The sequence below is a fragment of the Talpa occidentalis genome, unplaced genomic scaffold, assembly GCF_014898055.3.
Source record: "Talpa occidentalis isolate TD23 unplaced genomic scaffold, MPIMG_talOcc4v2.1 talOcc4.6, whole genome shotgun sequence".
NCBI lineage: Eukaryota > Metazoa > Chordata > Mammalia > Eulipotyphla > Talpidae > Talpa > Talpa occidentalis.
In genome coordinates this window covers 5,936,354-6,175,126 of record NW_023604972.1, presented here as the reverse complement: position 1 = coordinate 6,175,126, position 238,773 = coordinate 5,936,354, and the positions used below count along the sequence as shown (strand labels likewise).

The 238,773-nt window shown below is 45.9% G+C and overlaps 3 protein-coding genes and 1 long non-coding RNA gene across 15 annotated transcripts; 2 read left to right on the top strand and 2 right to left on the bottom strand.

Moving 5' to 3' along the window:
* The first annotated feature begins 30,083 nt into the window (after nt 1-30,083).
* FBXL5 (F-box and leucine rich repeat protein 5) lies at nt 30,084-66,814 on the top strand. 2 transcript variants are annotated; one of them, XM_037529062.1, is made up of 11 exons: nt 30,084-30,248; nt 37,686-37,901; nt 40,313-40,408; nt 41,905-42,091; nt 44,110-44,292; nt 46,509-46,634; nt 51,055-51,203; nt 51,805-51,887; nt 52,769-53,494; nt 59,704-59,852; nt 66,006-66,814. In XM_037529062.1, the coding sequence occupies exons 1-11, from the start codon at nt 30,165-30,167 to the stop codon at nt 66,080-66,082; spliced, it is 2,076 nt and encodes a 691-aa protein (XP_037384959.1). In that variant the 5' UTR covers nt 30,084-30,164; the 3' UTR covers nt 66,083-66,814. The 2 variants fall into 2 exon arrangements, with proteins under 2 accessions (XP_037384959.1, XP_037384960.1); XM_037529063.2 differs by lacking the exon at nt 30,084-30,248 and adding an exon at nt 30,834-30,864.
* A 2,429-nt stretch (nt 66,815-69,243) lies between these two features.
* On the bottom strand, nt 69,244-194,480 carry CC2D2A (coiled-coil and C2 domain containing 2A). 8 transcript variants are annotated; one of them, XM_037530247.2, is made up of 38 exons: nt 137,086-137,290; nt 136,364-136,448; nt 132,431-132,490; nt 130,357-130,443; nt 128,742-128,865; nt 118,576-118,664; nt 118,148-118,249; nt 116,981-117,082; nt 115,782-115,940; nt 115,035-115,197; nt 113,453-113,589; nt 112,871-113,002; nt 108,015-108,224; nt 107,621-107,727; nt 105,911-106,051; nt 104,408-104,564; nt 103,407-103,645; nt 101,921-102,098; nt 97,493-97,649; nt 96,013-96,160; nt 95,067-95,205; nt 92,850-93,053; nt 91,333-91,425; nt 90,158-90,249; nt 87,327-87,494; nt 86,405-86,510; nt 86,140-86,249; nt 84,704-84,800; nt 84,160-84,258; nt 82,671-82,847; nt 79,038-79,241; nt 77,194-77,283; nt 76,301-76,414; nt 74,767-74,901; nt 74,090-74,212; nt 72,915-72,973; nt 71,039-71,216; nt 69,244-69,576 (listed from the first exon to the last, which is right to left on the bottom strand). In XM_037530247.2, the coding sequence occupies exons 2-38, from the start codon at nt 136,400-136,402 to the stop codon at nt 69,388-69,390; spliced, it is 4,908 nt and encodes a 1,635-aa protein (XP_037386144.1). In that variant the 5' UTR covers nt 136,403-136,448; nt 137,086-137,290; the 3' UTR covers nt 69,244-69,387. The 8 variants fall into 8 exon arrangements, with proteins under 8 accessions (XP_037386144.1, XP_037386149.1, XP_037386147.1 ...); XM_037530252.2 differs by lacking the exons at nt 136,364-136,448; nt 137,086-137,290 and adding an exon at nt 194,464-194,480; XM_037530250.2 differs by lacking the exon at nt 136,364-136,448.
* Nucleotides 152,427-217,762, bottom strand: C1QTNF7 (C1q and TNF related 7). Of its 4 annotated transcripts, XM_037530257.2 has the most exons (4): nt 217,596-217,762; nt 217,291-217,351; nt 157,429-157,677; nt 152,427-155,183 (listed from the first exon to the last, which is right to left on the bottom strand). In XM_037530257.2, exons 2-4 carry the CDS (start codon nt 217,337-217,339, stop codon nt 154,552-154,554), a joined length of 930 nt encoding a protein of 309 aa, XP_037386154.1. In that variant the 5' UTR covers nt 217,340-217,351; nt 217,596-217,762; the 3' UTR covers nt 152,427-154,551. The 4 variants fall into 4 exon arrangements, with proteins under 4 accessions (XP_037386154.1, XP_037386153.1, XP_037386155.1 ...); XM_037530256.2 differs by lacking the exon at nt 217,596-217,762 and having other exon boundaries at nt 217,291-217,498; XM_037530258.2 differs by lacking the exons at nt 217,291-217,351; nt 217,596-217,762 and adding an exon at nt 194,464-194,590.
* On the top strand, nt 161,440-170,797 carry LOC129144742 (uncharacterized). Its single transcript, XR_008549248.1, has 3 exons — nt 161,440-161,700; nt 162,435-162,604; nt 170,779-170,797. It is a non-coding gene; the product is annotated as an uncharacterized LOC129144742 (long non-coding RNA).
* Nucleotides 217,763-238,773: the final 21,011 nt, after the last annotated feature.

Genomic DNA, 238,773 nt, shown 5'->3' with positions numbered 1-238,773 from the left:
GTTTCCGCCCAGAGTGAAGCCGGGACATCACCAGGACTTTTGTACTTGTCTAATCTTAGAGTCGGCAGCAGGGAGCCCCCAAGGAGAAGCCAGGTTGGCCGCGGGGAGATTGAGAGTTCAGTCACCAGGATAGTTCTGTGCGCAATCCACCACTCTCACAGACGTCCCCACCCCACTGCTAGGATGAGCTTTTTGTTTTCAGGAAATAATAACCACCAAAATGAATATTTATTGATGTGGTACTCTGCAAACATAATCACTCCTTCTCATGTCATCAGGCCAAGGTAGGCTTATCACCTCCAGTTTACAGGTGAGCGAATTCAGGGAAGTCACCTGTAGGACACCCCCCATCTCCCTTCCCAGCAGGTGCAAAACCCTAGTGTGCGGGAGAAAAAGCCAAAAAGGCTAAAATGAAAGAATGGCCCCTTTTCCTTCACTCCCAGGGCTGAGCGTGGCACATCACCAGGGCAGGACTATTGCTCTCGGCTGATCTTGGCCAGAATCTGTGAACAGGTGAGACTGGAGAGTAGGTGCGGTGAGCTCAGTCTTCAGAAGAAAGTTTTCCTCACTCCACTCGAGAGGCACTGTGCTGGAACGAATACCAAAACCGTGGAATGGTCTAGAAGTGGGTAATGGGTAGATGCTGGAAGATTTAGAGAAAGATGATGGTGAAAGTCTATCAATTGCCTGAACAGACTTTTAGTAGAAAGCAGGTTGTGGGGCCTCCCTGGTGGCTCAGGGGTTAAAGGCACAGCGTGATTAAGCTATCACCAGCCACTGAAGCACAAGTTCTATTCCAGATCCTGGGCTGGCCAGGGAGCAACCCACAGGGCGCAGCAGACCTCTCCTGTCTCGCCCTCTGCTCCCCTCAGCAGTGTATTTCGGTAGATCTGCCTGTTCCTTTCCCCACTCTCTGCGGGGGGATGTGAATCCTCTCATCCCCCTGCACCTTGGCCTATCCCCCAGTTCTTTTATGCATAAATAAATAAATAAATCTTTTAAAAAAAGAAAGAAACAAAGCAGGTTGTGCTGAGGTAGACTCAGAAGCAAAGCATGTGGTAGAGAAGTCCGTACTTAGAGAATACCTAAATTATCACATGGTTTGTGGAAAAAAAAATGCATATTTAAAGCACTTCAGGTGAGAACTCAGAAGGAGACAGGAACAGGTCTTGTTAACCTGAGGAACGTGTTCCTGTTCTAGAATGTAGGTAGCCAAGATAATTATGTCCTATCATTCTGTACAAACAGGACTTGTGAGCAGTGAACTTGAATATTCAGTTAAGATTTACATCAAAGTTATAAAAAAAAAAAAGATTTACATCAAAGTATTGAAAGTATGATTTGTCTTTGTGTAGCTTTTAGTAAAATGTGAAAGAAATATATTGAGAGAACTGTTACAAAAAGAACAAGAATCTGATGACCTGGGAAATTCTCAGCCTATCCAGACTGCAAAAGGCACTGAAGCATACCCACAGTCAGGAAAGTAAACTCTGGAAAGGCAACCTTGTGACGGGACAACCTTTTAAAACATTTTTTAATGAGCGATAATGTACATATAAAATTAAAAGGTTCACCGTGAGCAGATTTAAGAATGGATAGCCTTTGGCTAGTGCTTAGGATGTACAAGAGGTTAGAAGTTTCAAGCTCAGCGGAGTCCCGGGAGTTGGATGGAACAAGTCCTCTCAGCTCTCTCTAAAGCCCAAAACAGAGCTGAGATAATTCAGGCACGATGACAGAGTCGCCACTTTTCTAATGCTGGGAATCCTTGTGGCCCACAAAGCTGTTGAGAATGTTATATCCTATAAATATGATCACTTTGGTCTAAAAGGGACAGACCAGGGACAAAATGAAAGAAGCTTGTCCTAAAATTCTACAGACAGAAAACAGGCTGATAAAAACCACTCAGTGGCAGGTGTAGACTGTTCTTCATGAATCTTTACAATGTGAAAGTGAAGCCACGGGTCCAGAGGGCAGGGGCACAAGTTAAGTCACGTACGAGTCATTCCCAGACTTTGAAGCTTAATGGGGTTTGCCCAGACAGATTTTGAGTGATTGCCTGGTGCCTATCAGTCTCCCTTTTTGAAAGGGAATGGTTATCAGTGTTCCCTTATGCCGATCCCACCACAGTATCGTTGGAGCACATAATTTTCTAATCATGTGTTTTCTAATTTCACAGGTACACAGATAAAGATTTTGGGCCTCCTTGGTGGTGCAAGGGGTTAAGCACCACACTATGAAGCAATCTGCAGCCTCTGCCCGCCTGCTGCCCCACTCAGCAGTGTATTTCACTCAGTCTGCCTGTTCTGTTCCCCACTCTGTCTCTGGTGGATCCTCTCACCCCCCGCATCTCTGGCCTGTACCCCAGCTTTTGTATGCATAAATAAATAAATCTTTAAAAAAAAAGATTTTGTACCAGGACGGGTTGTACCCAGAACTGTACCTAGAACTGTACTTAATTTAGACATGATTTGAGAAGTCTGAGCAGATGAAAATTGAGATTTTGGACTTGACTTGATACCATAAAGGGTTGAGACTCTTGGGAACCTTGGAATAGATGACTGTTATTTCTCAAGGGATGGATGTGAGTCTTTGGGAATCAGGGGGTTGGACTGTGGCAGATGAGTAATAGTCCCCACCACAGATGCCCATGTCCTGTGGAAACTGTGAGTACACTATTTTGTACAATAAAAAGGATTCTGCCGAAGTGACTCATACTGAAAGACACACGAGCACTGGGTCATGGACAAAACTGATTACTCATAACAATAAGGTCGGACACATAGAGTGTGTCCCTTACCTGAGGTCCAACTCCTGTGCGTGAAATGACAAGGGTCAGGTGTTAGCTCTGCATGAAGTGGACTTCACCTCAGAAGATTCTAGGCTTGTATGGGGTGCCCACTCCCCCTCCTGAGACTGTAGTTGGTCCTTCATAAGCCCAGATCAAGCCAACTTGACTATTTAAATAGCATTTACATTGTATTAGGTATTTGAAATAATCAGGAAGTGATTTAAAGTATACAGGAGGATGCCCATGGGTAATGTGCAGATATTAAACCATTTAGATAAACATTTTATATATTTTTTAAAGATTTATTTATTTATGCATACAAGAGCTGGGATACAGGCCAAAGATGTGGCGAATGAGAGGATTTACCAGAGACAGAGTGGGGAACAGAACAGGCAGAAGGACCGAAATGCTCTGCGGAGGGGAGCAGCAGGGAGACAGGAGAGGTCTGCTGCGCCATGTGGGTAGCTCTCTGGCCGGCTGGGGATTGAACTCATGCTGCAGAGGCTGTGGATTGGTTCATACTGTGGTGCTTAACCCCTTGTGCCACTAGGGAGGCCCCATTTTATATTCTTGAGTAGTCATAGACTTTGGTATCCCTGGGGACCCCTGGAAGCAATCCCCAAGATACTAAGGGACAACTGCATTCATTACACCCAGAATGCAAATAATTGCCTCTGGGAGAGGGGCAGGTTTGTCTCTAGGGGAGATATCTCCAGCTTCACGACCTTGGAATCTCTTTATAAAAACATTCTTGAATTGAATGCAAATACCTTCACCCAGAGGACCCAGGCTGCACAGAAATGTCAACTATCCGGGGAGAATTGTCTCTGACACTTTATTTCAAGCATGAAAAGTAAAAACCTGTAATCTTCATAGTATTGAAAAACCAAACGTTACTACAACAAAGCCAGGCACACAGTAGCAGATGGAAAGGAATTGCTATCCTGTCTTTGTTTTTTTTTAAGATTTTTTTTATTTTATAAAAGCAGTGGGGTACAGGCCAGAGGATAGGAGGGTGAGAGACTTCACCAGAGACAGAGCAGGGAGCATTACAGGCAGAAGGACCAAAATACACTGCTGAGGGGAGCAGCAGGCGAGACAGGAGAGGTCTGCTGTGCAATGTGGGAATCTCCCTGGCTGGCCAGGAATCCGAACCAGTGCTGCACTGCAGTGGCTGCGGACAGCTTCACAGCACTGCACTCAACCCGCTGTGCCATCAGGGAGGCCTTATCCTGTCTGGTTTTAAAGAGAAAGACTGTGACATAAGAAACATCACTCGGTGAGGTGGGGAAATACATAGAGGCAGGAGATGAAATTGGTTTGAGGAAGACATTAGGCAATGCAAATTGCTTAATTATCAGAAATATGAGAAGTGAGATGACTGTCATTTGGGATGCTTATAGATGACTTGACAAAACCAGATTTTACAAACTAAAAAGGCAAAGAAATTTGCCACACATTTAATGATGATTCCTGGGAACACGCTCTCAAGCTAAGAAGTGTTAGCGTTGGCGCACCTGCTCTTCAAATGTGATTGATCACCCACTTAGGGTGTGCCGTGCAGGATGGGCATGGTGGGTTCTCTCTGCACGTTCATTCTAGGGTAGCAGAAAGACAGAACTAGCAGCAAAACAAAATTGTTACTGACCACATACAACAAAGAAGTAAAAGGAATAATGGAGGGTGTGCCCTAACGTGCTAAAACTGCTTGACAGAAATAACATTTAATGTAATCCATTCTCAGAATAGCAGTAAGAGAGTCTTCACAAGCCCCAGATGATTTCATTCATATGTGGAACATAAAGAAGCAAAGGAACAGACTAAACCAAAACAAGAAATCTGACTGCAGAACTGAGGCTATCAGAGGCAGAGGGTGGGGAGAGGCCACTTGGGGAGGGGGTGCTTTGGTGGTGGGCGTGGTGTGGTGATAGCTGAAGAGGTGTGATGGTATTTCCCTAAATCACATGCAGTGTGGTAAGCCAGTATTGCAGTTAAAAAAAGATACAATTTTAAATACTGTTAAAAGGATGAGTCTTTGAAAACCCCATGCATGCAGATCTTATCTCTCCTCTGTTGACCTCTTCAATTGCTCTCCAGCCCCCTGATAAAAAGCCAGAGGCCCCCTGACATCCTACACAGCCCTATATGACTTTGGTCCCCCAATATTTCCCTGAGCTCCTTTCTTACCGCTCTTTCTAGAGCACTTAATACCTTGTTATGAAGCTTATGATGTTACTGTCTGTCCCTCCTGTCCAGACCACAAGCTCCACTACAGAATGATCTTTATTTTGTATCCCAAATGTCCTCACCCAAGTTCATCAAGTTTTCATTCGATGAACATAAAATTACATTATCTTATATTTAAATATAACAACAAAGCCATCACATACAATATTTTATTGATGTTTAAATACGACATAAAAAAATCCACAAAATAAGAAATAAAACAAAAACTGTCAATTTATTTAGCATGATGGGTGTGCTTGCTGGTTGACAAGCTCATTGCAGTGGGAATGCAGGAGGACAGTGCTACCCCATATCCGCTGCGCCATTCCATCCAATTCTTTCCTTTGTTTTCAATTGGGTTAAGACTGAAAACCCTAGTTCACACAATCTAGTTGTGAACGGCAATAAAAGCAGGACACTCTTTCTGCTTAACAGAGGGAAGTCTTCCTTTATCTTCATCCCAAAGTCTTCCTTTATTTTTAGTGTTTCATAATCATTCTTCAATGCATGTGAAGAGCTCAGCTGCAATAATTCACTCTCTTCTTCGAGCCCCAAGTCTAACTCAATTATTGATTCTGGATTTTGAAAAGCAAATGGATCTTTGACCCAACGGTTTTCCCTCAATGCCTCAAACTTCTCTTCTGGAAAGAAATGGTTAAAAGTTTGAGATAGAGACAGACATGAGCTGCAACAATACCTCCAGTTTTATTTCTTTGAAAATGTTTTCATTAATAATATTCTCTTCAGTATGTTGCAAAAAGCTTGGAATGATTGCTTCTAAGCCTCGTTTGCCATAGCAACAGCGTCTTCCGGAACCCTTGGATACTCTCAACACGTCGAAATACATCACTGCTCTTCCCCTGCAGCTTCAAACTCAGCTCGTTAAGAATGCCAAAAATATCAGCTAAATATGCCAATTTCGCAACCCAAGTCTCACATTCAAAAATACTCGCCCAGTGAGATTTTTTAGCCCTGAGAAAAACGTGGATCTCCTTCCTGAGTTCACAAGCCTGCTTAGTGTTCTCCCTTGCCACAACCAGCGCACTCTGGTGTGATACAGTAAGTGAACTTGATTGCTTCTGATTTCTGAACAAAGCGTTTCCAGAAGTCGGCTACTCAATGAGCTTCCTTTAATAAAACTGACAACTTTCACTGAATTTTTCAATACTTCCATGAGATTCTGTGGAATTTCTCTGGATGCTAAGCGTCACGGTGTATAAAACAATGATTCCATGCAGCACCGTCATTGGTGACTTCCAGCAATTTTCTAATTACTCTGCTGTGTTCCCCAGTTATGTCTGCTGCTCCATCACTCGTTATTCCTTTGCTCTTTTTCCAGTTTAACTTATTGACCAACTTTATACTTTTCTAATTCTGTAAAAATGTCAGGTGTGATGTTAAATTTAAACACCACCAAAAAATCCTCCATAAAATCATCTTGCCAGGCATATCTGATATAAGCTAAAAGTGCTGTGCAATTTCCAGTATCAGTGCTCTCATCAAGCTGGATTGCAAAATCGATACAAGACTATAACCAAGTAATAAACATTGTTTCCAAATGTTCTGCAATAGTACAAATTCGAAGAGCTATTGTGTGATCATTTGATATAGCTTTTAATTTATCAGTGACTCATCATCAAAAATTGTGTGTACCATATCCAGACACGCTGGCAGGATAATGTTTTCTGCAGCTGTGTGAGTCATTTTCTCCTTTGCCACACGATATGCAACTAAATAGGGTGATAATAAGGCTTTCTCACTAACAGTAGTAGGGCAACTAAGAAATCATGTGGATAACTTTACACCTTTTTTCTTTGAAAATATTCAAGAGGTTTATCAATGAGTTCTGCATGCTGAGTTTCTAAGTGCCTTTTTTTAAAAAAAAAAAAGATTTATTTTATGCAAGAATTGGGGTACAGGGCAGATATGTGGGGGGTGAGAGGATTCACCAGAGACAGAGTGGGGAACAGAACAGGCAGACAGATTGAAGTACACTGCTGAGGGGAGCAATGGGCAATACAGGAAAAGTCTGTCCCGCCATGTGGGTTTCTACCTGGCCAGCTGGGAATTGAACTTGTGCTGAGGTGGCTGGACTGCTTCACAGGTTGCATCTTAACCCCTGCGCCACCAGGAATGCCCTCTAAGTGCCTTTTTAACTTAGGTTTTAAGCTTGCATTTGCAAGAATATTGTTACAAATAACACACTGAGGTCTGTCACTTTCAAAGGGTTTTTCACATTTGATAAAACCATATTTTAAATAATCTTCATTATAGTGTCTTGCAGTTACTTTTTTTTTCTTTTTTTAAAAAAAATTTTATTTTGGGTCTTCCCTGGTGGCGCAGTGGTTGAGCGCTGGGCTGCAAAGCTGCCTGCCGCCTCTGCAGCACCGGGTCAATCCCCGGCTGCTGGCGAGGGTCCCACATTGCACGACAGACCCCTCCTGCTGTGCCCGCTGCTCCCCTCAGCAGTGTATTTCGTCAGTCTGCTTGTTCTGTTCCCTGCTCTGACTCTGGTGAATCCTCTTACCCTCCCGCACTTCTGACTGTACCCAGTGCTTGTATAAATAAATAAATAAATCATAAAAAAAAAAGTTTTCTTAAAGAGCTTACTCTGGCTCCTAAACCAAATAATTCACCCACAGTGATAGTAAAGGTAGTGTTACTTTGTACTGTTCAAGCAGAGATGGTGTTGAAAGCCTGGGAGAGCCCTTTTCTGATGAAATAGAACACAAGGCATCAGTTAAATGCAGGCAGAGCAGAACCTGCTGCAAGCTGAGAGAAAGTATGAAACAGTTGCCTAAGAGAGTGGTACTGTGAATGGGCTAGGAAAACGTTTTAGGATGTTAAGTGAATCTGCATGACTATCTTACATGTTTAAAGCAATGCTCATGACTGTTCAAGTGTTTGATATGAGGCCTTTAATTCCCTGCCACTGATTCTTACCACTCTGTAATGCTAAGAATATTATCTTCTAAAAATAAAGTTCTGATCAGATAATTCAAAAACCTCCAGTGGCTCTGAGCTGTTATCTCAGGATAACATCCTTTAAATCAAAGCCTCATCCTAGCTTTCTAAGTATAGCCTTTACATATCTCCATACAAATCTACAGTTTAAGCTTTAAAACTATGGAATTTCTTGAAAAACCCCATGAACTTTCATGCATCTGCTTTTATTTTGACTGGTATTCCTTTTGTTTGGAATGTTCTTGTTTTCTTAAGTCATTTCAAAGTGTATTCATTCTTTATTATTTAGTTCAAATGTCACAGCATTCATCCATTCAAGTGACACTTAAGAACATACAATGTCCCAAGCACTGGGAATACAAAGCAAGACAACAGTAAATTGTGATATATTCATATTTGGGAATAACTGTTCAGCTACCATGAGTGAATTAGCTAAGAGCAACATTAAATAGACAAGCAAGCTGCAAAAGAATACATATTACTGATTGTTAAATTATGCAAAACAAGGGCCTCCCCTGTGGCGCAGCGGTTGAGTGCTGGGTTGCGAAGCTGCCCGCAGACTCTGCAGCACCGGTTCAATCCCCGGCCGCCGGGCAAGAGGGTCCCACATGGCGCTCAGACCTCTCCTGCCGCCCGCTGCTCCCCTCAGCAGTGTACTTCAGTCCTTCTGCCTGTTCTGTTCCCCGCTCTGGCTCTGGTGAATTCTCTCACCCTCCCGTGCTTCTGACTATACCCAGTGCTTGTATAAATAAATAAACAAAAAAAACAAACAAACAAGAGTTCTCCTTAAAAAAAAAAATTATGCAAAACAACACTGTATACTAACGAAAATTAACACATTAAGGAGCTTAGGAGAGTGGTTACCTTGGGCAACAGGGGACAGAATAGGATTGGGTGGAGTGGACAAAGTGTAACAGGGGGGTCCCCAGGAAAGGGGGAGGTTCCAGGTTCTCTGCCCCACCCAAGGGAGGGTGGAGCTGAGCCGGAAGAGAAGCTGCAGAGGAGACTGGGGAAGGAAGGAAGCAGGATGGAGCCAGAAGGAGCCCTGAAGGAGGCGCATGGAGCCTAGAGACACGTGAAGAAACTGCGCTTGTCTTTTGGTCGTGGACTGGGTGACACAGATGTGGGGGAGACCCATGGGGAGGTGGCAATGGCAGCTTTTATCTTGATTTTGATTTTGCTCTTTTCCTTCCGGGCTTGTCTGGTTGTTTCTGACCCTTTTCTATGGGTCCCCACTGGAAGATGCTTTGGACCTGTGGCAGGCTTTGGGGCCTTGCTCTGGGCCAGTCCCATTTGGATGGACTTTTACCCACGAGGGGATGGGTCACTTTGGGTGCTTGATTTAGAAATTAGATTCTTTGCCTTTCCTGTATTGTTTCCAAACAGTATTAAAGTTCCTTCCCATTAAAGTCTCATATGTATTGTGTTGATGTGGCGGATGGCAGAACCCATTTAGAATAGGTTTACGGGGTTTGGGTTGCCCCTCTCCCTGCCCTTTAACAAAAGGACTTCAGTTACTTACATAGTCATTTATTTCTCCAGCCGGGTGGCAAGTACAAATGAATGAGAGGTTTTGCTTGTTTGTTTTTTAATCGTTTGCCTGTCTAAAATATTCTATATTTATTTAAAAGGATGTATAAAGCTTGACTCCGTTCTGAAGGCATTTCAAATCCGTCTTGAAACCAATTACTTAAATTACCCCCCATCTTTTGCACTCCCCTTAGTCTCGGGGTGCACAAGCGCACACCGGGCCGCACCGGCGGGAACTTGCAGATCAATCAGCTTCAGGCAGACCGGCAGGCAGCCCTCTCCCAGGGATTCCTCGCCGTTCCCTCCAGACCGCTCGGACCCCAACAGGCCTGCGAAGACCCTCAGCCTGCCCCCCCCCTCCAGCCCCCAGCATCTCCCCTCGGCCCCCGGATCTCTGTCCCCAGCCCCGGGCAGACCCCACCCGTCCGCGAGCAAGCCCCGTCCCGCTCCCCAGCGAGGGCTCCGCCCGCTCCCGTCAGAGGCTGCCCTTCTTCCCCCGGCTCCAGCCCAGCGCCGAGAGCCTCACATCTCGCTGCCCGAGCGGCGACTCAGCTCGCCCCCATCCCCTCCGCAGCCCCGCGTCCAGCTCATGCTTCGTTCCCATGGAGACCCGCCGTCCGCATGCGCAAAGGCTGCTCGGCCCAGTGCGCAGGCGCGAAGCCCAGGGCCACTTCCGCCTTCCAGATCTCGCGGCCTTTCCTGCTCTCGCGGCCTTTCCTCCCCCGCGGGAGTTTTTGAACCTCTGGCGGCCCCGGAGGGCGGGCGGCCGGGCCGGAGGCTGAGGGCGCCGAGGGGCGGGGAGAGGCTCCTGCCGAGGAGGGCGGCCGCCCCGGAGCGCCGCCTGTGCAGCGAGGGCAGCCGAGCCCCGCTGGCTGGGCCGGGATCCAGGCCGGGGCGCCCCCGCGGGCTGGGCGCGCAGGCGTCGGCGGGGCTGGTGCTCCCCCCCGCGCCCAGGAGGGGGCGCTGCAGCCGTCTCGGCCAGGGAGGGCGCCTGGGTAGTCTTAGAAAAATAATCTTTTTTTTTTAATTTTTATTTATGCATGCATGCAAGAGCTGGGGTGCAGCCAGAAGTGCGGGGGGCGAGAGGACTCCCCAGAGACAGAGCAGGGAGCAGAACAGGCAGACTGATGAAGCACTCTGCTGAGGGGAGCAGCGGGAGACAGGCGAGGTCTGCCGCGCCATGGGGGTAGCCCCCTGGCCGGGGATCGAACTCGTGCTGCAGAGTCTGTGGACAGCTTCATAGGTCGCGTCTTAACCCCTTGCGCCACCAGGGAGGCCCCTGAAAAATAATGATTTTTAAGTGCATTTGTGGTTGATCTTTGCACAAGGAGGTTTCAGTCCCTCCATCCCCCACCCTTGCTCTCTCTACTCTGCGCCCTCAGCGTCCCGGGGGTCATGGCGACCTGACCCCGCCGCGCTGGAGCCCAGAGGGGTGCCCCCAGCCGAACCCTGAATCTCAGGCTCTTGTGAAGAGAATCACAGAAGCTTGTTGACTCGTCTGGAGACCCACGTCGGATTTCATGATGACCGCAGGCTTGTCCCTTAGCTCAGTTCACTGACTTCTGACTTACATCTGCGTTGCACGAAATAGATTTTAAAAAATTTAGATTTCTATTGCTGTCCCCTAAAGATTTTCACAAAACGCATTTCGTCGTTATTAACAAGAGAAGTCTGTGCCCGGGAATGCAGTTGTCGTTTCTGCCTGTACTTCCTTTTATTAAAAGTTAGAGGCAGAAGTTTTTCATTGTAATTCTGAGATGTCACAGGACTCTCAGAATTTGCTTAGTTTCTTATACTCCCAGTCTTCAGTGGGAACACAAGCGTATGTGTATATGCATTCTTTTTTTTTTTTAAGATTTATTTATTCATGCATACAAGAGCTGGGGTGCAGGCCAGAGGTGTGAGGGGTGAGAGGATTCACCAGAGACACAGTGGGGAGCAGAACAGGCAGATTGACTGAAATACACTGCTGAGGGGAGCAGCCAGCGAGGCAGGAGAGGTCTGCTGCGCCATGTGGGTTGCTCCATGGCCAGCTGGGGGATGAAACTCCTTTTGCAGAGGCTGTGGACAGCTTCATAGGTTGCGTCTTAACCCTTGTGCCACCAGGGAGGCCCTGGTATATGCTTTCGTATACCCCCTCCCCCAGTATTCTCTGTATTGTTCTGCACTTTGCTTTTTTCAGTTAGCAATATGTTCTGCATGTTCTTTATCAGAATTCCCTCTTTTTTAGCAGTCCATATATTCCGTTTTGTGGATCTACTCAAAATCATAGCTGGACACTTGGGTCTTGTTTTCAGTCTTTGGATATTGGAAACAATGCTCTGTGAATGTATCACTGTCAGATTCTCAGAAGTCAATGACTTTGGCAGAAAAGAAATGTACTTGTAAATGTGGTAAGCAATGGCAATTGCTCTTCAGAGAGTAATCCATTCTACATTCCTGTCTCCAGAGTATGAGGAGTATTGCCTTTAAAAAAAAAAATTTATTTATGCATACAAGAGCTGGAGTATAGGGCTTCCCTGGTGACGCAAGGGGTTGAGCACAGCACTATGAAGCTGTCCACAGCCTCCCCAGCACAAAGTTTGAGGCTGACCAAGGAGCTACCCACATGGCGCAGCAGACCTCTTCTGACTCGCCTGCTGCTCTCCTCAGCAGTGTATTTCTCTCAATCTGCCTGTTCTGTGCCCCACTCTGTCTCTGGTGGATCCTCGTACCCCCTGCACCTCTGGCCTGTACCCCAGTTCTTGTATACATAAATAATCTTTAAAAAAAAAAAACTGGAGTACAGGCCAGAGGTGGGTGTGTGTGTGTGTGTGTGTGTGTGTGTGTGTGTGTGTATTCACCAGAGACAGAATGGGGAACAGAACAGGAGGATTGACTGAAGGGAACAGCAGACAAAACAGGAGAGGTCTGCTGCGCCATGTGGATCAGCTCCCTGGCCAGGGATTGAACGTGTACTGCAGTAGCTGAGATAGCTTCGTAGTGCTGAGACTTAACCCTTTGCACCACTAGGGAGAACCCTCAAGTTTAATTTTTAGTGTGCCAGATTCTAAATAAGTTCATGGGAAGTATGCTGGGAAATGCCCAGATTGATAATGTTTTGTGCATACAATTTATAAACTATTAGACTGAAAGATAAAATTGCAAATGTGACAATACACATAATCCCATCTCTTTCAAGACTTGAGACCTAGGGATAATGATTGCACCACGGATAAAGGTATGTGCAGCTTTATATTTTTTATGCTAGCTGAATACAACTGTGGGGATCCAAATACCTGAACATAACCCCTCCCTTTCCCCTGTGATAATTCTCTAGACCAATTCAACTCAAAAAGTGCTATATTTGTTATAGGGCAGCCCCGATATTGAACGGGTTGCATATTGAGTTTTATTACAAATGAAACACCTGAGTAACAGACAAAAGACGAGCTACGGAGGGCAAAGTGGGAGGGGGGCAGGGGGTGCAGACCATCTGTGGCCGGCTGGGTGCGCCCGCCTCCTCCACAGCACTGGTGTGTTCTCCAGTCCGGAATCCTCAGGAGCCTGGTTGTTCAAGGTGTTTTGTGAAAACTGATTGAAAAGGCACAGTTGATACAATCAGTGGCTATCTGAGCTCAAGCTCAGTCTCTCCTCTTCCTGGAAACTGGGGAATGGGCCTGATAAATTGCAGCCCTTTAATAACCTGGTTGATCTAGAGCCTTCCAAATTGCTCCCTTCCCCACCCTCCTTGAGTCACCTCATTTGCATAAGCTTTGGAGTGTGGTGTGGTTGTAAGGACTCCTGAATAACAAGATAGTTCCTAAGGTTTAGGAGCTCTGTGCAAGAAACCAGGGATAAAGATCAAATACACTTTTTACTAAATCACCCAACATCTAAGTTAAGACATACATGCTAAGGTACCTTTTCAAGTCTCCTGTGTCTCTTTCTGAGTGTTGTCCCTCCTTTCTGGAGGAAACCACTGTCCTGACTTTTGTGCTAGTCATTACCTTGCTTTTCTTTAGAATTATTTTGTTTTGGTTTTGAGACTCCCTAGATATATCACAAAAATATGCATTGTATCCTTGCTTTTTTTAACTTTAATATAAATGGAGTTAGATTGAACATAGACGTTTGTAACTTTTCCTGTTAACACTGTTTCTGAATCCAAATTCATGCATGTAAGTATGGTTTATTCCTTTTCACTACCATATATAATATGTTTTAGAAATACGGGCACACTTGAATGATCCAGTATACTGTTTACCATTTTGAACTAAACTGCTGTCAGCATTCTTAAGTATATGCACAAGTTTTCCCTGGCCAGTGTGTGTTGTAGGTACTGTTACGGACTGAAGTATGTTTCCCCAGAATTCATGTTTTAGTCCTAACTCCTAAACCTTCAGAATGTGACTGTATTTGGAAATGGGTAAACTAAAGTGAGGTCTTGAGAGTAGGGGGCGTTAATGGAGCCTGACTGGTGTCCTTCTCAGATGAGGAGAGTAGGACATGCAGAGGCACCGGACTTGTGCATGCAGAGGGGAAGGCCGTGTGAGGACACTGCAAGATGACAGCCGAAGGCCACGGAGAGGGCCTCAGAAGAAAGCAAACCTGGCAACGCCTCAATTCTTGGATTTCTAGCTATAAAACTGAGAAAATAAATTTCTGTTTAAAACTCACCTAGTCTACAGAGTTTTTTGTGATGGCAGCCCTGGCCACCTAGCACAGCTAGAATTGCTAGATGGTGGGAATGTGCTAAGCCAGCACGTGCTAGCTTAGTTGCCTATCTCCGTATTTTTCTAAAGTAGTTACACCAATTTACAATCCTGCTGGCAGTGTATATGAGAATTTTTGTTCTCTGTCTTTGCCCAAACCTGATATTGCCTGACTCTACTTTTTCCGGTCTGTCGGGAGAACAGTCAAATCTTATATCCTAATTTTAACTACATTTTTCTAATAACTAAGTATTGAATATCTTCAGATTATTTCTTGTTTCTATGTCAATAAATGCCTGTTAAATCTTTGTCCACTTTCTTGTTACTTTTTTTTCCCCTTAACTGGCGGATAGGAGTTAATTTCAATGAAAGTAATGTCCTTTAATGGATTGTCTTCCTTTATGTCTTATGTAAGAAATTCTTCCTAAACTCCAGAGTATAAAAAGATGCTCTCATCCTTATTTCTGACGGTTTTGCTTTTATATTTAACTCCTTCATCTATCTGGAATTGATTTTTTTGTTTGGTTGGTTTGAGGTAGGTGTATGATTTCATTTTCCCCTGTGTCAGTAATTGTTGTTCTGGCTTTACTTATTCACTACTTTTTTCTTGTATACTGAACAACAAATAGCAATCGAGTCTTCATTCAGATACTTTCTGATCTCTATTCTATTGTAGTTATGATTTTTATCTATGTCTAGACCAGCATCACATTGTCTTAATTATTACAGTCTAAGAATAAACCTTGATAGCTAGTAGGAATTAAAATGTTTTTAGTTTAAGATATATCATATACAATTATTTCACAATTTATGCACAGTCTTTAACCTGTCAGATGTGGGGAGTGGAGATGAATGTATGGAAATGTAAGAAATTATTTTTGCTTCAGAGACTAAAAAATTGTTTTTCAATAAAAATCAAACTAATGAGCCTTTTAAAACACCAATTTTAATATAGGAGCAGGGCTGGAAAAAGGTGGACCATGAGCTGATAATTTTAAAGCTGTTGATTTTATAGGTTTCATTTTCTTATTTTCTTAGTAGATAGAGAATATATCTATCACTTGTTAGATTATATTGGTGACTAGTTTTTTTGTCAATTTCTTAAGATTTTGTACTTAGAAATTCATTTCTTCAAGAAGACATATATTAGGTAACATGTATAAAGTTAATAGATTTAAAACCCATACTTTCTTTTACTATTATGAAAAACTTCAAATAAAAAGTAGTAAAATGAAAAAGATCTAATACCTAGCTTCAGCTGTTACTACTATTGGCCATCACTCTTTTCCCTACTGCTCCACCCTTACATACTCAAACTTATCCTTTATGCACCCCCACCCCACTCCCAGAATTATTTTAAAGCAAATCTTTACCAATAAAACATTTCATCTAGTATCCAGTAGGTACTAGATACTAATTCTCCCAGAAGTCTTCAAACTTCTTTGCATTAGAATGTAAGCTATGTGCATACATTTCATTTGATATTTCTTATGTATCTTTTGATAGATAGCAGGCTGTATCCACTCCCCCCTTTTTCTTTAACATTTATTATATTATTCCCATAGGGGAATATGCATTCCATAATCTGCTTTTGACTAATTTCTTCCTCATATTGTTAATCTATTTCTATCATGGGTATTTTCTATAAACTAGTTGCCAAGCATACATGATTGACTGGATTAAAGTTCGACTTTTGGGAGGAAGGGAGAAGGCAAACATAATTATTCTTTAGAATTCTGTTGCATTCCTATCAACAAAGGCTTCAGCAATGTTTTGAAAAGGTATCCTAGTATATATGAATTAAGGATTATAAAACAATGATATTTCCATAAACTATGTTCCTCTGTAATTTTATCTCTAGCCTCCCTATTTTTACACATGGGGAAATTAAGGCCCAGAGAATTAAATATTTGCCAGAAACCAAAAAGCTATTTAGTACAACATTTTTTTTCTACCCCTTTTACAATTTATCCTCAGTTGAAATACTTTGCGCTAAAGGTGTTTGTGCATCAGGAAAAAAGTCAGAGGTGGTGAATATAGCATTACAGTCCAGCTAGTGTTTTTGTGACTGAGAAAGTAAGACATAGCATAGCAAGGCTTTGAATTCCCTTGAGTGGTTCTGTTTTTTTTGCAGTGCCAGTGTCATAGTTAAGCCTTGACTTTGTAAGTCTTAGAGCAAGGCCCTAGAGAGGACCCAGACCTGAAGCCTGGTAAATTCACGACAGGATGATGCAAGAAAAATCCTTATAGGCTACAAAGTAGTTGGTTGGTTGGTCCTAGATAAATTTTATTTGGCACTTGTTCACCCCATTTCGTTTTATACTAGTACCCATTTTAGTTTCTGATATCTTATCTGATTTGAAATCAATACTAATTTGAAGAAAATGAATTGTAACAAAATAGAGGGAAAACTAGAGGGAAATTATATTCCTGTACAGTTTACATCACTGAGCAGATGTCCGAAATCAGTGATGGTGCAAGAGTCTACAAGCTTGGTTACCCTTCACAGAAATGTCTTGGAGTTGCTTCATCTGTTTGGTACATGAAAGTGGTCTAATAATGACAGTGGCCCCAGTCAAGTGACAGGAATTTGCAAAAAAAAAGTTGTGGTCATATGGTTCATTTAGCAGCAAGAACTATTACCTTGAATATTTTCTAACAATAGAAATGATTTTTAAAAGCAGATAAAAGGAAATGTTTTTGATTGAAATCAAAGTTTCATGAAATGAAACCTTTACATTGTAAAAAGGAGAAGTTTTGGCAACTAAAGTTTCATTAATATTTAATGTAACAGAGAGAAATAATCCCAAACTCAATACAAATAAAAAGTGAGGAACATTTTATTTAATGTCATGAGTATGCTGTTTCGCTTCACAAGTTTATTCCTATAAATGATATAAAGGGGAGTTCTCACTTTTAACCCTATGTCTTGCCTTTATTTTTAACTGAGTTAAATGCTAGCAGTACTTGCAAGCAATGTTAGGGGAGGTGCTATTCCCCTCTCACACACATTTACAGACTCATGGCCACATCCTGACATGATGCACAATCTTGGTAACATGTTTTGACAAGAGCTACAATATATCATGGTAAATGGCTGTTGCTCTCCCAACTAACAGCATCATTGGGCGGAGGGTAGAGGGTGGTAGAGCGCTCACATGCAAATGGTAAAAATCCTGAGCAGTGATGGGAGTCTCATCAGCGTGCTCATGAGTGCTCATCCCTGGGTGGAGACTTACGGTGCTAATGAGACATTGAGCTATGAAGAGGCATGTAACCTGTCTGCACAAGCCCCAGCGGAGTCAGTCCAGACATACCACGATGCTCTCCCCTCCACCCTGGTAAATAAGCGGCTTGCAAACCCTTTCCAGAGCCAGTCTGGAAATCCTCTTCTGCACCGACTCCCTTGTGTTCCCTGTGAGTCCGATGAGTCTAATGTCTGGATGCCATCAGTGTTGCCTTGTTAAATTCTTTTACAAGGAGCCAGAACAACAGAGAGACAAGGGCTGTAGCCAAAGTACTAACGGTAAGAGACTCCACCTGAAAGAGGACTGGGAATAATGACTGTTCCCAGAAGACAAACTGGAGCACTTCCCAGAGCATTGGGTAGTCTTGCCCAGGGTTTGGAGAATAATTAACCTTGCCCTGAGCGCTCTTTTGCCTTGCCTGGTATTTAAAGCAAGACTTGAAACCAAATCATTTCTAAGTATCCCAGAACAGAAATGCATAGGAAATAGCCAGTACCCAGAACAGGGACATTCCCAGTGTCAAGCAAGCAATCAAAAGTAGACAAATAGATCTCAGAATGAGGAAACAATTGAAACTGACTCTGACTTAGAGTTTGCAGACCCACTGTTACTACTCCATGTGCTCAGATAGGAAAGCGATGGAAGGCAGCAGTCAGACTTCTAGACATGAAAACTACATGTGTGAAATAGCACTAAATGAAATTTTATTAGAAAAATAAAAAATTAATGGCAGCTTTGACATAGCAGAAGAAAAACTCATGAGCGAAAGAAAACCTGTCAACAGACACCACCCAAAATCAAGTAGTTGGAGGGGAGAGGAGGGGGAGCCATCTGATATGTAACAACTTTTACCTGGAACAGACTAAAGGGCAGGGGTAGAATTTGAAGAAATTATAGCCAAAATGTTTTAATTTGATGAAAACTATGAAGCCACAGATCCAAGATCACTGAACCACAAGCACAACTATCAGTGACAGAGAAAACCTTTTAAGAGGCCAGAGTTTAAAAATATACTTTTAAGTAACCTGGACACAAAGTTACAAGGATGAAAAGGACATCAGAAAACAATTGAGTCAGGAGACAATGCACTAGAGAGAAGGCCTCAATCTAAAATTCTGTGTCCACACAAAGCATCTTTGAGGACCACTTACCCTTCCCCACCCAAGAATGGCCAGGGTTGCACTGCAGCTGCCTGTTTTCTTGTGGTGGCAGACCACATGGCCCCTGCTGCAGCCAGGAACATGGGAGCTCACTCCCCACCCCACATCCCGGCATATCCCGGGTGACTGGTGCCCTAAAGCCTTTCCCTCTCTCAGAACCTGGGCTTGGTAGAATCTTGCTTTGATTTGTGAACTTGGAGTTCTGAACAGTGTGCTCTCATGACACATCGTGAAAGTTTCTAAGAGTGTTCTAAACCAGCGCAAGCCGTTTTTACAATAACTTAAATTCACACATACATGGATATATCCATTTACAGGACTTGAGTCTATGCTGGGCCATGATGTGCTAAGAAGCATTTTACTGTATAAATAAACTAGAAAGGGGCCTCCCTGGTGGGACAGGCGGTTGAGCACAGCACTGTGAAGCTGTCCACAGCCTCAGCAGCATGGGTTCGATCCCGGCCTGCCAGGGAGAAACCCACATGGCATGGCAGACCTCTCCTCTCCCCCGCTGCTCCCCTTCAGCAGTGTGTTTCAGTCAGTCTGCCTGTTCTGTTCCCCACTCTGGCTCTGGTGAGTCCTCTCACCCTCCCACGCATCTGGCCTGTACCCCGGTTCTTACATGTATGAATAAATAAATCTTTTAAAAATAAATAAATAAACTAGAAAGAATTCAACAAATAGTAGATTTGTTGAATGAAGCTGATTTAATACCAGTAAACTGGAAACTAATGCTTAAAACCTTCGTCTAGTTAGTAATTAGATGAATTTTTCTCCATGAATATCACATTGCCTAAGAGGCTGCAGCTTCATTAAAATAACAAATACCTCATACATTTAAAATTTGAAAAGTCAAGTCAATCTAGAAGATTTGCATGACATGGCAAAATCCGAGGTCTTGTTACAAGCGTGGCAGAGGCCACGCTCTCTCTACATTTAGCCACAAGGAAAGTGAATCAACTTCCTCTTGCATGAGCCCAAGGATCTGGCTTGTGGGCCCCAACAAGGGTGTGACGCAGATTCCTTTGGCGGTCTCCTTTGGAGGACACAGGCGTGTGTGTGTGGTGGGCCTGGGAGCCCCGGCACCAGGCAAATCCCGCTCAGGTGAGAGCCCACGGCTTTTCTTTTTGTCTTTTCCTTAAATGTCAGGATTTCTGTATGGTTTTGGACCAGAGACCAAGCAGTTTCAACCTAAGTTTGTATCCTTTGGGTCACAGATTGTTGCTCCTCTACAGTGGTTATTATGCACCAAGTGTAGTGTGTGTGTGTGTGTGTGTGTGTGTGTGTGTGTGTATACACACACATTCTTCAAAATCCCCCCCAACTTCTTATACCTATATAATTACATATATATAATTACAGATTAAATTATAGGTAATTTGCCCTGGATCATACAGCGTGAAAGGATAGAGCTGGGGTGGAAGCCTCAACCTATCAATCTTATGGGCCTCCCTGGTAGCCTAGGGGTTAGTCTCAGCACTATCACTGCTATGCCCTGAGTTCGATCCCCGGCCAGGGAGCTACCCACATGGCACAGCAGACCTCTCAGGTCTCACCCCCTGCTCCCCTCAGCAGTGTATTTCAGTAGATCTGCCTGTTCCGCTCCCCACTCTGTATCTGGTGAATCCTCTCACACACCGCACCTCTGGCCTACACGCCAGTTCTTCTCCACAAAAATGAAAGACAAAAAAAAAAAAAAAAAGAAAGAAAGAAAAACCTGTCAATCTTGAGCTCGACTTGTAACATGTTAGTGCCAGTCACATGTGCTGACCTGGCCGCCAACTTGAATGAAACCTCCTGAGGGCACCTGAGCTAGAACCGCCCAGCCAGGTCATTCCCAAAGCCGGGGCTTCCAAAAGTGTGAAATAATAGTGTGGTTTTCGGCCAGTATGTTTTGGGACACTTTTTTATGCAAGAATAAATATTGAATACCATGAGAAAAAGAAGGGAAAAAAACCTTGTTTTAGCCACCGTCATTTGTTTTCTGACAGCCAGCTCTCCAGTCTCTCCCTTCTCCATTGAAATGAGTGTGTACGATGAATCTAAACAGCATTGAAGGTGCTATTTCTAGGGTCCCAGAAACTAAAGGAGGCTGAAGAGAGCATCTGTCCATTCTCCTCACTTTACAGGTAAAAGCATGAGCTCATGGTGCTTCCTGCACCGCCAGGCTCTCTAAACTCCACATCACACATCAATCTCAGGACGCCCTGTGAGGTAGAGACTCCCTGGGCACTGTACAGATGAGGAAGCTGGTCCAAATCCCACACTTGGCTTTGCTGATGCCCTACTGTTAAAGACTATTTTTCCAAACACTTTAATTATAAGCATATGTCGATGCTTTATTAAAATCTTGCACATAAGGGGAAAAATCTATAGCAGTCCAAAGAATTACTTTGGCAGAGACATTTCAGGAGACAAAAATGAATGACAAGAATCACAGCTGATCTTAGGTTACACAAGGGAAATAATGATTGGTTGAAGGTCAGCTAACTCTTGCTGGACTTATCTGGGTGGTTAGGTTGGTGAGTGATTTCCTTGAGTCGGAGAGTCCTTTTTACATGTCTTATAGATTAATTGATGTGTATTATTTAGTTATCACCCCTTATCTCTCTCAAAAGTGTCTTAGACCTCATTTGTGCAGGTCTACTGCCAAATAGTGAGGTGATTTGCCCAAGGTCCCATGGATAGAGGTAGTGACAGAGGTGGAATTAGGACTCAGGTCCATGTTTTATGTATTATCCAGGCTGTTAGTCAATGAGAATTAGAAACATGAGGTCTCAGCATTTAAAATTTTTCTAGGAGTTACCTTAAGTCATGGGATACATATTTTTGGACTGTGTTTGGGGTTTTTGAGTTTGTTTACATGTCAGAAGTAGGGAGGAAGGAAATAGAACTGTACTTCCCTAAATACTGTTTTTCCCTCTTGGTAGACAGGGATTAAGCAATTGCCTGCCAGATTTCATCATTACAATGAATGTAAAACTGACAATTTACAGGAAGCTTGTCATCCCTTTCCGTTCCAGAAACTTGTGATACTTTTTCTTGCTACATAGTGCAAACAGATGAATCAAGTCGTCTAAGAGACTGGCCATCTTTCCCTCAGGCCATAGACACTACACCATCCTGTTGCTTGCAAGTCAGTCTATAATGGAGCCTTTGATTGGAAGTCAAAGAGTTGGCACTGACCTGGCAATATTTATTAAGAATAAGATAATGCCAACAGATACGTTCAGGGAATGGAAGGCTCTTACCTGTTTGGAATTTTTGCAAAGAAAAGTAAACTGTGGTCTTAATATCTAAAATTCTCTTCAAAAGGTAACCTAAGGATGGCACCATTCTTTGGACACATGCAGTTTGCAAGGTAGCCCATTTTTCTCAGTCACCTTTGGTTCCAGTTCAGAGGTTAATAGCACAAATTAGGCATTTATTTTGTTGACATAAACTAATGACAGGGAATTAACTTTCAGTGTAAGGTTAAGTGCATGTTCTAAGTAAGAAAGACATAGATTTATAGCCCTGATTTTCCACTAACTAGCTCTATGACCTTGGATAAGTCAGTGATTCCCTCTAAACATCATTTTCCTTTTCTTTCAAATGGAAAAAAAACAGAATGACCTTCCACATACAGCAGTTGTGAGGATTACACATAATCATATAAAACATATATAGGTCCTGGTCCCTGGTAAGACCTATTAAATTACTGTTTTCTTTTCTTAACTTCCACCTAAATCTATTCCACACTCTGCTTTTCCTCATCTTTTTATTTCTGTCCCTTTTGTTTTACATCTCTTCCTCTTCTCAGCCCTTCTCTTACACTATGCCTTTTTATCTGCCTGCCCATTTCTTTTTCTCACATGAGGTGTTTTTAAAAAGATTTAGTTATTTATGCATACAAGAGGTGGGGTGCAGGCCAGAGATGTGGGGGATGAGAGCATTCACCAGAGATTGAGTGGGGAGCAAAACAGGCAGATCTACTGAAATGCACTGCTTGAGGGGAACAGCAGGCCAGACAGGAGAGGTCTGTTGCGCCATGTGCGTTGTTTCCTGGCAGAGGATAGAACTCGTGCTGCAGCGGCTGTGGATAGCTTCATAGTGCTGAGTCTTAACCCCTTACGCCACCAGAGAGGCCTTCACATATAAGGAATTAATGAGCCTTCGTAGGAGAGAGAACTCCACTGCCTTGAACAAAGTACCTAGTAAGCACACCTATATTTCAAGCTGGATGCCCTATCCCTAGTCAAGACTAGGAAGCAGGTGCTCTAAAAAATGCAGAGCTGAAGTTCTAGAAGGGACACTAAGAGGGCTCAAAGGGCCCCAACAGGAAACTGCTCAGTGTGGGAGGATGACCCACTTTCTAGCAACCTGGCGGATGTTTAAGAGTTGGTACAACCTTGGCCACTCGGGAGGCCTAGCCAAGGTGGGCTCTGTGGTCTAAGGAGGAGAGCTTACCCAGAACACCTCTTGCTTCCCAAAGACGGCTGCAGAGATCCATGTGGCCCAAGGTGGAGCCAAAGGGTTCCAGGTACAGGGCAGGAAGCACCCTGGGGATCCTGAAGTCTGGGGGGTAGGGTATGGCTCTGGGCTGGATCTATGGTAGCTGGTACTAATGAAATTAAGAATTTAAATTCACTGTGTTTTTCAACTACAACATTTTAGACTGAAGTTTTGAGAAAAATGTAACTCCCCCCAGAAATCAGCCATGGTTTCATAACCAAAAGACAACCATTGTCAATATTTTGACATATTTCCTTTCAGCCCCTTTTAAATGTATTCATAACATAGAGTTGTCATCAGATTGTTCTTACTACATTCATTTAGAAAGACTAGAAAAACATGAAAGAAGGAAAAATCATCTATAATTCTTATCATTCACAGACTTAAGAGTGTGTCACTTTTAGTCCTTTTCATGCATTTTTTTTTTTAAGATTTATTATTTTTATTTACACATACAAGAACTGGGATGTAGGCCAGAGGTGCGGAGGGGTGTGTGTGAGAGGACTCACCAGAGACAGAGTGGAGAGCATAATAGGCAGATCTCCTGAGAGACACTGCTGAGGGGAGCAGCGGGCAAGACAGGAAAGGTCTGCTATGCCATGTGGGTCAGCTCCCCGGCTGGGGATCGAACTCATGCTGCAATGGCTGGTGATAGCTTGGTAGACTTAAACCCCTGCACCACCAGGGAGGCCCACCTTTTCACCACCTTTTTATGCATTCTTATAAATTCGGTGTGGATTGTAATGTATCTTCACTTTTGACCCTGCTTTTTTTTTTCTTCCAGTAAACCTTCAGCCATCCTCACTGTCCCCACTTTCACCATGTCATTTAAAACAGTGTCCTCTGGGTGCATTGTGGAAGGAAACTATGGGGACTACACCTGAGGAGGTGGGGGGAAGCAAATATTATTTAAAAATGAGCAATGATGTAAAAAAATTAATATTTAAAAATTAAAAAATAATAAATAAATAAATAAAACAGTGTCCTCTGCCAGTCCTCTAGGAAAGGTAGGTGTGGACAGCAGAAATGGAGAAGCCAGGGACCAAGCAGATATACAAATACAGTTTAGAATAAAACCTAAGAAACATAGTGGCTCTCCTTGCAATTCCCACTGTTGCTACTTATTACATTGTAGAGGCAGGATGGGCACTGAGCAGGATTTCTGATCCAGCAGACAGGTAAAGGAGAGTCCTGGAGTCCTGGGTGGGTTTCTCAGGCTTTTATTGAGCTGTTACATATAGAGCAGCAACCAGATACAGGGCAGGCAGGGGCGGGGGAGGGGGCAGGAGGCAGGTAGGCCTCTGGGCTTCTACCGCCTTCTTTCTCCCCTTCTCTCTCCAGTTGCTGCTTCTATCTTGCTTCTGCTTCTCTCAGACTATATCAATGCTCCTGCCAAGGCCCACAGAAGTAAATAAGACAGTTTGCAACACTATAACAACTGCAGGTGCCCCATCAGGCAGGGCAATCCTAATGGTGGGAGGGCAGAAAAGTCTAAAAAACCATTTACCCTACATACATATAATTGGACACTTTTTTCCTTTAACAGTATTGATACAGTTAACAAGTTTGTCTTTCCCCCATTTTTTGCAATTCCCCTTGTCTAGCATTAACAGGATTGATGACTTGTCTTTCCCATTTGTTGCAGCTTCCCCTCCCCTTGGGAAGAAAAACAAGCTGGCGCCCACCGGTTTCCCTGTAGACCCTTCCCCCTCGCCCTAAGGAAAACAAGTTGGCGATCACCCCTCTCTGTGCCTTGACACCTTCCCCTTCCCTTAAGATGAATGAGCTGACACCCATCCATCTCCCTGTTGAGCTGGCGCCCACTTGTCTCTGTGCGGACCCCTTCCCCCCTCCCCTTCGCGGATGCCTACCCATCTCCCCCTGTATAAATACCCCTGCCCGCTGCCAAAGAGCAGGACGGTGGTTTTTCGGACATGAGTCGGCCTCCCTCCTCATTTGTCGACAAATAAAACCGCTTTCCTTTTCCTCAAACTTAGTTTCCTTTTATTGGCTGAGGGAAACTGAGGCCGGCGTTCGGTAACAGTATTTTTTAAAGATTTCAAATTCTTTCAAAATGCTTTCTTACCAACACATTTTTATGACCGGAAAAGCAGCAGTATGCCAAAGAGAACATATTTAAAAGACATTTAGCAGCTTCCCACCTCAGGCCCCGGTTCACACAAATTTCTGCTGTGATTCTAAAAGGATATATACATCTTTTGAACACAGATGAGAGTATATTGAATAGTTTCCTCTACATTTTTGAAACCTAATAGTGAATCTTGGTTTCACGCCATCTCAGCAAACATCGATCTCTCTTAGGCTTTTCAACAGATGCATGTTTGTCCGTGGAATTAATGGGCTATAATTTATTTATTTCAAACTATTATAGTGAGAGACATCCTGTTTCCCTTTTCCCCTGGTCGTTGTATGAAAGGTTTTATTATTTCATGACAACTTTTTCATGTCACAGTGTTCAAAGATGGACTTGTGTTTCCCCAAATTTGTATGTTGAAGCGCCAACCCGCAGTATGTCAAGTTGTGACCATATTTGGGGTTGCTGAGGGTGGGCAGCAATCCAGTGGGACTGTGGTCCTTCCAACAAAGGCGATCAGGGCACAGGAGGCCCCAGACACTCGCAGCCCACAGTAAAATCCCTGCCAGGATGCTCTAAGCTAGGAGAGAGGCCTCCAAGAACCCAAACGTGCTGACACCTTTATGTTGAACTTCCAGACGCTTTTGCTGTTGAAGTTCCCCAGTCAGTGGTGTCCGGTAAAGGCAGCCTAGCAAACTAAGCCATGCCTCAACTCATCTATAACTGCATAGTGAAAACTAAGGGGAAACGTTTGAAGAAAATTTAAAGAAAGGATTTGGGGCAAACTGCAGGTCTGTGTGTATTTCACTTCCTGAGGTCCATTTGCATAGAAGATATCCTAAAGGAAAATGGGGTGGGGTGGGGGGAACAAAGCAGTCTCTGGAATTTCAAGCCAGGGACTGTCTTTTCTTTTAATAAAATCACCAACCCTACCCTGGAGCTCTACTGCCTCCCCACCTCCCTGCAGCCTCAAGGGCCTTTTCTCATTGACCCCCAGGGTCAGCTCTTGCAGGAGCTAGGACTGGGAGTGCAATTGTTTTGCAACAGTAAATTCTTTCATAGGCTGTATTCACAGCTCTCCCTCTATTGAGGAAATTGCTGTGTCACACACTCTTCTAAACAGAGCTAAATGCCTTAGAATAGATTTTCCCTGACCAGTAACCCCTTCCACGGGCCCCCAAACCAGGTTGGAAAATCCTACAGAAGAGGCTTGGTGTTGTCATCTTTCTATGTCATTAGGGATGGGTTGGCATGGTGTTCTCTCTCTCTCTCTCTCTCTCTCTCTCTCTCTCTCTCTCTCTCTCTCTCTCTCTCTTTGCACCATGCAGTTTTTCAGAGGGAACAAAAGTAAGAAAGCAGGAGTCACCAATCCCACCAGCAGCATGCAATGTGGATTTTCACTGCCCTGTGGAGTGTCTTAACCCATCTCCTTGTGGTGGCCAGCTGCTGGGTGATGTGTTAGTTTCTGCACCATCTTATGCCAGAAGAAAGCACAGTGAGGGGATTCAACCCACAACCTTGGCCCTAATAACAGCTCCTATTCTGTGGTAGTTGCAGTAATTACAATAATGATACAACACTGAGCAATATCTTTTTTTTTTTTTCTGGGGCTAAAGTTTAATGTGAATCAATCATTTATATTCTGGATATATCAGATGATTAATTGCTGCTTTACTCAGCATATGGACCTAATATTAACAGCTTCTTTGCAAGGAAAGAATGACCTACAGGACTTTCCTTTTTACCACTTTCTTTCATTTTGTCACCTTAAACTAATTCCCTGAAATGGCCAAAGTCTAAAGTAGGTGTTATTACAGTTCAGCTGACTACACAGCTTCAAGTTCTGGGGTACAGTGAAGCTCTGTGTGTGTGGATGATTTTTTGTTGTCGCTGTTAAACACCCATATAATGTGCCTGGTTCTGGGGTGACACCAGGGAACAACACCGACACAAACAGGTATTGGGGACTAAGACACAGTAGATTAAAAGTCAGTGAAAATGAGGGAATTGTATGTCACGAACTTCCCCCGCCCGTCTGCATTCACTCAGTATGGAGAGGGCTAACTATGACCGGGTTTGCTCTAAGTGCTGAGGAGAAAGCAAAATGCACACGCGCGTGAAGTTCATTCCTCTATGTAACTGGTTCCCCTGACGTCTAATTCTCCCTCCTAGGACAGCTGGAGTGAAAGAGCAGAATGAAGTAAACAGACAAGGAAACAAGGAAATGTCTTTGGGGAGATATTAAATAAGTAGTGGCAAGGCCCAGGTGAAAATGCAGAACATAATAAGGAAGGAGAAAGGGGGAGAAAGGGAGAAAGAGAGAATGAGAATTACTGTGGACCTCATCTGTATTCTAGCACTCCAGCAGTACGCCTGTCGCTTCCGGACAGACTATAGAAACTGTCACCTCAGTACCCACACACCTGACCCAGAGCATGGCCTGTAAGAGTGTGAGGATCTATAGAAAGGGGAGGGTCCAGGTTCCCTGCCCCACCTACTGCAGGGCAGAGCTTAGCATCCAGAGAAACTAGGAAAAGGTAGGCAAGAAGAAAAAGGAAGGAGAAGACCTGGAGGCACATGGAGCAGAGAGACAAGTGAAGAAGCTGCACTTGCTTCTCCACCTTGGACTTGTACCAAGGACTTGGGGGACATGGAAAGAGACACTTGGAAGAGACATGGGTGAGAGACCTCTGGGGAGGCTGATGATGGCAGCCTTTATCTTGACTTGTACTTTGATTTTGCTCTTTTCTTACCAGACTTGACTGGCCCCTTCTGCCCTTTTCCTGTTGTTCCCTGCCAGAAGGTGCCTTAGACTTGTGGCTAGCTTTTGGGCCTCAGCTGCCTGGCTTGGGCCAACCCTGTTTGGCTTGGCATTTACCCATGAGGGCACGGGTTATTTTGGGTGCTACATTTGGAAAACTATTCTTTCTCTTCTCTCTACTGCACACTAATTCTATTAAAGTTATTTTTATTGAAGGTCTTACGCATAAGAATATGTTTTGTCTTGATGTGGTGGATGGCAGAATCCATATAGAGCAGGCATGTTTGGGGGCACTGGGGTGCTCCTCATTCTGCCTACTAACAGTTAGACCTAGAATCAGATGGCCAGATTACTAATTTATTAATCTGTGGGAGGTTAGACAATTACCCGAATGTCTTCAGACTTAAGTTTCCTACAGTGCTACCTCACAAAGTCATTTTATTTAATAATAGTAGCTTACGGACAGTACTTTCTATGTGCCAGGGACAATAGCATGTGATCATTATACATTCAAATATACTGTTCTCTTAATCCTCTTAACAGCCCTACCAGGCAGGTGTTTTTCCTAGTTCAGGCTGCTATAAAAGAAATCCTGTGAGCTGGTGGTTTATGAGCAGCCAGCCTTTACTTCTCAGTAATGGAGGTTGGAAGCCCAAGGTCAGGGGTCAGCACTGTAAGGGTCCTTTTCTGGTTGAAGACTGCCCATTTGTCCTTGTCTCTTCACTTAGTAGAGACTGGAAGTGAGCTTTCCAGTGATTCTCGCGGGCATTGATCCATCATGAGGGCTTCAGCTTCAGGGCCCTCCAACCCTCCTTACCTGCAAAGAGGTCCCATCTCCAAACGCCAGCACGCAGGGATGGGGTGTGGGGTTAGGGTTTTTCAACATATGTATTTGAGGACACAGCATGTAGTTCACAGCTGTCAATATAGGAGGAGAAGGAGGTACAGAGAAATCACGGAGCTTGCTCCAGGCCATACAAGTAAGAGCTGGCAAAGCCAGGAATCTAACTTCATCCCCAGTCTGAGCTTTGAACTACTGCCCACTGGCTTGCAGGTAAGCGGCACATTGCAGGAGTAGAGACACACACTCTACCGCCAGATTCTTTCTCACCTTCGACTCCATCACTTACCTAGTATTTATTGAACCCCCGTGTTGTCATGCAACTGTGACAGGTAACAGAGAGGCAAGCAGACGAGACCTGGTTCCTGGCCTTCTGGACTTTATGGCCATTACGCCAGTGGCATAAACCTACCCAAGCTGTCGCCCTTATCTATTCCCCCCATTTTCTGTGAGCCCTTTAGCCTTCCAGGAAGCAAGGGCCTAACGGGGAGGCCAGAACCGGTCTCCCCAGGTCACCTGGACGGCTGGGGCGGGGAGCACCCTGTTTCAGCTCCTTCCTTCTCTCTGGGCCTCGGCTTACAGTGGCGCACGTGACCCAAGCATGTTGCCCGAATCTAACCTTGGTGATTTTTCAGCCTCCCCCAGGCGGTGCCCCTTCTGGCCTCCCAGTGCTGGCCGAGCCTTCCCGCCTCTGGACCCCCAGAGGACAGTCTGCCCTCCTCGGAGTCTGCAGACTCCACCTGGGGGCCAGGTATGGTCTCCACCTGGGGGCCAGGTATGGTGTTCACCTGGGGGCCAGGTATGGTCTCCACCGGGACCCAGGCCCGCTCTGTACGGGCGCTGCCACGAGGCGCCATCTCCCGGGGGAAGGAGGGGCTGGGTCCTCGGGGCCCCCAGGCCTGGGGCGCCCACTCGCTCCGACCCGGCGGGGAGTCGGGGCGCCCCGGCTGAGCTGGGGTGCGCCTGCAGCCCTCGTGCTGGGCCGCCTGGGTCCGCAGGCCCGGCGGGCACCGCGGGGCGGAGAGCGCGGCCCGACACCCCTCCCCGCCGCGGGGCGTCCGCGCATCGCCCGGGGAAGCGACCAGGAGCAGGACTCGGCCCCGTCTCCTGGCTCCGGCAGGCGAGGGGAGCGCAAAGCCGGGCCCGGCGGGGGCGGGGGCGGGGGGGCGGTCACGTGGGCCGCGGAACCTCCGCGCCGCGGAACCACTGGGCGGCGGGCGCGCGCCCCCGCGGACGGCTGCTCGGGCGCGCGCGCCGACGGGGCGGGCGCATGCGCAGGGGGCGCGCCGCCTCTGCCCGCGGCGAGGGTGTCTATGGAGAGGCGGCGGCCGCGGCGGCCGGGGCGCAGGCTGGGGCCGCGGCGATGGCGCCCTTCCCCGAGGAGGTGGACGTGTTCACCGCCCCGCACTGGCGGATGAAGCAGCTGGTGGGGCGCTACTGCGACAAGGTAACGGGCGCGGCCTCGCGCTTGGGCGGCGCCGCCTCGCGCCTCAGCGGCCTGCGGCGCCCGCGCCTTCCGGGGCGCCCCCCGCGCCCCCCCGCGGCCCCCGCGCGCCCCGAGCGCCCCGCCGGCCGGGCTCCCCGCCGCGACCCCGTGGGGCCGCCCCCGCCGGGCCCGGCCGCGTCTGCGGCGCCCCGGCCCCCCGGGCCTGCGCGGGGCGCGGGGACCCCGCAGACGCCCCCGGCCGGCCCGGCCGCTGCGGCTCCCGGTGCGGCGGCTCCGCGGCCCCCGCGCGCTCGGCACCCCCGCCCCGCTCTGCGCCGGCTGCACCGGGGCGAGACCCCGGGTGTCCTGGCGTGGGGGCCGCGAACCCCGCTTTCTCGCTCCTTCACCCCGCGCAGCCTCTGCCGCGGGCGCCGGCCGCGCTCCCGGCCCCGTGCCCGGGCCGCGGGGAAAGTTGCTGCAACTCCCGGGACCTTGTTGGACGCGCCGCGGTGCAGCGCGAGCTGCTGGAGCCCCTTGTGGGCGCAGCTCGGGGCCCTTCGGGGGACCTCGGGGCAGTGGCCGGGGCCGCCCGTTGCCGGCGCGCGGGGAGAGGCGCGGCGGCCCCCGGAGGACTCGGGTGGGTGCAGAAGTGAATCAGATAAGAAGCGTTTAAGCCACTCTGGTGCAAGCCTGGAGACCAACTTTTAGGAATTTTCAGAAACTGCAGGGCGTGAATCAGAGCCACTGTCGAGAGGAAAGGGGGGTTCCTGAAGCCCGGGAGGGGGTTCGAGGCTGCCCGCGGTGCTCAGCGGAGGCCCCACTCAGGACCAGCCATTCAGGCGCACCCCCCGTCCCCTCCCTCCCTCCATCTTGGGAGTGGAAACACCCCTGGTGCAGAGGCGCAGTCTAGGACGGTGGCCTCGACCTTGGCTGCGTGTCACCATCGCCCTGAGAGCGGGTCCAGAAGCCCCCAGATGAGGATCTGGGGGGGTGGGACCCCGGCCTCTGGTAGGGGCGGAGATCCCAGGTGAGTGGGGTGTGGGGCCGGCGTGGAGAGCCCCTGACCAGGGAAGCTGGGCATAGGTGAGGCGTTCAGCTGCGAGAACCTGGGGCTGTGAGTGACCGCCACTGCTTTTACCTTTTTTGGCTTTTGCAGTTCGCTATGCTGACCCCCCCTTAAGTGCAGAAAGGAAAAATACGGGGAGATTTTTTTACGTTCTCGAAATCTGCAAGGGAAAGTTTGTGAGTAATGGAATGTGAGGTCGCCTCCAGGTTAGCCTGGGAGAGGTATTCCGGAGAGCACCAGAAATTGCTGGGGGAAATTTGTGCATGTGTGCACTTTCCTGGGGAACTAGTGGCGCTCGCCATTTCCCCAGTGGTTGTGACTCAGTCTTCCAGAATAATTGACAATCACAAGTTTAGTTCTTTAGTACTAGACCAGCCAGCCTTACTCCAACTTTGAAGAAGGCAGTCCCTGATGCTGCGCGTCGTTACCTGGTCATTGAGAACATTTGAACACATTGTGAGAATACAGGGCTGTATTTAAAAACCACGAGTTAAAAGATTTTCAGTAGTTGCCCCTGTTGCAGTAGCTGCAAGAGTTACTGAGACCGTGTAAGTTGACATTTTCACGGATTCTGAGCTAATTAGATGTAGTTACTGAGATTGTTGTATATGTTCATCAAGAAGATTAACAAAGACCAAGGTGATTTAGGAAAAACAAAAAAAAACCTGCATAGGAATTCTACATTCTGATTTTTCATTGATTCTAACCACTGGGAATCTCCCCTTTGAGTTCTTGGGGAACTGGAATGGAAAAATAACTATTTTATGATGACCACGTAGTCCTTTAAGGACTATTTGTTTTTATTCACTTATTATCCCGAGTTTTGCTTTCACCATTTTTTTGGTTGTGGACACCAGGGATAGTCAACCCAGACAACCCACAGTAAAACTTTACAAAGCGAGAATTGTTTTTTATTCTCAAACTAAAAAGATACAAACTATGTTATTTTGCTGTATTCTAAATTTTGACTTCAAATACCAGTAATTATGAAGAAGTCACTTTTATTTCTAGTATCAAACTTTTCAAGTCTGATACACTTTAGACGCTTCCTTATATCCAGATAACCGTCTGTTGAGGTGCGAAAGGCAGGGGTGTTTCGCTTTATAACTGGGACTTGTAGGCCGGGGCTAGCTAGGCCTAGTTCACATAAGCAGTTAGTGATAAATGCTCGTGAAGCCCAAGTCCCATCATGATTCTAAGTTTAATTTTCCTTGTCTGAAACCATAGTTATCTCTGAAAATGTTTTTTTCTGGTAACAATATGTTATGAAATCTTTTTGCTAATTCACCCATCTTCCAACTTAGAATTTTAGTGAAACTGCGTTGGATGACATCCTCTCTCCAGTTTGCTCCAGCTCCTTAATGGTGCCTCCAAGCCTCACTGTATTCCTTGTGCTGATGAGCGTTTCCCGTCAGGCAGCCCGGAAGTGTTGGCAGTGTGGCTCGTCCCTCTTCTCCAGGAGTTTACGGTCGCACCGAGTTCGTTCTAGGTTGGAAATCCAAACTCGCTGTAGTGTGAGCCAAGGGAGGGACATTGTCGGCTCCACAGTGAAGTGTCAGGAATGGCCTTCCAGGCGCCTTGACTTCTGAGAGCGAAGTGCGAGGTGGCGGTGGGGGGAGGCTTGTGGTTAGTGCAGATTACCAGACTTATTCATAAGCCAGTTATAAAAAAAAATTGAGTGGTGGAGGCCTCATGGGTTACCCAAGTTTTTCAGATAAGGGTATTTTAAAAGTGCCATCTACTTTATCATTTTATGAAGAAAGAAAGGACTTTTTATGACTAGGGCCCTAAGGAGGAAATAAGCTCAGAATAATTTGAATAGGGTTTTTTTTTTTTTTAATTGCGTGTGTATATCTTTAAGAAGAATTCCTTTAGTTTTTCTTTTCGTTCATACCTGCGATGGCTGTTCCTGACTGTGTGGGGAGCCGGGCTTATTGGCGAGAATGTTGAGTTGAGAGCTAGGAGAGGAAGGAAAGGGAATGTAATGAGCTCTTAATACACCATCATGCCGTTTCTTTTAATCCTCACAAGATCCCTGGGAGACAAACATTATCCCTCATTTAAAGATGAGGAAATAAACTTAGTGGTTAGGAAACTAACCCAACTCACTCAGCTGGTAATTAGTGGAGCCTGGATTTTAATCTTAGGATTTTCCTCTCTTCCGAAGTTGTATTTTACATTAACTTGCTGGGTCTGCTCCTTATTACTGTGTGGATTTTATGCAAAACATCTCACCTGTGGGTCATAGTTTTTTCTACCTGTAAAGTAAGTTTGACCAGATAGTTATTACGGTTTCTTCATTCTCAGTCAGGGTTTCTCTCTTGATTAAGTAAAAGCATCTGAAGAGGGAAAAAGTAAAAATAGTTTAGGTTTATAAGTACTAGGGGTACTTATAAACCCCTAGTACTTTAGGGGTAATAAGTTTAGGTTTTGTTGTACTGTTGTCCGGCGAGGATGTCCCGAACCAACTCCACAAACTCAGGTTTTATGGGCCCCACCCTCACCCCAGACCAGAGAGATCCCAGGAGCCAAGGACTGCAAACCCCATAAAGTCATCACCACGAGGGGAGGATGCTGGGAACTGAGGGCGGAGTTAAGCAGCCAGGCTTGGTACATAACAAGAGACATGTGTGGGGCAGTGCCCGGAAGGGGGCAGGTGGTCCTTGGTTTTTCTCTGGCCTTGGGAGAGCTGTTGGGGTCCCAGCTCAGCAGAACTGGTAGGACGGTTCACTGATTTCTCTCTCTCTTTCTCCCTGGGTTATTCCCTTCACCTCCCCTTGTTGTAAATAAACCCTTTATAAACCTTTTTAGTGTGTTGCTGCAGTTGAGTCTCAGTAAGTCCCTGTTTTAGTGCGCAGGTGAGAACCCACACTCAGGCCACCCCATTTCATATTGGGGTTGTCCTGCAACAGTGTTGTTTCTAATTTGTATTTGAAGATATCTGGTCTGTGAGTGATACACAGCGTTGGCGATGCTGTTTGACACGAGACTGTAGCTTTTAGGTTGTAGAGTGGCTGAGACAGACAGTTATACATTTTTTCAAAATACGGGTGACACCTTGTTACTGGTTGTTCGGTGTGTTGACTATGTATCCTGTTCTGAGAGCAGCCACCAGTAGGAACTTAGATCCTTCTGTAGAACTTACGTTTTGCAAAGTGTGCCCTGTCACCCATGAAGTGGGTCATGAAATCAATTGATTGTGTGGATCAGAAAGAGCATTAAAAAATGAAATGAAAAATTACATTGCAGGCTAGAGAGGGGAATACTGTTTTCTGAAATTTGTTCTGAAGTCTTGGTGATACCTGTGTCTAGATTGCACTCTGTTTCGTGCCAAATGTCCTGATTGAAAATGTTTGGAAAACACCTCCACCCTGAGCACTGCTGCTCCGGGCCAGGTCTTCCTCCTTGTGGGGGCCGGAGCTTGCCAGGCCGCGCCGCCGCTCCCCGGCTCCCCCACTAGGTGGCAGTAGCACTTGCGCGGCCCACGGCCAGAAGCGTCTGCGGCTCTGCCCGCCCCGCGTCTGGTGAGAAGGCGCCGGGGGTCCGTGCTCCCTGGCATTCCCCTCTGCTGCTCAGGGAGGATGTCTTCTGGTGGGCCCTCATGGCACGAACATAGGTTTTAAAGTGATAGGGACTTTGTTGTCTGTTACATGGTTTTGGGTAAGGGATTTTTCGCGGAATCTGTTTTATCAGTTAAAATATATAAAAATAAGTAATCAGTGAAGATTGCTATAAGAATTAAATAATACCTAAAAATACTTAGTGTAGTACCTGGCATAGCATAAGCCTTAGTATATTTCAGAGTCTCTTAGTGTCTAATTAATTTTTTTAAAAAAAGGATTTTTTTTTTAATGCATACAAGAACGGGGGTGTGGGCCTCCCTGGTGGCGCAGGCAGTTGAGCGCTGCACTGTGAAGCTGTCCACAGCCTCTGCAGTGGGTTTGATCCCGGCCGGCTGGCTGGCGAGAATCCCATATGGCTCAGCAGACCTCTCCTGTCTTGCCCACTGCTCCCCTCAGCAGTGTATTTCGTCAGTCTGCCTGTTCTGCTCCCAGCTCTGTCTCCGGTGAATCCTCTCACCTTCCCGTGCATCTGGCCTGTACCCCGGTTCTTGTATAAGAAAATAATAAATCTTAAAAAAAAAGGGAACTGGGGTGTAGGCCACAGGTGCAGGGGGTGAGAGGATTCACTGGAGACAGTGGGGAGCAGAACAGGTGGATGCACTGAAATACACTGCTGAGGGGAGCAGCGGGCGAGACAGGAGAGGTTGCCTGCGTCACATTGGTCAGCTCTCTGGCCCTGAACTCACGCTGCAGCAGCTGGCAATAGCGGCGTGATAGCCCTGAGACTTCAACCCCTGTGCCACCAGGGAGGCCCAAAGAATACCATTTTATGACCTATGAAAATTTTGTGAAATCAAATTTCAGTGTTCATAAAACAGTTTTGGAATATGTCTGCATTTATTCATGTGACTACTTTTGTGCGACAACAGCTGAATTAAATAGTTGCTTCAGACAGTATGCCCTGCAAAACTTAAAATATTTACTGTCTGGCCTTTTATAGAACTCCTGTTCTAAATAATTTTTTTTAAAGATTTATTTATTTATTGTTATATAAGAACCGGGGTACAGGCCAGATGCACGGGAAGGTGAGAGGATTCACCAGAGACAGAGTGGGGAACAGAACAGGCAGACTAACGAAATACACTGCTGAGGGGAGCAGCGGGAAAGACAGGAGAGGTTTGCCATGCCATGTGGGACTCTCGCCGGCCGGCCGACTGGCCAGCCAGTATCAAACCAGCGCTGCAGAGGCTGTGGACAGCTTCAAAGTGCAGCGCTCAACTGCCTGCGCCACCAGGGAGGCCCTGTTCTAGATAATTTGCCTGTTTATTGTGGTTAATGTTCGCATCTTACTTCCCATCGCTAGAATGTAAGTTCCATAAACACAGAGGTGTTTATTTACTGATGAATTCCAAGTACTTGTTACAACTGTTATTAAATATTTGAATAGGGTAAAAAATGCATGAGTGTAAAAATGAATGTTTAATTTTCAAAATGATGTTACCTAACACTTATTAAGCACCAATACATTTTAATTTCACAGCAGCCATGGGGAGTACAGATGCTCTCATTATTCCCATTTAACATCAAAGTGAATATTAAGACATTGAGGGAGAAAAGTAACTTCCCCGGGGTTACAGAGCTAAGTAAATGGTAGAGCTGAGATCCTTATGCTAGAGAATCTGACCCTGGGTCTGTATTTTCTCTGAATGCTTTAGACCTAATCCATATAGCTTTTTGCAGAAGATATTTAGTTCATTTTATTATATATAGTGCAATGGTTTTGCTTTAGGAGTTTGTTACCTTTTCTGATACTTTGTCACTGTTCCTGCTGAGAACAGGCAAGCAAGAAAGCTTAGACTGCTCCATTTTAGGAATAGGAACCATAGATCAGATTTGCAAAGCAGGTCAGGGAAGGTAGGGCTAGTAGAGTCCCAACCGCTGTCCACCTGTCTAATTAGATTCCTCCCCTTTAAGTGATTGATGTAATGGAAAGTGGACTTAATATGGCACAGGAATAATGGGTTTGGATGTTACTTTGAATTAGAATTTGATTTGCCATTAACTGTAAAAGGCCCAGATTGTCATTTTCTCTTTTTGAATAATAGAATTAAAATGACCATGTATCATTTCCTTGTGTTTTCAGTGGTTTGTATTTTTCCTCCAGTGCATTTACTCATAGTTGGTGCTCCAGGTTTCCCCTGCATTGTGGCAACAGCTCCTCCCCAGAAAAGTGCATATTTCTATCACAAGTTGCTAAGCATTTAATTACCCTAAAGTAACCTAATAATGATGTAATAGTGCAGTACTTTGTAATTATTTCCTGATGGATCAGACTCATGATATTAAAAGTTAAAACCAGCTATTGTTGAGTATTTTTGAGTTTCTTACTTTGTAAAGGCAGTATAAATAGCATAAAGAATATTTTGAACAAAGAAAAAAATACCTATCACATCCTAACATGATTATTTAATGTTTACATATAACTCTATGGAGTATTTGTGTTAAGTGTGTCTACATAGATGTGAGTGAGAGAAAAAGAGGGAAATGGGATTTTAGATTTGACGGTGCCTGGCCTGATCTCCTATTTAGACTACATGCATCGCTTATCTATAACCCTAGGCCCTTCAAAACATCTTCCTGGCGTAGTACTCTTTTTATTATACCATTATAACTTGCAAATCTGTGAATTTTTTTTTTTTTTGTTTGTTCTTTAAGTTAGTCAAGTGTAATGGAGGTACTTTGTTACATACAAAACTAAAGAGGAATGTGTTTAAATATTTCTTACTGGTCTGTATTTCCATTTATTTTGTCCTTTTAAATTTTATTCAGCTTTCTAAAACCAACTTTTCCAACAACAACGATTTCCGTGCTCTTCTCCAGTCTCTGTATGCTACTTTTAAGGAGTTCAAAATGCACGAGCAGATTGAAAACGAATACATTATTGGTTTGCTTCAACAACGCAGCCAGACCATTTATAATGTACATTCTGATAATAAACTCTCTGAGATGCTTAGCCTCTTTGAAAAGGGACTGAAGAATGTTAAGGTGAGTTACAAAAATGGGTATTTAATCACCACAAATTGTACTGTCCTCTGGCATATCATTGACCAGACTTGTTGGCATTTTATAGTAATGTTATGTTAAGGAAAAAAGTATTCTGACATTTGTTAAAATTAGTAAGGAAGACTTTACTCATGAAGGCCTGCTGTGATGGAGCTTTGCATCGGGGAGAGAAACCCAGCTCAACTCTGAATACAGAAAGGCAAAGTGGGGTTCCTAGCCAAGGAGAAGGGAGGGGGCCAGGGAACTGACTGAGGAAACAGCAGGATAGGGAGAGCCTTGCCTAACCAAGGCGATGAAATACTGAAGGTGGAAAGAAATAGACAATGATGTGATGCCGAGTGTGGGAGATTTTTGCTAAACTGACTCAGCGGAACTTTTGCTAAGACTGAGCTAATGGGGCCAAGGATGGGCCAGGACTGGTGCTCAAGGCCAGAGCATAGTTGGGGCTTGGTGGACCTGGACTCGGGTTTGTGGTCAGCTCTTCACTACCACAAATACGCTGCATGATGAGTGCTGCTTGCCATGTCTCAAGTGTTAAGTTGAGGTTTTAATTACCATAAAATTGTTACTGTCGAACGTTTACAGAAAGCTGTATAACAAATGCAGTTGCTAGTGATGAAAGTTAAATTCTTACAATGTAAAAACACTTCATTTCATAAATTTTACTTATTTTAAAGTTGAATACTGACTGTAATGTATAATTTTTTTTTTCCTTTCCCTATTTTAGGGAATATGGTCTGTTAAATAGAAGCATTTAAAATTATTTGATTACTAAATTAAAGATAGTTTTGTTTAGTTGCCATAGATTTTCTTAATTATATTTATATATTATACGATAAAAGACTCAACAGGAGGTTTGTTATAAAAATGATTGTAAGTGTTTCTGAGATCACACACTAGATACTTACTGGGGAGGTGTGAGATGGGTAAGGATGAAGTACGGGCAGTGGCAGAAGGGAGGTTCACTGATGTGCCTACTATTCCTGTATATGCTTTGACTTTTGATTTCAATAAAATGGTTAGAATTTGAGCTGAAGTGTGACTAGTGGAGATAGAGCAAAGGGGACAGATTTGAGAGTTCTATAGGAAATAAAATTCATAGAATGTAGTCATTGCATGTAAAGGGATGAGGAAAAAAGAGGAGAAAAGAAATAAGGAGAATCAAATCTGACTTTCTAGGCAATTCAGAAGAGACTTGGGGCATAAAGAGATCATTCTGGACAGGTTGGTTTGAACTGAAGTTAGTCCAGGTGGGCATTTATCAATAGAGAAGCCTACATGGGTTTACCCAGGGGAGTATTTCGGTTTGGAAAAGCAAGTTTGAGAATTAATAGATTAGCATTTCGGTGGAAATGGAAGCCCCTGGTATCTCAGGGGAATATCCCGAGAGTAGGACATTGGCTAGAATATTGAGAAGCAGTTGAAAAAATCAGTCCAAAAAGGGGGAGACTAGAGAGAGATCAGTGGAGATAGAATAGTCTCAGATTTTTAGTTTATTCTGTAAATTTTTCACATACTTTTTTTTTTAAGATTTATTTACTTATGCATACAAGTACTGGGGTACAGGCCAGAGATGTGGGTGGTGAGAGGATTCACCAGAGAGTGGGGAATAGAACAGGCAGATCGACCGAAGTACACTGCTGAGGGGAGCAGCAGGCGAGACAGGAGAGGTCTGCTGCACCATGTGGGTTGCTCCCTGGCTGGCCGGGGATGGAACTCTTGCTGTAGAGACTGCGGACAGCTTCATAGGTTTTGTCTTAACCCCTTGTGCCACCAGGGAGGCCCAGTTTTTCACCTCCTTTGAGTTGAAAGGGCAGATGGACAGTGATGGGTAAGTTACAAGGAAGTGGAATCCTGCTTCATATGAGGGAGAACTGTTTAGCTGTTTAGAGCTGTCCGAATTAGAACAGTTTATTTCAAGATGTGGTGAGCTCCTTGCCTTTAGAAGCATCTGTGGTCTTCATGACTGACATACTGAATTGTTTTGAGGTCGAGAATTTACTAGGTGACTTTAAAGGGATTCTGCAGTGACTCAGCCCAAGGGGCTGTGTGGACGCCTCACAGATAGAGTGAGAAAGAGGATATACATGTACATAAACATACATATATATGTATTAGAAATTAATAGAAGTTTTGAGCAAATACTTGCTGCTTTTGAAGTTTTTATAACATTTAAAAAATTTGTAAGGGAGGAAAACTATTGAGATCACATAACTAAAGCATTTCAGGGTTTCTTTAAAAAAAGATGTTTTAAGGACATCTTTGTGTACAGATCCCACTTTGTTATCTGTCAGTTTGTTTTTTTTTCTGAGATTTTGTTGCATTTTAAACTAACTTCTTAGGATCAGGTGTCGTAGAAATAATGAAGTCTTTTTTTTTTTTTTTTTTTAAAGAATGAATACGAGCAATTAAATTATGCCAAGCAGCTAAAAGAGAGATTGGAGGCTTTTACAAGAGATTTTCTTCCACACATGAAAGAGGAAGAGGAGGTAAGCTTGATGTTTCCCCTTTGTGATCCCGAGCTAGGAGATTTTACAGATGATTGTTTTGATTTTAATTCTTCAAAATAATGCCTAGGAAGAAGAGCCCCCAGTTCATTTTTGGAAATGAAGAAAAACCCAGGGGGGAGGAAAAGGTCTATTAGTTCCCTCAGAGAGGTTGTTGGTTTTCACTGAATAAGTGATTTAATTCATTGACTTAACACATATTTTCTTGTTATGTAGATGGCGGTATTGAATATGCCAACCTAATGTCAGAACCTTGAGAGGACTTTAAAAACTTTTTAGTATTTTATGTACTTCATACTAAGTTTAAAAGGTTTTTTTTTTTTTTTTAAAGATTTATTTATTTATGCATACAAGAGCTGGGGTACAGGCCCAAGGTGCAGGAGGTGAGAGTATTCACCAGAGATAGAATGGGGAACAGAACAGGCAGACGGACTGAAATAACACTACTGAGGGGAGCAGCGAATGAGGCAGGAAAGGTCTGCTGTGCCATGTGGGTTGCTCCCTGGCTGGCCCAGGATCGAACTCGTGCTATAGAGGCTGCAGACTGCCTCATAGTGCGGTGCTTAACCCCTTGCACCACCAGGGAGGCCCTAAGTTTAAAAGGTTTATAATGTTCTATTTTTAGTAGTGGATTTTAATAATTAAATGGTATTAAACTTAATCAGTTTTATACCTAGTATTCATATATTAGGATATCATTGAATGAAGGAGTGAGTACATTTTCAGATTCTTTTTTCTCAAAAGTAGGGTAAATAGTGGTGAATGAAGAAAATATTTTATGAGTAACTGGAAATTGTTCAAGCTGTAAGTTAGTTATTATAATGATTCTTAACTATGGCTTCACCTTATTATCAGATGAGTATTTGGGGGAAAAAAAACAGTTCCAAGCCCTTTCCAGACCAGTTAAATCAGGTGGGGTATGGCTGGATTTTATGCACTCTGCAGGTCACTATAATATGCAGCCAGCATTAAAGCCACTGAGCTCCTGGAGCCGTGTTCGTAGTGTGTGTGATACCCAAGAACAGTACGACAACAAAAAGTCATCTCCACCTTGAAGTATTCTGATGATGGCAGTTGGAGATTGGGTTTAAGCATCTGTTTCAAAGAAGAAGTCTCTTAGATAATATTGACTAGTTCAGGGTCTCAGCAGAGTGAGGCTCTTACGGTCCCAGTGCTCTGGGTACCACGCTCATGCTTCAGATTCTGTACTTGAGTACCAGGGCAGTTAACTGACAAATGTCTGACCATGAGAAAATGATTGTCAGGCTCTGAACAGGAAAACCTTCTGGCTCTGACGCTTTAAAATTATTAGCTGGAGAAACCACAGAGAAGGACCTTTTTGGTGACAGTCTACTCTTTTTGGGCAAACTAACTTGGTGGTAAAATCTCAAAGGTTTCTGTCATGATCCTATACTCGCACCAGTACTAAGTTAACCAGGAGGGTGGGCATCTTTCCTCACCAATGTTGCTTGGTTTAGGTTTTCCAGCCCATGTTAATGGAGTACTTCACCTATGAGGAGCTCAAGGACATCAAGAAGAAGGTGATCGCACAGCACTGCTCCCAGAAGGACGCAGCCGAGCTCCTGCGGGGGCTCAGCCTGTGGAACCAGGCTGAAGAGCGGCAGAAGCTCTTAAAATACTCTGTGGAAGAAAAGTCAGATAAAGGTGAGGTACATTTAGGTAGGAACCATTTGTCAGATTCAAGGTCTTTGCATCTTGTTGATAGGAGCTTTAGATTTCCCCCTTTTTTATCTACAGATTTTGCTTGAGCGATTTAAGCCATTACTTTCAAGCACAAATTTAGTTGAAGGTTGTAGCTTCTATTTTAGAATTGAGTGTTGTCGGTGGTAATTTAGCATCTCATATACCTGGGGCACATGCAGAACAGGCTTTCCAAAAGTAGTTTCTTTATACACACTAACAGTGTTTTGTTGTTATGTTGCCCATGGTTGTTGAAAACTGCCTTGTGCAGAGAGCAATTTGCAGCACTTTCCAAGGGCCCTTGACCCCGGTGGCATGTTCCTGCTTCCCTATGTCTTCCATTAGTTTTTAAAACCAGTCATGCGTATAGCTTTAACTCTGATCTACCTGTCATTGTCTTTATCTTTTATCCAGCTGTACACAGGGCAGTGAGTGTGAGAGCATGATTTTGTAGGTACAGTCACTTTGAGAAAACAAATGAAAAATACAAATAAAACATATCTGGTTTCTTCCCCCCCCCCCCCCCCATATTGACTATGTCCTCAGTGTTTGTGTTTGTGTGTGTGTGTGTGTGTGTGTGTGTGTGTGTGTAACCCTCGCTGGCGGCCGGGGAACGAACCGGTGCTGCAGAGGCCGTGGGCAGTCTCGCAGCCCAGTGCTCAATCGCTGCGCCACTGGAGAGACCCGACTATGTCCTCATTTTAATTCTTATCTTTGATAGCTTTGCCTTTTAGAAATTCATTAAAGAAAATTGGCATCTTTAGGGTACTAAAAGTTCTTTGGTTCCTTCTAGATAGGTGATAACAATGGCATTTTGTTAAATTAGCTTAAAATTATCTGGAATGGATCCTTTTTTCTTATTATTCAACAAAGTAGGTGAGGTGCATGTTGAAACAAAAATGTTTTTCTAGGTTAAGCTATAATTAAACCCATAAAACTTGTATGAGTTCCTCTGAAATGCAGCTTGTGCCTTAGACACCAAGCCAAGACCTGTTGCATCTGGTGTAGTTGTAATTATAACCTCAGATTTAAAAGCGTTACCTTTATTACATCTAATTTTCCCATTCCTTCAAAGCAAATTATAGCTGTATTTTTTAAAAAATATTTCCTTTTTAAAAGGGCTAGGCTAAAGTAATTTGATCATAGTATTTCTATACTTAAGTTGCTTTGTGAAGACAAATCAGATATACAGGGTACTCAAATCAGGTAGGTGTATAAGGTACTCACCTCATTAAAGGTGCTTTAATGAGGAATCCTTTATATTTTATATTATTGTAGCACCTCATTTGCATTTTGCTTTTGGAAAACTGCTACTGACATACTTTCATGTAGTCACCGGTCATCCGGTGACTGCTTTCTGCAACAATGGCTGACAGGGTTCTGGTAACGTACACCACCATTGGCAGTAGTTACATTGTGCTGGCTCACCTGGCTCAGCAGTAGTCTAAGGTGGTGGGGCTTGTATAGGTTCAAGAAGTTAAGCGTTCACAGATCTGGGAAAGGAAAGGTGAGACTCAAGAAAGGACTTCAGGGGGACACCGACTGCAGGGCTGACACGTGAGTAGGGATGTGTGCCTGTGTGTGTCATCAGGATGTCCTGGAGATCTCATAATCTGACCATGCTAGACTCGATTTAAAGCTGCATAACCTGTTGGGTTCCTTTTTCAAGTGATGCTGCTCATGCTACAAAGTGAGTGTTGTTCCCCTGTGACACCTCTGTCAGAGGAAGTCGGTTCTGTGTTCATTGCTGTGGCTCCCGCTGATGAAGTGAGATTTGGACCACGAGAGCTTAACCCTCCCTGTTCTTAACGACTTGAACACATCCATGTTACCACTAATCCGCGTTGTTCCCTTTTCACATCTTGCAGACAGGAAGGAGTGGACTTTAGGCACTGGATTTTAATTATAGAAATGTGATTGTAATTTCTTATTGCATTTGCTCTTGCGGCCTCTCGTGTTAAAGTGTTTCTTCTTTATTACAGAAGCAGAAGTGTCAGAACAACCCACTGGTATATCCCATCTTCCTCCAGAGGTAATGCTGTCAATTTTCAGTTATCTTAATCCTCAAGAATTATGTCGATGCAGTCAAGTTAGCACTAAATGGTCTCAGCTGGCAAAAACTGGATCACTTTGGAAACATCTTTACCCAGTTCATTGGGCCAGAGGTAGGTAAATGGGACTTTCAGTTTGTATTAAAAATGTGTCAACTTTTTATTGGGGGGTGCGGGGTGAATCCTCAGTCACTAATAGGCTAAACCAGGGAGGGAAACTCTTGAAAGGTTGGCCAAATAGTAGATTTGATGGTTAGAGGATGTGTTCTTTGTATACATTTTTGACAAGTTAGCAATACTGAAGTGTTCATGGTGAATTATGTGATGTGTGCCGTTTCTTTTGAAATAATTACGAACATAATTTGTGAGGAAATGCAAACTAATTGACAAAATGTTGGTAATTGTTGGTGATAGGTATTAAAAACTGTTACTTTTTTATGCTACTTTCTCCTTTTGACAACTTGGGGGATTAAGAAAGTTAATAGATTAATAAGGTAATAATAAAATTGATAAATTGTCAGAATAACTTTAAATAATTAGAGTATTTTAAAAGTATCGGACAAACTGATTCTAAAATTTGAAGGTGAGGCGCCACTAGAGAAAGTCTCCTTTTGGTAGAGACTAAAATAACTGAGTTCGGGGGTCTGGGTACCTCGGCTGGTAGAGCATCAAAATACCAGAGTGTGATTTTGTCTTTAGTATATTTTTTGTGATTGGTAACACCTCATTCTATAAATCAGGATTTTACATTCATTAGTTTCACTGTGGGAAGTTACTTTTCCATGCAACATCACGAGCATATGATGCTGCCCGGGTTGATGCCACTAGGATAGCATGTTTTTCTGTCACTGAATTAAAGCAATTTCTTCTAGATGAGTATTAATTTTAAAATTCACATTTTTTTTTAGTTTTCTATAATTTGGCACTTTGACATTAAATATACTTGCTTATGAGCCATTTAAAATGTTTTATTTTTTACATTAACATGTATTAGTGTACATTAACGTACTTTTAAAATATGCTGCTGTTAGGCTTGTAATGTATTTTGAATGAAGCGCTTTGGAGATTTGGGTAGACTTAGATGATCCAGATGAAGAGTTATTAATTTCGGGCCTCCCTGATGGCACAGCTGGTTGAGCGCAGCGCTGTGAAGCTGTCCACAGCCTCCGCAGCGCGGGTTCGATTCCCAACCAGCTGTGGAGATTCCCCATGGCGCCGCAGACCTCTCCTGTCTCACTGCTCCCCTCAGCAGTGCTTTCAGTCAGTCTGCCTGTTCTGCTTCCCACTCTGTCTCTGGGGAATCCTCTCACCCTCCCGCGCCTTTGACCTGCAACACAGCTATTGTATAAATTAAAGAAAAAAGGTTACTAATTTCATGTGGAATAATTTTTCCTATTGTGGGATAATACATTATTAAGTGAAAAGTTAAATAAGGCAAATATGGGTATAGCAAATCCTTTGTTTACTATATTTCTAATTATGAGTTGTTTGGAATTAATATACAGGTAGGTGTTATTTGATACAAAGATCAAATGTGGTAACGCTGTGTCAGATTTCTGTGATGTTCCTTTTTTTTCTATTTTTACTATGTTTAAATAAGAAGTCCAGTAAAAATGTTTTTTGTTTATTTGTGGTATTTGATTTCAGTTTCTCAATCATAATTGGCTTTATGGCCATCCAGGGGACAGCGGTCTCTGGAGAGATTTTGTTTGTCCCATCTTGGGGAGTGGGAAAGGCCTCCACTGGGTGGCGAGGCCAGGGTTGCTGCGACGCCCTGTGCGGCGGCTGCGGGCACGCACCACCCGGCAGCCCAGGTGTCCCCAGGGACGAGGCTGAGCAGCTCTGATTTAGATGCCATGTTAAGGGTTCCGTAACTCATTCTGCTTTGTCTCTTACGTCACAATTGTGTGATTTTTGCTTTACCTTAATCCTTCCCTTTGTCTTCTGCTCCCACCTAACTTCTGAGTTGCTGACTAATTGACTCCTGAGCAAAGTCTTGCTTCCGTTTTGCATTATCTCCTTTCTAAGTGGGGATGTTGCTGGAGCCAGCTGAAGCCACAGCAGGTGGAAAAGCTTAGATTGTTTTCAGTGACTTAAAAATTGTATGTGGGATTATTGATAATTATTTTTATAGTTCTTCTCATGTGTCTGAGATGGAATCCTTTATTGAAATGTAATTTTTAAACCTATTAACTATTTCCAACAATATCTGGCCCATTTGCTAGGCTCAAATATTTTGTGTGCAGTGATTTTTATTTGAAATATGTGGCTTGTAATGTGAGCCAGCCTGATCTCTCCTTGTTTCTTTCATTGGCTTATTTGTTGAGCAGGTGACTGGTATAGTGGTCCTGCCACGGAGCTTGACACGGAACCTGATGAGGAATGGGAGAACAACAGAAGAGATGAAAGTCGTGCTTTTAAGGAGTGGGATGAAGATGCCGATATAGATGAATCTGGTAAGCTATGCAAAGTGCTTTATTTATAAAGCTGATTTATACAGTTTTTTTAAAAATTTATTTTTACATTATTGAGAACTGGGGTGTAGGTCAGAGGTATGGGGGGATGAGAGGATTCACCAGAGACAGTGGGGAACAGAACAGGTGGATCCACTGAAATACACTGCTGAGGGGAGCAGTGGGGAGACAGGAGATGCCTGCTGCGCCATGTGGGTCAGCTCCCTGGCCATTGACTGGACTCAGGCCTGGAGGGTGACAGCACTGAGACTTAACCCCTAAGCCACCAGGGAGGCCCACAAGGTGCTTTAGTAATTAATACTATATTAAATAATTAAGTACTTACAATTATTTGATACTAAGATTTACATATTTTGTGTTTTCTAAAGAAACTTATGTTTTTAAGTTACTACTTCGTAAACTCGAAGAAATAAGTAAATTTAAACTCTTCTGTTTGAAGTAATTTTTACATGTGCATAGGGATCATTACTCAGTTTGTTTTCTATTTAAATACTTGAAAGAGCAGGGAATGATAATTGTTTCCCTACTGAAATAATGCTCATGTTACAGTCCTCTAGTTTGTAGTGTTTTAGAACCATTTCATCAGTTCAACAGCATTTATTGAGTCATGTGTAGACCAGAGGAAGGAGCTTGATGAAACTGTTGAATCTGTTTAATCATTGTAGACAGTCCTTTGACTTACCTTACTAGGTTATTGCAGAATAAAGAAGTCATATGCAGGGCCTCTCCTGGTGGCGCAGGCGGTTGAGCACTATGTTGTGATGCTCTCCGCAGCCTCTGCAGCGCTGGTTCGATCCCGGCTGCCCACTACTGTCGCGCCCACTGCTCCCCTCAGCAGTGTATTTCATTTGGTCTGCCTGTTCTGTTCCCACTCTGTTTCTGGTGGATCCTCTCACCCTCCCACGCATCTGGCCTATACCCCGGGTCTTGTATAAATAAATAAATCTTTAAAAAAAAGTCATATGCATGAAAATTTCTTTGTGACTGATAAGGAATTATAAAAAGTAGTGTGGCCTTCATCAAGCACTTTGGGAAAATGCAAGGGTGAATAGGAGTGTCTCTAACCTCAAGGAACAGGGTAGAATTTAGAATACATAATTTTTAATTCAAGGTATATTATGAAAAATACTGTAAGGTTCAGAAAGGTAGTATTTGGAAGTGTGGGAAACATCTTAAATATTAGTCTAGGTGGTAATTACTACATGCTGATGAAGTATTAAAAAATTGGGCCTCCCTAGTGTATCAAGGGCTTAAGAGTTATCCGCAGCCTCTGCAGCACGAGTTCCATCCCCAGCCAGGGAGGTGACCTACATGGCGCAACAGACCTCTCCTGTTTCCCTGCTGTTCCCCTCAGCAGTGTATTTTAGTAGATCTGCCTGTTCTGTTCACTACTCTGTCTCTGGTGAATCCTCTCGCCCCCTACACCTTTAAAAGAAATATTAAAAAATTAATGGATAAAACTTTTTTTTTTTTTGCTTGGTAAAACTGAAACTGTAGGGGATTTTTATTTCCGAGATGCTTACTTAAAAATAGTAAGCTGCTTTGAGAAATTTGAGCGTAGACCTCAAGAAGATGCCACCTTTGCTTAGATGTCAGGGAAGACTTGATCTGTCCATTCTACGAGATGGATAGTCATAGTAATAATAATTGTTATTAGTAGTCGTAATCATAATAATCCATAATACCCATGTTAAGAGTTTTAAAGACTTTATCAGATAGTGTCTGTGTCTTCACACTGCCTCAAAACAACAACCAAAGAGAAACCTGTTGTTTTCTTCATATTTTGAAAAACACAGGGGCACAGGCTGTAAGGACGGAGCCTTCCTAAGGTGATGGACCTGCTTAGTTGTTCAGCGACTCTAGCCTTGAGCTGTGGTGCCTCTGCCCTCTATGCTAGTGTTTTTAAGTTTAGTGTTTTTAAGTTTACCGTCTTGACTAATCTTATGGAGAAGTTTTTGTATTTCGGGGGATGTTTAATTTTTTGTATTTCACAGTAAATAGTACATATTTAAATAAGAAGGGCACAGAAATAAAAGAATCACTTGGGAATAAAATTCATAGTAGAATAAATAGAGTTCACTAAAGTTATTTTTCTCTATATTTTACTTATATGTCTGATGGAAGAATTTAGGTTACCATCTGTAAACGCAGAACCTTTAATAAAAAATTCAGTAATTCTTCTTATATTTCTTTTGTCACTACACTCAGTTTTAAGTGAGAATTCCTAAATTTATTCTGTTGATGTTTTATGTTTAGAGATATCCAAGTTAGGCCTTCAGGTAAGCGTAATAATTACATCCTGAGAAAGGTGATAAAATTCTTAGTTGTTTCTTTTTAGAGTAGTTAGTATGTTTTTCTTCTTTATATCAAATTGAAATTTGTAGTTTTTTGGGTTGTGTTTGTTGTTAATAGTATATCTTGTAAATGTCTTAGCTCTACAGAAGTTTGAGAAAAAAGCAAAACCATGCTCATTTTTAACCTGAAAATTCTCTGCTTGATTCATTATGACCAAGTTAGTTTTTCAAGTTTCTGAGCTCTGTGTTCATCTTTATATAAATAGATACAATAACAAATCACATAAAATGCTTTTTATTGTGGGGGGGTCTCTCTGGGGTTGGGGGTTAAATCTCAGTGTTATCACCACTAAGGATTGATTTTGATCCCTGGCTAGGGAACTGACCCACACTTGGCACTGCAGACCTCTTCTTTCTCACCCGCTGCAACACTTAGCAGTGTATTTCAGTCACTTCACCTGTTCTGCTCCCCACTTTCTCTCTGGTGAATCCTCTCCATACCTCTGGACTACACCCCAGTTCTTCTATGTATAAATAAAGTCTTCATTTTTTTTTAAGATTTTTTATTTATGCATACAAGAGCTGGGGTATAGGCCAGAGGTGTGGGGGTGAGAGGATTTACCAGAGACAGAGTGGGGAGCAGAACAGACAGAAGAACTGAAATACACTGCTGAGGGGAGCAGCAGGCGAGACAGGAAAGGTCTGCACCATGTGGGTTCTCCCTAGCTGGCCGGGGATCAAACTCGTGCTGAGAGGCTGCAGATTGCTTCATAGTGTGGTGCTTAACTTACCCTTGCACCACCAGGAAGGCCCTAAATAAATGAAAGTCTTTAAAAAATGCTTTTTATTTTGGGTCATATTTCTTCTGATGGTCTCTGTTCCTTTCTGCTGTTTTTTTTTTTTTTTAATTTTATGAATTTAGTATCTTTTTTACAAAACTTTTTTTAGTGCCTGAAAGTAGAGTTATTGTTTCTTTTCTTTTACCTAACTGATTTGAAAATCACCTTCAACCCTGAAGCATATGGAAAAAATCTTCATTCTCTTTATAAACTTATATTTTTCTTTTGTTTCTTTGTAGTTGATGGTCGGACCTTTTTTAAAAAAATTTTTTAAAAGGATTTTTTTTTATTTATGCATATAAGAATTGGGGTATAGGACAGAGGTGCGGGGGGTGAACGGTTTCACCAGAGACAGAGCAGAGAGGGGAGCAGAATAGGCACATCTACTGAAATACACTGCTGAGGGGAGCAGCCATGAGACAGTCGAGGTCTGCTGTGCCATGTGGGTAGCTCCCTGGCTGATAGCTTGATAGTGCTGAGACTTAACCCCTTGTACCACCAGGGATGCCCCATGATGTCAGACCTTTTAAATTTTTTTTTTTAAGATTTTTTATTTATACAATAGCTGGGTATAGGCCAGAGGCGCGGAAGGGTGAGAGGATTCACCAGACAGAGTGGGGAGCAGAACAGGCAGATGGACCGAAAGCACTGCCGAGGGGAGCAGCAGGTGAGGCAGGAGAGGTCTGCTGTGCCATGTGGGAATCTCTCTGGCTGGCTGGGAATCAAACCTGCGCTGCGGAGGCTGCGGACAGTTTCATAGCGCTGCACTCAACCCGCTGCACCACCGGGAAGGCCCTGATGTCAGACCTTTTAAATAAAAAGTCCTGGGCCTCCCCTAGTGGCTCAGGTGGTTGAGCACCGCGTTGTGAAGCTGTCTGCAGCCTTTGCAGCGCCAGTTCTATCCCAGCTGGCTGGCGAGGGTCCCACATGGCGCAACAGGCCTCTCCTGTCTGGCCTGCTGCTCCCCTCAGCAGTGTATTTCATCAATCTGCCTGTTCTGTTCCCCACTCTGTCTCTGGTGAATCCTCTTACCCTCCTGCACATCTGGCCTATACCCCAGTTCTTGTATAAATAAATAAAAAATATATCTTAAAAAAAATAAATACAAAGTTCTGGGAGTGAGAACTTGCCTATTTAACTTGCTTTGCATATATAATGGAGTTTAAGGATAGCAAAAAAGTATTTCAGGTTTAATGATTTGGTGATTCCTTAAGTAGCCTAATTGCAATTTGTATATCAAGTTCTCAGACTTTTGAATTCATTTTCCAGAGGAGTCTGCCGAGGAATCAATTGCTATCAGCATTGCACAAATGGAAAAACGTTTACTCCATGGCTTGATCCATAATGTTCTACCATATGTTGGTACTTCTGTAAAAACTTTGGTCTTAGCATACAGCTCTGCAGTTTCCAGCAAAATGGTATGTATAAATTAGCACTAGCTTGGGTATTACGAAAAAGTTGCAATGATCTCAACTTGCTTTCCCTATTCCTTGAGTTTAAGGAAGGAAGTTATAGCCTCCCATGGGCGCGCCTCCCTGTGGGTGGGCCAGGGCACACCCTGACTGGGTGTCACTTCATTTCAGTGTTCACCGTAATCTTTATAGTGTATGTCATTGTCTATACATTATGGGTAAGGAACCAGTATCCAGGAGAGGTTAAACAGTTTATTCAGTTTCCTAGATGTTAAGTGATGGAGCCTATTTTTACGTGACTCATCTTAGCATGTAATTCATGGTAAGAGTGACAGTGAGATTAAATCACTGTAAAATGTTACTTGTGATGTCCTACATCAGATTCTGCCTGGGTATTCCTTCAAAATAAAAATTTCTTAGGTTCAATCTCACACTTACTAAAATAGTTCTCTAGGATCTGAATTTAGAATATGTATTTATAGTGCAGAATTAAAGTACTTATTGCACGTACAAAGGTTGAGAACTACCAAATTACATTATTTACTGAAAATTACCCCCCAGCTCGCTACGTGTCTGCAGATCTTCACGGTGACTTTTTCCTTCCTAGGTTAGGCAGATTTTAGAGCTTTGTCCTAACTTGGAGCACCTGGATCTCACGCAGACTAACATTTCAGATTCTGCATTTGACAGGTTAGTTACCTCAAAATATTTTAATGTAACGTTTTCTGTTCATCGGTAGATTTATTCTGTAGTTTCTCAGTTGCTAATTGGAGTTTAATTATTCATTTTTTTTTCCCTGCTATCAGATTCCAGTCATGTATGGCTCCAGCTTGATAGCACCATCCCAGCCCCTGCCTCTTACCATAGGTCCTAGTGGATCCAAACCCCCATCTGTATTATTCCGTTAGCTTTACAATCCTGCCCTGTGTTTCGGCCTTTGCCCCTGCTGTGCAGCCCTGTGATTTGGCAATATGTGGTTTTGTGCAGTTGTCCATTTTAGTTGGCCTCTAAGTGCCATTTGGTGAAGCTCCCTCTTACATTTTCCAGTTAACCTGGAATCGTGATACTTTCTTTAACCTATACTTGCTGTAGATTTTATTTCTTTGGCTGCCATCAATCTCTATTTTATCTCACCCTTCTCCTCCTCACACTAGTAGTTCCAGCCACACCTCTCGCCCTGTGTTAGAGGGAGGCTTGAGCTCTCTAAGACTAGTCTCTGCTCGCTCTAGACTTATTTTTTCCACATCATCCTCCTCTAATCATCAGTCTCTTCCTTTCAGGTGGAGGCAGCCTTCCTCTGCTGGTTTCTCTCCAAGATAATAAATTTAAATCTCTCCCTTTCATACCCATTCCTCCCCCTACCCTTCCTTAGTTAGCTGTGTTCTTAGTTCCTAATTACGCTTAGTGTCTTCTCTTTATCCCCACTTCTAAAATAGTGCCTGACTATAAATATTCCATAAGTGTTTGAAAATTTTATATTTGGGATCTTCTAGCTTCCAATTACTTATAGTCGAATGCTTTTAAAGAATTTAGCAATATTCATTAATAGTTTCCTTTTCTGTTAATTATAGTTGGTCTTGGCTTGGTTGCTGCCAGAGTCTTCGGCATCTTGATCTGTCTGGATGTGAAAAAATCACAGATGTGGCTCTAGAGAAGATTTCTAGAGCTCTTGGAATTCTGAGATCTCATCAGAGTGGCCTTTTGAAAACTTCTACAAGCAAAATTACTTCTACTGCGTGGAAAAACAAAGACATTACCATGCAGTCCAGCAAGCCGTATGCTTGTTTGCATGACCTGACTAACGAAGGCATTGGAGAAGAAATAGATAACGAACATCCCTGGACTGAGTCTGTTTCTTCTGGGAATTTTACTTCTCCTTATGTGTGGATGTTGGATGCTGAAGATTTGGCTGATATTGAAGATGCTGTGGAATGGAGACACAGGAATGTTGAAAGTCTTTGTGTAATGGAAACAGCATCCAACTTTGGTTGTTCCTCCTCTGGTTGTTACAGTAAGGATATCGTTGGACTAAGGACTAGCGTCTGCTGGCAGCAGCATTGTGCTGCCCCGGACTTTGCACTTTGTGGTCATTCATTTTGTTGTACAGGGACAGCTCTAAGAACTATGTCAGCACTCCCAGAGTCCTCTGCATTATGCGGAAAAGCATCAAGGACTAGACTGCCTGGGGGAAAAGACTTAATTTACTCTGGGAGTGAGAAAGCTGATCAAGAGACTGGACGTGTTCTTCTGTTTCTCAGTCTGTCTGGATGTTACCAGATCACAGACCGTGGTCTCAGGTCAGTAAGCAGTTCTAGATTATTAGGAAATAGACATGTTCTCATTCTCAAATGAAATATGAAATGTTGGCTCTAAGTCATTTTCCTTCAGCCAGTTTATTTTAACCAAGAATGCTAACCAAGGTCTGTCCTACCTCAGAGTTGGAACAGTACCACTTCAGCATGAAGTTTCTGTTAGACCAAATCTCTGTGATATGTGGACAGGCATGTATTTAAAAGTTTAATAAGAGGCTTCCCTGGTGGTGCAGGGGTTAAGCCTCAGCATTATTGAGCTGTCTCCATCCACTGCAGCATGAGTTCGATCCCCCAGCCAAGGAGTTGACCCACATGGAGCAGCAGACCTCTCCTGTATCGCCCGCTGCTCCCCTCTGCGGCGTATTTCAGGGGATCCGCCTATTTTGCTCCCCACTCTGTCTCTGGTGAATCCTCTCACCCCTATACTACCGACCTACATCCCAATTCTTGTATGTATAAATAAATTTAAAAAAAATAAAAGTTTAAATAGCAAATGCCTGCCGCTCACTTTTCTAAGGTTCTTTAGTGGATGTTAAGATGAGTAAGATATAATTTTTATTCTCAAGGATTTGTAACAGAAGAAAATAGTTCTACCATATTTTATTGCTGTGTATTATTTGTGTAGCTATCTTAAGAGATCCTGAATAAAGTTTCTGTGGGGACAGAGGAGCGAGACCTCTCATCCAGTTGATAAATGATCAGGAAATGTGATGAAGAGATGGCATTAGGTTGACCTTGATGGAAGAGGGCGTCCCTGGGTGGTGGTGGAAGATGTCATTGCCGCAGAGGGGACCCAGTGAGCACACGGTCGGGCTCTGTGGGCACCGTATAGGAGTTTGGTGGTTGTGGTTGCCCTCACATTAACAACATGCGATAATGGTTTGATTATCTTTGATATGAGTCTTTGGAAATTGATTGCCTGTTTTCTCTTTTATCTTGCAATAGACTTGAATTTCATTAGGGTTGTGTAATAAGGGGATGTCAGACACGTTAAACAATGAAAAGCTCATCTAGCATAAAATCTAATGTGCCTCTTTGGTGGTAAATCTAATCTTCAGCAGATTAGATTGAGCTCATTGGGGGAATGTTCACAGACTTGCTGTTTCAGTTTGGTTGTAGAGAAGGAGATGTGTTAGGCGAGCAGCTTGGGAGAGGGGCTGATGATCTCCTAGTAGAGTGAGTGCCAAGCAGAAAAAGTCTTTTCTTGGGTAGCCCTCTACATTCTTTCTTCAGGAAGCTCTGTCCTTTAAGGACAAAAGGTTCTGTATATTCCAAATGCACTGTGTTGTCTAGTAATTATAAATAAAAATTTAAATCTATGGGAAAGTTAAAGGAATTTTTGTAAAAGTGAATAGTTTCACTTTATCCTAATTATCGGCATTAACATTAAAAAATAAATCTTTAAGAGGTATAGAAATACTCTTCTTTCATATTTAGACTTTTTGTTTTAAATGCCTTAGGGTTTATATTGGGGATTTTGGAATATTTGCAGTGTTTGTAAAGTGATTCAAAATCATTGTGCAGCCTTCACGTCTCCCAGGAAGCAAAGCACTGTAGGCAGTATTGGGATTGAGTCCCCAGGCTTTAGAATTTTTTGCTTTTGACTATGAGCTCCTCATCTTGTATTTTTTTTTCTTAAGTCCTAAAGAGAATGTGAGAAAAGTTCTGCATTTTACTTGCAACCCTGATTTTTAGCAGATTAAGTTGATCTTTTTTTTTCCCAGAGCAAAGGAAGGGTGGAGGTGAAACATTTACTAGAGAGGTGGCTCCTCTCAGCAGCCTCTCCTGTATGTGTCATGGGCCCACCCGGAGCACCGATGCCCAGCGTAGAGAGGGGCCGTGGCTCCCTCACTGGCGCAGGCAGACTTGGCACAGGCAGACTTGGGGTAGCATGTTCCTGGGCACGGCTCCATGTAGGCTGCTCGTGTTTTTTTTCTGCATCATAATTGACTGTGTCCAAACTATTTAACCTTCTAGTTTTGAGGTTTACATAAGATGAATACTTGTAAAGCAGCTTCAGTGATACAGAATAGGTTTTCAATAAGTGGTAGCTGCTGTGCAATAATTATCTTTGAGATGAGCGTTTGGAAATTGATTACATGTTTTTAAATAGTTTGACTGTTACTAGGGCTCTTTAATAATGGAGTGTCAGATATGTTATGATGAAACGTGCATCCAGTACAGAATCTACTACTCCCTACCATTGTAAAAGATCTTAATAGGAGATTATTACAAAAATCTTTTACAAGTCACTAATAATAACCAATATGCTTCCTGTTGAGGTGCCTGTTACTACTCTTTGGCTCCTGTGCATCATTCCATTAATTTTCTCTTTATTCAAACCCAAGTGCATTTACTGTAGTTGAAACAGTAGATAGCAAAGGATAGCCTTATTTTGAGTTTCATTCCTTTAAAAGATTTCTTATTTTTATTTATATGTATTCCCAACGAATAGGACTTACTTAGTTTTGACTATAACTAGATTTGAAAGTAAAAGAAATTTTTGGTTCAATTTAAAATGTGATAAATCATTTTCCAATACCAGTAAGTATCTTTTTCATTATCATTACAGCTATTTTGAAAACTTATTCGTGGTTTTATTCAGTTACATTTTCAACACGACCATTTTATTGTTCAAAGAATGAATAATACAGACAACCCTTGGCAATGTTTCAGAGTTGCAATGATGTCTGATTAAGTGGTAGTTTCCTATCTTTCCTCAGTTTTGTCAAGATTTTGAAAAATAACCCAGAATGTATGAGTTTAAGGGGAGTTAAGATTTTGATGAATTTAATTTAGAGGTGTTTTCCATTTGATTTCAGTGAATAAGAACTTAGAAACTTCCTGTGTAAGATTGGGGTAATACTGGAAAGGAGATTTTTCATTTTTAAAAGTGTATTAAAGTTTTATTTGAATACTAAGGAGTTTTCATCTCTGCTTTCCTCCAAGGCAGCGAGTTAATTTCCTAAGTGAAATTGAAGAAAAGCATGAAGGTGATTTTTAGTTGTTACTTCACAGTATGGTTTGGCACTATCTGTTAAAATTCTGATGCTGTTGACCTCGGAAATAGGAACTAAGTGGAAAATTTGCTGCTGTTGGGAGTGGATAGAAGTTGCATTTCTTTCTTCCTTGTAGCAATAGTTTTCATGAGTAGCAGTTGAGAAATTCACATATGAGGTTATTGAGAAAAACTGAGTTTGTATTCAGGGAAGAACTCATTTTGGGGGCAGGAAAATACACAGAAACTCAGCAAGTCAAGAAAGTCAGAAATATGAGTGCAAATGGTCTCTGAAATTAGGATATCAGGAAGGAATCTTCCTATATCATTTAGATATTTATTAAGCATCTATTACACATCTTTCTTCTACTAGTTCAGAATAAGTAAGATAAATTCCCCATTTTCACAGTGTCTATAAAATAACGTTAGAATTAACCAATAAACATATAATTAGACTGAATATTCTGTAGGAAAGTAAAGTTGGACTACAGGCTAGTGAATAAAGAGAAGGTTCCTTCATATTTGATGGCTAGGAAAGGGTTTGAAAGGAGCCTTTTTTGGAGGAGAGATTGAAATGAAGTTAGTGTGCTTTATGTGCATTTCTTGGGGAAGAGGCTAAGGAAATAGAAAAATAATAATTTTAATTTTTAGAATCAACTTTTCTTGCATTCATTGTGTTGTTTAAAGTATTTCAATCAACTAATTGTGGTACCTACATCTGATGTCAGTAACTTTGAGAAGAAACAGGTCATGCATACTTTCGCGCCAGCTACTGGCGCAGGAGTGCTTTTTGGGAGCATTCATTGTGTCCTGCATTAACCATTTGTTCTTATTCAGGCACGAGGCACGGATCACGTGAGCTCTGGCAAGTTGGTTATAGGAGCTTGTTAAAAGAACATTGTAAAAATTAAGTTGAAAATAAAAGTTTTAAACTATATTGAAGCCGTAGGGCACAGATAGTTAAATATGGGTAGTCTTACTACAGTATTTCCTGGTTTTCATAGGGATGAAAATAAATTTTGACTGTTATTGATATAAAAATAGCTTATTAATTACCTTTTCAACCTTCTTTGACCCCTTAACCTTACCACTTCCGTTGTGCAAACTTTTTTTCTCTTCTTGAATCCAAAGCAACTGCTCCTTAGCCGTTTGTAGACAACCTATGTTATTGGGCTTTCCTTTTTTTTAATCCAGCTGAACTTTTCTTCTCATTTAATTGATTGTGTAGGCCCTTTACATTTAATGTAATTACAGATATGGTTGGATTTATGCCTACCATCTTGCTGTTTATTTTCCCCTTTTTCATCTTTTTTCCTTGTTTTTTTCTGACGTCCTGACCTATTTTGGATTTATTAACTACTTCTGCTGTTAAGTACTTTTTTATCTCCACTATTTTCCAATACATCATTTATTTAGTGTTTGCTCCAGATTTTGTATCAAATTAAAAAAAAATTGTGGCAAAGTTTACATACTATAACGGTTGCCATTATAACTGTTTTTAAGCGTGCAAATCCAGTGGTATTGTGTAAATTCTATTTTGAAAATCTTTTCACTGTTTGAAATAGAAAAATGCTATTAAGCAATAACTCCTTATTTCCCATCCCTCCCAGTCTCTGGCAACTTCTATTTTGCTCTCTGTCTTTATGTATTTTATACATCTTAGATCTGTCACATAAATGGAATCCTATAACTTGTCCTTTTGTGTCTGGCTTATATTACTTAGCCTAATATTGTCCGGGTTCATTCATGTAGCGAGCGGGAGAACTTTGTTCCTTTTTATAGCTGAATAATACTCTACTGTATTTACATGTCACATTTTACTTACCTGGTCATCATCGATGTCATCGTTAGTGGATGCTTGGGTTGTTTTTGCCTTTTAGCTGTTGCAAATTACGCTCCTGTGAACATTGCTTACAAGTATTTGACTCCCTATTTTTATTTCTTTAGTTTCTTTCAGTAGTGTTCTGTTGTTTTCAGCGTTGAAGTCTATTGCTTCTTTGGTTAAATTCATAAATATTTACATCTTTTTGATGCTATTGTAAATGGATTGTTTTGCTTAGTTTTCTTCTCAGATTATTCATTGTTACTGTATAGAAATATAACTAATTTTTGCATGTTGATTTTATGTTCTACTTAATTTGTTTCTTAGCTCTAGCAATTTTTTGTGAATGCTTTAGAATTTTCTACATATAAGATCATGCCATCTACAAAGATAATTTCACTTTTCATTTTCCAATTTGGATGGATTTTATTCTTTTATTTTTTGTCCCCTAGTCTAATAACTTTGCCTAGCACTTCTAGCACTATGGAAATGTCCATATTTCCTATTTTTTAAAAAAGATTTATTTATGCATTTAAGAACTGGGGTACAGGCTGGAGGGGTAGGGGATGAGAGGATTCACCAGAGACAGAGGTAGGGAGCAGAACAGGCAGATTGACTGAAATACACTGCTGAGGGAAGCAACAGGCGAGACAGGAGAGGTCTGCTGTGCCATGTCCATAGCTCCCTGGCCGGGGATCAAACTTGTGCTGCAGAGGCTGTGGATAGCTTCAGAGTGCTGTGCTTAACCCCTGCGCCACCAGGGAGGCCCACTTCATGTAACTTCTCTCACAACCAAGCATGTAACAGTATACTCTGTGGCTACATGATATTTTGTTGTATGGATGTGCTGCTTATTGTTTGTCCATTCATTAGTGAGTGAACATTTGGTTTCTACTTTTTGGCTATTATGACTAATGCCATGAACATTCATTTATAATTTTTGTGTAAACAAATGTTTTTAGTTCTCTTGGGTATATACCTAGAGAAAGGAATTGTTGGGTCATATGTTAACTCTTTGAGGAATTGCCACACTGGTTAGTAATTTTCACTTAGACAATCTGGTAGGAGTATAAAGATTTTAGTTCCAGGATTCAGTACTTCCTTCCTCTAAGAATTGGGTTGCTGTAATGTTCTTATAAAGAGAAAATTTCATACCTGTTTATTCATTGTCTGTAGGAAAATGTAAAAAGTTTTGCTAGTGAAATGTATTCCTGCCTACAGTTGTGGTCTATTAGCGTGTTTTATAGAATTTTGTAAATGTTCTCATTGCCAATTGGAAAGGTCTGTTACCTGTGGTCCAGGAGGCCATGGGCCAGTGTGACTGTTCTAGAGGAAGCTGGAGTATGTTCTGACTGTTACTTGCTTCTCTTTCAGGGTTCTGACGCGGGGAGGAGGGCTGCCTTACTTGGAGCACCTGAATCTCTCCGGTTGTCTTACTGTAACTGGCGCGGGTCTGCAGGACTTGGTCTCAGCATGTCCTTCTCTCAATGATGAATACTTTTACTACTGTGACAACATTAACGGTAATGCCTTTTAACAGCGAGATCCTTTTGAAGGAATTGATTCTTAGGTTTGGTTTTCTGGATCTCATGCTACCAGACGTTCTTATTTTCACTTTTAGTCTTTTACTTTTGATAAAATTTTAAAAAATCATTTACATCTTCAGTAACTTCTCTTCAGGTAAGTTTTTCTTGTGGAGAGATTTCAAATATCCATTCTCTCAGATTTCTGAGATCTGTAATAATTTTATCATTCCAAAAATGGGAAGTTGTTGTAGACATTTTAAATTCTTTCGAAAATGTGGGAGTGGTGTAGGTGACTGCTCATTAGCAACTTAGAGTATTGATGTTCTAGATACACTGATTCCTTAGGGATGGCAGACAATTCTTTTGTAGGGCAGCTTTCTAAAATATAATAGAAAAAGGAGGACTTTGGTCACAGGCTAAATCCTGAGGGATCTTAGAGGATCTGGTTCCAGATAGATCTTGAGGTAGAGTGAGAAGGATGGTATTGAGGAAGAGGTTGAGAGGCTTTAGACGTGACTAAAATTCTTACAGTATTTTCAAAATTGAGTCCTATAGCTACTTTTAACAATCACCAGATAAATATTTCTTGATTTTGTTACTTTGTTTTTTAAACCTATTCCTACCCTCTAATCGGCCTGTTAAACTTTTTGAAGTACCTTCCATTCCCTTTTGGATTTTAGGTAGTCATTGAGAAGAGAGTAACATTCTCAAAGGCATTGAAAGCTGTTCCTCAGTTAATATTTGTAGTTAGCTACCTTTGTAACTGGGAAGAAATTCAGATTCTTTTGTGCACCTGTCTTTTCACTCCTGTTGTCTTTGAGAGCCCATCTCATCTTAAGATGATGGGAGGATGAGCTGAGTTTCTGAGCAGAGCAGTAGACAGAGTCAGATGAGAGGCGTGGTCCCTTGGATAATGACCTGCCAGTAGGCAGAGGAGTCAGCAGACACGCGGTTTCTCGAGGTCGTTGGGCTCTCCTCCGTCTGAGGAGACAGGAGACAGGTGCTCTCTTATTTCTGGAATCACGTCGGGGATGCAGGAGATGGCCTTCCGTGTTCTTGAAATGGCAGCTCTGAGTTGGAGCATTTCTTTGCCCTCTGTTGCCATCAGGAGTGGTGAAAACGAGTCTTGTTTGACTGTAGCGTGGTGTACAGTGTGCAGGCTGCAAGCAAGCACTTGCTTCCATTGTGGCTGGAGTGAGGGTGAGAAGGGAGGTGTGCTTTGAATGCACAATCTGCCCCAGAGGCTCCGAGTTGTGCTTCCTGAGGCTCGCAGGACGCATGAGGGGAGTGGTCAGCGAGCAGCTGTTTCCTGCACAGGACATGGTGCATTTGTGTGTTGCACTTGAGTTGTCCACATTGACCAGCACAGGTCATGCAGTCAGAAAGAATTTCTCAACCTAATTCGTTAACATTTTGGAGGTACACAGATGTTATGGGGTGGAGGAGGTCGGGTTTTAATTCATTTTTATAACCTGCCTACTTGTATCTTTTTTAACTTATTGAAATAATTTAGATGATGAGATCAAATTAAATACTTAAAATCTTCTGTACTTGTCTGTTGGAACTTCTGTCATCTTAACTGGTGTTGGATATTCAAATGTTCAAGGACCCCAAAGGAGCCTCCGTATTCCTTTTTTTAAATGTAAGAGTCTTACTTTTTTCCCCCAACTCCGAGTGATACTTTCAGTAAATTAATTTTAAGGACAGTATTTGAGTTTGAAAGATTTGACAGGAAATAATGCTTGTGTAATTCAACACTAAGTCTCCTTTGCTTCTTCATAAATTAGCAAGCGCTTGGGGAACATGGCAGTCCTTGCAGGTTTCAGGGTGACCTGCCACGTTAACGTGGGCTTCCGGATTCCAGCCCGCTGCTCTTAAAGTCATGCTTGGAAATAATCCTTTTCTTAAAAGGAGATATGGACAACCTAGAAAATGTTAGAATAAAGTTGTGTTGTTTGGACAAGACGATTGGTCCAGTATCTTTCACTATAACTCAACTGCTTAGGGAGGCCCTTATTATTTTTATTATTTCTGCAATTAGTTGATATGTTTTACATGGGTCTAAGAATAATAAACATATGTAGGTGACAAATTATATATTAATTATTTGAGAGTAACATTAACTTAAAATAGTGTCTTTTCTAAAGAGAGTTTACATAGTTAATTTCCAGGTAACTAATTAAAAGGGTAAATACTGATAAACAATATTCATTAATAAATAACAAGTGATAAATAAAGTATAATGATCTATTTTCTGATCATTAGCAGAGATTTTGGAAGACATAGTAATCAGATATTCAGAGAATATTTGCGATGAGCAAAATACTGTGCTAAGTATAACATGCCACTTTTGATTCTTCTGAATGAGATTATTCGTGACATTTAAATTTGTTACTTGATCAGAAAAGTTAAGATTTAAATGTGAGAAGGCTGCTTAGCCATAACATTAAAAAAATTCTGTCATTTACAGAGTATCAAATGCAATTGTGTAGTTTCAGAATTCTGAAGAACATTTGAACAGTGGTAGCAAACTTTTGTATTGCTTTGCATTTCAGTGTATGTATAATTTATGAATTCAGATAGATTAGCTTATAGTTCTGAAGGTGACATGGTCTCAGATGATTTGCTCTCTTATGTTTCTGATTTAAGTTAAAGAGGAATTAAAGGTAAGTGAAGGTAAGTGCAGATATACTTAAGTGTATAAGTGTATAAGTAATACACTTAAAGTTCAGGGAAAACATCAAATAATAAATATTTGAGGAAATAATGATATAGCTAACATAACTAGCTAATATTTTTAAAAGTTTTTTTTTTAATTATACTTTACCTTGCCGTTAACGATACTGTTTAATGCTCATGCAAATTTAATTTCCCTATTGTCTTTATTGTTCAATATAATTTAGCCCTCCTGTGTTATAACCATTTGGGTTTCTGTCCTGTGTTGAGAGAGACATTTGCTGGTGATGAGCCAGATTTTGAAGGGAGCTGCCTTATGAGTCGCCAGCGTCTGGGAGCGCGGCTCTCACCTGCCATCCCGGGCCTCGCCTGTCTTCGCTTCCTTCTCACGCTGCCTCCCTGTTTCTGTTGCATTTATCCTGTCCTGCGTTTGCCAGTTTGCCACCTCTCCCGAGCACTTCCTCTGATAATGAAGGGTCTCTCTGTTAACGTTGCCTGTCTTTGCCTTGCTCTGGGAATTGCTGTTCTCCCATTTTTTCTGCAATATAGACTAACTTAAGTCAAAACAGTGGCTGTCTTCACTTCTGCTTTACCCCAGGCTGTCACTAGAATAAAACCCTCCAAGGGATGAATCCTTTGTGGATTCTTGGGATCAGACGCCTACTCTGTCGTTGACCTTTCTGTGTTTTGAGGTCATTAGTATTAGTTTTTGGTTAGACTCCTTTCACATTTGCAAACACTTGAGTTCTCTCTCTTTTATAGTTAGAATCCCAGTAAAGCTCAGACATTCCAGTGCGCATTTGAACATACATCAATGTAAGTGAGAACTTGGTTTTGTGATGAGTAAGGAGATGCTGACAGGCCCCAGGATCGGGCTAGCTTCCTGCTAATGCAGGGCCCATGTTCTTAGGCCACCGTTTCTCCCCGTTGCTCCTCCCACCCCTCAGACTTTCACAGAGCCACGCACGTGGTCAGTGTGAAGGCGAGGGGTGCTGGCCTGTCTTTCGGGGAGGCTGGTGAGGCGGTGTGGCCTTGGGAAGATCTGAGTCTCTAGAATAGCCTCCTTGATCCAGGTGACGTCTTTTAGTCTCCCTTTGTTTTTTCCCTACAAGCCAGGAGCATCCTTCACTTTGTTGCTTTCAGCTGTCACTCGAGGTTTTTCCCTCAGCCACTGTTGAATTCGGTACACAGTTTCTTCAGCTTTGTATCCTTTTTAGAAATAAGATCATGGACATTTTGAAGTATTTGGGGGGAAATTTAAAGTCTCCATGTCTCTTCCTTTTATTTCTCCCTTTTAAAAAGATTTGAATTACATACTAAGAAATTGATCAGCAGATAATGTGTTCACAAAACCACCAGTTCAGGCATTTCATCACAGGGACCAAGCAGGCGGTGGTTGGCGAGGTGAGGCAGGCTTGGGTCTTTGAGAAAGGCAAGAGCTGATTGGCAGGCAGAGCTCTAGGTCATCGACATTCAGGTGAGGAAGGAGGTGTGGAGGGGAGGGATGGTAGGAGGCTCAGCTGGTGCAAATAGTTGAAGCTGAAAATAAGTTCAGCGGGAAAATCTGGTCAAAGCTGACAGTGGAAAAGAGTTTCAAATTATAGGATTTCTCAGGCCATTTCTAAGAAATGTCTAGGTGCTAAGAATTTTATTTTGACTTTGTATTAAAATGACTAACATAGTCTCTTTTTTCAAGGGAAAACAAAAATACTTGCTTGTGAATATTGAGTGTTTGCAACACTACTTTTCATTTTGAAATAGGACAGATTTTAATTTCTATTACATGAAAGTGGACTTGTGGTAATTCCATTTTACATTTGAAATAATTGAAACTTAATTATGGACATTTGAAACATAAACTTAATATAATGAGTCACATATTACTGGCTTCAGTGGCAGTTATAAATTTGCAGCCAGCCTTCTCTGATACACCATTTCCCATGTAAACACCTGACCCCCTTTGCAAGTATCAACCTCATTGATTTTAATGGTAAACATAAGTATTTAAAAATGACTTAAATCATAAGCTATTGCAGTTCTTTAGTTTCTTTTCTTACCTACAGATGCATTATTATTTCCATAATGAAAGATACGAACATTATACTTGCTGATTGTAGATCCTAAGAAATGTGTCCTTTGTATTTTGTTTATGTGATTTGGGGAGCATAGGAAATTCAGGGAAATACGTGTGTTCATTTCCAAGTAGTTATTTTCTTATTTTGGTATTTGCATAATTGCCTTCTCGGGCAACGGATTACTGCTTTAAAAAGCCAAAGCAAATTTAAATAGCTTCTAAGTTAAAGTAGATACAGTTTAGAGTACAATTTCAGTTATGTATTTTACAATAAAATTATATTTCATGTGCTTTTGTGGGATCCTTATATACCATAGTTACAGTATTGGGTTCTAATGGATGAGTAAAGAATTAATGAGCCAGCTGTTCTTTACAGTCTTGCACCACCAGTGAACTCTCTGTCAGTACCCACCCCCCAGATGGTCCCTGGGTCTAGCCGGGGTGTGAGGCTGGGCAGCCAGGCTGCCTGAGCGCATGCTGATGGCCACGCAGGGGAGTCACCCTGATGCCTCTCAGAGCCCTTCCGGTTGTCCAGACGCAGGATTGGTTGTCAGCGTTGAGGGGATTCTGAAAGGCTTTGATCTGGTTAAATCAGCCTTTCCACATTTGTCTGCCTTTATGAATACCGGCTCAGTCTGAGTCCTTAACATTTGAACTGTGCCAGGCTGTCTCTCCTTTGACGTGTTCTGAGCCTCAGCTACGTGTCCTAATGGAGCTCTTATCTGCTGTCTGAGCAGCGTGACTGGGATAAAACGTCAGTTATTCCACAATTCTATCACTCTCCTTTGTAATTGAATTGTAATTTTTAGTGTGTCTTAGGTATGTTTGTTTAACCACCCACTATGCTTAATTCTGGAAGATAATTTCATCTGCCTTTGCCATATGATTTATTTTTACTATAGATGTAAAATAAAAAATATGGAGACATTCTAAGTATATGTGTATATAATTCTTAATTTAAAAAATGTTACATGCTGTCTTTACTCACTATTGGATTCTTTAACTGATATATTACAGATAGACAGTTTTTGCCTAATTTATATGTCTAAGAAGGCCGTTCAGAACATAGGAATTCTGCCAAGTTGGCTCGATAGCTTTGCCTCTGCGGGTTATCTCCTTTCCTTCTTGGATTTTTATTTTGCAAGATTATTGCCAAAATATTCTATCTTTCCCTTCTTTCACTTACTGCTGGGGCCATGAAGGAGATGTTAAACTCAGGCTGCTGTTAGTGATCGCTGAATCTGAGTAATTCCTTTTACACTCACTGTGAGATTTTACTTTCATGTTATAAATGGATTGGTATTAAAAAAAAATCAATGCTTTAGCTTTTTAATAAGCAAGACTATTTTAATGTAATCTTGAAGAAATTCCTCCTTTCACACTTTTCTGTTTCCATACAGGTCCTCATGCTGATACCGCCAGTGGATGCCAGAACTTGCAGTGTGGTTTTCGAGCCTGCTGCCGCTCTGGCGAATGACCCTTGACTTCTGACCTTTGTCTACTTCATTTAGCTGAGCAGGCTTCCTTTCATGCACTTTACTGACAGCACATTTCTTGTGTTACCCTCCCTTTTTGAGTGTGACTTGTTTTGGCCCCATTTCTTACAGCCTCAGAAAATCCTGATTTACCAGTGAATTGTACAGTGTTGTTTTTCTTGCAAATCATATTTTTGTTTTAGAAAGGGATTAGGTCTTTTCATAAAGGTTGAGGGTAAGAACAGTCTCATCAGATTTCTCTTAAATTGAACGCTTTGAAAAGAATGTCACTAATGCCATGCCATTTAAAGTACATTTTAGATTATTTTGGGTTTTAAAGTCAGTGGGGATTATTGGTTTTCTTTATGTATAGACACTGCACCACGCTTGGTGGAACTTTTCAGACATACATTTCCCAAGGGTTACTTTCAAAGGCTGCACGTTTTGGAAACCAGTCTCTTTTTCATAATGTTTCCTTTATTTGAACAACTCTCAGAGGGCCAATTCAAACATACCCACATATAAGATTCTTTAATGTTCTAGAATAAACTGGTTTCTCGGTGCTAGCTCAGTGAGCTAGCAGAGCACTGGTGGATTTATATTTGCTTTCTTCAGAGACCCCTGTTTCCCACCACTGTCCCTAGATTGTCAAATTGGGGAGGGGGGGAGGATTTTTAAAAATTCCACAATCATTTGAAGAAATGTATAAATAAAACCTTTGAGGACTTTATCAATAGTTTCTTTTTTGTGTTTTGATTTTATTGTAAGTCTCAATTCAGGTTTGCATTAGTATACAATAGAACGAAATATTTTGTCCTTTGAGCTCCAGTGAAATCATGACTCCGACGAACTATGCAGACACCTTTGAGCTTAGTTGTCCTTGAAATTAATTATGCCGTCATCAGAATTTGAATTTGTAAGCTGCTTCTCCTTGCTGTGTAAAAATATAATAGGAGAAAGACCCGCCTTTCAGGAAGACACATACTGAGTCAATTTTATGTCATGTTACATGTAATTTTATGTCATTAAGCCAAGAAGAGTCGGCGTATCCTTGTAAATGCATGCAAGACCGTGGAAGTATTCTTGCTGTCTTGTTCCTTGGGGTCCCTTGTGTTTTTTTGTTTATTTTATTGGGGAAGAGGAGTAGCAGCAGAGAGAGAAACTACAGGTAGACACAGGTTTCAGTTTAGGTTAAGAGCAAATATTATTTTAGATTTGTCTAAAGGTGAAGGAAGGATCCTTTGACAGGAGCATAAATAAGGAGAAGTCACTCATGCTTTTAAATTTCATTCTGAGGGGAGATGAGCTCTGATGGGAGAGTATGTGCTGGCTCCTGAAGGTTCACCTTCCTCTAAGGGTTTTTTGCACTTTCATTCTTGTGCTGTTAACGACTGCAGAATTCACATTGGGTCCCCACAAGTTTCTTTCGTGTTGAGTAGCGTGGCTGGGAAAGCAGACTGTCTTCACCTTGGGTTTGCAGTCATTTTCCCTTTGCAAGTCTGGCCTCAGTGCTAAGAGGAAAACAATTCTTGGTTTTCTTAAGGAACTTGAAATGAGGTCTGAGTTTCCCGAGTAGTTACAAGGCTAGTTGTTTTATTTTGCAGGCTTGACTCTTGTAGTTTACTGTGTTTTATTTCCCTAAGTGTGTCATAAAGTTCATCTCAACAGTGAACATCAGGGATTATTTCAAGGAGGACAGATGTGCCTGTGCGGCGAGTCCTCTTGGAACCCCGTCCTCCCCCGTCTCTCTACTTACACGGACCGCTTGGTGATTGTACTCATTATAGTAACCATGGTGCTGCGTCGTCAAGGGGAACTGGTCCCCCATGTAATAAGATGACGGTATGTATTTTGTTTGTTTTTTAAAGATTTATTTATTTATACAAGAGCTGGGGTACAGGACAGAAGCATGGGAGGGTGAGAGGACCCACCAGAGACAGAGTGGGGAACAGAACAGGCAGACTGACTGAAACCACTGCTGAGGGGAGCAGCGGGCGAGACAGGAGAGGTCTGCTGCTCCGCCATGTGGGTTGCTCCCTGGCCAGCCGGGGATTGAACTCAAGCTGCAGAGGCTGCGGATAGCTGCATAGCGCTGTGCTCAGCCCCCTGTGCACCGGAGAGGCCTGACAGTATATATTTCGGGGAAAAATTTTCTGCTAATGCTTATGGAAAAAATGGTTATTGCTATTTCAGGACTTGACTTAAATGTTATGCTTATATTGAGCAGCTAGTGTTCCTGGGTGTTCTGGGTAATTGAGGTGCTTCCCTCTTGCCGTATCCTATGCTGCTTGGTGTTAGCAAACCATTAAAAAGGACTTGAACCCCACTGGTAATTGGCAGAGCTAGGGTTGCTCCAGAGCTCGTGCTCTTATATGTGCTGTGTTCATGTAGTGTTGGTAGTGACCGATGGGCAGCCCCGACTTCATGCTTGAGGTATCAGGCGTGTAACCGCGTGATGTGATGTGATGTGCCCTGAGAGCGGGCGTGCGTGGAAATGAAGCCCCAGTGAGACTTCTCTTTGTTAGTGTTCAGCTGTGGGAGCGCTGCTCAGCTGAGGCACTGTCTCCAGGGAGGGCTCTTCTATTGTCACAGCGTGTCCAAGCTTGTGCTGCTGGGCAGAACGCCTCACTGGGGGGCACTACAGAGCTGCTGCTCACAGTTGTGGGGAGTCCAGGGTCAGGCTGCTGCCTCCTCTTCTTCTGGTCTTGCTGCTTCTAGTCTACAGGGACCCCCTCTCATTTTGTCCATCTGTGGCCTAGAGAGAGGAGAGAAGCCCTCTTCTTGTCCCTTCTTAAAGGGCGTATTTTGGCGAATATTTAAATATAACCCCCCCATATGCTATATTGCCTCAGTGGGGGGTGTGCGTGTGAGGTGTATGCATGCTTGCTCAGCCTTACTGTAGGATAGGTCGTGGGAGACGTTCAGTGTTAAGAATAAAAATTTCATATTGCATAGTAGTTCCTCCTTTCCCCAGAGAAGCTGTGTTCTTTTACTGGGCCTAAAAGGCGAGTCTGGTATTTTGCTGGACAGGCAGAGAAACGTAGCAGGTGAGCCGGCACAGCAGCGCAGGCCTGACCTCCGAGATAGTGGGAGGAGCTGTGGGTAGTCACTGAATTTAGGGCCGACGGGCAGATGGGCAGACCACCAAATAGAAGCACTTACTTCATATATTTGAAAAGGATTATTTTATTTCATAATTTGCGAATATTTTCTGGTGTGATCCAGATCACTTGAAAATATCCTCATATCCTTGTTACAGTTTTTACATGATATAAAAAAAAGTATACATGAAAGTACAATGGAAAGATTACCTGTTGCGTACAAGGGAGGCAACATAGATCCAAACAGACAAAACATTTCTGGGATATGGGTGGACATACACAGCTAACGCAAATTCAACATTAGGAACGTCGATACTATGCACTCCAGTGCTGTACACGGCTTCGATGAGAGGCTTCATTTCAGAATAGGGCATGTGAAGGGGGAATCCAGAGAACTGAAGGAAAAAAATATTTATAGTCATTAACAAAGCTTTATGGTTTCACTATATTTCTCCCTTATGTGGGAGCCTGCAATTCTTAACATTCTTTTTTTTTTTTTTTAAGATTATTTATTTATTTATTTATTTGTACAAGCACTGGGTACAGTCAGAAGCGCGGGAGGGTGAGAGAATTCACCAGAGCCAGAGCGGGGAGCAGAGCAGGCAGAAGGACCGAAGGACACTGCTGAGGGGAGCAGCGGGCGGCAGGAGAGGTCTGCGCGCCATGTGGGACCCTCCTCCAGTGGCCGGGGAGCAGCCGGGGATCGAACTGGCGCCGCAGAGGCTGTGGTCAGCTTCGCAACCCAGCGCTCAACCGCTGTGCCACCGGGGAGGCCCTGCAATTCTTAACATTCTTAGGAAGGAAGTTCTCTGGGATTCCAGTCACTTGATACTTCTGTCTTTCTAGTCACTTATCTGTACAGACGGGGTGGTCTGAACACCCTGTCGTGCTAGCTCAGTGACTCGGGGTGTAAGGCATTAGTTGGTCTCTCAGCACCCTCTCCTGTTCCCTTGCTCTGACGCTCCCATTTGCATAGTCTCGCATGGAATGCCAGGGACCCAGGGCAAGCGGACACAGCCCGACCCACTCCCGGACACACTGCCAGGCCCGGGGACGGGCCTGTGGCTAGTGTGAGCTCGAGTTCCTGGCTGGGCATATGGGCACACAGGCGTTCTTGCTGAGGACAACATGTGTGTGGACGTCAGTTCTGCCAGAACCATCGGACTGTCACCCAGAGAACTGCTCGCCGTCGAGGGGAGGCAGGCAGAGCGGGGAGACGCGCCATGTCTGACATTTCCTTTACTGCTCAAGCCTCTGAACTGAATATTCTGTTGAGCTGAAAACATCCTGGTGCAAAGTCTGGCCGTAGAAGTTAACGGGTAAGTTTTAGCCCGTGAGTAAAGGTAAATGTCCAGCTTGGCTTCCTGCCCTGTAGCCGACGAGGCTTCCTGCCTTGTCTGGGCCTGCTTTCCCGGCTTTCTCCCCGGCTGTGGGGGGTGAGCGCAGTACAGGCGGTTCACAGAAACACGGAGAATGCCGGGTCACTAGTGAGAATTTTCCTTAGCAATGGAAAGCGATTAGTATAAAATCATATCCTTTTAAAATACCTCATGTAGAGATTTCACTTTAATGACAGTTAAGTCTAATGTGATTTAGCCGATGTTGTAGTGACATGAATGCTTGGAATGTATTCTATAAAAGGCATTTTTCATAGGATCTTCTTACCTCAAAAATTAGGATGTTTTAATTTTATAGGTTCATTTTGCTATTTAATGATAGGTTAGTTATTGAGATTTGAACTTTTAATCACATTTTTTATCTCTGACGCTTCCTCACTGTAGAGAGCAGTGGAGGGTTCTGATTCTGGGAGCCTGTCGCTGAGCCCTGTCAGAGGGTGGGGTGAGACCCAGCACTCACCCTGTAGTCTCCCAGCTGCCTGAGCAGCTCTGCGCGGTGGTCTTCCTCCACTTCGTCCCCCTGGCTCTTCTCCAGCAGGGGCAGGAAGTGGCGCAGGGTGGAGGTGCAGTACCTGTTCCACCGGGTCAGGTGGCGCGGCCTCCAGTCCATGATTTTTTCTTTCAGTATTTTTTCAATTCTGTTCATAAAAAAATAAACTCCAGTTTTGGTGACCTTTACCTCGTAAATAACATCACAGTTTGCATGCAGTGGCGATTCAGGTGATCACATAACTGCAGTTCACTAAGCACAGAGCCCAGTTCAGGCTAATTCCCGATGACTGAAAAGTTAGCAGAGACCCCTGCCTGCTCGTAGGGACCTTGTAGGGGAACGGAGCTGCACACAGGAGCGTGCTCTGCTGAGAGACACGATGTGTTGAAAATGCAGCCCCTCCCACAGCAGAGGGGCCCTGGGTAACGGGGATGGCTGGATTTGATAGTTTTAGCAGAAGACTTTTATGGTTATGAAACGCTTCATCACTTTGTTCAGATAAATTATAGACTAGGCATAAAGGGTGGGGTTCGTGTTGAAAATTTCAAATATTTGCAGGGCTATTAATGCTGCATTTTCATTCTTTTCCCCAGAATGACCCCTACTCATAAGGATTGTTTTTCTGAATTGCCTTAAACCTGCCCTTAAATAGCCATCATTGCCATTTAATTTTTCATACTCTGCTGTGACACTAATGGGACAGGTATGGGAGTCCACTTACGCAAGAGGAAGAAAAATCTCTACCTTTTATTGGACCCTTATATACCAGGTGCTGTGCTCACTGCTTCTTAAACATTTTTATTTAACTTTAACTATAACTCTACGGGGTGGGATATTGTTCCAATTTTAGTTTTGAAGGGACAGTTTGAGGGTGGGGAAGCTGGGATTTGAATTGAAACTTGTTTCAATTCCAGAGGTGCATGCATCCCTCAACAAATGCGCAGATGGGGCCCAGCCTGCTTCCCGCTGCTGGTAGCCCCAGGATCTGCTGCTGCAGGCGTAAAACACACTCATGTTTGTAATTTCAAGGTAGTTTGAGTAAAAGTGGATGAACTGCCTTGCACTTTGTAATACTGGAGAACTAAGTGTCTTGAGTCTAAGCAACAGTATCCTCAAGCTATTAGAAGAAACAAAAGATGTTGGGGGCGGGGGGCAATTAGTTACTCTAGGTGGGGGTCCCAAATAAGATTTAATTTGAAACTTGCTGTGGAGAGTAACTTTGTGTTTTCTGGTAATACCACCTGAGAAGAAGTCCTGGTTAATCTCGTGTAACATGGCCTGCTGCTCTTCACTCAGCTTGACACAGTAGAGGGGGTACAGGCACAGGTTAGAATCAGAGAACACTTCCTCAAACACTAAACAAGGGTGTGGACCTTGGCGCTTCAGTTCCCACACAAGCGAAGCCAGGAGGCGGCCTATTTTACGGAGTTATAAGGATTACAGGGACTCACATAAACTCTTACAGCCACCTCCATGTATTAGGGTTATAAACAACCGAGGCTCTGTAAGCCACTAATTGGACAAAAGCGGTGCATTTAAGCTGAGGATGATATGTTTGAACGAGACCCATAATAACATGATGTCGAGCTCTAATCCGAGGTGACGGTTTCGGAGAACTACTTCCCTGGAGAACAGTCCTGTTTGCCCCACACCCTGCGGATGCTAGAGCCTCCTCTTGGGCCGTGGGATTTAGAGATCACGTTTGTAATCGGTACTTGGTATCTACAAACACACATTAAAGTTTAATTGCACAAATTATTTCACATTGATCCAGGCTCAGAACTGTTTAGTTTGGCTTTATCCTCCCGGTGACAGGGCACGGGTGGATTTACGGGCCTCACGTGACCTGTCTTGCAGTTCAGCGGCGGCCCCCTTGTCTGTGCGCTGGTAAATGAGCTCTTCTGGCTGTAAAAGAGGAAGCAGCTCAGTGATTCTAGCAAGTCACATATATTTAATTTGAATAATTGTACATCCTCTTTTAAATAGTTTTTTTAAATTATGAAATCTCAGACACTGAATCGGATGTAGGGAGTAACAGATGCCAAAGTACTCATGACCCATTTAATTAAAACATCACATTATAGTGCTGTGATGTTCCTTCTTGATTTCATTCCCTTAGAAATTTTTAGCACTCCCTCATGCCACATTCATTGGTGGAGCTCAGCAGATCTCCCCCTCCAATTTTGATTTGTCAGTCGTTTCCATAACTGTAATTTTGGGATTACAGCTTTCCACCTTCATAGATGCACATGCTTCACTCACCCTCCGCCACGGTCCCAGTGGAGCTAGGCACGTAGTAAAATGTGTTTATGGTTCTACTACAAATATACATATTCCTAAGCAATGCCCTTAGCGATGGTATCAAACATTTGTAGATTGCTTACTGAGATTCTCTGTGTAATTACTTTAATGCCTTTCATTATGTACCATAATTTATGCTGTTCTGGTTCCTGAGCTGCTACAGTGTGCCTTTTGCAAAGGGGATGCAAACATCTTGCATGTGTCACCTTGTACACATGGGAGAATTTCTCTAGAACAGGGTTTTAAATCTCTTTTTTTTGGAAAGGTTTGATCCACAGTAAAACATACCTTTTATGTACACACCCAGTATGTACATATATATCTGACCATCAAATGAAAAGTTGTAAATAATTCTCATACTTAACAACCTATGACTGGCCAGAACCCTCTAGATTAATTTTTTGAGCACCCTAGTGGGTCCTGCCCTTCAGTTTGAGTTCACGTCCCAGTAGCAGACATGGACTTAATTTATGAATTGGGACCAACATAAAAAAATTACATTGATTTTATGATATTTTGATGTCATGGGATTCCTTATATCAAATTTTCACATCTATTGGTCATGCTATTGATGGTGTCTTTCTTATTGGTATATTTCTGTTGTGAGTCTACTATTGAGACTATCTTGGAGCAGAATCCGGGGTGAAAACATAGCTGACTACTTAGCTTAATGACTTCACATTTTCAATTTCTTTGTCTACACTTAATAAAAGAGAATACCTGAACACTGGAAAGGCCAGGATAGGGAAGGTTTCTTGAAAAGAAGGATTTCCAGAGCTTGGGCTTGGTGACATCAAAACTTATCCTTAGTGGAGAATCGTATCGTTGAATATTAAACCAAATCTAAGAAAGAAGAGCACATTAGCAGATAGGGTAGCAGGTGTGCACGCGTGTGTCTGTGCTCACGTGCTTGTGCATATGGAGGAGCAGTGGAGAGACACAGTAACAAGTGAGCGAGGAACGGGTGCAGGACACGCCACTGTGCTTGGCGCCTCAGTCTTCAATACATGTGAGTATGTATATACATTTTTTTTTTTGCCTACATAAAAATTTAAATCAGTAGGCCAGAGGGAAAAAGAAAAGCAACCATATTTGAGAGGAAATGAGGGCCTCCCTGGTGGTGCAAGGGGTTAAGCACAGCTCTGTGAAGTTATCTGCAGCCTTTGCGGCAGGAATTTGATCCCCAGCTGGCCAGGGAGCAACCCACATGGCGCAGCAGACCTCCTGTCTCGCCTGCTGCTCCCCTCAGCAGTGTATTTCAGTAGATCCGCCTGTTCTGCTCCCTACTCTGTCTCTGGTGAAGCCTCTCACTACCACCCCCCGACCCACACCCCAGTTCTTGTATGCATAAATAAATCTTTAAAAAAAAAAAAAAAAGAGGACATGATAATACTTACATTATCAGGGCCAATTAAACAGCCCACACTTTTTAGGGGACAGAAGGTATCATATTGTCCGTAACAGTGGCCACTGCAGGGATTCCATATCAGGTAACGACTTTGCTCCCGAGTCACCACATAGGCAGTTGGTCCCTAAAGGGAAAGAGCCATCAAAACATTTTCCAACCGGTCATGCAATTGAAGTCAAGAGTAGTTGGCACAGACAATTCATTAAGTCAGTTCTAAAATCCATGTCAAAATGAGTTTGAAGTTCTAGGTTGCACTTGATGTGAAATAAAATGTTCATTGTTGCAAAATCTTGCCTCTGCTCCTGGTGTAGCTGGTGATTCAAGGGGGCTAAGTGGTCAGATCCCTAATCAGTGTATTTTAGGATTGACTGAAGATTCTTCTTGGACCAAAGCAGCATTCTCTTTAGAAGCATTTTCTCTTTAGACTCAGTAAACTGGGTTTTAAGTATTTCCAGTGCTGATCAGGTCTGAGTACTACGTCTGTTTTGAATGCAGTAACTGACATTACTCTGAGTGGATGACCTTGCAGGCGCCTAAATTGTTTGGAAGGATAGGAACTATTGGACAGTGACTACACCCTGGGAGGCAGTGGGATGGGCTGGAGCCTGAAGAGGGGCTTGATTTTACTTGGAATCCTGTATATTACTGGATTCTTTTTTTTTTTTTACAATAAGCATTTCAATGAGCACTTACTTATTGCAATGAACGATTTCATTCGATGCTCACAATAGCTTTTTGGGAAAGGTGGGGCAAAAATTATCCCCATTTCCTTATAAAGCTCAGCGTTGTGAAGTGACTTGCTGAGTCACACAGCTCACAGCGTGACTGGAGCCTTATGCCCAGGCCCTATGACTTCAAGCCTCATTCCTTCCCTTATACCAGGCGATTCGGAAGGTAATGCTGGGGGTGGGTTAGGATTCAGGTGTGACACTGCCTGCCCAGCAGCACCTCCCAAGGCTTCCTAGAGCCTCGGAGCTCTTCCTGAGGCTTTCCACCCCTTTGGATAAGCTGCCTTGATCCATGCAAATTTTTATGTCCCTAATTACCCAACATGTCTCCAATTTAGGGATATTGGTAGTGGGCTGGGGAAACAAATTTTCATAGTCCGAAAATCTCCAATCGAAAACAACGATGATCTCCAAGCAGAGCTGCTGAGAGTCTAGTGCTTGCCCCTGGGGTTGTGAGCTCTGCAGCTGCCTGTAGAGCCAGCAGGCGGAGCAGGGACATCACTTCCCTGCCGTGCTTCTGGGGTCCCCTTCACACCTTAGCCTGGCCTGAGGGGGAAGGGGATTCTGAGTCCATGGACAGGAGGAGACCCTTGGTAAAAGGATAGAGCCAGGCAGGAGCTTGGGATTGCAAAGGGCTCAGATTTGCACAAACACCTTCCGAAGCCTGTGTAGCGCCTGGTTACTTCTTGCTGTCTGGGCCACTGTCCAGGATCGTTAAGAAAATAAGTCCTGCCCATCATCAACACAGTGGGTCAGCCAGCGCCAGCCCCCTTGAGTCAGCCCGGGTGGACTTACCTCAGGAATTGCACTGCCCATCGCCAGCCAGGCCTTCTTGCCCAGGGAGAGAAAGTAATTACACAGTAGTACTGCGTGCTCCTCCTCGTCTCCTGCCAGGAGGTCCAGAAATTGCTGACAAAAAGAAAAAAAAGATACACGTTGCGTGGATCCACCGCTTCAGTCTAGACTGATTATAGGCAGGGTCAGCATGGTGGCTCCAGGGCACAGGCATGGCCTAGGCTGCTTAGGCCTTCTGAGAGCCCAGGGTGGTGTCATTTCATTTCTAAAGCAAGTGTTATCTTGCCAAAATGTAACAGGCAACAAACATTTTTGAAGTCAAATTGTTCAGTTTAGAGCTATCCTTCAAAAGGAAGCTGTAGAACAGAGCTCCGTTTTCTGCAAACACAATTCAACATGAGGGCCAGGGCAGAATGGGCACCTGGTTAGTTTCCCGTGTCAGGGATGCTGAGGCCGCCCAGGTGGACAGGGAGGTCCGGGAGGTAGAGGCCACGGTGCTTGTGCAGAGCCAGACCTCGCCCCGCCAGCCATGGGATGGAGACCGAGAGCCCGCGAGTGAAGCCAGGCCAGGTGTGTGCAGTTTCCAAGTGTGACTTGGTGCGGCGCTTTGACTCTCTCAGTGACTAAGACTGGGGTGTCGTTAAGATAACCCCGGGAGGATAAATCAGCACTAAGACATCGGAAGTGTCTGGGTTTGGGGTTTTTTTTTTTATTCTTTGTGCAAATTAATTTTTTTGAAACTTCTGCACTTTGGGGAAACTGCGTGAAGAAGAGAGAATATAGCTCGTCCTGCCAGAAGGATGGGAATGTAGGTTTCCGGACTGACTGAGGGCCAGGGCGGCTCAGGACAAGCAGCTGGCCAGCCTTCCTCGAGGGGAGGAGGGACGACTCACGTCAGATGTGCTCCACAGGTCACAGACCCCAGCGAAGGAAACGCTGTCCGGCAGGAAAGGGATCAAGGACACGTACCGAGCCACCAGCTCCTGTTTAAACAAAAGGACCTTTAAAAACTAAGTAAAACAAAATTGGGCAGGCCACACCACGAGCACCTCTGGGAGCACAACCCGCGCCCCACGAGCTTCCCGAGTGCCGTGCGCATATTTTCTCTCTCAGTGCCACCCAGGTCACGGCGGGAAGGTCACACGATTCCCGTGTTCACCGGCTGGAACTGGCTCCTGGCTCTCCCGGAAACGCCCTCATCATTTCTTTCTGGTTTCCGTGCTTCCTTTCTCGTATCAGAAGACTCTCCCGGGTTATTTTGTTTTCTCTAGCCCGCTCCGGAACGCTGTCGTTGCTCTGAGGAGCCCTGGTTGCTCTCAGGGAACAGTCCTGGCTGGCTGTCTTCAGAGTATGATCACTTCCCTATCTGCGTTCTTTGTGGCCTGCTTCTGCAGTTGTTTTTGCTAACTCTTACCTTCAGGGTAACTTGTTTCTCTGTTGTTGATGTTCCAGTTGCTTGGAACTTTTTCTGTGAATTTTTTTTGAGGCTGAGTTTCAACATTCTTCCAGAGGTCTTGCGTTAGAGGTACTACCAATAGGGGGCCCTTTCAATGACATGTTTGCTTCAAGTTTTTTAGGTCATACAAGTAGTGTAAATTCCAGTCTCAAATGTGAGTCAACACTGCTTAGTGATTAAGAATTCTAGGAAAGACTTTATCTCGCTTCCATCCAGAGTCAGGGCTGGGACAGGCAGGATTCCTGCCCTGCAGGTGGTTTCCTAGTTTACCCACCTGCTATATACTATCCTTCCAGACTCCACCAGCTCTAGCCCCAAGCATCGTCCTGCCTCCCTCAGCCCTCTGGGAATCCCCTCCAACCTCGCAGCAAACACTACTTCAAGTCCTCATCTCTATGAAATCGGGTTTCTTGTGCCATCTTTGGGTTTCCTTGATTTAAAAAATGTTCTAAGTATTTTACTTCCTCTTAAGTGTTCTCTGTGGGGAGAAGTTTCACGCACACACTACGCTAGAGAGAATAGGAGCTCCTATTGCAGTGCTCAGTAAAATTTGATTACTAAAAAAAGTGAAGGTTTTTTTTGGATATTACTATATCTGCAAATATCGCCCTGTTCCTCAATTACTATATTAATGAGCTATTAGCCACTCTTACTCCCACACTGTCTATCAGACAATTCGCGGTTGCAGGATCCACTGGAGAATAGCCCACCTGACAAAGCTCGGGCCCGCGGCCGCCAGGGGCACACACTGTGCTGTCAGAGGTATGTGTGCACTCACAGCCCGTGTGCCCGCTGTGTGGTAAGGGCCTAAATGTGCACATAGTAAATCTAAGAAATCATCTTTGCTAAATCTGAACTACTCAGTATCATGCCCACTAGTGATCTTGGCATGAGGAAAAGTGTATCTGTCGTGACATCAGAGACCTCGGCTCAGATCCCGGCAAAGCTGCTGAGACTACGCAGCGCACACGTGTCTGGGTGAGCGTCCTCCAGATGTCCATTTTCCTGCAGCCAGTCTAGTGTCCGGGGCACCAAGTCCTCAAGTACTGTGCACGGAAAGGATGAACTAAGGATTATCATTATAACTCTCTGGTGGCTTTCGACTTTTCTAGAGGAAGTGATAAGCCTCGTGGTACTAAAACAAGTGACCGTGGCTCTGGTCACTCCTGATCCTGCTGTAGACCCTCTCTTAAGGACTAGGAAATACTGCAGTTACGGTGAACACAGCGACCTTCTAAGTGCTCCCTCAGCACCAGCACCCACAGCCTATGAGAGACTCACCGCTGTGGCCTGGGGGTCGTTGGGGTGGGCGGTCAGGAGCTCCTGAGGAGGGTTCAAAGGCTTGAGATAGCGAGTAACAAAGACCGTTTTCCCGCTTATGTCGATCACAGTGGTCAGGCACTGCCGATTTGGAAACTTCAGCGCACATTCAGCTTGAAACTTCTCTGTTGCTTGAAGCAATTTCTCATCTTCCTGAGAATCAAACTTCAAAAAGAAAGAGACGGTGGAGTTTACAGGGCATGGTGAAAGACACAGCAGAACCCCTCAGACCACCCCCAGCACAGCGCTTCAGGGAGAGATTACGTGATGTCTTAGAAAATGGTGCTGCCCCGTCTGTCCACAGCTCTAGCTAATTGTGTTTATAATCCCAAAATTACACGGATTCATTAAATACTTAAAGTATATTCCATAGGCTTGGGGAAAGTGTGCCCCAGAGCCTCTTGTATGTTCTCGTGGGATGTCCCCAGACCCGAAACTTTACATCAACACCAAGTGTCCAGACCTGGCAGCTGCCCACTCGGTGCCCAGGGCTGTGATCAGCACATAAGAGAAAATGCCGAGCTTATACGGCATCGGTGACTAGAATCACCAAGCCACAAATATCTAATTTTAGAAGGAGAATCCTGAAACAAGGGTGGTATTAAAAAAAACTAGTTGATTTAATCCCTGTTTCCACTATATGCATTCATTTACATAATTTTCAGATAACTTTCAAATAATTTAAAATTATTTTCAAATAATTGAAATGATTATTTCAAACTTGACATTTGCTGGCGTCTACAAGGTTCAGGCACTCTGGACACAGGCGCGGAAACAGCTCCCTCGAGTGACTTCTAGTCCAGTTCCCGTCGGCGCTCAGGCGCTGACAGCCCTTGCGGGGCGGGCGCAGGCAGCTGCGTGGGAACATTGAATGGAGGCAGCTCTCGCCCGGCCCAGAAAGAACAACCATCTGCAGCCTGTGCTGACCGTTGACCTTCCAGGTGAGAAAAGGTGCATCTACAGCTTCCCCCCCTTGGCCCCGATGCTGTGTTGTGCTTTGACTTTGTAAACGGGTGTGTCTGGAGGGCGGGGGTCACGTCTGTTTGAATAATTCTGTGTCCCTCGCGGGGCAGGTGTTCCTAGTGTCTATTCGCGGTCAGTGATGCCGAGGGCGCCGGGGAGCTGTGTCCGCGGTGAGAGTAACCACGGCCTGGCCTGCCGTGTTGGTCATCTAAGCGGCACCCAGGGAAAGCTAAAGGCAGAAAGAGCTTGAGGTGGAACAGATGAAGGTGGACTAAGTTTACAATGCGTCATAACTCAACGTGAAATGGAAAGATTCTTAACCAGCCCCGTTCTTTGTCCTGAGTGAATGTAAACGCTCAGAGAGAACAGAAGGGGTTTATCCTGTTGAATAGCCACATCCTGCAGCAACGCTGACCAACGTCACCTCCATGTGGGCAGCAGCGGGTGGATCTGATGGGCCTGGAGAGAGTGGTGGTCGCTCCCCGCATGCAGGGGACAGCCCCCCCCCCCCCCCGGCTTTCTAGATTCAGGGCTAAACAGGAATCCACCAGACACATGAAAGTGGACCGAGAGACAAAGGTGGACACGCTTCACGGAACTGACGTCTACAGCTTGTTGCTGGGGAAGGGTGAGGGGTGGGTGGGTCACAGTGCGTGGGGGCGGGGGTGACGGGGGGTGGGGGGGCAGCAGCTGGGGGTGATGGGGGGGGCAGGGAGGGAGGGACAGAAGCAGGGAATCAGCCTCACAGCTGTTGCCTAGTGAGTGGCAAAACGAGATGCCCGGTACCTTTTTAAGCACAGCACTCATCTGCCAGAGGCAAGGGAGAAAGAAAAACACGTGAGAGAATACTTGGTTCACGGAGATAATCTACTTTTTAAAACTTGTTTTCACCAAGACAATGCAAAGAAGAGGGTATTTAAATAGTTTCCGGAGCTCTTACTCTTATTAAAGAAAATTATGAATAAAGACTCCTAAAAGCCAAAGGGAATGTTCCACAAGGGGGGATGGCGGGGAGAGACTCACCTTGGAGTCCTGGAAGTGCTGAAAGTGGAAGAACAGCTCCAGGGGGTGGTCGCTCTGGGTAAGGCCAGAGCCCCTCTTTCCTGCCTAAGCCTGGCCTGGGCGGGCAGGGTGGGGCGGGCTTGGGGGCCTGATCACTGCCCGGGTTTCTGCCACTGTCAGGATGGCAGGGGCTGAGGGTCTTGGCAAAGAATCGCCTCCAGGGGAGGGCTGGCTTGCTGCTTGTTTGGCATAACATGGGTTTACCTGGCGTTCGTGTGTCAGGACAGGAGCTCGCTCTCGGTTACTGCTCCGCCAGCCCCCCCCCCGCCCCCCCCGCCCCTCCCAAGCGCTCATTTTCCAGGCTCAGGGAAATGCTTCCTCAAGCCACAAAGGGGCAGTGGAAGGCCACGGAAGGGAGCAGCTGCCCGCCCCAGCCGGGCTTGGAGCACAGAAAGCTCCCGCAGGGCCCGGAGCCCCTTTGCTGCCCTGCTGGGGAGATCTGGCCGGGGAAGCAGGCGGCCTAGAGCTGCTTCGGAAGCCCACCTGGACATGGGGTGGATTTCCTGGGCTTAGACATTCGGGAGGGTGAGCGGGGCAGGTGCACGTGTGGAGGGGGTGAATGGGCTCCCCGAGTGATGCAGCTGTAAATGGCTTGTGAGAGGGAACCTGGGATAGACTTTTCCCTGTGAACCGGCTTCTAAGACGAAAGCAGACGCGGGAACGTGCTCGGTCCTTCCATCCCCTCCTGAGTCCTAGGGCAGTGGCTGGACTGAGGCTCGGCGAAGCCCCGGCCTTCCCCTGAGTGTCTGGGCTCCAGTCTGGAGACTTTGATCTGCTTTTCTGGGATGTGTCCCCAGTGACTAAAATCCACGCCGCGTGGAGGCTGCTCAGCGAATTTTTGTTGCGCACACAGGTTGAGTCAGCTGTCTCCGTGGCGCTGCCCTCTCCTGTCTGCCGGCCCTGGGCAGGGCGCCTCATGCCCTCCTCCCTCCATGGAGACCCGCTGGACGAGGCAGCCGGGAGCCCCAAAGGAGAGAGCAGGGCGGAACCCTGGGTGGGTGGGGCTGAGCGAGACTCGGCTCCTGGCTCCCGGAGGGCGGGCGCTGGTGCTGGAGTAGCTGCGAGGACAGGTCGTGGCCTGTACCCGCTGCCCGGCCCCTCAGCATCCTCCACACTGCAAGCTGCAGTGCTGTGCCCTGAAGAGAGCTGAGGGGACCCGCCCTCCCGCCCCCACCAGGTGCTGGGGGCCTGCTTGGCTGGAGAGCAGCACCAGCCTGTGGAGGAGGACTTGGGGTGGGAGGGGGACTCTGCAGCTACAGAACCGCCCCGCAAGAGCAAGCTGCTTCTCCAGTGCGTCAGATCACGCGGTCTCCCCCTTCAGAAAATCCTGAAAGCAAAGCCTGTGGATATTTGTCTTGCTTTGCCTGGAAGCTCAGGCTGCTGGGCGCGCTCACCCCTGGCTCAGTGAAGTACAAACCTTGCCGCCTTCCTTCTGTCCAAACGGCGAGAGCCACACATGGCACCGGGGCCCTCCTCGGCCGGGACCCTCTGCCTGAGCGCGGGTGCGGTGTACACAGCACCGCCTGCAGCGGCGGGTGCTCCTCGTCAGAGACGCGATCTCATTATTACCTTTTCTCGCACCGGCTCCCCGGGGAGCAGCTGAGGCTCCATGGTGATGAAGAGGGTGAGGTAGGAGCCCTCACTCAGGCTTCGGACGTGGTCGAAACCCCGCTCGATGAGCACGCTTCGCTCCTTGCTGTAGCCCAGGAGCACGGGGGGGATGTCTATTTTAAAGGTTCCATCGATCTGTGAAGAAAATATGACTCAATAGCAACAGCCTGGTGGTGCTCCAGCACAAGTCCACCTCCCAGCAGCCTTCACTGAAAGCTGCTCAGACCAGCGTTGGGGCCTCCCCCACCATCCCGCTGGGCTGTCTCCCGGCGCTCTCCCTGAAAGGCCTGCATCCCTGCATGCTGCTCGGCTCCGGCTCCGGCTCCGCAGAGTCAGAACTAGTTCTGCAAGTGAGTGCTGAGACCAGTTTGCTTGAGTTCATGCCCTGGGTAAACTCCAAGGGCCCCAACTTGACCATCTTTAAAAAAGGAGACAATTGTAGGGGCGCAGGGATTAAAGTCAGTGCAATCAAGCTATTGCCAGCTACTGCAGCACGAGTTCTATCCCTGGCCAGGGAGCTACCCACATGGCGCAGCAGACCTCTCCTGATTCCCTGCTGCTCCCCTCAGCAGGTATTTCAGCCTGCCTGTTTGGCTTCCCACTCTGTCTCTGGTGAATCCTCTCACCCCCCCTTACCTCTGGCCTGCACCCCAGTTCTTGTACGCATAGATACATAAGTAAATAAATCTTAAAGAAACAAAGAGGCAATGACAGTACTCGCTTTGGAGGGAGAACCACGTACTGAGTGCACGCGGACTGCAGAGTAGACAAGCAACAGCAGGGACGTGCCGGTGCATGGAAGCTCTCAGCTGCCGTGGAGTAAAACCCCAGCCTCCCGCCCCACCTTTCAGAATGAGAACCAGGTTTTTCAAGGTTCAGCTCAGATGTTTTCTCTTCACACGATTTTGTTCTCTCCAGGAGCCTCCTCCGTGTGCGCCGCGGACACCATCTGCGGTCACAGGGCTCAGAGTTGCGCGCTCTGCTCTGAGCAGGTCTGTATCCCGCTCCCTTTGTGTCACCCTCCTGCGATCAGATCATCACAGCAGGTGCGCGTGGAGGTGGGCGGCGCGGGTTCTGAGGGATTCTACTCAACGATCTAATTTAGCCACAAGTTCAAAAAGGCTGAGGGTTTCACTCCTGCGCTGTCAGAGCAACCACAGCTCACGAAAGACCATCCTCACTAGAGCTGCGGCCCCCGCAGCCCCCTCCCTGGCCCCGGCTCCTTCATGTCTACTGAAGTGTTTTGAAAGTCCTCAGAGGGGAGCAGCCCCGGCCACCCGCCAGGCCTAAGGAAGCCATGTCAACATGACAGACCTGGGGCTCGGCGGCGGTTTCCATGCTTCGAGGCGGCGCGGCCCGGAGGGGCTGTCAGCACGGAGGGGGTTTTCCCCGCAGAGGCACAGAGGCCCTGCCCGGTCCGCGGGGCCCTGCGATGGGACATGCTTACCCGGGCCTGGAAGTAGATGGTGCTGAACGGAATTCTCACACATCCCAACCAGTGTCTCTCGATGCGCGTGTGGATTCCGCTTCCCCTCTCCCGGTCGTCCTAAGGAGGGGGAGAGGAGGAGCTGCTCGAGGACTCAGACCCCATCCAGGGCCCGGCGGCGGGAGAGCGGGAGGAGCTCAGCTGCGAGCACGTGGGTTTCGGCGAGAGGCCCAGGTTCTCTTCCGCTCACAGATTCGCAACCCAGGACGGTCACCTAAGCCCTGAGCCTCCGCTTCCTCGTCAGGAAACTGGAGCTTTAGTGAGCACAGAGTCATCCAGAGCTAACAGGACCGTGAGTGGGGGGCACGGTGTGAATCCTGGGGCGCCGCGGGCGGCCGACTGGAAATTTTAAGCAGCATGTTCTCGTCCCTCCTGCCCCCCCACCACGTGCCGCCTCAAGCCCGCAGCCCCGGAAGGACGGGGTGTGTGTGGGATGCACCCTGCGCTGGGGGGGCCGCCCTGACCCCAAGCACGGAGGTCCTCCTCCAAACTGGGGGTTCCTCACCTCCAAGACCTCGTACAGCACCTCGTCGAAAATATTGATGAACACGTCGTCTCTCACCGACTGCAGGCTGGTGCTGCTGTAGTCCCCGTCGGGGGCCCTGCGGTGCGATCGCAGCGTGAAAATGGGCAAAATAGAGCCAACGAGCGGGCAAAGGCCACGCTCGAATAACGAACACCCCAACCCCAGCCCAGACACGAGGGGGGAAAGCAGTGCCTATCCCTCGGGGGTGCCTGGACAGGGCCGTGCTGCCCACTCTGGAAGGGCACAAGGCTGGAGACTGACCCTCGGCCTCCACAGTCATGGTCACTCACCTCCCTGGCCCCCCACCATGAGCTCGGCAGGGAGCCGGCAGCTGGGTGCGGTGGCCAGGCCCAGCAGGCACCGGCGCTGGGAGCGGAGCTTCTGCAGTAACCGCACCCTCCTAGGGGCGCGGGCCGGCCTGAGTGGCCCGGCTCCCACCCCATCCCATCCACAGGTCAGCGTGCGGGGTGGCATCCTCTCCCGGACATCGCCACCGGCTGCCCCCAGGTCCCAGCAGGCCACGCTGCGGATTCCAGACCCGTGTCCAGGTCTCCAGCCTGTGCTTTGCTGGGTGACCGCGGCATCCGCCCCTCCCGTCTGGCTTAACCAGGCCTTGCGGTGTCCCTGGTTCTCGTGGCCTCGGCAAGTCTCCTTCCCTCTCTCCTCTCAACTCTACCACAGTCGAGCGCTGGACTGGAAAATTTCTTTTTTTTTTTTTTTAAAGATTTACCTTTTTAGGAATACAAGAACTGGGGTGCAGGCCAGAGATGCGGGGCGGTAAGAGGATTCACCAGAGACAGAGTGGGGAGCAGAACAGGAGGATCTACTGAGATGCACTGCTGAGGGGAGCAGCAGGAGAGGCAGGAGAGGTCTGCTGCGCCATGTGGGTAGCTCCCTGGCCGGGGAATGAACTTGTGCTGCAGGGACTGCTGACAGCTCCTAGTGCTGTGTCTTAACTCCTTGCGCCATCAGGGAGCCCCCCTGGACTGGGAAATTTCTAAGGTTGCGTGGAGATCTCAAAGACTGTCTTTTCAAATCTAGGATCACATAATCAAACATTTTAGGTGCCGGTGCATTTCCAGGGACGGAGAAAGCGGCACTCGGGGGAACTAGGGAGTTTCAAAATCATGTGAATCTTCCAGGGTCGGGGCGACAAGTGAGGACAGGAAAGCGCTGGAGGGTGGTAGGGCCAGGGAAGCTCCAAGAAGCCAGAGCCCGGGGAGAAGCCGGGTGTCCCCCGCGCCCAAGTGTCACAAGCTGGGCGCTCTGCCCCCTGACTCCCAATGGCGTCCCCTCGAGCTCAAGGAGGAAAACCCGGGCGTCGGGCGCACTGGCTACAAGGCCTCCCACCTCCGCTCTCCCTCCCGGTGTCCTCGGCGAGCCCCGCGGGCCGGGAGAAAGGGACACCCGCTCACCTAAAGGGCAGCTCCAGCTCCTCGTTCCAGCTGGGGTTCGGCCCCTCCGCGGTGGTGGTGTGGCAGACGGTGCGTTGGAAAGAGACTTCCACGAAAGGACGGACTAAAACCTGAAAACCAAGGGCAGGTCCTGAGTCCCTGATTTGCTCCCTCAGTTTGCTCTTCGCGGAGGCAGAATGTATTTGCTAAACAGTAGGTTTCCACCGAACCCAAAGCAGAAAACAAACCATGGCTTTTCTTAAAGACACGCAGCGGGGCGTCTCACCTGGCCCAGCGGGTGCTCAGCGCCGGGGGTGGGGCTGTGGGTGCTCGGGGAAGCAGGGTGCTTTTCACTGAAAGTCCTTGCAGATCTCGAGGACGGCTGGAATTTGCTGAGAGGGAAAATGAGCAAAAGAAATAAACCTCAGGGTGAAGCCGAGGTGGGTCCTCCAGGAATGGGCACCGCTGCCGATCCTGGCGCCGCACAGACGCTGGGGCTCCACACCCCAGACTTCCTGTGGGTCCCCGGGCACAGCATTACCAGGGTCTCCCCACCTTCTACCCCCAGGCCTGCATGTCTGAGAGGAAAGCAGAGTCCCCGCCCCTCCTGTCCCAGGGCATGCCTGAGTGGGGACCTGCCTTCCCCCCAGTGACACCCTCTTCTCTCAGGCAGCAGGGCCCGGAGCCTCACCAGCCTGCTCTGCCTCCACCCACTCCGGGTGCTCCCTCCGCCTCCCGGGAAATGCCCCCTGCTTGTTAGGCGCATTTCCATAAAAAGGGGAGGTGCCATGTCTCCTACGCCTGCTTAACTGTGGGTGGGCGCCTGCTTAACTGTGGGTGGGCTGAGCTGAGCGGCAGGTGGGCTGAGCGCCAGGTGAGGCTGGGCCTTCAGACAGCCGCAGGCCCAAGGGCAGACAGGTGGAGAAGGGCCTTGTTTTGGGCCTTGGGCTTGCCCTGGGGACGTGGGGGACTTGTGGGAGACACGTGGAGGAGACGTATCACATGGAGAAGAGTAGAGCAGACCCAGAGAGGGGAGCCAGGGGGAGCCCCAGGGTGTGCAGGTACCAGAGGTACCCCAACAACCCTGTTAAGCCTAACTGGGCCCACCCAAGCCCCAAGCACCCGGGACAACATCTATGTTGAAAACAAGTGTGAACACCTGTGGGGGGACCCCCCGCGGCGCCACTTTGTGGGGCCTGGGGCCTCACCTGGCCAGTGGCTTCCTCACAGGGATGTCGTAAGCCCGGATGATGTTCACCAGCAGCTTCAGGTCCCCGTCGGACAGGTTCTGCGCCGTCACCTTCTTCCGACCTTTTCTCCTTGGCCTCAGCGGTCGCTTCTGTTCTGCCAGCTTGAAAAGGTTTAGGCCTAAAATGCTAGTGAGGACAGAACGGGATTAGGACTCCGCAGAAAAGAAAGGTCTGAAAGCGGGGCGAGACGACTCCCACGCTGCTCCGGGGGCCCCCCACCCCGTCTCTGGACAGCTGTCCCGTGAAGGACGGAGGACGTGGTCCAGGCAGTCTCCCAAGAAGGGGGGGACAGATTTTAGCTGCTCTCTCGGGGAGGAACAGAGCAGGCTGGGGTGACCCAGCCCTCACATGCTCCCCGATACCCTGCTTTGGGGTCTGCCCATCGCTGCTGGTGGACGCCTCCGGCCCCTGCTCCGTGGCAGCTGCACCCGCCCCATCAGGGCCACCACCGCCCCTTCCCCGGGGCGCCGGCCGCGTGAGCAGGAGGGGGCTCCTGTCCCGGCCCCCAGCACTTGTTAGCCGGGCCCGAGGGGGGCGGTCCCAGCGTCCCCCGCTTCCCAGCTACACAGAACTGGCCCTGGCGCTGGGCTTTCACCAGGGACACATTATTTCGCCCAGTCTCTGCTTCATCACCTGTGAAATGGGGATCACAGGACCCACCTCCTGGGGCTGTTGAGGGGTGTACGAGGGAGGAGCATCGATGCACCCGGCATTGGTCTGCAGGTAACTGTGGGGATGCTGCCAGGGATAGGCGGGGGGTAGGGGGTGCAGTAGGGGAGCCCCTCACAGGGATGGTGTCCCGCCAACTCCGCCCGGCAGGTGGAAGTGATCGGCTGCGAATGGCAGCACCAAGCCAGCTCGGAGCCCACGGCCTCCTGCTTGACCCGGGCGCTGTCCAGAGGGGCCAGCTGGGCACAGGACGGTCCCGGGGCCTGGTGTCCCGCAGAGAGGGGGCAGCTCCACTAAGCAGCAGCTCCGAGTGCAGGGAGCAGCAGGCGTCTGGCGTCTCATGTTCTCATCCTTACCAGTTAATGTTCTCCCTTTTTTGTTTGTTTTGTTTTTTACAAAGAAATGGAGGGGAGGTGATTTGCTCAGATTCAATTATGAGAAATAATGATCTTTTCCAAAACAAAACAAAAAGGAGTATGAGAAGGGCAGCGTTGTTTTACATTTTTGGCAAATCTCCTTTTATTGGTGACTTGTCACCTACATTTTCTTTTCTAAGTTACTTTTCCTTTGTGAGCTCCACCGCCACAGACACTGTACGTTTAGCGCGCACAGGTGTCGGCGGACGCGTTTACACATGACAACGTGCGCGACGCCTGCGTGAGTCAGCGCCCCATCGGGGCACTGGACGATCCTCAATTTTGGGGGGTGAGAATAATTCTGATCTGGCCTCTTAGTGACTTCGAAGCCCCTAACACAGAATCGTTGTGCGCCAGCTCTCCAGGACTTCACCTGCAGCTGGAAGTGTGTATCCTCAAACAACATCTCCCCAACCTCTCCCCCCGCAGCCCCTGGGAACCCGATTCCACTCTGGTCTTCAAAGTTCAGCTCCTTTAGATTCTGCATATTAGGAACACGCAGTGTTTGTCTTTCTCACCTAGCAAATGCCCTCAAGTTCCACCCAGGATGTCCCACACGGCACCCCATCATCTTAGTCATTCTGCTAGCACATACCTGAGACAAACTGGGGGACCCCAGAGAGACACCTTTGCCGGGGGCCCTTCCGTGGCGCACCCTCCCCTCTGACGCCCTCCCCCTTGGGCTGTGCTGCCTCCTTGGAGCCAGGGAGAGACCATTTGGGGGCGGGGGCCTTGGGTACAGAAGCATCGCGTTTTACAGCCCAGAACAAACCCAAATTAAAAGAAGAAAGAACGTACCCCGAGCCTTCAGAACTTAACGCAGAAAGTAAAGCAGAAAAAAAAAGAAAAAGAAAGAAAAGAAATGGAGAAAACAGCATGAACAGTCATCATCCATCCCGTGTATAATGATCATGACAACATCCAGGGACAGCGGGGGCGGGGGTGTGTGTGTGTGAGGTTGGCAGGATCCGGGGGGCGCCTCTCCCTCCTCTCCCTGCCCGGAGGCGGCCGGCGAGGGGCTGCCGGGCACGGACACGCGTCCCTGTCTGCGTCCTGGGGGGCAGCAGAGTGTGTGCGCGGGGAGTGACCTCAGAGACCGAGAGGTAGGTCCCTGAAGGGCATGACGCCCGTGGGTGCTCCAGGTCTGATCTGGGTGTGCTCGTCTATGCGTCCCCGCCGTGTGGAGACTTCAGAGCGTTAGTGTCAGTGACGGGGAGTCAGCGTGTAAATACAAGCCCTCACTCGTGTGCAAACATCCCCGTTCCCCGCCGCCTCCCCTCGCCACGCAGCAGCTGTGGGCTCCCAGCTGTGATGCTGGACCCAGGCCCCCTCCTGCCCCCAGGCCCGGAGCCTAGTTCTCAGCCACCCCAAGGCCCTGTGCCCAGAGAGCCAGGGAAAGCGGGGGCGGAGGTGATGCGAGGGCAGGAGAGCTCAGGAGGGAAGGGCCGCGCTAGGCCGGGTGGGAATGGGAAAGGCACAGGCTGGTGGAAGTGGGGGGAAGTGAGACGGGGTCCTGGCATGGGATGGGGGATCCCCTGTGGCTCCTACAGAGACCCCCTCCGCCAGGCATTAGTCAGCTTTTGCCCGTTTCCAGCTTTCCTTGGGGCCCAAATGCGCGTCATCACAGAGAGAAAATCTTCCATTTACACGAACATTCTCCTCCAGGAAAACTTCTCTAAGAAATAACGAGAGGTCTGCTGTTACCTGATATTGGGAACTTCTTCTTCCACTATCAAATCGGCCAGAAGGAAATGGTGCTTTGCAATCAGGAAGCGATTTAGCACCGATTCTCTGACCTGGGGCAAGAGAGAAGCTTCATTTGAAACGCTCTTCTTCCATAATCCTCTCAGCTCACTTCCTAGACCCCTCGGCGACTTCACCCTAATATCGCCCCGATGCAGCCCCACCCCCAGCGTGGCTTCGCTTTTCTCAGCAGCACTGATGTGCCATGAACACCCACCTTTGCTCTAGTGGACGCCCCGCGAAGGCAGAGAACTCTGTTGGGATCCCATGATATTCTCAGGACCCAGCTGAGCTCCTGACACACATGGTAAATAATTTTGCTGACTGAATGAACAAAGTAGGGCCTCCCTGGTGGCGCAAGGAGGTAAGCACAGCGCTGTGAAGCTGTCCGCAGCCTCTGCGGCACAAGTTCAATCCCTAAGCCCGCCAAGGAGCTACCCACACGGCACAGCAGACCTCTCCTGTCTCCCCGCTGCTCCCCTCAGCAGTGTGTTTCAGTACATCTGCCTGTTCTGCTCCCCACTCTGTCTCTGGTGAATCGTCTTACCCCCCACACCTCTGGCCTGTACCCCAGTTCTTGTATGCATAAATAAATAAATCTTTAAAAAAACAGAAGCTCCCTTAAATGTCATAACGGGCTTTAACACATGGGCGGCTGCGGGGCAGATACCTGGATGGGTAGATGACTCTCGTCTCTCCAGCGTGTCTTACAGCCACATTTCCCACAGGAAGGGGAGGGGCAGGGAGGGGCAAGAAGGGGTCGGGGAGGTGGAAGCACATTTGACTCTCAGGGCCCGGGCAGTTAGTAGGTGGCTCAATACGAAGGCAATAGGGTGCAAACGTCCAAATAACTGAAAATCGTAACTTGGAAATGGAGCCCCTTGTTACCGGGCCCCGCTTAAGAGAACCGCTGCTCATAAAAGGAAATTTGTCCTCGTGTTTTCATTCAAAAGATGAAGGTAGCTATGAGTCCATGTCGCTTGTGCAGTTATGAGGCTGGGGCTGGTAAGCATCCCACGGGTGCCTAATAGGGTACAGACTCTCCCTGGGACACCCCCCGCCCCGCGTCCAGTTGCCGCCCCCCATCTCAGGATGCTGTTGTTCCACATGAAGCCGTCGTGAACGATTTTCCTTACCTGCTGCAGGTACTTGGCTACCAGGGCCCTGTGGGTGTCTAGGTGGTCCTTGGTTTCGATCACATTTCTGTCTCGCAACCGCTTCTCATAGTCCTGAAGTGAAACAGGGAAATCATTTCCTCCTCGGAAAGAGCCAGTGCCCGCTCGCCGCCCTGGAGGAGCAGCCACCACACGCGGCGGGGGACACGCCAGGGGCTTCTAACCTCCGCTTAATGCCTGGTTCGGAGCTGACCGTGGAGAGCCCCGGAGGGGAGCGGTGGGCGCGCTGCCTGGTGAGGGCTCGTGCGGCCGCCGGAGACCCAGGCCGTCAAGGGCTCGCGGCTCAAGCGCCGGGCTCGCCAGCAGCAGCCTAAGCCTGCGCTTAACAGAGCCTTTTCCGTTTTAAATAAAGTCATGACAGAAATAATGGCGTTTGGCTGCGACTGACTTGAGCCACTTACTTGGAGCTGGGCCACTTACTTTGTCTGCTGGGCCGCTGGGCGTCCCTCTTTTTCTAGGGATAAAACTCCCCACGGACCCCAGGGAGCAGCCACCTTCAGCACTTGGCTGGGCGCTGTGGGCCCAGGTGCCCTGAATGGGCAGGTGGCTCAGGGGGACACATCCCCAGCCCGGCTGCAGCTATGAGGTGTGGACTTGACGGGTGTTGGGGACCACCTGGGCAGGCAGCTCTCTCTGCACGGGAGTGGGGGTGACGCCCAGACAGGATGGAGAAGGGGGTCATGCCCTGCCTGCAGGGGCTCTGGGGTACCAGGTCAACTCTTGCAGTCACAAGTCTTAGCTATAAAACACGTGGGGATTTCATGAGCCAATAAACCTCCCTTGGCGCCTGAGCAAGTTCAAACTGGGTTTTTAATTATTTCTATTCACTTGTCCCATCTAATTCAAAGAACCAAGTAACCCAAATATTCTCAAAGAATAGGTTCTGCATGAAAATTCAAATGGGAAAAAATCAAATTTTTATGGCTCCTCATTTATCTCATCAAACACATACGTGCCCATCTGACTTCCGCTGCCCTCCCCCACTTGCACGGGTGTGTCACCTGGAACCCTCAGGGGCGCCCCTCCTGGCACCAGGCACCCGGCAGGCCCCCGCCTCCCTCAGACCTCACAGCTGCCTGCTGCTCTTGCCCTGCACCCCACTTCCTTTCTGCCCCACCCACTGCACCCCAAGGCTGCTCAGACCCTACCGTCTAGTTTGCCCTGCGGTGCTCCCCCCAGGCTTGTGCTTGGTGAATACTCACTGCACTATGATGGTGCAGAGCTCCTGGCTAGGGAGAGCTTGACATTCTAACATTTAAGATATTTTCTAACCCACAGTTCTAGCTTTTCTTCATGTATATGTCATGACACTGAGACAGATGATTTAAACACTGAATTCAAAAAAATCGACGACCGGTCACGTAAAGGGCTGTGAAGAGAAGTGGGTTTGGCGATTGAGAACAGCACAGCAATGTCCCCGGAGAGTGCACGGGTGGCAGCATCTCCCCGTTGCCAGCTCCTTCTCGACAGCTTCTCACCTGGAACACCCTCTCCATGATCTCTCGGTCATACGCTGGGACTTGCTTATAATTTCGGAATTCTGGCACCTCTTGGCTTCGAAGACGAAGAAGCCGGAATCGTTTGGATCTGTTTAATTCCTCGTCTGAAACAAAGTTAAATTCCTGCTGCAGCTGCTCCAGTCGAAAGAAATCGGGGATGTAGGATTCACCGCTGGTAGCCACCTACGAAAAGCAGAAAATGCGACCCCCAGATCAGGGCGGGTTCCATGCGAAGAAGCTGGGCCCTGAGCTCTGGGGAGTGAACACTCAGCAGTTTTAGACCGAGAGACTTGCGCTATCCCACATTTCATTTTTATTTATTTATTTATTTATTTTTACAGATTTATTTATTTATTTATACAAGCACTGGGTGCAGTCAGAAGCGCGGGAGGGTGAGAGAATTCACCAGAGCCAGAGCGGGGAGCAGAGCAGGCAGAAGGACCGAAGCACACTGCTGAGGGGAGCAGCGGGCGGCAGGAAAGGTCTGCGCGCCATGTGGGACCCTCCTCCGGTGGCCGGGGAGCAGCTGGGGATCGAACTGGCGCTGCAGAGGCTGCGGGCAGCTTCACAACCCAGTGCTCAACTGCCGCGCCACTGGGGAGGCCCCCACATTTCATTTAAACACAAAACACATTAAAATATAATAGTAACAACAGTGATCATTTTTCCAAAAAGTTTACAAGGTTCCTTTTGGCGTGCTTGCTCCCTGATACTAGGTGTTAGGCACGCTATACAGGCCGAAAAAAGGAGATTTCTGGCAGTGCCTTCCTAGGTGCCTGCTGAAAATCAGGTTAGCTGGGTACACGGTCTGTAAACTATTTCACACGGTCTACAAAAAGATATCAAAATATAAAAATATAGCTTCAAAATCTATTCATATCCAATGGTAGGAGAAGGCCCTGGGTCAGCTGAGCAGCCCCTTGCGCTGCTGTCCACGCTCCCTGTCTCTGAGCAGTGCTGCGTGCCCTTGGGAAATGGGAGCCAGAGATGGACACGCTCAGTGCCAGGGGCACCTGCTGCCCGAACCAGCGGGACTGGGCAGGTGTGGGCTGCCCCCTACCCCACTGCTGGGAGCTTTGCCAACCATGACCTCCTGGGCAGAGAGGAAGCCATGAGCTGAGATGTGCTGGGGCAAAGGACATCCTGGTGGAGAATTCGCTTTATACCAGAGGCCAGAGGGGAAGGCGGCCCCTGCATCCTGTCCTTCCACAGGGAGGCGAATGGACCAAAATGGATCAAACAGAGGTATCATTTGCTGCTGATTTCAAGATGGTGGCCACAGTGGGATTTGAATACTTGGCATGGAAGAGAAAACACGTTAGGTGAGATGGGCTGTTCTTTGCAATATTTCTCTTATCCACATTAAGAGGTATCGTTTTAGAAGGAGAGCTTATAAAGACGAAAGTTGGAATAAGCTTTGAAGTTATCTAATAAAGACCGGGAGAGACATGGAAATTTTTATATCGGTTATAATTACCCTGTGGATAAACAGGGACACGGGATGGACATTTTCTGGACCATTTACTTGTTTTCTAGGCTTTTGTGGGAATTATGGAGTAAAAACATGGCATACGATATCAATACAACCATTTCCTAACCAATGTTCCATTTTATTTAAAAATCTACAGGAAAAGGAATTTTAAATGTATGATAGATACTAGCAATTGATCACATAAATACTTACATGAAACCTAAATGATAACCTAATCAATCATTCAACAAGGAGACACACAAAATCACCATTTCTTAAAAGTGTGATGCAAAGAGCATGTGCTTTGAAATCAGATCCATGTGCTCACCTGGGGCAGGTAACTGAGCGTTTGACCTCAGTGTCTCTCTGTAGAAGGGGCAAGATAAGACCTTTCTTCGAGGGCTGCACAGAGTTTAGAGGTAAGAGCGTCATCCCACAAAAGCAACAGCTGCTTGTATTTACTGCACAGTGAGTGTGTGCCGGCCAGAGCTGACCGGCAGCTGCTGGTTGCTTGTCCCCACCTATGCAGTGGCACAGGCTTGGGAGTGAAGCCCCTGCCTGATACACCGCCAGGAAGAAGCTGCTGGAATTGACACCTGCCGTGCAGCTTAAGTACCTGGGCAGGGAGGGCAGGTAGCGAAAGAAACGAGTGTGAAGGACCCAGCCATGCCATCATGGCCACGCCAAGCCAAGAGTGGTGTGTGCCCAGCCTCTTGCCACCTTACCGAGATGAGCTGCATCAGAGGGGCATTGCTGGGGTCATTCGGGTCAAGCCTGGACTCTGCTGCCCACTTGGCCAACTTCTTCATGTCCGTCAGTCCTGACGTGCCAATAGATGAGATGGCATCAGCTCTCTTCAAAGCACTGAAAACCAAGTTGGCTGCATGAGGTGGCTTCGCCAGAGAGCAGGTTGCATCGAACCATAAAATCCCAGGGGACTCACAGCTCATGGAGGTCCTTATGCTCCATGAGAAAAAATTTGATCACGGGCAAGGACGTCCACCATTTTGTTTCCTTGATGGTCGCTATTCAGTATGCTAGAAGGACAATCAAGGAGCACAAACGGTGCTAGAAGACATTTGCAGAGCACACCATCACGGGTTAATAGCTACAATATATAAATAGCTCGTGCAACTCAATAGCAAAACCCAAATAACACAAATAATCTCATAAAAATGGGCAAAGGAACTGAATGGACATTTTTCCCAATAAGACATTCACATGGACAGAGGTAAATGAAAAGCTGGTCATCAGTTATTTCGAGGGGGCTACAAAGCCACCTCAGTATCCCTGGGGCCCTTTCTGCTGGTCTTAGCAGAAATCTAAGGTTCTAAGAAGGGGGTCGAGAAGAGGACTTTGATATAACCAGAAGGTTCTACCTTGCGGAGGGCCAGACACACACAACCTCGTGCCAAGCACGCCCCCTCCTGGAGCAGACCCCCCGGAGCGAGAAGCTTAAATAAGGGTCGGGGCCGTCGCTGTGTCTTCCACTGGCAAATGCCCCGTTTGTTAAATTGTTAGTATTTACATTTTTTTCCTGAGAACAATAAACATCTCTGAAGACCTGGCCCGTGAGGATCCAGGTAAGAACTCGATGCTTCGAGCAGCCCCCACTGGCTGTGGCTCCGGCTGGTGCCCGCAAGCTCCCCCGTCTGCTCCAGCCCACACTACCTCCTGAATCCGATGTTCTGCTGTGACAGCGGCGGGATTAGAGGGACTCCGTTTTCTCCGACGGCCCATGCCACGCTGCTGGACACCTTCCCTGAGGTCATCAGGATCAGCTGGTTACTGCCATCAGCTTCAAAGGAGAAGGGCACCCCTAGGAACACCATCGAACAGGACGCGCTGAGCCAGTGGAGCCGGCCCGGCGCTGGGAGGAGAGCAGACTGCAGACAGCGGTGGGCCAGCGGGGCCGGCGGGGCGCCTCAGTGCTAGTCTGCAGCCCTGATCTCCCAGCCATGCCGCCCTGGGCCAGCTGCAGGCGGCCTAGACGCTGCCGGGATGAGGCCTCCGCAGTGGCAGGTACTGTGGCTGCTTCTGGCTCCCTCCCAACAGCTGCGTGACCGAAGACAGGCCCTGACTTCTCCGAGCCTTCGTTTCTTCTGTCTAAAATGGGGTTCTGTCTAAAACAGTACCTTCCAGGCACTGAAAATAGCAGCAAAGAAACAAAAACGTTAAGCGCCTGCACCTCGGGGAGCTGATATTCAAGTAGTGGAGACAGGCATCAAATGGGAGAATGAAGAGAAAATGGCCGGCACGTCTGGGTGATAAGCCAAGGAAGGCTCTGGAACATTTGTGTTTTAAGGGTGGGGGCAGGTTGAACTGTTGGGTGGGGCGGTAGGAAAGGCTCTAGGGGAGGAAACTGTTGGAGAAAGGCCTAAGGAAAGCCAGGAAGCGAGATGTGCAGAGACCCTGGAGAAGAGACAGGAGGACCCCAAGCTGGAGCAGCCAGTCCAGTTGGTTCTGCTTGCAAAGTGCTTGGACACAGCCCAGCCCTGGCTCTGTCTAAGTTACTGCAGACCCAGTCAGCCACACCGGTGTGGTGGCCGCTGATTAGGAATAAATGATAAAAGATCTCGGGGCTGTGTGTTCAGTCAACAAAAGGGAGAATAAATTTTCTTGAAAGCATCGCTCTCTGGAGCTACGAGTAGCGTTACTCACACAAAGAATACCATGATTGCCCTGCGCAGTGTCTTTGGGTGTTGGGAAGATTTTCCCCTTCATATTGAAAATTAAATATGACCCCAGAGGACATCAAAGGATTCTTCTGTCCTCGGGGTGAACGAGGAAGGCCATGTCGGAGAGGGTCGCTGACCACTGGCCGCCCAGCTCGCTAGTATCAGCGTGAAGCTACGGCAAGTGTAGGCCCCAGACTTCTGGGCCTCAAGAATTCTCGCAGATCACTGTCCAGTTGTGAGCTCCCAAGAAAAAGTGGCCAGACGCACGAGAAAATGAGTCCCCAGGAGTGAGAGGCAACGGCCCAGGACGGTAGGATGCGCAGTAGAACAAGCAGGGGATTAAACAAATACATTCAATGTGTTCAAGAGGCCAAGGAAGGGATGATCGGACACGCACACCCTCAGGCCACGACCTGGCGGCTGAGAAGTGAGGTCAGAGAGAGAGAGGGGGGCTCGGGGGTCCCGGCGCCTACCGCTTCCCACGCCCTCGTGCTCCGGGGCGGCGAGCTGGCGGCTGCTGAACTCCACCTCCTCCACGGCCGCGCGCCCCGCGACCACGGTGGTTTCAGGAACAGGCAGGAACACCTCCGCGAGCAAGGTGGCGCCGCTGTGTCCCACGGTCTCGTACACCTGCAGGGAGGAGAGAGGCGCCCCAATCAGCGTGGCTCAGCTCCCAGATGGAGGGCCGGGCCGGTCGCCGTCCAGCCGGGAGCCCCATCGCAGAGGGGACAGCTGAGCGGTGGGCTTCCGTGGCACCCGCGGAGATCAGGTGCACCCTGTCTGTGCCAAATTTGAGACGCCCTGTCCACTTGCATGGCCTGACCCCCCGGGGGAGAGGGTGAGTGAGAGCAGGCGGCGACAGTCGCCCTATTCAAGCCAACGCAGGGGGCGCCCAGAGAGGGAGCGCCCGCCTCTCCCGGCTGCTTTAGGTTAGATCAGAGAGTGATGCCAGCAGGAGGAAGGGGTCAGGTCTACTACTTAGAGCTCATGAATTCGTCCCTTCAGGGCCTCAGGTTGTCTGGGAGCTGCTGAAATCCTACCCAAGTCCTTCTCGGATCTTCTCCCCGGTGGTGTGAGCACCTGCGGCCTGCTCACTCTTTGCCGTCACCCTGAGCTCAAGGACGGGGCAGGAGGCCACAGGTCACAGTCCACCCTCCAGCCTCGGTGGGATGCTCTGCTCCAGCTGACCATGTTTCCCTTTATTCTCGGATCATCTCAGAGTGATGTGCTTTCTTGCCTTTTAAGATTTTTCTTTTCATGTTTTGCAAAAATTTTGCTTCCCAAAGACACCTCTTTGTATGAGCCCACCGAGGGCTTCGGGTCTGTTATCTTGTCTAATCTCTACACGTCCCTCTGAGGGATGGTTTGTGTAAGGATGAAGCCAGGTAACAGACCCCACAGGTGCAGTGATAAGGTTCAAAAAAGGGGAGAAACTTCCCCTCACCCCCCATCTGGTAAGTCACAAAATTAGGATTTGACTTCAGACATGTTTCACTTCAAAACTCATATGTCTCTTGTTTTGTCTTCCTCACAATCCTTTTTTTTTTTTGTGGGACCCTCGCCGGCGGCTGGGGAATAAACCGGGGGCAGCCTCGCAACCCAGCGCTCAACCACTGTGCCACCAGGGGAGGCCCTTCTTCTTCTTTTTTAAAAAAAGATTTATTTATGGATACAAGAACTGGGGTGCAGGTCAGAGGTTTGAGGTGGTGAGAGGATTCACCAGAGACAGAGCAGGGAGCAGAACAGGCAGATTGAGTGAAATACACTTCTGAGGGGAGCAGCGGGCGTCAGGAGGGGTCTGCTGTGCCATGTGGGTAGCTCCCTGGCGGGGATCCAACGCCTGCTGCAGTGGCCGTGGATAGCTTCATAGTGCTGAGACTTCACCCCTTGCACCACCAGGGCAGCAGGCCCCTCACAGTCCTTCTTTCGAGGCTGTGGTGTTGCTCTAATTCCTTCTTCCTTCCCATTTCCACCGCCAGCTCTGATCCCATCCCCTCACTGCTGGCGCCAGCTCAGGCCTTATCTCCTGCTGGACTGCCTGGCAGTTCTTATCTCAAGCCGGGCTGGGTGGCTCCGAGCCTGTGGCTCAGGACACATGAGATCTAATGTCACCATCGACACAGCTCCTTCGAGGGACATATTCATCCACGCCAAGTACGGCTGCTCTGTGGTTCTCTCTCTATCTCCTGGCTGGATTTACAGCTCCCCGGCAGGGCTGGGCATTCTAAACTACACTCCTGGCTCAGCGTTAGACACACAGTTGGCTCTTAAATCAAGTGAGAAATATTCACAGTTGGCTGTTGAGTCATCAGTTGATGCGTTATCATTTTTGAAATCTCAGAACTTTTTCTGAGATACGTAATTCAAGACTGGGCAGTGCTGACACACATGGATGCATTTAAAGCAATTTCCCTGACCCTCCTGGTATTGCCAATGATTCCTGAATCTTCTGATCCAAAACTTGCAGTTGTATAGAAAATTTCCAAGTGGCACAGTGCTAGGCCTTGAGGGTCAAAATACAGTCGCCCTTAACTTCACTTCTTCTGTCGCCACTACTCAATCGCTGGGCCACGGAGCCAATCCACATGGTCTGACCAGTGACCACGTCTCTAAAGAAAGCACAAGGACCGAGCCAAGGCCCCTTTGATTTGTGCTGTTTAAAAGAAGACAGCACGATTCACTCTTAGGTCCAAGCTCACCGGCCTCCGAGCATATTCTTGATATTATGGGATAAAGTTTTGCTTTTGCAGCTAAAAACTCCATTTCATCTTATTTTAGAAAATATGATGTTATCCTTAAAAAATGCCTTGGGTTGTCACACCCATAGCCAGCTGGTATTCAAGGTAGTGACCAGGAGATCATAGAGAAGACGGTTCGTGTATTTCAGAACCCACGTGAAGCCAGACATTTGTGCACTCGTGGAAGGTGGGGGGTGACATTCCTGCCACAGCACTTCAGGAGATCTGGAATGGCCTGAGTGGGGCTTCACGTGCTGCCCAGGTGGCTGCACTCTCGCTGACCAGCACAGGTCTGGCCAGTCCCCTGGGGTGGGGGCAGCACCTGCCTCCAGCATCGTGCACTCTCAGGAGGTGTCTGCTGCAAGGACTCCCTCGGCCTCCTGCCGTCCCCTTACAGCTGCCGCTCTCTTGCACCCTCTAGCTCTCCACCTGCTCTCCTAGGAGACTCCCACTCTGCAGGGGCAGAATGGGGAGGGCAGCCCCTTCTCTGCAAGGGGAGTGGGGAAAGCAGGATGAAAAGGGCCCCAAGCCCAGAACAAGGGAAATCTCTGCTGTTCTTTGACTCCCCCAGGGACCACCAGCAGCCCCTCCTGGTGAAGGTCAGGGGTCAGCAAAATTTGGAGCTGGCCTCTGAAGTTATGTTGACTTTATCAAGTTTTATCCTGAAAAGATGGTTTTCCCTTTGCAGTGAAATCTGTAAACTTAGCTCCAGTGCCCACATTCCCGCCAGGGCAGGAGGGGGCATGTGGGAAGAGTGGGCTTCAGCCCAGCAGCACAGCGCCCCCCAGTGGCATAAGATGGTAAACCTTCCAGAGCCCCCTGGCCATCCTAACAGCGGGGCACTGGGCCAGGAACTCTGGCTCCTGGAAACCCCAGCAGAGAAAGGCCTCTCTTGCTCGGGTGCAGCGGTAGAGAGAGCTAGAGCGCGTGTGTGGGGACAGGAATGGCGTCTTGATCCTGGCGCAGAGGGCTCAGGAGGCTCAAACAAAGGTGCGTCTCACAGTGAGACCCAGGGAAAGCAGGTGGGCACACAGTGAGACCCAGGGAAAGCAGGTGGGCACACAGTGAGACCCAGGGAAAGCAGGTGGGCACACAGTGAGACCCAGGTAAGGCAGGTGGGCACACAGTGAGACCCAGGGAAAGCAGGTGGGCACACAGTGAGACCCAGGTAAGGCAGGTGGGCACACAGTGAGACCCAGGTAAGGCAGGTGGGCACACAGTGAAACCCAGGTAAAGCAAGTGGGCAGAGTCCCCCACCTCCCTCCCTCCCTAGCCCATACACATGGAGAGGACAGAGGAGGAGAAGCCCCCAGAGGGGAGGGAGGGGGAGCCTTGGACCCGAGAGCAGAAAGGATGAGGAGCCCCAGCAGTGGCCTGCATGTAAACGGCAGGAATCACCAGGCACAGCAGCGCTCGTAGCCCACAGGTAGTGGCTGCCGCAGCTCTGTGCTGAGGAGGCTTCTGAAGCCACATCTAGGCTTAGCAGAGAGCGAGGGGCAGGACACCTTGTCGTTTCTGGCACTCGTGGTGGCTGGGGATGAGGACCTGCCGCGTAAGTGGTGGGTGAGGCCCGGCGGTGCTGCCCGAGCTGGCGGCAAGCAAGGCCACGCGACCCACAGGCTGGCTCGCAGCACGCGATCCTGCTGGCACCTGGGGGGGACTTGCCACGAGAGCAGCGCGCCCGAGACCGTGGCGGGATGGACAGTGTCCTCTAGAAACGGAGGCCTTGGAGCCACACGCGTGATCTTCTTTGAGAAAAGGCTCTGCACAGAGCTAGCTAGCTCAGGCTGGAGCTGAGGCGGGTCCCGAGGCCATGACCGTGCCGTGGACACGGAGAAGGTCGTGTGGAGGAGGCTGGCGGGAGATTTGCTTGTTCTGCTCCGCCTCCATCGCAGCCAGCGGTGAGCAAGGCATGATCCATGTCTTTGGAACATCATGCCAGAGCCCTGGAGACAGTGATATTGAAGCATCCCCCCACGAATGAGCCGGAGAACCCTCCTCGTCCCCAGCCCCTGGCCCCCCACCCATCTGGCTCTTCTCCAGTCACTCTGCCGGCATTTCCAGGAGTCAGAGGTTAACACATCTCCTTTGCCAAGACCCTTAGGGCCGCCGTGCCGAGGAGGCGCTGACCTCTCCCTCGAGTGTCCATCAGAACCCGCTTACCTGCAGGCTCAAACTCTCCGGCCAGTTGAATATCTGCAGATTGAAAATCTGTCCAAAGTGAACGCGGAAGTCGGGGCCGAGGGGCCGGCTGTCGGTCCTGGACACCTCTTTGTTGTTGAAGAGCACCTTCAGGTGCACGGAGCGCCTCTTGACGTCCTCCCTCCGAGAGACCTCCACCCTGCACGGCGGGGCAGACAGGTGAGCGGCAGCCAGAGGGGGATGACCTGACCGAGGCGATACGCGTGGTATCTCAACAGAGCAAGAGGTACCAGGTGCGACTCCTCGCTCACCCCAGCAGTGACAGGTCTGGCAGAGCCTGATATAATGAAACATGTGTCCCTGGGGGGCGGTGTGGTGAGACGTGTGTGAAGAGGTATGGATCTGTACCCCTAAATCATCTACAGTGCTATAAAAAACATCACCTTGATAAATTAGATCATTTACAAATTAAAATATCCTTCTACGTGGTCATGCATTGTGAATGTTCATTACGGAACTATATGCTATTGCATTGTGGCTTGGAAATAGCTAATTAAGTGCTGGAGAATAGTGTGGTGGTGTTAGCACATAAGTGCTAGAGTTGAGGGAACATGTGAACATGTGCAAGAAGCTACAATTTAAAATAAACTAGTAGGGGCCTCCCTGGTGGTGGTAGGGGTTAAGTCTCAGCACTATCTAGCTATCTGCAGCTGCTGCAGGACAAGTTCGACCCCCAGCCAAGGAGCTGACCCACATGGCTCAGCAGATCTCTCCTGTCTCGCCCGCTGCTCCCCTCAGCAGTGTATTTCAGTGGATTTGCCTGTTCTGTTCCCCACTCTGTCTCTGGTGAATCCTCTCACCCCCCACCTCTGGCCTGTACCCCAGTTCTTGTATGCATAAATAAATAAATCTTAAAGAATAAAAGATGGACATGTACATGTGTTTTTGTGATTATGTACAGCTTTATATATGCTAAATGAAGCTTCTGATTGTTTCTGTCTTAGGCATCACTCACAAATGACAAGAGATGTTATTTTCATCAACGTTGGAGGGTATGTTTCCCCGGCCTGACCCAAAGAAGTACAGGGAATGTCCACAGCTCCTTGGGAAGCTCCACGAGGTTTTCCAAGAGAAGCTGGCCTCCAGCGCAGCTGAAATCAAGGGCCATTGGGGAACCCAGGAGTGGGATGCTACTAGTAGGCAGAAACCGCCAGTTACAGATAAAGGCTGCAAATTAGAAGCCAGGTAGGCAGCCCGTGGGAAGAGCGCCTCCTGCTGGCAGCATCAGGTAGTGCGCGCCCGTAGGTAGATGAATCCTATCACCCAAACTACAGATGCCTGAGTCTCCCATGGCTTAGTCTCAGAACTACTTACAGAGAATCAGCGATGGAGCCCATCACGCCTGCTGTCAGGAGATGCACACCCTAGTGTCTGTGTTCTCGTGTGTGCTGGCGCTTGTGTAATTGTGTCCCCGTCAACCTCATTCCTAGCTGCGTAGTCCACTCACCTGGGACACTGGTCATTGGGCGTCACGCTCCCCGCCAGGCTCAGCTCCGGGACCAGCGTGGGCTCCCCGGGCCTCCTCCGGCTCTGGGCCACTCGCTCCCGCACCTGCTGCTCCACCAGCGCCTGGTCCGCAGGCTCCGGAGGGACGGGCTTTGCAGGCTCCTCCTCGGGAGGCGACTCCCCCAGCTCCTCATCGGGGTGGTCTTCCTCTGCTTGTTGCTTTTTCTTCTGTTTGGCTCTCTGTTGGGTAAGAGGCAAGCTTAGGCCAGCCAGGAATTTGGAAAGTCACTGAAGAGCATGCTTCAGATCCAGACAAGCCTGGAGGCCAACCCAGCCGCCCCCCAAACCCCTGCGACCACTTGGGGAGGCTGCTAAGATGGGACCTCTCGATGCCTCCGTTTTCTCATCTCCAAACTGGGAACAGTCCTCGGGACCACTCTCCAGGGCTGTTGAAATGCGGTTATACCCAGAAAGTACTGACCCCTGTGCCGGCCCCTGAACTTGCAAAGCATTAATTACTGGTTCTAACAGCTCAGGACGCATCTTGAAACTGAAGACTTGTGAGCCAGGTGGCATCACAGGGCACCTGATATATTACTTAATTGCTCTTGGGCTCAATTTTGCAGAGTCATGCACACAAAGTTAGACGCTTTTCTCAGGGAAACCCAGAAGCATCCACACTCCACATTCAGTGGGATAATGCGTGTGTAATGCTAAGTGTTTTGCAGCTTAGGACACACGCATAAGTGATTACCTGTTGTTACTTGTTCACTCAAATAACCAGAGTGATACACCAGGGCCAGCTATGAGAATAGCTGGCGCTGGTACCGGCTGGCTGGGGGCTTTTTATCAATTGCATTATGAACTCACCACCTTATCCTTTTTATCCCCCAGTGTGGGTGGGGAGGGAGCCAGCAGAGCTGGCAGGGGACCCCAGCTTCCCTGCCCTGTCCCGGCCTGTCCCCTGGCTAGCCCGGCCCGAGGTGGTGGCTGCTGGCAGACCTGGGCTTTCCTCCAGGCCTTCCAGTGCTGCAGCGCGGCCCTGTACTCCGCCATCTGCTGCTCGTGCTCCTCCATGTGCTCCTCCACCAACTCGCTCGTTTCAGCCTGGATTTCTGCTTCATATGCCTCACTGTCTGCTTTCTGGTCGACTTTTTCCCTTGGAAATAATTCACAGTACCTTGGTTATTTCTTAAGATCAAGTCAGAGAACAACAGCCAACTTTGGTGAAGCGTGGGCTTGCTATATGCTGGAACCTCTTCTAAAGGTTCGCCCATCAGCTCCTGGCCCTGAGAGGCAGGTGCTTTTATAATTCATGTTTATCCACGGGGGTGGGGGAGCAGGCACAGGGAGGTAGGGAGTCACTAGCCCCAGCACACCGGTGGCAAGGGGAGCTGAGCTGGCCACCACTTAGTCAAATGCCCAGGGGTGAACTGAGCCACTACAGCCCACAGCAGCAGCTAAATTGTGGTATTTCATTCACTCAGGCCTTTGAGGAGGCACTTCATTATGTTGCTACTGAATTCCTGAAACCACTTTTTTGACCTAGGGTGATGATGTGGGTTTTTCTTTGGTGATTCTGCCGCTAATGCCAATCCCTCAGGAGATCTGCCCACACTGTGTGTTGTGGTGTGTTCGGTGGAGCCCTAGACCTGGGAGATGCCTTTGTAGAGCCATGGGCTGTGTGATTCTTCAGGAGGGCAGTATATGAGTGCCCCCAGCCCCACCCACCGGTGTCAAAATGAGCTGGGAAATGTTTGGGATCCCCATGAAAAGTGCATCTTCTAAAACTCAACAATGCTACTCCCAGGTATATTTCTGGAACCTTCGTGTGCATGTGCCCTAAAAGACATGCACACATTATCTACTAAGTTGAAAAATGGAATTAATTCAAATGTCCATCCATGGGAAAATGGACATCAACTATATGGTGGTGGAGGGAAACCAGACATTTTGGTGGAGGCTATGATGTTAAATTATAATCTGTACAACTAAAATATCTATAATGCAAATCAATGTCACTTCAATAAAAAAATTAAAATCTACTTATAAATCTACTTTCTGGAACTAAAGAGTAAATCTACAAAAACTTTGTTACATTCATCTAATGAAGTAGTATAAAGCAAAGAAAATGAACTGCAACTATGTGCCATAAAGTAATTGAATCTCACAAACACAGTAACACACGTTACTTCACCAAAGAACGCACACAATGTACTTTCACTTATGTGAAAATCAAACACAGGCATATTGAACTATATGTTTTAGGGATTATAGAGATAGCAAAACTGAAAATCCAGGAAATGGTTACTTCTAGATGGGGGTAGGGGGAATACAGCTGGGGCTAGAACGTGGGGGCTTCTCAGATATAGGCAATGTTTATTTCTTTACCCGAAGAATGGTTATTAATTTGTAATGATTTTAAAAATTGTACCTGTGTTCTATACAACTTTCTCTATGTCTGATAAAGCCCAAATAAAACAAATCTTTGAAAAAAGGGCCTACTTTCTCAAAACGAGCTTCAAGGGTGTATTTGTAAATCTCTGGAACTCTCGAAGGGACTTCATCTCTTTCCAGACTTTTACGATGCTCTTAAGCAATGCTCGATCTTTTTCTTGTTCAGCATCACGCAGTTTCCTTGTTTGCCTACAAGATAGAAAATAATACACAAGAACATATTAGAAAGCAACAACAGCAAGTTACTCGCTGTTGTTTACAAATAGAAAGTAAACTCAAAATGCTATAGTGACCGTATAGCTAATTTGCTAGTTACAGTATTTCTAGAAAACCAAAATATCAACGTAAATTTGAAGACAAGAGGATGCCAACCTGTTTTGAGAGTCTTATTTGATTTTGATTTCTCTAGGGGAGACTGACAGCAACTTAAGTAAATCACCTTTTAAAATTGGTATTAACACTTTGTATCCTAAACAAACAACCACCTTTGAAGTTTTGAATGGAGCTGTCCCGGTTAACACCAAATATGTTCAAGTCTGTCTGTGTCAACACACATCACAAGCTCCACATTAGGACATGAGGTAATCTACTTCAGGCCTTGGCGAGTTTTCAGTGCTAGCTAGATTAATAATACCTTGAGTGTGATTTGAAGAGGCATCCTTTGAAAATGCTGTTAATTTTCTTTCCATTAGCTAAGGTCTTTGGAAATTATTTACTGCCTTATTTTAAGCCCTCTCTAGGAATAGTCAAATCCACACCCTTAAGTGCTCGATTATGCAACCAATCATTTGATTAATTCTTTGGACAATCTTGAGCAACACCCAGTGTCATCCCAGGGGACTGAGAAGTGTCTAGGAGATAGGGGAGGTCGGAGAGTTTAGAGCTTCCCTCAAGACAGAGACACAGACAAATGCCCACAGCAATGTGGGGTTTGCCTGAGACAGCTCCAAGGACAACCAGGGGGGGGGTGTTTCACAAGCTAGCTCCTGAATTTCAGGGGGAGGTCTGAGTGTGGAGGTTGTAGTTGTGATGACTGTCCATGGAGATGGCACAGGAACACAGAGGTCTAGTTTTCTAATACTCAACTGGTGGCTGTGGGAAGGGAAGATGGCGGAACAGGACAGCTGGCTAGTGGTTGGGTGGCTGAGACTCAGAACTCTCTAAAGACCTCAGCAAGCAAGAAAGCTTGAATTAGAATGGAGAACATTCTTCTATGTGGGTCACTGTGTGTTCCCAGCACACATCTAGACACATGAGTGTCGTTTCGGGTGCTCTTCAGGTTGCATGGACCTGTCACATCATGAGAATCCTCAGTGCTGTCTTACTTGTGTCACGTGCAGATCTAACTCAGTCCTTCCACCCGCGCTGGGTGTGCTCACTTTGGTAGGGGCTCTTGCTTTGGTAAATGAGGCTGTGAAATCTGCACACATCTCCACGCGCATAACTGCATGAAGCTCCCTGGCATCCGTGCATCTGATGCAGAATTGTTGGGTCCCAGCTCACGAGCACTATCTCGCTGCCCTGTCACGTCTGGCAGCAGAAGGACTTGTCTCCACCAGCAGAGCCTGCAAGTCACCATCATCCACATCCTCACTCCTTTCTTGGGATTCAAATTTGGTGTTAATAGGATGGGAATATCTCATCACCTCATTTGGCTTAACTCACATATATTCAATGTATTCAGAAAAACTGAATAAATAAACTCAACAAGCTCACATCTAACGAGAAAAAAACAGTCGTATTATGAGCTTTACTCACCGAATTTCAGATTTATAGTCATTGATGACTTTTTGGGTTGTGTCAAGAGACTTGTGAGTTTTCACTGGATTAAGGTCCATCTGAACCGCATTTCTTAGAGCTTGGAGCTTAAAAAGATATGGATGAAAGTTTTGAATTAGAAACGCTACTCCCCACTCGAGTTCTCAGGGCAAACGATGCCCTGACTCTTCTGAGAATGGCTGGTCCATCTTCCACTGTCTCCAGACTTCTACCAAAATGAGCTTCGACAGAGCTATTCCTCCTATTCTTACAATAATGGAATAATAAACAATAATAATAAACAATAAACAAATAAAGGAATATTCCACTGTGTTCTGTGACCCTCATAACCAAGCTACCCCATCACAAGGTGCACAGAAAAGAACATTTGTACCTTATCAGTGAGAAATTTCGCCTTGTTTCTCTGGCGTCTTGCGAGGTACTGGTCATACAACTGGGCCAGCTTGGCCGCCAACACGTGCTCCCGGCTAAAACAGGGGTGGTGCGTGAAGATTAATCCTGAGATATCAATGTCCAGTTGGAAGTTTCCGGAAGCTTCTCCAGATCCAATCATATGCTGACTACTGTGGATATATTTTACTGCCTGCCAAAGAGAGCAGAGTGTCGGGGGGACACAGCTAAAATGTTGGATAATAATCTAACTGCCCTGGGAAATCAGTGAGAGGCAAAGTACCTCCCTCCCTGTGAACCCCAGCACAGGGGCCCGATTTCCAGGCTCCAGATCGAAGGGACCCCCACTTAACTGAATACTTTGAAAGTAAAACGAAAGACAAGGAGTGAGAAAAGAAACGGTTTTAATCTTGCTTTCCTATATTATTTAGAACTAGACCCTTGCAAGTCACGGTCCCAATCTTTGTCATGTGACTCTATTTCTCGACATCCTGCATTGGCAGCTGTGAATTTTAATTTTTTCTTTTCTTTTTTTTTTTTTTTTTAAAGATTTATTTATACACAAACCGGGGTACAGGCCAGATTCGCAGGAGGGTGAGAGGATTCACCAGAGACAGAGCAGGAAACAGAACAGGCAGACTGATGAAATACACTGCTGAGGGGAGCAGCGGGCGCCACAGGAGAGGCCTGTTGCACCATGTGGGACCCTCACCGGTCTGCCAGGATCAAACCTGCGCTGCAGAGGCTGCGGACAGCTTCATAGCGCTGCGCTCAACCGCCTGCGCTACCAGGGAAGGCCCTGATTTTTTCTTTTAAGGAGAGAAGCATACATGCCAGCCCAAACTGATCAGTATTTGTGGCCGTCATGAAATGATGTTAAAAGATTTTATTCCTAGCATGGTAAAAAGGCTGTTTCTCGAATTAGGTCTCCCTTTCTTTTTATTTATCTTCTTTTAATTGAGGTAATGTTGGTTTACAACACAGCATGTTTTAGGGGTGCAGACTCACATCTCTTCAAATGCATGTTACCCCACCTTGCCCACCACCAAAACATCAGTACCAACAACTCTTCTCCCCTACTTTGCCCGGTAGCTACTCTGGGCCTCTGCCAGCAGCCTCAGTGCTATGTCAGATTCCAAGAGTTTGCTTCTGTTGAGTCATTCTGTTCCTTCGAGCAAATCATCTGGCATTTGTTTTTCTCCTTTTGACAGGCTCAGGATCATCATACGCCACAGGAACCAGACACAGGACTTCCCAGGCTGATCATGACTTGGCGCACAGATAAATTCTTCAGGTGGAGAAACCTTTATTTTGTAGCCAACTGCCAGAGACTAACTTTTGCTTCATGGAAGCTGCGCGGGCGCCTCGTTTTCCTGGGATTTTGGGGCTTGCCTGTTGTAGCTGAGAAACCATTCTCTGTTTCTCTTCTACAAAATCTTCAAACTATTCTGTGCGTATCATTACACTCTGGTGGGCTCTAGTTTTTGAGGCTGGGACCTCAAAGCTGGTTTTGATCTTGTGTCTCCATTTTCTCTCCTTGTCTTAGACTAGACACCCACCAGAAGGGGGGTGTGGGGCTTGAGACACGTTGCTCTATTCTCCTCTTTCGCAGGTAGAAGCTTGGAAATTAATTTGTTATCGCGAGAATAAGATTACGTGGCATACATGTGTTATTCACAAGTTACGAGCTTAAACGGAAGTTTCCAAAACTCTCATCAGAACTGAAACTTCTGTCCATCAGTTGTGGGTGATGGGGGTCAGTTGTGGGGGTGTGGGCAACCTGCTCGGCAATCTTCTTACTTGCATCTTCATGGTGTCAAATACGTTGCTGGACCGAGGCCACAGCCCTAGTTCCTAGTGATGACTCATTCCTACCTGGTCTAGAAGCTTGGGCAGCTCACGGCCTGTCTCAGGCCTCTATCCATCCATCAGGAGGCTGAGCAGAAAGGTTCAGTCTGTGTTTTACACACTGTGGGATCCCACAAAGCACTTCACGCATCTCATGTCATCTTTGCACACAGATGAACAGGACCTGAGGGCTGTACCCCAGGCGGGAGGGAGAAAGCCTGGTGTGCAGAGGGAGGGTGGCGAGCCAGGAGAGGGCGCTTGCGAGCTGGGTGCTGGGTAGAGGATTTTATTAGCATTTTCCCTATTAGAACAGCAAAGGACGTTCTTCAACACTGTGTGTGTGTGCGCGTGTGTGCGTGTGTGTGTGTGTGTGTGTGTGTGTGTTGTACAGAAAGCGTTCACTTTTGTTATCTAATGAGACCTGTTTTTTAATCACGATTAGTTTGTTTTCTCCATTCTTCCCCTTTCTAACCTGAGAAGCGTGGCCTCCACCATCATCAGAATAATTATTCCTTTGCTCAATTTTGCAATATTCTGAACATGAGTCATGGAACTGCTAATCCACGTGACTGTAAGCAGCAAACATGTTAAGTGTGGTAATTTTAGTTCTTTTCACATTTAGTCTGAGGTCACATGGTCAAAGTGCTACATTCCAAAGTGACTTGGATTAATATTTCTTTTTACTTCCAGTGTAGTGATGGTGTTCGTTTGCAGTGTGGGTAGTCTGTTTCTGTTTGGTAATTGAAATAACGCCAATACTGGCAGTGGCATAGGAGCCTGCATTTACCAGTAAAATTGTCATTGGGTGGTGCTGTGGCCTGATCTGTACTATTACCCACAAGTAAGGATCTAGTTTATTACTTTTATAGTCATTCAATTCATATCTTCTGGCCTCATAGATCACTAACGCATATCAAGGACTTGTGATTTCTGGTAGGACACCAATACAGCATAGCCTGCATTTATTTTAACAAAACAAATTTTGTCCTAGAAAATTGCATTCAGTCTGCTCTTTGTGGAAGGGCTGATAGATGGCTTTTTTGTTTCAAATATTTATTTTAGTTATTTATGCACACACGAGCTGGGGTGTAGGCCAGAGGTGCAGAGGGTGAGAAGACTCACCAGAGACAGAGTGGGGAGCAGAACAGGTGGATCTACTGAAATCCACTGCTTAGGGGAGCAGCAGGGAGACAGGAGAGGTCTGCTGCGCCATGTGGGTAGCTCCCTGGCCTGGGATCCAACTCGTGCTGCAGTGGCTGGGGACAGCTTCTTAGTGCTGAGAGTTAACCCCTTGCACCACCAGGGAGGCCCAGATGGCTTTTTTATTTAAAAAAAAAAAAAGTCCTTGTAGTCCTGGGTGTGTTGACCAGTATGGTAGCAGTGGCCAGCTCCAGCTCAGAACCTTCTAGATATACTGAGCTGAATCTCCATTTGAACTTGAAGGGCAGAAAGACCACCCCTCTATGGGCCACTGACCTTTTGTATTTAAGGAAAGCCTAGTTCTGATTATTAATATCCTCACTGCTCCAACCGTGGGAAAGGAAGCCTGTTCCTTTTCTCCTTCATTTGGGCACAAGGATTCAATCCCAACGTGGATTCATGTCAAAAGTTTTGACAGCACGTGGCCTCTGTGCATCCATGAGCACCTGGACTAATTAAGCATGTTCACTCCATAAAGACGCGAACAACTAAACCCCAGTCCACAGACTTCGTGGGAAATTCCTCCTTAATTGCTTTGCTCCTGCTGGTTCTTGTCTTGCTTTTCTGCCTCACTGAGCTCAGGGGCCTGAGCTCACCCAGGGTGCGGCTCTCAGGCTCTGTCTTGTACTTTTCTTGGAATGAGTAACGCCGAGAGCAGGTTCTAGTTTTTGGAATATGACCAGGGCTTCGCGTCTGCAGCCCCACATCTGCATTAGCCCGCCTTCCAGGGATGGCCGACGGCCTTTGCCTTACGCTCAGCGCGGCTCCCGCTCACCCTGGGATTAGGCAGCCAGGGGTACCCCAACTCTCTTCCTGCTAGGGGGAAAGACCCCTAGTTCCTTGTCTTCCTTTGGTTGAGTCTGTTGTCCTTTCTTATATGCTGGGAGGGTGCATGAAAACTGGAGCAACAACTTCCCCCGAGAACAGACGTATACTGTTGCAACTGGGGATCGACCAGAGTCTCCCGTGTTCATTTGAAAACTGTAAACCAGGCCATCTGAGGCTCGCATGGTGTGTGCGTTCCCAGTGGATGTTGTCAGCCCATGCAGAGATCACAGCAACGGAGAAAAAAGTTTAAAGATGTGCAGAAAAAGAATCATCGGGGGTGGAATTGAAGTACAAGTTTCTACGTTTGTCCTGGGGAATGACAGCCCCGGGGCGTGCATGCAGCGAGAGCCAGAGCCCAGAGAGCCTGCAGTGGGCTGCTGCTCTCACCCGCCCCGTCCGTCCCGGGAGGCTCTCTCATTCCCCGTCTTCCTGGCTGGGGAAGCACAAAGTGCCCTCTGCTTAAGCTCCTTGCAGCCCAAAGAGTGCTCTCGTTTCAATTTTACAGATAAGGAAACCGCAGCCTGCGCGGAGAGAGAGAGACTGAGGTGCATGTTCTACAGGAAGGTCGGGAGATCAACCCAGACAGCTCAGCCCTGGAGCTCAGGGAAAGACAAAGCACTGGCAAGGATGGAAAACCTTCAGCTACTTAACAAAGAGACAGCGGGTGGGGAACGTGTACATGTGCGATGAGGCAGAAAGCCAAGGAGCCCAGTAGGCGGCCGAGCTGGACAGGAGCTAGAGATGCCGGCTGAGCCCCAACCTGGTTGCTCACCTGGGCTCAGCAGGGACAGGTGAGCACGGCCCCCACATCACACACCTGCTGCTTGGTCTTTGCAGGTAAGACCGGGAATTATTTAAAAAACACACTAAAGTAGAATGTTAGAACTTCAGTACTGCTCGCTATTCCAAAAACAAAGCACTTCCAACAAATAAACCTTTTCAAAAATGAGGGGAGGGCCTTACCTTCTTATACAACGTCTCAAGCTCTGCCTTGACGCCCTGCCCGGCTGTCCACACTGGCGGTCTCGCAGGAAATGGCCTAATGGGGTTTGGTAGGGCGAGGATTCTGCCATCATCTCCGAACCACCTTCTCCCCTGAAATCCAAGCAGAGGGAAGGGCATTTTCTTTTAGCTGGACAGGAAATAGTTTACAAAATGGACATTTGCTGGAAAATTCTGAGTCAACATACGCATTTTATGCACTCTCCTCATCTCTGTTAAAGCCTCTGTTTCCTTAGAAATTGAGTCTTCACTGACACCCTTCCTGCAAGTTAATTTTACATACAGTCTTCACTCCCTGCCCCCCCCAAAAGTTTAACAAAGTTTAATATCTACTTTGCTTTCTTGGGGAAAGTCTGGCAAATCTGATTTAGCAGCAGGAGCCTGCACCCAGCAGTGGAGGGGAGGGGTTGCTGGAGGATTGCAGAATGTACAAGACCAAGACAAAAAGGAACTGAGCCTCTGTGTGCAGACACCCCTGATTTCAGGGCCTAGTGTGCCGCACTGCCCCTTGGGGGACGCTCCTCCAGGCTCAGCTCTGCTCACCTGCTCCTGCTCCAGCAACCTGTTCTCCATGATGTTCTGGCTGACGCGAGGCACCTCCGGTCTCACCCCGATGTAGAGCCCTTCGTCCTCCAGAAATCTGGGCTGCACGTTCTCGGGGAGCTTTTTGTATGTCGGCACTAGCGAGTTCATAAATAAACACAAGCAGCATCAGTGTCTACGGATACATTTCAAACTGCAATTTGCTGAATAAAAACAGCCACTGGAGATTTCATTTCTGTTCTTAGAAGTTGCATGTTTTCCAAAGTGATAGCTAGAGACAGAACCGAGGAAAAGAGGAATGTGTTTACTGGCAAACACATGTGGTGGAATCCCCTATTTAAGAGGTGACACTACAGGATGCAACAGCTAAGGCGTCAGCACAGCAAAGGGGCAGGTGTGACCTGCGGATGACAGGACTGAGCTCCCCTCAGGGATGATGGGAAGGGCCAGGCCCTTCTTTGAGCTCTTACCTCCTGCACATGAGGGATGATGATACCGACCACCTAGTTATTGGGAGCATTAGATGGGGATAAGAGTGGGGAAATGTTTAGGGTAATCGTGGGTATGACCTCATTTATTGTCACCCTCACCACCACCACCACCTCCATCATCATTGTTGTATGACAGCAAAATCCCAATCTTTGGGTGCTTCTGCCAGCTGCCCATTTTTAAAGGAAACTTCGGCTGTCCAACCAATTCTAATGTTTTCTAGACGTATGAGTCAGACCCATCCAAGCCAAACAATAATGTGTCCTTAGTTCCATATTTAATTGGAACTCGGGTAAAATCTGATGAAAAGAAATCCTGCTTCCAACTAAGGGAAGTCCGGGCCCCCTCTTACAGGATGTAGCTGCCTGCCATTTAGGGGTGAGCTATCAGAAGGGGGGTGATCCCTCAGGGGCTCTCAGGAGGGAAGGAAATCCCAGGGAAATAAAGAGTGAAGGGAGACCCCAGGCAGGAAGGAGGAGAGAAGCATAAATAGGAGTAAACCAGATGGTCCTGCACCAGTATCCTCGCCCTGTGTCCATGGGTGGGTGAGGAACCCCTTCCAGCCTGCTTCTTGGCACTCTCAAAACTTCCAGACTGATAATGTCCTTTGTATGCTAATGAGATGTAGGAGATTGGGGTCTCCTGGGTCATTCAAGGATGACAGCAGTTGGGGAACCCATCCTGGAGGAAGAGGGTAGGACTTTTAGCCACTCCCTCTCTGGACCTACTCACCTATGGAGGGGAGAGGGACTAGAGGTTAAATTATTCACCCAAGGCAATGATTTAGCCAACCAGAGAGCTGTTCCTCTTCACAGCTTCAATCTTAAGTCTCATACCCTCAACCCCAGAACAGGTGCAAGATCTGATAAAGGGACTCCCAAAGCATCCTGGACTTTCGTCTGCTATTCTATCAATTGTTGATTGGATATTTTTTCATGTTCTATGTATTTTTTATCTGAAGCTGTTTCTCAATTATTAAGTCAGATTAGAAGTTGGGATCAGTTGTGGATGTCAGGCATCTTGGTACACCAGCCATACTTTTAAAGGAAAATGAAGTGCCCAAGCTAAGCAGGAAGATAAAAAGAGCATGTACCTGTCGCCCTGCTGGGTATGAACAGGAGTTCTTTTTCCACCTGCAGCCGAACATGGGCACTTTCATAATCCGCAGGCCTGACCGCCACGAAGCCTTCAGGCCCATGGTCTAAGCCCAGGAGGAATTCCTCAGCCTCCTTGCCATCCAGCAGGTCCTCCTCATCCTGCATCATATTAAAGAATGATGGGAAATCATGCAAAGGTTATTGGATTGCTTAAAAAATAATGGTAGAAAGCTCATCAAACAACTTCTCCTATCATAAAATGACCTTTTTCTTGGTTTATCTTTTTTAATGGAAAGTCTAAAAATATGTGGCCTTTTATTTTAACAAACAAATTTGTTGTTTTTCATTATTTTATATACCGAGAAAGTGAAGTTAGAACCAGCTGAAACCAGAAGTGAGGTGTCAGGTAAAGCCACTGACATCTCCACAACTCTGGCCTCCTCAGAGGATGACTATTCTTGACACTTATTTAAGAGATTTGGGTTCCTAAGTTAAAATGCAGCACTTTAACCTTCCACCTGGCACTGATATCACCACCACCATCACCATCACCACCACCATCATCTCTACTACCATCATCACAACAATCATCTCTACCACCATCATCACAACCACCATCACCACAATCATCACCATCAACATCATCACCACCACCACCATCATCACCATCACTATCATCACCACCACCATCACTACTGCCCTTGTCCTCATTACCATCACAATATTAGTACCATTTTACTTACTTCTTGCATGGGTAGTTCTTCCTCTCCTTCCTCTTCCCCTTGGCTAGTTCCATCTCTCCTTTTTGCTTTTGGTTTTTCCTCTAGTTCCTCTGGTTCAGGATCAAAATTGAAAGTAAAGAAGTTATAAGCTTCTTCAGCAGAAGGGAAACCAGGTGGCACCTAAGGAAAAGTGGAAACAACAGACTTTCAGGTCATATAAGCTGAAACAAACTCTGTATAGTTCACTGGCAGTGGCCTTGATGCTACGTCCATCAGGAACATTCTATACATCCAAAGTGAATCAGCCTTGTCGAAGGTGTGGGATTCCTGGTGATGAACTTTAAGCTCAACAGGCAGCTGGTGGGCTCCCCTTTGATAAGTTACTGTAGTAAGTTACTTTTTCATAAACCAGCAATTATTTCTACTCTATCAAACACCTAACTATATTACTTATAGCAGTAAATCCTTCAGAAAAGATGATAAAAATGCCCTAAAGTTAATTCACCATTTTGCAGGACAATGGTAAAAAAGTTAGTTTTAGTTATAAGCAACATAGGGTTTATTAACTTTTTAAAAAAGTTATTACTGGGGAGGTTTTGCCTCTTCTTGAGTAAGCATCCTCCTTTTGTCCCCATAAGGAAAGCTGGCGCCACTTCAGAGCTGAACAAATAGTCTTGTTCCCAACATTTCCTGCCTACCAGGCATCTCCCTTTCCCAAATCAGCTCATCTTCTGATCTCTGCAGCTAGATGGTAGAAATTGAAAAGTAGCAGTCGTTTCTCATGCTTTTTTTCTTGCAAACTCCATGCAATAGAAACCAGATTAATTGTATTATTATTTCTCATTGGATATTTTTGGAAAATGCAAACAAGCAAATGTGACTTAAAGCATACAAGATTTAAGGCAATCATGAGTTAAAAAAATGAATTTCGGGCCTCCCTGGTGGCGCAAGGGTTAAGACGCAACCTATGAAGCTATCCGCAGCCACTGCAGCATGAGTTCGATTTCTGGCCAGCCAGGGAGCAACCCACATGGTGCAGCAGACCTCTCCTGTCTCGCCTGCTGCTCCGTTCAGCAGTGTATTTCGTCAGTCTGCCTGTTCTGTTCCCCACTCTGTCTCTGGTGAATCGTCTCACCTCCCTCCCCCACACCTCTGGCCTGTACTTCAGTTCTATGCATAAATAAATAAATCTTAAAAAAAAAAAAAGATGAATTTCTCACCAGGGGTTTAGACTTGGATTTTCGTGTCGAATCACGAAACTTCACTCTGGAATGACTTTGGGACTCATCTTTTTGTTGAAGTCTTTGTTCCTCCTTGCCTGGCTGCACAAGTAGAAACAATGATATACATGCCGCTGAAATCAAGAAGCTAAGAATGTCCTCAAGTAAGCGCTAGCCCTCACCATCCTTCTCCTGCTCCTCGTCACATCCCACCATCACGAAGGAATGAACTGGGTGCATATGTCAAATACATTTGGAGGCTAGGATGGTTCAGTGTTTTCTTACTCAACTCTGTCTCTTTCAAGACTGAACAAATAGAAAATTTAAACTCAACAAGCCTGAAAATGGAAAATGATGTTTCATCCTACAGATTCGTAGATTATCTAATTCACAAAGCATCCTTCCAGAGAGTCTATGAAGAAAAGTGTCAGTAATGCCTGAGTGTAAGTAAGTTTTGCACTGCCTGGAGGGCCTTCTCAAGAGCCTCGGACACAGCGCCTGCTGCCTCTGGACAGGTCCAGGCCTCGGTGGACTCACTCTCATGCGGGGGTCCCTTCCTTCTCCAACAGCCAGTCCCCAGCTGCTGTTCCCACTTTGCCACCATCACTCCTGATCCACCTCTCCAGGAACCTACCCACTTCTCTTTTATTCACTGTTATGGTCCAGATCCCAAGCCATTCACAAAAGAAGGAACAAGCTTATGCTATGATAGAAACTTTATCGTTATTCAAGACCAATTTCTTAGCATGAAATTGTTATTTTTTTTATTATGAATACAAGGTAGCGTACCTGCTCTGGGGACCTTTAATATCATCTTCCCATGTCTCACCTGTGTAACAACTGCCTTTGTCAGACTTTCAGACTGGAAATGGACAATTTTCCAGCATTTTGTACTTTGAGTCTGGCTTGGCACTGCTGGGCATGGCTTACTCATCCTAAAGGATTGTCAGACAACACCCTGGGGGGATGTTTTCCATGTGAAAACATGGGGGAAAGACTTGACAAAATGTCTGCATTGAGGAGTACCCCTCAAATTGCAGCTGGCATAGTTCTTCCTAAGCATTGGACACCTCCTTTGTGTACAGCACTGTCCTAGAAAGTTTTGCTGGAAATTTTATATTCTGCCTCCCTGTTTTTGATCACAAAGTAGAGGTGGCCCTTTCTCACCTCCGAGCCAAATTCAGTCTCCAATTCCTTCTCGCTGGGGCTTCTTAAGCGCCTGGGCCGAAGGGTAGGGATTTCCTGCAGCAATGTACTCTCTGCTTTGGACTAAAAATTAAACAGAAATTTACTGCTCCATAATGTCAGCAAACCTTGGAAAATCTCAGACACCATCTCCATGGAACAGTCAATAAAAACTCCATGGTATCCTTCTTTATGCAATAAAGGCAAGTGGAAATGTTTAGACAATGGCTTTAAATTCTTAAGCATAATTTTCATCTGTACCAATGCTAAACACTACATCAATATTTAAACAGGAAAAGCAAATTTAACAGTATTCAAATCCACGTAGTTTTGAGCAAACAAATCTATCCAGACAAGACCTAAAGCGCTGTAACCAGCTCAGAGCAAAATATTCATGTGGTTTCTCTCACCCTTGCAGCCTGTAATTTCTCCCGCATGCGTTCCCTCATGGAAAATTCTGCAAAACCTGTTCTGGAAGCTGAAGGAATTGGAGGCAAGCCTAAAACAATACAAGAAAATGACTTTAAAACAACATTTTTTCTTCCAAAGGAGAGATCAGATTAGAAAAAAATAACATGAGAGTACAATTTTAATTTGTAAATTTAGAACTTTACATAAGCACCCATGAGCTAACGCTGGTGACCGTCCATTTGATGTAATAGGCACATGTCTTGCCAGCGCTGTCACACCCACTTAACTGAGAATGAAACAAATGACACTTGACTCTTCAAGGCTCAGACACACTTCCCAGCTCCGTCACCACTGGGGAGAGGCTCTCAAATTTGTTGATTTGAGAAACAGGCTCCTCAGGTGAATGGGTAGCTATTAGGACAGGGTTTCTGGGATCAACTCTCAACAATGCTGCTAATTTTAATCAGAGAAACCTTTTCTACCAGCCTGGTCGAGGTCCTGGGCTACAGCATAGAGACCACAGGTATTTTTACTTGCTATTCCATAGATATGTAAGCTTCATGAAATGCTACGTAGCTATTAGGGGCCGGGCAGCATGATATCTGTGTTCGATGCACGCTCTCGTGGTCTTAGGCCATGCCTGCTGGAGGGCACAGGAGGGTGAACTTGTTGTGAGCATTCTGGGACCCCTCCCCCATCTTAGGTAGGAGGGCATAGCATCTGCACAGACTTGAAGTCAGAACAGGCTCCGTCCTGTCCTGTGATGCCTGCGGGGAAACCAGGCATCCATCCTCACCAAGGACCAAGAAGCCAGAGAAAATGCAAACAATGGGTGTGGAGCTTTTTAGGGTTCCTTCTTTAGACACCAAGGAAGTGATGAACCCCAGCACTGACCTCCTCTGCACCAGACAGCATCGCCATCTCTTTGGGTCAAGATCATTTAGGGAAAGGAAAGGTCTGACCCTACGGACAGGACCCAGCAGCCCCTGTCAGTTACACTTGACATCAGCGACTTATGGCTCCTTTCTCTTCGGACTCTGTAACACGCTCTATAAGTTGAGCTCCAACCTGTGATTACAGGAGCAGGTCTCAGAGTCAAATCTGGGGACCGCTTCCAGGTAGGAATCCTCACTTTACTCATCTAATAAACTGTCTAATGATCATCGAGAGTATTTCAGTTGACAAGGTGTTCTCATCACCAGCTATCTTGAAGATGAAGACGCTGAGGCCTTTCGGGACAAGTCACTGGTTCTGCAACCCCACAGCTCTGGCGCCGGGGATTTGGTCCAGTTCTGTACGTGCCCAACTGCCCCAACCTGTTATGACTGAAGGGAAATAAGACAGTGTTGGGGACAGATTTTCGTCATGTTTGGAACACAGGGCCCTGTGCAGGAGTTGGGGTCAGGATATGAGGTGCTTCTGAGGCCACACTCAGAGACAGAATATATTCTCCGTGCAGTGGGGGTGTCTTGAGGAACATGGAGAGAGGAGGCTGTGAATCCAGCACCATTTTTGGAAGCTTCACCTGCAGCTGCACATCCAGGATGCTTGGTGGGGCCGAGGGTGGAGGGGGTGAGGGGGGCGGAGTGGGTCAGACCCCAGGGCCGGCACTGGGATGTGCTGGTGAGATAGTCGGGGTGGGGATCAGTGGGAATAATTGCAAAGAGGGTGCAAGCAGGGAATGGCGGGGTGACTTGGAGGGGGTGCCCACAGCAGCAGCTGCATCTTTTGGGCACTGTCAGACATGCAGATTCTCAGGCCACACCTCAGACCTACCGAATCCAAATCTGAAGGCGAAGCCCAGCAACCTAGCTGATGTAAGAACACTCAAGCTGGAGGGCTTTGGTTTGGAGAAAGAACTAGAAGGTAGTGGTAGCTGAGGTTTTGAAGGAGGTGACTAGGAGTGTGAAGCTGATGGAGGTTAAAAGTAGAAAAGTTGGGAAAGAGGCTCAAGACCAGAAACCTGACTCCTGCAATGCGGGAGCTGGAGGTGGGGGCAGAAGTGATTAACATAGTCGTTAAACCAGGGGCCTCCCTGGTGACACAAGGGATTAAGTCTCAGCACTATGAAGCTATCACCAGCCATTGCAGCATGGGTTCGATCCCGGGCCAGGGAGGTGACCCACATGGCACAGCAGACCTCTCCTGTCTCACCCACTGCTCCCCTCAGCAATGGGTTTCAGTAGATCCGCTTGGTCTCCTCCCCACTCTCGCTGATGAATCCTCTCAATTCCCCACCCCTGGCCTACACCCCAGTTCTTGTATCCATAAATAAAAATAAAAATAAATCTTGAAAAAAAATCCAGCCATTATTTTCCATCTTAAAGACTGTGTAAGTGGGGTGGGTCAATCCCTCATTCTCAAGACATTTCCTACTGGCAGGTATTGCCTTTGGAATTTATAGATTTCGGTGGCTCCCTGATGCACACCCACATCCCCCAGGCTCTGTGGCCCGGCCACACAGAGCAGGACAGGTGAGTTACACAAGTGTGTGGACTGTCTTGGTGGGCTCAGCTCTCTGGTGCCTTCCAATCCGTTTCTTGGCTCACCACCCACCTCACTTCTGTCCCTAGAGAAAAGCTCTTCGAATGTTAACTGTACATTTCTTTGATCATGACAAAGTCTCTCCCTTTTTTCAAAAAAAGGGAAATTTCAGTTGACAGCTTACTATACATACGCATGAATTATTCTTTCAATGAGAGACAGTCTATTTTATTGAAATGCTATCTCCTCTGAATAAAGAAACCCAAGTGGCTTCTCTAACATTAGTTTTTAAAACCCATGAAAAATTTTGAAGGAGTGAAAAGTACTCTTGTCTGATTATTATATTTTTATTCAGCCCTCCCATTTTTATTTATTTAAAAATTTTTTTTATTGAAGTAACTGGTTTATCACATTATATAGATTTCAGGTGTACAACATTATAAATCAACATCTGTTTATACTGTATTATATTTGCCTGTTTCTTAAAAAAGTCTGTGCTAGTGAAAAACGTTTAGGGGCATAAGAATTTCCAAGCCCCGTCTGCAGCCGTGTCATTTTCCCATCTAGAATGTGACCGGCTCCAGGGTGAGTTTGGTGATTATTGCACCGGGACTTTGTAGCTCTAACCTAACGTTTGCATGGACCCAGCTGATGACACTGAAGACTATTTTTTAAAGATAGCATTACTAAAGTGCTATCTGTGAAAGCTTGGGTACGAATTCCCTTTGACATAATAACTTCAAGGTATTACTTTCATTTTTATATTGGTGGAATATGACAGTGTTTCTTTAAACAGCTGGAAATACTAAGGGAACCCTCATAAATTCCCCCCCCCAATTTTATTGTCTGTTACTCCACTACATGACTAATCAGCTATGAGATCCCAAACTGGCTATATTTTTCCTGCCCTGGGGATAAGAACTGATTGGCCAAGCTTAAGGAAGGGTGTGATTTCACATTCACACAAGGAGACCTTCAGAAAGAGCTCTTTGACACAGCTAGGAAAACCTGGCATGAAAAGTGCTTCGTAAGTACCAAATGCAAAGAGTGTGATGAAAGTAATTTTCGAAAGTATTAAAGATTTGATTTGAGGGCATGCAAAAATGTATGGAAAATGAGAAAATTTCAAGACATTCTATTAAAAATACATACATAATGGCAATTAATATGGATCATGGATTTCCTTGGCAAACTGATGCTTTTCCTCAGAGGCCTCAGGCTTACTTCAGTTGTCTTACTCTGGCTTTGTAGCAAACTCTGCAGCCCAAGGCTTTGTCAGCTTCACGTCTGCAAATGGCTTCCAGATCTTTTAATTCTGTGTCCTTTTTCCTATCATCCATACTCACTGTACCCCAAACACTCCCATTACAGGCTTAATAAAATGGTAGACACTTTCCATTTTTCCTTTAAGCACATCTACTACAATGGGTACCTCAGAAAACACAATGGCCTTCTAATGTCAGGTTATTGGAAAAGTCATGACGTATTTTTTCTGTATTTTTCAAGCAAAAATGCATCATGACTTTTCCAACAACCCAATAAATAGGCATTTCATTTTGAAATAATTTTAAAATCCTCTCATTTTATGTCCCCAGGTTGATACCTCCCCTGCTTTTCTCTTCATTAATGCTTTTATTGAGAGAGAATCCAAACACCATAAAGTTCATGCTTTGAAAGTGTAACTTAGCGGTTTTATTCATCCACTGATGGACATTTGGTTTGTTTTCCACCTTTTAGCTATTATGAATAATGTTGCTATAAACATTTATATACAAATTTTGTGTGGACACATGTTTTTGATTCTCTTGAGTATAGCTGGGTATAGCTGTTGGCTTGTTGAGTCATATGCTAACTCTTTTCTTAACTTTTTGAGGGATTACCAAAATATTTTCCAAAGTAATTACACTATTTTACATTCTTACCAGCAATGATTTTAATCTTGCCACATCCTTGCAACACTTGTTATTATCGGTCTTTTTGATTAAAACCATCGGGGGTGAAGTTGTATCTAATTGGGGTTTTGATTCCCATTCTCTAATGACTAATACTGTTAGGCATCTTTTTATATGTTTATTGGCTAGATGAATATTTTCTTTGGAGAAATGTTTATTCAAGTCTTTTGACTATTTTTAATTGGGCTATTGGCTTTTTTTATTTTTTAAACACTCTACCTTATCAGATACATGACTTGAAAGTACTTCCTCTCACATTTGGGCTGGATAAGGATTTGATGTCAGCTGGGGATGAGAGTTTGGGGACCTCACAGGCTTTTCTATGGTTGCCAGAATTATGCTGAAGCTTTCAAAGTCCCTATAGACAGGTCATTTCCAGTTTTTTCTTAATTTTTTTGATCAGCCTCTTGATAAACCATAACTGGTAATGCAACCTCTGGCAAGTTCCACATTGAACAACGGCCTCTGTGATGTTGAACTATTGCCGCTAACTGTTTTCCACAAATGTTCTGTGTATAGGGTGCTCTCCTGGAGTAAGCGCCATCAGGCCAAGTCCCTAGAAGCCATGAGGTTGGAGCTTTTCAGTGGGCTGTGAAACAGATCACATAGTGACACTTTGGGGGTAGATGGGACTTTTGAGGAGCTCCAAATATATTTCTCCCTCCTTTGACCACAGGTTACTGGTTTCTGCAGCTACCATTGTCAGGTGGTGTGGAGACACATAAAGCAGGAGAGCTAGAAGGAGGGGTGTATTGTAGTTTTAAGCAGATTGGCCAAGCAAGGACTTCAAGGCAACATTATAGCAGGTGAAGAAAAGGAGGTATAAAGCCATGTAGATCCCTGGGGGGGGTGGGATGAACATTTTAGATACAAGTAATATCTAGTGCAAATACCAACATGTGAGGCCAGAGCAGAAAGGGGAAGTTTAGAGGTGGGAGATGGAATACCAGGCTCTTATAGAGATGAAGTGGAGGTCATCATACAGAATTTGCTTTTATCTTCGAGTCTTGTGAGTGCCGTTATGGGGCTTGAACAGAGGAGGGACATGGACTTAGTTTATAAGATGACCCTGGCTGCTGGGTTGAGATTGGGAGGTGAGATTGGAAACAAGGACATCAGCTAGGACACTAGTACTATACTCTAGATGAGAATTAAAGGTGACTTGGATTAAGATAGATGGGGAGGAGGCAATGAGAAATGGTCACATTTTACATTTATTCTGAAGGTAGCGCGAATAGCACTTATGTGGGCAGATGGAAAGACGGGGTTTAAGGATGGCTCTAAGTTTTCAATCCAAGCAATAGAAAAAGTGGAATGTCCTTTTAGTGAGATGGGGAGATGGGGAGAAATAAGTGGAACTGCAAGAGGATCAAAAGCTCAGTTCTAGCAAGTAAAATTTAAGTCGTCTCAAAATAGATCATATGAAGCTTCTAGAAGAAAATGTAGGAGAAATTTTTCATGACCTTGAGTTGGGCAAAGAAGTTTTAGATACAATCATGAAAGCAAAGCATTAGTAGAAAAAAATAGAAAATTTTTTGTACTTCCCTAGGGCTCATTAAGAAAATGAAAAGACAAGCTGTTTACTTGGAGAAGATATTTGCAGGTGGATATCTGATAAAGTACTTGTATCCAGAACACATAGAACACTTAAAATTCCTTAGTAAGACAAACCAATTAACAGTATGTAGAAATTAGATATTTTACTAGAAAGGTAAACAAATGGTTAATAAATATATAAAAATACTCAATATCATTAAGGCGGTACAAATTGAAAGCACTTGAATTACCACTATACACCCACTGCAAAGCCTATAATTGAAGACATAATACCAAGTGTTGGCAAGGGTGTGGAGAAGGAGAAACTGGATTCCTCATAAACTGTTGGTGGGAAAGTAAAATGTTACAATCACTTTGGAAAACATCAACAGTTTCTTACAAAGTCAAATATGTATTTATCTTAATATCCAGGGATTCTGCTGTTAGGAGACTTCCCAAGAGAAATGAAAACATATGAAGTCAGGTCACAAGTGTTCATAGCATTATTCATAACAACCCAAGCTGGAAATAATCTACATATCCATCAAAAGGTAAATAAATGCATATCCTTGCTCCCCATACAATGGGCTATATATAATTCACCAGTAAAAACCAACAAAATGTGGCTAGACGCCACAACATCTATGAGTCTCAAGAAAACTTTCTATTAAGTAAAAGAGGGAAGACAAAAAGTACTATATTTGGTATGATTCCATTTAGAAATGTCCAGAAAAGGTCTAAAAAAACACATGGGTGTTTGTCTGGGACAGGGCGGGAGGGTGGGGGGTCGTGAGTGGGAATTAATGGCAAGGAGGCACAACGGATCTTCTCGGAGGGATGAAATAGGCTAAACCTGCATTTTGATGGCTGCACAATTTCATCCATTTATTAGAAATCATTAAATTTTATACTCACTATGGGTGAATTTTACAACATATAAATTACATCTTGCCGAGGTTATTACTACAAATGTGAGTTGACTTCGGAGATGCCCAGAAGTGAATGCTGAGCTAGCAGGTGGGGCTCACAGAGGGCCAGGCTGGGGGTAAAAACTGGGGACTGGTCCACGTATAGATAGAACCTATAAAGTCTTGCCATGAGCCAGAGAAGAGTGTTGCTAGAGCTGGGGTGCTCTGACTGTCACAGATGAGGGGTAGGAGCTGCAAAGGAGACCTGTATCTCCAGGCACTGCCAGTGGGGTGAAAGGAAAACCTGTATCCAAGCCCCTGGAAACAGAGGTCAAGGGAGGAGGAAGAGGCAGTGACCTCAGGGCTGCTGATGCCAAGGAAGGCGGAAGCTGAGAACCCACTACTGAATCAGCCGGTGCAGGATGAATTCACCAGCCACCTCCACACGGACACACACGCACAGTTCTGTTATGGAGTGGGACACGTGACTCAGCAGCTTCCAGGCTGGCCACAAAAACAGAATAGATGACTCTGGAGGAATTTTGCTGCAAAAGAGATTTTTTTAGGAAAAAATTCCTTTCCATAGATATATATGATTTATTTATTTTTGCATATAAGGTACAGGCCAGAGGTGCAGGGGCTGAGAGGACTCACTAAGACAGAGTGGGGAGCAGAGCAGGCAGATGTACTGAAATACACTGCTGAGGGGAGCAGTGGGCGAGACAGGAGAGGTCTGCTGCGCCATGTGGGTAGCTCCCTGGCTGGGGATCGCACTCAGGCCACAGTGGTGGTAGCCCTGAGACTAACCCCTAGGCCACCAGGGAGGCCCTCAACTTTTAGGCTTCTAAAAGGAGCCATGGGCACGTTTGCTATTCTTTCCTGAGATGTTCGGTCAGGGGTGGCCACAAGAGGAGGCAGAAAAGCAGCTCAGGAAACCAAGTTTGTTACCTCCGGAACCTAGAGGCAGGAGGATGGACATTAGGTCGAGAGACATGGGGGCCACCCAGGCCTCCGGGGGCCCAGCCAGGAGAGGGGGCTTTGGTTACAGCAGCTGCTGGAAAAGGCAGAGCCGGGCAGGGCACACAGCTTAGAAGTGGCTATTCTGGGTAATTTTGGCTGCTTTGGGGCCACAGGGGCTGCCTTTGGTTGCTGAGCACCTGGTCCTGGGGTGACTCCCTCAGAGGACTGTTACCTCCTGGGGAGCAGGGGCTGCTTGAGGGGGTCTGGCTGGGGATTGGTCAGTTTGCCTGGCCAAGGCCGCTCTGGGCTGGCCCTTCATCCTCCCCAAGGATGGGTTAGTCTCTCCTGACCAGAAAGCCTTTTCAGATGGCAAAGCACCCTGACATGCAGGGAGTAACACACACCGAGAACGCGAGGTGCCATTTCTTTCTCCTCGTCCCAGGACTTCCAGCGCTGGTGTGAACCCAGTGCTGGTGAATTTCCTGACGTTTTCTCTGCTCCCCGTTAAGCATCCTCATCGAACTAGAATGTTCTTCCCCTTCCCCAGCTGCTGGTCTCTCAGGTAACCCCCATGACCCAGGCCCTTGCACATTCTCCCTTGTGTCTCATTCTTTGCTTTTAACACTTGTTTTTAGGCCTTGATGACTTTTAAAAAGTAGGCCTAACATAAATGATCTATTTCCTTCCATTTGCATCAAGTCTCATCGGAATCCAAACTTTCTTTTCAACCCATACTACGGAACTGGCTCCGAAATCATGCTTTAATCAGAGAAACTAACACGGCTGAATGGAAAACAGATGTTGGTAATGAGGAAACTCAGATTCATAAGAAACGACTTAACATTTGATAGTTCCTCCCTTAAGAGATGGTGCAGGCTGGGATCATGGGGGAACGTGTGGACTTTTTCTCGAGATGTTTGTTTGAGTCGGAACATGCCTGGTCAGTGAAAGCTTTCTTGATTTGCAATGTCACAACCGAGCATATGCTTGCAGAGTAAATTGGAAGCGAAAGGCGCTGGGCTGCCTCCGACCTAGGAGGTGGTACCACTGGGCTGTGCCTGGTGCCCTGGGGCAGGCCACAAGGTGCTGGAGCCTAAGTCTTGGAGCACAGCCTGACCTTGATGCCGGTGGAGCTCTGGGGCGGGGGTGCTACGATGAGAGAGGGCCAGTGCCAGGCGAGGAGCTGGCTGGAGCCATCAGGTCGGCAAGGGCTGAGTCGGGAGGACTGAAGATCCTCACCTGAGGAAGGCAGTGCCAGTCGTGTGGGCTGGTGGGTGAGCACAGGTCTCCAGGCCTGGCCTCGGGTAAAAAGCAGCGTGACAGCTGGAGACACCTGTCGCTCAGAATTGAAGCAGCACCCTCTGAGGGCCAGAGTGTGCTAAGCTGAGCTGAGAGTCAGTCTGCCCCTCGGAGCCATCTTGTCCGGCGGTGAGGACAGGCGATAAAAAATGACTCCCATCCCTTACACAGGTGCAGTGGCCAGGAAGCATCGAGAAGGTGGACTCAGCCCACGCGGGGGCAGAGGGCAGCCTTCCAAGGAGGCTGCATGTATAGGACGCCTGAGCAAGAGCAGCCAGGATGAGACAAGCAAAAACCCCAAAGAGAGAAAGCTACTCTAGGGACAGAGAGGAGGAGGTGCTCCACCTGGAGGGCGCTCCTTTTGGAAAGAAGTGACACAGTCTGTGAGGACACTCAGCTGGCGATGCCCTGCTGGCCAGCCCCGTCCTGGAGCCACCGGAGCCGGTGGTAGCGCTGCTGTCGGCCTCCCGTGGATCGGTGACTGGTCAGCTTTCAAGACCAGCTCGCCCCAGGGGATCCAGGGGAGCACAGTCAAGAACACAGGCCCTGGGGTCTGCAGATGGGGTTTGACTTTTGACTCCCCTTCCTTAGCCGTTGGGTCTCTAACCTTGGCTTCCTGGTCTGGCAAACAACGCCGGAAGACAGGTCTTTCCTGAGACTGAAATGTAATAATATAGTGTGCAAACACCTTAGCAGGCAAGAAAGATAATTCTTTTTGTTTCTTATTTGTTGTTTGTGAGGGATCAGTGCCAGGACCCTCAAGACCAGGTCACCGAGGACCTCAGAAACTCCCTTGTGTCTTCCGATGTCTCATTCCAGCCCCGCTTCTTTGACAACAGACCTTCCCAACGACTGCCCTTGACTACAAAAATATGCCCTGAAGGTGTGTGTCGGGACTGGACACATGCTCACCTCAAAATCCACCCATGCTGGGGGGACGTGGAACGAGGGGGAGCAAGCATAATAGCCCCCGTGTCACCCCATCAGCTATTAGTAAACACGGTAGCACTGAACCCCGACACTTACTCCGAGCACCTCGGGGGGTCGTCATGCTCAGCAGGCTGGCTCCGGGGTCCTCCTGAGCCGACTCCTGCGGGGGGCCCAGTTGGGGGTTCTCAGAGACCATGTCCTCGGGGCCAGCGGCCAGCAGCTGTGGGCAGACGGTCATCAGGGGTGAGGCCTGGCTTCAGTGAACTCGGTTCCTATCTCAGGGTGGGGTGGGCCCCTGGGTGAGTGGACAGGTCACCGTGTTTAAATGTGGGCGACCATGCAGGGTCCCTGTCCCGAGTCACTGTGGCCGCCCCCCAGGGAAGTGGCCCTCTGCCTACTTTCTTGGGCGCTTTCTCGGGAATTGACGGGGCGCCCTAACGTAAAATGAGCGTTTTCACTTTCCCGAGGCACGGTGCAGCGTGCGGCAGGCCTGGGAGGACAGGAGGCCGCGAAGTCCCCTCCAAGCCAGGTTCCCCCGGTTCCAAATCGTCTGGAAGCAGCACTCGAGTGTCCCTAAATCAGGGCAGAGAGCGGCCTCCGTGGCCCTCCTCGGGCTCGCAGAAGGGGCAGGTGAGCATAAGGGCACAAGGGCAGGTGAGCACACCTTTGGGGCCAGACGGAGGTTTGCCCTGCACGGAGAGGCACTGCGGGGACCCGACTTCAAGAGCGACTTTAATGCGAGTTATGGACCTCAGGGGTCCAGGCAGGAAAACAAAGCGGCCTGTTCCCGGGGAGGCTGCTGGTCTGAGACACTCAGTGAGCGGCCTGGGGCCGCCGGAGGCATCTAATTTGAAAAGAAAACTGCCCAGGCGGTTCTGCAGCGCAGCAGGGGAGGCGTCTCCGGCCGCCGGGCTGTCCAGACCGAGCCGCGAGGCCGGGGTGCCCTGCGCCCCCTCCCTGCTCGCTCCCCCGCGCGCGCCCCGAGCTCGTGCATCCGCCCCGGGCATCGCCGCCAGCCGGGCGCGCCCTGTCCCGGCTGCGGGAGCCCGCGGGCCCCAGAGGAAGGGTGCCGGAGGACGCCCCGAGTCTGCGCCCTGCCTGGGCGTCTCCATCCCAGCGCGGGGACCCGGGCGCGGCGCCAGGGCGGCCGGTCCCCAGGCCGGGGAGCCCGGCCCGGCCGGCCCGGCGGAGGGGGAGCCTCCCGGACAGGCTCTCCAGGGCCCTCCCCTCCGCGCCCCCTCCCGGGGAGCCCTCACGTGGCTGCTGGCGCAAAATGGCGCAGCCTGCCCTGCCCTCCCCGCCGGCCTCCGGGACTCTCCACGCCAGCCCCCGGCCACAGCATCCTCCCGCCGCCCGGGGAGTCATGTACCTCCAGGCGGCTGCCCGGCGCCCGAGGCTGCCCAGCCGGGGGGCCACGCCGGGCCGCCGGGAGCTCGGAGCAGGGCAGAGCGGGCTGGGCCGAGCCCCGAGCGGGTCTGGGCTGGAGCGGAGGGGCCGGGCTGCGCGGTCCTGCACCGCCACCTGCGGCCGCCGCCGATGCAGACACCCCGGCCGGCGCCCCGGCTCCCGGGCCCCCCTCCAGGCCGGGGGAGCGGGCCCCGCCGACCGGGGCCGAGGCGGGGCAGGTGGCTGAGGTGCCCTGCAGGGCCCAGGCGCCCCCTACCCGGCAGGGCGCACCCCGCGGCGGACACGCCCGCCCCGCGAGCCCCACCTGCTTCCTCCTCTTGTGCCTCGGAGCCTTGGGGGCTTTCCTCTGTCCTTCCCCGGCTGCGAGCTCCTCCGCGTTCTCCACGAACTCCTGGGGGAAGAGGCAGAGGCAGAGTCACCTTGGGACCCTGGCCCACTCCTCTCGCCATAGACGGTCCTGCGAAGCCTCTGCTTCAAAACATGTCGAATGCGACGACATCGGGGCGCCCACCGTCTCAGCCACACTATTTATCGAGCATTTACTCCGGGGCTGGGGGCTCAGAGTGTCTGGCTGCCCTCAAGGTCATGGCTAGTGAAGGTCATGGAAGTGTCTCTGACCGCACAGAGGGCTCTGGGGGTGCGGGGGCAGCTCTGAGGACCTGTTTCAGGCTTGGGGTCTCTGCTCCCCGGCCTGCTATTGGGCAGAGAAGAATGTAAGAGGCAACTCCAGGGAGGCCCAGTGAAGGGCAGGTCAGCTGCTCCTTTGGAAAAGGACGAAAAGCTCTAGCAGGGGACGCTGTTACTTTTTCTAGATGACACTTTCTAAGGTTTTTTTTCTTTTTAAGATTTATTTATTTATGCATACAAGAGCTGGGGTACAGGCCAGAGGTGTAGGGGGTGAGAGGATTCACCAGAGACGGAGTGGGGAGCAGAACAGGCAGATTGACCAAAATACACTGCTGAGGGAGCAGTGGGGAGTCAGGAGAGGTCCGCTGTGCCACGTGGGTAGCTCTCTGGCCATTGGGGATCCAACCTGCACTGCAGAGGCTGTGGACAGCTCCATAGTCTGCGTCCTACCCCTTGCGCCACCAAGGAGGCCTGAAACTTTCTAAGGTTTTGGTGAAGCCTCTAAATTGCCCAAGCTTTTGCTTTTAGAACGCAGTTGTAGGATGCACCCAGAACCCCTCCCTGGTATCCCAAATTTATTAGGTATCTCTTAATTGGGATACTTTGGTCTTTATACCCCAGCAAACTTGGAACATCGACTATGAATCTTAATGATATTAGATGTCATGGCAATGTGTGCAGCTCGCCAGGCGGGGCCCCCCCCACTGCTCACCACCGCCCTGGGCGAGGGTCATCGAGGAGTGGATGTCAGCAAGGGGAGGGAACCAGGTCCCCACCAGCGAGGGGGCCTGGCTGGGCCCAGGTGACGCGCCCCAGAGGGCAAGCCCCACCTCACTCCAGCCTCGTTCTTCATGCCCCCAGTGGGGAGAATTCTTAGCTCAGGAGTCCAGCCACTTGGACTCGTGAGAACTGCCGTCATTTTGTTCCCCTATGGTGCTTTGCTCTTTCATCCATGGAAAACTGTCCCGCAGGACTTCAGGTTCCATAGAAGGTGAAACCATGAGCACTTGGGGCTGCATTGCGCGCTGTGAGCAGAACCAGAGCACAGGGAATGTGCTGACCTCAGAGTGGGCGATTAGGGCCTCTCACTAGGGGGTTCCGGGAAGCCTGCGGGGTGGTCCTGGGCCCTGGGCTTCTTCAGGCTCTTCCCAGCCCCTACTCCCCTATTGCGAACAGCGGAAAGTCTCTACTTGTGCCTCCCTGGGCTCAAGTCCGTGAGCCCTTGAGGCAAGAGAGAAACAAGGATTGAGAGGAACCTTTCTCTTCTGTTGGAGGCCTGCAGTCTCCAGACTAGAGATGGCACCTCCCTTCCCTGGTCCAGACAGCAAGTAATGAGAATTAGCAATTGCAGGACTCCAGGAGACAGAGGATTTTATGAGTGGTTATAATCCACAGTGGTTACCTTCGTTCTGCACTTCTTTAGAAATCAGCGGGCATCCACCTACCGTGGGTGGTAGCTTAGAACAGCCGCGTGTGGGCATTCCTGAGAGGGTGGAGAAGTGTCTTAGGGTATTCTAGTGGAGGTGAAGCCCTAGTGTGCGCACAGGTCTGTACTTCTGGCATCAACCACACTGGTCACCAGCAGCCTCGCAGAGCACCCTGTGCATGCAGTAGGTGTGCCATAAATGCTCATTACAATGGGTGTGCCATAAGCGCTGCAGGGCCCGCACTGTGGCTTACCATCCTCACAAACACGGGTGATGTGAGCATGTGGACACACCAGCCTTCGCGGCAGTGATGCCACCACTTACCTCTGTAATTATTTTCACTTTCTCTTCCCTGGCATTCATTTTGCCTCTGACGGCTGCTCCCTGTCAGGCAAGGAACAAAGAAAACATCAGGCATTGTGCAATGAAATTTTTTCTTACTCTTGGCAGCTGTGAAGCTGCCCTTGATAGTTCACGAAGCGTCTGGGCTGGGCGGATGGCCTGTTTCTGAGGACGCCGTCCCTGCAGGCAGGCAGGAAGGACTCTGGGGGAGAGGGAGGGGTACACTGTCTGTGCCCGAGCCTGGCCTGGCGAGCAGCGGGTGGGGTTGAGGAAAGAGCTCAGCCTTGGCCGCTTGGACCTAGTGGGGTGCCCCTGAGGGCCTGTCTCGCAGAGTCTCCTCGGTCCTCAAACCTCCAGCTTCCCTCCCTTCCTCTTCCTCCCCTTGCTCTTGGTTTGAGATGCTAACAGAGAGGACCTCGTTGCTGCCCCTCTCCGCCCCGCCCACGGGGCCACGTCACCCCCCACGCTTCCTCTTGTTTCTATGACCTGTCCCTGCCCCCACCAGGCCCATCCCCCTCTCTCCTCCAGGACCCTGACTGGATACTCCCCTCTTTCTCTGGGATGACCCTTTCTCTCCTCTCCATTGGCTCGTTCCTCTCGGTGCACAAAGAGCTGTGAGAGCCCCTTCCTGCAAAAGTCTCTCTCTGGACTTCACTCTGCTGCTGGCCACTGCCCATCGTGTCACTGGCCCTCTCCCCGTCAGCGTTGGGTCCAGCGCGCTCTGCAGTTGCTCTGGCCTGGGTCTCCAGTGGCCCTGCGTCCCCACATCTGCAGATCGGGCCTTAGCCTCCTCCTTAGCAAAGATCAGATACGAGAACGTGACAAATCCTCCCTGCACTTAATAACGAGGGTCCAAACCTTAGCTGGGACCTGCTCGTACAAGCTGCTCCTCTGAGGCGCTCAGGGTCCACCAGCTGTCGCGGGAATTAGCTCGTTAAAGGGGATGATGAACACCTGAGACTCTGTCTCCATCCTCCTCACTGGCCACACATACGAGAGGAAGTGAAATGCTGGAAGCGGCCAAGAAAATCAAGGGTAAGGAGGTAACCTAGAGAGAACCAAGAAGGTGGAGGATGGAAATTCAATGCTGAAGGACAGAGAAGCTCTCTCATAAACAGTGTGATTACAAGCTGGAAAAAATGGAAATATTTTGTAACTCAAAAGAGATTCTCAATAAATTAAAAAAAAATATTACCTATGAGAGAAGTAGACGTAGGAAATGAAAAATGTAATGGGGTTGAGTTTTTCTCCTCATTCTTTCCTGATCATTACCTTTGAATGAGTTTCCCAGGAAATGGAGTGACATCCAAATTTATTTTCATGAACACTGATGCTAAGAAAAGACAAATGTGTGCTGCCCGACTGTGTGCAGCCTGTCTCGCTACATGCACAGAGACGTGTTAATATGTCCCTATCCGCGCCATCAAAATAAGAGCCGTGATTTACTGCAGACTCTCCAGACTTTCTCTAGATCTGTTACAGGAGCCTCACAACAGGACTCTGGCCTCAGCTGACGCGTGAGGAGACCCAGCTTCCCTCTGAGGTAGTCTCTGGCAGCTTCCCTGGTTTGCCCAGGGTTACAGTGAGCCCCTGTCGCGCTCAGCACCTGCCACAAACTGTGACTCCAGCACCCCCCTCCTGCCTCTGCACCACTCAGTCTTGCCTTTTATTCTTGCTTCTCTGATGATCCCCCCAACTAGCAGTGAAGTGTTGTGACGGTTCTGGGACCTCTCTCCCGTCTAGCAGCCAAGAGAGCAAAGCCATCTGCAGAGACGTGAAGTCAGAGCCGGCTCCTGCTCTGTGAGGCGGCTGTGTGGAATCTGCTGCCTGCGGGTAAACCAGCCTTTCAACCCCGGCTGATGGCCAAGGAGCCAGAGAGAGGAGCTCTAAGCCCTGGGCACCCAGGCTTTGCGCCTCCCCAGGGTATTCTTCAGAAATCGGGGGAGTGATTAAACCACAGCATTTGCCTTCCCGATAAGGTGAGCATTTTATTGTTCAGATAGTTACACAACTTAGTAAACTATGAAAGAAGTAACTTATGTTACACCAGTGTCAACCCATTTTGGAGAAATACATCAGAAGGCACCCACCTGGACTTAGGGACACAGCGATAAGCTCAGCGCCCCGGGGGAACCCCTGAGGTGGACTTTTCACAACCTCATCTGAACAACCAGACACTGACCCTGGGCAGAAAGACTCTCAAAAAAAGCATAAGAATGGCAGCTGGACACCAAGCAAACTCAGAGGCCTCTCTGCACAAACCCATTTGTTGAGACGTCGCCACCCATCCAGGCCTTGGCCGAGGGCCTCGGCTCCCCTGATGCTGGACGCAGCCCTCAGGCCCCCACACTGTGCCCACTGCACATGAGGGGTTCGAGCCCCAAACACCTGTGCCTGGGCAGACCAGCACCCTCAGCAACGCAGGCTTTGGTTCATAACAGCTGACTGTGTTAGAGAATGTTGGACTTATGGATGCAGTGAGGGTGACGGCCTTAGAAGACAGACTGCGTGGTGAGGGTGAGCGGGCTCCCAGCTCAGTGCAGAAAACCAAGGAAATGTTCTCAAGCAAAGTACTGACCCCTTTATCTAAACAAATGGACTATCTCCAAGGGCAGCAGAGGCTCAGAGTTATAGTCTAGAGACCCCTGTGATGATTCTGCAGGGTGTAGAGAAAAGGACCGGAGCTGTATGAACAGATTAGCGCTGTGTCCGGTGCTGCTTAACCTGTGTCCTGATCCAGAGCAGCGAAACATGGGTTTCGAGAGTGAGGATTTGGGGAAAAGTTCTCTGGACCTGGGTTCAAATTTCAGCTCTATCCGCCAGCCATGTGATCTCGGAGCAACACCTTCACCATTTGGAGATGCATGTCCTTGTAAAATCGAGGTCAGAACTCCTGCCTTGAAGAGTGATTGTTTTATAAGGGCTAACTGACAGGATGTGATAGTAAAGGCCCACCACAGCCCCTGCTCTCAGTATGGGTGTTATTATTATTAAGAAAAGGCGGGTAAAAAGTACTTCTGTTCTACTGAAAAAGAGCAGAGGGGACAGAATGGGAATCACAGGGAAGAGCTGAGATCACAGTCCATTCCTCCATTACCGGGCCTCCCTCGTGGCGCAAAGGGCTGAGACGCAACCTATGAAGCAATCTGCAGATACTGCAGCACAAGTTCGATCGCCAGTCAGGGAGCTACCCACACGGCGCAGCAGACCTCTCCTGTCTCACCCACTGCTACCCTCAGCAGTGTATTTCGTTAGTCTGCCTGTTCTGTTCCCCACTCTGTCTCTGGTGAATCCTCTCACCCCCCACACCTCTGGCCTGTACCCCAGTTCTTGTATGCATAAATAAATAAATCTTTAAAAAAAAATTCCTCCATTACCATCTTTGTTCCCACCTTCAGTCTTTTGACTCCAATGCCCCATGTCTCCTCCCTCCTTCCTCCAGTTTCCATTTATGGTGCTTCCGAGGCCTCCCTGGCTCCTCCCCCAGGAGCATCCACTCTCTGGTACACAGCTTAGCTTTCTGTCTCACTCAGCTGGAGTCAGAGACCCTGGGCAGGTGCTGTAAGCCCCCCTTTGAGTTCATTATCTAACTACAAATCATTCCAGCCTTAGCATCCTTTAGCATTAAGTTAGTGACATAAAGCTTTATAAAATCATTTAATCAGTTGCTTATAATGTAACCACCCTCAAAGGAGTTGCATAAATGCCATTTTTGCACCATGCCAGGTGACAGGTACCCAGTGCACTTCCATGATGAAGTGAGTGCTTCATGCCCCTCCCTGAAAGTGGTTCCCTCTGTCGTCTGAGCACTTTAGACCCTTTTATAAATCTCTCAAAGTACTTAGCTCATTGTACTGTTATTATCTACACATAGGCTATTTCAGGTAAACTCCAAACTGAGCAGGTCTAATTCACCTCTGCACACTGTAAACTCCAGCCCATGGCCGGGTGCATTGCTGATGCTCTGTAACTGCTGAATGCACGAGTCTTTGAGTGGCGTCTAGGAGACAGATAGATAGAGACAGTTCGCTCAGGTGTTGGATTTACTTTCAGAAAATTTTTCTATGAAAATGCAATAACATCCGTGTACTGCCATTAGAATTTATTGGCTCTTTCATAGTACCTTTTTGCAATGAAGGGAGACAAACAGTCTAAATCACAGCCAGGTTTTCTTGAGGTCTTTTGGAAAGAGCAGCAGCCTTCAGCTTTTTGTCTGTGCGGGCTCTTTTCTCTAATTCCAAGAAAATGAAAGCTTGCCCTAACCAGAACTTCTCTTGAATTAATTTGAACTAAAAGGCCTGAAAATGCAACATGCAGCCCTGATTTCCGGAAGAAAGGAATGCAACAGGAGGGCGTGGAAATCCCAGGAAGGAAGCGGAGGGTGCGGCCCCGGGGAATTCCACCCCTGGCTATGGAGAGACTGATTTACATTTCCTGCAAAGCAGACGGGCAGCAGGTCCAATCAAAGCAGCCCCGGCACTGCTCATAATCTCCACTCCAGAAAGCAAACTGTAAATACTAACGCGAAACTCTGCATTTGCAATTCATTAATCCGCTCAGGGCACCCAGGGAGAGGTTGAGCTCAAAGGCTAACGGAAAGCAGGACACCCTCCCTGCAGCTGTGAGAGCTGATTTACCTCAGGGAACTTGACAAAGGCACTTTGCAGGCTCTGCTGTCTGGGATGATGGGAAGGTGGAGCGATCGATCGGTCTCACTGTTGAATCTTCTCAGAGTCCAAAAGGAAAGGCTGTGTGTTGGGTAGTCCCCTGGGCTGCTCCCCGGGAAGCAGCAGCCACAGCCATCTTACTGAGCAAAAACACCAGCTTAGCAACCCGTTCCTAAGGAAGGTCACTCGGTGGATTTTTTTTCTTTTAAAGTGACAGGTGATGTCTCCTAGTGGGGTACAAGGGAGCAGGAGAGCCCAAGAGCACAGCCAGCCAGGGAGGGACTGAGGGAAACCCACCCCTGGGAGCTGAACGGAAACAAAGACAAGCTTGAAGAGCCTGCCTTCCTCATTGCCAGGGATCAGGGCATTGCTGGGAAGGTGCTCAGAGGGGGCGATTTAGAATCTTGGTAGGTTGCACCTACTGGGCTGGGGCATGAACTTGTCCAAAGTAAATGCTCCATGGCGGTGCTTCCAGGCACCAGCAAAAGTTCCTCTGGAGTGTTTCCTGTTCAGCCTGGAAGACCGAATCTACAGAATTAAATCTCTGCTTAATCCCTGAATTCCACTAAAATTACTGAAGGAGGTGAGACATGTTATGGTTCCAAAAAGCAAGGAAGTGGGAGAAGAGGCAAAGTAGGTGGAGAAGTAACAGAATAGACCAAAGAAAGCCACACTCCAAACGTATCGTGTGTGTGGTGTGTGTGTGTGTGTGTGTGTGTGTGCTGTGCGTGTCTCTGTGCATCTGTATCTGTGTGTCCCGGTGTCTGTGTGTATGTCTGTGTATGTGGGGGCAGGAAGGCACCAGAATGAAGAAATGGACAGGATTTGACTTAGTGGTGTAATGGGCTTCATTGTGTCCCTCCAAACAAATAAAATAGTGTCCTGGAGTCCCATCCCTCAGTACCTCAGAATGTGACTTTATTTGGAGGTAGGGTCTTAATAAAGATAATCAAGTTAAAATGACATGATTTGAGTGCACCGTGATCTAAAGCTGATGGGGAGAAGAGAAACTTGGGTCCAGAGACTGACACGCACAGTGGAAGATGATGTGAAGACACAGGGGGAACTTCATTTACCATGAAAGTGGATACCGAAGGCATGACCTGGAATCTATCCTTCCTCACAGCCCTCAAAGTCAGACAGTCCTCCAAAACCTGATTTCTTTTTTTTTTTAAAGATTTATTTATGCATACAAGAACTGGGGTACAGGCCAGAGGTGCGGGGGCGGGGGATGAGAGGATTCACCAGAAACAGAGTGGGGAGCAGAACAGGGAGAATGACCAAAAACACTGCTGAGGGGAGCAGTGGGTGAGACAGGAGAGGTCTGCTGTGCCATGTGGGTATCTCCCTGGCTGACTGGGGATTGAACTCGTGCTGCAGAGGCTGCAGATTGCTTCATAGTGCTGTGCTTAACCCTTTGAGCTGCCAGGGAGGCCCAATACCTGATTTCTTACCTCTCATCTCCAAAGCTGTGAGACCACACATTCCTGTTGTTTTAAGCCACCCGATGGCTGGCGCTTTGTTATAGCAGCACCAGGAGAAAAATATGATCGGAGACCAGGGACAAGGGGCTGAGAATACAAGATCTGAAAGTCTCTGAATGGAGGGGTCAGACCCTTGGACCCTCACTTACTCCAGGCAGCCTGAAGTACAATGCCCACTCCACATCCTTCTTCTGCCCAGAGGAGATGGAGGATTTCTTCTCTAGGGAAACGGAGGCAGAGACATTCTGGTCTCAATTCCCAGGTACAGCAGAACGTGTGGGTGGTCTCAGGGCTGAAAACGCCTATGAAATGGAGCGTGGGTGGGCTGCTCCCCATGGCCTTCTCTGGGGACCGAGGCGCCAACACACAGCTTGGCTTCCCTTCTCCCTCCTCCGGCACTGAGTTGGGAAAAAGTAAGAAATTATTTTCTGGAGAAACAGGATAGTCATAAAGAACAGATCCCAGATGTTGGCAATTTTGGGTCTTTCAATGAAAAAATTAACTTTCATATTCATGCAGAAATGTTTTAGAGAGAAAAAAAAGGATCTTAGGTCAAGAAATAAAACACTTGTACCACAGGGAGAATCAGAAAAATGAAAAGGAGAGTTTATGAAAGAAGAAGAACCCTCCGAAGTGAAGGAGCGAGTCTTTAGGTCGAGGGACTGTTTATTATCTCCTGCTGGTGAATTCACAACCATGACTTACATCATGATGATAAACTTTGTGGAAGATGATCACACAATCCAAAATTACACAAAAGAGCAAAAGGCAACGCAGAGTCTTCAGACAACCAAGAACTTCTGATAACACAAGGCTCAGATGGCGAAGAGAAAAAGAGGTGATGACCATAAAAGCACACGAGAGGAAGAGCTGAAAATATGAAAAAAGAGTAAGAGACTATCAAAGATCACAGAAATGTGAAAAAGAACCAGCTAGAACTTGAAGAAATGAGTAACAAGTCATCATAGTTTTGTTTTGAAACAGAAGTTGGATTAAAGAGGAGAGAATTGGAAAGAGAATTAATGATGTAAAAGCGAAAATTAAAATACTAAAATGTGGCACAGAGAGACGGAATATAGAAAAGAGTGGATGAAAGATGTGGCAGAGAGACTGGAGAGGCCCAGCGTGTCTGGTGGAGCTCCAGGTGAGAGCAGGAAGGAAGGGGCTGAGCACTGGTTTTCAAATTGAGGGATCCACGTCGACTTTCCTTCTGGGTTTCAGTTCAGGGTTTCACCTAAAAACTGAGGTTGTTAAGAGGCTTGCTAAGTTAATATTTATGAAGTCCTAGCACACAGTACATGCTATTTGTTTTAGTAAATGAAAAAGTTAAGGGGGATGGTAACTAAAACAGATATTTATTTTTCATCCTTCTGGCTGGAAAGTCTAAAGTTGAGGTGCCAGTCAATTCAGTTTCTGGTGAGCGCTCTCTTCCTGGCTTACAGATGGCCACCTTCCTGCTATGTCCCCAGGTGACCTTTCCTTGATATTTGTGGCTAGAGAGAGACATAGCTCTCTCGTCTTTTTTTAAACATTTTTTTTAAAAGATTTATTTATGCAAGCACTGGGTACAGTCAGAAGTGCGGGAGGGTGAGAGAATTCACCAGAGCCAGAGCGGGGAGCAGAACAGGCAGAAGGACCGAAGTACACTGCTGAAGGGAGCAGCGGGTGGCAGGAGAGGTCTGTGCGCCATGTGGGACCCTTGCCCAGTGGCTGGGGATCAAACCGGTGCTGCAGAGGCTGTGGGCAGCTTTGCAACTCAGCGTTCAACCGCTGCGCCACCGGGGAGGCCCGCTTTCTTGTCTTTTGATAAGGTCACAATCCTATCAAATTAAGGCCCGATTCTTATGACCTCATTTAACCTTAATGACTTCCTAAAATCCTTATCTCCAAATATGGTCACGTTGAAGGTTAGGGCGTCAACATACGAGTTTTGGGAAACACCGTTCAGCCCATAGCAGATGCTTATTGTAAAGGACCATCTACTCAAGATGGTCAGCTGTCATTCATTTGTGCATCACTGCTGTGTTAATTAGCCTTCTGATTATGACCTTCCTTATCTTTGGAAACTTAACCAAACTAAACCAGTTCACATGAATTATACATCTCATTATGTCCTGGAATCAATAAAAAAGATCATTCAAAAATATTATTTCTTGAAAAAAATTTTAGGAGAGCAAAATGAATCTTTCAGATTTGTTTTAAATCAAAATGCAAAAATCTTTTCCTGTTAGGTTAAGTGTTGCTAGCTGGCTAAAGAGTTTTTAATCAAGAATGAATGTGAAATCATACATCATAAATTTTTAATGCATTTTTTGAGATAATCAAATATGACTTTTCTTCTTTCATTTCTTAATGTGATGAATTACATTAACTGAGTGTTTTAATGTTAAACTTTTCTTACATTCCTGGAGTATACTTGCACTAAACTTGGTGAAGACATTTTAGAAATTAATTGTTGGATTTAGTTATTAATGTTTAGATTTTTTGATTTTATGTTCATTAATGGTTGATTGTTTTACACTGCTTGCATTGATTTAAGAATAAATGATATTATAATAAAAACCAGACTAATATTTCTCTTTCTTACACTCACACACACGCACAAACACACACATTATTCTGAGAACTTGTCTATAAAACTGTTTGGGTTTGGTGAAATTTTATTGTGGTAAAAATGGTTATTTTGAGTTAGACAAATTTCTAATGTCACTAATTCAGTGACATTAATTAAATTCACCACTATAAATTCCAATACTTTTCCATCACCCCTATAGAAACTCTTTACCCATTAAATAATAATTCCCCATTTCTCCCTCCTCCCAAACCCTCATGACCTCTAGCCTATTTCCTATCTCTATAAATTTGCCTATTTTAGACATTTTATGTAAGTGACTCATATATCATGTTTGTCCTTTTTATATTGGACTAATTCATTTAGCATAATGTTTTCAAGATTCATCCATATTGTCATGTGTTTCAATACAGTATCCATTTTGAAGGCTGAATAATATTCCATTGTATGGACATACCACATTTTGTTGATCCATTCATCATGTGATGAGTGCTCAGCTGGTTTCCAGCTTTTGGCTAGTGTGAAAAATGCTGCAGTGATCAGTCACATACAAGTATTTGTTTGAGACCCTCTTTCAATTCTTTTGGGTTTATACCTAGAAATGATTGTTTGGTCATATGGTAACTTTATGGTTTACCTTTTGAGGAAATGCCAAGCTATTTTCCACCATTTTATATTTCACCAGTCACAGACAAAATTTTACAAGAATTCTAACTTCTGGAATTTTTGCTGGTGCTTGCTACTTTCCATTTTTTGATGATAACCGTCCCTGTAGGTGTCAGTGGTATTTCACTATGGTTTTAACTTGCATTTCCTTAGACTGGTGATGTGAATCACATAATTCATGAGCTTATTGACTAGTTGTATGTCTTCTTTGAAAACTGGGGTGTGTGTGTGTGTATGTGTGTGTGTGTGATGTAGCTGGATTTTTGACCACTGATTCAATATCTCTGATGCTTATGAACCTATTCAGGTTTTTACATTTCTTCTTCTTTCAGACTTAATATACCACATATTTTAAAGATATGGTCAACTGTCATCAGAGGTAGATAAGATAAGAAGCCTATCACCTCCCAGGGTTCAAATTTTCTCTTGGTAGAGTAGAAATCATGTTATTCAAATTCCTGACTCACAGAATGACTGTGCATTACCAAATAATCTCTTTAAACCACTGCATTTTTGGAGTCATTTGTTACACAGCGACATTAATGACAGCCATGACATCTTTAAATAATTGAGTGACGGAATATAGTTATTACTTTTTTACATAGAACTCTGAGGCACATCATTTTTATATGTGTAACTAAAAACAGATAAGCAAACATACCCAAAGCCTTGAAGGGTAATGCCGCTAAGCATGATGTGTTTAAAGCCTATTTGGAGACCAGGGCCCTGGACTAAGGAGGGGAACATTCCTGAAATTGGACTACTCTCTATCTTTTCTTGGGAGGAGAGCTGCAAAGACATTACTTAGGTCAATAAATGACTAAAGTATGCTTTTTGCACCTGCAATGTGGAATACAATTTCAACTTTAGATGAATGTGTCATTCCTACTTGGTTCTTGGAGTCTGGTAGTATTTTTGTTGTGGCTTATTCATTCTCCATGAATGAAAAATGTATCACAAGGGAAAAAAAATCACTAAAATAAAATTCAACTTTGAAGTTGAAGAATCACCTTTGAATCTTAAATTATTTAAAACTACATTCTTCAACAGTTGATTAACGTCTTCTAATTTACTGAAATATATATCTCCTCCTGAGATATAACTCAAACTATAGCAAATCTGAGCCTCTTATTTCTATAGTAAATGGAGAGAAACACTTACTGACTTGGATCTATTGGTTGTGTAACCTATTTTTATTTTTCAGATATTAAAGCATTTAATTTTCTTCCTGCAAGGCTGTGATTTTCAGCCTGTTTTGAATTGCAGCACTTTCTCCTCATTTGCTCATTTCACAGAATTCTTACTTCCTAAGAGAGCTGTCTGAGCTAGTGAGAATAAAATGCTTTGAGATTCATTTTATTTAGAGACACATGTCATAACTTGAAATAACTGGTGATGCTTTTACATATCAGAGAAAACTGCTCCTTTAGTGTGAATGGTGAATTCTCATATTTTTCATGCTGGAAAGGTCTCTTACAATTTTTACATTCCACTCTTTCCAGTTCTTTCCCTTAAGTGCCTCACATGGGTCTGACTTGCTTCATCACCCAAGGGTGCAAATACCTTCACAATGTCATTCTTTTCTAATTCTTGCTTGCTGCTGTGCTTGCTTATTAGCAGGACATCCAGTGTCTCACCATCAGAACATCATTATCACTCAGAGTTGCTGATAAATCTTGAGGGACTTGCTCCCCTCGAGGGCTAGTCGAGTGCCTGAATGCCAGTGGAGGGAGAATGGGACTGGGGCGGGGGGAGGTCCTAGCACTTTTGCCATCACCTCCATCCGTGTGTCTCCAAGCAGATTCCTCACATTAGAGATGCCAGTGCCACACTCTTCAGTTTATATCAGTGCTTCTCAGCTAGTGCTGATATTGCCCTCCCAGGAGACATTTGGAAAAGTCTGAGGACATTCTTGGTTGTTACAACCCGGGGAACATGGTACTGGTGTCTAATGGGTAGAAGCCAGGGTTGCTGCTAAACAGCTCACACTGTCCAAGACAGCCGCCTCCCCACCACCCCAACCCCAGGAAAAATTATCTGACCTCAAATATCAATAGTTGTGCTAAGGTTAAGAAACTTTGGTCTCTCCAAATGGTTTCCACCAACAGAACTGCCGCCAGGTCTGGAGGTGTTTTAGACTGAAACACAAGCTCAGCCCAACCAGCAACTGCATTTCCTAGCTCCCAGCCCCATCGTTTGAGTTCTGATGGAGCCACAGTCCACAGAACCCCCCTGACACTGCATTCCCTTCACCACGCCAATCATCCTTCTGGCTGATCAACTCAACTAGACCCGTCCAAGTTTATCAGAGAGGTTTACATGCTGTTGAAATTCAGCAGCAAAGGGGCCAGAGTCTAAATCTTTTTTGTCCGCAAGAGGTTCCCTGGCCACTTTGCAGATTTATTCAAAGACTACAAGGAGCATTTGGAAAAGGCAGCGTGAGTCATGTCGCTGAAAATCCTGTTCCAGTCCCATTTCCTAGCAGGTCTTCCTTTGTCTTACGTTTGCAAAATCAAGAGTGGCTCAAACGACCCTTCACTGAAGCAAATTCTTATCCAAGGAGATTTGCTGGACTCGCAAGATGGAGAAGTAACTGACAATGTCTTTTGATAAAAAAATGATTATGTTCTGCCTCACTAGGCGTTCTTATCCAGCTGTCATTTTCTCATGTCTTGTGATATTGCAAATTGCACTGCATTTCCTTCAAATGCACCAAATGTTATAGATTCTTGGGAAGTAAGAATTCTAGTGATTTGCTGGATTCAATTTAGGGATGCTCACTCTACCGATTCCGGGTCAAGAGTTTTCATGTCTTTGCTGTCCGCAGTCACAGCTTGCTGTAGAGGCGACTGTGTTTTGTGCCCTGAAGCAGAATCCTTGGGCATCTTGGGTTCCTACATTGGTCCAGATGATCTATCCGTATAGAGAGTACCCGGGGACATCTGCTTGCTTACTGTTATCTGCCAAATTGGGAAACTGTTTCTAACATTCTTAATGGACCAGGGTATAAATAGAACTTTCTTGGACTTGCCTCTGATTTCAATCACTCTTGATGTTTTTGGAAGCACAGGGCAGATTCCAAAGAACTGTCTAGCAAATAGATTTCTGGAGTAAAAGTAAGTCAAGTCTACAAATTGGTAGCTGCTGTATTATCACTATTGAGAGATGGGATTTGGAGCGGAGGGCAAAGGGACACTTGCTACCATTCTGCTCTCTTGGGCATGGACTCTCAGGGACTTTGACTCACTTGAGCAACTTCTTCAGGTTTTCAGGTCATGTTTTAATTCATGTCTCCACTAATACTGGAGAAGGATCCATCCCATAACCAAGGCTTCCTTCTTTCTTCATCCTCTCTGTGCTGAACTCTAGCAAAGCAGTGGGGACGTATCATTTTGTCTTTCCCACCAAGTTCTCAGCACTCTGGGAAATCCTTGGAACAGGGTAGATTCTTTTTTTTTTTTTAAATAATAAATTTTATTTTTATATTCCCCATACAATTGCAGCCCCCCCATTCTGACCCCAACCCCTCCCCTCCCGCCCCCGCCCCCCAAAAAGTGTCTCTGGTTCATAGCTTTTTGTTGATTTTGATTTTCACTTTCTTATAGTTATTCATTTTCCTGGTCCCTTATTTAAGTTTTCTAGATTCCTGCTATGAGTGAGACCATCCGGTATTTTTCTTTTTCTTTCTGGCTTACTTCGCTGAGCATGATCCCTTCCAGCGCCATCCATGTTGCTGCAAATGGCATGTGCTTATCTTTTTTGAATGCTGAGTAATATTCCATGGTGTATATGTACCACATCTTCTTGATCCAGTCATCTATTTTTGGGCATTTGGGTTGTTTCCAAAGCTTAGCTATTGTAAACAGTGCTGCTATAAACATAGGGGTGCAGGTGTTCTTTGGAATTGATGTTTCTGTGTTCTTTGGGTAAATACCTAGGAGTGGAATTGCTGGATCCTGTGGAAGCTCTATGTTTAGTAGGCCCAGAAATCTCCACACAGCTCTCCATAGTGGTTGGACCAGTTTGCACTCCCACCAACAGTGCAGGAGAGGAACAGGGTAGATTCTCAGTAAATGTGTAGTAAATGCCTGAAGGAATAAATGAAGGCAGGAAGGAAGGTTTCCAGGGCCATTATTTGAAGATGAAAATGTATGACTGAGAGTCTGAAAAACACCATCCCTTGAATTAACTGCTGACTTATGGAGCCAGAATGGCCACTTCTGTGAAATTAGGGAGGCTGTCATTAATGGTGGGGTCCCTGGGGCACGGGATTCGGATACTAGCTTTTTGTGAGCTGCAGAGCCCACACATCTTAGACTTGTCATTTGCTAATTGGAAAACAAGACAAGCAGCCTTTGTGTTTACTTGGTGCCACTGTCAAATGAAAACCTATCTGTCCATCAACCCATCCCTCCATCTGACGTTTATTTAGTCAGATGTTTATTTAGTCAGATGCTTGCTGTGTGGTGGTAATGGTGAAAGGAGTTAGAGATTCAAAATGACGAAGAAAAAAAATCCGCAGCTTCTAGCTGCTGACCATGCAGTGGTACCAAAAACTTCATGCAGTCAGGTTTGTGGTAGCTCCCAGAAAGGCTGGCTGGATCTTGAGTGTTGTCGTGGTTACTCTGTGGATTATTAATTGCAGTGTAGATGGGAGAGTAGCTTTTCCACCTGCTAGGCAGTGGGAAGAGGTGAACGGAATGAATCAAGAGACCTTGGCTCCAGTCCCACTTTAGTGACCACTGACAGAGATCTTATCATTTGTGAAGCTGTTTCCCCTTCTGTAATAAGAAGTGGGCAGAGAAAGGTGATCTCTAAAGCTTGTCTGTACTCACCCTTGGGCTTTGTAAAATCCTAGAAAATGTGTCCTGGAAGAGAATCGTTATCACTGTCGGCCACTAGAGGTCAGTACCTTAAAAATTAAGCTGGCGACATTCCATTCTGCCGTCAGAGCAATCCTTGAAGGCCAAAGCAGCATTAATGTTTTCTTACCTTGTTTGGGGAAGGAAGGAGCTTTCCAGAGAAACCATCTTCTTTCTGACTCACTAGAGACTTTCTCGATTTCCTTAAACTATTTTTGCTAAACACTCACTTCAGAGTTTACTAATAATCTTAGGATGAAGATGTCATGAGTGGAAGAAGTCTCACTAACTCTAGTTATTGAAGAACTTGTGGTTGTGCTACAGACCTAGATGTACTAACGTCTATGTGACAGGATCAAAGAGATACCGAAAATGATTCTTCTGTAGGGAAGGCATGTCAACAACTCCAATGGTGGTCGCTGAGAATTACAATGGAAATAGGTTTTCAGACCAGTCCTTCTCGTATAGATGTGGGATGGAAGGCTTGAGTTCTTTACCCTCCCCCAGTTCCTGCCATCTTGAAAAACAGGAACTTCTCTTGTCTTGTTGACTTGAAATGCAGATGATTTATCTCTGTCTTTCAAGGACTCCATCCAGTGGGGGAGCAGGAGTAATTTGTCTGACTGATGAAATAGTAAGAATCTAGAACCCCCTCTGAGCCCCGTGTCAGTCCTGAGAGTGGGATGTGTGTAAAGGCCAATTGCAGGTGTGGCCAATTTTCAGATCTATGAAGTTGGCTTGGGCTGAGGCAGATCTCCAGCCTCCCTGAGGATGAATAGAAGAGTTTCTGATTTGTGGATTCAAATATTCCTCAATATCAAGACTTAGAAGTCACCATAGGGAAGTGTGCTCAGTCTCATGTCCAAATTTCTTCTCTGACTTGGTGCTTTCAGTGGGAAAACCAGCATTTTGGTTCATATGTGACTTCTGAGTTTATTTCTCAATGCACTTAGCATGGTCAGTGGAGATTTAGAATATCCTCATACTGTTTGAGATACACCTTTGTAAAGGGGAGGCACCATTTTCCCCTGCCCCCTCTTACATGCAGCCACCTTGGATTACAAGTCCTGAGCGGGGGAGCTATGAGAACTGGGGTGGAGCTGAGCTGCCTATATACATGAAAGACAGGTGGGACCACTCTTGCATCCTGGTACTGCTGCGAAGGAGACTTGGAGGAGACAAATGGAAAAGAGACGTGTAGAGACACTTGGAAGTGATACTTGGAAGAGGCATGTAGCTGAGAGACAGGTGAGTCAGCTGCTCTCCTGGTCCTTGCTAGAGACAATGCAGTCTTTGTTCTGACTTCATGGTGGACTATTTGGTACACTTTGAATTCTGAATCGCTTCTTTGGTCCAAGCTTTTTGGGGCCTGCCTAACAATTTTCTTGTGGTCCCCCACCGGTAGGTGCCTTAGACTTGGGTCAAGACTTCAGGCTACAGTGGCCCCTCTTTGGGCACCCCTATGAATTGCTGGGTAATTTGGGGGATTTTATTGGGAAACTATTAGTAAGACTACCCTTCTTTTCTCTCTACACACAAATTCTTTTAAAAGTCTTTCAAACTAAGAGTTTGCTTCCTTTGTCTTTGTGTTGTGTATGGCCAGACCTATTTTAGAGTGTGTACCCCTTAATAATTTGGGGTCCCTGGGTGGCCCTCAGTCAAGCTCTAATAATGCTAGTTAATTATTTTTTGTTGCCTAAATTTCCCATTGATTGAATGTCCTGAATTTAATTTCAGTTTTACGCCCAAGGGGAATTCAAGTGGGTAAGGACTTGTGTGTGTGAATTGATTTATTGATGTGTATGCATCCTGGGTACTGAATAGCTCATCTACCAACTGTTGAATTATTTTTTCCAATAGTCCGACCAACTAGACTACATCAATAAGCTTTGCTTTAATTTTAGTTCTGAATCTAAAAAGTCCTGGGTGTTTTCTGTAGAAAATCCTTGTAACTCCATATCATTGTTCCAGAGTAATTTCAAGAATAACAGGAATCTCTGCAGTGCCAAGAATGTCATCTGAAGCTATGATTGGGATGATTACAGAGACTTTGCTTTCTTTCTGTTGTTTATGTCAACCAAGGCTGCATCTTACAAGCAGTCCTGTAAAAGACAGTGTTTTGTAATACAAGACCATCTTTGCAGCTTCTTATTTTATGATTTTTCTGTTTCTAGTGCTTTCAGACCATTTTTTTGGAATTCTGACTAGATTGGCGAATCTTTACTTTAGAAAATTCTGCCACCTCTGTGATGGCACTGGAGCAAAGCCATGATTCTGCCTTCTTCATATTGCTGCTCATAAATGCCCTTGCCATCTGACAGATGCGCTGGCTCTGGATGACTTCATACTGTGGCTAACTATTGGGTTTACAGATCTGGACTAATAAAAGCTCAAATAAAATGATGTCAATTCAAGACTCATTTCCTTCCCTGCTCAAGTGTGATGGGGGGGTATAATTAAAAAAAATATATATAAACTAGGATTGTTTTGTTTGATTCTTGCTTTAAAGAATCCTCTGAAATAGACATCCAGCTATACTACCAGAAAATGTTAAGGATGATGTCATTTCACACATAAACTATACCTTTGAGGTTTCTTTCCTTTTTCCTTAGAATTTTTTTCAGCCATCCTTTGCATAACAATATGAAATTACTCTGACTATTCAAGAGTAAAAAATTCCATGTAAAGTATAGCTATTGTGAACATACTGGAAGACTTTCTGGGAACATGACCCGCCCTCCCCGCCAACCCCCCCTTTCTGGCAGACAGGAGAGCAAGGCCGTCTGCATAGGTGTGACTACAGCTACTCAAAATCTGATGTTTTGTGGTAAGGCCAGTTTTTTTCACACCCACTAATATCCAAGGAGTCTGATGAAGATTTAACAATGTCCATCCAGGCTTTGCATGTCCACAGTGCATTCTTTTTTTTTTTTTTTTTAAATTTATTTATTTATTTATACAAGCACTGGGTACAGTCAGAAGCGCAGGAGGGTGAGAGAATTCACCAGAGCCAGAGCGGGGAGCAGAACAGGCAGACTGACGAAATACACTGCTGAGGGGAGCAGTGGGCGGCAGGAGAGGTCTGCATGCCATGTGGGACCCTCCTCCAGTGGCTGGGGAGCAGCCGGGGATCGAACCGGCGCTGCAGAGGCTGCGGGCAGCTTCGCAACCCAGCGCTCAACCGCTGCGCCACCAGGGAAGCCCCCACAGTGCATTCTTTAGAAAGGAAGAGATTAAATCCTGCATTGCCTTCCTGTGCTCATAGACAGCATCAACATATCTCTAGGTCTCCTTAGAACTAGAAGCCCCTTAGCCTGCCCGAATAGCTACACTTTTTAATGCCAACGACTCACTGTTCTTAGCTCTATAAGCTAAAATCAAACTTGTGTATGTTGGAATGATTTTTTTCAGATTAAAATCTGTCCGATTTCCTCCTGGGTTTGAATGATCACTTTGATGACCTAATGAATGATTTAACTCACAGAAATTTAATTTCCAGTTAACATTATATAAAATTGAAAATAAAGATCAAAAGGGAAGAAATTAAAATGTTCCTATTAATAACTAGATTTTATCCAGAATTTTCCTATACACAGATACAGACACTCTTTAAAGATGGGCTAAGGACTGAAAAATATTTTAGTAATCTACTTTGTTCTGTTAACATTTAATGAACATCTTATGGTGCCAATACATGTCTATTCTCATAACTTTTAGTGACACTGTTTATATTCTATTGGATGAATATTTCACAACTCATTTACCAATATTCTATTATCAAACACTTGGGCTATTTCCCAACCTTCCATATTATAATCTTTGCTGCAAGACTCTTTTTGTAATTAAATCTTTGCACAAGCTATTCATTATTTTCTTGGAACAAATTCTTTGAATTAGAGACTTTGTGATTTTTTTTATCTTAGACAAAAACAGAGAAGAAATGTCTTGGCTACAGCAAGTAGGATTTGGAATGAGGGATAACTTCTAGCTGCTTTTGGGTACCTTCGCGGCTAAGGTACTGTTCCACTCTTGGTCCTTAGAAGGGAACAAATACTACAATGATGACCAGCTGTGTGGTTGTCTGTGAAAAAAAAAAAAAAAAAAAAAAAAATCATCTTTAAAATAGTTGTTGGCAACCAGGTAACCTGTAGGACTGAGTAGCGTCACCGGCACCAGATTATACAGAAATGGTTCTCAACTGAGGAAAATTCTGACATTGTTGCTCCTCCTCAAGGACAGAGTCTGGAGATACCAGTGATGGTCATGACCAGAGGGAGGAGGACCTGGAACCTAGCGGGTAGAGACCAGAGATACTGCTACACAGCCTGCAATGCACAGGACAGAAACACACAACAAAGGCTGGTCCAGTCCCAAATGTCACTATTGCAGAGTAACAGAGACCCTGAGGTAGAACAGAAAGGAAATACACGTATCTGTCATTCAGATGACCAGCATACATTTCTCCTACGTATTTGGTCTCAATCTACCTTTCCTGGATCACAGTTTCTCTTAGAATTTCTTAAGTGCTGTGAATGATGAAGTTGTCTCTTTGTGTTAAGGAAAGCAACTTTTGGGAACCCCCTGAGGATGTTTGCCAGGGAATAGACAATTTTCCGTCCCTACTCCCACAGACCTCCAGGGAGGAGAGAGGGGAGAGGTGGAGTTCATGGCCAATGCCAGTGATGAAGCCATTCATGCCTATGTAATGAAACCTCTCTATAAACCTAATGGGAGGGGACTTCAGAGAGCTTCAGGGTTGGAGGACACAAGGAGATTTGGGGTGAATGGAACACTTGGAGAGGATGTGGGATTTTTCCTCATACCTTGCCCTGGGCATCTTTTTCATCTGGCTGTTGATTCCTATTCTGTAGTAACCTTTCTTTCTTCTTTTTAAAGATTTATTTATTTATACAAGAACCGGGGTACAGGCCAGATGTGTGGGAGGGTGAGAGGATCCACCAGAGACAGAGTGGGGAACAGAACAGGCAGACTGATGAAATACACTGCTGAGGGGAGCAGCAGGTGAGACAGGAGAGGTCTGCCCTGCTGTGTGGGATACTTGCCGACCGGCTGGCATCGAACCCGCGCTGCAGAGGCTGTGGACAGCTTCACAGTGTGGCGCTCAACCGCCTGCGCCACCAGGGAGGCCCTGTAGCAACCTTTCTAATAAATTGGGCATCTAGGGAGTAATGGGCTTCCTGAGTTCTGTGTGTCATTCTAGCAAATTAATTGAACCTGAGGTGGGTGTCCTGGGAACCTGACTCGTAGCTAGTCAGAAGCACAGATAATCACCTGGGGCTTATGACAGGTGCCTACAGTCTGAGGAGGTATAGCCAGTTGCCTCCCCTCTGAGGACAGTTCTTCCACTCAGCCCTCCCTGGTGCCATCCTGCTGTGATGTGGGCACAGTTTTGTGTTAGCCTCCCTCTTTCATTTTTGTTTGCTTTGCCCTTTTCTTCTCATGTGCTCTGACAGGTGATTTATGTATTTCATCTGTCAGAAGGGGCTTTATATTCCCTGAAACAAAATGGTAGAAGGTCAATAAAAATATTTCTTAATACATATTCATTGCATGGCAGCCCTTAGAATGATTGGAACGAGGCTTGGAATTTTTTAAACCAAATTTGTGTTACTTTTTCCTTTACACAAATATAAATAAATGTGGATAAATTGTATCTGTCATTCTTTTCAGAATAAAAGACACCTGCGCTTGCTTAAGAGTTTATCCTTTTAATACCAAAATAGCCTTTCCTTTCCCATTTTAACACTCTGATCCCATCAGTGACATTAAAAATAAAATTTATTGCTGGGTTTACAACCAGCTAAAGAAACTTCAGTTTCAAAAGCTATTCAAAATAGACTTCATCACGAAAGAAACACTTAAAAGTAGACAATGCCAAGAAATAAATGCATTAATGGAAGACCATAAGAAGAAAATCGAATTCACAAAACAGTCTTGTGGCCATGTCTGCAATAACGTCTTCATTTCCAGTTCCTCCAGCAAATCCCATTGTGTCCAAAGGGCCCATATTTTCATGTTACCCAGATGAGCTTCTTCTGTTTATATTTTTTACACTTGGTAGCATGGAATTCCAGGTTGAAGCTGTTGTCTAGAAGCAAGTGACTATCTCAAACCACCCTTTTTATTTACTCTTCTTTGTCTAATTGGCATCATCCTTGGTCTCCCAGACTCCTGTCCATTAAAAAACAGTTTTGAAATGAATGAGCAAAGAGAGGATTGCATGGCAGGAGCATTAGGAGACACTAAGAGGGAGAGACAGCAAAGGAATACTACTACTACTGTTAAAGGAGAGGAAGACCAGAGAATTGAGGGTGAGATTTACTGGAGAATAAGATGTTGACACTGCTGAGAGTGGGAGCTGTGGGAGTTGACTGGAACATCAATTTGCTCAGGATTCTGGTCTGTGTCTGGTCGCTCATTCCACCCATCAGCTCACTCATATGTAAAGGACATCTACTCTGCTGTATCTGAATTCTATACTTAGGAAACCTACAAGGCACTATGTCTGGCTATAATAGAGCGGGTCTGTTATTTGTCAGGAAGCCATGAGGACAACTCATTGTCCTGAGAAATCAGCCCCTTCAAAGGCTTGGGAGAATGACTTACTGGTTGGTCCTAGTAATTTATGATTCTTCATTTCCATTGCCCCTTCCAGGCTGCCTTTATCTCTACATTTTTCACACCTCTGCATTGCTTATACCAAGGGTGGTTTTTTTAAATTTTTATTTTTTTTTATAGAGGCATGTTTTTATTTGTTTGTTTGTTTGTTTGTTTGTTTATACATGCACTGGGTAGAGTCAGAAGCGCGGGAGGGTGAGAGAATTCACCAGAGCCAGAGCGGGGAGCAGAGCAGGCAGAAGGACCGAGGTACACTGCTGAGGGGAGCAGCGGGCGGCAGGAGAGGTCTGCACGCCATGTGGGACCCTCCTCCGGTGGCCGGGGAGCAGCCGGGGATCGAACCGGCGCCGCAGAGGCTGAGGGCAGCTTTGCAACCCAGCGCTCAACCGCTGCGCCACCGGGGAGGCCCACCAAGGGTGTTTTGAGGAATGGGAGGGGAGAATAAAGCCACTGAATTCCTTGTTTGGTGTCTTCCCTCTCACCTACCTAAACACAGAGGTCTTAGCATGCCTAGTGCAAAACCTCCTCTGGTCTCCGCTTTCAGAAATAACAGGTCCCAAGTGCCTCCAGTATTGAACCAATCTATTCTGATGCTTGTCTACATTAAGGTAGGAATTTCACCTTAACTTATTATTAAATCTGACCCAGCCTCATAAGGTCTGGAGCAGGTAAGCTCATTAAAAAATTGTGGAGTGAATATTTGCAAGCAGGAAACAAGGACTAAGAAAACAAGAGAAATTATCACTTTACTTACTTTAGCTTGCTTAAAATGACCCTACATCTCTTACCTTTGGTTTATGACTTACTAGAGCCTTTTGAGAATTGTCAAAGAGGGGATGTTATGATTCTCTTAAATAACAGACAAAACATGTAATTTGATGGAGATTTAATGAGCCAATATTATTGCCAGCTGGTTTCATCACTCAGGGAATTTAATAGAAAATTTGTTAACATTGTCTTTAATTTGTTTAAATATTTATGAAGATCGCTTTCAAGAGAATTCATATCTGGGGTGATCGGTTTATGTAATTTATTTCAGCATCATTTCAACTGGTTCATCTTGTTTTAATGGCTTCTGCTAGAACTGTCTTTTAATGCTCTGGCATCTGGGTGGGAATCTTTTTGGATCTTGTTACTGCATGTTCTGCCTACCAGGGCCCCAGAGTAAGTCAAAGCGGCTGCCACAGGTTCTCGGAGCATCCAGGTCTGACAATCACAGCTCGTCGTCCTCTGAGATGGAATCTAGATAGTCTGTGTCGACATAGAGGAGAAATCCAGAGAACAGACTGTCTGCCCAACCTGGGTCTGAGAAGAGGCCGTTCTGGTCCGTGAAGAAGATCTCCAGCCAGACCTCGTCTTCTGGCTGCAGGTAGATGACTGTGGACCCTGAAGCCACGTCGTGGTTCCCGGTGTTGGCATCAAAGGTCTTTATCCGGTACTGCCCGTTGTGCACCAGCCCGATGGCCAGGTGCTTGTTGGCCAACGTGATATCATAAGAAAAGTAATAGATGCCTGGGAAAGCGCAGATGAACTTCCCTGTTGCAGGGTTGTAATGCTCCCCTTCGTTGAAGAGGACCTTGTTAAATATGATTGGGAGCCGCTCTTCTGGGTAGCTGGTTGTGATGCCTACCGAAAAGGCAGATTTGAGCACGATGCTGCCACATCTACAAACTCCGGGCGGCCCCGGGTCCCCAAGCTCTCCCCTGTCTCCCTTTGGCCCAGGGGCTCCAGCTGGACCTACTTCTCCTTTTTCTCCTTCTGGTCCTATGGGTCCTTTCTTCCCAGTCTCTCCTTGGTCCCCTTTCTCTCCAGCGAGGCCCAGGGGTCCAGTCTTACCTCTCAAACCTTCAAAAAGAGTTTAGAGTTTAATTAATACTTTCTCTAATTGTAGAGTCACAAAGGGCCGGCCACCCGGTCCCAGCACACTCTAAATGTGTGTTTTCGGTCCATTTCCAACAGTGTCCTATGAGATCATGTGTTTTTTAGAACATTATTGATGCACTGAGATGGAGAGAGAAACTTCTCATCAGAAATTTCAAGAACATTTTCTGGAGTATGTGAGAAATCATTTAAATCATGACTAGTTGAAAATAATTTACTATCATTTTGATGACTGATCACCTGCCACCAAATTAAGCATGGATTCTACAGAAGGAATTCAGTGGGTTTGACAATGTCAGTGCTCAGGTGAGACATGGGCACAGTGAGAAACAGATTTCTGAGCCTATTTAGTTTCATGTCCTGTTTTGCATCTATTAGTGCTACTAATAACAGAATTGACCAAAATTAGATCCATTCATATTTATGATCTACCAGGGATGGCACTTACATGCATCGTTTTATTTAAGTCTGGAATAATACTGGCTAGCAATGGGTGCATAAGGAGCCTGCTGAGTGAACTGAACAGATGAGTTGGTGAGTGAAAGATTGGAGGAATGAATATGGCAGTAGAGCTGACCTTTTAAAATCATTGGTAGCAACGAATTTTAAAAATCATAGCAATGCTGCACATTTGACTTAATCTGAATCCATATCCAGAGAGGAATCTTTAACTAGAACCATTCCATGAAACAGATAACCCATTTCTAGTTTCTAATATGGCTTTGGATATTTCTGAACTTGACTATGACCATGTTTGCAGCTTACAATGTACGATGTAATAACAGCCAACATGTCCTGAGAGCTTGATGCGTGGAAGCTGTTCTGTTGAGTGATTTACATGTTTCATTGTGCTTAATCTTCACTACTGCCCTGACTAACCCCAATTCATAAATGAAGAAATGGTGGTTCCAAGAGGCCAATTTTGCCCAAGGATACTAAATAATTGAAGGACCAAGATTTGAGCAGAAGTCCTTCTGACTCCAATGCTTGTTTGTGTAAACTTGACATTATTGCTTCCAGACACAGCAAACCAGAAGGGCTGGGAACATACATCTACAATCCTGGTGATATTACACGATTCATGGTCATGACCCAGCAGTCGACTGTGTTCATAGATGTTACAATAAAGCAGCCTTTGGAAGATAGTATTTAAGTTCCAAATTAAAAGCTCTTTGTCTTGAGGGAAGGAAGCCCAATGGCTTATGGTGGGGGACGATGAGCGATTTGGTGGTGGGTGGACTATGGTGGTGATAACTGATGGGGGGGATCCTAATGCTATCATAGTTAAAAAATAAATTTATTTAAAAAAGTTTTTTATCTTGAATAATGTTTGTAGATTTGGTGGCTGATTTGTCAAACATTTTCTGCACGATATACTCAGAAACAAATTATTATCCAATAATTTGGATGGATTATGATATTGTCCCATGGAGCAGCAGCGAATCAGGTGCCATGACCAGATGGAGACATGCTTCCTGGACCTTTTGATTTTTTCCTTCCTACCCTTTGTCCCAGCGTTTGCCCTCAGAAACTTATTTTCAAGACTGATTTCCAATCACTGGAGTTAACACAGCCTCAGCCTCTCTAGAACTTCAATCTGATTGACTCTGAAGGATGCCAGAATCTGGCAAACTTTTTGGGCCAACTTATTTAAGGGGGGAAAAAAGTGAAAATTACTGAGGACTGGGGACAATTGGGCAGCTGGGGAGAGGGAGCTGGAGAGAGCTAACATCTCATTTGGAAACACAGAAGAGAGTCCTCACTGTAGCTCTGCCCCAGACGCGAGTGCGGGGGGCACCTGTTTGTGGCTTCCTGATTTCTGCCTTGCATAGTGTGTCCATCTGTCTGTCTCTCCACCATGGCCTGGAACAACTTCCCCAGCCCTGGGGTCGGGGTGGCAGGGTTTGACTCTGGTTCCACCTGCCATGAAGGGTCACTTTCATCTTCCCTCATTCGCTTAGTCATGGTGTTGCCCCGTGCTCCTGTCTATACCATGGCGTCCGTGTATGAGACCCGTCATTTCAATGAAGTGAAGATGCAGGGAGAGTGGACCAGTAGCTGAAGCCCAGTAAGAGCTCAGTCCTTGTCATCAATGGAGGTGAGGCAGGGAAGGGAGTTAGGAGTAATTCTCAGGAGAAAAAAACAACAAAGAAAGGGAACAAAGATGGGGGTAGTGGAGGGGTGTTTGAGAGAGCTTCATTTTTCATACCTGCAGCCCCCTTTTCGCCTTTTTCTCCTTTCCTGCCATCTCTACCATCTCGTCCCGGAAGGCCGATCCGACCGTGGGGACCCGGAGAACCATTTGCTCCAGGGGGCCCTGGAGGCCCAGGTAAGCCTGGGATGCTACAGATGTATCTTGGGGAGTAGCTCTCGCCTTTGAATTGATTCCCCCGTGGGGGTTGTCCACTTGCACAAATGGCAAAGCTGGTAACATAGAGCAAGACAAACATCTTTGGCTCTGAAAGAGAAACACATGGATACAAGCGCTCAGCTGGGGGGTTGGCATATTTGCACGTGAGAACAGACGTTGGCAACAGTTCACATCTCATGCACGTAAACCTGCAAAACCTCATGAGGCATTGAAAATCATTAGCCCATTATTGACAGCTGTCTCAGTGCCCAACCAGCGGGCTGGTGGAGATGGCGGGTTGAATGTCGCACTGTGGAGCTGTCCGCAGCCTCTGCAGTGCAGGTCCCGACCGGCCGGCGAGGGTCCCACATGGTGCGGCAGACCTCTCCTGTCTTGCCCGCTGCTCCCCTCAGCAGTGTATTTATCAGTCTGCCTGTTCTGTTCCCCGCTCTGTCTCTGGTGAATCCTCCCACCCTTCTGTGCATCTGGCCTGTACCCTGGTTCTTGTATATTAAAAAAAAAAATGAATAAAATCTTTAAAAAAAATAAAAAATATCCCCAAATAAGTCACTTTATAGCTTTTATTTTTTTCAGGAATCCAAGATGGGCTTTAAAAACAAAGTTTTCTATTGACAAAAGTAGTGCATTTTTAAAAGGAAATTAGAGCTGCAAATGAATATGATAAATGTCAACATGAGGTAGTTTTTCTATGCATTTTGATAGACATCCTTCCAGTCTTTTTTCCTCCCAGGGCATTCCTGTAATTCTTGCACTTTTTCACTTTATCCTGAGCACCTTCCCATATTGAAACCCACTTAAATTGCATTAAAAAAGGCCCCATTTGTCTCTACTATCCTTTTTGCACCTGATTCGCTATTATACACATTTATTTCCAGTTTTGTCAATAGAAACATCATACGTGACATCTTGCAGCTCACCCTTGCTTGTGCTCATATTCATTTCTTCAGAATTTATGGGCTTTTGAAAGCAGGAGGAAGGAGGTGGCATTTTCAGGAAACCGTGCTTTTTACTTGATAATCTTGATAATCGTGTGTAATGCCAATTAGTGTTAATTTGATACAGTGCCTACCCTGAGGGGGGTCTCGAACTTTAATTTAAAATCTGCAGGACGGGATGCCATGGTATCCATTAAGTCGTTAGCACTGGACTCCGTGAGCAGCTGAGTGGGAGGAAGCCTTGCCTGGTGCCATCGCTCCACGCCGGGTGGCCACAGGTCTTTCAGCCACCAGCCAAGAGCCCTCGGTTCCCCCCACAAAGCTGAGTTTAATGGATCGTTTTTAGCAGGACTTTTGGCTGGAGACCCTTGATTTTCTGAGTCCTTAGTATTAGCAGCTTCTCGAATGGAAGAATGTGTGCATGTGGCTTCAGGGGGCTATTTTGCAGGGGGCTTAAATGAGAAATCTGTGCGATGCTGGAGGTGGATGCCGGGGGCTGCTTACACAAAGGGAGGGACCATAGCACATGGGGGAAACAATCCGAAAGGGATTTTTTTTTTTTTTGACAGGCACATTAGAAAATGAAACAGGTACATCATGCAACACGTTGGAATTAGACGCAGAAATTTGCCAGCACACTAGAAGGGCAAGCTGAGGAAAACATAGTGTGCTCATGGGGGTTCGAAATAAGTCTAATTTCTAGAAATCACATCTGTGAGGGGCTAAAGCAGTTATGCAAATATAGGTTCTGTTCCTTGAGCAAATCTGTGTGTTACCAGTACCATCTCCCCTGTCCCAACACCCCATCCCCCCAAATCAAGGAGAACATTTTTGCTATGCTCTGCTTGTTTGACTGGTAACACAACATAAACTCAGAATCGTTTATTCTACTGCTCAAGGGGGATTAAGACACTTTCTGAAACGTCCAGTGGGTCTGATTAAGATACCAACCCTTGAAAAGGCCCCCCAGATGAAAGGAGACTGCAAGAGCTTGTACAGATGTGCGTGCATATAATCTAACTTTAGAACATTTTCAAAGCTGGGAAAGAGACTTCATAGACATTAGCAGTCACTGCCCATACAAAATGCTTTGAAGGATTGCATGGAATTATGCAAATGGATGTAAAATATGTGGTAAGATGTATTCCCCCCGACCACTGTGTTCCTTTGTGTTGGAAAATCAAAACTCTGGACATATTGTGAATCTTGATCAGATCTGGCTTGGATGTTTATTGTAAAGGATTTTTCTATCCCATTTTCCTGTAGGGATTATAAAACAACAGGTTTTCAGTTTTTAAAAGACACATCTCTTTATTTATTATAAATATTAATTTGCCAATTGTATCCATGTCTATTAGCTCTGGCGATGCCTTTTCATACCTGCTTGCGTGCACATGTCTCACTTACCCACACAGACTCCAGGGCCAGCGCCCTATCCCTGCCCTCCCCCTACTCCCTGTTCTTCCCACCCCCCAGCCCCTCTAGTAACCAGCATATTTTTCAGAGTCCAGAAATTATTTTTGCTGTGCTTGCCAATATGTGCTCTTTGGTTATTTAAGTTCCACTAATAAGTGAAACCATCCGGTATGTGTCTTTTACTTTTGACTTATTTCACTTAGCATAATCCCCTCAAGAGCCATCGATTTTATCCGAGAAGGCACAATTTCATCTTTTTTAAATATTGTAGCAGTATTTCACTGCATATATATCCCACAGTTTCTTTATCTAGGCATCTGCTGATGGGCACACAGGTGACTCCATGGCTGGGCTATGGTGGATACTGCTGCTATGAACATAGGAAATGCATAAATCTTCACATGTTAGCGTTTTAAAAGATATTTAAAAAGTAACTTCATGGTCCTGTAGCTTTCAGAATCTTCATGTTAAGGTATATTTTGAATCTGAACAGCAGGAATATAGTATTCAGTGTTTTGTAAAATTTTTTGAGTCTTGGATGCTTTGTTCTTGTTCTGCTGGATGGGAAACACTTGAAGATTAAACTGTTAGAAAATCCTTCCGTAGATTGAGATCTCTTTGTAAATAGCTTATTTTTTTCTTTGTTAAAAATAAAATAAACCCATGCATGAACTGTCAACTAACATTTGATGAGAGAGCCAAGAATATTCAGTGGGGAAATGATAGTCTCTTCAATGAACAGTGTTAGGAAAACTGGACGGTCACACGCAAAAGAAATGAAACTGACTCTTATCTGACACCACTCAAAAACCAGAACTCTAAGTGGATCAAAGGCTTAAATGCCAGACATAAAACCATCAAACCTCTAGGAGAAGACACAAAGGCGAGGCTCCTTGACATTGACCTTGGCAACTGTCTTTTTTTGATATGACACCAAAAGCAAAAATAAACAGGCAAGACCTGCAACCTAAACGCTTCTGCAAAGAGAAAGAAATGATGAAGGAATTGAAAAGGCAGCCTATGAAATGGGAGGATATATTTGAAAACAGTTTATCTGATAAAGGGCTAATGTCCAAAATATATAAGGAAATCACACAACTCAACAGCAAGAACAAATCATTTCATTGAAAATGGGCAAAGGATTTGAATAGACATCTTTACAATGATGACATGGCAATATTTTACAGGTACATATCTGTCATCTACCTGAGTATAAACCAACAAAAGTGAGAAGAACTGAAACATATATCTGTACACACACGTTCATAGCAGCTTTTGCATAACAGCCAAAGGTAGAAGCAGTCCAAGTGTCCATCAATGAATGAATAAACAAAAAAGGCTAAATACATGCCTACAATAAAATATGATTTGACCTTAAAAGCAGGGAAATTTTGACACCTAATGCAAAACCCTCGAATCTTGAAAACTGAAAACTGAGTGAAATAAGTTGTTCCCAAAAGGACAAATATTGTATGATTTACTTGTATGACATGTCCAGAATAGTCACAATGGTGACAGGAAGCAGAATGGTGAGTGTTGGGGCTGGAGAGGGGGTGGTATTCAGAGGCACTATCTCATGAAGACGGAGTATCATTTGGGGAAGACGGAAGGTTCTGGAAACGGACGGTGTAATGGTTATACAGCTATGTGAATGTTCTTGGTGCTGCAGAAGTGGCCACTGGGATGATGACAAATTTTATGTGATGTCTATTTTGCCACAATCAAAAGCACATTCAGTGGAGAAAAAAAAACAACCAAGGTACATTGGGGTGGAGGGCATGAGTGTTATTCTTACGACTGTGCTAAGTGTTTTGAAGACCATTTACTCAATCCTCACACCACTTTTAGGATGTAGGTGCTAGTATCTTCCCTTACAAACAAGAAAATCAAGACCATGGCTCAAATCCACACAGCCCTAAAAACAACACAGGCAGGGAGTGGCCGAGCTCTTTGGTCTCCAAACACTTGAGTCTCCCCCTATCATGTGAAGGGAACCGTAACATGACTTCATGACAAAGGGCTGCACTTGATTATTAATTCAATTTGAAACTGCTTTTCCTGGAAATCGTTAGGAAGAGAATAGGTGGCAAGGGACAGCCAAAATGAGGCATGTCCTTGGCCTGCAGGGCTGGAGATTTCTCCACAGCAGGCTTTGTCCTCCATGGCTGTGCTAGGGCGAGACGGACAGGATGGGGGCCGTGGAGATGCTCCTGTCCCAGTTCCTTTCCTAATGATTCCTCAGCTCTGCTTTGGGGTCTGGTTCCCCTCCTGGGAGTTGCTCCTATTGGGCCTACCTTCCCACCCTCTCCCTGCCCCACTCACCTCACTTGGCCACCCACACCTACTGTGTGATGACTATTTACCTGCCTTTCCTCCACCAGACCGTCAATTCTGTATCACCAACACTTAGGACAAAGACTCTCTACAGTAGCGGCTCAGCAAAGGCTGAACGAAGAGAAATATTTACTCATTGATATTTATTTTTATCAACAGCTCATGATTCATAAAACCTTGGCGGCTTCGGGTAAAATACGACGATGCACAACAGTACTAAACACTGCCATTTGTCAACATTCTCTGGACTACAGAGCAACAGGCTCACGTCATCTTCCCAAAGACTTTCCTGTGGCAGGCTGGATGGGGCGTGATGTCCAGAAAAGCAGGTACCTTGTTTCTCGTCACAAATCTAGCATCTGGCCAGAGATATAAAGCCTGGTCTGTGGCTTCTTCTCACAGAGCCATCTGCTGAATAAGCGCAAAGCAACTGCAGTGAGACAGGCCATTGCAGCTACATTTGCCAACATTCTAAAGAAAGTAGAGTAAACCCCATACCTTGCTTCGAGGTGGTGTGTTGCTGTTGCTCCAGGATTCTAGATCCACAAGAGACTGAGGTTCTTTCACGAGAGCTCAGAGAAAAATTTGCTTTGGTACCGGACAGAAAAGCAGATCCAAGATCTCAGAGCTTTCCAAATAGTTGTGCTAAAAATAATTTTCTCCTTTAGTTCCCCAAGAGGCAGAGGACCTGGAAGTCATTCAGTGGGTGAGGCTCAGTCAGGGGCTGGTTGAAAAGGAGGACTTTGAGATAAAGCCTCAGCACCTGCTTTCCTGGACTCTTGAGCTCAGCAGCACCTCCATCTCTGGATCCTGACCTTTTTTCGGACTTGTTTACTTAGTTTTTCCCCTCTTCGTTTGTTTTCCACTGAGTGGATATTTCAGGACAAAAATTACTCACTCACTGGAAATTCATTGTTAAACACAGAGAAAAGAGTTGCATCCTATTTGAGAGTTTTCAAGGTTTTAGCTTCAGACTCTGGACTTGGGGTTGTATCTTGGAATAACAAAGAGAGGAACCCCATTCTGGGTGGGTCAAGCCCAGTGCATAACAAAGGCCGCGAGCACCGAAGCTGCCTTTGTTTGCAGCTGAATGGAGACGAGATTGGGGTGTTCTCAGAAGCCTGATACGTCTTTGTTCCTAGGAGAACTGGTCAGAATAACTCCAAGGCGGTGTGGTTCTCCAAAGCTGGGGGCTGCTCCTCTTTGATGCCATCAATTTCTTTTTTCCTTCTGATTTCCATCTCCTTAGCAATAGCCAAATGGAATTCATTATGTCATCCGTGGAAGTGACTGAAAAATCTAGTTTTTGCCATACTTTTCCTGCCATTCTTCACAAGCAATTGAGAATGGCGAGTGGCAGAAATATTTGCAAAGTCAGGGAAGTGGACACTGATCACAAATTTGATGGAGACTGGTGGACTCCCCGTCAGATAAGTTTTGTTTTGCCATTCTCCATCTGGTAGAAACGGTCTTTAAATGTCCTGCCCATCCCATCCAAAATCATGAATACCATGATAGGGTAGTAAAAATGAATACTGAGAGTAAAATAAAGACTTCCCCTTTTTTATTTTTGCTAAAGGAGAATAGGATTTTATTTATGTTATTTTTTATAGATTTATTTAATTTATTTAAAATATAAATATTTTATATTTATACATATAAAAACTGCATACAAGAACTGGTGTAGGCCAGAGGTGCGAGCATGAGAGGCTCCACCAGGGACAGAGTGGGGAGCAGAACAGGCAGATCTACTGAAGTACACTGCTGAGGGGAGCAGCGGGTGAGACAGGAGAGGTCTGCTGCACCGTGTGGGTCAGCTCCCTGCCTAGGGAGGCCCAAGGAGATTAGGACTTTAATCAGCTACAGTCCCTGGGTTTGTTCCCTCAAATTCAAAATAAAACAGCTGTCCTTGGTTATTTCTAGCTCTTAAGTTCTTAATATTCTCTAGAACATGCTTGGGCCTGATGAACTGGAACTTAAAAAGTAGGGGCAGACCTTCTAGACAAATACGTAGAGATCCAGGTCATGTGGAGTAGGTACTTATTATTGTTGAGAAAAATCACTTGGGAATTGCACTAGCACTACACATAGAAAGAGGTTCTCATTAGTGGCTCAATGAAAATTTCCTTCTAGTAACTCTTAGCTACTGAGGGGTTGAGATTATTTGCTTAAAGCATCCAGGACCTTCTAGAAAGTAAGTAATGAAGTGTCCAGCTTTTCATGATGCAAATTTAGGAAATCAGTCATGGACCAGGAGTGCACTGGCCCTGAGCTGGCTGTAAAGAAAGGGCACTGTGGACCCCAAAATGGGATTGACTAAAAGGTAAATGGGAATCTCAGCAAAGAGACCTAAAGTGTTTGGGGGTGCAAGTGTTGGTATATAAGACTGGAAGTTTGTCTGCGTTCATTCTACCATAGAACTGTCCTTTGGAGGGGAGGTAATGGCCGCACACATGATAAGGGAATTAAAAGGGTCATTACATAGAAGCTTAATTAAGGGATAATAATGGGGCCAACAAAGCACCCCCTCAAGAGAACAAGCATCTCTTGGACTGCATGTGACCCGTGTTCAACAGTGTCACCATTTGATGCAACTAAAGCCACGGGGAGAGAGGACAGTCAAAGGTTTTGCTTCCTGCTTTCTACTGTCTAGGTTGGAAGTAGCACAGAAAGACTCCCTTTGAAGCAAGCAACCCCCTAGAATTCTTAGATCATTCACGGAGGGAAGGATGGAGACCTGCCTGCTATTAAAAGCAAGTGGGGTCCTAGCGACTAATTGAAAGAAAAAATACGGTGTGACTGCATTTTAAACTTGAACTGGCAAAGTAGGTCAGAGAGAGTAAATGCTTTCATTAGTTCAGTCCTAACCTAACATCACAGAACAGCCCTTTGTTCTAGGAAGGGAGCCCTGATCTGACTTAAAGGAATCTCCTCCCACTCCACTTTTGTCTTCTGAGAGGCTGAACTACAGTGTCAGTCCTTACAAGCTCAATTTCAGGGGTTCCAGCCCTGGAATCTCTTATAGGGGAGTGAGGACTCCTTACTGGGATTTTCTCAATCAGTCTTCTTTGGATAGTATCATCTCTGAAAAGATCTTAGACATAAACGAGTCTGTTAACCTCTAAAAGAGAGATATGTACTCTTATCTTTTGCCATGGCCAAATGTTGGTGCAGTGTCTGGGGTGTTCATACTTCCTGTGGCATTCCCCACTTGCTTAATTTCCCTGTGGTGTCTGATGATAAGGTTTCTTGTATTGTTAAGTGTCACAATCTTTTTTTTTCTGTTCTAGAATATTTGATTTTTTTCTTTATTATTTTCCATCTTAGATAACTTACTATAATCTGTATCTTGTTGGACATCTTCATAGAGGGGACAAAACTTGAAATGATCTGCAGTACTGAGACCTCAGGTGTGGCTAAAACTTATTAGTGCTTATTTCATTCAGTTATTTTCACACTTATTTTAGAGACAGTGATGAAAAGTAATGGCTAGAAAAATATGCTGAAGGGAGTATTGGCTGAGGATAAAAAATAAGATGTCATTTGAACCTGCCACTCACATCAAGCAAGGCTAAGGCCTTATTCTGTCATTTCTGGACAGGTAATTTTTCCCTCTCAGCTGGTGCTTTAAGTTTTTCTGTGGCCTTAATTGACTTTTCAACTGAACTCAGTCCCATCAATGTTCACTAGCATCTAACAGGACCTGGTTAGCTGGCACTGAAAAAAAAAGGTTCAGATTTGTTGCTTTGTCAGTTTCCTTGGTGTAAAGCTTCTCATCATGACTGGTATATAAGCTGTTTTGCTAGATACTGGAATTATTTAACAAAAGAAGGGTCTTTTGTTAAAGAAGAATTCACGATGAGCACTTGAGCACCGACTCCATGGTCATTACCTCTATCAACCCCTCCCATTCTCTCAGGAGGTGAGGAATCCCACCATTGCCTATGGAGGAGGCACCGGGGCTGGCTGACCCGCCATAGTGCCCCCTCATCAGAGACCCCTGGGGGCATCCCTGGCATCAGGAAACCAGGTTCCTGCATCTAAACATTGCAGTGGGGAGGTCATCTGGGTTTCCATAGAGGTTTCATTCCACAGGTTAGGTTGGGTTGGATTAAATCACTGACCCCTGCTCATGGGTTTGACCTCCCAGCTGGGAAGTCGGGGCTGAAAGTCTCAACCGGCCCATCCTTTGGTGCTCCCAAAAGAAAAACACATGTCTACGTCTCTATCCACCTGCTTGTGTGGAGGTATATAGATATACAGGTATCTATATACATAGCTATGTGTTGTATGGGTATGTGTATACGAACATATGAAATAAACAATATGTATGGATTTCTGATCATAAATCACAGCGTCACAGTGGTCTTCGACACTGACTGGCTTCTGGAGGCAAGCATAGAGAGGGAACCCTGGGCATGAGGGTGGCGGTCAGGAAGAGGCCAATGGCTGGGAGGCTGAAAGTCTGTTGGGAACTCTCGACTTGATCCGAAGGGCAAGAAGAGCCAGAGAAGTTGGGAGTGACGAGACGGTGCATGCACATAACCAAGACTTCCCTGGGCTGAGGGATTGGAACAGACACGAAGGAAGGCTCTGACCTCTCCCCTGGGCAAGGAGAGGCAATAAACTATGCAACAAAGAGCTAACCTCACAGAATTTGAACAAAACCAGCCAAAGACTTGATTTGCTCATTTTTTGTTTGGCTGTATATATGTGTACGTGTGCACGCGTGTGTGTGTGTAGAGAGCGCGATAAATTTCCTTCTAATACTTTTTTATTTACAGCTTATAATAAATTTTTTCATGACAATATCTATCTTGTTTCTGCCTCAAAACTTATTTTCTATGCTCCATGTGCCAAGTGATCATCATATAGAATTATTTACATTTTAGTTTAAATGTGGGCTCATGAAAGAAAACTTGTAAAAGGATAGAAAAGGAAAGTGACAGAAGTACTTTGAGTTCCACCGCTCAGAGAACCAAGGTTACATGCCAGTTTGGTTTTGCTGTTTTTTTTTTTTTTTCGTTCTTGCTGCATGTGTGCAGGCTGAAATCTTCTACTCAAGACTGTGAAATCGCTCCTATGCCATTGCTGCTGACTTTTTCTTTAACCTGCTGTTACTTCATAAGCATTTCCCCTCTGTTATTCGTTGGAACCATGAGTGGCCAAACAATATCCATCAAGTAGTTGTACCACAGTTTTTAAAATCTTCTCCTCTATGATTGGACAATTGAATTGTTTCCAGTTTTTTGATTATGAGATTACATTGAAAAATTTTGTGCATAAAGCTTTATCTCTATTTAAGATTATTTCCTTAGAAGAGATTCCCAGAAATGGAACTACTGGGTCAAAAGATTTGGATGTTTCATGACTTTCTTGGTGCACACTGCCTTTCCAAAAGGCGGTGTGGCTTTCCAATGCTCCATCCTGTATGGAAACAAAATCTGGATTCATGGAAACTCATCACTCAGCCTCCCATTCACCCCAAGTCCCTGGCACACAGACAGCCACAGAACCTCTGATTTGGAAGACGCTTTAAAGGTTGGCTAAGCCAGCTTCCACTGACCCTTGGTTGGAGAGGGGTGCTTTGAGCAGGGAGCATCTGAGTGTGTTCCCCAGTGGGACTGACAACTCTACCATCTCTGGGTGACTCCAAATTCCCTACACAGCCTCAGACAGGCCAAGCCCTGTTCATCTGAAATTTCACAAAACCAATACCAGGTCGGCAGGTAGCAGGGGCTCATCCCACCCTGGCAGGACAGACTTGGTGATGAGACACCTGCCCAAGGGGAAGTCATCTCATTGTCCCCCTGGGTAGGCAGCTCGGGGGTATAGCAGAGACAACTCTGTGCAGGGACACACCAGTCACCCTGGTGTGGCCGGGGCTGTGGGCACCAGAGGCCTTGTCACCAGCGTTCCTCTTCCATGGCTCTTTGAAATGTGGGCCTCTCTTACAAGCTTCCCAGGGGTCCCAAGCAGCGGCATCCTCTGACCAGGGAGCCAGAGTCCGCATCCATCTTTCCCACAGCATGGCCTCCTGACCCCTTCCTACCCTGGCCCAGACCTGTGCTCTGCTCATTTGCTTCATTCTGGCCTCTCTTCGCCCTTCAGCCCCTAGAACCTACTGCCACTTTTCCATGTCTGGCTGAAAACCAGCTCTGCCAACTCCAGACCATTTATTCTCTCCCTGGGGTTTGTCCAGGATCCTGGGTGACCACCCACAGGCACATGCAGAGTCAGACAAGCCCTTTCTTGCCTCACACACTCAGCCTCCCTCTTGTGTTTGATGACTGAGGGTCGTTGTCCCTTTTGACTTCAAGATCTTTCTGTTTCCTCACTCGGGTCAAGCCCACACTCATTGAAAACATCTTAGTTAGTCTTCCTCTGGGGCTCCAGGCATTGGCCAGCACCGCTGAGCAGGCTGACTGGCCGGCGGAACTGCAGCGTGCGTGCTGCGAAGGCCCCAGAACTGCCACGGGCGGCATTGATCTTCACGTGTATTCACCAAGAGCCTGACACTGTGCAAAAGAAATGGTGCAAACCCAAGCTTGCACTTTTAGGATTTAATGTGGAAAAAATTAAACACGTAGGTGAAGCTGAATGTGCAATGATGTTGATCCAGTATAAGGACTTTTTTGCATCATAAATGATTAGTTCTAAATTACAGCTTGGTGAAGTCAAGGAAACATCAACAAGAAGACGAACGGAAGTCATTAAAAGCTGTGTTCTCTGAGAGCACTTAGTGACAATGGCAAGGTCTCCAACATGCTGCTGGAGAGAAGACGAGGCTGCCAGGGGTGTCACTGGCTTTGGAACGTTCATTTTTGTTAAAAAGATGCAAAGCCTCAGCACCGAATGCTAAGGTGACTCAGGCCTTGTGGAGGGGTTAAAGGGCAATTTATTTTTTCCATCAATACTTTCGTTTCCATTGTGTTCTCCAATTTTCCATGAGGGGTAAGTTGTATGTTTCTTCTGGTTATAAAAAAAGTAAACAAATGGTACATTAAAAAGACTCTCTCTACCCACCCAATGGACACCATCCCATGTACGTGAAAAAACGTTCCTTTTCTCAAGGAAATAAAATGTTAACAATATAAAAGATTATTTATGGATATTTATCTCAGTTTATTTTCTCTCCCCCCGCCCCTTTTGTTTCTTTCATATACAATTTTCATTCCTTCTTTTCCTGGCTCCAGGTTTAACTATTTGGTTAAAATTCCCAAACCCTCAGGCCTCCCCTGGTGGTGCAGGGGTTGAGTGCTGGGCTGCAAAGCTACCCGCAGCCTCTGCACTGCCAGTTTGATCCCCGGCCACCGGCGAGGGTCCCGTCTGGTACGACAGGCGTCTCCTGCCGCCCGCTGCTCCCCTCAGCAGTGTACTTCGGTCCTTCTGCCTGCTCTGCTCCCCGCTCTGGCTCTGGTGAATTCTCTCACCCTCCCGCGCTTCTGACTGTACCCAGTGCTTGTATAAATAAACAAATAAATCTTTTACAAAAAAAAAATTCCCAATCCCCTTCTATACTTTCTCATTGAGGATTTGAAAGCAAAGAGGCCTGGGGGGATGGCCAGGATTTGTGTTTGTTTTGTGAAAAGATATGTGTTTGTTCAGTTAGGCAAGTGTGAAACAAATGCTTTCAGCGACTCCATTAATCTGTGGCCTGGGCGAGGCTAGGGTGCTCCACTCAGGCTGATGGTGTTTGGTTTCAAAAACATGTTTACTTTCAGGACATTGGCCCCTGTTCTCCGTTGACTAGGAGCGAATCTGGAGGATGGAAGGCATCTTGAATTTTATCCCAAACCTAGTTTGTTTTTTAATCATCAACTGGCACTCTGATGGTTACGGCTCACACATTTTGTGAGTTCATGAAAACATTTATTGTAAGAGAAAAAGCCCTAATGGGGACATACTAACACCAGAATGTCCAATGCTGTGCTTTGCCAAAATATTCCTGGTAGAGGATTTTAGAGAGAGACTTACACGAGTTACTGCTTAACACACCAAGAACGTACAGAGGCATCTCTGCTTAGGTCACAGAATCTAAAAGGTAAAAGAGGAAAAACAAAAAGGTCCTGTCTAGCAGGGCTGGGGAATTGACACTTAATTTATAGTAGCTGAGATGCAGGCAGAGCTCTGTTTTGATCTGACCAGAGTTGAGGTTCCTTATGGTCCCAGCGACCCAATATTTGCTTGTACCCTTAGGGTTAGAATATCCCTTAAGCGTCAGTCAAGCTTCAGAAGTAGGAGATCACAAGGGGCAATGCTTCCATCCTCATGTTTAGTGCCTAAGCCCCAACACAGAAGTGTGTGCATTGGATTTGGTAAGGAGAAAATGAAGAGAAGAAAAAGAAAAAATACATTAAAAAAGAAAGACCAGAGAGAAAAATAACAATGTTTCCTGTTTGTTATGATCCTGGACATCTGCTCTCTTTCTCTGGTTTCTGGAATTCTTCAAGATCTTGTGTGATTTTTCTAATAAAAGATTCACTTGTTCCTCTAATTACAGGTGCCGATTCCAAGGTTAGACAGTTAAAGATTACTGAACCACTTATCTGCCATGAACAGACTTATCAATGTGGAACAGAGAGACAAATCGATAAGGAGCAAGCTTGTTGCCATGGAGAGGGATATTTAAGGTCAACACGGACAATCCGAAAGGCTTGTACCCTCGTGCTCAGAGTCACAATTGAAAAGTAATTGGAGCCTCAAGTAAACCAAGTTTTCAAAGTCTACCAAGTCTGCCCTCAGGGGTTGCTATTACAGAGGCGGGTTTCAACCCAAATTGACAAAAGAGAAGCAGCATTAATGCGAGACACAAGGCTACCTCTGACGAAAGAAGCACAAGAGACCCTCACCAACGAATTATGCTTTTAAATCACCCAGCAAGGGAAGGTCTCCTTCTGTCACAGCCCAAACCAAAGAAACTAAAGATTTATTAACAGGCCGACTAAGACACGAACTAAATGTGTGATGAATTTTCAGTTTATATTGGTTTAGGCACGAGTACCAACATTTTAATAATATGCTTCAAAGCCACACATTTTAAAAACGATTTGGCATAAACGAAATAAAATATAAAACTGAAAGTAATTAGATGCACATTGCCGAGATATTGCATGAAAGAAGAGCATCTTTTCGAGTCTAGATCATTCTGTCTAGTTATGTATATGTCAGAGGGCAGGACCTTGAGGCTGAGACCATCCATTTAGCAGAGGTGGAGTGGGGACAGCACAGGGCAGGGCTGGGGCTCTGCATCAGGGTGACTCGGTCTCTGAATCCTTGTCTTGTCCGCGGTGGCTGTCACTTAGTCACGCACCTCTTGGATTCTGTGATGTTGAGGGACTGCAGCTATTTCACTCCCTCGACTTAGGAGTTTTGAATGGACCCTCTGCCTTTTGAATTTTAGCAAAAAACTGAAGCACATTCCTTTTAGCAGGGAGTAGACTGATAGAGAGCTCAACACATTGGTTAGAAATCACTTGGAAAAGAACATAGGCTCTGGATTAGGTCTCAAGGGGCTCCCCAAAGTGATGGTGCATTAGCCTGGACTCAGAGGTGTTTGTTTTGGCCGCTGAGAAGTCTTTTTGGGGGTGTTTGTTAAATGTTACTACCCCATCTGTGTTCTCAGGGGTTGAGCTTGCTTGTCTTGGTTCTCTCTGGGTCAAAGGCATGTTGTTTGAGCATTACACAAGCATTTATTTAGAGTCGCTACGTGCCTGGCCTGTTCTCAGAGCTGGGGTCCAGCTGTCAGCAACAACCAAGGTCTCTACCTTCGTGGAAAGATCAGCGCAATAATACACAGACAGATAAATGAGGAAACGGGCGGTGGCGGCTGCTCTCTGAGGGGGACTGGTGGAGGGTCGTGGGGCCTCCTGCTGCTAGTGGGCATCTCCAGGGCTGGCACGGTTTACTTTGCCCCATTCTGGTGCCACTGCATGGGAGGGGCCACCCCTGGGCTTGGGGTCAGAGCACCTGGTCCTGGCCACGGACCTGGTGCCCCTGGGGCCATTCGTTTTGTGACCTCAGGAGACCCACATGGCAAATTTGGTCTGGAGTTTACTCATTTCTGTTCTGGAGACAAAGATGCTTCTTGTCAGGGTCGTGGTTATAAAATGAGTTGAGGTAGGTGGAGCACAGAGGACATAATAGATGCTCAAAAAACCGACAGGGGTTGATGTGCGTTTTTGTAATGCCATCGCTGTATTCCACTGCTGGCTTTGCTGGAATTCTAACAGTTTTCCTGCCTGTATCATCTCTAGAAAGGTACCCTCGTGACATTCCATGTTGTCTTTTAGCTTTCTTTATTTCCCAGGTGTGGTAAGCCGAGCAGTGACTACCTGAAGACAACCTCCCACCACCATCCTAACCCCGAGCATCTGTAAATATGCTACTTTATATGGCAGAGGGATTCAAGATGGGGAAAGTGTCCTGGATTCATTAGCTAATATAATCCCGAGGATCCTCATTAGAGGCGGGCAGGAGCGTTGAAAGGACAGAAGCAGAAAGAAACATCGGTTGGAGAAGACACTATTTGATGGCTAAGAAGATGAGGCAAGGGAGGAAGGTGGGGCAGCCAAGAAATGCAGGAGGCCTCTAGAAGCCAGAGGGAAACCTCCTCCCTGAGCTGCAGAGGGAGCCCAGCCGTGTGAGCCCATCCTAGACTTGTGACCTCCATAACTGTCAGCATCCATAATACCTGTGTTGCTTTAAGTGACCAAGTTGGTGCTACTTTGTAACAGCACCAATAGGAGCAACAAGGGGACCTTGAGTCACAGAGACAGCAAGAGGAGGGGCTCTGGGATGGTAAAAATGATGGTTTCTGAAGCTGGAGTCCTCCACTTACTGACTTCGTGACCTTGGGAAAATGACAGGGTCGCTGTGACTCCGTATGCCTCCAAGAGGACAGGATGCAGGGTAGCATGCACGTGAAATACTAGGCAGCTCGTGGAAAGCACGGTTATGATGACTCCTTCCAACAGGGAAAATATTTGCAATACCCAGGAAAAAAATTGTGAGACAAAACTATCTTTGGTGTGAACATAAATGCACATAAGGACCATGCAGGATGTTTATGGGGCTTTGGCGCATGGCAAGTGCCCCTACGTGGAAGCTGCCATGGATGTGAATGAGTCTCAGCGAGAGGACGTCACTGTCCCCCTGGGAGAGCGGAAGATGAACGAACGGTTGTCCCGTGGGTCCTGGCAGAAACTCACCAGCTCATAGTTCAACGGTGCGAAAGGATGGCTTTCCTAGTGTAAGTTCATTTCCAGAGGGAGTTTCTTTTAACAGGGACAGTGGAGTCTCTTTCTCTTCCCTTCCTAGGTGGGGAGGGGGTGCATGTGGATGAGGGGGTGCATGTGGATGAGGGGGAGCGTGTGGATGAGGGGGTTAAGAGGCCTGGGTGTTTTTTAAAGCCCTGTTTTGTCTCTGGATTGGGATTCAGAAGTTGTTGAAGCTATGGTGTTGAAGCTATGGCAGCCAAAAATGTTGTCCTTGACCTTTCTGCAATTCTGTTTATCTCTGCTTCATCATAGGCTGCCTGCTTTCCGTTTTGCAAAAAAAAGTTAATCCCCTGATAATTCTGAAAAACAGGGAGGAAGCACGTTCGTGTGAAACTGTTGTGATTTCCTAAATTAATCCAGTTGGGATAATCCGTCCTTCAATGAAATATTTGAAAACACAGAAGACTTGCCATTTGCGTGATTTGCCTAAGGAAACACTCCTTAAGTCAATAAATAAAATATCTGCATAGAAAGCTGTCCGTTGCAGCAATTTTAAAACTAGCAAAAATTAATTGGAATCAGCAGATACGGAGGACAACAGGGGACTGGGCAGTGCCCTGTGGTGGAGTCGCTCCGTGCAGCGGGTTGAACGTGTGGTTTGACTTCCCCATAATTGGGGAAATATTAGCATTGTACTGCTCAGAGACAAATCGAGAGAGCAAATTACGTTCAGTGTCAACATAATGCACAGGAAGATCGTAACTCACACATTAACAGCAGAGCAGGAAATATACCAGAATCCTGATAACCGTTATGTTAAGCCAGTGGAATTAGGAGTTTTTTCCTTCTCTCTGTACTCAAATGTTTAGTAGTATAGTTATTTACATACACAAGGAAAAATTGGTTAAAAAAAACAGAGCACAATAAACTTAAACTTCAAAACCGTGCGGAAGACTCCAAGGCAATGACACACACACATCCAGGCTGCTAAATGAAAATGCCAGATGGGATTTCATCGCCTGGTGTGGTGCTGATGGCAAGAAAATGGGATGAGACATCTTGGCCATTAGCACTTAGCAGGGCCCAAGGAGATGGTTTAGCACACACATGTATGCATGTGGACACACAGACACACACACACACACACACACACACACACACACTCCTTCTTCCTTGCTTCAAGTCAACTGATTTGGTTTCATGAAACACAAGTTTCTCTTTCTGTTCTGGTCACATCAATAGCTTCCATTCTAGCTCAGGGGCTGTGGAGAAGGAACTAGTGTCTTTCACCCGTGCAGGGCTACTCTGGCTGGTGCAAGCCCTGAGCCAGGGCCTAGCCTCACTGTCTCCCTTTCTCCCACAGGTGTGCGACCTGGGTCCTAGCACAGATTTTATGAGGTGGTTAGGACAGTGGATCCTGGTTGAGCAGAGGCAGGTTCAGACCCTGGGCTGTTGGATTCTGCAGTTAATGATCTCAAACACGAACTCCAGCTAACTCCAGGACCGCACGCTGATTCTGCAGAATGCCCTATTTTTACAAGATGCAACGGTGCCTCCCCTACATCTGTAGTTCCCTACGTGGCTGTGCATGGGGAGTTGTTAAGTTAGTCTAGTTTGAGTTGGCAGTACACAGTGATGTTTGAACAGTTCATCAATAAAAAGCCTCTGTAGTGAAAATAAACCTTTCTTTTGCCTCCACTTTGTCTTCCCCAAGAAAACCACCATTTAAACGGGGAACCCAGGGCCTCCCCGGTGGCGCAGTGGTTGAGCGCTGGGTTGCGAAGCTGCCCGCAGCCTCTGCAGTGCCGGTTCGTTCCCTGGCTGCTCCCAGGCCACCGGAGGAGGGTCCCACATGGCGCGCAGACCTCTCCTGCCGCCCGCTGCTCCCCTCAGCAGTGTACTTCAGTCCTTCTGCCTGCTCTGCTCCCCGCTCTGGCTCTGGTGAATTCTCTCACCCTCCCGTGCTTCTGACTGTACCCAGTGCTTGTATAAATAAATAAATAATTAAATAAACAAACAAACAAATAAATAAATCTTTAAAAAAATAAATAAACGGGGAACCCTACATAAAGGCAGGTACTCCCTGGTATTCATTCTCAAGTGTTAATGACTTAGCACCCCTAGTAGCCCAGGGACCTGGACTTTTAGCAAGATTCCCAGGTAATCTGGATGCAGGATCTAGGACTGAGGGCTGTTGTTGAATAAATCCCCAGCAAATTCTCACTGTTTATGTCAACAATACTTTAGGAATGTAGATGTTTGATAAAATGACTTTACCTTTTTCTGGTTTTGCACAAGCAACGATTTTAGAGAGTGGTACATTTTAATTGGAAATGTTCCTGAGCAGAAGTGGACTTGAAAATCGATCTGAAAGTTCTGTGTGTCCTTGGGCACCCGTTGGTGGGCTGGAAGGCGCTCTGGCCTAGGGGAGACTGGGCGTCTAAGTCAAGTTGAGCAGTTATGATAAAAATGCCATAGTCGGGATGGCACAAACAGATGTTTGTTTCTCACAGTTCTGGAGGCTGCAAGTCCAAGATCAGGGCGCCACCAGTTTTGTTTTGGGGAGGCCCCTCTTCCTGGCTCACAGATGGTCACTGTTCTGTTGCATCCTCACATGGCAGAGAGAGCCCTGGTCTCATTCATTGCTTTTCTTATAAGGGTGCTAAACCCCACAGGTGGCCTCATCTAAACAGAATTATCTTCTAAAGGCCCCATCTCCAAGTAACATCACATGGGGGGCTAAGTCTAGAAGACTGAATTTTGGGAGAACACAGACATTCAGCACATAGTACTGGCTGTGAGGTCCACTCTGCCAATGCCCAGGTGCGTGCTCGTGGGCACCCGTGTCTTCACCTCTAAGATGAGCTGGTCAGGCCAGCTCAAGGCTCTCCAAAGCCCACAGGGGACTGTGAAGCACCTGCAGGGCTGAGTGTCCCCGCTGGTGACAGAGCAGACAGGTGTCTTCTCTTGACTGGACCTAAGTGCTGCCCTCCTGCGCAGGCCAGCTGAGCCTCTTAGATCTATGCATTCGCCTGCAGTAATATCCAGCAGCAGCCTTCTATCCCGCTCCAAAGCAAGACCTCTGAAAACGAACATTTTGATTATACTGTTGAGATGGGATTTAAAACATGCCTCTTCATTTGTTCCAAAATGGAAAAAGATTACACAATTAATACATAGTAATCATAGAAAATCAAAACTATATGGCTAAACAAAAGGAAGTCAGCTGGAATCAGACCACCCAGAAATAACTCTCTTATCATTTGGGGACCTACATCTGGAAAGACACATTCTCTTTCTTCATTTTTCAATCGTGTCACTCTGTGTATTGCTTTTATTTGAATCCTATTGTACGGATTCCATATAATCATCTTCCCACATCACTGAATATAACTTGGCAGTGTAATTTCTAAATCATATTATATGGGTGGATTGACATTGCCATAACAAATTCCCTATTGTTGGATCATTTGGTTGTTTTTAATATTTGCTTTTGCCAAAAACATTGCAATACCCTTTCCTCTAGTGAAATCTTCGCGCACGTTCTCCAATTTAGAAGAGTGAAGATGGCCGCTGTCACATTTGGCCACGGGGTTGCTCTCCTTCCTCCCTTTACAGAATTCCTTTATTATCTGCGCCTGTGTGCATTCCCAGGTGGATTGAGGTGCCTCTGCGGACAGGAGCACATGTCGAACTTCATCCTCTCCTCTCTGCTCCCCAGCACCGTGGGGTGCCCCTGTGTTTCTCCTCTCAGTCTGTTACCCTGCTGCTGTCTTCCCACTGCTGGTTCTGCTTGGATCTGTGATGTCTGGATTCTTCACACTGGCCCATATCCTCACTCACTCAACAGAGTTCTACTGAGGCCCATGGATGTGCAAAGCATGGACCTTGGCATGGGGGAAACACGACAATTAAGAAGGAGACTCGGGGAGTGGCATGGTAACGTGGTGGGGGGCATCCGCCCTGGGAACAGACGCAGTGATCACTAGGAGGTGTAGAAAGCAGGATGGTGAATCTTGGGAAGAGGCCAGAAGAGGTTCCTCTGAGGTGGCAACATTTGGTCAAGATCTAAGTGATGCAAAGTTGTAGAATATGTGGGGAGGAAGGTGTCTGCAGACCGGGAAGGACAGGCAGCGCGAGCAGTCCAGCTGTTCTGGAATATGGGGCAGTTGACAAGTCAGGAGAGTGGGGGTGAGCGTGCTGGAGACCAGCCCGAGGCTGGACAGGGCCCGGGTCATCCTAGGCCATGGGGAGGAGTGGAGGTTTTATTTGGAATGCAATGGTCTGGTTTTCATTTTTAAGTGATCATTTGGCTCAAATTTGATCTGCAACAAAATCATGCAGGTGATCGCCACCCAGCAGGGAGAAGGGTAACTCCCCCACATACCGCCTAGGCGGGAGGGGCAGGATCCCTAAGTTTCGTTTCTCTGCAGCAACAAACACTGTCATCAAATCAATCTCCCTTTTCCCCGCTGCCTTTGCTACCAGGGGCCTGATTTCTTTGGGTGGTGATACACACCTACCTGCGTCCTCACCTCCCGCCACGGCCTTGCAAAGCCGTTGGCACAATTCCAGCCAATCGGGGACAAGCATACATTATGGAGAATTCTGGAAGGGCTCTTGCTTTAGTGTTTTCTTCAAGGACACAGACACAATTGGCAGATGCCTGCCTCCTCCTCTAAGACAAAGGTGATAGAGCCACGGACGGCGAACATGAGGAGGAAGATAGCAGGTTAAGGATGAAGTGGTGGGAGCAGAGAAGCAGCCTGAGTTTCCCGTGGCTTCCGGCAGTCGCTGAACCAATGCCAGTGACCTCCCGGCCTTTTGTTATGTGAAGAAATAAAACTCCCTATACGTCTGTTACTTGAGAACTCTGTTGATTGCAACCGAAGCGTTCTGACCTGGTATATTTATCACTGAGGAAAGCTGGGCACGGATTCCATTTGTGATTCCTTGAACATTATGCAAATCATTAAGTCTCCAAACATCTCAATGTGTATTAAAATGGAAACGATTACAGACTCAACCATGTGGACCAGGGCTCATAAGTCCAGGCTATCGAGACGCACTATTAAACCCTCACTTCATAGAAGAACGGCTTCTGAGCTTCTGTGCAGACGCTCTCCACCCGCGCGGGGGTGTACCAAGTGTCGGTGTAGAGGTGACGTGGCCTTCTTCTCTCTGACTCTGCGTTTCCATTAAAGATGAAATGATGTCTCTAATTCAGGGCTCAGTCAGTGTCACCTGGAGTTCCATGTGCATAGCCACCATGAGAAGGCACACAGAATTCAATGATCCTGGTTGCCGACTCACACAACAGCTTGGCCTCTTCCTTGGCGACATTACTGAAACACTCTGAAGTATGGTTCATGACACGAGCACAATAAATACGCTTGCATTCTACGCCCCTGATGAACCACTTACAAACATTATCCTCAGTCCTCATCTAATCTTTACCATCATTTGCCGACTGGAGATGATTTACCAGGTGAAAATCAGAGAGTTGAGTATTTTTCCAGACTCTCTGAGTTGACTCAGAGAGTTGAGTAATTTTTCAGACTCATGCAATTAAGAACGTGGACACCATGAGCTTGTGCTGGATAGACCTGCTTTTGATCTCTGTGCTCTCATGGGGTCCCTGGACCCAGGCATGCATAAAGCCCTCATTCTGAGCGTCACACCCTGTTTTCAGGAACCACACAGGCCCAGCAGCCTGCAGCCTGGTTTTTCTACCATTCGGAAAGCATTTGTGGTGGGCTGAGTGGTGGCACCTGGAAGACATGTCCATGGAAGCCTGGGAAAGTGACCAACTTGGCGTCAGGACTCGTGACCTCCAAGCTATGGGAATGTGCTAGTAAATGATCACATCATAGAAGAAAATAGAGACTCTCCAAATTATATCATGTATAGTGTCTCCTAACATCATGACATAAAATAATCACCTCCAATGTCTATTACAAGGTAGAAGAAAATTTGGAAAAAAAGTTTTTGAAGGTGTAACCTAGTTAGGGACCTTGAGATGAGATTGTCCTGGATTAGGGTGAGCCTGGGAGCCGACATGTCTGTAGAAGAGAAGATGAGACAACACGAAGAAGGTGATGCGTAGAGAGAGGCAGAGACGGGAGGGCAGAGTCTACAGGCCCAGTCCCCAAGGGCAGCCAGCAGCCACTGAAGCTGGGAGACTGCAGAATGGATTGTCCTCCAGCATCTCAGGAGAAACCAGATTGAGCCATGACCTTGACCTTGGAGTTCTGGCCTCCCTCGAGTACTGTTATTTTAAGCATCAAACTTGTGGTCATTTGTTACAGCAGCCACAGGAAACTAATACAACTTTACTCATGTAAGGGGTGAGACAGAAGTCCCACCTGACCCTCGGAGCTGGGCTTCAGAAACACAGAGCTAAGCTGGTCGCCAGCCCTGTCAGGAAGAGTTGCTCATGCCAAGCCCATCCCCTGACAGCAGGGCTCGCTGCTGGCTTTGGGCTGACCTTGGGGGACCCGTGGAGCTCAGAGATTGGAGACGCAGGGGATGAAGCTAAGGAAAGGACTTCCTTGGGTGAGGCTGCGGTAACATTTGTGGAAAGGCAGTTTCTTATTATAAAAATTTCAGAGAATTTCAGAAAAGAAAACAAAACTTCCACCTCTCAGACACCTTTTTGCCTACACGAACAAACACCACCCCAGGCTTCTCTCTAGGTGTGTCTTTGGCCAGAAGCCTTGGCAGATACAATTTACAAAAACAGATTCTTCCTATACTTGCTGTTTTTACAGAAACGATTAAATGTAAGTCTCCTAGGGAGAAAAATAGGCTAGAGTGTAACAGAAGGAAGTGTTACACTCCAGATAGGTATTTGCTCATAACTAGAGATATTTGTTCGCAAAAGATATGTCTAAGCCTAAAAGACAATTCTGAAAAAAAAATATGAAGTTTGGTGTTATTTGGTTTTAAAAAATGGTCCGTTTCAACTGCAGACAATGTATATTTCCTTGCTGCCCTGAAGGGGAAGTTTTACATTTCCTTTTTCCTTCCACCCCACCCTCTCAGTTTCTGAGTTATGTTATTATTTTTGGATTGTTTGGAATGATAACATTTATATTCTCTGCTGCCAGCTCACTCCCACTGCTGCTGGGCCTCGGGTCTGTGTTTAACTATTGTTTACTATTGTGCTTTAATGGTGGCCTCTTGTTACTGTGTATTAAATTTTGACTCATGTCTTGTTTTTTTGTTTTTGTTTTTTTTTTTTAAAAGATGATTCTTTTCTTTTTTTTTTTTTATAGAGGCATGTTTTATTTATTTATTTGTTTGTTTGTTTGTTTGTTTTGTTTATACATGCACTGGGTACAGTCAGAAGCGCGGGAGGGTGAGAGAATTCACCAGAGCCAGAGCGGGGAGCAGAACAGGCAGAAGGACCGAAGTACACTGCTGAGGGGAGCAGCGGGCGGCAGGAGAGGTCTGCGCGCCATGTGGGACCCTCCTCCTGTGGCCGGGGAGCAGCCGGGGATCAAACCCGCGCTGCAGAGGCCGCGGGCAGCTTCGCAACCCAGCGCTCAACCGCTGCGCCACCGGGGAGGCCCTTGTTTTTGTTTTTTTTAAAGATTTATTTATTTCAATATAAGAGCTGGGTACAGGCCAGAGGCGCAGGAGGGTGAGAGGATACACCAGAGACAGAGCAGGGAGCAGAACAGGCAGGAAGACCAGAAAGACCAAAGTACACTGCTGAGGGGAGCAGCAGGTGCAACAGGAGAGGTCTGCAGTGCCATGTGGGAATCGCCCTGGCCAGCCCGGAATCGAACCAGCACTGCAAAGGCTGCAGACAGCTTCACAGTGCTGTGCTCAACCTGCTGCGCCACTGGGGAGGCCTGACTCATGTCTTGTTATGCTGCATTTCTACTTAAACCATTTTTCTACTTAAACCATTTTTCAAGAAGAGCTTTGTGAATAGCGTCCTCGACTCCTCACGTATTTCTGCTCATTGTTTGTTTCTCTGATGGTGGCAGCAAAGCTGGCTGAGGACAGCCCCTGGGTTACCTTCCCCCTTAGAACTTGGTAGAAGCTGTTTCTGCTTGTGAGTTTGTAGCGGAAACAGAGGAATAGGCCATTCCTCCGTGCCTTCCCTGGTCCCTGCACAGCCCAGAGAAGAAGCTTCCTCTTGCATCTAGAATCCTCAAGGTACCTCAGTTGATGTTGCCAATTTTTGTTGATTTTCCCCAGGACTTGGTGTGTCCTTTCACTCTAAAGACACTTAGCTCTCTCTACTTCCAGAAACAAGTTGAATTTTTTTTTTCTTAGAAACACTTTCAATTTTTATTCCCAAAATTAATAAAACAGCAGAAGTAGATCTTCAGAGCCACATGACAATAACAAAACAAGAAGTAACCAACATTGTGGAGACATCTTGGAAAGTAGAAACAAGCTGAATTTTAAGATTCTCCCTGTTCCCTTTTTCCTTCGGAATACCAGCGTGTGGCTCAGCCCCCGTCCCCAGTTCTTACTGCCTCGTGTGATGCCTCGTGTGATATCATTTTTATCTCACTGTTCCTTTCTATTTCATTTCCTGTGATTTCCTAAACTTGGCCTGTGCTTTCCACAGCATTTATCTATTTTCTGTTGCCGCTAAACTGACTCCCATCCTATAATTCATTTATTTTTATCCTCCATTTATTTCCTGAACTCTGCCCCTTCACTTTGCAACTGGTTTTCTTATTTCTTTTGGGATCTCTTTTATTTTTTCCTTGAACTTCCTATTCTGAAAATCCACATCATCAAGTCATTAACATTTAAGACTGAAGAACTAATCTTGTTTCCTGACAAAGATCATTTCTGTTGTAGATATTTTTTAATCCACCTTCCACACCCCTCTGTGGTTTTAAGCCACTGAGATTCAAGATGTCTGCTGCTCCTGTATGACCAAGTCTCTCAAAGTGTCCATCACGCTTCAGGAAGCCCAGGCATGGAGGAGGCTGGCAGGGCCGGCCGGCAGGAGGGGGGCATCAGGGCGTCCGTTCAGTGTTTGTCTGCTGCTAACAGACTCAGTGGAATCTCCCAAATTAAGGTCTCATGGCAGAAAGTTTCAGATTTATCTTTACCCAAAAATAAGACATGGAGTCTAGCTGTTTCCTGTCCCCGTCTGCTGCTTTCATTTACTCCTCGTGCACTAACCCAGCGCCGCTGACAGAACCATTTGCTGCCTCCCAGCCATCTCGGAGCTTCTGACGGGCCTCGCTGACTGTCGAGCCCTCAGCACTGGCAGCTGCCGCCTTCAAGTCTCCCTGCAATTTATAGCCTTTCCGTGTCTCGTGTCTCCGCCTTTCTTTTGTTTCAATCAAGTTATTGCTCCTCTCGACAATTAAAAAAAATGCCTACAATCCTAGGAGTTTCCTAAGAGTATACCTTGGCCTCGTTGAGTTCCTGTTGTGCCTGGAGGTGATGGTGGATATCTTAGTTCTGGTCTCATTTTCCCTAAAATGCAGTGTGTGTGGACCCAGGGTCACCCCTTCCCCAGAGCCACGTGGCCCAGGCCTGCAGCCCTGCCTTGCCAGTCACCCTGGGCACGGCCCTGTGGAAACTCTAGAAATGTTCGGAGCTTATTTTCTCTTCTAAAAAATTGTGATCGTGGCTGCAGACCTTTTAATCTCACAGAAACTGTGGGAAGAACAAATGAAGGTGGGGGAGGCCAGGGTAGGGAAGTGAGGGTACAGGAGGCGAGGGGGAGGTGCAGGAGGGGGTCTGCCCTCTCCCTCTGCTCTGCTTGGGAGTTCTTGGGAGCAGAGCAGGTCCTTACCAGCACCAAGGGGTTTGTTGGTGAAGCGCCTTCTGCAGGTGCTTGAGAGGGTTATTGGGTTCAGCCCCCATGTTTGCTAAGGGGACTCCCTGTCATTTGAGCAGCCCAGATGGTTCTAGAACAGGTATGCCAGGTAACTGCAGATAGTTGTGTGTGGAAGCGGAGGCTGTTAGGATTCTCGTGGATCAGAAGCTGTAGCTGACCAGCTAGTGGCCCGGCCTGCCTCCGAGCCGCCCTGAGCTACAGGAATCTGTTCAGCCAGACCGTGGGGTGCAGGCCGTGCTGGAGACAGGCCCACGTGTGACCCTGGGCCTCCAAGGGACCCGGCCTGGTGGACACCACCTGTGTCTCCCCATCTTTGGTGAGGTGGCTCCAGGATAGCAAGGACACAGATTTCTCCTTTGGATTCCGGGTCTGGTTTTGAACACAACCATCCAGTATTTGCGCTTTTTGGCTGGTGAATTAAATGCCACAAATAGCAAATGTGCAAATGAATTACACTTTCTGACTGTGCTGTGATGGGTGCATCTGTCCCCAGGCATCGTGATGTGATGTGAAAAAGAAAATATAAGGTGGGCTGTTGTCTGCATTTTATGTAGATCTGTCTCAGTTGGCCTGTGAGTTTTCTTTTTTTTTTTTAAATTTTTTAATTTAAATTTTATTTTTATATTCCCCATACAATTACAACCCCCTTTCTTTCTTTTTTTTTAACCACGCACGCTGGCTGGTGCTGAACTGGTCTGGCAAGCCCACCGAGAGCAACCCCAGGGGTCCGTTCCCAAGCAGCAGCCAGAAAGGTCTTTCAGAATCTAAGTCAGAACCTGGCAGACCTTCTCCGGCTCAAAATCCAGCCGCAGCTTCCTACCCACTCAGGGAGAAAAGTCAGGCAGGGCGTGCTCATTCTGCTCTACCTGCCAACCTCCGCTCACAGGTGGAGGAAACTCCTTTGCGAGCCTCCAGCCTGCCGGGGCCCACCTGTCTTTAGCAGCGCACCTGTCCCCTTAGCACCTCCCTTCCTCATGGTGTTTTCTTTATCTGTCTGTCTGCTCCTCTGCTGGACCTAAAGGCCTGACAAACCAGAGGGCATCTGGTTTGTCCACAATCTGCTCCAGGCATCTGGAATCACGCCAGGTATTGTGTGGCTGCCTCATTCCGGCTCCCTACGGCTGTACTGGTCAAGGGGTGACTGGAATTCCTGAAAGGCAAGCTAAGGAGACTGGTTTTTACTTAGATATTTAATTGGGGTGTGTGTGTGTGTGTTTGAGTGTGTGTGTGTGTGTGTGTGTGAGAGAGAGAGAGAGAGAGAGAGCGAGAGAGAGAGAGAGAGAGAGAGAGAGAACCAGTGTTGAAGAAATCCTAACCCTTATTTTCACTAAATAATTCTCCTTCTGGGAACCCCAGAACACTGGCCAGATCTAGGCCTGGTCCATCCGTAGCTGCGTGTCTCGCTCTGGTAATGAGGGGGTGGGAAGATAGGGGCCCCTGAGCTCTCCCCCCAGAGGGAGGAGTCTGTCTGCCATTGCTCTCAAGTCTGAGCATGTAACCTCCCCAAACTGACCTTTAGGGTTCCGAGCAATCAAAGGAAGACAGTCCAAATCTGAAACATTTGAGAGCCAACACCTGCCTTGGTACAGGAAAGCTGATTAAAAACGGCCCATGCCTTGGATGATGTCCGCCCATTGTCATGTCTGGAGCCATTTTCACTACAGAGAAATCCAAAGCTCCAAGTGTTCAGCTTTCTTTCCCCACACACCTCCTGGCTGGAGAGGTTCCAGAACATTCTCCGGGTTCAGGGGTTAGGGGAAGAAAGTACATGTGGGCTCCTCTGATAGTCTGCACTTAGGCCAAGTTATTTTCAAAATTAAATGAGTTTAGAGAGGTCATTACAGTTCAGGGTTTGAAATCAGATTTCAGGAAAGCTCATGTGTTTTATTTAAAACAAATATATGGGGGTGTTATGGCAGCTATTTTTATAGGCGCTCTTTTGGAGATGAACATGTGCTACAAATTCCAATCTGTCAAGAGGGGGAAGAGGTACATGTAACTTTTTCCCTAGTGCCTCCTCTGTGACTCGAGTGGGGCTGGGTGTTTGCAGCTCACATGGAATCAGCTCATAGTCCTCATCTTGAACAGTGACCCAGGGCCGGCGTCCCAGGGGACACACATCATCATCATCATCATCATCATCATCATCATCATCATCATCATCATCACTCCCTCAATTTCCCTCCTACCCCTAATTTATTCACAGTCCTACCCATCCACACTTGCTTCTCCTTTTAAACTTAATGGATTTATTTTTAATTGAGGTGATATTTGAATACCCCCATCAGGTATTGCCCTGAATCACTCAAGGTCCACCACCACAGACCAGTTACAGCTCTACTACCCCTCCTTCTCTGTATGCTTCAGTTCTGTAGCCAGCTTTCAAGGATTAATTTTTAAGCTTATTCTTACTTGACTTTTAGTTTAGTGACTCCATAGTCCACATATTAGTGATACCACCTGGTATTCATCTTTCTCCTTCTGGCTTCTATCACTTAGCATTATCCCTTCCAGCTCCAGCCATATTGCCACAAAATGGCATGAGTTTATCTTTTTTGATTGCTGAGTAATATTCCATTGGGTATATGTACCACATCTTCTTGACACACGTGCATCTCAGTGCACACAGGTGTGAATCAGGACCCATGCTTGTTCAAGATCAAGTCCTTCCATGCTCTACCTCTCCCACGGTTGTTCTGATCTACCTCTTGCCTGGATTATCTGGTCCAATCACCTTCTCCCATTCTCTGGTATCTTCACTTTTGTTGGCTGACTGCTCTCAACCTGTGTAAATGTTGGAGCCCCTTCCATCCTGAAATAACCTGGACTTGGCTCCCTAGATGTACTCCACCAACCACACATCTTCCTCTACGTCCAAGAAAGGGAACTGGTAGGTAAAGGCCTCTTGCAGGACCAATGTGGAAGAAATCGGGTCTTTACATGGAGGATTCAGAAGCCACTACGTGTGAGCACTCAGCTCTACCTGCTCACTCAGCGCTTAGGAGGGGGTAGTAGTGGTTGTTTCCAAACCACCAATTTGAAAGGACAAACATTTGAGCAGATTGTCTAGATTTCATTGATTTCTAGTGTGTTGCAACTAAGACCAGCTAGACATTGGAGACTGACCACTGAGGATAAAAGGCTTGGGGTTGTTTATGCACAAGAATGGGTTTAAGGAGGGAAGTATAAGGACACTGGAGGATGGAAATTGTTTTCTTTTCCCTGACCAGTGACTGGTTTTGAACCTTTGTGGAGCAAGTTGTTAATGTCAGATGCTGAAATGTATGTCTCCAGGAAAACTTCAGGAGGACATATCCAGGAAAGACTCATGTCTCAGGACACAAGCATAACTCCTTTGAGGCCAGGTGGGCTAGAATGAGGAGGTGACTTTCTGTCCATCCCTGTCCAGAACTTACCAACATCTGGCTACAGGAATAAGACTGACTTTGGGGAAGATGGGAGACTGCATCCTTCAAATGTCTGTCATCATTCTCAGGATGAAGGCCATTTGGTGCATGATTCACAGGGTGGACTAGGATTAGGACCCTGATTTGCTGGGAATTCAGGAGTCCATGTGGGTGCAGCACAGAAACACAAGGGGGAAAGATATTTAGAAAGGAGAGAACATAGCACCGGATTTTGCTACTTGGGTGCCCGTATCATTATGTGTGGGTTGGCGAGAACAGGAGACTGGAGTGTAATCCTCAGGTAGGGCCGGAATGTTTGTCTGCTTGGACCACTCCTGAGTTGGTAGGAGTGACTATGGATAAGGAGACTCTGTCTATATTTGGAGGAACAGGAAAGGTTATCAGCCTGCGGAGAGCTGGATAGCTGAATATTCAATCTGAATAGTTGGAATCAGACCAGGAAGCAGTATCTAAATTCAGGCCAGACAACAGGCATATGAAAAAATGTTCAACATCACTTGTCATCAGGGAAATGCAAATCAAAACTACCATGAGATACCATCTTACACCAGTGAGAATGGCACATATTAAAAAAACTAGCAACAACAAATGTTGGCGAGGGTGTGGAGAAAAAGGAACTCTTCTGCATTGTTGGTGGGAGTGCAAACTGGTCCAACCACTATGGAAAGCTGTGTGGAGATTTCTGGACCTACTAAACATAGAACTTCCATATGATCCAGCAATTCCACTCCTAGGTATTTACCCAAAAGACACAGAAACATCAATTCCAAAGAGCACCTGCACCCCTATGTTTATAGCAGCACTGTTTACAATAGCTAAGCTTTGGAAACAACCCAAATGCCCAAAAATAGATGACTGGATCAAGAAGATGTGGTCCATATATACCATGGAATATTACTCAGCATTCAAAAAAGATAAACACATGCAATTTGCAGCAACATGGATGGCGCTGGAAGGGATCATGCTCAGCGAAATAAGCCAAAAAGAAAAAGAAAAATACCGGATGGTCTCACTCATAACAGGAATCTAGAAAACTTAAATAAGGGACCAGGAAAATGAATAACTTTAAGAAAGTGAAAATCAAAATCAACAAAAAACTATGAACCAGAGACACTTTTAGGGGGCGGGGGCGGGAGGGGAGGGATTGGGGTCAGAATGGGGGGGCTGCAATTGTATGGGGAATATAACAATAAAATTTATTATTTAAAATAAATAAATAAAAAAAAAATTCAGGCCAGAGACATGGAAGGAAGAAAGTGGAAGACGAGCAATGGCCTCTTCTTAAGAGACCTTGGCTGTACACAGAAGGCAGAAAGAGACGGGTATCTGAGATTATGAGACTCATTCTGCACTACAGTGTGGTACAACTATTACAATAGATGGGGAATTCAGACCAGCTGGAGTCTATCACGAATTACTTTGAATGGTGCATCTAGTCACTATCTTATTGACCATCATACCCACCAGGTGAGAAGGTAGGGATGTTCATTCCTTTTTCCAGGTAACAATTGAGAGAATAAAGTTAAATTGCCAGCTAAATGTCACAGAACTCAAATGCGAGCAAGAAACCATGGCTTTGAATGGCATCTTATCATTTTTCTTTTCCATTTGCCCATAATGCAGCAGTGGGATTCTAACTGATGGATAGACTTTGACTCTGCAAATCACTGGGCTCCGTTTGGTTTGTTTCTTTTCCTTCTTTTAAATTTTGCAATGGTGACCATAAGGTGATAAGATTTAAACATCCATCTTTCACCAGAAATGTTGGAATGACATGGAGAGATAATTAAAATGGAAAGAAACCCAATTTAAAACCTGGCTTCGCAGGTTAAGATGAGGATAATGTATTGAAACAGCTGAGAGTCTCTGTGAAGGTTTAATTTCACATCTCAACAACACAGAACAAATTGCACAAATTCTAGGAATTATATTCCTTGGTAACAAACACTGAAGTCACTTTTTAAAATGTCACCAAATGGCTCTGTGGACTCTGTTTTGTAACAAGTTATAAGCAGATGGCACTTTGAAGCACACGAGGCAGTTTGGAAAACAAAATCATTTAGACATTTTTGTCTGGTTTGCTAAGATAATGTGATGAAGCTCAAAAGGAAAGAATCTTGGCATGCACAGAGAGAGAAAGACTATACAACATTCAGTGGATTTGTTTTAATTTCTTGCAACCAGAGTTGATTCTTCAACTGTCAGCTCTGAGTTGGGTCTCATGAAAGTTCATGCATTTTCAGAATAAAAGGTGCAAAGCAGGAGAGAGTTACCATGTCTGGAATGTTTATTATGTGCCTAGCCAGACTCTTTTTATGATATGTATTTTATATAATAAGATCTATCTATATTTATCTAACTATCTACCTACCTATGTTATTACATTCTAAACCAATTCAATGGGTAGCTATTATTAATCAGGTTTTGAGTATAGAGAAATTAAAGTCTAATTAGATGGAGCTGGGATTCAGACCTTAATCTGCCACTCAAATCCATTTTTTTCTAACTGTTCTATGGTAGTTCAGCCAGGATTCTATCATTTGCTACCCTTTATCCCTGGTTTTAAAAATATTTTCATGCTCACAATTAAGGATTAAAATAGATGCAGCTAGCAAATGTTCATGTGTAGACCATTTATGTATCAAATTTCAAATTTATTGCTTTCAGAAATAGAAATTGATGCCATAGTTTCAAAGCCCATCCCAATCTACTTCTCCATTGCATTTTTTATATTAAAGGTTAGAAAGAAGAATACATAAACTTCTAGATTCCCTTGCAGTCAAAGGTTGCATTGTGACACGGCTTGGCCAATATGATGTACATGGAAAGTTCTAGGCCTTTGTCTTCCTGCCTGTATGAACATGGCAACTGCAGATGCAAGAGCTGTGTCAGAGGATGAAGCCACATGCAGATGCTGGTCAGGCAGGAAGAGACAAGGAAGCTGGTCTGCTGGTGGCATCTTTGTGTAGATGTCACCAGGATAGATGCACACCATCCTGGGATGACCCGCCTCTGGGCTTCCTGTCATGTAAGAAAAAGCAACCCTCAACTTGTGAAAGAATCGGGCTTTCTGGCACCATTAGATAAATCCAACTCACACTGACAGGCGTGATGGCCAAGGTTTTCAAAGACCTTGCTATTGTCTAGCAGTATTCCATTTTATGCTGTTTTTGCCCCATTTCTAGTTCTGAAACATTACAATGATAGCCAGCAAATTAGCTAATAGATCCATTGGGATGGTGTTCGCTTTACTGGCAAAGCCTGGAACAGAGCTGGGGTCTCTCCTGGTTGTGGAAGGATGGCTAATAGAACTTGAGATGACTCTTCCAGAAATTCTGGACACCACTTCAGCCAATGTGATGGGTGTGGAGCGTGAGAGGAAGAGCAGGGTGGTTGGGCTCCACTTGGCACCCCCAATTTGCCTTGTATGGATGTAGATCTAGTCCTTGATTGGAAAACTGGGGAGGAACTTGAGCATCACTTTGTCTTTCTCTTCACCTTGGGGAAGGACCACACTGAAGTCAGACCAGCTGCGCGTGATAACCAATCTGGTTTTAATGGACCTCCAAAGAAGACAACTCCTCAGCCTCTTCCCTCAGGAGGCCATGTCAGTGTTTAAAAACTCGTAGTAGTAAATTCCTTCACTACTTAAATAGAATGTGTATCACATGTTGGGAAATGCCCTTTCTCTTTCTAAGTTTCTAAGAAACTAAGGTTTCTCAACCTTAGTGGGTTGAGGCGGTGTCCTGGGTTGAGGTATAATTCTACCACGTTCTAGCTGATGAGTTTTCTGCTTGCTTAACTGCATGGAGCCTCAGCTCCTCATCGTAAAATAGACAGAGGAATAACCACACCACTAATGTAAGGAGCTAATGTGTGATAAATGCTGGCAGGGTCATCTGCCATAAGAGGAGGTGCCCAAGACTAGCACCTTCCCTGCACCCTTGCAGCAACGCCTTGAAATGGCTCTAATAAAGCTCGAGGAGCATCACTGAAGCGTCCTACAAATCTTCCTCCTAACAGTTCATTAACTCCCATGTCCTAATCTCATACTCTTAGCTCATATTTTTCAGTCCTTGGATCTGAACTCTGGAGGCTGTTTACAAAACAAGTCACGTTTTTAAGAACGTGGCTGTGATTCTGAGAGATTGCATTTTTATGAGTTAAGCAAAAAATAGTATTTGAAGATAGGAAACGCCGATCTGCCCATTTTAGGTACCCGAAATTCATGCACACAAAATTTTCATTCTGGGTAGAGGTTCCATAATTGAGATTTATACTATGGTGATAAAGGCAAACTGCGGGACCAGCATCTGGATTGTTACAGCGGAGAATATCCTGACCACAAATGTTCAGCTCAGTGAAAGACAAAGACGCCTCTGGTACAAGTCATCAGCCTTGACCTTCACCTTGGAAAGATGCAGTCTCGACCCAAGAGAGGTCTGCCCACCATTTTAAGAAAGGAAACATTTTAGATGACAGATTGTTTTTTGAAGCCGTACACACGACTCTTGGCTAACAGAGTGTTGGATCTGCTGACTTCTGGCAGCTCTGCATGTTGGCTTCATAGCATGTTCAATTTCAGACTCAAAGCCACACATGATGTCAGTGTGAAGCTGCACACTCATCCCAAAAAACCTGCCTTGTGTCTTTTCTTGCCTTCTCCAACAATGCAACCCAGAGAACAGGATGATTCCAGGCTTTAAAAGGAATCATGAGTTCATCTTCACTCACTTAGGATTACTCACTCACCTGTGACGAGGAAGAACATTTTGAAAAGAAAACCCAGAAATGGAACGAAATAATGAAGCTGTAGCACAGTTTAGCTCCGAGATCTTTTTCCTCTTTTCATGGCACATGACACAAAGACAGGGAAAGAAGTGACAGGCTCTCAGAGCTAAAAGCAGCCCCGTGGATGGACTCTAGAGCTAGTATATAGATGATGAAGCCAAGATTTAAAGAGTGCCAGTGACTTTCCCAGGACCCCGTGGCTAGTTAGTGGTTTATTTATGGCTTCTGTGTTTCCCTGAAGATTGAAGTCCACGCTAAATGCCATTCCCTCCGCGAGTGTCTCTTCCCTGCACCTGCTAGTCACTGCATCTTAGAGCCATATCCAAGTGTTTACATGGCATTTCGCCTCTGAAGTCACGTTTTGGTTGCTGATTCTGTGGTCTCCTTTAAAGTACCGGCTCCACAAAGCTCAATCCTTTGACTCCTGGCCACAGCTATACCAGGCACAGACTAGGTGATCCATAAATCTCTGACTTGAGGGCACCAGACCTAGCAGGAAAGGGACTTCTGCCTGCTGGGCACCCACTGTGCTCACTGATGTGCTGATTTGCACGTGCTTGGGAGGTCAGGGCACACTTAGAGCCTAGTAATTGGAAAATAGGAATTCAGGGTTCAAAGGCAGGGATACTTCACTTCAAATCCTGATCTCTGACACCACAGGGAGTGACCTGCAATGTTCACCACCACCACAGCCTCCACGACCTCTTTTGGGGGGGCCTGAGGTCCCGGGATGTGCCTTGGCTTTCCCTCACTGGCTTGTAGCTGTCTGTGCCCGAGCAGTCTTCAGAGAAATCCATCTATCTTGTTTTATTCAGCAGTAACTACTATGCTCTGGTTTCTTGGTGTGAAGTTTATGGAGTAAATCTCGTATTCATGCTCGCTTTATTACAACACCATGACAGATTCCGCTGTGCTGCAGGGGCCTCTAACAAAGCCTACCTAGAGGGGGCACTGACCCACCTGCTGCGCACGGCAGCCTGAGGCAATCAAGGAGCTGATGATAAGTGCTCCGGGGCCAAGAGGGAGACATGAGCCAGAGGATGAAGAAAGGAAGAAAGGTCTGGGATCTAAACAAGACAGTGAATGACTCTGCAATACGCAGCTCCTGCGCAGCATACTCCCCAAACTTGAATGAGACAGAATAAGCAGCCTTTTGCTCTGAACAGAACCTTTCACCTTCCGCAGGTGGTTAGAGCAGTTCTCACCTTTCCCAGGTGACAGAACAGGTTGAGGAGAGGGACTGGCAGATGTGGACCCAGCCCATCCGTATTCTCTGGAGACCTTATAACACGGGGGCCAGTGACACCCTTTCATTTCAGGGCGCTGGGCAGGTGCAAGGGAGGGCTTATCTTGTGGGGCGATCACCATCCGTCACTAGCTCCCCCTCACCTGCAGGGCGCAGCGTGGGTCTGACCTGTTCCCCAGCAAGGCCTTGGCACTGGTCTTCGCATTATTTCACAAGGCATCATCCTCCCAGGCTCATCGTGTTGTTGCAAGTGCAGGATTTCATCTTTTTAAATAGCCGACTGGTAACCTGTGGTTTGCTCCCCACCCTGCCAACGCTAGGTGTGTGGCTTTGAATGAGTGACTTCATGTCTTTAGGGTTCTGTTTCCTTGTCTGAAATTATCATGGTCAGTAACATTGGCCTCGTAGGGGAAATCAAGTTACGTAAGGGCACCTGTTCTTGTGATTGGGGGAGTTTTGCAGACTAGGGGAATAAAAATTAGGCTTATTCGAATGACGAACCAGGGTAGGTTGGGAGACTCATGTCTGATGATGGGGGGCTGTGGCTCTGGGGACACGTGTTCCCTGTAGCCAGGATCTCTTAATGAGGGACCCTGGACCAGCACCGTCAATTGCTGGAGAAACCGAGCAAATCAAACGTTGATTGAAACAAAGTTATTTCCTTTCAATCAGTTATTCCCCACAATTCCTTTGCAGGCATTAACCACACCTAATTTAAAATGCCTTAAGAGAATCACCCTCTAGTACAATGCAATATTTATGAAATTATTCAATCCATTCATCTCATTACTGCTTACAAACCCACAGTTTCACCAACACCGTCTACATTGCAATGGGTGCATCATTCCTCTCCTCCCCAGCCATATGGAGTGATGAACACATTTGCTTAATAAAACAAACAATAAAGATATCAACGCCCCTAATGAGAAGCTGAGCAAAGATTCATGCAAGATCTCCACAGAGCGGTATTAGTTTTACTACTTTTTCTCCTCTGTTAAAACCAAGATCCAGAGGAAGGGTGCACCTTCAACCTGAGTCACGTAGGCACAGGTAGGATGATAATTTTGTTTTTCAGGGTGAAGCTACCAAGCCCCTTCTGTCTGCCCCCACATGTGTCCGTGTCAGCCTCGAGCTCCCCTTAAATATGGATCTATAGCCCGGAAACAGCCTCAAGGCCAAGTCCAGGGCTGCTTTCAGAGCTAACCCTTCCCTTATTATGCTTAGTGAAATAAGCCAGATGGAGAAAGAGAAACACTGTATGATTTCACTTCTATGTGGTACACAGTGAAAACAAACAAGCAGACGAACTAAGGAAAGAAAATAAACTTTGGACTATAAGAGCGAGGGGGGCGGGTAAATGGGACAAATGTGGGGTGGGCAGGCTCCTTCTCCCCACACCTGATGCCTACATAACGCAGCACCGCTGCCTCACCCAGACACAGCCACACAACTGGCCCTTCCCCCAGAGACAGCCAGCGCTGAAGACTTTGCTTTCTCCCTTCTGTTCATCAGGAGCATGCCCCAAAGGTGATATTCCATTAAGCCCCAGCCAGTAAACACCCCCAAACTCACTGGAAGAACAGAGAAGGCCTAACACCATGGCGAGCCAAAAGCCTCCTCTCTGGGAGAAAAAACGCCCGCAATTCCCTTGCCTGGGAGGAGAGGGCTGTTTACTTACGCTGCTGTGACCCTCTAGCAGCTGCAGACTTTGAACTCTGCTGCGCAAGGATGGAAACTTTCACTGGAAGTCCCCGATCCGCTGGCAGCCAGGAGTCCTCAGAGCACTTTGGGGCTTCAGACTGATAAGTAACTTCCTGAGTGTTTCAGAGCTTCTCCCCGGCTTTGAGGAGTGAGGCTGCACCAGGATGAAGCCAGGCGAGGTCACCACGGCCTGCACAGACCTCCTCACCACTGGTGGAGCCCAAAAGGAGTACTTGTCAGCTTCATGAACGAAAATAAATATCCCCCTCTATCTGTTGGCTCACTCCCTGAGTCATATTTGGAAAACAGCACAAGGAGTCTGGACAGTATTTGTTGTAAAATGTTAGATTCGAGTTGAACGCCTTCTTGTTTTTCTTGCTGAAGAAATCAGGGTGTCTTTGATTGGCCTTCAAGGCATGTTGGGATTGCTTTCTTACCAGCCTTGTCAGGGGATGTTCTTAGCAACCACTTCAGTTTACCGTGGGAGGAAATGAAGTTCTGGGCTCACAGCTTTGATGGCTCACATGGCAGGTGAGGGGGTAGGTGGAGACCCACAAGCCTCCTGGCTATTAAGCCTGTCCCCAATGGGGAGGTGGAGACAGACATGATGGGTTGAGATCTGGCTTGATCTTTAAGACCTGTCTCTGGGTGAGGGCCTTACTAGTGCTGTTTTGGTTCTCAAAGCGGCAAAATGGGAATCACCACTGTTTCCCTGGCCCTGTCACAGGATTGGCTGGTGATGGCCATGGAGGACCTTAGTCAAGGATGAAAGCAATTCTACCACATGATAGAATTTACATGCATCTTTTCTTTCCAGTCTCATAGTCTATCCAATGTTCCTTTCTATACTGGAAGAAGTCATCTAGAGTTATAGAAATGGATATGGGAAAACTTTTTATCTTGGAAAACCAAGACAAGATCAGCTAAAACACTAGGGCATTTGACGTTGGCCACTGGAAGAACGCTGGGCCTGGAATCAAGGTTTGATCAATGCTTCTGACACATGCCAGCCAAGGAGCCCTATTGAAACATTCCAAGGCATGTGTTCTCACTGGTGACAGAATCCCTGTCTGCAGTGCTGCCCTTGTTGTGCTGTGGCATGGACCGACGAGGTGTTCATTGAGATGCTGCTTACTACTGACAAGTGTGAAGCAGAATTTTCCAAGATCCAACAAGCATTTTGCACAAAGCATTGTTGGTGTTATGGTGCCTCTTACCCTGCCCCCCACGGCATCTGCTCCTACCCCTTGGGGCCAGGGCTCCTGGGTTCTTGGGCTCCGTTTCTTCTCCTTTTAAGGGAGAAGCAATCCTCACCTTCCCCATTGTCACTCCATCTTTTCACACTTGTCTCCCCACACTGGTCTCGCCTGGTTTTCTTTCAGAGACTTTGAATGTCCTTCCACTTCTTGCACCAGGGTGAGAATGAGGACAAGGAGTAATAACACAGGTGAGTATTAAGTGGGTTCATTATTGATCTCTCGGCATCGTTTGGCGGGCCAGTAGAAGAGTCCATGTGGATTGTTTCATAAACTAGAAACATGAAGTTTGCTTTTTATAAACTTTTTTTGTACGAAGATGGAATACTAGACCAAGCAACTTGTTGGAAAACTGAATTATTTATGCATTTCTTTTATGTATAAATGGAACATTTTGATTCAATTCTTTCTTCAAAGACTAGATAATAAATGTATAGTATCTATTAAATATCAGTGAGCTGGGATATGTTTTTAACTCAGCATTATTCTTGGCTTGTTCTGCTCTGTCTCTTATAGATCAAGGACAGGAAGCCTGGGTGACATTTCCCAGAATCCCTTGCAGCCAAGGTCCCCAGTTGGAATCACCTATAAGGGTTCTTACTAGGATATGGCAGCAGAAAAGAAGGGGGGAACACTCATAGTCAGGGTGAGGACAGTCAGCCGATGTGAGGCTTGCAGGGGTGTCTGGGTGGGGTCTTAGAATCACACACCCCCGTGTGGCTTCTAGTAGTTTTGTGCTTCTAAAACTTTAGCCAAATATCCCCCCAATTATTGATTCTACAGTCCCGTCTTTATAGAAAATCATCTTTAGCCCCCTTAATTAAAAAAAAAATGGATATAATTATCTACTTAAAGGATGTTGCTAAAAAGGTGGCAAATACAACAAAAAAACTAGCTCTCCTCAATGGTGACATCCTATGGCACTATCCTGTGATACGAAACTAGAAATTGACTCTAGTACAATAGTATTAATTAGATTATAGACCTCATTCCATCGTACCAGTTTTTGTATGGACTCATTGCTGTGTGGTTGATTTCCAGACAATTTCATCCTATTTTTGGATTCTCTATAGTTCTAGCTCTGGTTTTAAGGCTGAGATTCCTGGTCTTAACTTCCTGTCTAGAGTGATCGGTCTTTTCCTAGCTGAATCCTGACTGATATGATCGTTAATTTCCTATTATTTCCCATTTGAATCTTTGAAGTAAGATTTTGTTTCTTACATTCCATTATGTTTATTCATTTATTCAATGAAAATATTGCTCATTGATAACTTTCCCCATGTTTTCTTACCCACTTCTTCGTCCAAAACACTGTCACTGGACATAGCAATCACTCAAACATATTTTAGTTGTTTATTGTACTTTTAGTTGCTATGTTCTCATAGTAATCAGAGTGAATAAAAAATGTAATCCTGTTTTAACCTTTCCTTGATAATGATAAACTAACTTACACTTCAAAGATAGGAAACAAAAAAATAAGAGGTATAAAGATGGGATAATGGTCAGCAAAGTTAGGATTACTGACATATAACATAATTGTACATCCAAACAATGCAGCCAAATTTAAAAAGACTATTAGAAGTTATACATGAGCAACAGGGTTACGAGAAAAATAATAAATGTATCAAAAACAGCTTTCCCATATACCAGAAATAACTAGATCGAGAAGAGAATGTTAAAAATAGTCTGAAACCCTTGTGAGCTTGAACTGATCCTGATTTCTCTTGCAGAGGAAGCAGGGCCTGGCCTCGCCCTGACTCTGGGCTGTTCCCTCACTCTGTCCCCTCATCAACTCAATGTGTGTGAGGAGATTCACAAAATCTTGGTAAAATGTTTTTTTTCTCTCCTGATCCTTACCTCTGACTCACTCATCCCGAGTGATGAAAATGTGCTCTGGGGGATGCCAGCGTAGAAGCAAACACCAAGATATCCGTGTCCATTCCCAGCGAAGACACATTTCCTGCCAAGGCACCATGGGCTACAGAGATGCTTGGGAGCCAGCTTACTTTTTTTTTTTTTGCATATTTCCCCTAAGGCAATGTAGCAGCAGGAAACCATCTGTTTCAGAAGGTGCTTAGACTCCCCATGGTGTCCGCTTTCCCAGGATAAATGAACTGTCTACCCCATACAACTCTGAAAGTTTGCCACTGTCTACTCAAGCACTAAGAAGAGACTCCTGGCTAACATTTAGATGGGAGCACTGTTCATTCATTCATTCACTTACTCATTCATTCATTCATTCTTAATTAATCTTCACGACTATATGTGTAGAAAATCGAAATCACTTGTCCAAAATCTCAAGGCTCCCAAAAGGTAGAACCCCCCAAAAAAAAGAGACTGTGGCAAGGTCTGAGTTTACCCTTGATGCCCCCACAGTAACTACTTTTCTGGTGGGTTACATTGCTTTTCTACCCACTGAGGTTTAAAGAAATTAGGGTTTGAGGGTCAGCCTGAACACTGCCACACATGAACCCTAATAAGTCACACTGGCTGCATCAACCTCGTCTATCTAACTGAGAAAAAGCCATTCCTTAAACATTCGTAGGAAACTACCAGGTAAATAAACAGCACCGGTAACATATTAATAACAGAGAATTTGTGCAAGTGGTGTGGATGCTGCAGTTTGGAAAATGCAAATGTAGAGGAAGCCTCATCTTGACTGTGGATGGAGCTTGTTAAGAGGAATGTTTAGCTTTGTCTCTGGAGTATGGAGTGAATTCTTGAGGACCACAGAGCTTTAGTAGGGCTACACAATTTCCATCACCCCCCAAAGCTAATTCAGAAGGCTCTGTTTTCCCTAATGATCACTCTCCTTTGAAGACTAGAAAGTGCTTTCTTTCTAATTTCATTTTAAGATTCTGATTGAAAACATTCAAATGCAGACCAGGCTTCAAAGCATAGTTTGCAACCAAAAAGGATTTCCTGGTTTACACTGCTTAATTAATGATAATATTGAATCAAAAGAACAGAGTTCCCAAATCTCAGGAATTTCCATTATTAGCAGATGCGACCTCCATGTAAACAGTAAAACCAAAATGTTGCTCAAAAGAACTCAAGTCTCCAGCTTTCCATTCCCTAAACATTGCCATCTTTTTTCGCCCCCCCCCCATTTTTTCATTCTTTCATCTCTGCACCCCGGTCACAGGCAACTGCATGTGCCTCTCGTCTCAGCTGACAATGAATTTCCCCCTTACTTGGTGGATCACCCAGAATAAACGTATTTTCTGAGACTTGGGTAAATGAAACAAGACCTCACAGCTCCTGCAAAGACCACAAAGGAGTTGCACAAATGTCACATGTTATTTGAAAGGTAAATCTGTTGCCAGAAAAGAAAAAAGATGAAAATAAGAAAGAAAAGGATTATCAGAAAGAAGATAAGAAGCAGAAAGGCAGGACAGGGAGGGAAGAGCAAGAATGAGAGAAAGGGAAAAGAGGAAAAAGGAAGAAAGAAAGACACAGTGAAAGAAAAACAGAAGCGGAGGGAAGGGGAAAGCAAAGGGCCACGTCCCGTGACCCCAAATAAACCAGACACGACAGCTGCGTTTGTCCGTGGGACTCTGCCGGCCTGGCCTGTTCCCTCCCACCTGTCCATCTACTGATGCACCAGCTAAGGACTTAGCAAGGCCCCACCGCGAGGTAAGATGGCGCCCCTTCAGGCAGGAGGCAGCGGTCTTGGTTTGCCAGGGACTGAGCGGGATCCCCAGATGTGGGACTTTCACTTTTAGGACTGGCACAGACAAGTCACAACAGTCTGCCTGGGACAGAGGAATTTTCCAGGGCATGAGACAGTGCTAACATCAGAGTGTCCTGGGCACCTTATCTTTGGGTGAAACCATAATCCTGATATCTTTTGTCCTTTGAACACTTGTGTAGGAAATAGCTCATTTTATTTTTTTTTTATTTATTTATTTATTTTTTTTAATAATAAATTTTATTTTTATATTCCACATACAATTGCAGCCCCCCCATTCTGACCCCAATCCCTCCCCTCCCGCCCCTCACCCCCCAAAAAGTGTCTCTGGTTCATAGTTTTTTGTTGATTTTGATTTTCACTTTCTTATAGTTATTCATTTTCCTGGTCCCTTATTTAAGTTTTCTAGATTCCTGCTATGAGTGAGACCATCCGGTATTTTTCTTTTTCTTTTTGGCTTATTTCGCTGAGCATGATCCCTTCCAGCGCCATCCATGTTGCTGCAAATTGCATGTGTTTATCTTTTTTGAATGCTGAGTAATATTCCATGGTATATATGTACCACATCTTCTTGATCCAGTCATCGATTTTTGGGCATTTGGGTTGTTTCCAAAGCTTAGCTATTGTAAACAGTGCTGCTATAAACATAGGGGTGCAGGTGTTCTTTGGAATTGATGTTTCTGTGTCCTTTGGGTAAATACCTAGGAGTGGAATTGCTGGATCATATGGAAGCTCTATGTTTAGTAGGTCCAGAAATCTCCACACAGCTCTCCACAGTGGTTGGACCAGTTTGCACTCCCACCAACAGTGCAGAAGAATTCCTTTTTCTCCACACCCTCGCCAACATTTGTTGTTGCTAGTTTTTTTAATATGTGCCATTCTCACTGGTGTAAGATGGTATCTCATGGTAGTTTTGATTTGCAGGAAATAGCTCATTTTAGCTGAAATTTCATGTGTCTTCCTTGTATTCAGCTAAGTATTGTAACATCAGGGTAGTCATTTTTCCTGCCTTCCCAGCACCCTGGCATTCTTTGAGTAACTCCCTCCCTGTCCTATGTGTTCTAACCCAGCAGTCATGCCTAGTGCCTACGCTCTCACCGCCTTCTCTAGATGAGAGAGTCAGCCAAGCCAAGCCACCCGGTGCATCTGGACACTGACAGGTCAGGGGGGAATAGGTAACTCAAGGAAGATGGGTTTTGGAAGAGAAAGTCCCTTGGTTTTCATTGAAGAGGACCGTTGGCCGTCTTGCCTACCATGTATGACAAGGTTAATAGGCAGCAGGGGGCGGGGAGGGAGAGGAAGAGGAAGAGGGAGTGGAAGGAATAGGAGCATCATTTGAGCCCCTGGGACCTGGCATGCCCTGAGCTAACCCCATTCCTAGTTGCCCAGTGACGTGAGCTATTTTATTTTTAATTACATTCCTCTTTTTCTTAAGCTCTCCTGAGTTGGGTGTCTCATGTGCAAAAGGAAGAGCTGTGACCCACAGAAACACATGGGCTTAGCCTTCCGCTCGGAACTCAGTCTTGGAATCTAGGTATGGGCCGAATCACCATATGACATGGAATCAGCAGTGCCTGCCTTCTTTTGGCTGCAAGCATGGCAACCTCACTGGGCTCAAGCTAGGTATTATCATTTCTGTCTTCCACGTTAGGAAACAATGCAGCAAAGGTCAATAGCATGTCTACTGCTGCTTATTTATTTGCGAACAACCTGGAGTCAAATCTAGGGCAGTTTGACTACAAGGATTCATTTCCAGTTATTTGTGTTGCCTGAAGTGAAAGAAATATCTGGCTGTTCTTTGCTGCATAGCAAATGCCTTGAAAAGATACTGGTTGAGCCCCCCACCTTGCATGTGAACATACAGCTGCTTGTTGCTTCCAAAATTCCTGTTTCACTGATTATTTCATGATACATGAGTGTGCAAAATAAGATGGAAAACCCCATTCTACTCTGGTATTTATGTTTTGGACTGCATAAACCTCCAGGCGACCCTATGTCAGATTCCCAAATTTATTCCAGCTTTGGTTTGCACTGAAAATCAAGAGATGAGATATCTGCCTCACGAAGGAGTGATTCCTTACCTAGTCTACTCTCTGTGCAGAGAGATTGTTTAATTGTTTCCCATAACTCAAACTAACACACTGATATCACACTGTGTTGGTAAGACAGTTTTCTCATGTACTTGTTCACTGATGCCACAGATTGATGCTCAACCAGAAAACATGTTTTTCCCTGAGGCAGTGTCCTCCGCAGGGTCTAACAATCTCAGAGTACACTTTAGGGATGTTTGTGTGCCTTCTCTCTAGTTTCACTCTATGTGAAGTTATTACAGTTCAAGACTGCCTGTTAATCTTAATGCTAGAGAAACAATGTGTCTTGTTACAGGGGGGATGCTATTCTATCATGAATGTCTCTGGCATTACCCACTGGGCATCTCCTCTCTTGAATCTCCCTCCCTACTATACAGTACCAGCGGTGCTCATCAGCCTTTATAGCTTTAATGCTGCAGCATAATAAACATCTTCCAAACCAGTGCCTTTGAACAGCAAACATTTATTTTTTCTCATTCATGACAGGTTATGAAGCTTGCCCAAGATCACACAGCTCAGTAGATGATGGAATCGAGATTCATTCATTCATTCATTCATCAGATAGCATTAAATCCCCACATAGTGCCATACACTGGGAAGACAAAAAGCAAAGCAAACCAAAAGCTATATTTTAGTTGATGGAGTTAAAAGTGAAAATAATGTCATCACAGATCTGAGAGCCAGTCAAAGAGCATGAACATTGACACAGGAGAGATTTGACAAGAACCGATAAAGTCAGCCACACCCAGGGGCTGAAGGGCAGGGACACTCTAGCCAGAAAGCAGCTGGTTCTGTCATTTCATTGGCAAGAAGGGAGAAAGAGAGGAAAAATTTTTGAAATGATTCCTTCGGTGTCTACATGTGCCAGGCACTGGGACGTAAGACAAATCCGCGTAGTGACCTCTGCAAACATTACACCTCTGGCCACGGTTTCTTTGTGTCCAGGCCAGGACAGTCTCTTCCTCTTGGCGTTGTCTTAGTTTGAGCCTCCACACATCCTTAGTTCTCTGGGCAGACTTTGTCAGTTGCCTCTCAAAGCCCATTTGCCCTTCTTTCTTGCTCACAGAGGACGTGTCTGTCTGACCAGGTAAAGACCGCCTTCCCCGGCTCCCTGGGACCAGTCAAGGCCACGTGACCCAGCCAGCTGGTGCAGCCACAGAAGCAGAGGTTGCTGGGAAACCTCCCAAAGGGACGATTCAGCTGGTGTCAGCGTTCAGATGTTGTTCTTCACATTTTTGGCATTAGCTCAGGGGGCAGTCACGACGAGGAGGAAGAGCTGCATCTTGTGGCTGTTACACCAAGAGTCGTGGACCCAGAGAGTCTGTTACTACCAGGAAGGCAGAAGGAAGCCAGATCTCTGATGATGTCTGACGCCATCCCACCAACCCTGGACTGTAACCGCCCCAAACTTCTTTTTAGATGAGAAACATAAACTCCTCTTTGGCCAGACCACTGAGGTTGGTTTCTGTTACCTGGGGCCAACTCTGACACCGCTCTGTTGCCCATCTTATTCTCACTATGGACTACTTTCAGATTTCTGTAGAATACTTCATTGTTGCAAAAGAGTTGGCTTCTCATTCAACAAACTTGCTGGAATCATTCATTTTTCTTTCTAGATGAGGCATTATTTGGCTAAAGTCAGTAACAATTCTGCTTGAAAGAAAACACCAATTAAACATGTTCTTTTTTTTTTTTTTTTGCTTTGTTTTATTTAACCAACCCTCCGACACAGAATCATTCCAGCCTCTAGAAATTTCCAACCTGGCTGACTGCGCTGAGCTTGTATGTTGCCGCCCATGGCAGCGTCAAAGAACTGAGAAAAATCAAAGCTGGAAATCAAAAAGGACATCCAGTGGAAATGATGCAAGCACAGAATTAATGAGGCTTCTTTTAAAGTGTCGTGCTTTAATTCTGTAACGTAACAGTCATGTTTGGTAGAAAGGAAGCACAGACTTCCCAGGTAGAGCACTTAGATTCAAACCCCTGCCAAGTCACTTAGCACCTGTCCACTTGGGGGCAATATGTTCATCTGTTCAGGTTTTAGTTTTCCACTCTGCAAAATCGCGTTGCTGATGCGGATGCCTATTTACAGAACTGTGCAAGTTCAATGGTAAGCAGTGATGCATGAGGGCGGTTCTGTAGATAATAAAACATCAATTTTTCATTGAGGGGTGAGAAGATGTGTTAAGTGTGAAATTGCACCAAGTCTGTCCTATGCCATCTGGCGTGGATGCAGGTGTGACATTGAGATGCTGCCAGTTACCTGGCATGGAAAATTCTCTGCTGGGTTGTCCTGAAGGTCTTTCAAAGTTGGATTTCTTGCAAACAAAGGGACCAATCATTAATGGGAAGGGGGAAGGAGGAAGACATCAATCATGTTTTGAGAACTTTCTATGGTGCTTTGGTGTTTCACATCATGTTATCTCCTTTAACCAAGTGGAGACTTCAAGCTACATCAGAAGTCCTCTGAGGACAGGGCTTTGACATTTTTCAAGAGGAGTTACCCTGGATATAACAGCCAGAATCAGGAATGCTGGCTCAGGTAAGGGAAGTCTGGGCCTGGGCAAGGCTTCGGGAAGGGTTCTGGGATCTAAACTTAGCTTAGACCTGAGGGAAAGAAAGGACAGGAATTTCCTAACCATGGAGATCTACCATATCAGCTCTTCATACACACACATTTTAGGGAATAAGAGGGGTAAATGTTCTACTCTGTGATGGCCATTGCCCTGAACACTTCAAATCACTGACTCATTTGTCTCCACAATGACCCCACGAGTCCCTGCCTTACAGGTGAGAAAATCAAGGAATAGATGGGCTAGGTGACTTGTCCAGAGTTACCCAGTGGATTGGAAAGGACCAGTCTGGCCCTGGGCCCTGAGCTTCAACACGATGCTATTTTACCTCTAGAGGAGAGAATAAAAGCAAACATGTGTCAGACAGCTGGGCTGTAAATCTCAAGGACTCAGCACCTCAAGGCTCTCAAAAGCCTTCATTTGCTTTCTTCGTGGAGGAAAGTCAGAAGAGCCGCCCAGAGGGTCTTTCGGTTTTCAGTGAATTGAAATGTAACCATCCACTCCTCCATAACCAGGCGCTCCTTATTCTGATGTGAGATTTAGGGATCTGGGAAGACATCTGGAATTTATTTGTGCCCCTTGGGTTTTGAAATTCAATATAAAATTCCTACAATGAAAGAAACAAAGAAGTCCGAGCAGACCCTCTTCGTGGACTCTGACTATCCTGGGTGTGTGTGTGTGCAAACTGGGTTGTGATGCCTGATAAACTATGGTGGCGAAACCCCTGGACAGCCTGCTCAGAAGGGAAAGTGTGTTTTCAGAATCAGGTTGTGTCTCGATGTACATGACAACGAGAAGGGCTATATTTCTGGCCTTTTCCCCGCCCTGCTAATGTTGTAGAGCATGCAAGTGATTAACTTGTCTATGTTGAGATTAAATATGGCACAAAGATAATCAGAAAAAGATCACCTCGACTGTCCCAGGCTTTCGTTCCCATCCCGAGGAGACAGCATGGGCTTCCGACGTAGCCGGGACTGGTTTTGCCATTTTATTGCTTGTGTCATGTTGGGAACCTCCCCAAGCTGGCGGACGCCTCGAGCAGAAGTGGGAAGGTGGAAAACAGTGACACACATCGGAGCAAGAGCAGGCCGCTCACAAGGGCTGACATGGGGAGAGCTTGTGAGGACCCTCTGGAGAGGAAACCCAAGAAGTAACATCATAAAACAGCCTCGTGTACCCGGCCAGGGAGTTTGGACTCTTTCCTGAAGGCAGTCAGGAGTTTCACACTAAACAGAATTGGTTTCCCTTATTATGAATGTAATAGTTTATTGCAGAAAAACAAAGACAAGAAACACATTAAATTGAATCAAGCTTACAGAACTACTGTTAACCTCTCGGGATGTTTTGCTCTATGGTAGATGGATGTTTTAATAAAAATGTAATAAGATTGTAGCCCCTCTTTTATAATCTCTGATATAAAGTTATAGAAATCCTTCGGTAAGTCAATGTAGATTGGCTCCCATTGTTGTTTTAATGGCTCCATGGTATTAAATGACTGGATGGGCCAACACTTCTGTAATGTGGTTCTATTCTGGGAAGTTTAGATTGCTTCCACAGGCAGGAATAATAAAGCGCCCTGTCATGAACATCCTCATAACTAAATTTTATCACACATCCATGATTACTTTCTTAGAATAAATTTTACAACATGGAAGAATATGCTTATTTTTAAGAATTTCATATATATATTGCCAAATACTCCCAGCAACGTTGCATAAATTCACCATCCTACCAGCAGAGTTTGAGGCCACTCATTTTTTTTTTTTTAAAGATATATTTATTTATTTATACAAGCACTGGGCACAGTCAGAAGCGCGGAAGGGTGAGAGAATTCACCAGAGCCAGAGCCGGGAGTAGAGCAGGCAGAAGGACCGAAGTACACTGCTGAGGGGAGCAGTGGGTGGCAGGAGAGGTCTGCGTGCCATGTGGGACCCGGGGAGCAGCCGGGATCGAACCGGTGGTGCAGAGGCTGTGAGCAGCTTTGCAACCCAGCGCTCAACCGCTGCGCCACCAGGGAGGCACTGAGGCCACTCATTTTATTCCAGAGCCTAAGAGGATGACCATTAACTTCTGACAGATTAGAACATGTCCCAGGAAGGTGAAACTGGGGGAATTTTGAGAGATGGGGAGACGGAAGGGGGGATGTGGCCATCTTGAGAGAGGAAACTGGTAGTGTCTTCAAATATCTGTGGAAAGAGGGTTGACTTTATTCTGGGCAGTTCTCATGGTCAGAATTAGGAACAGGCAGTAGACATTCCAGAAAGAGAGTTTGTCTAAATAGGACCAAGATTTTCTATCACTTCAGTGCTAAAAGATTCAAGTGCATGATTTAGTACCTTGGAAATAAGTACTGGTATTTTGATAACCACTATTCGTCCTTTGGTAATTGGAGTGTTTGCATTTGTTTTGTTTCTATCGCATTTGAGTGAAATCACATGCTTTTTGTCTTTCTCTGTCTGAGCACAGCCCCCTCTAGATTCATCCATATTGTTGCAAGTGGTAGAATTTCACCATCTTTTTCTTTTATTAATAGCTGTCAGGTTTGATGCAGTCGTTATGGAAAACAGTAGGGAGACTCCTCAAAAAATTAAGAAGAGAAATATTATACTGCTAACACCACACTGCCGGGTATTTAGTCAAAGATAGATAAACCCTAATCTGAAACGATCCTGCTGCATCCACTCAGCAGAGCCTGAGAGACCCACAGAACATCTGAACAGCCAGGAGAGTCCCCCGCTGGTCTCCAACTTGCCGTCCTCCACAGCTTAATCCTCCTACAACTCTGTCCACATGCCGCTCTCACGCCATTGCTTCATCCTCTCTCCTTGAGAAGAAAGGCGTCCTGCCCTCCTGGATCCCGAGTCCTTCACACTTTGGACTCTTACCCAATTCTTACGTATCATTCATCTCAATGCTTTCCTTCCAGAACGTTCTTAGATCGAATAGGGCTCCCTGGCCTTTGTCAAGAACAACCCCCCAACTCCCTGCTGGGTATGTGGATCCTCTCATTCCTTCAAGAAGCTGCCCTGCCCAGCCTCCTCTCCTTTGAAGCTTGAGACTTCTGAACTTTATTTTCCCTCGTTGGAAAATGGATTTTGATGAGGATTAACTGTATAAAACTAAGCCTTCCACGAAACAGCTCTGAAGGAGTTGGAGAAGACCATGGTACTTCTTCGTGGAGATTCGTGAGTTTTTAGAAATCCCTCCACTGGAGCTTAAGACTCACAGGAAACCTCAGCTTCCAATTTCCAAGGTTCGACTAGACACAGGGCCTACAGCTTCATTGCGTGATGTATTTACTTTTTGATTATCTTCTAAGATTCCGTCTTTCATTGATTCAAACACATTGTTTTAAAAAACGAGGTAAGATTGGCTCACAACACTGTGTGATTTGGGGGTGCAGGTTCACACCTTCAGATATATGTGACCACACCACACCCACCAGCAAGGCACCCACTATCTTCCATGGGACTCCTTCTGCCATTTGCCCTTCTCTTTCCCTCCCCCTTCTAGTAGCCCCACCTTTACAGACAGATTTCTAAGGTTTGCTGTACCCTGGGTTTAAGAAGCAACGATGTCATCCCCAGCTTTTCTTTCTTGGGAAGTGGGCATGTGACCAGCTGGGAGTGAGAGGGAGGCCTGCATGAGGTCATGTCTGCCCAGCACCTCATCAGGATGTGGGGCTCACGTCTGCCTTTCCTTTCTCCCAAAGCCTCTCGGCACCAGTCAGGGGCGCCCTAGACAGAACTCTTGCCTCAGTCACCCCAAACTCCCTGGATGATGTGGTCTGCGACACAAACTCTATCTGAGGTGTTTGTTTTTTATGGGTGCATCACATGGCTTCCCTCAAACTTTTGTTAGATAAACTTTTGAAGAAACTCTGAAAATAAGAGCCAAGAGGAACACGCTCAGCCAACTGCCCTTTTATGGGCATAGCTAGTGATGTGTCCAAACTAAACAGTCTCCGTGTGGTGTGACCCAACTTTATTCTGAATCTAATACTTGTCCTGGAATAACCTTGCTGGCCAGTTTCTTTTAAAACACAACATTCAAATGTTTTTCTAAAAGGCAACATAAAATGCCACTGGCTCTTTTGTGTGGATGTTGCATAAGCAATTTCCAGGCCTCTTGAATGGAAGAGAAGCAGCGTTTTGCTCACTCCTCATCTGAGTGCACGGGGCAGCTAATTGCCCTGTCTGCAGAAGGAAGCCTGAATGGGAACCATCGCTTTGACACACATGATGCAGCTATTTGCAGCAAATGTGATAGCTTCTATTAGATTTCATTCTCCTCTGGGCTGGTATCCTAGAAATCAAAGCAGACCACAGATACCTGGATGTACTAGGAAGTAAGTATTGCCTGCAAATGGACACTGAGTTTTCAGGGGCCACCCAGGGATGTGGAGATCAGGTTTTGGGAAAAGAAGGTGGCCAAATGAGCTGGCACGGGTTGAGCTATTTGGCAGACAGAAGTCGGCAGGAGCTGTGTGCCCGGGAAGGAGGACAGAGTGGACAGATGGTGGACAGGAACAGCATGAGAGTGCCAGTTGCTGTCAAACCCCACTGCACCTGAGCACGCAGCCCGGGACACTGAATTTTCAGATCAGCTGGTGTGAGTAGCCCCAATTCTGGCAGCTCCTGCTGTGCCTCCCTTGGCATCTGTCAGTGATGGCAAGACCGCAGCCCATCCCTCTCTAAAATGTTTAGTGCCTGGCCAAGCCCTCTGGCCACCCGAAGTAAGAGCTGTGGCTCTCTCTGTCCTCCATTTCTTCCAGGTACTCTGGGGTGGGGACCCTACCTTCCAGGGAACAGTGTTTGTTATTCTGCAGGTTTCCATGGAAACATGCAGCTCTCCAAGGATTGGATCTGTGCTTTGTCTGGAGGCAGAATGGCAGAGTGAATAAAACATGGACTTTGGGGTCCCATAGGCCCAGGTTCAAATCCTGGTTTTGCTGCCTTCTGAGTCAGGGCAAATCACTGAACCACTCTCCACCAGCTGCAAGTTTTCTTCCTCTGTAGAATGGGAGGCAACCACAGTAGAGGTTTCCGGGAAGTTTGGGGATGATAATCCTGTAACGTATTTGACACACAGCTGAAAATTTAACACACGGCCATTGAAATGAACTGAGTAGTGCGGCATAAAGCAGAGGACCTGCTCCAGGTCAAGAGCCCCTGATGAATTTCAAATCATCAAGATGAAACCGACTGGTCAATGCAAACTTTTTTCACTATTTACCAAAATTTAAATGACCAGCATCTAAGACATAGTAGACTCATCTTTGGGTTCCCTCCATTTTCTGAAAATAAATGATTTGGCTTTTGTTAACTCCTCAAGTTCCTCTTCCCCAAGTTTCCTTTTGGGCTCTACCTTGTTTTTTGAAGGATTTCGGTGGACTAAGCCCTGCCTGTTTCCACTCTTCCCTGGCCACTCAGCCTTTCACAGTCTAATTGCATTTCCGCAGCTGTTCTGCAAAGGTCTCTCTAGAATTAGGAGTTGCGATGCGATGCGCTCAGACCAGCATGCAGCACACTGCCTGTCAGCTCTGCAGCTTCCACCCCACCGGGCCCACTTGCTTTAAGACAGCTCTTCTCCCCCTTGGCTGCACGTCAGAATCACCTGGGGCCTTTAAACATGCTATCGGTGGGTTCCCACACCCAGGGATTCTGATGTAATGGTCTGGGGTGGAGGCTTGGCTTTAGGTTTTTCTGAGCTTCCCTGTGGATGACGATGATGCAGCGAAGGTTGTGAGCCACAGTCAAACTTCCCTCTTTCCTTTCTTTGTATAATGTTGCCAAGCTCTGTTTTTCCACCTGCCAATCATTTCTGCTGAATCTCTTTTAGGGGCTCACTCGAATCCTGTTCAGAATGTGGTTTTGTGTAGTAAAGAGGCAAGGCTTGTAATTCAGACAATGTCGAGTTGGACTGTAGCTGCGTTCTTGTTAAAGGAAATTTGCAATTGTTAATCAAAAAACCTACTGAATGCAGGTTCAAGGGATGGCTGGCTGGCTATGGGAAAAGAAAGAAGGTAGGAGGGGAAGAAAAGAAAATCCTATGCCTCATGACCCAAGCAGCTGGATGACCGTGTGTATCTAGGCTTTCCCAGCGCATTTCAGGCGACGTACCAGGAATGTTACCCTCAGCTATGGCTCAGCGGACACCACATGACAGCCTCATGGACGGAGACTATTATTCTTATTTTTTATCACAAGAAAGTGGAGGGAGGGAGATGGAACTGCCCAAGGGCACAGACCTGAAAATGTCAGCACCTCGATTTTAACTCAGGTCAAATCCTCTCTGCATTAGATTCCCAAGAAATTGAAGGCAAATCTTGGAGAACAGTTTCAAAATTCCTCCTTGAGGGCAAGTCTAAGGGCTGAAATCAGCGTTCTAGGCGCTGTCAGCTTTCTCTTCTCCAGTGTAGACCTGCAGCCATTCCTTGATTGCCTTGGTTTTAATACGTCTCGTTCCCTGTACCATGCCAGCTCTAGTGCAGCTGGACCTGGCCCCGCTGACATGTGACGTCCGGGGGGAACATCCCTGGGATGGCCACGCTGACTGGTGTCAGGTGCATCCTGGGAGAATGTCTGGACCAATAACCAAAGGGCTGGAATTCAGGTCCAGCTTTTCATTGCAGGGGAGTGGCCGGCTTGGAGATATGGGTTAATGCGCAGGCTTGAGAGGAAAGAGGAGAGTAAGAGGAAAGAAGATGAAGAAAGTATCTTCAGGGGCAGTAGAACAGGATTCAGAGAAGTCTTTCCTCCCTCCTGCCTCCCCCTCCCTTCCCTCCTCAGATAATTTTCTCCCATAAACGACCCAGCTGTAGCTTGAACTCGCTTTCCGTCAGCTTTCTCTCAGCGAGGATGGCAGATGCCCTGCACAACATCCGAGCGACAGCTTCAACTACAAATCGCCTTAATTATAAGATCTGGTTTCTTTGCTACACAGAACGATGTAGAGCAGGACTTTGCACAATAAGCCCGGGAGGCAGGGAGAGGTCAGCGGATGCAGGAAAGCCAGCTGAGCGTTGGGGAAAACAGTTGTTCAGAGGCGGGATGAGGATCTGGGCACAAGAAAGTGAGTTCATTCTCCCTCCCTGAGCCCCGCACCCAGGACACACCAGAGAAGACATGAGTCACCTAAGTCTGAAAGGACTGGGTTTGGCCGCCAGGAAGTGAAATTTCACGCTCAAGCACAGTAACCAGATGGGGCCTGAGGTGCACATATTTTGCTGTTCCACTGTCTCATGGCTTTAACTTTCGATTTCTACATCAACTGCTTTATTTTGCATGTCCTGGAACTTACTTTACTTGGTGTGGAGAAGGGGATATGCTGACATTTATGGGGTCTGGCTGTAAACCAACCCTGGGAGCACCTTGACCCTAGACTTGCAGCCTCCAGAACTCTAAGAGGGAATTTCTGTTGCATAAGCCACCTGCTCTGGGGATTTCTGCATGTGAGCCCCAGTGGCCTCGTCCAGGGGTGTGGAGATTTAAAGTTACCAAAAGAGGTCAGAAGGATCATCGATGACCCCAACTTGCCCTCCCCTTTGAGCCTCAGCAGTAACATGTATTCTAAATTTTCTCCTCCAACCCAAGGGACATCAACCCATCCAGCGCCACTTGCCAAGAAGTATTCACACGCCCTGTGCCCATGTGACAGTCTGGCTTTGGGTCCTCTTTGCAAAATAGGGATAAATAGAGAGAGGTTGGGGGGACCGAATGAGGGTTTCCCTGCAGACATACCTTCTGTGCTCTGTTAGATGTGACTATTTCCAGGGGAGTGTTAGTGTGCTTGTGTGTACATGTTTATTCAGGAAAGTTTGAAGGGCAGGAGCCCTTGAGATATCCCATGAAACAAGAAAACAGGAACTATTGATGTTTCCAGGTGACACTGAGTTGAAAAATATGCAATTGCTCTTCTTATAGATGAAGCACATAGTAGGTGTTTTTATAGGAACATTATGTGTATGTTTATTTATTTACTTATAGGAACATTTTACATAAAAAGCCAGAGAAGTGAATTTTCTTGAAAAGTCTGAAGATCTGCTACCTGGAAACCACCGGAGCAGGTGGCGACTGCCCATCTCGGGTGGACACGCAGTCCTGGGTCTCCAGGTCCTGGGCACATGATTTTAATATTATTCTATAATTAGTCTTTCAATAATTAGGACAAACTCTCTCCCTGGAGTTGGAGGTAGAGACAGACAAATGCATGTCAGATTTTGAGCTCTCTTCTAGCTCTGTGACCACTAACTTGTTTCTTTTGCTAAAAGTCCATGCATTTTACCTTGCTCTCATCTTTCCAATGGGATTAAGTCTCCTCGCTGCTTCCCACAGATGAATGATGAAGCGAAGTGTAAATGTCTCTATGGAATTGCTACTGTACCAGGAACAGTCACACTTTGTTTATGTTGGGGAAAAAGTCTCATTTAAATATTTTTAATTAGAAAGGGCTACTGAAGGACAAGTGTTCTGGACTGTGAGAAAATCAGGAATCCTTTGTAGGAATGCGTGTGGCTGGGCGGAAAGGGTGTGTGGGTTTTAGAGAAGGGCACCACTTGAGTGGAAATACTCCTGTCTCTCAGTTCTTCTAAGGTCTTAAACAAGCTAGTTACCTCTTGCTTGAAAAATGGGGACAGGGAGACTGTAGGTGCAAAATGCAGGTACCTGTGAAAACACTCCTGAGCTGGTCCTGATGATAGCTCCCCTGGCGGCACACTGAGCAACTGGGAGAAGCCATTTCATTGTTTTGGGGGGCATGCATTTCCCTGATGTCTATCGGCTCCCTGTAGGGTGCATGAAAATACTCACTTAGGGAAATACTCACTTGAGCATGGTCTCTGCCCCACCTTACCCTAGGAATGTTGCCCAGTCCTATGAGTTTTCTAGTTCACAGGAAGCAGACGTTCCTTGAAAATAGCAATTCTTACTTTCATTTCTGAAAGTCCAAGCCCAAGAGTTGGGGGTGGGGGGATGGAGATGAGGGACCTGTACTGGGAGCTCCCCCAGACCTGGAGAGATTGGGGTATCCAGGTCAGTGTATCCAGGAAATGCTCATTAGTTATGGCCAGACCTCCCAGGCAGAGGGCTGCTCAGGCACTGGAGGGCCTGGCCTTCACAGTGACCCGGGTTCCCAAATGGAAGTTGAAGAGTCCACAGCCATCAAAGCAGTATATGAATGGGCACCCTTGGTGTGTGGGAAGACCACCTTGGTTTTGGAGGTTGAAATTTCTGAAATGAAAGTTCCTGCTGGCATGAATCCTTGGAATCTGATACAACTGAGTTAAAGAAAATGAAGTGACATTTCTTGCAGAACTGTGTTTCGATGGGGTAGATGGAACTCAGATTTTCGGCATCAGGAATCTGAAGATAAACTAATTCCTACACTTTAGAAGCTTCCTGTCTATTTGGGATCTGGCAGAAGTCATGGTGCCAACATGAATAAATATCATTGAATATACTACAAGATCCCAGTGTGGTATGAACTGTAGCAAGAGCTCTCACAGCGAGAGACAGACAGCTGGGTTTTGCAAAAGGCAAATAGCTAGAGATATGAGTAAAATTTTCCCCTGAAGAATATGTTAAAATACACCCTCCCCCATCAATTCATGCCAATACTATTGTTATGTAACTGCTGTAGTCCTAAGCTCTTAAATGCTTATAGGCCCTAAAGTTCTTTTGGAAATATGCCTGTTTGATAAGAAGAATCTGGATCCCAATGATTGAATAAGAACTCTACAGTTAGTTCCATGGAAGTGTTTAGCAATATATCTTCATGGAATTTGAGAACTGGGAAGGTCCTCAAAGTTCGACTAGTACGCTCTGTCCCTTCTTTTGTCCACCCATCCCATTTTTACAGGGGTGAGCTGGATTCAGAGAGACTGCAGGGCTGGTCATGTGAAACCCATTACGACAGACCAGGTCTTGGTGGTGACTTAGAAGGTGGCCCAGGGTGGACCTCCCCCCCTGAAGTGCTGTGAACACGCTGGCGTGGTCTTGTACCTGGACAAACACCTCTTCGTAACTGCAGGCTCAGTCTTGGCCCCTCCCATAGAATGATTAATCATCTTAGATTCTTGCCCTCATCATGTTACTTTCTTGTTTATAAACTGTTAATCATTGTTCCATTAAAAAAACCCCAAAGTTTGTGTTATGGTATTCAAGGCTTTCTGTGATCTGATTCCAACCCAGTCTTTCAGCACATTCCCTTCTCTGTGCACGCACTTTGCTCTACCAGGGTGACTTCCCAGGGCCTCGCTGCCCTGGTTTCTCTCCCACTTTTGCTAATACTCTCCTTGCTGCCTAGAACGCCCCTCTGCCAATCTTCACCTGACCTGTGAGGTCAGATTGCACATTACTTCCTCTGAGGATTCTTTTCTGGGTGAGGGGTGGTGCCGAGCATCAGCTGCATCTGAGCTTGAGACCCTCATCTGCCCTTAACTCCTGGAAGACCCAGGTGGGTGACACCATTCTCTGGGGCTCAGTCACCTCATCTTTGAGATGGACACATCAACACCCACCTCCAGCTCTATAAAGACACATGGTCAGTCATGTTTCAACACACTGAGCACAGCTCCCTAAAGTGGTGAATGTCAGAGAGTGCCACCTCCGACCTTCATTCCGGGACCCCGCCGTCTCCTGTTCTCTGAACCCCAATTTGCTCTGAGCCTCTGTTTGCGTTTTCCTCCTAACAACTCATGTGCATCTGAGATATCAGAGTGCATCTTTTATTTCCCCTCTCCGACTGATAATTCCTTGAAGGTAGGCTGCTGTTTTATTTAGCTTTTGTCCCATGCCTGGCCCTCAGGAAGACAATGCTCACAGTAGGTCTTCAAACCATGGGCAAAGGCTGAAATTAATGAGAAGATGAAATTAATGAGAAGAGTCTGCTTTGCTCTTGCTTTCCTGTACTTTCTACAAGTTGACAGTAGTTCAAGGTCTAGTTTAGCTGTAACTCTATGGGAAGCTGCTTTAATTTCAGCAAGCCGACATGCAAAGTCCCTCTTTGCGTTCTCCACCTACTTCTAGGCTGGTCAAGCTGGATGTCTCTGTCAAGGGCCACGTTCAAAGAGCCTTGGTGAATAAGGTTCTGGCACAGACTAGATCCTCTTTTGGGTGGGTTCAATTACCATGGCGTCTCTTTCCTAATTGTTCCAAGGGTTGGTTCTCCAGCCTGGGGCTTTTCAGGTCTGCTTCCCAGACTTGGGGCTTGAGACTGTCCCTGCACCCTGGAACAGCCTGGTTCCAAGCCATCATTAGACGCACGGCGGGGCTGCCCGGCAGTTCATCAGTTAACACGGGCCTCCCTCGGTCCCCTGCGCCCCCACCGTCCCTCGCAGATGTTGCCTCTCCCCCAGTCTCTCCGAGGCGAGGAGGCAGATGGGGCCTCTTGTTGGGTCCTTCTGGGGAGGACCCTGACCTGTCCTTTCCAGGGCACTGTCCAGGTTTCATGGCCAGCCCCCCCGGCCCCCCAAGGACTGAGCCTCAGATGAGTCTGCTGCCGAGGATTTTGCAGCAACCTGGTTAGCTGCCTCTTTGTTTTTGTCCTGTCTGGGGCCTTCTCCGGCCGGAGGTGGGGTCTATGGCTCTGGCTTCCAGAAAAGCCGCCAGCCTCGCGGGGAGCGGGGGTAGGAAGCCGGCGCCCCACACCCCCGCAGTCCCACCACGCGCTGCGCATGTTCGGCCGCGCCCGTCCCCAGGGCGCGCTCAGGCGCCACGCAACCCCGGCCTCCCAGCCCTCCCGCTGCCTGCGATGAGGTCATGGGGTGGGGGCCCGGGGACCCCCTCCGAATAGGGTGGGGGCTGCCCGAACTGGCCTGTGAATGGAGAAGGAAGAGACGGAACCATCTCGTCTCTCCAAGGCTCCGGGTGCTGGCGCGCGCGGGGCCAGGGTAGAGGGTGGAGGGAGCGACATGGATGCGCAGCGCAGGCCCACGAGGCTGGGGCTCACAGACTGCACGAGAAAGGAGCTGCAAGTCCGTCGTGACACCTTGCCATGAGCTAATGGGGCCGCCTGCTCCCTTCTGCTCGCCAGTCCCAGTCCTCTCTGACCTGAGGCTCCTTCTGACAACGCCTGGGGAGGCCACTGTCATCCACCTTAGCTAATCACAATTTGACACAGACAGAAACAATCTTCCAGAAACAGCAAGAGCTGATTCAGTATGCAGGTGGGGCCGGTCCAGCCAGCGCATCTAGGGCCCCCTTGCACTGCCCCCCCAGGCCTGAGGGCCTCTGCTAAGGTTTCTGTAGCCCTGGGTTTTGCAGACTGACATGGCTTAAGATGTCCCCAGGGGCCTGCGAGTACCTATGTGTGCACGGAGGGAGGATCGCAGCCCGCAGGAATCTGCACATTTCTGTGGAGAGCTAGTGCTTTGCTCCTGGAGTGTTGCCTGGGAAGACCGGAGCGCTGATAACAGAGACCTTCTTCGGGGTTGAGGACCTCCCTCTCCCCGGTTTGGGCCCCCCACCGAGCCATGAAAAATCAGGACTTTTCTCACCTCTCTGCTCCCCACCTGTTTCTGAGCTGCAAGGGTGAAAGCAAAGACCCCAGTCCCCAGTTGGCGACCTGCATAGCCGGTCAACTGCAACCTGAGCGAGCAAACCTTCAGTGGGGCTGTTTCCTCTCGCTCCCCCTGGGGACATAATCCCTGCAACATCCTCTTGTGTTCTGACCCAGGAAAAGCAAATGATTTATTTAACTTTTAGAAGCAGATTCTGCAAAACAAGTTTATAAGAAGTCATAGCAACCACACTTCAGAGAATTTTTGGACTGATGTTCTAATCGTCCATGGGAAAGGTCTCTCAGTTAATAAAAGCCGGCAGCTCCGGAAGTCAAGTTCCCTACACCGGGAGAAGAAGACCCAGCTACTCTGGCCTTGGGGCCACCACCACACTGGAGGATGCTGGTCTGCACATGGACTGCAGGTCTTGAAGACCCACATCCATTTTTTAAAAGAAATGACCTTTATCACGTAGTCAATGACATTCCAGAGGGTCTTGGGTCCAGCAGAATAGAAAGTAAGAGAAAGCCCCACCGCTGAGGGTTTCTAATTGCTGATTTATCATTTGTTGACATACTTCCTGCAAGTTCTCTATTTCGTTACAAGTAGCTGTCTTAAGTTCTCCAGTAAATATTCCCGATGAATACCAAACAGGCGGAAACAAGAGAAAAAGTGCAGCAAAAACAGTAACTTACCTTCTCTAGACGGCACGGATGTCAGACTTGCCTGCTTTGGCTGTCCCATGAAGTTAGAAACCTTCCAAAAAAAGTAAAGCAGAAATATGCATTTGGTATTCGAAGCTACTTCCGAACAATACAAAAAACAACTTGAGGAAAAAATAAAGTGCTCTGAGCTGGAGAACGCATTTGAAGCTTGGAGCTCATGCTGTTGTTCAAAGCTCTGCAATTGCCTTTCTGGGTTTAAATAACCTTCCGCTCCTCCCAGGCACTAGCCAACTGCTATAATTTAAAGCAACTGTGATCCTTCCCATAATACTCACATTTCAAAGCACTTAATATATACTCTCGTTAGGAATGAGTTAGGGCGCTGACGTTCTTGTGCAAACCCTGGCCAGAGGCAAAAGAGGAGCAAAAAAGCTCCCGGCATCTACACACTTGTATTTCTCTCCCTTATCCGCTGTCCTCTTACTGTGTCCTCCCAGTTGCTTTTTTGCCTTTTGAAGTGATGTCTTACAGCCAAATGGCATTGCTATGCTGGAAGCTTAAAAAAAAAACAAAAAACAAAAAACCCCCCAAGAACCAGCGCATAGAAAACTCCGTGTTCTATCTTCTGAAACAATGGTAACTAGTGGAATTGTGTCTAAGCATCAGTCCTGCTAACACAAAACACAGTCGCTGCTATGTAATTATTCCCTAACTTGTCTGTTTGACAGTTGGAAATTAGTGTGCATTATGTTTTCCTGAGAAGGGGCTGATACCTAAAATAATGTATTTGCATGATCTTATTTTAACATTTCTCTTGTTTATGAATTGTAAGCTTTGGGAAGGACACACACTTTGCAATCTGTCCATACAGTTAAATAAGTCTTCTGCCTTCAGTCTTAGCTGATGTTGCTGCTTTTATTATTTCTATCACCTGTCCCCAACTACCATTCTCTCTCTCTCTCTTTCTCTCTCGCACACACACACACTCACACACACACACACACACACACACACACACACACTTGTGGATTCAAATTGCAGCCAACTTAATATGGTCAACTAAAAATGATGATTAAAATTGTTTATCTTACATCTTAAAGCAGATGTGGCAGGAAAGCAATTTAGAAAAACACATGAGAAGCCTTCAAATGATCTTTCATCCAGCGTCTCTATTTTTAGAAATTTATCCCAAGGAGATAATGGCAGATGTGCTGGAAGGTGTGGGTGAAAAGGGGCTCATTTTAGCATTGTTTATACCAGCTCTGAGACAGAAACAGCCTATATATGTTCAACAAGAGAAATAAACAAACAAACAAATAACAACATAGATAATAAGCGTTTATTGATTCCTTAGGATCAGACCAATGACAGTTTGAGCAACTTTTGCAAATATGTGGCCGCTTGTGCAGAGAGCAAACGTAGGATAATGTGGACTTTTTGCCACATTTAATGAATGGTTGTGATATAACTAAATCCCCTAAGTGAATATAGGAAACAGTCATTAAATAAGTGAACCATTTGGTGGGGAATAGAAATGTGGACACAGGCATGCCCTATTAAGGATGCTCATTGTGTATACTTAGTCAAACCAGTTTCAGGACCAAAACCTCATCAATTATTTCAAACACTATAGATTATTGTCCACTGTGATTTTTGAGTCACCTAAAGTAGCTGTCATGCTATGGGCACAGAATAATGTCTCTGATTGAAATAGTGCAAGAGAGAAAGGCTCTAAAACTATAGGGAAGTGGTTATGCACTCAGAATCTTTTTCAAGACTGAAAACAACTTCTTTCAGTAGCAAGAAGTGGATGGCAGGCTGCCTGGGGGACCAATTCCTCAACAAACACCTCACAAGGGACCCAGGAGAGGAACCTGGAAGGGCCTCTCCCATGTCTGTCTCGCCATGTGTCTCCGTTCTTTGGTTTCTGAATAGGAATTTTTTAATGATTAATTTATTTATAGAAGAACTGGGGTACAGGAATTTTTATGGTGTTTGTCCCATCACTGTTACACCATTTGCAATGTGTGTGTGTGTGTGTGTGTGTGTGTGTGAGAGAGAGAGAGAGAGAGAGAGAGAGAGAGAGAGAGAGAGTTGTCATTTTAATTCATAAAACATTTCCTTTTAGTTCTTGGGTCACCAGATTAAGATATACCACATCCACACTGGACTTGGAGCTGCGTGCAATGACTGGAGTGAATGTGAGGTGTTTCCTTTGTGGAAAGGCGAGTGTGTTCTGTGTTTGCAATGATGGAAGGAAGTAGACATTTGCTGACCAGAAGAGTAAACTATGCAGATACTTTTAGTGTTTACTAATATCTACACATTCCTCACCATTTCCCAGCCTCCCTTGCAGCTAGGTTGCCATGTGACTGATTTCTGGCCAATGGATGTGAATGGAAGTGATGTAAGGTTAGTTCTGGGCTGAGGTGCTTAGCAGCTCCTGTGCCTACTCGTTCTTTCTCTCTCCCTTTTCGCCCATATGGCAGGAAGCAAACGACTCAAATACTGGAGTCAAGTAATAGGAGGAGCCCACCCCCAAGGCTGCCCTTAGGACATCGCTGCTGGTGGGGGAGCCTGCTGACCTGCACCAGACATTATTGAGTAATATACAAATTTCCCTGTACTTCCCCCACCACTGAGCTTAGGGGTTTTTCAGAATAAGCTAGCGTTCAATTACTCTACAGCAGTGACATCTACCTCCTTTACAAGATTCCTGGAAGACTGAATGAGATTTTTATATACGTATATATACTTATATATGTATATAAAATATGTATATAAAATATCTCATATATATATATGGAATGAAAACAGCCTGATACAATAAAAGCTGCTCAGCAAATGGTAGTTATTTTTATATTAACCATAAATTCCCACTTTCTTGTGCTTGCAAAACTAATCTAGCTAAATGCCCATGCTGAGTGCTTCTACAAATTTAAGTTTTATAATTTATGTGCCAGCTGGCAAAGTAAGGTGGAAACCATAGGAGGATTAGTGGCAGAATAGATGTTACTTCCTAGTTTTAAAAAGATATATGCTCTGTGGGTTAGTGTCAGATTTCATGAGCAACCTCAAAGTAAGAGATAAAGGAAGTGGTGGACCCCAAGACAGGAGCTAAGCACTCTCTTTAGCTTATAACTATGAGAAACTCCTACTCTGACTGTTCCAAGCTGCTCTTCTGTAAAAATGTGGTAATTATTTCATTAATGCTAGTTAAGAGCTAAAATCTCCAAAAATTGCTTTCTACTTAAGGCATGTGTTTTCCTATTGACTTTGAACTGGTCTAAACAAAGGTACAGAAGACCCTAGTTCTTATATCTGGTTTCTGCCTCAGATATTTTGTGCAATTCCCATTAGAAATGTGTCTTTTTTTTTTCATTCTACAGTCCACGAAATTCTCAGATCCTTTTCTCTTCTATTGTCTTAAAGCAGCAAAAATAATTACAAATATTCAGTGAGCACTAACTATGTACCAGACACTGCTTCTGTAAACGTATTAAGTCACTTTATTCTTTCAACAATCCTATGAAGTAGATACTAACATATTCACTGATGGGGAACACAGAGAGGTTGAGTGACTAGTTCAAGGTCACACAGTCAGCACATAGTGAAGCTTGGATTTGACCCTGATTCTAGTACTTAAGTTGTAAATGTTGGTTATAACACATGTTCCATGCCAAATGAAGATGACATGCTTGTACCATGTGTTTTTCTTAGCATTCATTGCATTTGAGGTAGTACAGATTATATTTGAGACACACTCTGAACACTTTGGAGCAGCAGATTGTTATTCTTGGAAAACATGCACTTCTGTATATGAACTCTGAACATAATTATGAAAGTTTGAGCATTTTTTCATATGTTAAGCTTTGTGCCATTAAAACTTGACTTATTTTTTACTTTGCTTGTATGCAGCAGGCAAGTTTCAAATTATACCCTGGAACCCAGGTGGCTTCATCTGGATTTTATAACCAAGTCTTGCTGGGTTTTATTGAGCGACATCAGGCATTGAAGAAGAGGCCAAAGGAGAAACAAAGCTTGTTGAGAAATCTCATCTTCCTTTTGGAAGATGTTATTGAAGTTCGGATCTTGAACACGAAGGAAAATGTCTTTGAGAGTTGTAGGAGATGATCTAACTCTGACTTCAAGGTAAAGCCACTCAGGAGTCGCTGACTTTCCTTCAAGTTGTCAGATGATGCATGAATGCCTACTGTGTGCTCAGCACAGTATTTCAGGCAAAGAAGGGGCAGAAGTCATTTCTTTGATTTCGCATTTGGGCTTACTTTTCATGGATTTTGGTTATGGAGAGCATCTCTAAGGGCTTATTTGTACTTTCTTGGTGACTTACAGTAGCAGATCAACTTATGACAAATAGTCACAAGTAGAAAAGGTGACAATCTCTTTGTAGATTGCAGTATCACAGATTTGGACAAAGAGTAAGAGTGTTCTAGTTCATAGTCAACCCCACAGGCTTGAGACTTCTCCTCTTCCCCTTTCCCAGGGAAAAGGGCCACAGTATCACAGAACTTAGCAGCATTATCTGAGTAACAGGGAATATTTCTGCTCCATTTCCCACACAAAAAAAACCTTTATTGCCCCTGAAGGCAACTCTCAGTTGACCTTCTCCAAAACTTCATCTTCCTTCTGCCAAGTTCAGTGATTCTGGCTATTTCAAATGTTCTTCATGTGATTTCATTTATGTTGCCATCTTGGTTGGTTGCCCTCCAGTGAACCAACATCCAGTTATTGGCTAATGACTTATGGGCCAAGAAATCAAAAGTTATAGTCTTGATTCTGCTACTGGCCTTGAGAAATCGTTTCCCACTCTTGACCTCTGTGTGGCGGCCACATATGTCCCAGCATTTGGAGGTGCTTCTCTTGGCTCTTAAGTCTCTTCTTTCTGCAAGATATTTTTCATGAAGCTCTTTTTTTATTCACTATTTGGATTTTATAGAACCAATTTGACCTCTCCCCTGGCATCATTCTTGTTTTTGTAATGCCTACTGGGTCTTGCTTCTAGAGATAATATACTCCCTCTGGGCTTAATATTTCTAAAGCAAAACTTCACCTTCAACCTGTGCTTCACGAGTTGCCTAATTTTGTCATCAACACCACAAAAATCCTCCTAAGTTGTCAGAATTTTAAACATATGTCATTGCTTTTTCTTCTCTTGTACTTCCTCTATCAAATTCTGATTGTCCTTTATTATGTTTCTCAAATCTAGAATTCTTGGGATCTTGGGCTCTTACTCTTATCTCAGCTTATTTATCCCACACTTTGCCTGGGGTGCTGCCTGTGGAATGACATTCTTATCTAGTCCATGGAAATGGACATAATGGTAAAATAAATTCAGATGATATTAACTACATAAGGCAATCTCTGTCTTAGTCTGCTTGGACTACCATAACAAAACACCATAAACTGGTTGACTCAAACAACAGACATTTATTTCTACACAGTTCTGGAGGCCAGAAGTCTAGAAAAGAGAGACAACGTGATCGGGCTTTGTGAGAGAGCGCTCTTCCTGGCTTTCAGATGACGTTCTACTCACTGTGTCCTCACGTAGCATGTAAGGAGAGCTCATGTGTCTCTTCCTTTTCTATAGGGCACTAAATGCACTATGAGGACCCCACTTATGATCTAAACCCAATTATCTTCCAAAGGACCCATCTCCAAAGCCATTAAATTAGGGGTGGAACATCTACATATGAATTCTGGGTGATGCAATTCTCTCTATAGAAACCAAAAATAATGTAATATTTAGCTATATCTATGCTAAGAAGAAGAACTTTTTTCATTTGCTTACTTACCCAGGTACAAGATTCTAAGCCAAAAATTCTGAAAGTGGTTAACAATAAGAACCCTATGTTTTCCTGACAGACCTTTACCATCATAGTCCTGGATTTAAATCCTGCGTAATAATAAATGTTCAGCTTGGAAATAACTAAGTACCAAACTTAAGCAAGGATTAGTCACTACATTACCCCTACGATAAGCTACCAACATAACCCAAGTCTAGGGGCGGCATCTGGTGGCCAGCTGTTCAGACTCCTATATAGAAACCAACTTGAAAAGCCTTCTACATGAGACAAAGTATACAGGTGGCATTATTTAGTCTGATGAGATGACTCACACGCTTCAGAAACTGGGTCCCCAAGAGTTTTCCACTTGAGATGTTGAATGTGAAAGGAAAACGTGGCTGATGGTGGATGCTGAGGGCTTTGGTTCCGTGTTTTCTGCAGGAATCAAGTTCCACAGCTGGAAGAGGTCCACACCACCACTGAATCCAGCTGCCCTCCAGGCCCAAGATGGGACATTTAGAAAGTTGTCACCAGAGGTCCTCCAGGCTATCTATCCTTGATCCTGTGAGGTCACCACCTTTCCAGGCTTTTGCTGGAGAACTTAGATCCAGCTCTCCAGCCAGCCCAGCTGGTGAGGCAGAGCCCAGGGCCATGAGGGCTGGGAGGAGTTTGCAGTATATGGTTCCCAGGTTTTGATCCCTCCTTTCATGAGTTCCCCTTTCCAACTCATTACTCTCTGTATCATGGCTTCCTTGGACAAAGGGATCCTGGGGTTACCCTCCCCACAGTTTTTTAAAAACCAGTTAAGTGTGAACATATTGTAAAACTTTCTGGGATGTCTCTTACTGGTCTGGCAGGTAAGAGAGCAAAGCCATCTGCAGAGACTTAAAGTCAGAACAGGCTCCACCTAGTTGCTAAAGCAGGAGCCTGCAGCCGAGAATGAACCAGTCTTTCCATCAACACAAGGAGCCAGTACTCGAGTCTTTCTCGCCTCTAGAAACCAAGGACATGATTGAACTCCAACGTTGCTGTCCTTCAACTCAAGGTCAAAACAACTCAAGACCAGAAGCTCCTCTCAAGAATAATCACATTTTTAACTGATCCTATCTGTATAAATTAAATTCAAAATATGTTTGTCAGAATGGAGTAGAATCTCTCAGACTGCTTCTCGGGTTCAATTCTCACTCCTCACTCTTTAATAAAGTCACTTAATTTTGCTTGCCCTAATTTTTAAAAGTCAACATGAGTTTTTTCAAACTTAGCTGGTACAAATTCCCAATAACACTTGCTCATGCCAGGTTGAAAACGTGTACTCTCAGTCTGGAACTTTCTTTGAGGCAAGACCTGATCCCAAAATAGCTTCTCAAAAATATTGAGTATGTTCTTTTTGAAGTGACCCCATAAATTACAAATCACTCTGGAAGGGGTTCCTTCGCCTCCTAGCCCAGGGCAGAAGCCTCCCCTGACATGGAGCTGTCTCCTGGAGTGTGTGTTGTCTGCTCACTGTCAGCCTCCCACGCCAGGAAGATGAGGACTACGATGGTTGGTCTTATGCGCCGATGGACAAGCTTAGCACACTCCAGCGAGTCACTCACTGAATCAGTGATTCCTTCAGTCTTCAGTGCTTCAGTAAAAATGCGTTTAATTCTAGGTCACTTTTCTAATAGCCCATGAAAGCTAAGCTCTCTAAGCACATTAGAGGCATCACTAACTATTTATTATCTTCAGTTCATCTCTCCTGGTCACAGTGAAGTAGAGGAGCGTGTGGTGCATGAGAGGGGAGGTCACTGTAGTTTCCAGCTTCATTTTCCTTATTTGGTCGCATTAGCTGGTGCTGTGCTTAAATCTTTTCCCATTCTAAGAATGGGAAGTAGATATAACTACATTTGATGAAGATGATTATCATCGATATAAGCAGTCATCTTGGGGGTCAAGTTATAATAATTCTGCGATGGACGCCTGAAAGCAATTGCTGCGGGGAGATGGGCTGGAAGGAGGCACTTTTGAGAGGATATGGGGCCATAACCTTGATGTGCTGGTGCTTCCCCTTTGAAGTCCTGCCTCTGATCGTCCACATCTGCCTCCCAGGGCACATGTCAACAGCTCTCTCAAACCAGAGAAAACATAGGTGAGTTGGCAGTTCTGGATGTGGATAGAAAATGCCTTCATGTCGGAGGAAACCCGAAGTGTGTGGATTGGAAAATAGTGACAGTCTCGTGTCTTTTTATTATTTTGGTGGTGTGAGGAACCATCTGACTTCCGTTCATTCCTCTAACTTGCACAAGTACACAAGAGCTATGTCCATTTAGAAATCAGAGCGTGGAGGCGCTAAGAATTGGGACGCCTCAGTGCAACTTTTTTCAATCAGCCCAAAGCAGAGTCTGGGCCTGTGTGCATTTAGGAAACTGCCCCTTTTTCTCAGCAACGTCTATCCCATCTGCTAAAGGCACATTCCAGCAAGTTGCAAAAATCATTGGGCCTGAGGATGACGACACTGTTCTTTCACCCCCCAGTTCCCGCTTCCTTGCCCAACCACCAGGCTTCCACTTCTGAGGGTGGTGCCTCCAGGCAGCGGCCTGGAAATCTTTGGTGAGCATAGCTCATGGCTACTTCCCAGGGCTACTGTGAGGATGTGCTGAGTCTGTCCAGTCTGTGATGCAGGAAGGAGAACAAAGATTTCCGTTTCTAAGCAAAATGTCGTTCCTTGGGTCCAAGATGGTTAAAAAGTCAAAATTCAATGCTGCTCGATGGGTGACTGGTGAACAAAATGTGGTGTGTATATAAATACATTTGAATATTGGCCAGCTTTCAAAAGGAGTGAAATCTGAATACTTGCTAAAGATGCTAAATGGAATAAAACAGACACAAAAAGACATTGTGTGATTCGACCTAGAGGTGGCAGTTCAGACAGTCAGGTTCACAGAGACAGAGCAGAATGAAGGTTACTGGGGCTGTCGGAGAGGACGACGTGGGGTTACTGTTTGGTGGGTGTGGACTTGCAGCTGGGGCTGGTGGGAAAGTTCTGGAGATGACGGTGGTGCTGGTTGAACTTCATGTCACTGAATTGAAGGTAGAAACGTGTAAAATAGTAAATGGCATGTGCTTAGTTTACCATAAAAGAAGTAAATTCATGGCAAGTTCTCTGTTTCTCAGTTTTCTCATCCACAAAGTGAGTGGGGAGGGAGTGGCTGGGCTACCACACCAGTGCAGACAGGTTGGCAGAGTCCAGGCCATCTCAGATGCCCGTGGTCAGTCTTATAGAAAATATGAGCTCCCCTCCAGGCCACCCTTGCACCTTCTAATTCAGTCAGATTCAGGCCTGGTCAGGGAAATTGTATTTTTTTAAAATTTTTTTTTAAAGATTCATCTATTTATTGCATATAAGAACTGGGGTGCAGGCCAGAGGTTTGGGGGTGGTGGTGAGAGGATTCACCAGAGACCGAGTGGGGAGCAAACAGTCAGACTGACTGAAATACACTGCTGAGGGGAGCAGCAGTGGGTGAGACAGGAGAGGTCTGCTGCACCGTGTGGGTCAGTGCCCGGGCCGGGGATTGAACTTGTGCTGTAGTGGCTGTGGACAGCTTCAAAGGGCTGACGCTTAACCCCTTGCACCACCAGGGAGGCCCCGAAGTTGTATTTTTAATAAGTTTCCCAAGTGCTTGTTAAGCAACAGGAGTGACTCATTCCCAGAAGAAACTAGATCCATTAACAGACTGCAGGAGCTGAAATAATTCACGCAGCCCACTGAGTTCCTGCATTCATACCAAGCGTCCTCCTTCTGGAAGAAATAACTTTAGATGTTTTTGAAAAAGTTCAAAGCTATTGGAATTCAACCGAAACAGAAAGTCAAAAGGCTTAAAGAAAATATGTCTAGGTTGATTTCCTGTCCTGGCATTGGTTTCATTAATCTATTTTTTCCTTTGTCTTCAACTTTTCTCTTTTTGCATATCTCCCCCACCCCCAAAGTTCTCAGCTTTAACTCTGAACATGGCTCTTTGAGAAATGCCGCCATCCACACTATTGATCTTTGAATCATTTGTCCCTTTTATCAGAGAGAGAACGTAATTTCCGACTAGGTGTTAATCTGTAGATTAGAGAGAGTTTCAAATTGTTTTGAGAGAAAAGGTCTAGAATAGTCATTACTGGAAGGAAGAAAGAACAACATAAGTTTCAGACTTTTAAAAGTCACTTTTCAAGAAAAAAGCAACAACCTGTTCTTGTCTGCATCTTAGAACTCTGAAGTTGTCTCACTGTTTCTTATTAAATCACTTAATAAAAAGTCAACTACTGTATGGACGCTCATGGTCCAAAGTGGATAATGAAAGCAAGCTGCGCCGTCCTAGAAGATCTTCCTTTCTTGTTTTACAGGACGGACCACTGTCTGCTTTGCCTGGTTTATAAACAAGGCTAATGAGGTCAACCTGGGAGTCGAAATTCCAAAAGTGCTGCTAGTACCCTCATTCATCACTGAAAATCAGGAAACCCCATTTATTAAGAGCGTCAATGAGTCTGGAAAAGGAAGCATATGATTGTTCTGACTAGCTGGTATACATAAAATAAATTTTTTCTCAAGGATGAGTGGAGAAGGAGGGAGATTTTTAGAGTGGGTAAGTGTCAGTTTCACAGACATATTTCATGAAGTCCTGGCTCTGCTGGGATTAGTTGTTGAGTTTTAATAAACAACTCAACCTCTTGGTCAAAGCTAGATAATAATTTTTGCAATAATAATGTTTTCGACACAATCTTGAACAAAGCTTATTAAATCACATGTACAGAAAATGTAGCAATGCAGCAATCTATTTATCAAATCAATCCTCCCTGATAAAGAAAAACAAATGGACAGAAAAATCTGTATTCACAGAGTTCCTCAGTTTCCTCATCCGGGAGATCTGGGAGAGGGCGATATTTTAATAGCTTATATATAATGTCAGTTATTCTTGCTTCAGAATCGTTTTGTAATAACCTATTCTAGCAATAAGAATACTACTGCAGATAAACAGGACGGCCAAAAAAATTTTAACTAATTTTTTACATGTGAAGCTCTTCAAAGAGCACCTGGTCGGAGTAGGGTTATGTAAGCATAATGTGTAAACTGTTATTGCTATCCCCTCCTCCTTGCTGTCCTGGGATTGTACCCTTTAATAAAATCTTAGCATTCAAAAAAAAAAAGTTAATTTTTTTTTGGCAGCTCCTAGTGTTGTTATCTCCCAGATTTCCCAGATGGGGAAACTGAGGCACATCATAAGATTAAGCAGCTTGACTAGCATGGAAGTGCCCTGGAGGCAAGGACTTGCTCCATCTCTGGTCTTCATAGCTGTGGTCCTAGTCCCTAGGATAGTGCCCAGCACCGAGAAGAGGCTTTGGAAAGCTCTTAAATAAGCGCATGCTTAATCATTCTGTGCAGCACCTGTCTCAAATGGGGTGCCCAACAATCTCCAGCCCCACCGTCCCCATGTCCACTGTGCTTGGCTAACTGGGATCCATTGAGTGTGCACTGTGTGCCTTGCAAGGAGCTAAGTGTTTCACAGTTATTACCTCATTGAATGCCCACTGCAATTTTGTGCACATGCCACACGATTTCTCCATTCTGCCCACGTGACCCTAGGGCAGGTGACATTCTTTTTTTTTATAGACTTATTTATTTATGCATACAGAGCTGGGGTACAGGCCAGAGATGTGGGGGGGTGAGAGGATTCACCAGAGACAGAGTGGGGAGCAGAACAGGCAGATCAACTGAAGCATACTGCTGAGGGGAGCAGCGGGTGCAAGACAGGAGAGGTCAGCTGCGCCATGTGGGTTGCTCCCTGATGGGCCTGGGATTGAACTCGTGCTGCAGAGGCTGCGGATTGCCCCATAATGCAGTGCTCAACCCCTTGTGCCACCAGGGAGGCCCCCGGTGACATTCTTTCTTGCCCAAGCTCACACTCTTAGTAAGAGACACAGCCAGGATTCATGATCTGGTGCATTTGGCATCAGAGCTCATGCTCCCCACCATGCTGCAGTGGTGCTACCCAAGCGTCTCATATTTGAGATTTAAAAAGCAGAACAGAACGCAACAGAGATGGCAAAGTGATGCATTTGCAGGAAATGATATTCCACTGCTCTTCCACCTTCCAGCACACGTTCTCTTCCCTTTCTTTCTGCGGCTCAGCTCTGCTTTGGGCACGGATGCAGACACTTCAAGGACTCCATGTGCCCCCTGGCATCGTGCATAAAACCCTCACATGGTATATCCGGTTTCCTCACCAAGTGACCACGATTCTTTGGCATGCTGTTGTTGGTCGGTAGATATTGGCTGTGTGGATGGAGCTACTTGGTGGACCGCTGATTTCTGTTTCCCCACATGTAGCCAAGGTGAAGTCCTCTCTGCCTCCAAAGCATTGTGTCCAACTGGCACCCCAAGGACAGGATCTTGAGGACAACAGCTTCTTCACTTGTTAAAAGAATGACAAATTTATAAACTCAGTGTTGAGATGCTTTCTGATAATAATCCAGTTCCTTCATTCATTCTTTAATCATTCAGCATTTATATTTCAGATTCTACAGTTCATAGTAGAAACAAGATAAATAAAATACTATCCTGGAGCATTAATTGCTTACAGCTATTGTAAAGAACAGTTAACTAATAAACTTTTGAAAAATCCTGGGAACATTATTTACAATAGCCAAGAACTGCAAACAGCCTAAGGGCCCATGGATGATGAATGGATAAGGATGTGGTGAATATACACAAGGGAATGCTCTTCATCTAAAAAAAAAAAAAGATGAAATCCTGCCTTTGCAAGAATATGGGTGGACCTGGCAGGGATGATGCTTAGTGAAGTAAGTCAGAGAGGGAATCACCATGTGATTTTGCGCATATGAGGTAGATAAAGCAAAAAGATGAAATAGATAAAACAAAAATAAACTTTGGCCTGAAACCAATTCAATAGTGGTGACCAGATTGGAAGGGAGTTGGAGGTGAAAAATTGAGAAAAAGGGGAAGAATAGAACTGGAATTTTAGCGGGGACTTAATGTAGTACAATATATACACATGTCGATCTCAATGATGAACGCTTGAAACTATAATGTTCTGATGCAATGTTGCTTCAATGAAAGTAAACCCTGCAAAATAGAACTTACAAAATAAAACTTTAAAGAGTCCTGAAATGAAGGCATGAATATACTGTGGTAGATTCTAGCAATTCAGTTGTTAGTTATTTTTTCATGAAACTTCATCCTAACTGTATTTTAAAAGTAGTTTCTGGGCAAGAATTTATTAATTCCCAGAATGGTTGGATCAAGACCATCCAGGGAGCATTTCCAGCTTCTGTGCTCTGCTGATTGTGTTTGCTATTACACAATAGAGGGAAATTGCAACCAGATTCAATACTTTGATGAAAACCCTTTTATATATTAAGATATATTTCTCTCTATCTGAGAATCCAATCATCTATCCAAATATCCATCCATCATCCATCCACACACCCATCCATCCATCCATCCACCCACCCATCCATCCATCCACCTATTATTGTTATAAAGCAGGAGACTGAGTCCAGGAAAGACTGAAGTGAACGGTGCCTGGCATATAGTGGACTTGCTATAACCATTGACTATTACTATTATTTCCTAATTCAGTCAACCTTTACCAAGTACTGCTGATCATTGTGCTAAGCTCTGAGGATGCAGAAAGCTGGGGAGGCAGACATGCAACAAAGTGCCAAAGGAGAGAGGAATCTTGGCCAAGGAGGCCTTTGTGCTCACTTTAATGAATGACAGAGCTAGAGATTGGAATTCGGAAGAAGACAATGTAGAAATGGTATTAGTTTTGCGATGCAGTTGCAGATAGGAGGCTAATCCAGTGTTTATTTCTATTTGAACATGTAGAAAAGGAAGCGTGAGTGGCCCCTGAGAGCCAGGCCTCCTGTTAGGGGCACCTGGGGTTCTCCTTTCAGTATTGCAGCCCTCAGTTCTGTCCCTGATGGTGTGAACCCCTAGGGGATGATGACATACAGTATGTCCTCAGGGCGCTGCTGATCCATAGCATCTGACATGACAGAAGATGATGGCATGGGATGGCGATAGAAAGACAGACTTGTGTCCCTGCTGGCCTCCTTAAGTGTCCTCCCAACAGGTGACTTCTAGTATAAAACTTCAGGGCTTGGAGTCTTGAGGGGTGACTTAGTTTCCTGAGGCTATTTATTGGTTGCAGAAGTTCTATTTTCAAAGGTGTCGTAGGCACTTCCTCTGCACTGGATGTCCGCACATGTAATTGCTTCTGGCATTGTAGTCTGCTGGTATGATTCTCCGGGGTCTGCAGAGAAACTGCCAGAATTTTCAATTCTACTTGTTTCTCAGGTAGGGCATGTGCTGACATTTCTCCTGCAGTGTCCCATCTGTACCAAATTTGTTCTTCTGAGGAGCATCATGGTGGGTCATGGTGTACCTCAACTTTGAACCATGCAAAACTGGCTTTGCCAATTTAGGTCTCTATTCCCTGTTTAATTTTACATCCAATACAGGTGGCGGGGGAAGGTAAGGGACCTTCTGTCCTCTCCATTACGGTGTGGTGTCACAAATCAGGAAGATTTGCCCTGAAGTTGGAGTTAGACTGGTCCCATGTGGGCAATTAACAGATCAGGTTTTTAAACGTCAAGTTCAATGTGCCTGGTCTGCCCAGGTGGGACTATCTTGCAGGAAGCCCCATGGTGGGTAAGCTCTGCATGGAACTCCATCTTGACCTCATTGTCCAGACCTCATGATTTCACTCTTTGGAAGGTTTTCCAACATCATACCTATCAGTCCTGGCTTGTTCTTCAAGAACCCAGGGACATTATTATCCAGGACTAGTTCTACTCTTTTCTTGTCACCTCCCATCCTTTGCTGTGAGGAGTGAGCAGGAGCAAATTGGGTGCACTAGGTTTGTGTCACATACCAGAATTTCATGCATAGTCTCTCATCCAACACTCAAGGTCAGTGCCAATGCCCTCATTATTTTGTAGATGAGGGCATGAAGATTGCAACGACTAATCCCTTGCTCAAGGTCACACACAGAGTTAGCTACTGGCTCTTTAGATTCAAATCCAGATGGCCCAACTCCACTTGGTCCTCGCCGTGAGTCCCTGACTCCATGTGGTTGGGGGCCATCTCTGTGGATTGGCACATGGTGACAAGTCTAGAACTGACAGCCATGCACTGAAGATAATCAGTCTTTCTGTCTTGAGAGGCTGTTAGCTCTTTGAAAGTAGGAGCTGTAGTTATTTTAGTTATTTTGTAGCTGATGACTAAAGCAACTGAGTTTTCTGGCATAAAATACTAACAATGGAAAGAATAGCAAACTAGCAGGAGCACCGTTTATCATGCCAGGCACACTTGGAAGCCTTGTCTATCTATTGATATTTTCAGACGTGATGACAACCATATGAGGCAGATTTTCTTATGATGTCTGTTTACAAATGTGGACCCTGAGGCACAGAGAGGTTAGGGGACTCGCTGAAGTTTGCTCAGCTGGCAGGTTGCAGATCTGGTTTCTGGTCCCAGATGGTTGGTAGAGAGTAAATGTTTGTCATGAAATAGAAATGAAATAAAGGAGGTGGTGTCCTGCACATGGCTCAAAAGCAGAGCGGCTTCTTCCTTATTCCCGGCTGCCCTTGAGCTGAGTCCATTTCCCACTGCTCTGCTGGGGGCCTGCATGGGCTCAGGGTGGAGATTTGAGGCCAGAGTAGTGGTCCTTTCTGACCCGTTAGACAAAAAGCCAGCATCATGACCACAGGCACAGGGAAGTATCGCTGTGCTTCACATGTGGCGGGACAAGCATTGACCTTGGGAGGAACAGAAGCTGCGGAGGTCATTGCTGTGGGGTACTTCTACTCTGTGGAGAATCAAGACAGCACAGTCCACAGTCCACAGCCATTCAATCTCATCCTCCCACTAAGAGGAAAGAAGATGAGGCCCAGAGAAGGGCTGACGTGGTTTCGTCACACAGCCTCCAGGAGCGTTCTCAGACATGACTTTCTCTTCTGAGACCGGCTCAGAGGCAGCATCTGTCTGTGGAAGGGAGATGCAACCAGCTTTTCTTGGGCACTTTAAATGTGCAAAGCCCTGTGTTAAAGCCTGCACAAATTTTACTTCATTTAATCCGCAAACAAACCTGGGGAACCAGAAAGATTGGATTTCAGTGAAGAAATCCCAATTCTGAATTCATCTGCCTTGGCTCATGCAGATACTATGCATTTGAACCAAGGGGATGTTGATGATGTCTCTTTCGTCTAGAGCTTCTTAAATTTCCAAGGTGGAACAATGATTTGGCATGAGACCAGGTGCTTAGCCACTGAGCTGCCATTTCAGAGAAAATCCCAGCAAAGGCAATTAGTCTAGTGATGCTTTAGTAAGACCAGTGTCCCCTCACCTCTTGACTCCTTTCCCTTGCTGAGTATTTCTTTAAAGAGCTAAACACATTGACTGCTTCTATTTTTAAACCATAAATTGGCATTCTTCACTGAATCTGGATGCCCAGTTCATCTCAAATACGGGTTGGGGAGAGTGACTGGCATAACCTCAGCTCCCAATAGCAGCTCTCCACGGGGTGATGCCCTTCCCTGCAGCATCCTCTCTGTGAATCCCACATGCTGGGTCCTTGGCGGCCAGGTGCACAGCCAGGGCATGATGACAGCCTTGTTGCAAGGCTGCCTTGCTCCCCTCTGGGCAGTGCAGAAGGTGGGGTTGGGCAGGTGAGGGTTGAGGTCACACCTGCCATCTCCTTGGACCCCTGGCTCTTTTCCTTGGGGGTTTTCTGCAGGCTGGGGCAGGTGCAGATGTAGGGTGGGGAGCATGTGATGAATGTCCCTGAACCGGATGGTGGGTTCTGGAATCTGCCAGAATATTTGGCCAAGCCAAGAATCCAGTCCTAGTTGCCAGTTTAGTAGGAACCTGCCAGGAATGCAAGGGGGAAATACAGCTGGAAAAGAAGGAGGGTAACTTTTCTCACCGTCGTCCCTAAAGGAAGCAAGAGATAGGTCTGCTTTGCACCGAAGCTTGAAAATCAAGGTTCTTATGAGCATTGTTGAACCCCGAGTGTCTTCCAGCAGCGAGCCCTTGGAAGCAGGGAGCCGATGGGAGTCTCTGGAGGGGAAGCAGGAAGCTGAGATAGGCTTTCTCTCCACCTCACCCAGGATTTATTGATGCTATCTCCAAATCGCTTAAGCTCTATCTTGGACTCCTCAACTATCAAGAGGAAAGGATTTCATGGACCCTTTCCGTGGCCCATCAAGATGTTGATAGAAGCCAGTTAGTGGAGATCTGAAAACGCTGTGTGCTTCTGGGACACGACGGTATTAAGGAAAAGAGATCTGTCCTCCCTCATTTGTCTGAGGAACATTCGCAAAGTCCCTATTAGGTCTGAGGACTTTCTGCGGGCAGCAAATCATGACTAACACGTGGCTGCATGTACTGGAGTTATCTTGACATCTTTAAACGCCACTAATTCAATCTCGCATCTGGCGCTCACTTGTGGAAGGGAATTCAGGGTCCCAAATGACGCCATCGCTTCTCCTGCTTCTCATTCAATTACGACGGTAACCTGGGTCATAGAAAAATCTCTTCTGAGCCATCACTCAGAGCTGATAGCCTGGGCGGGTTTCCTGAGCTCCATTTTTCCATTTCAGCAAAGTTAGGCTCATGCTAGAGTGTGGCCTGGGCACAAAAGCATCTTGAGAAAATTGCCTCCTGATGGCTCCCTGGTGACAGTGCTCTGGGCGACCCAGCGCACAAGCTCCCTCTTCCCTGTCCTGACCTCTCAGGGCGCCCTCGGCTCCTGCCTCCCAGGGTTTTGAGCTCCTGTTGGCATTGTGTCCACCTGCAAGAGGGTGCTGCAGCGTGGGGACGTGCTCGTGGGTGACACGTCCAGCGCCCAGAGAGGGTGTGGCGCAATCTCCATTTTCATCCCAGACCTGCTGTAAAAAGTTGAGCGCCGACCAAGTTCTCTGGAACACCATTCGTCATTTCCACGGGTGGTTTTTTCCATTAGCATCATCGGCCATTATCCGCCAGGGGAGATCCAGTCACACCCCCCCGCCCCCGCCCTGAGAGTCCCATGACTTTCCTGACCGCTTACACAACTTCTTCAGAGTTAGTGGCAATAAATTTGAAAATCCTTTGTCCACTCAGCTGCCATTATATTTTAACCCATGCAATTGTATTTTTAACCCATTCGGAAGATTCGTATTAAGAATCTTCCATTTTTGGGTAAAGCTTTGCAACAGAGCCTGAATTTCAGTCCTTGCAATTGAGCTGAGCAGACCAGATTCAGAGATTGCGGTCCTGGTTCCAAGACACTTTTCACTGGTTCTCCAGAAGACGGCAGGGATGCAATCACTCTTCCACTTAAGCCTGTCAGGAAGGAAATTGCTTATGAGAGGAAAGGAACTGTTACATGAATTTCCATGAGATTGTGGGCCAAGACTATTACATGTCACTCCTTTTCAAATATTGAAAGAAAAAAAAATACCCTATCATTTCTCTGGCTAAATGTAACCTGCTCTTCTATTTATCCAATTCACTGAAGAAATTGTGTTTAGCTGTTTGGAAAATTGCAGGACAATCTACCAGCACATCATATATTGGGTGTTGGGTCTGATCTGTGGGTGCTGTCTCACCTTCCTGCTTTTGCTTTATTTTTTTTTTTTATTTTTTTTTTTTTATAGAGGCATGTTTCATTTATTTATTTATTTATTTTGTTTGTTTGTTTGTTTTTTGTTTATACATGCACTGGGTACAGTCAGAAGCGCGGGAGGGTGAGAGAATTCACCAGAGCCAGAGCGGGGAGCAGAGCAGGCAGAAGGACCAAAGTACACTGCTGAGGGGAGCAGCGGGCGACAGGAGAGGTCTGCGCACCATGTGGGATCCTCCTCCGGTGGACGGGGAGCAGCCGGGGATCGAACCGGCGCTGCAGAGGCCGCGGGCAGCTTCGCAACCCAGCGCTCAACCGCTGCGCCACCGGGGAGGCCCCCTGCTTTTGCTTTAACTTACTTCTGCCAGATGGGGTTTGCAGAGTCCAGGGCTCGAGAAGGGTGGGAGGTAAATAGCCTCAATTAGTGGCTTCATTCACCGATGTCGTGTTTGGTCTTCTAGAGTTTGCCTACTGCATTTTCATCTTCCTTTTCAGGTAAGTGTCTTTTCCTTTTGGAAAGCATTATTTTTCCCTCCATGGTTTGGGAGTGGCATCTTCCCCTCTACTCAGAAAGATGCTCATTTGTTTTATGCTGGACAATAAGATTCCCCTGTCTCCTGGTCACCGTGATCAGCTGAGAAATGGACACTTGAGAGAGAGGAGCCACTCAGGGTCTTTCACTGGGCTTCCTAAGTGGGTCTTGGGAAAGAAAAGACCTCCCTCCCCTGGCACTGAGTGGGAGGCAGGGGTCCAAGGCTCCATGTGGCCATCTTATCAACCAAGTGGAGGGCCAAGAAGAGGCAAGAAAAGCCAAAGAATGGAGAGAAGGCACAGCCTTGGCCAACCCTCTCCAGCACTGACTTCATCAGCACAGCCTGCCTTGGAGTCATCCAGGGAACCCACCCTTGGACTGATGTTGGGTTTTGAGAGCCACACAGCGTCAGCTCCACCTTTATTAACTTGCTTTCAATTAGATTTTGTCACTTGCAATTGAAACGACGTGTTTGAAGAGAACGATGACGTGCCAAGCGATTGGCTAGATACTTCCTCTCTGAATGGCTCTTAATTCTCAGAGCATCCATGGGATTGAGAGAATGTCATCCTCCCCTTGCAGATGGCGCCACAGAGGTTCGGAGCAGAGCCAGAACTCACCCAAGTTCCCACCACCAGTGAGCAGAGGATCAGTTTTCACTCTCCCACCTAATCTAAGCTCTACATTTGACTGAACGCTCCAGGGTGTTTGGTCATTTTCCTCCCTGTTTTTCGGTTTCATCTCAGGAAATTCAATGAAATCAGGGCACATTGGAAACATGGAAAGACCGTGGGGAAATGCAAACGCGGTAGCCAAAGCAGAGGCGCCCCTGAGGTGTGTGTCTCTCTGCAGAGAAAATGGTTTTGTTTCTGGACATTAACAATGAGGTTCTCCCCAGCACTCCTCACTGACTGTGCTTTACCTGACATTAAGGGAAAATGCAACATCCTTTCAAAATTAGATGGGAGCAACCTCACAAAATTGATCCTGAGGAGCTGTTATCAAATTACAGGGAGGAGAAATCATTTGGAACTAAAATGAATTACTGATTTTCTTCCATAACTGGATGAGGACAATTTAAGATTGCATTTGATTTTGATTTCAGGATCCCTTAGCAGCAGGAACTTGAAGGGAACCCACTGAAAACTTCTGGAGAGTTTATATGTATCTTTATGTGTCCACCTGATGCCATTTCTCTAGCATTTGCCTGGTAAATATTAAACCAGAGAGAGGAAGTGTGAAAAGGAGGTGTAGGAACATAGCACCCAGACTACCCTCAAGTGTCATGTTCCACAAAGACCACAGGAAAACGACAGCGAGAGCTTCTAGATTCAAATTACTTGCCATGCTAATTAACAAGCTATATTACATATTTTATATTTTAGGCACCTACATGTAAGACTAATGATCGCTAGCTACTTCAAGCAGTATCTTTTAGGCGCTAGATACTTGACATTGTCTAAAATCTTATAAAGACCTTTCAAGGTAAGTATTCTTGTCCCCATTTCATGGATTGAGACATTAAAGTTCAGGGAGGGCAAGAAACTTCCCTGAACTCCTGGAAGATAGGGTTCAAGTCCACAGTCTCTCTGCTGTCAATGCCTGAGTTTTTTCTGCTTTTCCATGTGACTTCTCTGCCCAAGGCCTGGACGTGCCCCACCAAGTTCATTACTGAAAACACGACTTCTACACACACTGTGTATGTGCACAAGGAGTTAAGTGGATGGCTTGAGGGTCTCCAGCTGTGAACCAGAACATCCGGCTGCTTGTCAGCTGGATTAGGTTGCCTTGGCTGTCTGGTCAAAGCCAAAACCATGGTGTGGTCCTTGTCGTTGGAGAGACGTGGGTCACAGTCCTGACTGCACTGTCCAGCTGTTTGCCCTTGGGAAGCATAAGTCCCTCTCTGGGCACTGACTTCCTTCTCTGTGAACCGGGGTGAAGCTGTCACTTCGTAGAACTGCGGGAATAATCCAATGAGATGTCATACGAAGTCCTTAGCACAGGCCTGCCTCAGTGTGATAAAAGTCTGAACCCGTTTCTGATATCTGCAGACAGGTTTTAAACTTCGCCCCTCTTTTATTCATCTGCCCCACATCGGACACATTGATAGAAAACTAGGCTGACCCTTTCGTTGGATTTGGTGGGAGATTTGAACTATACAAGTCCCTAAGATCTCAGCTGGTGCCACCCTTAACCTCATACTCCCTCTAAAAATACCTCAACCTAGTTTCTGTTCCTTGCACTCTGAAGCCATTGAGCCAGCTTAGGGCGCTTGCCCTGCTGCCCCAGGAGAGTGTCACTGTGTAAGAACTTAACCTCCTGTACCATCTTGATTGATGCTTGGCATCATGAGTCCTGACATCTGGACCAAATTTGTGGGGGAGGGCCCCCTGTTTCTGCAGGGCACCTGCAGCACACAGCATACATTAGCTATCATCAGTACTGTTATTAAAGAGTTGAATTTGGTTTTTCAATTTCCTGCAAGAACTTCATAGCTAGTAGAATTTGACTTGAAATTATTCATTTA

What these genes read in the sequence shown, in the direction of transcription:
- C1QTNF7 (XM_037530257.2), bottom strand. Translation starts at nt 217,339, where the DNA reads ATGGGACAGCCAAAGCAGGCAAGTCTGACATCCGTGCCGTCTAGAGAA. An exon ending in ATCCGTGCCGTCTAGAGAAG is followed by an intron (nt 157,678 to 217,290) that starts GTAAGTTACTGT and finishes TTTCTCTTTCAG; the next exon opens with AGCCAAAGATGTTTGTCTTG. An exon ending in AGGCGAAAAGGGGGCTGCAG is followed by an intron (nt 155,184 to 157,428) that starts GTATGAAAAATG and finishes CTCTTTTTGAAG; the next exon opens with GTTTGAGAGGTAAGACTGGA.
- CC2D2A (XM_037530247.2), bottom strand. Translation starts at nt 136,402, where the DNA reads ATGCACCCGGCCATGGGCTGGAGTTTACAGTGTGCAGAG. An exon ending in AGAAATTACAGGCTGCAAGG is followed by an intron (nt 118,250 to 118,575) that starts GTGAGAGAAACC and finishes TTTAATTTTTAG; the next exon opens with TCCAAAGCAGAGAGTACATT. An exon ending in TTGAGACGTTGTATAAGAAG is followed by an intron (nt 108,225 to 112,870) that starts GTAAGGCCCTCC and finishes TCTCTTTGGCAG; the next exon opens with GCAGTAAAATATATCCACAG.
- FBXL5 (XM_037529062.1), top strand. Translation starts at nt 30,165, where the DNA reads ATGGCGCCCTTCCCCGAGGAGGTGGACGTGTTCACCGCCCCGCACTGG. An exon ending in TCAGATTCTGCATTTGACAG is followed by an intron (nt 51,888 to 52,768) that starts GTTAGTTACCTC and finishes TGTTAATTATAG; the next exon opens with TTGGTCTTGGCTTGGTTGCT. An exon ending in ATCACAGACCGTGGTCTCAG is followed by an intron (nt 53,495 to 59,703) that starts GTCAGTAAGCAG and finishes CTTCTCTTTCAG; the next exon opens with GGTTCTGACGCGGGGAGGAG.